This window comes from Scatophagus argus, chromosome 7 (genome assembly GCF_020382885.2).
Source record: "Scatophagus argus isolate fScaArg1 chromosome 7, fScaArg1.pri, whole genome shotgun sequence".
In the NCBI taxonomy this organism is placed as follows: Eukaryota; Metazoa; Chordata; class Actinopteri; family Scatophagidae; genus Scatophagus; species Scatophagus argus.
Window position 1 is genome coordinate 26,128,803 of NC_058499.1, and position 256,903 is coordinate 26,385,705.

The following is a 256,903-nucleotide window of genomic DNA, read 5'->3' on the forward strand; positions in this document are numbered from 1 at the left end:
CTTGCTAATTTTCAAATTGAGTTTTACATTCACTTGTCCTCTACCAGCTGTCACGTGACGGACAGTGCAGGCTGTGTAAGAAGCAATTCGTTCTCGTTCATCGTTCACAGCTCAGGCTGTGTGGTGAGCAGTACGTTCGCTCTCGGTTCTCGTTCATCGTTCGTGAACGATGCTGTAAGTTTGAACAGTTCGTTTGTTCTCGGATCGGTCTCCCGTTCAATTGTCACGTGACAGGTACCTAGTCACTGTCGCGCTGTTAAACAACAATGGCAGGGAGGATGCAGGACACAAGTCACTTAATTGTGGTGTGTATTTACTTTCCCAGGTTTTCACATGGTTTGAATTGCTTGTGGCATTTTGTGTATTATACTTTATCAGCTGAAGCAAACCACATTGCCTTCTGTATTTTGTATTTGTGAACCGCGACCTTTTTTACAACACCCACAAGAGGGCTACAGGGCCACCTGCTGTAAAAATGAACGAAATGACTCAAAAAAGATTCATTCAATTTACTGTTCGAGAGTAAACGATTCGATTCAGTAAAAGAGTTGAACTTGCCACCACTAGTGCTTTGAAAAATCCAGATCAGTTTGAAAGGAGGAGGAGACGTAGGCGGAGCTTGTCAGAGTACTTTTAACTCTACTGGCATTAACTCTGGAAATTTCCACCAACGTTAGGGGGTATTTTACTCAACAAATTGTTGCAATAACTCTAAGATTGATAATATACTTTGACTGCACATTTTACTCTTTTACTGTGTGACTCTATCATCAAGAATGACGTCTTGAAAAATGACTTTCTCATTCCATCTTGAATGCTTCTTTGATGCATTTTCACTTAACTTAAAATTGTCTTGAGATATTTATCTCCCATACCCACTATAAGCCCATCCCCAATTCCATGGCTCACCTCTCACCTCATTCCCTACTTGGCTGTAAAGTCTCTCAGACCTCAATTTCTGAATTGCCCAAGATGCTTGTAGTGAGTCAGTGTAAACAGCGGCACGAAGATTCATTCTGTGGGGAACATAATGAATCATAACAATCCACCTCGTAGTTGTTTAGATATTCAATCCATACTTGGCTGTAAAGGTAGCTCTATAAATTGATGAGATAAAGTAAAACAAATAATTTCTTACACCTTGTTTATATGGCTCACACTTTGGCAGGCACTTAAAACTGTTCTCACAGATTTTCTGCAATATTATGGTAAGTGCTCATTGTATTGTGATGAAATGGTATCATGTTTAATGTTAACAAATGTGACACACTTAGCTTGTATTTTAAACTTACAATTAAATGGCACCAGTGACAAATTGTTGAAATCACTAAATAAATCATGACTAACAAGGAAAAAAAAAACCTTGTTACATACAGGTATCAAAGATTGCAAAAGCGAGAAACTGAATACTTGTTTAAATTATTCCTGACATACATATCCGAGTAATCAATAATTGATAGGTCTACAAAAAAGTTGAAGTGGGTAATAACTTTTTAAACTTTTCCTGCAGTGCTGCTGGTTGAAAGCAAGACAAGCAAAGATAAAACAGCAAAGTAGACACAGCTATTCAGAGATGAAGTAACTTTTAATGAGTCACAATAATTCACAGAGGTGCTTTAAAAGTTCACCAGATCTCAGCTTTTTAAAGACATTATATAAGTTGCCAAATTAATCTAATACATAGACATAGTATGACAGATATACAATACATTAACCAGAGAAAAAGACTGAAGGAGAGAGAGAGAAAGAGCAGAAGAGAAAGACACTGACTTCATGAGTAATGATGGTTTTAACATATTCAGCTTAAATGCATCATATGGGAAACATGATGTGGGACAACACTTACAAGAAAGAGGGAGAGAATAAAGGACTACATGAGACAGTTAAATTGAATAAATGTCATGGAAAGAGAAAAAGAGGGCAAATGCTAATAATAATAATAATAATAATAATAATAAAAATAAATAATAATAAAACGTGTTAAAAACCAAACAGTACTAGTGTCAACAGAAGTACTCACTCAGTGAAAGTTTAGGGCAGAGGGAAGAGGAAATACAGAAACTCAAGTCAAGTTGTTCCTGGCCTGGCTCCTGGCTTGGCTAAAGTTCCCAAAACAAGACAGCCTGTAGTCAATATGAAACTGTGACCTATGGAAAGAGACAATATGATGTGCCTTTGGAGTTTCTTAGAGTATATTTTGCTCTCAGTTCCTATTTTTTCCACTTGTTTTGTAGAAAGAAGATAGCAGTGCTGACAGTACAATTTAATTTGACAAAAGGTTTTGTCTGTGTGCCAATATTTTTCCACTGTTCTCCCCTCCTCTATGTCTTGTGGGGGGGTTATTCACCTTCCCTGAGCCAAACTGAAGTGGACCTGTGCTGTACTGCCTTACCTGCCGGCTATTCCCTCTCTTCTACACAGCTGTCCTGAATTTCAAGGGCTTATAGGATTTTCTGTGAATATCATTTTCTAAAATCAGTAGTAGAATAAGCTCAGTGTCATATTTAAGTGATAATCACACATGGAGGATATTTTAAGAATTAAGACTCTTGAAAAAGCAATTTGAAAAGTTTTCAGATTTGCGGAAATGTTTGTTAGATTTACTCTGCCTTTTCCTAGCAGTGTACGTATGTATTATGTACATTAGCTTGATTTCACATTGTGATGCTGATGTTGTAAATGGACCACAGAGCAAAAACACAAACAAATATACAATAAGTTGCATCATGCAACTGATTAAATTAATGTCATTTTTATGATCCTTGTGAATAATCTCACACAGTCTCAACAGAAAATATGTGTGTTCAACAATACTGCCAAGGATCGTATTTTGTCTTATAGCTATATTCATGTGTGCACTCTGTAGACACTTAATTTTTGTTGTATGCCAGAGTGAGAACACAATATAGCAGGGTCATTTGGCAACAAGGTGGGTTGTACAGTTAGTAGAAGATGCAATGGATAAAAAGTATGGACATATCTTTAGAGCAATATTAATGAACATATCAGTCCCAGGTACGTGAGCAGCCTTACGGTCCTTGATCACAAACACAATGCATACAATTTTTCTGAACATGACGTAGGAAATTATGAACATGTAGAGCAAAGTTCTAATAAAGCTGCTCCACTGGAGCTTCTGGTAGACTTCATTGCTAAACCTGGATTTCCTGGAGGACATTCAGAAAATACAAAAAAGATGCAATGTAGCATATATGACATAAAGGACAGATCCACAAAATGTTCTGTTTTGTTTTTTTGTTATGTTTTGTTTTTTGTTTTTTTTTTTACATATTTGTCTTTTTCACTTTTGTGCACAACAGGTTTCACTAACGTGGCAAACATGAAGTTGTGAATTAAACACCGGAGTAAAGAGCTACTGTAGCTGACATGAGTTCCCTGGGTTTGCTCAAACTCTATCTTCATAAATATTCATGCTTTTGAAATATAACTGTTTAGTGTGGTTATAGTTAAATCGGAAAATCACCACTTTATCATAGAAATCAAACAACAGTTTCTGAAAGGGCTTAGAAAGGCTGGAAAAGTTTTACACAAGCTCACAAGAAAACTTTGGCCTTATTTTATCCTGGCATTGTAGTTGCAATTTGTACATGAAGGTATAATTGACTCAAAAGCCAAGGCTGCACATGGAAGTTATCTCCCCAGGCCGCACAGGTGCTTGTAGCTGTTCAGTCATTATACATTTTATCTATATTACAGAGTTAAGGCCCTGGGTGGTGGGGGGTATTTGGTCAGTAATCAGCATGTTTAAGTGGGTGGTTTCCAACCCAAGGTTTCCCCTCAAAACATTGTAAACAAATGATTGTAATTCACCTCATATCAGTAGTATTAACATTGTGGTTGACCACTGTACAGTTTAGCACTGGACTTTCTTGTGTTAAGCTAATGAATTAAGAGCTGCCTTTTGATTTTTGTTTTTTGTTATTGAGTTAAAACTGCATTTAACAATGGTTTCAAGATGTAAGCTTAAAATTTTGAGCCATGGGATCACTGACTCAATGCTGAATTAACCTTTGCTCAAAGACCTAATGTTTATGTTAATGTTTTGCCTTTTGCCAGAATATCAAACCATGTCTAATCATTTTTAGTCAGTGATGGGAACATTTATAGACTAAAAAGCCTTTTTTGATCATAGTAAAATTACAAACCAAGTGGCAAAACTATGTAAAGTGGAAAACAGTTGTAACCTGTAAATGTAAACTCCCACTAAACAATTGCAAAAAGCAGCAATGTTGGTTGTAGCACTGATGCTCTCACCTACCTCACTCCACACACAGAAGTTCACTGACAGTGTAAACATAGAAAGTGATTTAAGTCATCTTGGAAGAGTTGGAGTTTGGAGGTGGAATGTGGAATATCTCATTTCAGGATTTGTCAGGTGCTCTTCTTAAAAACGCTATTCAAAGTGACTCTCAGGGTCAACGGCAGCAGTGGATGAGCAAGCTACAGAGTAAATAAAGGGAGCCAAGTTAGCAGAAACAAAGTGGTGAAACATTGTTTGTTCTAAATGTTCTAAAGCAACAAAACAACCCTGTGGGAAGGCGCTGGATTTTATGTGAATGCAGCGAAAGCACACACTTTTTTCCATCTGTTCTGTGTAGCCAGCTCTTCATCTGTGTGTGTAGTTCAGCTTGGAAAAATATCATAGAATCCTAGAAACATGTGAACTCGCTCCAGTATTTGAATGTTTGCATTTGAATACATCCATCCATCCATCACAGCCTCCTCCCCATGCAGACTTTCTCTCTCTTTATACTGCATCACCCAACTTCCTCCTTTGTTCTTGCATTAATTACTATGACCACAACCTAAAAATTGGTTTCATTTCCCTTTAAAAAAAGCAGCCAGTGTTTTTTTTTTCCTAGTGAGGAGGGTTGGGTGTAAAAATAAAAAACAAAAAACAAAAGAAAGGATCCCAAAATGGCTAAATAAAAGATATATGTGCAGTATAATGAAATAGTAACAGCTAAGATAAACAACTAATCAGGTCTACACACAGCATTTGTGGACACACAGAGAAACTAATATCAATCTTTTTATCTGCCTCTGGGTGGTGAATGGCAAACAAAAGTAAATGTTGAACTGTTCCTTTAAGACTGAAGCACATTTCAGATCTTGGATCAGTTCGTGCACTCTGAGGAGGCTAACAGAACATGGGCTCAAAAGCTAGATCTTCCTTCTATTGTCCTGATGAATAATCAACCAAAAGAATATATATATATATATATATATATATATATATATACATGTGTGTGTACACTATATTGCCAAAAGTATTCGCTCACCTGCTTTTACACGCGTATGAACTTAAGTGACATCCCATTCTTAATCCATAGGGTTTAATATGACGTTAGCCCACTCTTTGCAGCTATAACAGCTTCAACTCTTCTGGAAAGGCTTTCCACAAGGTTTAAGAGGGTGTTTATGGACATTTTTGACCATTCTTCCAGAACCACATTTGTGAGGTGTGTTGGAATAGGAAGGGGCTATCCCCAGACTGTTCCCACAAAGCTGGGAGTATGGAATTGTCCAAAATCTCATGGTATGTTGAAGCATTCAGAGTTCCTTTCAGTGGAACTAAGGGGCCAAGCCCAGCGCCTGAAAAACTACCCCACACCAAAATCCCCCCTCCACCAAACTTCACACTTGGAACAATGCAATCAGACAAGTACTGTTCTCCTGGCAACCACCAAACCCAGACTCATCAGATTGCCAGATGGAGAAACATGATTTGTCACTCCAGATAACGCGTCTCCACTGCTCTAGAGTGCTTTACACCACTGCATTCAACACTTTGCATTGCACTTGGTGATGTATGGCTTGGATGCAGCTGCTCATCCATGCAAACCCGTTCCATGAAGCTTCCTACGCATTGTTCTTGAGCTAATCTGAAGACCACATGGCGTTTGGAGTCTGGAGTGATTGAATCTGCAGATAGTTGGCGATCTCTGCTCACTATGCGCCTCAGCATCTGCTGACCCCGCTCTGTAATTTTACGTGGCCTACCACTTCATGGCTGAGTTGCTGTCGTTCCCAATCACTTCCACTTTGTTGTCAGTGGTATGATAACGAAGTGTTCCCAATCACTTCCACTTTGTTATCATACCACTGACAGTTGACTGTGGAATGTTTAGTAGCGGGGAAATTTCACGCCTGTGGACTTGCACAGGTGGCATCCTATCACAGTACCACAGTGGAATTCACTGAGCTCCTGAGAGTGGCCTATTCTTTCACATGTTTGTAGAAGCAGTCTGCATGCCTAGGTGCTTGATTCTATACACCTGTGGCCATGGATGTGATTGGAACTCCTGAATTTAATTATTTGGATGGGTGAGTGAATACTTTTGGCAATGTAGTGTATGTATATATGTACAACAACATGTCAAGAAGCTAAAAACAAACTTGGGCAATAAATAACAACAGGAAAATTTACAGTATATACATTCTTTTAGAAAGCATCAGTTTTGTTCAGTTATATCACAACTCAAAAAATAAGCAGTTTTTTGAGTTGTGATATAACTGGAACTGGAAAAAGTTATCCTTAAAGAATACCTCCCATCTTTTAATGCTATCCAGTGGCAGAGTAATTCAGTGGATTTGAGGCAAGACTTTCTTTGATTTAAAATAAAAATAAATAGGAAATAAATGTTTAGAATAAGGATTTAAAAAACAAATGAAACAGAAACTGTACTTACACCTTCGGTATTTTTGTCAAACTGGTTACAAAAAAGTTTTTTTGCAATGCATAGAGTGCTGAAACTAAGTGTGTAGGAAAAACAAGGAAAGTTAACAACTAGTGTATATTTTTAAGCAGGTAAACAAATGGTAAAAGTGCTCTTATTTTGAAAGATCATTGTTTTGTTTTGCTTTTTGTTTCCCATGTTCGGAAGAAGTAGGAGGCACTTAGGTCCATCTCTAAGATGACAGACAATCACTCAGGCCGCACTTCCAGACTCAGGATTAAAAGATTTGGTCAGGTTCTTACAGAAGAGAACAGCTCATTTGGCTAACATGAGGCCAATACTCAAAGGTGTATGTAATGTATGCAGGCTTTGCAGATGAAAACAACAAAGTGCTGACAATGAAATAGCACTTAAGAGCTCAGTGGCTTCTACGCATAACATCTTTGACTTGTGCACACTGTTCTTTCTTGTTGACCTATACTGTGTTTAAATGAATACTGTCAAAAAATGACATCAGTCCTACAGTTGGTCATATGAACAGTGAATTCCCTTAATATTAAGCCTGAGCTGCCTGGTCTTTCCTATATTGATTGCTGATGCATATACAGTTCAGTTCCTCTCTTTATGGTTTTACCAAGAACCACAAGTAAAAGATTAAAATCATCACTTAAATGAAACATTCCATCAAAAGCTGTTTCACACAAAGAACACAGTTAAGCACAATGTGGTTCAACCAGTACAATCTGGGACAGGATATCTGAAATACAGCCATGCTGAACCACTCTACCAGGCTGGTTTGGGCTTTATCAAGAATTATAATTAACCAGAGCTGCACTGATTTAGACAGGTTGAAATGAGAAAGCATAGAGTAGGACATGGTACCTAAATGATTAAGATTAGAAAACCCATCAGACCAGCACATTCAGGTTAATGCAGCTCAGTCTAGTTTGACACAATCCATACTTAACAGCCAAGTCTTTTCGGTCATGAATTCATCTGAAAAGGACCAAGACTGGACCACACAAGCCCAAACCCAACAATTTAGGTAAGGTCGAAGACATTTCCTTTGATTATAAAGTGATACAATGCAATGCAATCCAGTTCATTCAAATCCAGTTAAACTGTATTACTGCATTTCAGTTAGTTCATTCTTCTTCTTATACGTCAGGCAGGTGGATGCAAGGTCCTTGCTTAATCACAATTCACATGGTCCATTACAGGGTATGCTGTGATTCGAGAACAGACTTCCACTTCAAGGCAATCCATTTTCTTCTGATCCAGTGAGCTGATTTCTCCTCCAGTGATAATCTAGTCACACCTAAAGTACATCCCATTCCTTTCCACTTGAGCCTATTTCTATCCCAATATGTCTAAGTATACTGGTGTGGCTTTCATCAGAGTAAACAGCATTTTCTGAATGTCCTTAATGTTGAGGCGCTGTTGTGGCTCTCTCTGCCAGCAGCCCAGCATAATGTCGTAGACTTCCTTGGGACAGAGCCTTGGTCGCTCTAGTACTTTGCCCTGAGTAATGCACTCTATCACCTAGAAGGATGAAGAGATGCATTGTTAAACAAACATATTACCTTTGAACCTTGGGTAATGCTGCTTCATTTGATGGGCACAAACAGTAGTCGTAATACAGTAGTCAGGATCAAAACTAAACAACATTATAGAGAAATGAGTGATCACAGCCAATAATGAACTGTATAGTGTCAAGCACTTTTCCTTTTGAGTCTTTATCTGACTCTTAGTCATTTGTATCTTTCAGACTTATTGTTATTTTCTGTTTAATACAAAAGGGAGTTTAGTGTAACAGATACAACTGTATTGCATTTTCAATATATTTATCATCTTATCATCAAAAAAATAGCAAAAAAGAGCAATGAGATACTCATTTGATTAAATTAGCCGTGATGTGACCATTCCACTTTAAGTATGCGAAATGGGTCTTTGTTAATGTCATACAAAATCCAGTGTTTCTGTGATTGGCTGACACGATCTGCACAGTCCAGAGGAGAGGTATGTATGTATATATATATACAGTATATACAGAGTCAGCCAAAATAATGTATACACACATCAGGACAAGAGGGTAATGCCATCTGTTGGGAAAACATCTTACAACAGTACAGTATTGTCGTAATTTGATCGAACTTCGAAAGAGGTATCTTTATGCATGATGTTTCCTGAAGGTGTCTCATTGCTGGATTTTGTGTGAATTAGCCAAAGTGGACACTTTATCCTGTCTGCTGTACATGGCCATCTCTGTGTCTGTGTGTAATTCAGCTTCGTAGTCGAGTTAGGTAGATGCTATTTTATGTTTATGTTTATTTTTATATTTCTTATATTTTCTATCCCGTAACTCTTATTCCAGTGCTGTTCTTGTACCCTACTGTTGCAATGCTGCAATTTCCCCTTTCCGCTTTCCGCCTTAATTTACAGTACCTCAAAAAAATAAATAAATAAGTGGACCTGCCCTTCAGTGCCACTGTTACTGATATGAATGTTGGCCCTACAAAAATCAGTCCAGGTAACTAAAATTTTCAGTTATTCTAGTCTCTATGGGTTTGTTACAATAAAACAGAATACAGACTAATAGTATACATAAATAAGTTTTAGTGTACCTCATTATTGGCGAGCTGGAACCATGGCTGTTTGCCGTATGTGAAAATCTCCCACAGAATGACTCCAAAGCTCCACACATCACTCTCTGTGGTGAACTTCCTGTACATGATACTCTCTGGGGGCATCCAGCGTATAGGTAGCATGGTGTGTCCTCCCACCTGAACACACACATACACAAATAGGAAAAGATGTTTTCAAGAATAACATGAAAATGTGTACAATACAGTATTCCTGGTTGTACATACATCAATTCAGAAAGTTGTCAGTGCTGCATCTTGCTTGGCTGTCTTTTGAATGTCCATTTGAATTGTTATGTTTTTCAAGCCCTCCTTTTGCACCATCAGCTTGCCAGGTATTCCATTACGCATGATTTTTTTGTCAAATACATATCATTTTGCACTGAAGAAAAAGTTCAGAGAAATGGATAACGGAGTTTCTGAAAGCAATAGTTCACTTGGGAGCCCTCAGTAGAACAACACAGAGACATACAGTTACTGAAGCCAATGACCTCATGTTGAGTGTTCCAGTCTACAGCTACCAAATGCAAATGTAATACTCAGAACCAACTCCAGACCTTTATCTGCTTTATTTGTCATGGACCAATGAGACAACAGGCCATACCTGACCATGAAAGTGCTTGTCGGCCATTTGTTCCATCATTTTTGAACCACCAAAAATGGGGAAAGTGTATAAAAAATGGCTGTACATCCTAAATGAATAATGCCACACTTTTGTTAAACCCATTGAATTAAAGCTGAATGTCTTCACTTGTTCACATCTGATTTCATTTAAAATTCAGTGTGGTGACTTAGAGAGTCCAAATGCCAAAAAACCTATACTTTTCCCAATATATATGGACCTACACACTACACAGTTTATTTTCAAATAAAGTAACATTAGACATCATATTTATTTTTCACTTGCCCCATTGGAGAACTGCATGAGGCATTTCACTTATCTGAACACAGTTCACTTGCCCGGGGATGTTAATGCTGACCTCTGCCTTGGCATATTTATTGATTTAGGGCCTAACTAATGAAGAGTATATTTAATCTATCCATTTGTGGGATGGATGTAGGCATGCCACATTGACACGTCACTGTCTACCCAAGCAACAATTTCACCATCATTGTCATCGCTGTTTACATCTCCCCGTCAGCTGATGCAGCAGTGGTCTGTGAAGTCGTCAGCTCCACTGCGGCCAAACTACAGACTGAACACCTGGATGCATTCACGGTTATTACAGTTATTACATTTTAATCATGCTTCACTGGACAAAACCTATATAAATAACTATAAATAACTTTCACCAATATGTCGACTGCCCCATCAGAGACAATAAGACGCTGGATCTCCTGTATGCTAATGCCATGGATGCATATGACACCACAGCCCCCCCCCACAGCAGGTCAGACCACAACTTGGTCATGATGACTCCCAAGTATGTCCCTCTTGTGAAGAGGCAGACCGTGCACACCAGGACGGTGAGGAGGTGGACACAGGAGGCAGGACTGCTTCGAGTCAACAGACTGGGATGTACTCTGTGAGCCACATGGGGAGGACTGACTGCATCACTCAGTACATCTGATTCTGCGAGGACACCACCATCCCAGCCCGGACCGTGCACTGCTACTCCAATAACAAGCCCTGGGTCACCAGTGACCTGAAGGCACTTCTGAACAAAAAGAAGAAGGCTTTCAGGTCTGGAGACAGAGAGGAGCAGAGGAGGGTGCAGCATGAACTGTAAAGACAACTACAGGAGAATGGACAACTACGGGAATGAAACACATCACAGGGATGGTGGGGGACAGGCAAACATCAGGGAGCCTGGATAGAGCAAACCAGTTCAAACTGTTTTTTAACAGGTTTAACTCACCTCCTGCCACCCCATCGACACCCCCAGCCTCCCACACACCCACACTGTCCCAAATGGGTCAACCCAACCCCCAGCATTCTCCTGTACAGCACCTCATCTTTCTTCCCCACCTCCTCCTCCTCCACGGAAGACATCATCAGCCCAACAGTGACTACAGGCCAGGTTAGGAGGCAACTGGAAAAACTACATCAGCGGAAGGCTGCAGGTCCTGATGGCATCATCCCTAGGAAACTGAAGACCTGTGCCAGCCAGCTGTCTCCTGTACTGGGACATCTGTACAACCTGAGCCTGAGTCAAGAGAAAGTCCCGACACTGTGGAAGACGTCCTGTCTGGTTCCAGTCCACAAGAGGTCGAGGCCATCTGACCCGGCAGACTACAGACCAGTCGCCCTCATGTGATGAAGGTCCTAGAGAGGCTGTTCTTAGCCCAGCTGAGGCCACAGGTGAGGATGTTTCTTGACCCCTTACAGTCGTGGATCAGCGGTTAGGGTGTCGGACCCGTAACCGGTGGGTTGCTGGTTCGATTCCCCATACCGGTGTCCATGGCTGAGGTACCCTTGAGCAAGGTACCTAACCCCCACTGCTCCCCGGGCGCTGCACGCGGTCGCCCACTGCCCCGGGTTTGCTGTATGTGTGTGCACGTCACTTGGGTGGGTTAAATGCAGAGCACGAATTTCATTGGAGTGAGTTCCCTCCAATGACAAAATATGTCACTTTCTTTCTTTCTTTCTTACAATTTGCCTACCAGCCCCATTTAGGAGTCGACGATGCTGTCATCGACCTGCTGCAACGAGCCATTTGCATCTGGATGGTGGGGGAGGCACTGTGAGGATCACATTCTTTGATTTATCCAGTGCTTTCAACACCATTCAACCTCTGCAACTGGGTGAGAAGCTGCGGTTGATGGGTGTTGACGACGCAAGGATCTCCTGGATTACTGACTACTTGACAGGCAGGCCACAGTTTGTCTGTCTGGGCAACGTCCGGTCTGGTGTGGTGGTCAGTGATGTAGGAGCTCCACAGAGAACTGTGCTGTCTCCCTTCCTCTTCACCTTATACACCACTGACTTTCAGTACAACTGTGAGTCATGTCACCTGCAGAAGTTTTCTGATGACTCAGCTGTTGTCGGGTGTATTAGAGAGGGAGTGGAGGGAGAGTACAGGACACTGGTGGACAACTTTGTAGAGTGGTCTGAACAGAATCACCTTGATTTCAGGAGGAAGAGGATGCCTTCACAGCCACTACAGATCGGGGGGGAGGTGGAGGAGGAGGTGGAGGACTACATATATCTGGGAGTCGTGATCGGCAACAGACTGGCCTGGACATCTAACACCAAGGCTGTGTACAAGAAGGGGATGAGCAGACTCCTGACTTCCTGAGGAAGCTGAGATCCTGCAGCAAGATGTTGGAGATCTTCTACCAGTGCTGTTGCCATTTTCTCTGCTGCTGTGTGTTGGGGCAGCAGCATCAGAGCCATCAACACTAAAAGACTTGATAAGATCATCAAGAGTACTCCGTCTCAGACTGGAGTCTTTTGAGACCGTGGTGGAGAGGAGGACGTTGAACAAACTGTTATCCATCATGGACAATGATCAGCACCTTCTCCACCACACAGTTGACAGACAGCGGAGCACCTTCTCCCACAGGCTGCTACAGCTCCGCTGTCGAAGGGCCCGATACAGGAAATCTTTCCTGTCACATGACACCACACTGTACAATAACAGCTAAACTCTGGTCATAACATACAGTCACTACGCACTTTATATGTGTTACACACTCACCTTACATTCTACTGGCACCTTACACTCTAACTCTACTTCATTTTGCACTACATTACACTGCACTACTGTACCCTGTTACTTTTTTTTATATTGCCTTGCGTATATATATTTTATATATGCCACTTTTTATTTTGCTATTTTTAACATTTTGTTTAGCTTGTTGTGTGTATTGCTGCTGCTGCACTGCAATTTTCCAGCCTGGGATCAATAAAGTATATCTATCTATCTATCTATCTATCTATCTATCTATCTATCTTGCACAAGAACTTTGCACTACTCTTTTCATTTGCACTATTTTGTTATTTGCACAACACCACTGTAAATATTGTTGCCACCCCTGTTCACTGTTTATATCTTTTATATTCTGGTAGTATTTATATAGTGCTGTTTTATATTTATAGCATTAGGTATTTTGTAGGTTACTGGGCTTATACTGGGACCAGGGAAACCAATTTCGTTCCACCTCATGTTTCTACATGTGTGAAATGACAATAAAGCTCCTTGAGTCCTTGAATCCTTAATGTGATAGGGGCATTCATAATTACCCATATTAAACATATTTGAAATTATATGTGCTTGGTTCTCCATGAGAAGCTATTTATCCTTTTTTTCAGTGGTTGATGATGGTTAAACCAATAACCATAGCACCAAGTTCTTGAGCTGGAACTAAATGTTATCATGTTGCTGTTAGACCACCACATGGTGGTGGTACTTTCCTTGTCTTCTTCTGATGTTGGTTACTTAAGCTGAATGCTGCGCACACAGTACTGTAGAACCTGAGTTAGCACAGGTTAGGTCACGTAATTATTATGTTATGTTACACACTACAATAAATTAGTACAAAGTGTCGCTTTAATCTATTTTCATTTGTCTCATTACTTCCAGTTACTGCAATAAGCTGTTAGTAGAAATCAACACTTTCCTCTGGCACTGCAGTGAAAAGGGACACTTTTTCAACATTTTTAACAAGGCTTTTATTGTACATAAACATGTTGTGAAAAACTCAATGACATGCAAGCTTTCCATATGCACTTTTCTCTAGTTTCTCTAGTATTATTTTATTTCTTAGTTTGATGTAAAACTGTAGAAAAAGAAAATTTAGATGAAGGGCTGTTTTGAGAAATTAAAAACACGATGTGTTGTCGCCATTTTGATTAATTTCTATATTTGTTTAAATGTTTGTAAGAAACGCTGTGGCTTGTTTTATTTTTGAATTATAAAGAATCCATGTGACTGCCTACTTGGAGATTTACGGTAAGAGGTGTGATGTGACGTCATAGGGGCAGGTGGGAAGTTTTCTTTGGGATGAATGGGAATTTGGGGAAGAGTAGACAGAGGGTGGAGAGGACGTGGTGGCAAACAGTTTTTTGACCACTTAAGGCCAAGTTTGATTTCTTTTCTGTGAAGTTTCGTTAAGCCTTGAATATTCTTATAATTATGAAGATGTTTTTGTTCGTAAATTTTCACCAATAAAGAAGACTGGAACTTTCTAAAGATGAGTCGGAAGTGTGTCTAAATCAGCAATCATCTGGTATGGAAAAAGCCGAGACACAATGTATCAACTTTCTGTCACTACACTCTTATTTAATTGCTCAGTGAGAATGGCTGCTGAATGGAATTTGATACATAGTGGTAAAATTTGGTTTACAGGTTCCAGTTCAGTGTGTGGCTTAACTTCAAAATGGTTTGAAAACTTTTACACAGGCCCATCCCTTCTGGCACATTCATTTAGACTGACGAACACCTACATGAAAGGTGTCCAGTTATACTGTCCAGTTAATATTTGCACAGAACTCAAACTGCTCATGTTCATTGCACTACGGTCATTTTGCACTACCCTGTCAGCCATTTTGCACTACTGTTTATACTGTTTACACTGGTGTTTATATCATCTACTGTTTTTCACTTATATTACACTGTTTTTATACTATATAGCATTGTTTATATTTATATTTATTTTGTTAAGAAACTGGGCTGATACTGGGACCAGGGAAACTAATTTCGTTCCACTCATGTTTTACGTGTGTGAAATGACAATAAAGCTCCTTGAATCCTTGAATCCTTGAATACACACATTTCAGCCAATCAGAATCTAAAATTCTCATTGCCCATATTACAGATAGATTATATTCAAGTTGTCAAGGTTCACGTTTTGTTGTAAGGGTAACATATAAAGAAAAAATCAAAATGAAAGGGCTAATCTTCTAAAAGCTTAGAGATGCTTAGTTCATTTCACAAAATCAAAGGTAACGGGATCAGTAACCATCATCTGGACTAAAGTACTGTATCTGTATATGTATATATCAGCAACAGCATCCATGTTGTATGCCACCAAAAACTGAAAAGATGTCAACATATCTAGATCCTTGTGTATATGCTAAATAAATGAAGAAAAAAACTAGAAAAAAAAACTAGAAAAGGTGTGACATGCATGAAATAAAAAGATATGTTCTTACCCTGTAATAATCTGTGCTGTAGATGTCTCTGGACATGCCAAAGTCTCCTATTTTCACCAGAAGGCCATTCCCCACCAGACAGTTCCTCGTCGCCAGATCACGGTGCACAAAGTGTTGAGATGCCAAGTAGATCATCCCAGCTGCAATCTGGCTAGCTATATGAAACATCTGGGACAAACCTAGCTCCCCATTGGTCTGCAGAGGCTGTCCATCCACCAGGATTGTGGCATCTGGTCCATGGGCTCTGAGTAGGAATTTAAAAGGTCAGTTAGAAGCTCAAGAAATATCTCACATCAAAAAACATATACTCAGATGGAACAGCCTAGACATCAGCCATCGCAATGTAGCTGAATAAAAGCCCATTAACTCCAATATGTGTGTACTGCATTTGACTGCTTACCATTTTGAAAATACATACAACCAGTTTTGTGATTATTTCCTGGCAGTATTCTGACAGTCACTGATTACAGTTAATTTAAGCCCAATATGAAAGTCAACTTGTACACACTTGACACCTGTTAAGATAGATAACAGTAGCCTGGTCTCATCTTATCTCATTTTCTACCGCTTATCTGGATCTGAGTCACTGAGCAACAATTTCAACAGTCTCAGCAAGGAAGTCCAGACTGTGCTCTCCCCGGCCACTTCCACCAGCTCGTCCAGGAGGACACCAAGGCGTTCCCAGGCCAGACGAGATGCTATGAGATGTAGCCCCTCCATCGTGTCTTTGGGACTACCTCAAGGCCGCTTCCCAGATGTACATGCCCGAAACAACTCCTTAGGGAGAAGTCTGTGAGGCATCCTACCCAGATGCCTGAACCAACTGGCTCCTCTTGTGGCAAAGGAGCAGTGGCTTGTACTTTGTCCAAGCTCTTCACCCTTTCTTTAAGACTGAGCCCAGCAACCCTGTGGGGGAAACTCATTTCGGCCAATCGTATTCGCAATCTTGTTCTTTTGGTCACTACCCACAGCTTGTGACCATACGTGATAGAAGTCCATATTTTTAATGTAACGATAACACACTTTTTAACAATGACATTTAACAGTTATACTTCATAGTTACTTACATTTATTTAATTCAACATGATCATCAATTGAGAGGAAGTCAAACACAGGTTTTTCTAGTACAATGACACAACCCTTTTATACATGTTTGAATCTGATGTCTCACAAGAAGTGCTTATTATGTTTTCATTGTCCTTGACCAAAACACCAGAGAGAATTTAGAAAACAGGCTCCGCATTGCCAATATAGACAGGGTACATCAACTGTGACTCCTTGGTGATAGTAGGACTACCTTAGTGATAGTCAGCAAGCTCAAAAGTTTCAGGCTCAAAATATGTCAGCTGGTATACTTTTTAATATACAGTCCCCTGTGGAGATTGTGAGTTGAATGGAGTGTGAATTGAGCTTTGATCAACTGTTTAGTTAAAGACAAAGTAAACCCAGGAGTTGATCTGTGTGCATGTGCCATCTCCACAGATTTTTAAGTCTGGAGTGATATCAGTGAAGTGGCAGCTTAGTGTGTTAGTGTTACTGTTAGTGTATGCGAGCAGGGTGGTTTGGAGGGTCCCAGTTAAATTAGTAGTATGTCTTGAAAAACTGATGACAATGTTTTAATGGAAACACAATTACTGAGCTGAAATTAGCATATAAGGTACAATGGCACTCTTGTTTACATGCCCTATGGGGACATTACATAGTCTTACATTTATTTCCTGGAGACTTACGCTAACCATAATCATTACTTGCCTAACCTTAATCTAAACTTTAACCTAAACCTAACTTTAAACCTAGTCTTCATCCTAAAATTTGATCATTTACATTATGGGGACTTTCATTTTGTCCCTATAAATGTGTGAATTCACTGGGCTGAAATAATGCTTAAAAGCCATTCCCAAATATAAAGAATGCATGAAAGAACACAAAACCAACAACAAGCGATTATATAAGACTTTTCCTGCTGATGTCTTTAACTCAGTCACTTAACTTCTTCACAAGAAAGTCCTAACCGGAGTCAGACTCTGCAACTCTACCTGCTGAAAATACAAACTAAATCCCTAAATTGTAAATTACGATTGGTAAGTTAATGTGAAGCATTATGTCTGCTTAGAACAGTTATTTACTCCCAGGATGCTTTGCTCTGCAGAACAAAACATTGGTACTCTATGCGACCAGGACGTCAATCTGCCAGTGCTCATGTGTGTGTATGTGTGTGTTGTTGATGTAAATGTTAATAGGCTTATTCAAGATTCATAAATAATAAAATTAATTTAATTGTGTGCCCTTGAGCAAGGCACTTAACCCCCAATTTGCTCCCCGGGTGCTTGATGCTGCCCACTGCTCCTATGTGTTTCACTGCATGTAATTTGCTGGGTGTTGCATGTGTGGGTTAAATGCAGAACACAAATTCAGTGTGTGTATGTAAAAATATATATACTGACGATAAAAAAATTGATTATATGGCACCAACATTTTACAGTGGAACAGTTCCCTGTGTTACACATAAACAACATAAATAATTTTAACTAACAAATACACAACCATGTCGCAAAAATAAACTTTCCAAAGCAGGATAAGTTCAAAAGTCTCACAGCCTTAGGAAAGAAACTGCCCTGCAGTCCAGTGGTGTGGCAGTAGATACTTCAGTATCTTTTACAAGACAACAGCAGGGTGGATAGGCTGGAGGAATTTAGCCTTCCCAAGTTTCCTTAAATACAGTAATTTCTGGGCTGCCTTTACCAGGGTAGAGATGCTTGATTACTATGATAGAATCTCTGTGATGTTGATTCTCAGGGACCTAAAACTGTTCATCTGCTCCACGTCAGCTGCACTGACGTAGACAGAGGTGTTTTGCTGCCTCCTTTTTTCAAAAAAAAAAAAAAAGTTTTGTAGTTTTACTGATGTTGAGTCACCACTCAGCTACGTAGCTGCTTTCTGAAGGATCTCAGAGAGAAAGAGAAAGTCTCATATCAGTCTGTTGTCAACTAAAACCTCTGGATCAAATATTCAGTCTTACAGCTGTTTCTAAGGCTGTTTCGTCTGAACCTAGATTAGTATCAGCTAAGGCTAAGATATAATAAATTTTCTCTCTAATGAGTAGAATTTTGTCATTACAAAAAGGTTGTAAACTGTTGTCCAAGAGTAGATGAACTATATGCACATCGAGTGAATTTTCTTCTATAATTTGAATTCATTTGAATTATATAATTTGAATTATATTTGAGTTTAGGCCTTGAATTAATTAATAAGTTTGAGTCAAAAAATGGCTGCAACTCCACCTTCTTGTGTTGTGCTGTTTTGGGTTTTTGTCTCGTCATTTGAAAAGTAACTTTTCTCTCGTTTCAGGTCACTTGCCCTTCCTCATGTGTTACCTGTCTGATTGCCTCTCCCAATTACCTGACTGTGTCCACCTCAGACCTCCTGAGGATTCATGTCTGGTCCTGGTCCAGCATTTAGGCAGACCGCCTGAGGCATCAAGCCCCATCTGGGAGTTGAACTGGGGCCGCCCACCCGAGGTTTCAGGCTGGGCCCATGCCCTGCAAAAGGGTGGATTGCTGCCCCAAGTGTTTAAGTATCATGGGGTCTTGTTCACGAGTGAGGGTAAAATGGAACAGGAGATTGACAGGGCGATTGGAAGGTGAAACTCTTGATTTATCGGTCAATCTACGTTCTAACCCTCACCTACTGTGAGATAGTGACCGAAGGAACAAGATTGCAGCATGAGTCCTCTGCAGGGTGGCCAGGCTCATCCTTAGAGATAGTGTGAGTAGTTTGGACATCTGGGATAGTCAGAAACGTGAAGTTAGCGACACCCGCGACCATAGTCAAATGCATTCCTGGGGCCAGAGCGGGCGACGTAGAATCATATCTAAAACTGCTGACTAAGGATAAGCGTAAATACAGTAAAATAGTAATACATGTCGGCGGTAATGACACTCAACTGTATAGCCGCATGTCATCATTCAATCGCTGGCTGTCGAGGTGGTGTCCAGCAAACAATGTGGGCTTTGTAGATAATTGGCAGACCTTTTGGGGAAGACCTGATCTCATTAGGAGAGACGGCATTCATCCCACTTTGGATAGAGCAGCTCTCATATCTAGAAATCTGACTGACTTTCTTATTAAACCAAAACCCTGACAACCCAGAGTTGAGACCAGTAAGTTTCAAGGTGGGCGGGCAAGATTACATATGGACAACATGAAAATATAATCCTCTGGCGTATGATTACCCACAACAGATTTGATGGAATCTGCCATACATTAGTTTTTCTGAAAATCTTATAATCGAGTTGCCGGTGACAGCCAGTCATTATTAGAGAGGTCTATTCATCAATCACTCTAAAACATGCCTGATGGTACATGACAGGGCTCTAACAAGGCTCTCACAGTAAGACACGACAATGGTGATGATATTTGATGCCAGAGCAGAGTCGGACAGTACATTATCTGTACCAGATACTTGTTTTAGTGAAGTACTTACCATAACCATAACCTTAGTTTTAACATATATGGGACAATTTAAATGTGAAGGTACGTAGTACTAGACAAATCTTGGTTTCAGCATTGGCCAAAAAGCGGATTTAGAGAATTTATAAAACCATGCATACACAAAATTACAGGCAAGATTCCCTTTATATATCACAGCTCACCTGGAAAATGTGTGCACATGGATCAGCCTGGTCTCCCACCCTCCACATGCCCACATTCAGTCATAAATGGTCAAAACAAGCACTTCATGAATGAATGCTCTTTATGGTGACTCATATCAACAAGAAGAAGATGAAGAACTAATTCTTTTTCAACATAAATGGAGTTGCTTGTGGGTGAGGTGGAGATTAGAAAGTATATATTGTTAATTCCTTCCTTTACATAGTCCTCTAGCAGAACTAGAACAGTGCAAGGCTGCGCACTAGGACTCAGGATGATCAGGCCTGTAATGATTGTTCGAGAGCTGTCACAGTCTTATTTCCTGAATTAACACAATCCATATGTGCATGGATATGGTGAGGCTGTGACCGGTGAGGTATAAAGGAAGAACATGTCTGTGACCATGGTGCTGTCTCTGATGTGCTCTGTGCCTGACAGCACAGTCGTGTTCATTGCCATGATTTACACAAAAAACTATATTAAAACTAAAATTGTACATGGTGATATCTGCACAGTATTAGAAGATATTAGCTACTATTGACACTCTGTTCTGCAATTATTTAATGTTTTTTGATGTTATCTTTCTATAATGGCTGATGATAATTCATCAGTTGGCTTCTATCTTTTCAAACTGAAACCTACAGGTGCGCACATTCTCCCATGAAATTTGTTTTTATAAATTGCAACTTATACATGTGAGGTGGAGTATGCCTCTTTCAGGCTGCATTTTGTGCATATTCAGTGGTTATAAAGTACAGGTGATTAAAGGCTGTCAGTGTCTTTATTCACAATGGATGCACTAGATTGCTTCAACTGAATGTTGTCTGTCTGTTGAACTCACCTGAGAAACTTATTGAGATCTCCGTGCTTCATGTACTCAAAAACCATAATCAGAGGATCTCCATCCACACAAACTCCATAGAACTTCACTATATGTTCATGCTGAAGGTTAGTCAGCAACTCAGCTTCACGTTGGAAATCTTTCCTGGCTGCAAGAGTGGGGTCCTTCAGAGTCTGGAGAGAGAAAAAGAGCACATGTTGAAGTGGATAACATGACCAGACCAAGGGTTACACTTTGGTATCCATGGAAACAAGGGTATTTGATCTATTGTTACATTCCAGTTCTCTCACTGAAACAACATCTGCGGTAAAAATGGATACAGGTTAGTTTTTGCAGTAGTAATAATCGTAATTTAGTGTGTGAAAAAGGAGGAAAGGCAGCCTGAAGAACAACTATTAATTAACTAAGGCTGTTGACATTAAGGGACAAAGAAGGCTGCATTTTGTTTTGAAACATAATTGCATAATTTCTAGTGCAATATATGCCAACCTGGCAACTTGCTGGGATGCAGCAGACCAGCAACGGCTAAAGCATGAATCAGCTATCATGGAGGGGTAAGTCCAAAAATAATAAAATTTGAATTGTAGTAGTATGTAATAGTATGCAAGATCTGCAGTTCAAAGATTTGCACATGACAACCAGAACATCCATCTTCATCTATCACTACAAAATCTACAGATAAAGGTATGTGAAAGTGTTTTTTAAGCTAACTTGTTGGCTGGTCAAACATTAGTTATGAGCTAACATTAAGAGTGGGAGTTATGTTCATATATGTTAAATAAAACAAATGTACATACAACATAAAAATGTTATGTGATTAGTAATTTGTTAAAAATTAGCTAGTAAACATTTGATAGGGCGGCACAGTGGTGCAGTGGTTAGTACTGTGGCCTCATAGTAAGAGGGTTCCAGGTTCAAATCCCGGTCTGGGCCCTTCTACGTGGAGTTTGCATGTTCTCCCTGTGCCTGCGTGGGTTTTCTCTGGGTTCCTCTCACAGTCCCAAAAAACATGCACATTAGGTTAATTGGCTACTCTACATTGCCCCTACGTCTGAGTGTGTGGTTGTCTGTGTTAATAGAACTGTTGCCACCATTATCTTCTTTTCTTTTTGGCCTTCTGCTGGTATGATGCTTCTACTGTCTTGTGTAATGTTCTTTCATACTGGTAATCTTAAAAGTGCTTTTGTATAAAACCAAACATTACAAAAGCCCAGTGTAATGCATACAGTCAATACGACTGCTATGGTCACTGAAGGTACAATAACAATCTTGTAATAATATATACAAACATTTAGGAGGGTCCTACAGATATATAGATTCTATTTCAAGAAAGTTATTACATTGCAAAATTTAAAAATGGTCAAAATGATGGTTCTAATGATGTGCTGAATGTAAACATAGCTGACACACTGATCCGCAGCAGGCAGGTGTTCGTCGCAGTAAGGATTCAGCAGGATTAGAGATGCAGCCTTTTTAATCCTGCTAAATATATTGCTCTTTTATGCTATTTTTTTGAGATCCTTACATTTTTGTCACCCTGACAACCAGCTCAAGGTTGTGTATGTATATACTGCATGTTTTCATGTTGTTAAATTTGCTGACTAGAACACACCTGTTCCATCAGCTGAATGCATTTCCACTACTGCATTTCTTTGTGCTCATGGAAGGCAACTGTCAGTGACACACACAGTGTCATTACAGACTTGACAGGACAGAGGAAATCTCCAGAAGAAAAAACAGAATTTAACTTTTAGCTTTGGAAATATATATCTCTAGACATTTCTGCTGGAGCTCACCATATATCAGAAGGGCAACTGCTTTACCCCAAATAGTTTGATTAGTGCATGTATGATTAGTATAGTATTCCTAATAAACTGCTCAACGAGTAAATGTACACACTGTGTGTTAGGAGTCACAGGTGTACAGGTAAATAATAACATGTACAGTATGTACATGCATCTCATCCACACATACGCACCCATGCATGCAAGCGAACATGCACACTCACACTCACACTCAGACGCACACTCACACTCACACTCACACTCAGATGCACACACACACTATACTTATAGCTCTTACCTTTACAGCTACTAGCATCTTGTCCTTGGTTGGGCTCAGGTTGTAACATTCAGCAAGGAAGACCTTGCCAAAGGCTCCCTCTCCAAGTTCCCTCTTCAAAATAATGTCCCTTTGTTTAATATGCTGAACATCTGAGAGAGACAGAAAGACAGACTGAGTTAACATACATTAATGCCAACATGAAGCCACTGGAAAAAAAAGTTTTGCAATGTTTTCACAATACTTGCATCATCTCACACTATAAGTCTGCGGTTTGGTGGAGCCTGTTGCCTTTAATCTCCATAAATCTTTCCACTGCACTTAAGGGTGCAGTCAGCATTTCTGGAGAGCTACAGTTGTTTGTTGTGCCTAATATTCCCAAGATGCTTACCAATGGCACAGGAAGGATCCTGAGAGGTCACGCCTCCCTGTGGCATGAACATATATACACAGTACAGAACAGTCCAGCACTACATTACATAGTATAAAACTCTGGACATAATGAACATATCTCAACACAGATACAACGTACCGCCGAGTATAGAAATTAATCATTTAAAATATGGTGCCTTCTTTATATTGCTGAATCTGGCAATTCAACAGGGTAATAAAACCTTGAAATACCTATGCTAAAATCCATTGTAAGTTTAACTATTCAAAAATATGATTAGGATGAAATCTCAAGGAAATTTAATCGAATGCAACTGGACTTAGTTATTTGTCTTTGAAGACGTTTCACCTCTCATCCAAGAGGCTTCATCAGTTCATGCTCGCTTGACTAGGCTGGGACTAGTCTTCAAAGACAAATAACTAAGTCCAGTTGCATTCGATTGAATTTCCTTGAGATAACCATGACCTGGATGAATGAGAATATTCACAGGCTTATTAGGATGAAATATTTTGCTTAAGTCTAAAATTTTCACTTTGGGGTTTAATTATCTTTCATGTTAAAAATGTCCTCATTGTCCAATATTTCATATACATAACGACCCAAATAACTCAACAACCAACATGGTAAATTGCATCAAATGTGATATTTGATCAAATTCAAGAACATTGTAACTGAATTAGTGGTCTGGTGAAAAGACATAATTTAATTCAGCAAACTGATTTTAAAAATGCTAAACACCACTGAACAATCAAATCCAAAACACAGCTAATATTTTATAATACTATTAGGACTGTGCTCTGGGTGACACATATTTCTGCTACACCCACATATAACAAACATCACTGTATGAGTCTGTACAACAAAGTGGGCCTGTTACGTCTGAGGCTGAGTGTTTCCACAGAGATGAGGAACTGTGCTGTCCTTTGCCTCACGGAAACCTGGCTAAATCATCAACAACATGCCGGACTCAGCGTTCCAGATCAACGGCCTGCAGCACTTCCGGGCGGATCGCGACCACCGGTCGGGGAAGTCACGAGGAGGGCTCTGTGTGTATGTGAATGAAAGTTGGTGTACAAATTGTGGACTGATAAAAGCCTACTGCTCTGAGGCGAAAGAACTTATGACAGTGAAATGTCGGCCTCAGGAGTTCACTGCGGTGTTCGTCACCATTGTTTACATCCCACCGGGTGCTAATGCTAACAAAGCGCTACAGGAGCTACATGAAACTATTAGCTCGCTGCAGACTAGGCACCCGGGGGCATTTTACGTGGTTGTGGGGGACTTTAATCACGTGAAACTGACGGACACTCTGCCCAGATTTTATCAGCATGTCTCCGTATCCACACGGGGAAACACCACTGTGGACTGTGTGTACACAAACATCCGCGATGCATACAGAGCTCTTTGTTGCCCCCACCTTGGCCTCTCCGACCACATCTCCTGCTGGCACCAGCTTATCGCCCCCTGCTGAGACGGATCAGGCCAACAAAGAAGACTGTCAGTCAGAAGACTGACCCAGTGATGCAGGCTCGGTGCTCCAGGACTGCTTCCAGTGCACAGACTGGCAGATCTTCAGAGAAGCAGCTACATATAAGGGAGAGGTGGACGTGAAGGAATACATCTCCTCCGTCCTCGGCTTTATCTCCAAGTGCGCTGATGATGTTACCACCACCAGGACAGTAACCTGTTTTCCCAACCAGAAACCCTGGCTGAACGCTGAGGTGAGAGCTCTCCTGAAAGCTAGGGATGCTGCGTTCAGGGCAGGTGAGGCATCAGCACTGAGAGTGGCGAGGAAAGAACTAACGGAAGGCATCAACAGGGCCAAAGCCACATATGCTCGCAAAATTCAGGGGCACCTCACCTCCAACGACCCCCGGAGCATGTGGAAGGGCATAAAGTGCATCACGGACTATAGCATCAGAGATGCACAATGCCCAAGGGACCCCTCCCTACCAGACAAACTCAACAGGTTCTACGCTCGCTTCGAGGATTCTGACACCCCCCCCCCCCATGCACTAGACTTACACCACTTACTGTGTGTCTCTGTGAGTCCACAGCAGATGTGAGGAAGGCCCTCAAAGGTATCAACCCCCGCAAAGCTGCTGGCCCAGACAACATCCCAGGACGTGTACTGAGGGACTGCGCACACCAGCTCTCTGAGGTGCTGAAAGACATCTTTAACACCTCACTGTCACTGGCATCCGTCCCCACTTGCTTAAAGACTGCCACTATTGTTCCTGTCCCAAAGTGTTCCACAGTGACAGGCCTGAATGACTACCGACCCATAGCTCTGACTCCGGTAGACATGAGGTGCTTCAAGAGGCTGGTCATGGCACACATCAGAGACTCCATCGACGTCACTGTGGACCCCCACCAGTACGCTTATAGGAAAAACCGCTCCACAGATGACGCCATCTCATCAGTGGTCCACACAGCCCTCACCCACCTGGAGAGCAGAAACTCCTACGTCCACCTGCTCTTCCTGGACTTCTCCTCTGCCTTTAACACCATCATCCCACAGACCCTGGTACAGAAACTCTCCACCCTTGGTCTGAGTCACACACTTGGGAACTGGGTCTTGGACTTCCTGACCAACAGACCTCAGACTGTCAGGATCCACAACTCCACCTCCGCCTCCATCACTCTCAGCACTGGTTCCCCCCAAGGCTGTGTGCTGAGCCCCCTCCTGTTCACTCTGCTGACGTACGACTGCTCGGCGAGGCATCCCAGCTGTCATGTAGTGAAGTTTGCAGACGACACAGCAGTGGTGGGACGCATCAACAACAACGATGAGTTGGAATACAGAGAGGAGGTGGAACACCTGGTGCAGTGTTGCAGGGAAAACAACCTCTGCATCAATGTGACGAAGACCAAAGAGATGGTGGTGGACTTCAGGAAGGACAGGCGCCCCACCCCTCCCCTGCACATTGGAGGAGTAGCTGTGGAAGGGGTCTCCAGCTACAGGTACCTGGGTGTGCACCTAACCAAGGACCTCACCTGGAACACCAACACTCCCAGGCTGGTCAGGAAGGCCCACCAGCGTCTCTACTTCCTCAGAAAGCGGCGGCGAGCTGGGCGTGGGAGCTCAGTACTGAGGAGTTTCTACCACTGCGTGGTGGAGAGCGTCCTCTGTACCTGCATCACTGTGTGGCACGGCAACTGCACCGCTGCTGAGAGGAAGGCTCTGCAGAGGGTGGTAAAGGCTGCACAGAGGACCATGGGGGGCAGCCTCCCCACCACCTCAGACCTCTACACAGCACGATGCAGGGGGAGGGCCCTCCACATCATGAAGGACTCCACCCATCCTGCACATGGACTCTTCCAACCCCTCTCCTCAGGCAGGCGGCTGAGGAGCATCTGGAGCAAGACCTCCAGGCTCAGAAACAGTTTCTTCCCCGAAGCTGTCAGACTGCTGAACTCCAGCCATGCCCTGTAGTCCCTCCCCCCACCCGTACCCATACACACACACACACACACACTCCTGACCCCCCGTGCACTACAAACACTTTATCCTACAAGTGCAATACACAAGTGCAATATTAAGGACTACTTTCTGGACTACCTCATACTTGCACACACTTGCACATGCATACTTAGGTTGCTATATGCTAAAACCGACTTCTTATTTAAATGTCTAGTTTTATATTCTTTTTATATTCTATTTTCTGTTTAGCTTATATTCTGTTTACCTCGTACTTTTATATTTTTATATTTTTATAGTCTACTTGCTGCTCCCGGGACCTGAGTCCTAATTTCATACCATAAACATGTGAATGTGAGCTGGTATGACAATAAAGTTCCTTGAATCCTTGAACAACAGCAGGAGTATTTTTTAGTCTTCAGTGGGGCCTAGGTTGACTGCTAATCTGGGGCATTTATCACTTTTTGTAACGGGTATAGAATAAACCCAATTGGAGCACAAATAAACCAGGTTTCATGTATAAACAGTGATTATTCAGTAGGAACACAGTTAAACAAAAGATGTAGATTAGGTGTATGGCACAAGCACATTACCACAGGACCAACGGGGCAGGGAGGGAGAATGCGGGACTCGTGAGCAGGTAATTCTCCAAAAGTTCTCAACAGGCTCAACGAGTGCGGGGAAAGGGAGCTCAAACTCACTGCTGAGGGAAGTCTTTCTGGGAAGTGGTTCAGATGAGGGCTGAGTGTGGATCTGGACCTTGAGATGGAGTCGGTTCAGCTCACGGCACCAGAGGAGGTGAGCTGGCGAGATGAAGCTCAGCAGGAACCGGCTGAGTGCCAACCATCCACAGGCAGGAATGGATAACAGGCAGGCAATACTACCAGCAGAGCAGACTGTGACAGACATCCTGAAAGGCATAAGACTGGGTGGGAGTAGAGGGAAATGGAGGTGGGCCTAAAACTTCTGGGAGTATGACATTTCCATCTCCTCAGCTGGGTGGAGGTGGTCTGAAGGAGGGTTTTCCCAACATCTGACATCTCCCCCATAGAATGGTCCTCAACATCCTGGACAGGTGGGGACAAGATGCGGGCCCCTCGACGGGCAGACTCATTGGCTGGTTGGTCGGGGTGTTGCTGATGAAAGTTGACCACGAGGTTGGGGTCCACAATATGGCGAACAGGAACCCAGGATCTCTCTTCAGAATCATAACCCTACCAGTCCACACGGTACTGGAGACCTCTACCCTGTCGACGAGAGGGACCAAGGGACTGTTGTGGACTGGCTTCATTTTGGAGACATGGAAGGTTGGGTGAACTCTCATGGAATGCGGGAACTTCAACCGAACTGCCACTGGATTGATGACTCTGGATAGTGAAAGGCCCAATGAACTTAGGTGCCATCTTTTTGGACTCCACCCGGAGAGATAAGTCTTGAGTGGAGAGCCACACTTGCTGACCCGCTTGGTAGGTAGGTGCAGTTGTATGGCGGTGGATGGCAGTGGCAGCAAAGCAACCCACAGAACGAAGGAGGGGGAGCGAGCTTGGAGACGTTCTGCGGCAGCGACGGATGAAGGCTTGAACAGACGGACAGGAAAGCTCCTTCTTTGTCAGGTCTCTCACTGTTTTGACTTTCTGTTTTATTTTTTAGGATTCCTCCATTTCCTGTTTGTGTTAATTGTTGGTGTTTTACTCTCGTTGCCTGTCTGTTGTTTTCACCTGTGTCTCGTTAGCCCTTCCCTAGTGTGTATTTATAGACCTGCCCTTCCCATTGTTTTTTGTCAGATCGTCTGCGTCCTTGTCAGTAGCTTTCTGGCAATTTTTCCTTGTGTTAAACCTTCAGTCCAGTTTCTCTTCCTCGTGTTTTGACTCCTGTCTGTTTCTTGGACTACCCTTTTGCCTAGTGTTTTTGTGCCTTTGCCTGTGCTGACTGCCTTTTTGTGTACCGACCTTGGACTGAATAAACCTCCCTCCACGCCTACTTGTCTCTGGTCTGCTCTGTGGGTCCAAATAAATACTTTCCGAGTGTCAGTGGAACCGCTGAGTTTGTCATTGTAGAAAGCCGTTTTGGCATCACTGATGTTGGAGGAGAAGAAGGACAAAAGTGCCTGGTAGTTTAGGAGAAGGAGGACAAGAGTGTCTGATAGTTTAGAAAGTGACTGACAGTTTAGAAGCTAAATGTGGCTACTTTGGACAATCTAAAATATAAAACATATTCTAGGGTGTTTAACACTTTATTTACTACATGATTCCATATGTATTCTTTCACAGTTTGGATTTCTTCAGTATTAATGTACAATGTTGAAAATAATAAAGATAAAGGAAAACTGCTGAAGAAGAAGGTGTGCCCAAACTTTTGACTGGTAGTGTATGTCTCACTCTAAAATTTAAAATATTGTATTATGTGTCACACATAATTTTCTTGTCCTTGTCATTTTACTTTCAGTAAAGACTGATACAAGAGTCTTTGTTTGAATCTGTAATTTAAGACCTGAATCCAACACAACACCATATTGGGTTTCTGACTCCACCTCTGTGAGGCCAATATGCTAATGTCAAATGTTGCCTTACTGACTAGAAACAGCTAATGTTAACTGGATAACTTGAAGTCCTGTCTCCCAGAAATTACATTTAGCAACAGCAAATACATTTATAAAAGAAATATTATCACAGCCTGGAATATTTTCACAGACAATATTCAGTCAACTGAATGACATTAAATTTATTTGCTGCCCTGGGCTCACAGGGATGTCAGGAAGGATGGGGGTTGTACAAAGTCCAGGACTTTGACTGTGGAAATCATTGTATGAGTCCAGTCTGGTCTGTGGTTAGGTTTAGACAACAAAAGTAATTTGGATAAAGTTATGGAAAGATGTATTTTTTCCAGAAAAAGTTTCTGAAAACAAATGCAATTCTTTGTCAATGATTATTTTACTTAAAAATGTATTTGGCAATTTGACACATACATTCATGTAGTACATTATGTCACCTCATTATACCCTGCAAATCTTTTCAAATATTTCTTTGATCACTGTCTCACAGAATAGAAACAGGGGTGGTGGTGCTGTAATAATTGATTTAACAGTTACAAAATTACTTTAGCTTTTGTCACTGAGAATGGTTTGCTGTCTAGGTTTGGAATGTTTTACCAAATTCATCCAAGGTTATGTCTTGGTCTTAGGTGTTTTAAGCCCAAGAATGTTTAATCAAATTTGCAAATGGGAATAAATTTGGAGTCAAAGGTCCAGAGGCTTGTTAACAGGAAAGTTGCAAGCTCCATCTGAGAGTCACCTACAGTGTAACATTAATGATGCAAAAATGAACACTTAACATTTACTTCACCCTACATCACAACTAACTTCAAATGATAGCACAATTCTGCCCAAGTTGATTGATTTTGGACATGAACGTATCGACTGTGACCTCTCTTGACACTGTCTTATATGATATGCTCAGCAGTTAAAACTGAACTGCTGTGCTACACAGCCACTTTTTGTCTCAGTTCTAATTTGTTGTGAAATAGTAACAACTGTAGCATGTGGATTATGTACAAGAGGATTACCTTCTTCTAAAGCAAAATTAATTATAGGACAATAATGTTTTTCATGTCAGAAGCTTGGCCAAAAGGTAAGTGTTGCAGTGTTGCTAAAAACTAATGGAAGGTAAATATATCTTCCTATATCTTTGCAAGATGGCACAGTTTAGATCTGGCAGCAGACAAAGGCGGAGACCTTGGCAGTCTGATCTCTGGATGTTGGGACGTGTCACCTCACTAGTGGGCAGGGAGGCTGATCTTGTGTGAGAGTCTAAGAGATACTAGCTAGATATAGTCAGGCTCGCTTCTATGCATAGCTTGGGCTCTGGAACCAATTATCCTTTTGGAGTGAGAGGCAGAGGGCAAGTGTGGGCTTATTTATAGCCCCATGGCTCTCTGTCTGCATAGTGGGGTTTACCCTGGTGAATGTGAGGGTTGCTTCCCTGCACCTCAGGGTCCTGAGTGTAGTTTGTGCTTAGCATTAAATGACAGTTTCAGAGTACCCACTGTTTTTGGAGTCCTTGGGACAAGTAATGGAAGATGCCCCTAATGGAGACTCCATTGTACTACTGGGGGACTTCAGTGCTCATGTGGGCAATGACAGTGTGACTGGGAGGAACAGCCTGCTTGATCTGAACCCAAGTGGTGTTCAGTTATTGGACTTCAGTGCTAGTCATAATTTGCTCCTATTAACACCATATTTGGACATATGGGTGTCCATAATTGCACTTGGCCCCAGGACACTCTTGATCACAGGTCAGTTATCAACGTTGTAGTCATATCATCAGATCTGCAGCAGTATGTTCTGGACAATTGGGTAAAGAGAGGAGAAGATCCCCTAGTGGGTATAGCGAGAGAGGATGCCAGATAGACTCGGCCTGCTGCCAGCCTGTCTATAGTATACTGCTTAATACTTCATCTTCATCTCATCTTCCCTAGTGGGAAGCAGATTTCAAAGAATTTCCCTTTGGGGATAAATAAAGGAATTCTGATTCCGATTCTGACCTTTTCTGCACAATTTAAAAATTGCATTGTGTGTTCTCACAGTATATATCTGATGGCGTTACTTACTGGTGAAAAAACAGCACTGTTGTTGATTACTTATTATAAACAAACTAAGAGCTGTAAACATGAACTCAAATGTAATAAAAGCTCATGATGACTGTCAGCAGCATCATCAGAACCACATGCACCAAGGAGGGAAATAAACAGTATTTTCATGTTTATGTATGTTAGTAATATTATGAAAGATGAATAACGTGTTTTTTGGGTTGTTTTTTTTTAATTTAAAAAAATCTGTGAAAATTGACAAAACACTTGTTCAGTGTCTGGCTCAACCTCGGTGTCTGTACTTACAAGTGGCGGGTTTGTTACAGTTGTGTCCATGTCTGAAGTACTGTGGGTTCTCTATGACAGGGATCCGAGTCATTCCAATTACCACAGCATCTGTCCCAGCATCCAGTGTGCAAGGGCTGATAATCCCATGGTTCACATGATGAAGGGGGCTGGCAGAGTCTTCTTCACCACTTATCACTGCTACTGGTCCTAGAAAGAAAGACAGAGAGAATATAGACTGGATGAATACTTCTTTAGATGAAACAAAAGCCCAAACCTGAGGTAACGTATGATATTATTTATTTATTTATCGTTGAATATTCATAATTCTGAGACAATGTCTTCATACAAATCCTGTTTAATTGAAAAAGAGAAATGAAAGGACTATAATGGTATAGGATGGGAGACAGGAAAAAATGAAAAGAAGAATATTTTGAGGTTAGGATTGACAAATATCATCAGTCAACAAACCAGCATCCAAGCAGCTAGTTAATGAGCTGAACAGCCAGTCATCTACACAGCTAGGCTCTCAGTGACCCAGTAACTTATGCTGTAAGAATTGCAGTTAATTAACCAGTCAGCAAGTTAGCAAGGCTACTGGATAGTTGGTCATCTATTCCATCAAACAGCTAGTTAACTAATCAGGATCATAATTAGACCCCCACACAAGTTGAAATATACGTCATATAATTTATATATGCAAATAAGAGTCACACTGGCTTGGATGTCACCTGGGTCAGCAAGGTCGGCGTCAGGTGTTGGGGGACCAGGGCAACCTGATGAGAAATGAGCTACTGCAACAAGGCACTCGTGGACAAAGGCAGAGAATAGGGAACTGTTGAAATGCTACTACACAAGCAATCCCAGAGAAAATCAATTTGTTGGTGGCCTAATAGCAAATCTTGGTCCCCTTGCTGCAGGGGTAGTCCCAGATACCCACATACCAGCGTCCATTCATTCTGTCCTGCATCCGCCTCCTGCTCTGATCTCCAGAATTGTCACGAGTCTGTTGGGCCATTCCATCCGTGTCACCAGTCTCGAGAGGGGTTCCGTCTTTGCTGTTGGACTCCAGCCTGGCCTCAAGAGGGGTTTCCTCTTTGCTGTCAGCCTGAAGCCCAGCCTCCAGAGGGGTTCCATCTTCACCATTGCTCTCCAGAGAAGCTCCCTCTTTTCTGCCCCTCTTCTGCCCTGAACCCAGGTCATCAGCCTGAGGTCTCCTGTTTTCCTGCACCCTCATCATTCACTGAAGATGGTTTTCTCTGTCTTCTATTTGCTGCTTTCCTTGTGATCTTTGTGTCCTGGGTTTCCTTAACTCCTTGCATCTGTTGTTTCTCTGAGTTTTTTGCCTTTACTGCATTCCTTTTGTTCTCTGAGTTCCCTGTATTTCCTGCATGTGCCATTTGGACTGTTCTTTGTTTGGGCCATTTGTACTAGGACTGCCAGCTGTCTCTTGTTTGCTTTTGTTTATTAAAGTCTTGTGTTCACCTTCGGTTTGCCATCGCTCCTCCATTTTGTGACTTAGCATGAAGAGCTTTAAGGGAGTGTCATTGAGGTTACAATAATACTGGGTTAAGTTCTGGGTAGTTCAGATTGCAATGCAATATGTATTTATTTGACTTTACTGGTTGATTGGTTTCATTCAGTGTACTGGAGGGCAGTGATTGGGTGTGCAAAAAGATGTAGAGGAAATTGCTTTGCTTGATGTGAGTTACTAAAAGGGAAAAAATAGCTTCAACGTCACTCTCAATCAGAATTTGGAGAAAACACAAGAAACCATTGCTGATAGACCACAGTTTTTTATATGGTACCTTGGTAGTACAGTCATAGCTATAGGTTCTACTTATATATTTGAGACATGCAATGCCTATGATAAAACCTCAGAATCTACAACATGCTTTCATCTTAGTTTATCAAATACTGAGGCAGCTTTGTCACACCCCACAGCTATCTCATACAGATGCACAAGGTGCCCTTAACTGTCTGTGACTTCCTACAGGAAAACCTTTTTCACACATGATTAGCGTAAAGCAACAATTTGGTTGCAAACACAGGGTGCAAACTCAGATCTCCTGGGTTCAGATCATGTGTGACCCACCAGTTAACCACAACCCCCCGTTTTGAGACTTTTTCACTCTGTATACTAAAAATGAGTTGAGCATCTACTTTGATTATCCCAGAATAACATGAGTAGGTTTACACTGGAGCTGGCACATCATGCCTTTACCCAGCCGGTATCCCTTTTTGTGTATTACAAACTTGAAAAGCATTTTAAATCCGAGTAGCTGCATGTACAAGCCTTTCTTGCCCCGCAGATCCCCATAGATTGTGTTTGGCCCTCCTACTGTAGACCTGTTTGACGTTAACTGCTACCATATTATTAGTCTTATTTTTTAAGCTCCATTATTTCCATTATTATTGCTGTTGCTATGCATCTCTGTCTGTGCATTTCCCCATTCCTATCTCGTTCTTCTTTTCTGTCTATCACTTTCTCTTGACACAAACCGTCAAGGCAGATGGCCATGCACCCACAGCCTGGGTCTGCTTCAAGGTTTCTGTCTGCTTAAAGGCAGTTTTTTTTTTACCACTGTCACCAAGTGCTTGTTCATGGGGGACGTTTTGGTCTCTCTATATTAAGGACTACATTAAAGAGTAAGGATGCTACTTAGAAAGTGTCATGAGATAGCTTTTGTTGAGAATTGGCACCATACAATTAAACTGAATTGAATGTCTATGTAGGTTTTCAGTCATGCAGGTCATGGCAGTTAAAGTGCTGAAAGAGAAGGCAACCAGATATCTTTTAGGTTCTTGAAGATGTTTCACTTCTCATCTGCAAGGGTTCTTCCTTTCTAAACAGTGATGAGGAGTTCCAGGTATTTAACCTCTAGTGGAGTTGGGGGTGGTCCTGAGGATCATTGACACCTCCTACCATCATGTGAGTTGTTAGGGTCACATGAGCCAATGTGTGACTGATTAGTGAGTGATTGTTCCACTTCATTATGTGAGTCGTTAGGGTCATGAGTGGAGGTGTGAATAGGGGTTAAACCGTCTGGGGAGAGATCTGAAGTTCTGCACTATTGGTGGCTAGTTGGATAGTTGGTGCTCTACGCCACCACCTTTGTTCAATAATGGTTAATCTATCTGGTGTCAGGATCCAGCAGAATAGGGCTCAGGTGCAGAGTAAGGTGCGCAACAGCAGTCTTTATTATAGCTCCGTCAAGAGATACACTACAGAGTGAAAAAACCAAGTGGCTATCAAATTACCTGAGTTTCGTCCGGAGACGATGCGCGACTATAAAAACTTACCAGGGGTAGAAACAAAAGAGCTATCAAACTTACCGAGGTGAATATCTGCTCTGTCTACAAAAGAAAGCGCTCCCATAGGAGGAAAGAATAACTAAGGGTAAAGATCTATCTGGGAAACAAAAAATCACTCACAAGGAGGAAAAACTACTAAGGAACTAAAAATCACTCTTCAAGAGGGAAAAGAAAGCAGAACTCAAAATCCCTGTCTCAAAACTTTGGGCAAAAAACTCTATACTATGAAAACTTAACAACAAAAAGTCACTCTGAACAGAGGTTAGAACCATAAGGCAAATAGAGAAAACGATCAAGACTGTGGCTGTGGCGAGGAAATGCTAGGGTGAACGCACGAGGACGAAAACACACTGGCACAAGACAAGGAAACGCAGACTATTTGAACACAGGGGATAATAGGGAACAGGTGGACACAATCAGGTAATCGGGTAGACAATCAGACCGGAGACACAAGAGGAAGGGCAAGTGACCTGAAACGAGAGGAGAGTTACTTTTCAAAATAAAACAGGAAATGACGAGACATAAAACCAAAACGAGACAATACCTCACCGCTGTGTGACATCTGGACATAGATCCTTCTGAGTTTCTCAGACAATCTGCCACATAGGGATCAACAATGTTTTAGTGCTTCCCTGATGCGTGCAGGTTCCTTTACTCTTCCCTTTTCTTTGCAGGGAACACTCTCTGCCAAGTGAAACTGAATTGAAGTGAGTTGAAGTGTCCTAATCAATATGGTGACCTGCCCATATGGGCTTACAAGATGCAAGACAACAACAAGACAAGAATGGTCACAAAATAGTTAAACCTCTGACTCAGACCTTTAATTGTAGATATACAAGCAGAGCCTCATACGTTATGCACTTTGGCTTCAGCTCCAAAGGCAAAATACTGTTGTGTCAGTAAAGCTTCACAGAGACAGACACTGTCAGACATCTCTCAATGCATCTTTGGACATTAAAAGATTATTGGCTCTAAAAGCAGATTACAGCGTGATAAAGATGACTATATTCTATCAGTGGAGAAAACAGAGATGTAATTTCCTCCTCAAACAGAGGAACAGAGTATATGAAGAGGATTATTTATGGAGATTTAACAGAATCATCAGTGTCTTGCTCAGCTCCATCTTCTTTAAAAAGCATCCACTTTAAGTGGTTGTGACTCCATATCAACACATTTCATCTCCATATGCTGCAAGTCAAATGTCAGTGTGTGTATGTGCATGTATTTGAAAGTGCATTTTCACCCTACAAGCAGTAATGTGAGCTGGCTGTGAGGCAGCACTAAATGAACAGATGGATGTAATCAAAAAATGGTTGATGTGGTGTTCTGTGTGTGTGTGAGTGTGTGTGTGTGTGTGTGTGTGTGTGAATAAGGAGTAGTGGAATTACTGAATGCTTATGCGCATGTTTATATTTCTCAACATGTCCCATGAAATGCAGTGGCAGAATATTCTGTTAAAAGGTTAGTCTGCAGTCATAATTAAAAGAGACTTTGCTAAGCAATCTTGACCACATGTCTCAGCCAGTAGGATTCCCACACTGAGTAATGAGCCAAGCAGAAGCACACTCACGAAAAGCAGTGTGAATGGATTCGTGATGGCATGGTTTCTGGATGGCAAAATGCAAGTCTATGATACTATTATCCAGAGAAGTTTGTCACCACTTCTGAAAGGCACCGATGTTATCAGAGGTGCAGCTCAGTATCTCATAGGACATCTACCTCTACCATTAACAAAAACCTATTGAATCACTGTGTTTGGAAATATGAAAGGCATTTTTATAATGTGTGACAGAGAGCAACATCAAAACAAGATACTACAATGGAATTTGTGTAGAACAGCTTATCAGGGTAAAGGTCAATTACTGCTAGGCTGGGACCTACCTAATGTGTGAGGTTTTAAACAATGAATAGCAGTACCTGCTGTGCAAGCTGTACATTAAATGATGTGCCGTGCATCTCAAAACTGGACAATGAAAATGCAAAGCACATTGGTATGAAACTGACGAAAAACATTATTAGTAAGAATCACGCATTTTATTGTTATATATGACAAACTTCACTCTTATCACTGTATGGTGCAGCAGGAGAACCATAAAAGACAATATATGGCTCCTGTTAACCTACACAGCTAATCAGTCTGATCTGATTTTACAGTGCTTGAGATACAGATTACATAAAGAATATTATTATTATTGTTTTATCTATTTATCTTCAAAGGTGTTGCATTCATGTTGCATGTCTCGTCTCGTCTTCCTCCGCTAATCTGTGTTTGGGTCACAGGAGCAGCAGCCTCAGCAGGGACGCCCAGACTGTTCTCTCTCTGGCCATTTCCAACAGCTCATCCAGGTGGATGCCAAAGCATTCCCAGGCCAGACGAGAGATATAATCCCTCCATTGTGTCCCAGGTCTGCACCGAGGACCCCGACCCGAAGGCGCTGGGAAGCAACCCTTCCGCTCTTTGTAGTAAACCTCAACATACAGGCAGAGAGCCATGGGGCTCCTGCCCTCTGCCTCTCACCCTAGGCAACTCGAGAAAAGACAAGAGTCCAGCTCCTCTCAAGGAAACTGGTTCCAGAGTCCAAGCCATGCATATAGGTGAGCCCGACTATATCTAGCAGGTATCTCTCAACCTCTCACACAAGCTCAGACTCCTTCCCCACCAGTGAAGTGACATTCCATGTCCCCAACAGTTAGCTTCACAACCCCTGAATGAGGTCTCTGTGAACTGAGCTTTGTCTCAGCCTTCCCTCAGGACCAATTTGTCGTGGGAGACCTCACCAGGTGCAGACAGCCCCTGACAACATGGCTCCTGGGATCATTAGGGTGCTCAAAGCCTTCCACCACAATGAGGTGGCAGTTCATGGATTATGTAGTATGTAAAATGTTTCATTTCTATTACATTTTAAGAAAATTTTTTCACAAAATCTGTTTCATATTAAAAAAAACATTTTTTCATATAATTATGATGTATTTTTAAAACATTTGTTGGAAAGAAGCATGGAAATATGTTCCACTGAAAATCAAAACATAGACATTTATGATGAAGATGTTCAGGTGAGGAATCTTGTACATTCTTAAAATATTCTGTGAAATGTAGGTTTAAATATTAGTCCATTTTTAAGTTTTGTGAATAGCTATTAGTTGAAATTCAGAACAACTGGTGACTTCAGCTTCTCTATGTGAACACACTGTGAACTGAAGGGAAATGAAGTCAACTGTACTTTGCAGTGACTTACCCCACTAAATGAAACAATGGTTGTAACTGCAATAAATGATATTTATGTCATAATTTAATGTTTTCCAATATACATTGTTTATGTGGTTTATTTTTGGTGATTATGATTTGCAATAATACTAAGAAGTTAGAAACCTCTGTACACAGACAACACTTTTAGTTGTTACAGCATGCACAAAGAAGATGTGTGGAGCAGGAGAAGATTTTACTCAGCTTTAAAGGTAAAAACTGAAAAAGTTACATATTTTAAAAACTGCATGCCTCCTCAAGCGGTCTCATCCCCTCTTGGTCTTGTGCAGCCAGTGAGGTTTGTTAATTCACAAGTTTTATGTTTTGTTGTGCATATTTACCTTAGTCTGTGTAATGCAACGTTTAATTGTATATTATCATGGGTTTTAAACAGTTTGATGGGGGATTCAACAACAAGAATGGAACTAAGAGAAATAAATCTAAATCCTGTCTGCTCTTCCCAGAGAACTTCTCATCAGCAATGGATCTTTCCTTCTCTCACCCTGTTTAGATGTGTTGATATGAGTCATCTCAGAGGTGTTGGCTTGGTAAACATGAACAAGCTGGGGCCAGTTTACTTTCACCATCACTGGTTCGAGTATGTGCAAACACTCATTGGCAGGAGCCAGCTGAGGGAGGTAGTTTGAGCAGCTCCACTGGAGCTGCTAACCTGGAAGATCACTGCGGCTGCAGGTGCTTGGTCTACTTTCAGCAGATAAACTGAATACATTTATCGGAAACTTTCGCTGCTGGCTTGTTTACATTTCTTACTACAAATATTTTAAAAGTAGTATTATGCATCCACATAGAGATAAGAACAGTAATAATGTCTGGAAATATATATTTTCCTGACTGATTATATGCTTTTTTTCACACTGAAAGCCAGGATGTTTTTCCCTCTTCTGTCATCTTTAGTTTCTGTTTTGTCTCTTATCCTTAAAAATGAATATATATGAACATTGTGTGTGTGTGTGTGTGTGTGTGTGTGTTTGTGTGTGTACACATATAAATATATTTACACAATCACATTGTGAGAACCTGCCTTACTTACTTATGGGGACAAAACACAAGTCTTCATGTTTTTTCCATCCATCTATCTGTCCAACTCTCAATTATTCCGTAATCTTATTTTCCTGACTAATATTCCAAGATGTATACAGTTGAAACCAGAGGTTCACATACACTGTATAAAAAGACACATAATCTTTTTTTTCTCACTGTCTGACATTAAATCAGATTAAATTTGTTTTAGGTCAATTAGGATTACCAAAATTATTTCTATTTGCTAAATGTCAGAAAAATGAGAGAGAGAATTTTTTTTTTTTTAAGTCAGAAGTTTACATACATTTCATTAGTATTCGGTACCATTGCCTTTAAAATGTATGACTTGGGTCAAACATTTTGGATATCCTTCCACAAGCTTCTCACAATAGCCGGCAGGAATTGTGGCCCATTCCTTCGGACAGAACTGGTGTAACTGAGCCAAATTTGTAGGGCACCTTGCTCGCACATGCCTTTTCAGCTCTGCCCATAAATTTTGATTGAGATCAGGGCTTTGTGATGGCCACTTCAAAACACTGACTTTGTTGTTGCTTCAGTATGTCCACATAATGTTCTTTCCTCATGATGCCATCTATTTTGTGAAGTGCACCAAGTCCCTCCTGCAGCAAAACAACCCCACAACATGATGCTGCAACCCCCGTATTTCACAGTTGGGATGGTGTTCTCAGGCTTGCAAGCTTACCCCTTACCCCTCTCATTATGGCCAGACAGTTCGATTTTAGTTTCGTCAGACCACAGGACACGTCTCCAAAAATTAGGGTCTTTGTCTCTGTGTGCATTTGCAAACTGTAATCTGGCTTTTTGATGTTTCTTTTGGAGTAATGGCTTCTTCCTGGCAGAGTGGCCTTTCAGCCCATGTCGGTACAGTACTTGTTTCACTGTGGATAATGACACACTATTAACAGCTTCAGCCAGCATCTTCACAAGGTCTTTTGCTTTTGTTCTTGGGTTGATATGCACATTTCGGACCAAAGCACGTTCATCTCTGGGACACAGAACCCGTCTCCTTCCTGACCGATATGATGGCTGGACATTCCCGTGATGTTTAGACTTGCATATAATTGTTTGAACAGATGAATGTGGCACCTTCAGGTTTCTGGAAATTGCACCCAAGGATGAAACAGACTTGTGCAAGTCCACAGTTCTCTTTCTGATATCTTGGCTGATTTCTTTTGACCATTTCTTTCCCCATGATGTTACGCAAAGAAGCAGTGTGTTTCAGGTGTGCCTTAAAATACATCCACAAGTATGTCTCTAATTAACTCAGATGTTAAACCCATAAACCCATCAGAAGCTTCCAAAGACATCACTTCATCATCTGGGCTTTCCCAAATTGTTTAAAGGCATAGAAATCTTAGTGTATGTAAACTTCTGACTTTGAAGAAAGTAATAAAAAATTGTCTAAAAATCCTCTCTTTCATTATTCTGGCATTTAGCACATAGAAATAATTTTGGATAATAATCCTAACTGGCCTAAAACAGGAAAAGTTTAATCTGATTTAATGTCAGACAGATCTTTCCGATTAAAGGTGTGACAAATAATCAGAAAGACAGAACAAATAGACTGAGAGATGTATGGGCTTCTTACCCTTCATGCCAAACTTGGAGTGGTGTCCATACTTGTTGATGAGAAGGAAGAGAACCACGAGCATCACACAGGCAAAGCCTGCCATGCCTACTGCTACAGACACCTACGGATGAGAGGGACAAAGAAGATAAAAGGAAAGTAGTGTTGGTAAACCATCGCAGATACACATGATGAAATACAAATGTTGATTTCTGCACAGCAAGGACCTCATCAGGCCATGAAATACAGCTTTGCACCAGATTTCCTGAAAATTTGGTGAAAATACTTGTAGTCCTGGATGAAACCTAATGTTTAGTAATGCTGTTATTTCCTTTACTGGCAAAGTTTTTTGCATTTTTAAACTATTTTCCAACTATCTATTGCTGCTATTTTCCTACATTTTTACCCATCATTGCATATTTTTTGGAGAACTAACAACCTGGCCTGGACTGTGTTGAATAAACTACTCACTGTTGAGAGTTGTATTTTGGCTACACAGTGTCTACAAACTTTGGATCTACTGTCTCTGCTCTTCCTTCCGACCGATTAGAGCTGGGATGTCAATTACCTGCTACCTAATGCAACACTTTGGTTTGGTACGCCTGCCTGCCTGCTCACCTGTCCATCCTATGTGTTGTTGTACGAGCCCTCCCATGAGTACCAAGTCTGCTTGGGTAAGTTTCTTGCTTGCCATTTAAGCTGCTTATGTGGCTACACTTACAGGGACTTGGTTACCTCCGTTGCCAGCCCCTGAGGGTGTCAGTGATTACACTTGTTGGCTAACGTGTTAGACTACTGGGAAGAAGACTAGGTGCATTAGGTTAGGTAGGTCAGTACTAACTTGTTGCCCCAATGCAATCTACCACCGTGTTGCTGTTCTGGCTCCTTGTCCATGACCTCTGGCTGATATAGTGGTTTCCCTGTGAGTCCTGTCAACATCTGCTCCTTGTTGATGGCTCTCAACTGCTCGTCGGCCTGTCTCCGTGGCCTGCGAGAAAACTGATACAAATCTCCAGATGCCCTTCTGTCACAGCAACACCTTGGCATTCTGCTCTCATAGGAAGTTTGCCTGTTATCTTCATCCCAACAACATTGACTTTCTCTGGACCTTGTCTTGGAACATAAATCAGAACACTGTACAGCGCACTGCTGATTTCAACAATCTATGCCCCATGATGTTAGTGAAAGTCCCTCAGAATCATTCTACTTTAAAGAATACATCTTTTGCTCTGCTCAATGTACAGTCTCTTAACACCAAAGCATTAATGATGTAATTTCCGATATGGGTATTGTTGTGTGTATTACTAAAACCTGGCAAGTACCAAATGAATTTATCACAGTAAATGAAGCTATTCCATCTGGGCATGAGTTTACTGAAAAGCCACACTTGACTGGGTGTGGGGGAGGACTTGCAGTGCTTCACTGTTCCTGTTTTAAGCTTCTGTGTGTGCCCCTACAGGATTTTTCATCCTTTGAAATTTTCTGGTACTGTATCACTACTCCTTTTACTTTTCTACCGGCCTCCAAAAGCATCTTCTGTTTTCTTAAATGAATTTTCTGAGCTGCTATCTGCTGTGTGTCCTATGTATTCATCTATCCTGGCTCTGGGTGATTTTAATATACATGTGGATTCAAATAACTATACCTTTGCTGAAAATTCTCTTAGCATCCTAAACTGTTTTGATCTAACTCAGCATTTAAACTTCCCACTCACTCAAAAGGTCACATTCTTGACCTTGCCTGCACTGCTGGTATCTCTTGGCTCCAAGGATCTCTCTGTCTCAGACCATAAAGCTGTTTTGTTCAATATCGCTACTGCCGTCCATCACACTACACCTCGTTTAGGAACAGCAAGAACACTGACACAGCTGAGCTATTAGAAATACTCCAATCCCAACTCACAGATCAGTCACTTAAAATGTGTCCTGGTGATATGGTTCTATTCTATAACATTCATCTATCTAACATATTAAATCATATTGCCCCGTTGAAAACACACACTGTCTCCTTTCATGCTCTGCTGCATGGTGTTGGAATCTCTAGCCATGTGCTCAGGAGAACAATAGAGACTGACCGTTAGAGACACCCCCCCATGACACACACCTAGTTGTAAAACCTGAATTCAACTCAGGACCAGCACGGACATTGGCTGTGTCCAGCTTGTCCAGCCATCTTCACGGGGGTCCGAGGTGATGTCACTCAGGTAATAAAAGTTCATTGGGACCCTCAGTCGTGGCTTTTTCCACAGGCGTGCTCTGACAGTGAGAGCTACTCCAGGCTCTCCTGCTGTCCAGGTCGCAGAAAGGGAGCAGCATTCAAACATTTGATTATTATCAACTTTAAAATCCTGGGTCACAGTCTTCAACTCGCGGGCCGAGAACCAGACTGCTGTGCTTTCCTTTATTTTTCCCTTTTTCTATCTGATAGATAGATAGATATATAGATATATAGATATATTTATTGATCCCAAGCTGGGAAATTGCAGTGCGGCAGCAGCAATACACACAACAAGCTATACAAAAGTTAAAAATAATACAAGGCAATATAAAAAAGTGTATATATAACAAATAGACAGTGTGATGTTGTGCAAAAAAGAAGTAGAAGTACACTGTAAGGTGCCAGCAAAATGTAAGGTGCAGTGAACTGAGTGAGTAAAACATTTAAAGTGCCTAGTGATCTCACGTTAACGAGGACCGCGCACCAACTTTGTTAAGGACGAAACAAAGTTAGTTTATTTTTTTTCACTGGTGATTTTCCCCGCTGCCGCCAAGGAAAACATCAATACTCCGCAACCCCAGAGGAGCGAAGTAATGGACGGTCAGCACCCCGCCGAGAACAGCGCTGTGGTCGTTCAATTTCTTTTCCAAACTCCGAAGAATCGGAGCAAAATGCACAGTAAGAGGCTTATGTCTGGGCAGAGGCATTATTAAGATAGCATTGTTAATGTGTGATTTTTGGACTTGTAAGTGCTGCAGTCATTTACTTTTTGTTATCGATCATCCACTCTCATCAGTTCTGTGAGCTCGCGCATCACCAGTTAAAGGACCAATACCTGATCAGATAAACTTCAGTTTACTGCTAGATAGGTGACGCTCGAGGGTCTTTGCCTTTGTAATCTTTGTTTGCCACGTATGCCACATCACGTGGGGAATCGCCATCTTGGCTCTGAGCCGCACGCCCTGCGTGCCGCTCTGCTGCCATCTTGTTTCTTGCTGAGTCACTCACGTGACGACTCCAATGGACGTCAGTGCAAGGCCCTAGAAACATCGACCACTTTCCCACCTGGGTAAAAGACGAAACCAGGGGGTTGGTGACAAAATGAAGGACCAAATGAAACCAGGGTAGGTGGACCCCACTCAGCTTAGAAGGAGAGGTTGCCCCAAACAAAGACCTAGACAAAGAAAACAAGGGAGCAAATGGCATAATAATGGCCCAGGCTCCCCGAGAAGGAGAGCCATGGACCAAGACATGGAAAACCTGATCCAGATCTGTGTGACAGAAGCAGTAAAGTTGTTGGCAGAGTCCTGGCAATTCAAGTCCTTGGAGAAGCTTGATGCGCCATACTATCTGCCAGTGAGCCTAGAGCACTTCACGAAGCCATCATTCACAGCACTTCATGCCCTGCTTTCCTGTTATTTTCAGACAACCTGGCCAAAAGGCCAATACCTGCTGGATACACACTCAAATAGTGGTAGGGGGTTATACCAATCCCCTTGGACTACCCGAAGTCAGCCTGACTTCCCACACCTTTCAGAGGTTGCCAGATTGACGATCACCCTCATCAACCATTCTACACTGAAGTCTGCATAGGGAACATCACACATTCATCTCAAAACACCACCCATAACAATCATTGCACATGTCATGTATATTCATACCTATGCATACGTATCTATGCCACCCACACAGCAGTCTGTGACACTGCAGCCCCTACGAACTGTATCTTGAACTATTCAAGTAGTCTACTAATAATCAAATCTGCTCCTTCCTGTGCACAACACACCTCAGTGGTAATCGGGATCTCCCTCACTCTATATGCAAACATAAAAACATGTTTACATGTTTGCAAAAAGAAAATGTTGGATCTGGAAGAGCATGTTTTTACAGACTGGTAGCAACTCCTTTTGAACTGATTTGATTACTCTCTCATTTCTGTATGCTGCAGTATGGCTGGCAAATCACACCAGACTGCCCTCTACAGGTTGAAACCCAGCTATTACAACTGAATTCTGTGAGTAGCTGAGCTGGAGGCCGGGGGTTTTTTGGAGGCAGCTTACATCACGATACATCTAGCTATCCATCCATCCATTTTCTATACCGCTTATCCGTCAGGGTCACAGGGGAGCTGGAGCCTATCCCAACTGACTACGGGCGAGAGGCAGGGTACACCCTGGACTGGTCGCCAGTCAATCGCAGGGCACATCTAGCCATTCTCAGGTTTTATCTTTTCGAGCAACGTGCAGCTAAACATTTTTCGGACCAAGTTTGAACTTACCCTGAAAGTTCCTTAACTTTGTCCTCAAGCTCCTGCAGCACATCTGAAGAGCTGCCAGCTGAGTCTGTATTTTCATTTTGTAACAAACCCACACCAGCAGGAGCAGGAGCATCAGCAGGAGCATGCCAGTCCTAACTTATTCCTATATTTTTAAGGACCAAGTTATAGTTATTACCAAATTATTTCTTGTTCTAGCTCCTCAGTCTGATATGCAGTTAGAATCTAAGCTCACAGTCAGTATTGTGCTACATGCATCTCTATCTCTCTCTTGCAATGCATGTATGTATGTATGTCATGGAAAAAAATATTAGACCACCCTTGTTTTCTTCAATTTCTTGTTCATTTTAATGCCTGGCAACACTAAAGATATATTACTTGAAGAATATAGTGAACACGACAAAAAATTCAACTAATTTCATAATACTTTATGTCCTATTTGACATGCTTAAGCTTAATTGTATTCCTAGGGTATATGAGAGGCCATTTCATGTCATAAGCAGCACTGCACATGCAAAGGCCGAGAGTGGTTTCCTGCTTACATTCAAGCTGTAGCACAACTCAAAAGTTCTCAGCTCTCACATAATGCCTAAAACAAAATAGTTATGAGAAGCCACAAAGGCAGCCATCTTGGCAATGCTGGAAATTGACATGAGTGAGAGACAGGTAGCCAAAAAGCTGAAGATCTCCAAGACAGCCGTTCATTACACCAAGAAAAAGCAAGCCGAACATGGTACTACCAAATTGCTAGCTGGTCAAGGCAGGAAATGTCTTTCTACTTCGCAAGAGGACCGTGCACTCATCCATTCCTGTGTCAGGAATCGTTGTCAGACATCCGGGGACCTTAAAAATGAGTGGGCACTGTCGAGAAATGTGACTTGTTCAGCAAAGACAGTTCGAAATCAACTTCTTGAAGCTGGTCTGAAGTCACACAGAGCACGGAAGAAGCCTTTCATCAACGAAAGGCAGATGATTGCCCAGTTACTCTTTGCTAGGGATCACAAAGATTGGGCTAAGGTTCTCTTCAGAGGTGAATCCAATTTTGAGTTTATGCCCACTCCAGCCAACTTACTGGTTAGGAGGAAGCCTAGAGAAGTCTACAAACCAGACTGTCTTGCCCCTACAGTAAAACATGAGGGTGAATCTGTGATGATCTGGGGTTGTTAAAGTATGGATGGAACAGGGCAAATGCAATAATGTGAAGGGCGAATGAACCAGGTCATGTACAGGGCTACTCTTGAAAACAGTCATCTTCCATCAGCTGATAAACTCTTTCCTGCCTCGAATGACTGGATTTCCCAACAAGACAATGCCCCTTGCTACACAGCAGATCAGTTAAAGCTTGGATGGAGTACCAGAACATTCGAACCAGAACACTCGAACCATGCCTTGGCCTACTCATTCACCAGATCTAAATCCAGTTGAAAACCTGTGGAACATCATCAAACTCAAAATGCAGAACCACAAGCCCAAAAACAGAAGGAAAGAAAATTTGTTGGAGTTTTTGCAAAGGAAATGTGCTGCTATGACAGCAGAACAATGTAAGAGGCTGGTGAAGGGCATGCCAAGACGCATGGCTGTAGTCATCAAAAACAATGGTTATGCAATCACATACTTACTCCTGTGTGTATCATGTGATTAACAGACAGAAAAGAAACACGAAATGCCTAAAAGCACTGTTTTTGGTAGTACAATACCACAGCTATTGGTATAAGAACCTAAGTAATTTTGGTTATTATCAAGAAAACCATGGAAAATGGCTAGATAACAACTCTTAAATTAAACTCTTATGAGCTATTTTTGTTGTTATCATTATATTTGTTCAAACAAATGTACCTTTAGTTGTACCAGGCATTAAAATGAACAAGAAATTGAAGAAAACAAGGGTGGTCTAAATTTTTTTTTCCATGACTGTAAATATAATCATGTTCATTTGTTAAATAGGGCATACTATGGAAAATGAGCACTGTACAAGATATGATATTACTGGAATGTACATCTCTGTAAGGAACTGACAGCTGGCTGACAGCAGAGGCTCACCATTTTCAGTCAAAAGCATGCTGCTACACTGGGCAGCAAAGGAAAAACAACTCCATCTGGAACAGAAACAGGAGCTGAGACCTGATTCCTGAGCCAAGTCAGGACCCATAACACTGAGACCAGACACAGAGGCAAGTCTGAAACCTTACAGAACTAAGACAATTCAAATATAATGGGAAAATGTATTTGGATACACTAGACTAGAGTGGTTAGTAATAAATTCTTACTCTGTACTACTGGCACTTCTTTCTTCTTTGATGTGTGAACTGTGGCTTTACACTTTCACTGAACAGTAATGTAATACTGTTCAGTTTAAATTAAAATAAATGTATTAGTTACTATTTATGGAGTTTTCTAAGAGGATTTTTTTACTTCAAAAATACAACCATGGCAGCACCCCAAAAACAAGATGCTGCTGCTCTGGCCATTCTTTACTTACCAAAATGTCAACCAAATTTTTAATATTCCAGTCACTCACCCCAAATGTGTCTTTCTCAGGTTTGTGAGTTTCTGCAGTCGGGGTTACTGGTAGGAAAACACAAGAAGATATAGACTGGATTTAAAAATCACAGCAGTTTACTCTCCCTCTGTTTCTGCAGGGAAGATGTGCAGAGACTGCCTGATGTCATCACATAAAAAATTATAAACTACAGAACTATTCAAATCAGTGATGAAAACACGCTATCAAAAAAAGAGTGGCAGACACAAGGTCAAAGACACATAACTTAGATATGACCGACATGAAATGATATTGTTATAGATCAGTTCATAGACACATTATCATTTGTCATCAGTTTCCGGAAATTTAGTGGAAGGATGTAGCATTGACCAAGAAAGAACCCATTAAATTCTGGAGTGGATCCAAATCATGGGGCTGACAACGACACAACCAAATTGCTTCTTTGCGGTACAATTTAGTTGTGACTTGGTCCCCCCTTCCTGGATTGAGACAGCAGATGTGGTCAAGCAAACTATACAGGGAATGAAGAGAGGACATGACCTTGACAACAACAAAGCAATGAATCAGAGAATCGGAAACATTATTTTCTGACTGTTCATGGTGGTTACATTCTAAAGAATGAGTTAATGCATTGTGCATCCCGTGCCATACTGCCAAATGTTTAATGAATTCAAGTAATGCACACACCAAGATCATGACGCAGACAAAGCAGAGAAGAAACACGGGCTTGTCAATACTTGTGTGTCGGCTTAACCTGACATGATTTTATTTGAAGCATTAGCCCCACATGGCAGGGAATTGCATCCCAATTATAAGTTAACGTGGCATGGTTTGACTGACAAAAGTGCCAATTGAAAAGTCCCAAGAGACAGTGATGTAACCCAGCTATTATGTTTTTAGCATATACAGGATCTACAAATACCACTACATACTTCTAATGAGTCATGAGTGACATTTGAGAGATGATACTGATGCTTCAGCTACACACAACCATAGTTTGACATAATTCTAATAGTTCTGGGAATATATACAGACATGCATATATATGGTTGTGCTTGCAAATTTACATATTGTACAGTGAATCACTAGATATTGGCTAGTCAATATGTTTTTTTAATGTAAATGTCAAATATTTGTTGGCTTGATAACCATGAGTGAATTAAAACCAGTTATAATTAATTAATTTTAATTTATTAATTAAAATTAATTCACTGGTGCTGGCTGGAGCTATATTACTTTACAACCTTAATATCACAATTTGAACAAGAAACAGAAGATGTGGGGTCAAATAAGTGTGGCACTTATAATTTTGAGTAGATTTTTTGTTTGTTGCTGTCTGATTTCACCATAACTCTCTCATAACAACTCTGAATCATGCCGTCAAGAACAGTCAAGCTGTGAACTATTTCAGGTCATTAATCTTCACTAAAATCTGCACAGTTATGTTTTATAATGAATATTAAAATATTTCACATATGTAGAGGAATCTAAATCAAATACTACAAGGGAATTTTTATATTTTCATCATAAAAAACACTTACCATAGTCATAATCTGTTTCTGGATCTGTGAAAGACAAAAAGAAATGGGAGAGACAGATAAGATACTGTAAGACATACTGCAAGAGCACATAAAGTTGAGTGTAAATAACAGGACATGAAGCAAAACAGCCTAAAATCAAAACTAAAAATAATTTAATAAGAGCACATCTAAGATCAGAAGCAGAACATGTAAGAAATAACACTGTTAGCACTGTTAGCACCAGTACCAAACAGCATGTACTCCACTATCCCACACAGCCGGGCTGCATAGGACTTGAGGAGCCTGGAGCTGATACCATCTGGTCTGGTCTGGTCTGGGGTGATGGACGTGTTGGAGCAGGGGAGTTGTGTGCTGGAGGGAGTGAGGGATGGGTTGATGGCAGGGCAGATGAAACAGGAGTGGGTAGTTGTGAGCTAAAAATTATCGAGAAGGAGCTGGGGGTGGGACAATGTGCTGGAAGTACATGGGTGGGGGGTTACAGCAGAGGTGGCTGGGGCAGGGAGGGTGACTGATCAAACCTGTTGAAGAACAGGTTCAGATCGTTTACCCACTTTAGTGGTAGTCTGTGTCCTTGTGGTCTGAGATGGTTTTAGGCCTTTCCAGACTTCACTGATGTTGTTTTGCTGCAGCTGCTTCTCTATCTTCTTCCTGTAGCGGACTTTCCCCTCTCTGATCTTCCTCCTCAGTTCTCTCTGAACAGCCTTCAGCTTCTCCTTGTTTTGTGACTTAAAGGCCCTCTTTTTCTGTTTAAGTAGGGTTTTTATGTCAGGGATGATCCATGGTTTATTGTTGGAGAAACACTGCACAGGCCTGGTGGGTATGGCATTCTTCACACAGAAGTTCATATTAACTTCCATTATGCAGTGTGTGAGACTGTCGATGTCCTCCCCATGAAGATCCCACAGTAGAATCAAAACAGTCCCTCAGAATCTCTTCAGTCTCTTCACTGTGCAGGTGATGGCTGGTTGCCCGTGTACAGTGGCTTTGTACACAGGCAGGAGATGAGATAGGTTGTGATTAGGTCTTCCCAGGGAAGGGAGGGGTGATGAGTTATATGCCTCCTTGGTTTTAACATATAATAAGTCCAGTATGTGTGAGAATCCAATATGGCCTCACACCAATGGCTAGCAGTTCAATGTCCTTACAGCAGATCTGCTCTTTAATAATTATGAGCCTAGAGTTACACTACCTATCATTCACAAATTCTGCAAGCCCTCTTCCTTTTCTCTTACTGCTCTCGTTTGTTCTGTCAGCCTGCATCAGTTGGAAGCCATCCAAAGTGATGCGAGTTTCCGGAGTTATCCCAGTTAGCCATGTCTCTTTATACAGCCTGGTGCATCACTCCTGGTATTCTTTCTGGGTCAATGCCCCTAGCCCTTTCCAGTTAGGGGAGAGAGGATAAGCTTGGACCCACATTTGATCTTGTTTGTCAAACTCCAAACCTGAATTCTGGGAGATGTTTATCCCAAAGTCTATGCTGATTTCCAATAGAAGAGGTAATCATGATTTTCAAGGTGTGGTTTACTCTTTCAGTGAGGTTTGGGGGTTTTAAACACCCAGAGAAGGATGGCATGATCTGTGGCCTCAAAAAAGCAGCCTTCCATGTAGGATCTCCACTTCTTCAATGCCCACACCACAGCCAATCATTTCAACTTGGTGGCTGAATACTTCCTCCCAGCTAGCTTCAAATTTCAACTGGTGAAAGCAAGGACTTCTTCACTTGCCAGTTCCCAGGTTTTATGAACCAGTACTGTCCCAAGCCTGACCTCACAGCGTCAGTATTAACCACAAAAGGTGCACTGAAATTCAGGTGGCCTAAGACAGGTGGATTTACCAAGTGTTCTTTGAGTGTCTCAAAAGCACTTTGGCACATAGGGGACAAGAGGAACCTTGCTCCTTTTTTCATTGAGGCAACAAGTGGCACAACAATGTGAAGAGGTCAGAACTGATGATGCCATCATTTTGGAGAAAGTTGTCGCCAGTCAGCTGTGCAAGTATCTCCATAATAACAGCCTACTCGATGTCTTTCAGTCAGTCGCTTTAGGGAACATCACAGCACAGAGACAGCACTAGTAAAAGTCACCAACGACCTGTTAATGGCCTCTGACCAGGGCTGTGTTTCAGTACTTGTCCTTCTGGACCTCAGTGCTGCATTTGATACTGTTGACCACCAGATTCTTTAATTTACAGAGACTAGAAAATCAAATTGGTATAAAAGGAACTGCTTTAAGCTGGTTCAAGTCCTTTCTATCAGACAGACATCACTTTGTACATGTAAATCACAATTCATCCATGCACACTAAGGTTAGCCATGGTGTTCCACAAGGTTCTGTGCTTGGCCCGATCCTATTCACAATCTATATGCTCCCACCAGGTAATGTGTTCAGAAAGCACTCTATAAATTTATGCTGATGACACCCAACTGTATTTATCAATGAAGCCAGATGAAAGCAATCAGCTAACACAACTGCAATCCTGTGTTGCAGATATTAAGTCCTGGATGACCCACAACGTTCTTCTATTGAACTCAGACAAAACTGATGTTCTACTAGTTGGTCCAAAACACCTTAGACAATCTTTAGCTAATGATATAGCCTTTCATAACGGACTATCTCCTGCCTCTAGCACCATTGTAAAGAACCTGGGTGTTAGCTTTGATCAGGACTTGTCTTTCAACACTCACATAAAGCAAATCTCAAGGATTGCATACTTCCACCTTCCTAACATTGCAAAAATCAGGCATGTCCTTTCCTTAGATGCTGCTGAGAAGCTCATTCATGCTTTTGTTACCTCTCGGCTAGATTGCTGTAACTCTCTTTAGTCAGGATGCCCTAAAAAGTCCCTCAGGACTCTGCAGCTCATTCAGAACTCTGCAGCTCGTGTCCTGACTAAAACTAAGAGGCGTGACCACATTTCACCTGTGCTGGCCTCTCTACATTGGCTTCCAGTAAAATTTAGAGTAGAATTTAAGATCCTCGTCCTAACCTACAAAACCGTGCATGGTCTGACACCATAATATATCACTGATCTCATTACCATATCAGCCCTCTAGGGTGCTGCGTTCCTTAGATTCAGACTTACTGCTAATACCACAAATCTTCAAATGAAAATATGGAGCCAGGGCCTTCAGTTATCAAGCTCCTCTTCTGTGGAACCAATTACCAATCTCAGTTCGAACGGCAGACACCCTCTCTATGTTTAAGAGTAGACTTAAAACCCTCCTTTTGACAAAGCATATAGTTAGACCAACCTCTAGTTATGCTGCTATAGGTTTAGATTGCTGGGGGAGATCCTTAGACACCAAGCTTTCAGAGCAGGGGGACTCACTCATCATGTCTCATCACCAGTACAGTACCAACTCGCCCTCTCCCCCGGAGCTTTTGTGCTTCATCTTTCCTTAGCACTTCCGGAGCATGTTGCTGGATCCAGAATCTCCTACCCCGCCCTTCTGAGGCCCGGTACCGCTGCTGAATCGTGAACCCTCTATGGCCCTGTCTACTGCACTGATAGTGCTGCTGGATCCAAAACCCTCTCCATGGCCCTGCCTGGATCCTGCTGCTCCTGCTCCTGCTCTGCACTGTTCTCTCTATCCTCCCTCCCTCTCTCTCTCTCTCCTTTTTCTCTCTGTCTCCCCTTCTCCTGTCTCTCTCCATCTCCCTGTCTCTCCTCTCCCCCTTCTCCCTCCCAGGCGGTCACAACAGAAGGCCGTCTACACTGAGTTTGGTTCTACTTGAGGTTTCTGCCTGTTAAAAGAAAGTTTTTCCTCGCCACTGTCACCATACGCTTACTCAGTGTGGGGTTTTGCCCTGGGACCTGTTCTTCTCTGATTCTCTTCTCTTTGGTTGTTTGTGTTGTTTACACACCTGTAAAGTGTCTTGAGATAACTGTGTTATGAATTGGCACTTTAAATAAAATTGAATTGAATTGAACCACTCTGCAATGCCCAGGCCCCCCAGTAAAGCTTTCAGGTTTGTGGGTACTGGGAAGTCAAGATTTACCCCTTTTGTTGTTCTATGTGTTTGTTCTGCCTGTATTTTCCTGTTCTTTCTGTCATTGGCCTTTTAGTTCGAATTAGCACATGTGGTTCAGCGTGGGGTGCAGCAGGGCGGAGCAGACCAGATCGCCTTCCAGCAGCGTACCGGCACAGCTGATCTTCATCTGTCCTCAATCAACCACCTTCCTCTGCAGATACTTAACGTTGGCTTTCCCTCTCCATCTCCACCAGATTATCCTGTCTGCTGTTCTGGTATTCAGTCAGGCTCTTGTGGTATTCTTCGTAACTCTTGTCTTATTGACCTATGTCGTTTTTCTTTCTGCCTAGGTTAACTGATCTGTCTCTGCCAGCCCTGCTCCTATGTTGGATTCATCTTCTGTTTATTGTATTTTGTATTTTGTGCTGGATTCCCTTTTTGCCCTGTTTTTTGTTGATTCACCGTTTGTGAAAAGAACTACATCTCTAGTAAAGACGCATTTGAACTTTTTCTGAGTTGCATTCGTCTGCTCATTTGGGATTCATTCTAGGAAATCGTAACACAAACAGGTAATGTACTATCAAAAAGATATTCACCCAATTCAGGCATAAAAGCTAAACTTGAATATCAATGTAAATATATTTATTAATATAGATATTTAATTTATGGTATGCTATGCTTATTGCAATCCTATTACAAACAATCAGGAACCTGAATAAAATACATAACTATGTGAGTGAATTGAATGAGATACAATTCTGTTTCTAGTGCAAGGTCTAACAGGGTTGCAAATCAATGCTAATGTAAGTTTTCCCTCAGGAATAGATATACTAATACTTTTTAGAGTGGATTCACATGGTGTGACGTTTGTTGATGTTCATGGTCTAGAGGATGAATCCTATAGATGTTTGCTAACTACCAGGCCTTTCCTTTAGCACAGATTCATGCTCCCTCTGTCATTTAAATGCCTTTCTTCTCTTACCAATGTTTTCATTCCCACTGTAAGGCTGCGAAGGCAATGAATTTGACAGTATATTGTTGATTCCCTGCAATACTTTTATATCATAGTTCTCATTAAAACTGCTGAAAGCAGAAATTTCAATTCCATTCGAGAACATTTTTCATTCTGGTTTTCATTCTGCTTTTGCATTTGTTCTGAGTTAATACCCTAACAATGAATTGACCGTCAGAAGTGTTGCACACTGCAGCAGATTTTCCTCCAGGTTTTCACTGTTCCATCCATTTTCCCTCACTCTCCATGAGTTTGCCAGGTCCTGCAGCAGAGGAGCAATCACTACTTCAAAGTACTTAGAGTCACAAAGTCAATTCAATTCAATTCAGTTTATTTATATAGCACCAGTTCACAACAAAAGTTATCTCATGACACTTTCCAATTTGAGCAGGTCTAGACCAAACTCTTTAATTAAACTGTAAATACTGTTAAAAAAAAAAAAAGTCCAGCCTCCAGACTGTAACATGACTCATTCTCACTTGATAAAACGAGTCTATGTTTTACAATCAATGATACATAGATCAAAAACCAACCCACAGTGGCCTGCCATAGTGTATTAGTGTGTTCAGAGCTGTCATCATAAAAGGAATGATGTGTTGTTGTTTTTTTTTTTATTTTTTCTGATTTCATTTGAAAGGAATACTACACTCTAGACAGAGCTAATACTCTGCTGCTGATGTGTTTTCTAGTATGTAACATAGCACATAGTACTCAGCGTGCTGTCCCAACTTACCATCAAAGGGCTTGTCGAGGAAGTGTCCATACACAGTGCTAATGGCTACGCCCAGATAGTTGGTGGCCTCCAAAGTATAGTTGCCATTGTTGTGGTGTGTTGGGTTTTTAAAGGTAAGGCAGCCCTCTATGTAATCCTGATAAATATCCATATCAGGTCGCACATACTCAGTGTGGGTAATTTCCTGAATGGGGAGTGACAGAAAAACAATAAGTGAACAGTGACATTATCAATAAAATAACAAAAAAACTTCAAAGCCACTGAGAGTGATAACACTTAAGAATATCAACAAATCATCAAAATATCATAACAGACCAGTGGTTACTGTCAGTTGGTACACTCCACTCCCCTACCAGATGCAAAATTGTTTTTGTTTTTAACTTGTAACCTGTAATGAGACATAACTACAGTACAAATTTATACTTTAGAAGAGTTATTATCTGCCACTCCGTTTATTAGTTCACCTGGTTGCCCTTTCAGTGTAAAGTGTAATTGATCTTTTTGTGTGTTTTGTATAGTTTTGGTTACACATTCTCTCTCTACACTCGTACACAACTGTAATCCATTTGCCAAAAAAGAGATAAAGTACACTAAACAAAATTAAAGATGAACTTGAATGATAGCATTTTTTTTTCATTTTGTATATAGATATTGCAGTAACACTGCTATTGTGATTTTTTTGTACATATTAATCATGCAGTGAAAATTTGGTATTGTGACAGCTCAGTTTTGTACTAAAGGTTGAAATGCATGACTTTTACTTGTAATAGAGTATTTTCATATAGTTGTATTGCTACTACCACACTAAACTGTCACGCCTTGTGTTTTGGTTATGTTTTGTCTTTTGGTGTCTAGTCCTCATGTCATGTTTCATGTTTGTCTCATCATGTATTTTCATGTACTATGTTCCAGGTTTTGTCATGTCCTGTTTTATTTTGAAAGCTTCACTTCCCCTGTGTATCTGTTTCATGTAGCTTTGCTTTAGTTTATCCTGATTGGTTTCTCCTCCCTAATATGTTGCACCTGTGTCATATTGTCTTGTCTATTTAGTCCTTGTCTTCCCAGTCACGTTTGTCAGTTTGTTGCATTTGTGTTTGTACTCGTGCTTGTTTGTTTCATGCCAAGAATTGTTTTTTTCTTGTCATATCATGTTTTTTTATCGCCTCAGTTTTTCCTTGATTCCGTTGCCACAGAAAGTGTGTGATTTTGAGTTTTTTGATATAATTGAAAGAATATTATTTTGGACCCCTGCCTCTCTTTGACTCTGCAGACTCTCTCTGCATCAGCAGTGCTTTGTGACATAAACTACAACTACTTCCATCACTAAACATTTAAAACACATGCACACTACTTCAAGGGGGGTGTCTTGCAAAGTTAACCAGTTTGAAAACCTCTGGAATGTTTTTTTTTTTCATCAAAGATTAATGTTAGAGCACTCCATCAACCTCCAAACATTGGACTGAGCAATTACAATCATCTGAATCAGTAACTGGTGAAAATGAGTAGGGTTACTGTTTAAATCAGTAATTCATTTAATAGTAAATCTACAAATGAATCTACTTTCTACTTTTTCAGAATGAAAATAGCATCCTTTTTGATACCTAATATATGCCAGTGTTTCTACATGGTGTATTTCATGCATTTCCGAATTTAATTTTGCACAGGTAAATGGATGTTTATAAAGCCATAAAATAACACTTCAGCAAAACATGACTACAGAAAAATCAAACATACCTTATCCCTGTAGAACCATCTCAAGGTTGGATGGGGTGAACCTCGAACAGTGAATTCTATGCATGTGTCATGGCGGCGTTCTGGCTCCTTCAGCTTCAAGATGGAGGGAGGAACTGAAGAGACAAAAGAGAAGAGGACAGATAAGCACTGCACCCTTTGTAACTGAAACAGAGTAAGTCATAAGAATATTTTATTGCATTACACTGTCACAGGTACTAGCACTACCATGAAGTTTTTATTGTCTGTCAGTGAAGTTGTATTGTTGCAATAAATGAAAGGACACATGAGGAACAGAGAATATACAAAGATCTTCATTGTCATTTTAATATGCTGGTCAGATCATAATCTGTTCTAACTGATTTGGATGGTGTCAACATACTGTATTTGCTTCTGTTCTCCTCATTCTCCCTGTTGATTTACTAAACTATATCGAAGCACAAACACAATTTTCTGTGTCAACAGTGTCATCGTCTTATACCACAGGCAATAGTCAGTTCAAGCCGACACTAGAGTAAGATGATTGTTGTTATTAGCCATTCCAATACAAATGTAATCTATTCTTTCAAGCGTACATACACACACACATATACACAGTCAGTGATCATTCATGTTGCCAACATAACGACAAATGCTGAAAGGTTTCAAAATGTACTTTCTCCTGTTATTCACGTGTTTGTGCAGTCAAAAAACAAAAAACAAACACAACTTTGCCACTCAAATGCAACATTTTTAGGTAGTACAAATACATATTAACCTAAATTTGCATGGCCATGGATACATACAGTCTTTTGCGAGGACACATGAATGTGATACTGTATGTGTCAGAAAGTTTTCAAAGGCATCCTCAAAGTGTTGATGAATCTCACAATCCATGTCATGTTGAGTGACATTTCTTTAAAAACTGATTACTGCACTGAGAGAGATTGCAGCCACGACACGTACAATTTCTAGATGAGCGTGTGCAACGCTGTTTTTAAATTTGCTCACTCAAAGATAGACTCAAAAAAGCAGTATCTGCATGTATACCGTTTTGGTGTGAGGATCTCGCAGATTTTTGCCCTTTCCCTTCTGTTCTCCTCTGTTTCCCCTGGTCTTGTGTATTTAATTGGTTTCTGTCTTGTGGTTTTTGTCCCCTCTCCATTTTGTCTTTAGTTCACTCCAAGCTGGACGTGCCCTCCTGGTCTCAATCTACCGCCTCTACATCCACACTCCTACTGCTTATGACCTGCAATCTACTTCTCTCTGTTCTGCTGATTAAAGATTGGTCTTCTTACTCCAGCTCTGTCAGATTGTTGAGATTTGCTGGTGGTATCATTTCACCTTAAAATTAAATCAACTTATCAAGATCTAGGAATTATTTTAACTCTATTTTCTACATGTGTGTAATAATTCTCAAAACTAAATTGACTCCCCACACCTTACAAACTAAAGTGGGAGCCATTGTCAATGTATAAGGAAGAAAGTAATCACCTGCCCTGTAAATGTATAAATTTTATACATGAAACAAACATTAAAAAAATACATTTGTAAAATTTATGGTGTTGCATGAATAGGATTCCACCAAACCAAACTGTTCTCAGACAAACTCTCTCAGCAAATCCTTACCATAGCGAGGATTCATTTTCACAGAACTGTATTCTTTAGAGTGCAAAAAGTGTCTGAAGCAGCATTTTACAGGAGTTAGTCCAGTCTAAACTATTTTATTTTTGCTCCTGAAACATTTTTTGGCCTGTACAAGTGTATCAATATCAGGCGTCCTGAATAGCAGTCAATTTCAGAATGTCATTTAAGTGCTTGTGTGTGAGCCTTGAGCACAGTTTTGTTTAATTGATGCTCATTACTGAGAAAACTTGTTCACAAAGGTAGGTAGTCCTAAACATGCAAAACATTTTGTTAATCTGGGGGAACCCTGGCAAGAGATACTGATAAAATGTGTGAAAGTCCATGGAGGCAACATTGTCCTTCAAATCTGCAACTCATTTCAAATCAGTTATTTCTAGTTTGATGTCGACAGGCACATCAGAAGCTTTGACCAGCCAGCTGTGTCTCCCACAAAGTCAGCTTCAACTTGAATGCACACATGTATGCTGTCATCATAGTGTGTGACAACTTTTCTGAGGCCTTGCAACATATCGTTCAGATTAGTTAAAGTGCTCTGTAATATCCACCAAAAATGCAACGTCCTGCAGCCGTACTGGAGATTGTAATTCCATCTCTGGTTTTCCTTTTGTCTCCATGAGCTGTCCAATTTCCTCTCATAGATCAAAGAAACGCTTCAGCACACCACCTCAACTTAACCACCACCTCCACAACGCAATCCATTTTTAACGACTTGCAACACAATGCTTCCTGGTGCAAAATACAGTGAAATGTCCAAAAACCATCTCCTCCATTTGTGGCTTGTGCTTTCTCTATGACTTTTGTCACAACTCCTGCTTTTTTTTCCCGATCATTGATGGTGCACCACCTGTAACCAGGCTGACAGCACAGGACCAGCTCACCCCAACTCTGTCCAGCGTACACGAGAGAGCTGAAAATGTCCTCAGCTGTTGTGGTGTCCATCATAGGCACCAACTCAAGGAACTCCTCTGTGACGGTCAATGTCTCATCAACTCTACAAATAAATATGGCCAGTTGACCAATGTCTGTAATGTCAGTGTTCTCATCAATTGCAACAGAAAATGCAAGAAATGATTTGACTCTGTATTTCAATTGGCTGTCCAAATTTGCTGATAGTTCCGAGATCCTCTCTGCCATAGTATTCCTCATTAGGCTAATGTTGACAAAAGCTTGTCACTTCTCGGGAGTTCACGAGTTCTACAGCCTTCAGCATGCATGTTTTAACGAACTCACCTATACAAACTATACACTCTGTATCCACCCTTTTTTGACAAAGACATTTTGACTTACGAGGGTGTGAGGGCAAGTAGAAAAGTAGGTAGAATGCATCGTAATAGCGAACAGCAGATGGCACATTGCTACCATCTGCTGTGTGGTCTGAGTCTCAGTGTTGTGTCACATCTTCTACTCTGACTAAAACAGTGCGCTCCTAATGGACAATTTAGGAACAGCAGTTTATTAAAATTTTCTAGTTCATGTCTTTTATGCATTTTTTCACTTTCAAATTCATTCTGCGGGCTGGATTGACCCCCTTTTGCGGACCATTTTGCTCTGTATTTATCATACAGAACATGAAATTACGTCACTGTGATGTCAGTTTGTTTTAAAATGCATGCAGTGGGGCCTTTGCATAAAACATATAATTTTTATTCAGCATTATTATAATTATTATCTATTATTTCCAGTCTACCTCTGCTGAAATTACTTCCTAGAGAGCGACTTACTGTTCTCTGGTGAAATCGATAAGTAGCATCATTGACTGTAAGCCCAGGACATAGATAAATGGGATGTAATTACAACATCTAGCTGGGCAGACCCCAAGGCGTTCCCAAGCCAGCCGAGTGACATAGTCCCTCCAGCAATTCCCTCCCCAGGAAGGCGTCCAGGGGTCATCCGAAACAAATGCCCGAGCCACCTCAACTGGATCCTTTCGATGTGGAGGGGCAGAGGCTCTACTCCGAGCTCCTCCCGGGGGACAGAGCTCCTCACCCTATCCCTAAGGGAGTGCCCCGCCACCCTGCGAAGAAAGCTCATTTCAGCCGCTTGTATCCGAGATCTCGTTCTTTTGGTCATGACCCAAAGTTCATGACCATAGGTAAGGGTAGGAACGTAGATTGACTGGTAAATTGAGATCTTCACCTTACAGCTCAGCTCATCTCACGCTCCCATCTTCCCTCACTCGTGAACAAGACCCCGAGATACTTAAACTCCTCCACTTGAGGCAAGAACTCTCCTCCAACCTGGAGGGGACAGACCACATTTTTCCGGTCGAGAACCATGGCCTCGGATTTAGAGGTTCTCATCCCAGCTGCTTCGCACTCGGCTACAAACCTCCCCAGCGCATGCTGAAGGTCCTGGCCTGAAGAAGCCAACAGGACAACATCATCCACAAAAAGCAGAGAAGAAATCCTGTGGTTCCCAAACCAGACACCCTCTGGCCCCTGGCTGCGCCTAGAAATCCTGTCCATAAAAATAATGAACAGGACCGGTGACAAAGGGCAGCCCTGCCGGAGGCCAACATGCACTGGGAACAGGTCCGACTTACTGCCGGCAATGCGGACCAAACTCCTGCTGAGACCGCACAGCCCTTAGCAAAGGACCCCGGACCCCATACTCCCAGAGCACCTCCCACAGGATGCCACGGGGAACACGGTCGAATGCCTTCTCCAAGTCCACAAAACACATGTGGACCGGTTGGGCAAACTCCCTCCTCAAGCACCCTGCGGAGGGTATAGAGCTGGTCCAGTGTTCCACGACCAGGACGAAAAAAGCATTGTTCCTCTTGGATCCGAGGTTCGACTATCGGCCAAATTCTCCTCTCCAGTACCCTGGCATAGACTTTCCCGGGGAGGCTGAAGAGTGTGATCCCTCTGTAATTGGAGCACACCCTCCAGTCCCCCTTCTTAAAAAGATGGACCACTGCCAGTCCAAGGGCACTGTCCCCGACTGCCATGCGATGCTGCAGAGTCGTGTCAACCAAGACAGCCCCACAACATCCAGAGCCTTAAGGTACCCAAGACGAATCTCATCCACACCCGATGCTCTGCCACTGAGGAGCTTCCCAACTACCTCAGTGACTTCAGCTTGGGTAATGTGTGGATCCGCCTCAGGGTCCTCAGCCTCTGCTTCCATGACGGAAGACACGTCAGCAGGATTGAGGAGATCCTCAAAGTATTCCTTCCACCTTCCAACAATATCCCCAGTCGAAGTCAGCAGCTCCCCATTTATACTGTAAACAGTATTAGCAGGGCACTGCTTCCCCCTCCTGAGGCACGGGATGGTTTACCAGAATTTCCTCGAGGCCGACCAATAGTCCTCCTCCATGGCCTCCCCGAACTCCTCCCAGACCCGAGTTTTTGCCTCCACAACTGCTCGGGCTGCCGCACACTTGGCCCTCCGATACCCATCAGTTGCCTCGGAAGTCCCACAAGCCAACCATGCTCGATAGGACTCCTTCTTCAGCTTGACGGCATCCCTTACTTCCGGTGTCCACCACCGGGTTCGGGGATTGCCGGCACGACAGGCACCAGAGACCTTACAACCACAGCTCCGAGCAGTAGCTTCTACAATGGAGGAGGAAAACATGGTCCACTCGGACTCAATGTCCCCAGCCTCCCTCGGGATCTGGTCAAAGTTCCCCTGGAGGTGTGAGTTGAAAATCCCTCTGACGGAGGGTTCCGCCAGACGTTCCCAGTAGACCCTCACAATACATTTGTGTCTGCCAAGTCTGTCCGGCTTCCTCCTCCACCAGCGGATCCAACTCACCACCAGGTGGTGATCGGTGGACAGCTCAGCCCCTCTCTTCACCCGAGTGTCCAAAACATGGCCGAAGGCCAGATGACATGACCATGAAGTCGATCATTGACCTCCGGCCCAGGGTGTCCTGGTGCCATGTGCACTGATGGACACCCTTATGCATGAACATGGTGTTCGTTATGGACAAACTGTGACTAGCACAGAAGTCCAACAACAGAACACCGCTCGGGTTCAGATCGGGGAGGCCGTTCCTCTCAATCACGCCCCTCCAGGTGTCACTGTCTTTGCCCACGTGGGCATTGAAGTCCCCCAATAGAACTTTGGAGTGCCCGGTTGGAGCACATTCAAGTACCCTTCCCAGAGACTCCAAGAAAGCCGGGTACTCTGCACTGCTGTTTGGCAGATAGGCCGAAACAACAGTGAGAGGCCTTTCCCCCGACCCGTAGGCATAGGGAAACGACTCTCTCGTTCACCGGGGAGAACTCCAACACATGGTGGCTAAGCTAGGGGGCTATGAGCAAGCCTACACCAGCTCGCCGCGTCACACCATGCGACTCCAGAGTAGAAGAGAGTCCAGCCTCTCTCCAGAAGTTGGGTTCCAGAGCCCAGGCTATGTGTGGAAGTGAGCCCGACTATCTCTAGCTGGTACCGCTCAATTTCCTGCACAAGCTCAGGCTCTTTCCCCCCAGTGAGGTGACATTCCATGTCCCCATAGCCAGAGTTTTTGTCCGGTATTTGGGTCGCCGGGATCCCCGTCCACAGCTGTCCATCCAAACCACATTGCACCGGCCCCTTCTGAACCCTCTCGCGGGTGGTGGGCCTACGAGAGAGTGGACCCAGGTCGCTTATTCGGGCTGTACCCAGCCGGGTCCCATGGGCAGAGACCAGATGCTCGCCTGCGAGCCCCAACCCCAGGCCTGGCTCCAGGGTGAGGCCCCGGTAACGCCAATCTGGGTGACGTACACATCCTTGTTGTTTTGTCTTTCATCAGGGGTTTCTGAACCGCTCTTTGTCTGACCTGTCACTTAGAACCTGTTTGCCTTGGGAGACCCTACCAGGGGCATTAAGACCCCGACAACATAGCCCCTATGATCGTTCAGGTACTCAAACCCCTCCACCACGTTAAAGTGGCGGTTCAAGGAGGGGGCTCCAAATAATATGAGCTACAAAGGCAACAACAACAACAAACAGTTGGAGATGTTTTCAAAATAGCCCACAAACAAAAGTAAGAAACTTGCCAAGAAAACACAGCACATCAACAGCTGTGTTACGCTTGGGACACACAGTTGTGACGGCTATGCGCTAAACTGCTGTGGTTTGCATGCATGTGTCTGTCCACACCAGAAGCACTGTCACAGCTTTGTCTTTCTAAATGGAGTTTGGCTTTGATAATGATGATGATGATGATGATGATGTGTTTTTCTTACCTTACCAGAAATATAGAAATTCAGATAAACAGCAAGGTGAAATATATAGCACACTGCAGTCATTAACAGATCGCAGACAGGAAGACAATAGACAAAAGCAAGGAAACATATGAACACATCAACATAATCATATAAATAAAGACCAAAAGTCCTGTCAATTCAACACCTTACATAGTCATTTTTAAAAATTTATTTTAACAGAAAGTCACATTGAGATAAAAAAAAAAATCTTTTTTACAAGAGAGACTTGGTCAAGGTAGGGGGAAGAGCAGTCACTGCCACACACCATCTCTGGATTGTCTATGTTTCTCTGTTTTCCAAACAACTGATTATTTGCTTTGTTATGGTAAAAGAAAATCAATCTGTAATAAAAGAACCATGTCTCTGTCCAGGCTTTTGCTGGGGTATTACAGAACCTGAAAGAATGATACGAGGGCTTCACTGGTTAAAGAATAAGCCCATTAATGAAAGAGAACTCCACTGCACATTGCACTATAGACCAGTAAGACTTACTGTGAACATTAAAAAGGATCAAAATGAGTGCGACAGAATTAAACTTTCCATATTTTTATTCAAAGATTCAGGTGTGTTGTGCTCGTATCAGCTAATATAGCCTAGAGCTTCTACCCTGTAGCAGAAATGAGAAGCTGGTAACAGAGATAAGCTGACTTCTTACTCCATGCCACAAACTTCAGTAATCTTCAGCCCAGCCAATACTGACATTACCTGAGGACATTTATCAGACTTCACACAGCTCCCCCTGGAGGCACTAAAGACTTTTTCTTTTACAGATGCAGTTTGACTCCTCAACCCCTGAAACACACTTTTGGCTATGACTACTGCTGTATGTATGTTTTATCAGTGCATATCAGAATCAGAATCTCTTTATTCACCAAATGTACAATGTACACAGGAATTTGACCTGGTGTAACAGCACCACATAACAACAGATAAAAATAAAAATAAAAAGTTCAAAAGGGTTGTGCCTCGAATGTATACAATTGAGGTGGGATATATTTATAGAATGTGGTGACCAGAATGAATAATAGAATATATACAATGACAAGAAATGTATACAGGCAAGAAAAGGTATTTACATGGATGGTGCATACAGAGATCGGAGTGTGTGTTACTGTTGTTCCAAGTGTTATTGGGAATGGTTAATGGTAGGGAACTGGAATGGTTTGTTCAGGAGAGAGATGGCTTGGGGAAAGAAACTTTTCAAGTATCTGGTGATTTTGGTCTTGATGGACCTGAACCTGCGACCTGATGGGAGGGTTGTGAACACTGAGTGAGCTGGGTGTGAGGGGTCCTCCACTATCCTTCTAGCCTGCACAGGTCACTGCTGTAATGGGCTACTGTTATTGCTGTGAGGGGCTACTGGTGCTTGAATTTCGCTCGAGATCAATAAAGTGTTTATCTATCTATCTATCTAGCCCTCTGCCTGGATCTACCATCATGCAGAATACACACAGGCTCCTGTTTGAGGTCCATGAGACAACTAGCTGTTTGCACGATGCAGTCTGTTCTTGGTGTGGGCAGAAGAGGGGAACCACACAGTGATGGAGGAGGTGAATCCACTCCCCAAAGTCATATTAATACTCCCATTCCTCGAGACACCGGCCGAGGAGGTGGAGTTGCTGCCATTTTTGACCCAAACCTATCATTTAGTCCAAAGCCCAAAGTCAACTACCATTCATTCGAAAGCCTTATTCTTACTCTCTCACACCCTACCTGGAAAACAATACAACCAATTTTTATTGTTGTAGTGTACCGCGCTCCTGGCCCATACATATGGGGGCCCTCCCATGACGCACTGACTTCCTTCTTCCTCTCCCTCTCCTTCTGCACACATTCATGTCCCATTAATGCATATTACTAACTCAACTTCTTCACTGGAGTCCTTGTGCTTTCTTGTCCCGCAGATTCCTATCGATCATGACTGGACCTCCTGCTGCGGTCCTGCTGTCGTCCTGCTCAAAACCTACTGCAATTACTACTGTTTAGTCATAATCTGATTTAAATCTGTTATGACTCAGTACAGCTACTACCATTATTGTTACTACTATTGTTATCAAAATCACCATAATACCTTCTGTATACTTCATTGTCATTATCATTATCTACATTTCCGATACTTCTGGTATTATTACTGCTGCTATGCATTTCTGCTTGTGTGCTCCTTCTCTCACACCCCACCCCCTCTGCCTCTCTCCCTTGCTCTCTCTCTCTCTCTCTCTCTCTCTCTTGCTCTCCTGCTCTCTCTCTCTCTCTCTCTCTCTCCCTCTCCCTCTCTCTCAACCCAACCAGTCAAGGAAGATGGTCGCCCATCTTGAGCCGGGGTCTGCTCCGAGGTGCCTTCTAAATGGCAGTTTTTCCTCAACACTGTCGCCAAGTGCTTGCTCAAGGGGGAATGTTGGGCTCTCTCTATTTACAATTTAATTAAAGAGTTTGGTCTAGACCTGCTCAAATTGGAAAGTGTCATGAGATAACTTTTGTTGTGAATTGGCGCTATATAAATAAACTGAATTGAATTGAATTGAGGGAGTGAGTGAAGAGCTACTTTGCTAACTATTTTGCTAAGAAAATGCTGAGCTTGTTTGGCTCGACATACCTGTGCAAGAAGATGTTCTCGGTTATGAACATGAACAAGAACCACATGAGAACGAGACTCAGTGACTCTCACCTGCGTGACATCTTGTGCATCATAACCATGGCTTTTGAGCCAGACCTGGTCCATATACTGCAGTCGAGATCTCAGTATCATCCTTCACACTAATGCAGGCAAGTTATTTGTTTAGTCGTCTGAGGTGAATAAATTCTAAAATCTCAGTGAACTGATTTTTGGTTTTTCTTTGAACCATTAACAGTTCAAAGAATGTCAGGCTGAATGGCCGGCCCCCACACATTTTCACCTTACCAAATCTGGCCCTCTTTGCAAAAGGTTTGGACACCCCTGCCATAGTTCCTTCTGTATACTTCATTGTCATTATCATTATCTACAGTTCCAATACTTCTGGAATTATTACTGCTATGCATCTCTGCTTGCGTACTCCTTCTCTCACACCCCAACCCCCTCTCCTTCTATGTCCGTCTATCTCTCTCTCACTCTCTTTCTCTCTCCTGCTCTCTCTCTCTCTCTCTATCAACCCAGGGCAGATGGCCGCCCATCTTGAGCCGGGGTCTGCTCCGAGCTTTCTGCCTTCTAAAAGGCAGTTTTTCCTCGCCATTGTTGCCAAGTGCTTGCTCAAGGGGGAGTTTGGTCTAGACCTGCTCAAATTGGAAAGTGTCATGAGATAATGTTTGTTGTGAATTGGCACTATATGAATAAACTGAATTGAATTAAATATACAGTATAAACAAATTAAGAGCAAGCTAGCAAATCTCCAAGGCAGCATAATGAGTGACATTGTAGAGAACTGACAAATTACTAATACTACTTAAGAACCAATTCAATTTTAATCAGAGCTTTCCTGCATGGTTCACAGCCACATGTGGTAGCAGAGAAAAGCGCTTCAGCTAAGCTTAAAACAATCTGTGAGCAGTTTTTTGGGTTTCCCAATTTAACCACATTAAATACTATTTACCTGGAGCAAACCAGTATAGTCAATGGTATCACTTGCATCAGATAAGGAGCTGCTGCCCATTCATTCTGTATTGACTGATCTTCCTAAGCAGTAAGGGGTAAGCTCAGTTTGCCTGAATTTTGCTGTCTTTAGCACTCTTTAGCTTGTCCAACTACATGGTGGAGAGAGAGTGAGAGAGAGAGAGACGGGGACAGTTCATCCCTAAACTAAAATACAAGGGAGACAACTGTTTATTCACCACAATTAATATATTGATTTTCCTGTCATTTATGTGTGGATCATGATTCAATCATTTAGTAATTTTTTTTTGACTCAATGACCAACTACGTAGCTCAAGTTGAAGGAACAGTTCAACCTTTTGGAATATTTTCTTACTCAGTTTCTTGCCAAGAGTTAGATTATCCCAAAGTCCATTTGACACTGCTGGTATTGCAGTTAAAAGATTGATTGAAAATTGATGCATTCTGCAGTAACAGAACTAAATGCAGTTCCTGTGTGTGATGTTTAAACATGTTGTATCAAGTTTAAAGTTCAAAAGCTCTTAAATGTGTGACATTAAGAGTGCACTAAGTGGTAAAATAATTATACTGTTTTGGCTTAATAATTTACATATTCAGCAATTTTATTCCAGCTTTCCTTTCTTTTCTTATTTGCAGCAACACTGTTGCTTTTTCCAGTGAAGTTTGTTTTATATTCATCATGGTTCATCATTATAGAGACTTGTTCCTCTTGACTGAAGTAAGCAGAAAGCGAATATCCCTTTTTGAATAGTCAAATGACACACCAACGCCCCCTTTTTATAGATATAAACACAGAGCCTGAAGCAGAAACGGAGCAATCAGAAACACTAAGTCTTGTTTTTTCTGAAGCCAGTAGGTGGAAAACAGTGGGGTCCCACAGCTTAAAGGGCTACACCTATACATACAGAATCTGGAGTTATGATAAGTAACTAACGTTCTCTATTGTATAGGCTTCACCCTCTAAAAGCTATCGCTATTGGGGTAAGAATGAAGTTTAATGTGATCTGTGCTGCACTGCACCACCGGAAAAATGCATGCATACTTATGGCCACACACAGTTAAAAAAAAAAAAAAAAAGAAAAAAAACTTTGGAATGATGGCATAAGGCAGCATGCAGTGCATGACCTGACCTGTACATCTCCAGGACCAACCTGTACATCTCCAGAACTCTGAGGTGTGCAGGTCGGATCACAGCTGACCCTTCTCACCCTGGACACAGACTCTTTGAGAAACTCACTTCATGCAGGAGGTTACGGTCCAGCTTCTTCCCCTCTGCTGTTGGACTGTTGAACACCAACTGACTAACATGCTGCTCTGCACTTTAGTTACTTCAGCACAGGCACTGATCTATGCTCATGTCATTATCCACCTGCTGATCATTTGCACTGTTTACCTCACCTACTTGCACTACTTCCACTCTGTACTACCTCACTTTTGTACTACCTCCAGAACCATATTTATTTTACTTGTGTTATTTCATTTTGTTTTACCTTATTCTATTTTATTTTATTCTATTATTATATGTTACTCGTTCTTACATTCTGTGTATGCATCAATCACCAAGACAAATTCCTAGTAATGTGAAACCTCTTCACTTACATGGCAATAAAGACGATTCTGATTCTGATGTCCCATATTTCTTCCTTATGGCTGTGTGATTGTAAATGAGGTGGTGCTGTCACTGGCCGCCGAGCACATTCAGGGCTGAATAAGTTAGAGAACACATCTAGTAGGTGAAACGTTACAAAAGGGCATAGAGATGCTGTGCATATGACCTACACTGCCATTCCTCTGAGAAGAACTCCAGAGGAGGACAAGGCTCTGGTAGAGTAAGCATGAAACCCAGGCAGGGCTCCTCTCCAGCAGAGACATATGCTTGTGTGATAGCTTCACACAGTCAGTGAGACAGAGAGACTTCCCCTGAGAATGCCCTCCGTAAGGCACAAACAGCTGCTGTGTCTGTCTGAAACCTGCTGTGCACATTACATAATCAGACAGCGTGTGCACTGTAAAAGATGTGATGTTTTCTCCATGTAATTTTTGTGTGTACGTGTGTGGGGATCTGGATCTGAAGGAAATGCTAAAGCTAAGAGAAGTGCAGTCTTGAACGAAAAAATTTGGGGATCTGTGATAGTTGTTCAAAGGGGTAATTCCCCAAAGTGCATAAAACCAGAGTTAAATTCCATCCCAATCTCCATTCCTTTTGGCAAGGACCATCATGCCAACTCAGATCTGCGCCCTGGTTCTATTTTCCCAGGATATAAATGGCCTTGATGGAGTGCAGTCTTGTGAGACCGCAGCTGAGCCAAGCGACCACTGCATTGGCGGTTTATCTATGTTTCTGACGTTTTATTGTCTGTCCTCACATCTTTTCCCCTCAACAATGGAGCAAATATTTCAGCACTTTCAGAACCGTGGACAGCTCCAAACAATCTGTGTGGAGAAATGGCGTGTCTCTCACAGCAATGGAAGCAATCTACAAAGGGCTGTGGCGGAGGCTGTGGCGGAGGTTGTGTGTCAGCGTGAAAAACAAAATGCCCACATCCAGATTCATGCCATGGGAAAAAACTGCCACTAGCAAGTGGTGGGTGAAAAGAGGGGAGACCATAGAGAGGTGGGGAATATGAATGGGTTGATGTGGTTGCAGCAGATGAAAAAACTTTTTTGCTGTGTAAGCATTACATAACTGGCTCTGCCACTGATGCATAAGGTTTGTGCAAAGTGGAAGAGACATGTGGGGGAAATGTGTGCTTGACTAGTTGCAATACACTCACTGGAAAAAGCTCTTGCAGATGGTTGATTCTGAGGAGATCCATTGTGTTCGGTTTTTCCCGGAAAAAGGCACACACCCTCCGCATCCTGTCATTGCCATCTCTGCTTGTGTGAAGGTTACAAGGGAGGCTGGGAGATTGCTAGTGGAGACTGAGCAGGGGTGGGCCAAGGCGCAGCACTTTAAGCGATGTGATCTCTCACCTTGTCAGATTCTTCAGACTCTTCCTGGAGGTCATTGACAGCGTCCAGCAGGAGAGGCCCAAAAAGTCTAGTGGGACTGATGGGGCTGTCAAGCAAACCATTCCTGATTTGCTCTGGGAGATGGGACCTATGGAGCCACACACTGTGTTGAAACATTGTCATCCAGGACATAATTCTGGCCTATGCCATCACTGCAACTGTGGAGAGAGTTGGGGCTGGCACCATTTACCAATCTCCGTTGCCAATTTAGGAGGGAGGACCCCAGGCTGAGCAGTGATGAAGGAGATGGACCCTGCCAGGATAACGCAGAGAAGATGACATGCTGGATCTTGCTCTTTAATGAAATCTTTTTCTTCAAGGAAAATGATAGCATACATTGAAGAAAAAGGTGGAGCAGCTCTCAAATCATAGGGCTTGTATTCTGTCGCTGTAGACCTGAGGAAGACCAGTGTATGGCAAGAGGGCGCAAAAGAAACAATTCAGCACTGCACATGTGCACGATGGATGAACCCATTAGTGACATGCCTTAGAGGATGGAGTCTGTACAATATAGAACAGTTTTCTTTTATGACTAATGATATTGTAGTGTGACCCCGAAGAAACAAAAATGCTGCTTCACAGTTGAAACTAATTTACTGGTCAATGTTGCAAACAAAGGTATTGACACAGTGTGATTCTAGCTTGCATACTGCAAGCTGGTGCTGTATTTGGTTGTCTGGATCAGTGACTCAGCTGAATCTGCACAATCTGCACCAATCTATTTAGAAAGCTGTGAAAACATGAATCACTACAGAGTGGAAAAAATCCCCTCATACCATTACAACATTCAAGGGCATGCGCTGTGCGTTTGTCTTCAACTAAATGTGGAGGTAAGTGTAGATTAATCTCCTGTTGAGATTTTCTCCACACACAATTTTGTCCTGTTTGAGTAAAGTTAGACAATTTTAAAGTGAAATTTAAATGAAAAAAAATTTTTTTTTTTTATTTGTGAGGCATTTTTTAAAATTTACTTTTTTAGTGACAACCTGTGGGGTTTTAAGTTCAGAGACGCAGAAATCAGAGCCAGAAAATATTGTGAAATCGGGTTTGGTCTTTTCATGAGATTTTTACAATGATGACAGTTGTTTTTAACAGAAATGCAATATGCACAATTTCAAGAAAAGAGAGGGCAGACGTCTCTACGGACAATATCTTCAAACTAGGCAACTTAGACCAAACCATTCTACAGTACTACAGGTAAGAGAAAAAAAATATGTATTTTTAATTCAGAGATGAACTGTCACTACTGTAACTATGTGTTGCTCAAATTAAGTGTCTTTTGAATGAATAAATGAATGAATAATTTTTTGGTCACCAAAAAAAGGAGTAGGCTGAAGCGCCTGGCTTATTGTAACCTATCCGGAAGTTTTCTTAATTTACCCAGAAAGTCAGCCAAACAAAGTTTTAATTTTACATTTCCTGGTAATTGTTAATTAACTTATATTTTAAAGATTTTTTGAACTTTAACAACGAACTGTTTGTTTTAAATTTGTCACTAAGCTCATTCCACAGTTTTATGCCTAAAACAGAAATACGTCTGCGTATTAGTTCTGGCTTTATGTCTTTCAAAAATAAACAATAATAATTATAAATTAAATTATAATTCCCATCTCGGAGTTTGCAGTAAGGTACTGTAATAATACTGTTTATGTTCTCTCATAATAACAATTTGTTGTTTTTATTTGTTTTGTTTTTCTATTTGTACTCTTTTACTTTAGTTTGATGCTTTATATATTCTCTATACAGCTGATTTTTCTTTTTACAAGCTTTTTCTAAGCCTTTTGTAATCCAAGGTTTCCCCATCTTATTGGCCTTTAGTCTCAATTTTATTACTGGACAATGTTGATTGTAAAATAACAATAACATCTCCAAAAATGCATTATAAGAATCGTTAATGTTGTTTACATAAACATCTTGCCAGTTATGACTTATCAAGTCAAAAAGCTTTCATTGTTTCTGGTGTTCTCACTCTAACCAACCTGTAAGTTTCTTTAATTCTTGGTTTTAGCTTCCTAGACTCAAGCACTGCGACGACAGGCAAGTGATCACTTATATCTATCACTGGTAATCCACTTTTTGTACTTTTATCTGTTAAATTTACAAAAAAATATTATAATAATTATAATTGAAGTTTTAATATTAATTAATATTGAAGTCACCATAACTCAAAATCAACTTATCACTTTGCTTTTCATATAGCTCAGAGATAAATCTTATCTTATCTTTTCTTACTAAACTGATCAATACAAGAACCTGGAGTTCTATAAACACAAGTAATTATCATGTTCTTTGATCTTCCATTACTTATTTTAATAGTTACACATTCCATTAAATCATCAATGACTATTCTCATATGATCAGTAGTTTTAAATTTTATACTATTCATTACAAACAAGGCAACACCTCCTCCTCTTTTGTTCACCCTTTTTTTTAAAAATAATTCATAGCCCTCCAGTTCAGTGACCATCTCCTTACCGTCACCCAACCAAGTCTCTGAAACGACTGCAACACTAAATTTGAATAGTAACTGTTGTAAATAGTCCTTAGTTTTAGAGAAGTTGCTGTAGAGACTCCTGATGTTAAAGTGGATCACAGAAAAACATTCTTGTATAAATTCAAGTTCATCTTCTGAATAATAGCCACATTCCCATTGAAAGTTCCGGCAGAGATGTTCATCCGGGTCAGTGCTATTTTATAAATCGTAGTTTTTGTGTTCTTGAAGCTTCAGAGTTGTAAAATGTGTCTCCATTCTGACTTTTTTGTTCTTGCAAGCATTTTGAATTTTCCATCAAAAACAAAACAAAAACAGACCACAATAGCAAAAAAAAGACACAATCTTCACCACTTTGTTGATCTCCATTATTTGTATCGATCCAGATCTTTGATTTCCCTTACAGTCATTATTTTTGCTTGCTCTGGAGTTCCATTAAGTTTAATCATTACTTTACGGTTCCTTGTCCCTGTATCTTGAATCCGCTTTTCTTTCTTCAGTATTCTTGCCTGGCGTGCAATCTCAGCATTTCTCTTTGTCAGATGTTCATTTACATATTCTCTAGTGCCTTTGAGTTTCTTTGTTAGCTTTAACAGTTCAATTTTGTGTTTCCTGTTGGCAAATCTTATGATTATCTTTGGTATATTTTGCTTTTGAGGAATGGTGTAGCATGCCGCAATATTTTTAATCATCTAGGGGGATGTCTTTGCTGTTGAAAAACTTAATGACTTGTTGTTCAAGTGAGTGTAATTCACCTGATGGAGCGTCTTCTCCCTCCTTGTTCCCGGCTGTAACCCTGGCATAGGAGCGGTCCAGATACAACCAAGTCATCCATCCTTGTGTATTGTTCCAATTCATCCAGTTTTCTCTCAAGCTCTTCAATTTTCTCGTCTTTTTCCTGGATCACAGTCTTTAGTTGTTGCACTTCATCAGTCAGAAACACTAAGTCTTGTTTTTTTACCATCTTGCTCAGTTCATCTGACATGTAATTCAGCGACTTCTTAATTTCCTCAATATCTTCTGAAAACTTCTGCGCCATCTTGACTCTTTTTTCTAACACAGTTTGTGTTGCTGATTTCCCAGGTGTTGCAGTAGGCCTTTTGCTGGTTTACCACCACGTGTACAAAAAAGTGGCTTGTAGCTCCAATATTTTCAAAAATATAGGAATTAGAGTGGCACTTTACAATTACAAGTGTAAGTGTTACATAAAACTGATGGATGGCGACTCCTTCAGGAAATATTTAATGGATTGTCAGAGCTGACACACCAGACTCTCCTGACCAGCAGTCTTGATTGTGAACTATAACTTTAAGGCAGCACTTTTCCCTTATAACTATTGCAGGCGTATTGCTGTTGGGATATTTTTAATTACTAAGTGACATACTAATTTATGAGGCCTTTGCATATGACAATACATTCATGCAAACTCCTTTTGTAGGTCACAACATACACCACACACACTAGATCAGATGAATATGGCTTGTAACGATGATGGATGAGTCTGCTCAGCATTATGTGTGCTTACTGAACGTGTACTTACAGTGAACAGTTAGCTGGATAGAAGCGTTGGTCATGCCCACTACGTTGGTGGCGGTGCAGGTTAACAGGAAGTTGTTGTCGTCTCTGCTCACATTTACCAAAGTTATGTTGATGGAATGAATGGTGTTGTTTTCATAGACTGTGGCCTGGAGAGAATAGAATCAAATAAGACAGTAGGCCTGAGCAAACATTGGCTTAACATGTCAGGCAGAAAGGTAGTGTGAAATATAGATAGGTGCAATATGGAAATAGTTATCTAATTAACTAGCAGGCTTATTTAGAAAGAATCAATATCAGTGTTGCATTCACACTACGTTATTATGTTGCATTCACACTACGTTGGCCAAATAGGAAGAATACAAAACCCTGACTTTTCATGCATGGTTATCCTCATTTTCATTTTATCACAAGTACCATAGACTGTGAAAACGCTACTTTTTAACAGTTAAATAATTCGCTCTAGGATTTGCAGAAGGTTCTGTGACTAAATTAAGGAATACGGAGTGTCTGAATGATTCACCTGTTGATACTGACAGAAAGAAATTTGTCACATGTATCAATGAATAATAATATTCATTGATAATAATACTCAATAACCATTTATAATAATAATAATACAGACTATAGAATGTTCAACTGTTATTATCAATGATTGATAATATTCATTGATAATAATACTCAATAACCATTTATAATAATAATAATACAGACTATAGAATGTTCAACTGTTTGGTTATTTACAAGCACCTACCAGGATAGGTGCACACAGCATAAAATAAATAGGCTGCAAATTCAAGGCTCAAAAGCTCTCCATAGCTAGAAACATACATTGTTAATAAAACAAGTTTTGTTTTGTTTTTTTTTTTTTTCAGTCATTCATTGCCGATAGATGTGAATGTGAGCATGAATGGTTGTTTGCCTCTATATGTCAGCCCTGTGATGAACTGGTGACCTGTCCAAGATGTACCCTGCTTCTGTCAGACAGGCTTCAACAATGCTGCACAGGGTAAGCAGTGATTAATAATGGATGGATGGATGTTATTGCTTTTTTTAAACTATCATATAACAGTAATAGTACATGTATAATAGGCCAGTGTAATTTAGTAATTTCTTCCGCTAATCACTGGACAGTTATCTTATTTGCATGTTAGCTATTTAGTTACCAGAATAGAAGAAGTCAACACCTGGCTTTGATCATAGTTGCAGGGTGTGTGAAGGCTGCAGCTATAATTTGGGGCTACGGTTTCTGTGTTGAAGGGCCTCAGCCAGCTGTTGTTGTTTTCTATCTAGAGGATTCAAAGGTTCAAGGGGCTTTATTTGTCACTACAGATATGCATGTGCAGTACATATAGCAACAAAAGAGCGTTCCTCCAGAATGCTACATGGTGCTACACAAAAGACCACACTTAAGTAAATAAAATAAAAATAAAAATAGAAATATAGAAAAAAAAGGAACAAATATCCACAGTATATACACAGTTAAGCACAAGACTGACAAGACAGTGCAATACAATGAGACATTAGGGTATGCTGTGTGTAGTGTGTGTAGTGAAGAGGTGTGCTAATTCTGGGTGTGCCTGTGTTTGTGTGGAGTGTGTGTGTTTGTTTATGAGTATGTCAGTCCTGTCCCTGGGATTTTGGTCCCTGGGAGTCTGATGGTTTGAAGAACGAAACTATTTCGGAGTCTGGTTGTGGTGGGCTGAATGCTCAGGTACCTCCTACCATGTGGCAAGAGGGTGAAGAGTGTATCTGAGGACTCCTTGCTGTTCTTAGGGCTGTCCTGTCACCATCTCTGAAGGCTGAGTCTCTGGTCTTTACCAGTGTATGCACATCTGCAGTCTAGTTGGGGCGTGTGGTGACATCAAGTAATTGATGCACGGCATGATGTAGCTTGTCCCTGACATCGTGTATTCCTCCATCTTGGTAGAGTCGCCATTGGTTACAGCCTCACCGAACATGTGCTGGTCAGTGAGCTCAAAGCAGTCCTGAAGAGCAGAGATGGCTCCTGTTGGCCAGGTTTTCACCTGCTTTAGAACAGATTTGACATGTTCGAAAAGCGGTCTGTATGCTGGAATTAGCATATAGAGATGCGGTCCAAGGTGGGAGCAGGGCTCCCCATAATACACACCAGGGATACTCGTGTAAACAAGATCCAGCTTGTTCGTCCCTCTTGTTGCAAAGTCCACATGCTGATGTAATTTCGGAGTACTGATTTGAGATTTACATGGGTAAAATCTCAACAACAATAAACAGTCTGTCAGGGTGAACATTCTGCAGTTCGCTAATAGCCCCATAGAGTTAGCACAGTGCCTCCTTTGTGTTAGCACTGTGGGGAATGTAAACACCAATTATGAAGACAGTGGTGAATTCTCACTGTATATAAGAAGGTTTGCATCTGACGGTGATAAACTCCAGCGCCAATGAGCAGTAGCTAGAAACAAGCACAGAGTTCTTGCACCATTTCGTGTTGATGTAAACACACGAGCCACCACCACAAGCCTTACCGCACAGAGCAGCTTTATGTCGACATGGAACAAGGTGAGCCCATCTAGCTGAGTGGTGGCGTCTGGAACTCTGTCGCTGAGCCACTTCTCTGTGAAAACAAAGAGACAACAGTCTCTAAACTCATGGCGTGTAGTCTGCTGGAGTCGGATGAAGTCCAGTTTATTGTCCATTGAACATTGGACATTGGAGAGCAAGATGGTCCAGAGAGCCAGCCGGCTAGGGTTTTCTTTTTAGCCTAGCGAAGACTTTTGTCCTTTTGCCGCACTTCTGCTTTCTAGTGTAATGCTTCCAATGTCCTCTTTGCCTGATCTTTGCAGCGGGCCAAGATCACGGAGCAGCAGATCATCATGCAGGATGTTTTTTTGCATTTCTGGAGTGTATTATTGTCTGATGATTGTAGACATGGACACCAGTTCTTTCTCCGTGCGCTCATAGAAAGTCAGTTATGAGACAAAGAAAAGATCTATATTCACAAGTTAAGAAGGTTTAACTACAAAGTGGAAATCATAAAAGCAATCCATGTTTTCATGTTTTAACATATTAAACTACACTTGCTTTCAGAGATCTTGTCATTGAAGATAAAACTGTCATTGCCACTGACCAGGGACAGCTGATTTACAAAAGAATTTGCAAGAAAACTCCACTGTTGCACCCTATCTGTTCCATCCTGGAAATCATGCCAACAGACAATCGTTGGTATGGGGGTCTAGAGGTTGGAGAAGCGGGTCACCGGTTCGATTCCCCCACCGGACGGGCAGGAAAAATTTGGGTGTGGTGGAGTGATTAATGTGAAAAAATGCTCCCCCCATCATTAGCCGGCTGATGTGCCCTTGAGCAAGGCACTTAACCCACCAATATGCTCCCCGGGCAGTTGATGTTGCCCACTTCTCCTGTGTGTGTTTCACTGCATGTAATTTGCCGGGTGTTGCATGTGTGTGTTCAACTAAGGATGGGATAAATGCAGTAGTCAAATTCAGTATGTGTATGTAAAAGTATATATACTGCCAATAAAGTCGATTCTTCTTCTTCTTATTTACAAGGTAACTGCAGCTTGCTGATATTGCATGTAAAATGCAACACTGACAAGTCCGTTGTGTGCTTTTCTCATTGTGTGTGAACGACTGTGCGTGTGTCCTCCCTACCTCTTGTGCATTAATGGAGTGCAAGCCGTTGACAGACCAGTCCACCTCAGGTAATGGGGATCCAGAACCATTACAGATGGCTGTTACTTGATCACCCTCAATAACTGTGAGGTTGCTGTGGCTGACACTGATATCTGGCAGGTCTGTGACAGAAACAGAAAATTTAATTCACAAAGGGGGCTGAGAGCCAAAGACAGAGTAGCCTAGTCAGAAAGCATTGAGGCACCAACTAAACTTATTGTAGAATTTATTGTAGCTCTATCACCAGCTTTAGTCTGAATACAAAAATTTAATATCAGTAGTCATGTTTAGTAGTCATTAATGTCAAGGTGTGCACTTCATGCTTGCAAGCTAATTTTCACACTTTAAACTTACCACAACTGCTAATATTCATATCCTGCAGCAGTATCTTCCTGTAGCCATTAGTACAATATAACTGTTGACTGCTTAGTCCCACTTCTCCTCTGCGTTGCCATAACTGCAGCCAGCGGATTTCACAGCCACAGTCAAACACCACCTCCTCCAAGTGACTGGAGAGACAGCAAGAAAGAAATATAGAAAGAAAGTGTTGACATTATTATCAAAGCCTTCAAACTGCGTGCAAGTATAGCAAAGCATGTTTGTGATGTTAGAATTACTAAAGAAGGTACAGCATATCAGCGCTAACATTACCAAGACTTTAATCAATCCTTGTTAAGTAAAACAGTGAGAGACACCATCAGCAGGTCCAGAAGGATGAGGTAGGCCTGAGAGAGCTGAGGTGCAAGAGGTGCAGTAGGTTCCAGTGGGCCTGAGTGGGCCTGGACTATTCTATAATCTGGCCTTACCAGTGGTTTGCACCTTGCTGCACCTTGACACCATCTCTTGACTGTAGATTTCTGACAATGACAAGCCTACCTCCTCAAGAGAATGTTCTTGATTTGGCTAGAAATTATGAAAGGGTTTTTCTTCAACAATGACAGAATTTGGCGGTCATCCACTTTAGTTTTCTTCAGTGGTCTTGCAGGCCTTTGGTGTTGCTGAGCTTGCCAGTTAATTCCTTCTTGTTGCAAACTTTTGTTTTGACCACTCCCAATGTTTTTGCGATCTCTCCGATGGGTTTATTTTCTTTTGTCAACCTATTGATGGCCTCTGTCACTTTCATAGACACCTCTTTGGACCTCATGTAGAGTGTTCCAGACCTTTATCTGCTTGAATGGTCATGGACTAACATAGGAAACAGCCACACCTAACCATGATACTACTTGTCAGTCATTTGTCCCAACATTTATGAGCCACCAAAAATGGATTTAAGTGGCTGTAATTCCAAAATGGTTAATGCCACACTTTTGTCAAAAAACTAACTAAAACTAAAAGTCTTCACTTTGTTCACATCTTGATTGTTTCATTTCATATTCACACACACACACACATATATATATATATTGCATCATTATCATTATCTACAGTTCCAATACTTCTGGTATTATTGCTGTTGCTATGCATCTTCTCCTTCTCACGTTCTACGCTCCCTCTCTCTCTCTCTCTCTCTGTCTTTTTCTCTCTCTCAACCCAGCTGGTCAAGGCAGATGGCTGGCCATCTAGAGCCAGGCTCTACTCTGCGAACAGAAAATGACACCGAACGTGTCATGAGATAACTTTTGTTGTGAAATGGCACTATATAAATAAACTTAACTGAACTGAATTGAATTGAATTGAGGAGCTTAGAAATGAATATTTATGTATGTAAACACGGCTTAATGAATAAAAGTGACCCTGTAACCATATGACTATCACCCTCAGGTCAGCAGGATTATACCAAATTAAACACATCTGTGGGTGCAATATCATCAGCTGCACCCTATATGTATGTCATGCATCCACACACTCTTCCACTTTCTATTGACTGAGAAGGAATAATATTCATAAAACTCCTTTTACAAAGGTAAACATTCATTTTATTTCATTCACTGAATCTATAACCTTATGACAACAGTAAAGCAGATTAGTCATGAGGAGAGTGAAGTGGTACCACAGGTCAAAAAGCGGTACATGCAACAACAGAACACAATGAATTGAATTCAGATACCTTATTGACAGCAGCTGAAAGGCAAGCAAACATAAAACAAGTCTCTCCAGGTTGAGGCCAAACAAAAACTTCCTGAAGAAGCAGTACAAAAACCCTCAGTACAAAAACATGTGCTGTGGCCCCATGGAAAAATTGAGGGGACAGTAGATGAATCCAGGTTCAACTAAATTTGGCAAAGGTCGACGAGGATGTCCAGCCCGCTGCAGAGCACACATCCTCCAATGGTGCACTCTGAAACAGCACCCAAGAAGTGGCTATCCACCTTTTAAGTTGGACCACAAGCCTTGAAGCGGAATCCACTCCTGCCTGCCAATATAAATAAAACCTGAGGGCCCTCCCAGGGCACAAGTTGTGAAGCCTTTCAGTCTCTGCAGAAAAATGCAGTGGAGAACAGGGGTCCCACAAAGCTTGTAAGGTGTCCATTATCTCCTTGTCTAGGCCAAGTAAGTGCAAATGCTGCCATTCAAGGGCCACACATGAAGCTTCAAGGTCTGGGGCTCCAGGTGCCAAATCCTGGTCTACACCTGGGATAGCATGTCCCTCCTGAATGGAAGACGCCATGAGTGGCCTACCAGCATTTCATGGATCTCGGCCATCCATGGTCTCTTTGGATAATACTGTGCCACCTAGAGTACTTGGGCACAAAGCAGCCTCACTATTCTAAGGACACCTCAGAATCAGAATCACAATCAGAATCAGAATTCCTTTATTAATCCCTGGAGGGAAATTCTTGTAAAGAAACAAACACCTGGCAGGAAAGGAAAAGGAGGGAACACATACAGCTTCAGACAAGGCCATGGAAAACTCAGGTCATCCACCCGTACCAGCCTTAGTGGGCCATGCATTGACAACTGTGTAGTACAGTCAGGGTTCTCTGCTGTGGCAAAGAGGTCCACCTCTGTTTGACTGAAGTGAAGCCATATCTGGTTCACTAACTGACTCACTTCACTATCCTCACTCAGACAGCAGATCTGAGGTCCTGGAAGTTAGTAAGCCCTCAGAAACACCACATGGGACTGAGCCCACAGGAACAGTTGATGCACTCTGGCATGTAAGGATGGAGACTTCAGCCTGCCCTGATGGTTGATGTAATTGGAAGTGTCTTTGGAAGAAGTGTCTTAGGGCCAAGTAAACCACTTCCATGTTGAGGTTGACATGCCATCCCTGCTGCACAAGACCCCAGAGATCTTGAACAGACCTGCACTCCCAGACTGTACTCCAGCCTGATTGGAGGACATCCATTGTAATGGTCACCCTGCAGCCCCACTGCCCCAGGGGAACACTGACTCACACAGCTGTTGACTGCCTCCACCAAATGAGACCCTTGAGGCCTCCACAGTGTCTTCAAAACTGTCCCTAGGCAGGCAGACCTTTTTTTTGTAAATATCTGTACTTTGAGATTTTAGATTTATGTAAATACCTGTACTTTTAGATTTTTGATTTATACTTATCTTGTTTTGTTTATCCTATTTTTATACCTTTCACTTTTCTTTCTTAGTCAGGAATACCAAGACATTGCAAGTGCAATGTTTGTAAGAAAAGGAATTTCCCTTCAGGGATAAATAAAGGAATTCTGATTCTGATTCTGAATCCTGGAGTGGGTGTGTGAGCAGCAGGCCCAGTGGCACAACCTGAGCAGCCACAGAAAAGAGGCCCAGTATCCTCTGATACTGCACCACCACCTGGTTGCCAAGCAGCCTGTGATGCACTCCATAATCACTCTCCTTCTCTTTTGTGTCTAACATGTCCCTGTGTTGAGTGAATTCAGAAGTCCAAAATACTTGACCAACACAGCTGGGGGTACGTGGCTCTTCTCTGTATTCAGATGCAGGCCAAGTGAAACCATATGAGCCACCATAGTTTCTGTGTAGCTCCACATCAAGCTCTCTGATCAAGCACACACCAGCCAGACATTCAGGTAGCTGAATACCTAGATGCCTTTCTGCCGCAGGGGAATAAGGGCTGAGCTCACCTTCAAAACACCATCCAGTCCATGTTCTGCAGCAGCATTCAGGATGCCAAGTGCAGAATGGGGTGCAATATTCTCCCTGGTTTGAGTCCAGATCTTTTGCAGATGCCTGACAAAGTCAAGATACACTGGTAGAGGAACTTGTCTCTGGCTGCTAGGGTCCTGGTACAATGCAGAGGCCAGAGTCTTTCCCACCTGAGAGCTAGCATCCTGCAGCTACCTTTGCATGAGCTCCACCAACTGATCATTGATGTGGTCCATCTCAACGCACTTCTGCTTCTTACTGGCCTTCCGTCCATCCATCTGCATCTGAACTCGAGGGAAAAGGACCTTGGCCAGATGACATACAGTCCTCTGGGCCACTGTCCCCCTTATCACTCACCTAGGATGCCATCCTTCTTTCGAAGCAGGGAGTGGGCAAACAACACTTGTCCCACTAAATTATCTGGAGGACTGAAAGGAGACACATAGGGCTCAGGAGGCTTGTGCCGCTCTCACAAATGAACAGAGCCTCAACTATGATGTGGTTAAAGCCACTGCGTTGCATGTGTATGAGTCAGTGCCTGAAGTGTACAGGCAAAAAATATGGAAAATGTGGGAAAAGCATCAACCAGACAGTTTGTTCATGAAAAAAGTATCCTTTTTGATAAATGGTGCCAAGCCAGTAAAGTCATAGATTTTGCACAGCTATGGGAGCTTGTGCTTTTGGAAGAGTTTTCTGGAATGCACTGTTGTATATTTAAAAGAGCAAAAGGTTGCGCTGACTGAAGCTGCTATACTGGCAGATGAATTCACTTTGACCCACAAGACAATTTTTTTTTGTCATCTTCGCACCATGATTCTTCTCTGTGACTTGGCAATATAAAAGTTTTTTTGTCACATAGCTGTTCTGTCTTAAAACAGAAAGAACTGTCCAAAAATAACACCCCTTCTGCTGTAGGACTGATTCGGTGTGAGTTAGTTTCCACTGAAAAGGAACATCTGACCAAGGAGTTGTTAGAACGTGAAACTGATGATGATGATTTTATTGATGATTGACAACTTTTTTTTTCTCTGACTGGCAATGAGGAAGACAAGGTGCTGATTACTATTCTCAGAAATACGAAATGCATTGCCTTTCTCCAACCAGTTGTACTGTGGTGTGGATAAACTGGTCTGGGGAGATGGACTCTCTGACTTTGAAAGTTCGATTGAATTTCCCTCGGGATCAATAAAGCGTCTATCCATCTATTTATCTATCTATCTATCTATCTGTGTTTCTGCTGATGTGCTTCCAGATGAGATGGATTTGTTTGTAGCAGTGAATAGTCACCAGCTCATAAAAACTCAAAAGTCTCACAACACATTAGCTTCTTGTCTGTCTGCTGTCCATAATCAAACAAATGTTACAAACTCAAGGTTGAAATCTGATGTGGCCAAGTTTTGTCAATCTTGTCATGTATTCCAAGTGACAAGAAAACCAAATCAAGTTATTCCATCTGCCCCTCCAATTCCAGCAGTGGATATTGGTGGCCATAAGACAATTAAGCAGCAAATATAAATGCAGTAAGTAAGTAATACTAAGTTTAACAATCCCATAGAAATAGTGTCAGTGCCTCGTCCTCCCATAGTCCAACTAGCACAAAATTTAAGAAGTGTTAATCATAATAACCTCTTAAAAATACAAACTACCAAATATTTAGAGCCAAAAAATAGGACAATCAGATGTGGATTATTAAATATACGATCCTTCCACTCTAAATCCCTCCTAGTCAGTGATCTAATTATTGATCATCAGTCTGATATACTCTGCCTCACTGAGACTTGGTTACGGGATGAAGAGTATGTTAGTTTAAACGAATCAACTCCGTCTGGTTATATTAACTATCATGTTCCTCGAGGCACAGGCCGAGGAGGAGGAGTGGCAGCAATCTACCACTCCAGTCTTCAGATTAACCCCAAACCTAAATCTATCTATAGTTCATTTGAGAATCTCAATCTCAGCCTGTCTCACCAAAACTGGAAGTCAGAAAAGCCAGCCAAGTTTTATTAGTTGTTGTGTATCGCCCACCTGCTGCTGCTTACTCAGAGTTCCTGCCTGAGTTTTCTGACTTCTTATTTAGTTTAGTGCTCAGTACAGATAAAGTCATTATAGTGGGTGACTTTAACATTCATATGGATGTTGACTCTGACAGTCTTAAGACAGCCTTTAGTTCACTCTTAGATTCAATAGGTTTCCTTCAGATAGTGATTGAACCAACACACTGCCATAATCACACACTCGATCTGGTTCTCACCTATGGCCTAGAAACTAAGAACCTGTTAGCTGTCAATCAAAAACCCTCTCCTTTCAGACCATTCACTTGTAATTTTTGAACTAACTCTAACAGACTTTACAGCACATGACAAAAAGGTCTACTATACCACATGCCTCTCTGAAGATAGTGTAGACAGATTTAGGGATGCAATCCCATCACAGCTTCCCTCAGCACCATGTACTGTCATGCCTGGTGTTTTTTGGTTATGCTTTGTCTTTTGATTTCTGTCCATGTGCCATGTTCCATGTTTGTCTTGTGCTTCCATGTATTATGTTCAAGGTTTTTGTCATGTCCTGTTTTATTTTGAAAGTGTCTCTTCTCCTGTGTGCCCTGTTTTCATGTAGCTTTGCTTTGGTTTTCCTGATTGCTTTCTCCCTCCTGATGTGTGTCACCTGTGTCTCGTTGTCATGTCTATTTAGTCCTTGTCTTCCCAGTCACCTTGGTCTGAGCGTCTGCATTTTTCTCTATGCCATGCCAGGATCTGCATTTTTTTCCCCCATGCCATGCCAGGAACGTTTTTTTTGGTTTGCCTTGCCATGCCATGCCTTGTTTTTGCCACAGTAAGTGAGTTTTTGTGTTTAGCTTAGTTTAATTAAAGACTTTTGCTTGGATCTGCCTGCCTGCCTGCCTGCTCTTTTGACTCTGCATCGGGGTTCAGCTCTTTTTGCGTCGGCGCCGCCGCCAATCTTGACATGTACCAGTACAACAGACCATACTGATTTAAATGTTACTCCTGGAGAAATTGATTCTTTTGTTAACAACACTGCAACCACATTGCACACAGTTTTAGATATGGTTGCTCCACTGAAAAAAAAGATTACAAATCATACGAGGCTAGCTCCTTGGTATAATTCAAATATACGAACACTGAAGCAAACATCAAGACGGATGGAGAGGAAGTGGTACTCCTCCAAATCAGATGAATCCCAGAGGGCCTGGAAAGACAGTCTATTGGCATACAAAAAGGCCCTTCATGAAGCCAGAACTGCCTATTATTCAACATTAATAGAGCAAAACAAGAACAACCCACGTTTTCTCTTTAACACTGTAGCCAGGCTGACCAAGAGTCACAGCTCTGTTGAGCCTTGTATTCCTGTAGCTCTTAGTAGTGAAGACTTCATGAGTTTCTTCACCAATAAAATCAATAACATTAGAGAAAAAATCAATAAAGATCTCCCCAGAATAGCCGATATAGTGCCATCTCTAGAAACCTCTTTTAATCCTACTCCATCTCTGGACAGCTTCCTGTCCATGGACCTCCCCGAGCTGACCTCCAGCATCAACAAATCTAACCCAACTACATGTCTCTTAGACCCCATCCCAACTAAGCTCCTCAAGGACGTCTTTCCCTTGATTGGCATTTCCTTCATAGATCAGATCAAATTATCTTTAACAACAGGTTATGTACCACAGGTGTTTAAAGACGCTGTTATTAGACCTTTGCTTAAAAAACTTTCACTTGACCCAGACATCTTAGCAAACTATAGGCCGATATCCAATCTCCCGTTTTTATCTAAAATACTTGAAAGAGTGGTTGCAAATCAGTTAATTGATCGCCTACACAGGAACAGTCTCTTTGAAATGTTTCAGTCTGGTTTCAGAGCCCATCACAGCACAGAAACAGCACTGGTTAAAGTTACAAATGACTTCCTCGCGGCATCAGACCGTGGGCTTGTCTCCATACTCGTTCCCACCACTGGATCCCAGTGCTGCTTTCGACACAGTAGATTACAACATTTTATTACACAAATTAGAACATGAGACTAGGATTACAGGGACTGCGCTACGCTGGTTCAAATCATATTTAACAGACAGATTTCACTTTGTTCACTTTAATGATGTTTCCTCTTCATATATAAGGGTTAGCCTCGGTGTTCCACAAGGTTCAGTGCTTGGGCTGATCCTGTTCATCTTATACCTGCTCCCTCTAGGAAATATTATTCAGAAACATGACATAAACTTTCACTGTTATGCTGATGACACTCAGCTGTACTTATCCTTAAAGTCTGAAGAAACAGAGCCGTTCGTCAGACTCCAGGCATGTCTTAAGGACATAAAGGACTGGATGACCTCCAATTTCTTATTATTAAACTCAGACAAAACTGAGATCATTGTTCTAGGCCCCAAACACCTTAGAACTAGAATAGCTGATAATATTCTCTCTCTGGACGGCATTACTTTGGCCCCCAGTACGACTGCGAGGAACCTCGGCGTTATCTTCGATCAGGACGTGTCATTTATCCATCACATTAAACAGATCTGTAAGACTGCCTTCTTTCACCTCCTTAATATTACTAAGATTGGGAGCGTCCTCTCTCAGAGTGATGCTGAAAAACTTGTCCATGCTTTCGTTACTTCTAGGCTGGACTACTGCAACTCACTATTGTCAGGATGTCCAAATTACTCTACTATTACTATTAATAGCCTGCAGCTGATCCAGAATGCAGCAGCTAGAGTTTTAACAGGAATCAGTAAAAGGGATCATATCCCCCCCGTCTTAGCTTCTCTTCACTGGCTTCCGGTAAAATTCGGAATAGACTGTAAAATTCTCCTGCTTACATATAAGGCCCTAAATGGACTAGCCCCATCATACCTGCAGGATCTAATAGTCCCATATATTCCCAATAGATCACTCAGATCACAGAGTGCAGGTTTACTTACAGTTCCCAGAATTCATAAAAGTAGAACGGGAGGACGAGCCTTTAGCTATCAGGCACCCCTGCTGTGGAACCAGTTGCCAATCTGGGTTCGACAGGCAGACACCACCTCCACTTTTAAAACTAAACTTAAAACCTTTCTGTTTAGTAACGGGGCGGGGTGGTTCTCCCTTGTGGGCCGAAATTGAACTGAATAGAATTGATAGGATAGTGGTTTTCAGCAGAATATGAAAAACACATGAATAATACAACATTTCATTATAATTTCATTATTATAATTTCAGTCTTGTGAAATGTTAAAATCAAATTGAGGTGGTATCAAAAGTGAAACTGAACGGATGAATCACATGAAAATTTAAAATATTTATGAGTTGAGATTTTGTTTTCTTTGTCTTTTTAGTAATGTCATTCTCATGTTGTTAACTGCTTTCCTGCCTGTACAACATCCATTGCACGTCTGCCCGTCCTGGGTGAGGGATCCCTCCTCTGTTGCTCACCCTGAGGTTTCTCCCATTTTTTTCCTGTTAAAGGTTTTCTGGGACTTTTTCCTTCGGGTCGAAGGGCAGAGGATGTTGCTGATGTTATGTTAAGCCCTTTGAGACAAACTGTTTGTAAAAATGGGCTATACAAATAAAGTTGTCTTGTCTTGTCTGGTCTTGTTGAAAACAGAGGCTGAATACCTTTTGTAAAATGCTTCTGCTGTGTCCAGTTCCAGCCCATGGAGTTCCTATTTGCTCCTTGTCCCAAAATCCGGTCCAACTCTACCCTCTTGTACTAGTTACTGTGGAGTTAATGCCATTACCAAGCCAGACGCATTTCTACTCCCACCTGTTGTCAATTTTAATGTGGTTTGCCGTGTAAAGCACACATAATATTGTCGCTGATTTTTTTAGGGGAAGAAATGTTTGATTTTGGTTGAGGGGGGGGGTCCTTTTTCTCCTGTTTTTGGCTAGAGTCAGGTTAGATCCCTGTATTTTCTTTTGTTTTATTTTTGGAACAAGGTAAGTTAGTCTGTGCAAAAGCTAGATCACTTTGTGTGTTATTTTGAGTCTTGCTCACCCTATACACAAGACCAATAAATTTGCTTTATCCTGTTGTAGTTCTGGTTTTCCTTGGGAGCTGGGGAAAAAAGGGATCTCATTTTATGCTCCGTTCAGGTTCCCCACTAGGCATAATCCATACTCAAAAAGACTTGAGGCTCTAATTGCTGCCAAAGGGGCTTCAGCAAAGTATTGATCACAGAATACTTATGTACATGTTATATTTTTGATTTTTAATAAATTTGCAATATATATATATATATATCAAGCAAATTTGATTTACTTTGTCATTATGAGGTATTTTGTGTAGAACTTTGAGGGAAAATTTGAATTTAATCCATTTTGCAATGAGGCTGTAACATAAAATGTGCAAAAAGCAAAGCAGTATGAATACTTTGTGGATGGACTGTAGTAGAGGGAAGTAGATCAACTGAATTGAATTGAACTGAATTGAATTGAATTAAACCTTATTGATCCCTGGGGGGGTGGGTGGGGGGCTGATTAGTTTGTCCCAGCATCACAAGAAACACAAGGCAGAAACAGGATATAAATAAACAGATAAAAGTCTCCTTGACACAACCACGTCACTCTGTAAAAATTGAGGTCAGTTAAGATGCACAGATCTGGCGGCTACATGTGTGTTGTAAAGTCTCAGGCAGAAAGAACTTGCTGTGGCATCTTGCTCCAGATGTTGAAGGACCTGAGTTTGCGGAAGATATGGAGTCTACTCATGTCCTTTTTGTAGAGGACCTCAGTGTTTGTGGACCACTGCAGCTTGCAGTCGAGGTTAACACTGAGGTACTTGTACAGTGTTACCTGCTCCACATCTGTTCCCGAGATGGAGATCGGCAGTGGCGATGTCTTCATACGGCTGAAACCATCTTCTTTGTCTTGTCAATATTCAGCTATAGGTGATTCTCTCTACACCACCTCCCAAAGTTATCCACCAGTTTTCTGTACTCCCCCTCCTGTCCCCTCTGCCTAAATTCCCTTAGGCAGAGATATATTCATGAGAATGGGATGAATGAACTAATCTATGTCCTCCCCATGAGCTTTATAAAAAGTTTCCCAATCAGTGGCTTCCAATGCAATATGAAGTGTCTATACACCCTTGGGGGACCACTTCCTCACTGTCTTTACTGTAACTTCTTGTTGTTTAACCACAGGCTTAGGTGAGGTGTAAATAGGACTAGGTTGTGATCTGATCTGCCAAGTAGGGGGGAGAACAGTAGATGTGTATGCGTTTTTGACATTTGCATAAAGCAGATCTAAAGTCTTGTTTTCTCTTGTGGTGCATTTAACAAACTGGTAAAACGTGCGGAAGCACCAGCGGGAATTCACCAGGACAGTCAGTCCCTCTCCCCTGCACTTGCCGCTAGAGGTATTATATCTGTCGGCTCTGATGGTCCGGAATCCGGAATCCCGCAGCCATGTTTCAGAGAAACACATGATGCTGCATTCCCTGCACTCTCTCTGTGTCCTGGTGAGCACTTCTAGCTTTTTTTTTATTAGCCAGTGACCGCATGTTTCCCATGATGACTGCCGGGATGCAGTACTTAAATCACCCGCCCGACATCCCCTTCGTCTTTTCCTTCACAGCTCCGGTGGTATGTCAAACTTTCCTCCATGCAGGAGGCTTATGTTCCTTGGTGCAATCAGCTGATCGCGTGAGTAGATATTGCCAGGAGTGCAACAGGCATGGCTGCGCATGGTAAGGAGTCCCAGCTCAAAGCTCAGTAAAATAAGAATCCAATCCACCCACCCATCATCATAGCTCCAGACTGTGCAGCTAGGTTCAAAAGTCCATAAGATCGCTCCAAAAAGTCACATGCACACAGGCTAAAAACAAACTAACCACCTGGCAAACACTCACTGCTGGGGCAGGCAGCTGCTGTCACAGTGCCATGACATCATTTATAGAAAACTAAACTAAATATGCAAAGTATACATCAAATAAATTTTTCCCTAAGATGGTTTCTGTCATTTTAAGTAGTTACTATCCCTCCTTTCCACTGTCTGATCACTGTTGAGCAGTTGCAGGCTCCAAATGATCATCATCATCTCAAGACTGCAGCACTCGCATCCAGGATAAATTGGCTTCAGTTTTGTACAGTTGTACAAAACAGTACAGGAAGTGTCTTTGAGTCCAAGTGGATGTTTGTGCCAAATTTGAAAAAATTCCCTTAGGCAGAGATATATTCATGAGAATGGGATGAATGAACTACTGATTCTCCGAAAGCATTTGATTAATTTCATCCATTTGTAATCTAATATTTTATTTCTCCATATAAATAAATTACACCGGGTGATTGTGACTAAATCTGTTGTTGTGCATAGGTAGGAGGTTAATTTAATTATTAACAAATTATTAATAATTATCAAAGATAATTTGATTATCAAAGATAATTATTAACAGTTACAAATACTGTTAATTGCAGGACACCATCCTGTTACCAGGGACTGGAAGTACAGTCTCAATTGAGTGTTCACTTAGAATCGTCAATATTAGAAGAATATTCATGCTAGTCAAGTGAACAGTGAAGGGATGTAACCACAAACATCTACCAGTTAAACTATAACAGAAAATAACAGACAAACAATATTAATTCACAATCAACCATACTTCAAATTAATAAAGATCTGTTACAAACTACAGTTAAAACAAACACAAGCAACTATACTACAGCTAAAGCAAACAAGCAAGTTGTATGTGTATGTAGGGGGAGAGAAAGAGGGGGCAAAGATGGTGGACGAGATCATGAGTGACATTGCCTCATCAAGCTAAAAATGGCGAGCTTAACTGTGAGGTTTGAAAGGAGAGTGGGAGGAACAAAAGAGGAACAACATGGTCTAACAAATGTGCCCAGTAAGGTGATGGTGTATCAAGAAAGTATGTTAGCAAACTAGGCTGTCTCTACACTATCTCTACTCAGACGGTGCAATAAGCCTTGTTATTTTATCACACAAGGCAGGCGAACTGATGTTAGTCTGGAGTGCAGCCAGTCTTTGAACTGGTAGAATTTCAGTCTATTGGATTGGCTGTGGTAGACTCGACAAAGGCACTAGTGATGTGACTCTGCATGCACTTAAACAAATGATCAAACAAAATACGCTATATAGTGTTCAACAAATACAGGACATGGTGGTCCCACAACAACAAACAATGAGTTTAATACACTCTATCTATGTTTCTACCCAGACATAAGCCTCTTACTCTTTATGGCTCCAAGCCATCCGAGTGTGCAGAAAAGTCCGCTCTGTAGCTTCAACGTGTTAGGGTTTGTTTAGTTAGTTGTGTTTTCTCTGTTCTGTCCCACCTTTCCCTCCTTCATGTGTTTTTGTGTGTGAGTGTGTGGCCTCATTCAAGTCAATCCAGAGTGGAGCTAGGCGTTCCTGATCTCCAGTCTCCCCGTACTCTCCCTCCTACAGATTAAATAATCAAACAACTTAATGTCTGTATCTTATTCAGTCCCCTGAAAATGGAAACTTAGTCCTCCAGCTTATCAGACTGGATGGATAGATGTACATGATGCAACAGCAGAGCGGCACTTTTGTTGCATCATTTGCTGTTTACACCTTTTTCATTATACAGTCCCACATGGAAAGAAAATATATTAACATATATGTTTTTCATCTATGCCACATATATTTTCCAACATATGTGCATCGTTTAGCCTGCCAGTAGTTGTCTGCTGTCTCTAGAGCAGGGGTCGGCAACCCGCGGCTCTAGAGCCGCATGCGGCTCTTCAGCGCCTCCCTAGTGGCTCCCTGGAGCTTTTTCAAAAATGTATGAAAATGAAAAAAAAATAGGGGGGAATATATATTTTGTTTTAATATGGTTTCTGTAGGAGGACAAACATGACACAAACATTCTTAACGTTTTCCAATGCTGTAAAAATGTTTATAATAAATATTAAATTTCAACATTTCTGTCAACGACGATGTGCGTCATAGCCTGCGACACACGTTTCAGCGCGGCGCGGTGCCACGCAGGTGGCTGTTGTAAACAAACCGGCGGGTGTGTCATGGGCCATGGATCCCAAAGGGGAAAAGCGAAAGATAGCTGAAGAGAACAGAGGATTCAAGGAAGAATGGACCGAATCATCTGCTTTCATTGCCGATTGCCTGCATGTTTGCTTTGTAATGAGAAGTTGTCAAATAACAAAAAGAGTAATTTGGAAAGACATTTCCAGGGAAGGCATGCTAAATTTGCAGCAGACCACCCAGTTGGGAGTGAGAGGAAAAGTGCGATTGCTTTACTTTTGGAGAAATTAGAGGAGCGCAAAGATAGATTTAAGAAGTGGATTGCATCTCCAAACTCCACTTCTGCTGCTAGCTTTGTTGCAACCCGGGAGATAATAACGCGTGGAAAACCGTTCACAGATGGTGAGTACATGAAGGATTCATTCATCAAATTAGTCATTTTGGTAAGCTAATATAGCTAATATACACTTACAACCTGTGTTCCCTTCATATAAGGCTTATATAAGGCTTTTAATTTTTTTGCGGCTCCAGACAGATTTGTTTTTTGTTTTTTTTGTTCAATATGGCTCTTTGAACATTTTGGGTTGCCGACCCCTGCTCTAGAGTCTTCTCAATTCATATGTCCCCCACCACTCTCGCAATACTGTCCAATCTCTACCTTGGGTGGGAGTTGAAGACCATCATGACAGGGTCCTCAGCCAAACCTCCAAGCAAATCCTTACTGTTCATCTAGGTCTGCCAGGTCTATCCAGCATGCTCCTCTGCCACCAACTCAACACCAGTCAGTGATCAGTTGAGAGCTCTGCTCCTCTCTTTATCTGAATGTCCAGAACAATCACAGATCTGCTGGCATGACAGCAATGTCAAACATCTACTTGTAACCTAGGGTATCCTGTTGCCAAGTACACACGTGGGCACCTTTATGTTAAAAGATAGTTAAAGACAAACTGTGAGTAGCACAGAAATCTAGTAATTGAACACCAATTAGGTTCAGTATTGGGCAGGCTGTTCCTCCCAGCCACAACCCTCCAGGCCATGCTGTCATTGTCCACCGAACTGTTAGCACATAGGAGTGTCCAGGGGCACCTTTGAGCACATGTTCCAGGAGCTCCAAAATGTAGGGTACTCTCAACTCCCATTTAGTGCATAAGCACAAACAATGGTCAGGACCCATTCTCCAACCTGAAGGCGCAAGGAAGCAAACGTCTCATTCACTGAGGTAAACTCCACCATGCAAGCGAGGAGTGGAGGGTCTATGAGTAAGCCCACACCTGCCCTCTACCTTTCACCCAGAGCAATTCCAGATAAGTCCAACACAGGGGTGGGCAAACTACGGTCTGCGGGCCACTTCCAGAGGTTAACAGACTTCCATAGATCCTTTTAATCCGGCCCGCCGAAGACAGGTACAGAATTGCCTAAATCAAATCATATCACAATTATGACTGCATTCATTTGATCTTGTCCTGTAATGCCTGGCGTTCCACCACGTGGCGCATCAGGCATGGTGATACATTGACTTGATTTTGTGAACCCAGGGCTACTCTCTGTTAATACTCTGCTACTGGTCTGAACCCATTTGCAACAATGAGTGGGCCAAAGAATAAAAAGTCAACAGTGAGTGCTGAGTGTTGAAAGAATGGACAACCAAAGATTTTTTCACTGAAGGTTGTATGTCTTATTTGCCAAGAAACTGTTGCAGTTTTAAAGGAATACAACATCAGCCATCACTTTTGCACCAAGCATGCTAATTACGCTAACAACCAGTCAATGCAGGAATGGATGGCTACCGCTCAGAAGCTGGCAGCCAGTTTGCAGGCTCAGCAAAACACCTTTATCCAACAAACTGCCATCCAAGAATCAAGCACGAAGGCAAGTTATTTGCTGGCATTCAAATTAATAAATACCAGCAAACCCTTCTCAGAAAGGGAGTTTCTCAAAGAGTGCATGGTAGAGACAGCAGGTAACTTGTGCCCTGAAAGCAGGAACAAATTTGAAAAAAATAGCTTATCATGCAAAACAGTGAACGTCGAGCTAATCGATGAAGATTAAGTTAGCAAGCTAAACAAAAAAGCGGAGACATTTACATTATATTCCTTGGCACTGGGTGAAAGTAATGACACAAAGGACACCGCCCAGCTTTTAATTTTTATCAGAGGGATTAATGACAATTTTAAGATAATGGAAGAGTTTTGGCCATGGAATCCAAAAAGGGGAAAACGCGGGGAGAGGACTTGTATGAAAGAGTGTCAGGGGTCATTGAGAGGCACAAGCTACCTTGGAGTACACTTGCCAATGTTACCATAGATGGATCGCCAAATCTGACTGGAAAAAACGTCTGCTCAAAAGAATCCAGGAGAGGGTGAAAGAGGATAACCCTAAGCAGGAAATAATTTTCCTACACTGCATAATCCACCAGGAAGCACTGTGTAAAACCGTATCGCAGCTTGATCATGTAGTGAAGACAGTTGTAAAATTTAACTTTATTTGAGCAAGGAGACTTGCTCAGTTTAAGTTTCTTGAAGAAACCGACGCTGAAGAAACTGATCACCAGGACTTGCTCTACCACTCCACTCTGCTGGTTAAGTTTGGGGAAAGTATGTCAACGACTGTGGGAGCTCAAACGGGAGATTATCTCATTTTTAGAGCTACTTGAGAAAGCTGACAATTTTCCTGAGCTGAGTGACACAGATTGACCTTGTGATTTAGCTTTTGCTGTGGACATACCAACACACATGAATGAGCTGAACGTGAAGCTCCAAGGGGAAGACCAGTTTGTGCATAAAATGTTCACAAACGTCAGAGCCTTCAAAACTAAGCTAGCTTTATTTTCAAAGCAAATGTCAAATAATTCATTCGTTTAATTCCCCACACTGGCTATGCTGAAAGAGGCGCCTGGACATGTGAAAAAATACAGGAAATCACTCGACGAGAATTCTGCCGTCGGTTCTCCCATTTTGGAAAAAATGACAATTCACTTCAGCTGGTGTCATGTCCCTTCACAAAAGACCCTGAAACAGCACCACAGGAGTTGCAGTTGGAGCTGATCAATCTCCAATGTGACACCGTCTTAAAGGAGAAGTTCAACTCTGTAATTTGATGCTGTGTAACAAGGTAGTACACCAGTTCCACGAGATCAAAAGCTGTTATTGATAAATGCCACGCATATCTGTGTCTCCACCTCTGCTTACTCCTGCCTCATGCCTCATTAATGCATGCTGAATTTATGAGGGGCATTTGTATTTGGATTCACTGAGTAAGTACTTCGCATTTTAGTGTTTATTGTCTCCACGATACCAAAGTACCATTATGTCAAACAAAAGATACAAAATAATCACAAGAGGAAAAGAGAAAAAGCATTTCCGTACAGGCATTGAAATGGAAATGAAGCATAGCATGCTACCTAACTCAGGACATGTCTTGCCAGTAGAGAAAAGAAAAAAAAGACTCTCCTCCTTTAAATCTTTAATATGAAGAAGTGTAATTACCCTAAATAAGCATAAAGTTTATTGTAGGTCAAATGATTATTATGAAATGTGGACTCCACAGCAGCGCTAATAAATCCACAGATTTTTTTTCCACTAAAATTTCTACTAAATTTGATATGATTCTGCTGATGCATGCATACATTGTTTATATGCATGCACATTCATTTATGAAAATCAAATATTAATGACATGTTTTGACATGGAGTATGACAAAGGTGATCAACACTGATCTCTTGCTAATGGTGCATCGATAATTAAAGGGTCATGTTATAGTTTGAGAATTTACACACAGAGTCACTGCAGGTGCAGTTATTGGTTTTACAGTCAATCAATGAGTGTGACAGTAAAAAATTAAATAAATGAACAAAAAACATGACAGTAAATAAGTCTTTCGCAGTTTCCTGCAGGACTACTCCACTCACATTTTGAGCATGCAGGTTTTCTGAGATACCCTAAAGTGTAGTTTTCATTCAAAAAAGACAAGGTTAAATCCACAAACATTCAGCATGTGTTCCTCTTTTTATTTCTGGTTTATGAGCTCATCCATAGAAAGTAGACACTGTAAACCTCCCACCACTTTTGGATTCTAGACTAACCCAGACTGGAACAGGAACGAGGATCGTTTTTGTGGATATATTTATTACTTTTACTGTGCCTCTCCTTGCAACATGGACAGACAGAGTGAGCACGACATGTCAGCTGTAACTAAAAGACAATGGTTAACTTACAGTTCGAAGAGCTGCACATGTTCAAAGATCTGCCATGACAATGTGGTCAGCATGGGGTTCTTGGAAAGGTTTCTGTGGGAAAGAATGAGACAGAGACGGAAAGTTGATACAGATGTTAACTTCACTTCAAAACGACAACAAGAGCTCAGGGTTGTTGGTGTCTCATCATACAGTATACTGATGTGAACATTTTGTCAGTGATAGCCTTCAAACATAAAAAGTGCCAAAGTTCTGATGTCTCTTCCCATACACACAACGTTCCTCTGAGCTTCTGTATCTCGTTCAGTTTGTCTTCCGTTGCTCTTTCTTAAAAACTATAAACTTGCTTTACAGGCAATACAGGCCTTGCTGTTACAAAAGGAAACCCTTTTAAAGAAATAATAAAATGTAATTTTTTGCCCATTGTATGAGAATGGCAAAAATGAAGTGTAAACAAAATGAAATTAAATCTATAACCACAATGCTTAGTGACGACTGCCAAATAGAAAAAGATAGAGAAAGGAAGGAAGGAAAAGATAAGATTAAGAAAATTAAGAAGATTAAGATTTACGTGGACCAAGCCAGGATGTAGATTAAGGAGTGGTTACAGCCTCTACCTTAGAGACTTAGACTTGGACTTAGACTTAGACTTTCTTTATTTGTCATTTGGATTTTCATCACAAACGAAATTTCGGTACAGTGGCTCAAGCATAGCAGGAATTACCGACATATTCTTTATAAAAGAAAAAGTAAAAAATATAATATATACACAAATAAATATGCAGTAAAAAGTACTTGAAAGTGAGGTAGTTTGTATAAAAAGTCAGTCAGCATATATACATATGTAATTATTATTGCACAGTGAGTATTTGTAATAAATAGTACTTTTGTGGATGTACAGAATATAAATATATTGCACAGTAAATAAATGGGCTGTAGTCCTGAGTGGTGTTTGTGTGGTTGAGGAGGGGAAGTGATCATGTAGAGTTAAGTTGTCTTATGGCATATGGAAAGAAGCTGTTTGCGAGTCTGGTTGTTCTGCACCGCATGCTGCGGAATCTTCTGCCAGACTTCAGCAGTGAGAACAGACCATGGTGAGGGTGGGAGGGGTCACTGGTGATGTTGTGGGCCCTGGTCAGGCAGCGTTTCCTTGCAATGTCCTGGAGAGGAGGGAGTGGAGTCCCAATGATTTTCTCCGCTGTCCTCACCACCCTCTGTAGTGATTTCCAGTCAGAGGCACTACAGGCCGCTGACCAGACTGAGATGCAGCTGGTCAGGATGCTCTCTATAGTTCCTCTGTAGAAGGTGGTGAGGATGGGAGCGGGTAGTTGTACTCTCCTCATCCGGCGAAGAAAGTGCATGCGCTGCTGGGCCCTCTTTACCAGCGTGCCAGTGTGATTGGACCAGGTTAAAGAGTCAGTTATCTGCACCCCCAGGAACCTGGTGCTGCTGACAATCTCCACTGCTGCATTGTTGATGGTGAGAGGGGTGTGGCTGGGCCGGTTCCTCCTGAAGTCCACAATGATCTCTTTTGTTTTAGAGACATTCAGGATCAGGTTGTTGGTGTCACACCAGACTGCCAGGTGTTTCACCTCCTCTCTGTAGGCCTGCTCATCGTTGTTCGTGATGAGGCCCACTACTGTTGTGTCGTCTGCGAACTTCACAATGTGGTTGGTAGTGGACCTGGCATAGCAGTCGTGTGTCATAAGTGTGAACAGCAGCGGACTCAGGACACAGCCCTGAGGGGAGCCGGTGCTCAGAGAGATGACACTGGAGACGTTGTTTCCCACCCGCACACGCTGAGGTCTGTTGGTGAGGAAATCAAGCAGCCAGTTGCAGAGGTGGGTGTTATATCCAAGGGGGGCCAGTTTATTTATCAGGTGTTGTGGAATGATGGTATGGAATGCGGAGCTGAAATCCAGAAACAGCATCCGCACATGTGTGTTTTCCCCTTCCAGATGCTCCAGGCTCCGATGGACTGTGGAGGAGATGGCATCCTCTGTGGAGCGGTTGCGGCGATAAGCAAACTGGTACGGGTCGAATATTGAGGGGAGTCCAGAAACCATGTGGTCCTTTACCAGCCTCTCAAAGCACTTCATCATGATTGGTGTAAGTGCAACTGGGCGGTAGTCGTTGAGGGAGGAGGTTGTGTTGTTTTTGGGTACCGGTACGATGATGGCAGTTTTGAAACAGGATGGTACCACAGCCTGGTGAAGTGATGTATTGAAAATGTCTGTGAGAACAACCATTTAAAGCTAACTATTTGATAAAATGGTAGATCTTATCCTTCTCTGATGAAACAGAAACTGGTTGAAAGAATGTAATACCAGGAATTTTTTTTTCTATTCCAGTCTCTGCAGACAATTGTTCCTAGTTTTATTATTTCTCTTCTACCAACATGTCTATGGTGAAATAAGAAAGCAAGAATGAGATATAAACAAAAGTAATATAACTATTAGTGAATAGTTCAGAAAAACTGAATTGCATAAAAATAGAAATAGAAATAATTTGATTGACTTCCCAAAGATGCAACCTGCTTATTTCCCCATTGAAAATAGGAAGTAGAAATTAATATTATAATACAGATACAATCTAAGTAAGAGGAATCATTTGAAACTGGACACAGAACTGGAGTACTTTTAATTCTATTGTTTAATTATAAAGTTGTTTCCTCCTGCTTCATATCCACCACATGTAAATTACTATTATATATTTTTATTATTATAAAACATGCAAAAAAATAAATATAATCAAAATGGGGTTTGGTATGTGTGATGATATTCAATTCATTTCACTTATATAGCCCCAAACCACAACAAAAATATTGTTTCCAAATAGACCAGGTGAAGACCATACTCTTTAAATTAGTCTTTAATATAGAGAGACACAACATTTTTGCATAAGCAAGCACTTGACGATAGTGGTGAGAAAAAGCTGCCTTTTAGATGGCAGAAACCTCAGAGTACACCCTGGCTCTAGGTGGGTGATCCATGTTGAAAAAGAACAACAGAGGAAAAGAAAAAAATAAACACAGCATTCTGTTTCTCAGCCTGCAAGTTGAAGACTGTGACCCAGGGTTTCAAAGGTGATGGTAATGGTGATAACAGCTGGTTTCCTAACAGTCAGTGCTCAAATTCACCCTTCATTACTTCTTAAGAGTCACGCATTAATTTTGCTATTGGTCCCTCGTGACAGAGTAGTGCCCAATTTTGCATGCATAATGATTACATTTATTTGTTTCAATAATTATTCGTCACAATCATTGATATTATTTGCCAATAACCAAATTGTCCCTGCTAGTGCACAACATAATTGTCATGATATGTGTATAATGGTTATGATAACAACAACAACAGTAATAATAAATATAATTAGAAGAGAAAAAAGACATTTGATTAGCTTGGACTATTTTCAGAACAAATTGACCTGTGAAATGATGAAGATTAGTGAAAGTTAGTCAGAAGACTAGCTGTTTGCGCATGCCCTTTAAATCACAACCATTTTCCCACAATCTTTAAGCTCTACTGTCTCATTCCCCTCTTCTTCCAATGACAGCCTGTCATTTTCTCCTTTTAGCCAACCACTTGCAAGCTGTCAAATTTTAAAAGTGTTCTGTCTCTTCACTGTTATTTTGCTGTCATTTCAGCTCTGTGATGAGGTTGTGCTGCTCCCTTGTCTGGCGTTTTTACTCCATCTCCAGGCTGTTGTTTGCTAGCAACCTTGCAGTCTCTGGCAAGTTCAATTCAAGCCATAGACTCCCATCTTCAGATGTTTGAAAATGCCTCAGTGCCTGCCAACCACGCCTCCACTTCTCAGTTCAGCCAGTTGCCTCAGACTGTTTTAAGCACCCCAAAAGCCTCTCACCACTTTCTGGCATCTGCTCTCCCTGCACCTCTGCTGGGTAGACATTACATTCCCTCAGCAGCAAACATTTCTCCCCAGCTAAGATAAAAAATTCTGCAAGGCAAAGATATTTATCTGGTTAGTCTCATCCTCCCCTTCTCAGAATGCAATAAAAGAATTTCCACCAACAGAAACATTACTGACATCATTAAATCTGCTAACCCCCACTGCTGACCCCCCTCAACCTGGGAGAAATTTCTCATAGCATTTGGGATCTACAGATGTAATCTGTACCGTGACAGACAAATAGAATTAGATGCTTATTTAACGCTGATTGGCAACCTCAATTTATGATACAACAGGAACTTTTTTTTTTATCAAGATCACATTTTTTTCCCAGCAAAGCGGCAGCATCCAGCTAAACTGGTCAGTTTTGGGCATGAAAAATCCCATCATGCTTGTCTGGGATCCAAGAAGTTTCGACCTGTGGTAATAAAATAAAATTTGTGCCTCCCTCTGCCCCCGATTGCCTTTCCCACTGCCAGCTCCTCGGCCAGAGAAGCCAGCACCCCTACAATGCATGCCTTCTCTGCACTGCACGACTGACAGCCGTGGCTGTAAGGTGGAGCTGTTCAATTACATGCTCATATGCAACTATTTTGATGACAACATCTGTACTTACTTCAATGAATCCTTATCCCATTTTCATTCTCAGTTTTTCCAGAGTCATCCCATGCCTGTCCCTCCGCTCAAAGAGTTAGCTCTGTTTAAAGCTTGGGGCCATTGCACAAGTATTTAGATTCTGTTAGGTTCTATATGAGAACAGGTTTAGAAAATTCTACTCAAAAGACCTGTGATTTTGCTTGGGTTACTTTTGCTATGTTTTGTGCTTCAGTTAATGTTCCTCTAAAACCTGTCCTTCTTGACACCGTGTGTGCTTTCATTACTTATTGTATATATGTTCATCATTTCAAACCTCGGTCCACTGGTAGCTTGTTTTCAGGTGTTGAGTTTAATGTTGGACATTCAGATCCCACCTTCCCAGGTTTTTTTTTTGTTTTGTTTTGTTTTTACTAATCCTCCAATAAAATTACGACTCAAAGGAATTTCTACATGCTACCCTTCTGTGCCTGATAATTGACGCTCCATCACACCCCTTGAATTACATTATAACTGTTCTTCATGATGGCCTATTTTCCCCCTACACTGACACTCTTTTCAGTGTAATTCTGTTAGCCTCCTATGGATTCTTAATTGAATATAAGGAGCGTATATCAGATATGTTCACTCTGCTTTTGGTCTCTACAAAACCTGGGGAAAACATCAAGGTTTTTAGCTGCTAAATGCTCCACTATAATGTCCAGGTATTCTTGCTGAAAACAGCATTCTGCTGCAGCAGAAAGCAATGCTATGACCTCATGAGAGAAAAGCCAAACAGAGCCAAATAACAGCTCATAATTCTTTATGGTTTAGAAAACAAGGTCACCAGTTCCTCAGAGGTAGCTACAGTGAGTCAGTGATATAAATGGTTAAAAACGTCCTTATGTAGGCAAATGTGTGTCAACAGCCAATGATTATAGTGGATGTATTATTAACATACACATGCAAGGTTTGTCCATTCAGCATATTCAATTATCCTTATTCCATATTACCAGACTTACTCAGTATTCTTACTCAGTATTGTTCTATTCCATTTTTTCTTTTAAGAAGAAGAAGAAGAAGAATCAGCTTTATTGGCAGTATATATATTTTTTCCATACACACACTGAATTCGTCTTCTGCATTTGACCCATCCTTAGTTGAACACACACTTGCAACACCCGGCAAATTACATCAGCTGGCTAATGGAGGGGGGGAGCATTTTTTGCATTAATCACTCCACCACCCTGCCCGTCTGGTGGGCAAATCGAACCGGTGACCCTCTGATCACAAGTCGCTTCTCCAACCTCTAGGCCACGGCTGCCCCCTTTCGTGAATAATTTCATAAACACAGTGCTATTATTAGTCTTGATAATTTTATAACAAAAAGTCACAGCTCTTTAGTAGTAGTAATCACAAATGCATGAATCTAATCCAATGAATGAAGTTGTGATTAATTTAAACTAAATGTGGAGAAGGTGGATGCAACCAAATTATTTTTGTGTAAGCACACACAGCACTAAGATGGCTGCCCCCATGTAGAGCCAGCTGAAGCCCTGATGGCCACTGTTTCGGGGACACTTGCTATGCCAGACAATACAAGATGTCAAGATGTAGTAGAGAAAATGAATGATATTAATTTTTCACATCAATTATGTGCTCACTAAGTGTGGTATGTATTACAATTTAATTAAAGAGTTTGGTCTAGACCTGCTCTAATTGGAAAGTGTCATGAGAAAAATTTTGTTGTGAATTGGTGCTATATAAATAAACTGAATTGAATTTAATGGAATTGAGTATTTTACATTCACAATAGTGCGGGTGCAGTACAAAATACATTTAATCACATACTTGGGATGTCCAATAATGTGTGATCACATTTGTGTGGTTGTAATTGTTTGGTTTTATTGTGCCCTTATCGGGTTAACACTGTACATGTCATCCGAGTTACTTGAGTCCCTTGAGTCAGTATCATCAAGAACCTACCGGTGAAATCCAGCTCCAAAGTCCAAAGCAGATTATTGTGCTATAGAATGTTTGTTTCCAACATAACACCAAAAGATTTTAGCTACATGTTAGATTGCTATGTGGTGTCATGTCTTTGGGATAAATGAAGTTAATAGGGGTATTAAATAAACATAATGTAACCCATGTAAAATCAAACTTTAAACTGTGCCATTCATTGTCATTAAAACCTACTCCATTCATTCTAAGTAGTTGTTAGCAAGAAATTGTTGCAACAAAGCATAAATCACATGATTAGAAGTGTGTGCTACCTTATTCAGGGAATTCAGATGTCCAACAGAAACACATTTGAAAAACTTCCTGTCCGGTCAGAAACATAGCTGATCCAGATCCATTGGATCAGGCTGTAACAGACTGAGTCGAGTGAGTGCATGGGACCCACAGTGCCAAACAAACCTGGATACACAGGACTCGTGACTGTTACCAAGTCAGAGCCACTAGTCCTGTGGACCCAGATCTGTTTACCTTTGTGAATCTCCCACATTCACAGTAGTGTTGGGATCTCTGGCCATGTGCTCTGGGGAACAATAGAGCGGTCTACATGTACCACATAAAGCCTGAGTCGCCGCTTTTTCCCTGTGCTTGCTGTGACAGTGAGAGCTATTCCAGGCTCTCCGAGGTGTCCAGCTCACCGAAAGGGAGCAACACTCAAACGTTTGATTATTATCATCACTTTAAAATCCTAGGTCACAGTTCTTAAACTCACAGGCCGAGAAACAGACTGCTGTTTTTCCTTTTTTCTTCTGCTGACATGAATCGCTGCAATCAGCTGATCACACGTTAACGAGCCGTGCGCCAACTTTGTTTAAGGACGAAACAAAATTAGTTTTTTCCTTCATCTGTGATGTTTCCCCGCTGCCGCCGAGGGACACACAGTGATACGCCGCATCGCCAAAGGAGCGAAACAACAGACCGCCAGCACCCCGCTGAGGACAATGCAGCAAATGTTTAAGTGGACTATTAATTTTCCAACTCCGAAGGATCGAAGCAACTCACAGTAAGAGGCTTATGTCTGGGCGGAGGCATTATTAAGGCAGACACATTATTAAGGCAGAGATAGTGTAAAGTAGGGTTATTTACACATGATTTTCTTTAACTTATATGTGCTGCACTCATTTAATTTTTGTTACCGATCACCCAAGTCCATCAGTTCCGTGAGCTTGCGCATCACCGATTAAAAGACCAATATCTGAGCAGATAAACTTCGGTTTACTGACTCCGCTGTTGTGTGGTGACAGTGTGAGACTCAAAAGAACTGAAGTGATGATCTTTACTGGGTTCTTAATTCTTTAAGATCCTCTTCTATCCTTATTTCTCTCACACATTTTTACATGGGCATGAGTTAGAGGTCCGAGTACACGATCACGAATCTCCTCGCGAGACACGTGACGCTCGAGGATCTTTGCCTTTGTAGTCTTTGTTTGCCACGTTATCCACATTATGTGGGCAATCGCCATCTTGGCTCTGAGCTGCACGTCCTGCGTGCCACTCTATCGCCATCTTGGTCTTGCTGACGTCACGCACGTGACGACCCGCCATCTTGGCTTCGAAGGACATGCCCCCACAGCGTCAATCCTCTGCCATCCTGGTCTCCACCGCTCTCTCTCTCTCTATCTCTCTCTCTCTCGATGAGTAACCTGTCTGGAGAGGCAATAAAATTGTAACAGGTGTGAACACTGGATGTACACTGGGGACAGCCATGGCCTAGAGGTTGGAGAAGTGGCTTGTGATCAGAGGGCGTCTGCAATGATAAACCACATCTCCCTGTCTCAGCATTATTTCAGAATACATATAGCTGCTTGCAGGTGCTCTGTGTGTGTGTGTATGCGCACCCGTATGTACATGTGCCACAAAGTCCAAATAGTCTTTTGTTCTCCGACGCTGCCTCGCAGGCCACGTCATCACCAAGTGTCCGTCACGGGAGACAGTGAGAAGGGGGGTGCTCACCTTCTCACAGATCTGTTTTTATGTAAACTGTGGCTGGTGTAGAGATGTGACAGTGATTCTGCAGCACTGCTCCCGGGTCCTGGAAATTTTTATTATTAACTGTAAACCCTTCTACTCTCCCCGTGAGTTCACTTCATTCATTCTGCTCGGTGTTTACATTCCACTCGCCGTCCAGATATCAAATGTGGAGCGGATCAACCCAGAATCCCTAGTTATTGTCTTCGGGGACTTTGACAAAGGAAATCTCAGCCACAATCTCCCAAAGTACAGACAGTTTATTAAGTGCCTGACCAGGGAGGGGAACACACTGGATCACTGCTACACAACAACCTATCATGCCGTCTCTCGGGCTGCAATGGGCCACTCAGACCACACCGTGGTTCACCATGGTGGTTCACCTGAAATGGTGCAAACCTGTAGTGAGGACATCTAAACAGTGGAGCAGTGGAGCCATTGACGAATTACTGGCATGTTTGGACTGTACTGACTGGGACGCGTTCAAGATGGCTACCAACAATCTGGAGGAGTACACAGAGGTAGTGACCTCCTACACCAGTTTCTGTGAGGACAGCTGTATCCCATCATGCACCAGGGTGTGTTACGAACAATGATAAACCCTGGTTCACTGCTGAACTCAAGTGGCTAAGGAGGCTCAGTGGGGACAAAGAGAGGAGGAAAGAGTCAAAATATAACTTTAGCAAGGTGGTGAGAAATGCTAAGTGATGATACTCCGAGAAACTCCAACACCAGTTCTCAGCCAACAACTCTGCTTCTTTTTGGAGAGGGCTCAGACAGATAACCAACTACAGCCCCAAGGCCCCAAACTTTATAAACATTTCCACAACGACCATTGCTGCTGCTCTGAAAGACAGGAAGAGGAAGCGGGGGTGTCGAGCGGGGCTACAAGCCAAGCTAAAGGCTAACCCGTTCAGGTCGCCGCTACCCTCCGTCCTGCTCTCCAATGTCCGTTCCCTAGAGAACAAACTGGATCACCTAAAGCTAGAGATGACCACCAGGCGGGAAACGAGAGACTGCTGCGCCATCATTCTCACAGAGACCTGGCTGACTCCATCTGTACCGGATGACGCCGTTAGCATGGAGGGGCTAACAACATTCAGGTTAGACAGAGACAGCTCTCTCACTGGCAAATCACGGGGCGGTGGGGTCTGCATATACATAAACAACAACTGGTGTAGCAATGCAGAGAAGATCACATGTCACTGTTCTCCTGATGTGGAACTACTGACGGTGAAATGCAGACCTTTTTATCTGCCTCGGGAATTCACTGCTATCATCATCACAGCAGTGTACATTCCACCCAGTGCAAACACCAGAGATGCCATGAATGTCCTCTACCGCTCCATCAGTGACCTGCAAGCTGCACATCCAGAGGGGGTGTTTATGGTGGCAGGGGACTTTAATCAGGCCAATATGAAAACTGTATTTCCTCACTTCCACCAGTATGTGGATTTTGCCACGAGAGGCGAGAATACGCTGGACCTGATCTACAGCAACATCAAAGGGGCTTTCAAGGCAACACCCCGCCCCCACCTCGGCTCCTCAGACCACCTCTCTGTGATGCTAATTCCTGCATATAAGCCCCTATTGATCAGGGATAAGCCCACTGTGAAACAGGTGAGGATTTGGCCTGCAGGAGCCATGGATGCCCTACAAGACTGTTTCGAGTCTACTGACTGGGACATGTTTAAGTCAGCTGCCGTGGACATTGAGGAGTATGCTGAATCTGTGTCAGGATACATCCAGAAATGTTCGGAGGATGTTAGCGTGGTAAAAACTATCACCACCCGGGCAAATGAGAAACCCTGGATGACCAGTGAGGTACGTGCAAGGCTGAAAGCAAGAAATGAGGCTTTCAAGTCGGGTGACATGGTGGCTCTGAAAACAGCTAGAGCCAACCTGAACCGGGCTATAAGACTGGCCAAGCGCGCTCATGGACAAAAAATACAGGACCTTTTCAATGACCCCACTAACACCAGACGGATGTGGCAGGGCATCCAATCTATTACTGACTACAAGACTCCTACCCCTTCCTGTGAGAACAACACTAGCTTCCTCAACCAACTGAACAAACACTTTGGGAGGTTCGAGGCACTGAACACCACCTCAGCAGTAAAATCCATTCCTCGCCCAGGTGAGCAGATACTCCGCCTGGATTCAGCTGATGTCCGGAGAACCCTGAGGAAGGTGAATGCCCGGAAAGCAGCTGGCCCTGACAACATACCAGGAAGAGTGCTCAAGGAATGTGCTGACCAGCTGGCTGGGGTTCTCACAGACATTTTCAATACATCACTTCACCAGGCTGTGGTACCATCCTGTTTCAAAACTGCCATCATCGTACCGGTACCCAAAAACAACACAACCTCCTCCCTCAACGACTACCGCCCAGTTGCACTTACACCAATCATGATGAAGTGCTTTGAGAGGCTGGTAAAGGACCATATGGTTTCTGGACTCCCCTCAATATTCGACCCGTACCAGTTTGCTTATCGCCGCAACCGCTCCACAGAGGATGCCATCTCCTCCACAGTCCATCGGAGCCTGGAGCATCTGGAAGGGGAAAACACACACGTGCGGATGCTGTTTCTGGATTTCAGCTCCGCATTCAATACCATCATTCCACAACACCTGATAAATAAACTGGCCCCCCTTGGATATAACACCCACCTCTGCAACTGGCTGCTTGATTTCCTCACCAACAGACCTCAGCGTGTGCGGGTGGGAAACAGCGTCTCCAGTGTCATCTCTCTGAGCACCGGCTCCCCTCAGGGCTGTGTCCTGAGTCCGCTGCTGTTCACACTTATGACACATGACTGCTACGCCAGGTCCACTACCAACCACATTGTGAAGTTCGCAGACGACACAACAGTAGTGGGCCTCATCACGAACAACGATGAGCAGGCCTACAGAGAGGAGGTGAAACACCTGGCAGTCTGGTGTGACACCAACAACCTGATCCTGAATGTCTCTAAAACAAAAGAGATCATTGTGGACTTCAGGAGGAACCGGCCCAGCCACACCCCTCTCACCATCAACAATGCAGCAGTGGAGATTGTCAGCAGCACCAGGTTCCTGGGGGTGCAGATAACTGACTCTTTAACCTGGTCCAATCACACTGGCACTCTGGTAAAGAGGGCCCAGCAGCGCATGCACTTTCTTCGCCGGATGAGGAGAGTACAACTACCCGCTCCCATCCTCACCACCTTCTACAGAGGAACTATAGAGAGCATCCTGACCAGCTGCATCTCAGTCTGGTCAGCGGCCTGTAGTGCCTCTGACTGGAAATCACTACAGAGGGTGGTGAGGACAGCGGAGAAAATCATTGGGACTCCACTCCCTCCTCTCCAGGACATTGCAAGGAAACGCTGCCTGACCAGGGCCCACAACATCACCAGTGACCCCTCCCACCCTCACCACGGTCTGTTCTCACTGCTGAAGTCTGGCAGAAGATTCCGCAGCATGCGGTGCAGAACAGCCAGACTCGCAAACAGCTTCTTTCCATATGCCATAAGACTACTTAACTCTACTTGATCACTTCCCCTCCTCAACCACACAAACACCACTCAGGACTACAGCCCATTTATTTACTGTGCAATATATTTATATTCTGTACATCCACAAAAGTACTATTTATTACAAATACTCACTGTGCAATAATAATTACATATGTATATATGCTGACTGACTTTTTTTTATACAAACTACCTCACTTTCAAGTACTTTTTACTGCATATTTATTTGTGTATATATTATATTTTTTACTTTTTCTTTTATAAAGAATATGTCGGTAATTCCTGCTATGCTTGAGCCACTGTACCGAAATTTCGTTTGTGATGAAAATCCAAATGACAAATAAAGAAAGTCTAAGTCTAAGTCTAAGTCAATGGGTCTGTCCTGACACCTTCACCACCCACACCCCAGCCTCAGCAGCACCCCCACCTCAACCAGTTCCCCCAGGTTGTCTGTCCAACCCCCCCACACACACCAATGAAGTGGCTCTCTCTATCACAGAGAGACACGAACAAGCTGTTCAAAAAGCAAAACCCCCAGCAAAGCAGCTGGACCGGACCATGTCTCACCAGCCATTCTGAAGCACTGCACTGACCAGCTGTCTCCGGTGTTCACAGACATTTTTAACACCTCACTGGAGTTATGCTGTGTGCCAGCCTGCTTCAAATCCTCCACCATCATCCCTGTTCCCAAAAAAACCAAAGCCCTCTGGACTAAATGACTACAGACCCGTCACCCTGACCTCATGAAGTAATTTGAACGCCTTGTCCTGACGCACCTCAAATCCATCATTGACCCACTCCTGGACCCCCTGCAGTTCGCCTACAGAACCAACAGGTCTGTGGACGACGCTGTCAACTTGGCTCTACATTACGTCCTTCGGCATCTGGACTACACAGGAACCTACGTCAGGATCCTGCTCTTCAACTCTGCCTTCAACACAATCATCCCAGCTATCCTACAGGACAGCTGAGCCTACCTGACTCCACCTGCAGGTGGATCACTGACTTTCTGTCTGACAGGAGGCACCATGTGAGGATGGGGAAGCACGTCTCTGACTCCCGGACCACCAGTACTGGATCACCGCAGGGCTGTGTTCTTTCTCCTCTGCTTTTCTCCCTGTATACAAACACCTGCATCTCCAGCCATCAGAATGTCAAGCTTCTGAAGTTTGCAGACGATACCACCCTCATTGGATTCATCTCTGATGGGGATGAGTCGGCCTACAGATGGGAGATCGACCGTCTGGTGACTTGGTGCAGGCTCAACACCCTGGAGCCCAGCGCCCTCAAAACAGTGAAGATGACAGTGGACTTCAGGATGAACCCACCTCCACCTGCCCCCATCACCCTGTGTGGCTCCCCTGTGGTTACTGTGGAGCATTTCTGCTTCCTGGGAACCACCATCACACAGGACCTCAAATGGGAGCTGAACATTAGCACATCCAGTTCCCTTGCACGTTTGTCACTCTGCACTTTATAAAACACATGGACAATTAAATTTCAATTTAATTTGTTCATATAGTGCCAAATCACTATATTATCTCAAGGCACTTTTCAAATAGCGCAGTTCTAGAACATACACCTTAATTTAGTTATTAATACAAAGAGATCCAACATTCCCTCATGAGCAGAGCACTTGGCAACAGTGGTGAGAAAATACTTACTTTTACAGACAACTGCTCCACCTCCTGAACCACAGCCACCCAGACAGCTTGTACTGTTTGTCAAAGTGACAAAAGACTCCTTGTCTTTCCAGTGGGGAAGTGAATAGTCTGATGTTAGCTTCTCATGGCTGTTTAGCTATGACTATGAGCTATAAGTCATCGTACACACTACACCATGTAGTAAGATTAATAACATCTGCTGTATCTGTTTATCTATAGGCTGCATCTATGAAAGCAGCACTAATGAAAATGGACAAATCATTACTGTTCTTGGTTATACATTTCTACCACATAGTATTTTGTATTGATGGGTTTAGATTTTTGTTTGGGTTAGGGTTAGGGTTGTAGTTCCTCAAGTATTATTACAGAGTCAGTTTGTCCTCACATGTATTACACTATCCACTGATTCTGGTCTAAGCCCTGGATAAGTGATGCAAAAGCATAAAATCATGATAAACCATGATAACAGGGAACTCTCTCTGTTGTCTGCTGTCTGACAAAGTATTTTATGATTTATGATGATTATATGTTTTGCATATAATGCCTTTAAAGAAAGAGAAAGAACATACTGTAGCAACCCTGCAGCACTGTTCATGTTAATATGCACTGTTGTTAAAATGTTCTACTATATGACTATATGAGATACATTGAGTGCATATGGGGCTAAGGCGGGCGTGTGATTGGATGAGAAAGGCAAGGCCGGGCAAGTGTGAGGAAGACAGAAGCCTGTGTGTGAGTGTTTTGATGCGTCTGTGTGGAAAGAGAGTGATGGAGAGCACAGTAAGAGTTATGTTATTTTCTGATTCTTTGTTATTATTTTGACCACACAGCCTCACTACCGACTTAGTTAATGTGTAGTATCACTTTTTGGACTGTTTGTAATTTCTACTGATTTCCAGATTAAGTGATTAAACATTGACTTGTGGTGTCTTGAGTTTAGTGTCAGCATTTTGAGGTCTTTATATCTTTCATAACACTCCTACCCTTTGCCTGTTTTAATGCACACAAAATCACAATTCATTTAGTCTCACTTATGTTTGTTTTTTTTATTTCTGTTGTCATGCAACTAAGCAGGTAAAGAACAGACTGACATAGACATAGACATAGACATTTTTTATGACTGGCATTTCCTAAGTTAACAACAACAAGTTTAACTAGCGAATGTGAAAATAATATGTAGTGTAATACAGTCTTATACAATAGTCAAATTTGAGTTTTAAAGTGTTGAAAACTTTGACGTTGATTTAATATTGCAGACAGAGGGAGTATAGCAAATGACCGGTGACCCCATAGCTTTGCCACATAGTGATGTGACTCTGTCACACACAACTCAACTACACCCGTTTTGTTCTCACTGTGAAAACTCCTGTGCAACTTTACCATGCAGACTCTAATATTACACCCCAAACAAAAACCCAAACAAACAAACAAAAAACTAAACTAGACCTACCACAAAAACTCACATTTTGTAAATGTTATTACTATTTATTTCCAGCATCAGTAAGGAATTAAGGTTACAGTGACAGCATAACTACTGACTCTGTCCCCAAACCACAAAGGTTTTGTATTGCATGCAGTGGTATCATCTGTGTTTGCCTTTTTGTGTGTACTCACATGTAGCGCAGGTGAGGGTTATTGGAGAAAACACGAGCCTGGATTGTATGCAGGTTGCTCTTCGTGATAGTTCTGTAACAGACACACACATACAGAGCAGAGAGAAAACCAGCTCTGTTGAACAACTTTCATCTCCATCAATCTGAATTATAGTCAGCTGGAACAGGAGAAAAAGTAGACAGGAACACTTGCCAAAAAATACAAAAACAAATTAAACTAATCATACAAAGCAAAGCAAGCAAGACAAAAAGCATCCATCTCCAAAGCTGTAAACACAAGTTAATGATTCTGGCTAAATATCCAAAATAGGAAGAATTCTGTGTGACACCTGCTAACAACATAAGGATGAGAACCAGTGCTTTGGCTGTGAATGGCTGGGGATGCAGGTGATGAGAGATAAGATAAGTGATAAGATATGGGTGTTCAGGGCTAATGTCTGTTCACCTTTGGTTTTACACAGATACTCATAATGTATTGTTGTTGAAATGCTTTCATTGCATTGTTGTCAATTCAATAACACTCTTTATGTCTACCTCATATACACTCAAAAAAAGCAAACTGGGTGTCTGTTACTTTTACCTAAGTCTAACATGTAGCTTCTATTATATAAAATCATGTTTTGTGGTTGAACTGTTTTAAATCACACAGTTTTTGTATAAAATGCAACAAATTAAAATTTACTAGAATAATTTATGTTAACACAAGCTAAAAGAACCCTGATACAAGATGGTGGCGCACAGTAGTGCAGCGGCTTCTCACGCTCCCGGGTTTAAGCCCTTTTTTTGTAGTTTTTGTGTTGGTCTACAGAGGACCATCACCGTGTGGCGATGCAGTCCCTGCACTACAGGACTGTTTCCAGCGCACAGACTGGCAGGCCTTCAGGGAAGCAGCTGTCTGTGAGGGAGAGGTGGACCTGGAGGACTACACATCTGCTGTCCTCAGTTACATCTACAAGTGTGCAGAGGATGTTACCAGTACCAGGACAGTAACAACCTACCCAAACCAAAAACCCTGGCTGAACACGGAGGTCCGGTCTCTGCTGAAAGCCAGGGATGCTGCGTTTAGGTCAGGTGATAGAATGGCACTCAGGGCGGCAAGAAGAGAGCTGACGGCAGGAGTGAAGAGGGCCAAAACCGCATACACCCAGAGGATCCAGGGACACTTTGAATCCAACGATCCAAGGAGCATGTGGAGGGGCATTAAGTGCATCACAGACTATAACACCAAAGATGCACAATGCCCCAGGGACCCCTCTCTGCCTGAAGCTCTCAACAACTTCTTTGCCCGCTTTGAGGACCCGGACACCCCCCCACCTGGTGAAGAGCCCCTCAGCGTGACCTCAGCAGAAGTGAGGAGGACCCTCCAGAGGATAAACCCACACAAAGCTGCAGGTCCCGATAATATCCCGGGGTGGGTGCTGAAGGGCTGTGCACATCAGCTCACAGAGGTACTGACGGACATCTTCAACACCTCTCTCCAACAAGCGACGGTCCCCACCTGTCTGAAGACCCCTACAATCATCCCCATTCCCAAGACCTCCACAGTGACGAGCCTGAATGACTATCGGCCAGTAGCCCTCACTCCGATAGTCATGAAGTGCTTTGAGAGACTGGTCATGGCCCGCATCAAAGACTGTATCGACGTCACTGTGGACCCACACCAATACGCATACAGGAAGAACCGATCCACAGAGGATGCCATATCTTCTGTGGTCCACACAACTCTCACCCACCTCAGTGCTCTCGGTTTGAGCTCCACCCTCTGCAATTGGGTCCTGGACTTCCTGACGGACAGGCCGCAAACAGTGAAGATCCATGATATCTCCTCCTCCTCCATCACCCTCAGCACCGGCTCTCCCCAGGGCTGTGTGCTGAGCCCCCTCCTGTTAACCCTGCTAACACACGACTGCTCAGCGCAACATCCGAGCTGCCCCATCGTGAAGTTTGCGGATGATACAGCTGTGGTTGGACGCATCGCCAACAGTGACGAGGCCGACTACAGGCAGGAGGTGGAACGCCTGGAGGGTTGGTGCAGAGAGAACAACCTCTGCATCAACGTGAAAAAGACCAAGGAGATGATCGTGGACTTCAGAAGGGGCAGACATCTCCCCCTTCCTCCCCTGTACATCGGAGGGACAGCGGTGGAAGTGGTCTCCAGTTTCAGGTACCTGGGCGTCCACATAATGGACGACCTCACCTGGAGCAACAACACTTCCTGTCTCATCAGGAAGGCACACCAGCGCCTCTACTTCCTCAGGAGGCTGAGGCGTGCCGGACTGGGGAGCTCAGTCCTGACATCTTTTTATAGATGTGTGGTGGAGAGCGTCCTGTGCTCCTGCATCACTGTGCGGCACGGCAGCTGCTCTGCAGCAGAGAAAAAGTCTCTGCAGAGGGTGGTGAAAGCTGCACAGAAGACTGTGGGACACAGCCTATCCACCACCACAGACATTTACACCTCCAGGTGCAGGAAAAGGGCCTCCTGCATCATGAAGGACCCCACCCACCCCTCACACAAACTGTTTGCCCCTCTCCCCTCAGGCAGGAGGCTGCGGAGCATCAAGAGCAGGACCACCAGACTGAGGAACAGCTTCTTCCCAGAAGCTGTGAGACTGTTGAACTCTGGAGGCCCTCTGTAGCCCCTGCTGCCAAACCCACCCCCCCCACACACACACACACACACCAACAAATACCCACGGAACATTGCACAATGCAGCCATTTGCACAAAACTCTTAAACTACTCAGGTTCTCTCATTGCACTACTGTCTTTTGCACTACCCTGTCAGTCATTTGCACTACTTATACTGTTTACACTGATGTTTACATCACCTACTGTATATTTTTTATATTCTACTGTTTTTATATTACATAGCATTGTTTATATTTATATTTATTTGTTAGGCAATTGGGCTTATACTGGGACCGGGGAAACTAATTTCGTTCCACTCATGTTCTACGTGTGTGAAATGACAATAAAGCTCCTTGAATCCTTGAATCCTAATTCTAACGGGTTAAGATTGCACATCCCTTCTGCTTACAGCTCCAGAGCAGTAGGCGGCAGGAATGTGCAAATCAGCAATACCCCCCTCTCTATTTTATATCAGTTGAAGGCCATGGTAAAGGTATGTCCCCGTGTGTCCTCCCTGGCAGTCAAAGAGGAACCGTCATTTTGCGATGAAACATCATGTGTGGAGAGGGACACTCTACAGTCACTATTCGAGTGAAGGCAACAGTGTTAGCACGCAAACTTAACATCAGTGAATTTAGAGGCAGTCCTTCCTGGTGTTATCGGTTTATGAAAAGACGTAATCTCTCCATCCGCGCACGCACTAGTGTTTCGCAGCAACTACCGAAAGACTATCAAGAAAAGCTGGCCACTTTCCGTGCATACTGCAAAGAGAAGATCGCTGAAAAAAAGATCCGGCCGGAGCACATCATTAACATGGACGAGGTTCCACTCACTTTTGATATTCCTGTGAACCGCACTGTGGATAAAACGGGAGCACCTACGGTGAATGTTCGCACCACAGGGAATGAGAAGTCGTCATTCACCGTAGTTCTCGCTTGCCAGGCTAATGGCCAGAAACTACCACCGATGGTTATTTTCAAGAGGAAGACCTTTCCAAAAGAAAACTTTCCAGCGGGCGTCGTTATCAAGGCTAACTCGAAGGGATGGATGGACGAAGAAAAGATGAGTGAGTGGCTGAGAGAAATTTACGTCAAGAGACCGGGTGGCTTTTTTCACACAGCCCCGTCCCTATTGATCTGCGACTCCATGCGCTCCCATATCACCGATGGAGTCAAAAAACAAGTGAAGCACACTAATTCAGTGCTTGACGTCATTCCGGGTGGATTGACAAAAGAACTCCAACCGCTAGATATTGGTGTCAACAGGGCATTCAAAGCTAGACTGTGAACTGCGTGGGAGCAGTGGATGACGGAAGGCGAACACACGTTCACCAAGACAGGGAGACAGCGCCGAACGACATACGCCACTATCTGCCAGTGGATCCTAAATGCCTGGGCTGATATATCAGTCTCAACTGTGGTCCGAGCTTTCAGGAAGGCTGGAATCATCGCTGAACTACCAGACAACAGCAGCGACACTGACTCGGATATTGACGACGTTGACGAGACAGAGCCGGGCATGTTGGATGCCGTATTCGCCCAGCTGTTCAATTCGGACACTGAAGAAGAAGAATTCGAGGGATTCGTGGATGAGGAATGAACTGATAAAGTGAGCTTTACGTGTTTCTTTTGTGTGTTCACAACTGAACAAGGTTGGTCATATTGTGAATATGGACATTAACGTTTGAGCAACGTTGAGTTATTGTTAAATGGTTATTGCTTTGCATTATTTCGAGAGTTACTATATTGTTATTGCACTTACGTTTGAGTTACCGTAACGGTATCAGACTCTTTTGCGTGTTTACTGAATCGAGGAAAATGTTGCACTACCTGTTATACCTTGCTGTTGTTAAAAGATAAACTGTGTCGCGAAAATACTACGTTGCTGACATTACCTCGGGAAAAATAATAACACAGCTGTTTATTCATTTTGGGAGTGAAGGGAGTTGTCAGAACGCTGGTTTGTATTCTATTAATAAAGTTTGACTGACTTATCTGACTGTTTTGTTGACATTCCCTTTAGCGCAGCCCCATCTAGTGGACGCAAAACGCAACCCGAGCCACTGCTGTAGCTTCTATCCTATGCGCCTTATAATGCGGTGCGCCTTATATATGAAAACAGTTTTAAAATAGGCCGTTCATTGAAGGTGCGCCTTATAATCCGGTGTGCCTTGTAGTGCGGAAAATACGGTATTTAATTTGTGGGATTTGTGCAATTGAGAAATACCTGTTTCACTTATAAGCTTGATGTACACTATATAGGCAAAGGTATAGGGTCACCTGACCATTACACCAACAGGAAATTTAATGGCATCGCATTCTAAATACATCTCAATACAACTTTGCAGCTGCAACAGCTTCAGCTCTCTCTCTCTCTCTCTCTTTTTCATCCTCTCTGTCCTGTCTAGCTCTTCTACCCCACCTTCCCCCAACCAACTATCAGCAGGATAGTTCTCCCTTGCGAGCCAGGTCCTGCTCAAGGTTTCTTCCTGTTAAAAGGGAGTTTCTCCTTGCCACTGTGTGCTTGCTCGGGGGTTCAGGCTCTGGGTTTCTGTAAAGCACCTAGCGACAATTTTGATTGTAAAAGGTGCTCTATAAATAAAATTTAATTGAACTGAAATATAAACACGTGTTTTTATATCAAGATGGAGTTAAGAGAGTGCAAATCTATCCCGTAAGAGCTTCTTAATAAATACAGACACCTATAGGATTAACCTCAAACTGCATGTTGCAAACATTTTAGCCATGCCACCTGCATGGTCTGCATGACTGGTCCACCACTTTGTCCACCCTGATTTTTCTTTGGTTGCCATGATTTTTTTTCAGACATCCACAGACCTCAGAGAATAAATTAAATTGACTTAAGTCATCCTGGACTTTTCATCTAGAATTTTGATGGTAATACTAGCGGTGCACTGTTGTTAAAATGTTCTGTGGTTACTGACTGTATGAGATGCATTGAGTGTGTATGGAGCTAAGGCCGGCATGTGATTGGATGAGAAAGGCAAGGGACGGGGCAAGTGTGAGAAAGACGGGAGCCTCTGTGTTGAGTGTTTTTTGCCATGCGTGTGTGTAAAGAGAGTGCGGAGCGCACAGCAAGAGCTACAACTGATATGGACTATCTGGGGTTGTTGTTTTGACGTGGTTGCAGCCGACAGTAACCTGTTATGTCAATAAAGTGACGGTTAGCTGACTACCTCCTCGTCCATCCTTCCATCATGTCCTGGCGGACACTACACTTTATTCTACAGAAACATAACAATACAGAATAAATAGACACATACAGGAAGAATGTGTTACTACTTACAGTCTCTGTAGGCCAGTGTAGAGCTCCATATCCACATCTCTCAAGACCTGCAGACCAGTCCAGTTTTCAATGTGTCTAGAAAGTATGGCAGACAATATTTATTAGTAGGGTAGTACTGATTAATCTGTCCATTATTTTCACATTTGGTTTCCAACATATCAGAAATTGTATATTCTTGAAGGAAATCCTTATCTAAGATTTATCTTTAAACAACGTCTGGACTCATGCAAAAATAATTCTTCTTAATTATTACCCACTAGCCGGGTGTGGTATTGTTTGTATCTACAAAGACCCTGACCTCTGCCTATGTTTACTGTTTTTCATAGTATTTTGCTCTACTTAGAACATTTCTTGGCATCAACCTTTGGGCAATGGATGTGCAAGTCAAGAACAGTGCAAGGTCTGAACGCATCACTGTCTCTGTCTCTTTCCTCAGTTATCTGTCACAAAGAGTTGCAGGTCTGTGTGTCTGTTTGACATGGAGAAGGGCTGAACACACACACATGCAGTTGTATTTCCATCACTTTTGGGGACATTACATAGACTTCCATTCATCTACCAGAGGCTTAACTCATTAAAGAGTCTTAAATCATTTAATTTTATCAGCATCCCAACACCCTGACAGTTCAGAGCTGAGACCAGGGGGCAGAGCTGCAATGCTACACACTTCTCTGCGCTTCTCTTAGAGCAGTCACCTGCCCAAAACTCCATAGAGACTGTGTCTGTTCCTCGTTTCTTTAGACCTAAAACTAATGTACGCAGTAGAGGAGCTATTGAAGATAATCTTATTAAAATTGGCCGCTCTGCTACTATTGTACCGGATAGGAGAATTAAATGTGGACTGTTGAGTATCCGGTCCCTGTCCTCAAAAGCTGTACTTATTAATGAGCTCATATCAGATAAAAATATTGATTTGTTTTGTCTAACTGAAATCTGGCTGTCTGAGGATGATTACGTCTCTTTGAATGAGGCTACTCCACCTAGCCATATTAACACTAATGCCCCTTGTATTTGTAACCATTAGAGATAACGTTCAAGACCTCCTAGCATCACCTACCACAAATTTGTCCGTCAATGCAGCCCCATTAGAGATAACCACAAAGTCAGATACATATGGACTCATTTCTTCCCATCAGCCCTGTACAATTGGCTTCTGTCATTTCCTCCTCTAAATTCACAACCTGTCTCTTAGATCCTATTCCCACTGGGTTACTTAAGGAAGTGTTTCCTTTACTTGGTATCTCCTTACTAGACATTAATTTGTCCCAGACATCAGGCTATGTTCCACAGACTTTTAAAGTGTAATCAAACCTCTGCTAAAAAAGCCCACTCTTGATCCAGGGGTTTTAGCAAACTATAGGCCTATCTCCAACCTGGTCTTCATTTCAAAAATTTTGGAAAAAGTCGTTGCCAGAAAAAGTCGTTGCCAGAAAAAGTTGTTGCCAGTCAGCTGTGTCCATAATAACAGCCTATTTGAAGTCTTTCAGTCGGTTTTTGGGGAACATCACAGCACAGAAACTGCACTGGTAAAAGTCACCAACGACCGGTTAATGGCCTCTGACCAGGGCTGTGTTTCAATACTTGTCCTTCTGGATCTCAGTGCTGCATTTGATATTGTTGACCACCAGAATCTTTTACAGAGACTAGAAAATCAGATTGGTATAAACGGAACTGCTTTAAGCTGGTTCAAGTCCTATCTATCAGACAGACATCACTTTGTACATGTAAATCACAATTCATCCATGCACACTAAGGTTAGCCATGGTGTTCCACAAGGTTCTGTGCTTGGCCCGAACCTACTCACAATCTATATGCCCCCACTAGGCAATGTGATCAGAAAGAACTCTGATCAACTTGAAACCATCCTTTTTAACAAAGCCTATAGTTAGGACTGTTCAGGCTCTGCCTGGACCAACCCCTAGTTATGCTGCTATAGGTTTAGATTGCTGGGGGAGATCCTTAGACACCAAGCTTTCAGAGCAGGGGGACGGGGCTCTTGTGCTCCATCACTTCTCAGCACTTCTGGAGCATGTGGCTGGATCCAGAATCTCCTACCCCGCCCTCCTGAGGCCTGGTACTGCTGCTGGATCCTGAGCCCTCTATGGACCTGCCTATTGCACTGATAGTGCTGCTGGATCCAGAACCCTCTCCATGGCCCTGCCCGGATCCTGCTGCTCCTGCTCTGCACTGTTCTCTCTATCCTCCCCGTCTCTCCTCTCTCCCTCTCCTTTTTCTCTCTATCTCCCCCTCTCCTTTCTCTCTCCATCTCCCTGTCTCTCCTCTCCACACATACACGCACACACAGATGCATAAAATGTCATGTTTTCATCACTTTTGGGGACATTACACAGACTTACATTAACTTCCTAGGTTCCTAGGTAGGTTTAATAACCCTGAGAGGCCTAGGCTATATTTAGGGCAATTTCACTACCATTACTTGAAGACAGCTGCAGGAGACTCCACGCAGGCAAAGCTGCATGCCCAGATGGTGTGAGCCCCAGGGTCCTAAAAGCCTGTGAAACCCCAGCTAAGTGGAGTACTTCATCATGTCTTCAATCTGAGTCTGAGTCTTCAGAGACTCCCCATGGTGTGGAAGACATCATGTCTCATTCCTGTCCCGAAGACGCAGCGTCCCAGTGAGCCCAAGGACTACAGTTTTGTGGCTCTGTCATCACACATCATGAAGACCTTGGAAAGACTCATCCTGGAACAGCTCCGGCCCATGGTCCAATCACTTCAGGACCCCCTTCAGTTCAGAGTCGCCTCAGAGTGGAAAAACGCCGTCATCTGCCTGCTCAACAGAGTCTACACCCAATTGGGCAAGCTGACAAGCACTATGAGAATCCTGTTCTCTGACTTTTGGAGTGCGTTTGACACCATTGGCTGGCTCTGTTGGCTTAGAAGCTGACAGCGATGCAGGTAGATGCCCCACTGGTGTCCTGGATTTCAGGGGTGCTGAGAATGAGAACAGGACTGGAGTTTACAACTTTGTCACTTGGAGCGAGAGAAACCACCTACAGCTCAGTGTGACAAAGACTAAGGATGGTGGATCTGAGGAGGACTAAGGCTTCAGTGACCCATACTAACATCAAAGCGGCCATTGTGCTGGGGGGGACAAGATCTTAGGGGTGTACGTGGATCACAAACTGGATCCAATGATGCAAGGACATGGACACTGTTTACAGAAAGGGCCGAGCCGCCTCTATTTTCTGGGTCGACTGAGGTCCTTCAACATCTGCAGGATGATGCTGAGGATATTTTATGAGTCAGTGGTGTCCAGTGACATCACATATGTTGTTGTCTGCTGGGGTAGCTGCCAGAGGGCGAGGGACACTAACAGACTCAACAGCATCATCAAGAAGGCCAGCCATGTTGTGGGAGAGGAACTGGACTCTCTGACAGTGGTGTCTGAGAGGAGGATGTTGTCCAAAATAAAGACTTACTGCCATGGTACACAGGAAATCATTCCTGCCTGTCGCCATCAAACTACTGAACCCTGTATGTAACAGACACACGGACATACATTTCCCTGGAAATGTATGAATGTATAGATACATGCAAATATCTGATATTTCATATTTCATTTTATATTTGTCCTCTTTTGTTACTATCTTTTCATTTCCATTTTCTTGGTCAGGAAAATTGCAAATTGCAATGTCTGTAAGAAAAAAGAATTTCCCCTCAAGGATAAATAAAGGAATTCTGATTCTGATACACGCTATACATTGTTTGTGTTTTTTTTTTTTTTTTCCAACACAATCTAGGCTATCTGCCATCATTTTATGTGGTAATACTTACATATATTTTATATATATGTTTCTATCAACAAAAAATATAATATGAAATTTTAACATTTTTACATGTATTTCATCATAGAAAGCTGCCAGTCGAGATATCTTTTCACATTTGTGTCGGCAAGTCTCTCTGGAATATGGCAATATAAGAACCTGGATGGGATACTTGATGACTTACCATTTTACAAAAACATGTGGTTTGTGCCTAATGGAAATGAATGCTTTTTTTTGACTGAAAATTATATTGTTTTAGGGCGGCACGGTGGTGCAGTGGTTAGCACTGTCGCCTCATAGCATGAGGGTTCGAATCCCGGTCTGGGCCCTTCTATGTGGAGTTTGCATGTTCTCCCTGTGCCTGCGTGGGTTTTCTCCGGGTGCTCCGGCTTTCTCCCACAATACCAAAAACATGCACATTAGGTTAATCGGCTACTCTACATTGCCCTTAGGTGTGAGTGTGAGAGTATGTGGTTCAGTTTTTTCACTTTGTGTGTCAGTCCTGCGATTGGCTGGCGACCAGTCCAGGGTGTACCCCGCCTCTCACCTGTAGTCAGCTGGGATAGGCTCCAGCTCCCCCACGACCCTGACGGATAAGCGGTATAGAAAATGGATGGATTTTTCATAATGAAAAAAATGTGCTTCATTTGAAAGAAAGATGCAATATTTACATCTTACAGAAGAGAAAATTTGTGAAGTAAGTACAATGTAGCCGTATCCATGCACTCCTTAGCCTCTCAGACCCAAACTGGAAAACAGTCCAGCCCTTCGGAATACCAGCCTATTACTCAACATTAATTGAAGACAATAAGAACAACCCCAGGTTTCTCTTCGGCATTGTAGCTAGGCCGACAGAGTCATAGCACTATTGAATCTTGTATTCCCGTGACCCTTAGGATTACAGGTTTTATGACCTTTTTAAATGATGAAATTTTACTTATTAGAGACAAAATTCAACACCTCCTAACCTCAACTGGTAATGACCTGCCTTCAAATGCAGAAACCTTGGAAACAGCTGCAGAACCAGATAATTTTCTAGTCAGCTTTTCTTCCATTGATCTTCATCAACTAAATTTACTGATCTCTTCATCTAAACCAACAACATGCCTCTTAGACCCCATCCAAACTGAGCTGCTCAAAGAAGTTTTACCCCAACTTAGCACTTCCCTACTAGATATGATAAATCTGTCTCTAATAACAGGCACAGTCCTTCAAAGCAGCTGTAATCAAACAAAAGCCTGTTCTTGATCCAGAGGTTTTGGACAACCATAGACCAATATTTAACCTTCCCTTTCTCTGTAAGATCCTTGAGAAAGAAGTTGCTAATCAGCTACGTGAATTCCAACAGAATAATAATTTATTTGAGGATTTCCAGTCTAATTTAGAGCTCATCACAGCACAGCACAGAGAGGGCGCTAGTCAAACTCACAAATGATTCTTTACTTCTATCTATAGCTCATTTGAGAGTCTCAATCTCAGGCTGTCTCACCAAAACTGGAAGTCAGAAAAGCCAGTTTTATTAGTTGTTGTGTATTGCCCACCTGCTGCTGCTTACTCAGAGTTCCTGTCTGAGTTTTCAGACTTCTTATCTAGTTTAGTGCTCAGTACAGATAAAGTCATTATAGTAGGTGACTTTAACATTGTTGTGGATGTTGACTCTGACAGTCTTAAGACAGCCTTTAGTTCACTCTTAGATTCAATAGGTTTCCTTCAGATAGTGAATGAACCAACACACTGCCACAATCACACACTCGATCTGGTTCTCACCTACGGCCTAGAAACTAAGAACCTGTTAGTTGTCCCTCAAAACCCTCTCCTTTCAGACCATTCACTTGTAGTTTTTGAACTAACTCTAGAAGACTTTACAGTACACAACAAAAAGGTCTACTACACCAGATGCCTCTCTGAAGACAGTGTAGACAGATTTAGGGATGCAATCCCATCACAGCTCCCCTCAGCACCATGTACCAGTACAACAGACCGTACTGATTTAAATGTTACTCCTGCAGCAATTGATTCTTTTGTTAATAACACTGCAGCCACGTTGCACACAGTTTTAGATATGGTTGCCCCACTGAGAAAGAAGGTTACAAATCATAGGAGGCTAGCTCCTTGGTATAATTCAAATATACGAACACTTAATCTCTGGACAGCTTCCCGCCCATGGACCTCCCCGAGCTGACCTCCAGCATTAACAAATCTAACCCCATCTTAGACCCCATCCCAACTAAGCTCCTCAAGGACGTCTTTCCCTTGATTGGCGTTTCCTTCTTAGATCAGATCAACTTATCCTTAACAACAGGTTATGTACCACAGGCGTTTAAAACAGCTGGCATTAGACCTTTACTTAAAAAACCTTCACTTGACCCAGACATCTTAGCAAACTATACGCCGATATCCAACCTCTCGTTCTTATCTAAAATACTTGAAAGAGTGGTTGCAAATCAGTTGATTGATCACCTACACAGGAACAGTCTCTTTGAGATGTTTCAGTCTGGTTTCAGAGCCCATCACAGCACAGAAACAGCACTGGTTAAAGTCACAAATGACCTCCTCATGGCATCAGACCGCGGGCTTGTCTCCATACTTGTTTTTGCTAGATCTCAGTGCTGCTTTCGACACTGTAGATCACAGCATTTTATTACACAGATTAGAACATGAGACTAGGATCACAGGGACTGCGCTACGCTGGTTCAAATCATATTTAACAGATAGATTTCACTTTGCTCAAGTGAATAATGTTTCCTCTTCATATATAAGGGTTAGCCTCGGTGTTCCACAAGGTTCAGTGCTTGGGCCGATCCTGTTCACTTTATACATGCTCCCTCTAGGAAATATTATTCAGAAACATGGCATAAACTTTCATTGTTATGCTGATGACACTCAGCTGTACTTATCCTTAAAGCCTGAAGAAACAGAGCCGTTAGCCAGACTCCAGGCATGTCTTAAGGACATAAAGGACTGGATGACCTCCAATTTTTTATTAGTAAACTCAGACAAAACTGAGATCATTGTTCTAGGCCCCAAACATCTTAGAACTGGAATAGCTGATAATATTCTCTCTCTGGACAGCATTACTTTGGCCTCCTGTACGACTGCGAGGAACCTTGGCGTTATCTTCGATCAGGACGTGTCATTTATTCATCACATTAAACAGACTTCTAAGACTGCCTTCTTTCAGCTCCGTAATATTGCTAAGATTAGGAGCATCCTCTCTCAGAGTGATGCTGAAAAACTTGTCCATGCTTTCGTTACTTCTAGGCTGGACTACTGCAACTCACTATTGTCAGGATGTCCAAATTACTCCATTAATAGCCTGCAGCTGATCCAGAATGCAGCAGCTAGAGTTTTAACAGGAATCAGTAAAAGGGATCATATCTCCCCCATCTTAGCTTCTCTTCACTGGCTTCTGGTAAAATTCAGAATAGACTTTAAAATTCTCCTACTTACATATAAGGCCCTAAATGGACTAGCCCCATCATACCTGCAGGATCTAATAGTCCCATATATTCCCAATAGATCTCTCAGATCACAGAGTGCAGGTTTACTTACAGTTCCCAGAATTCATAAAAGTAGAACGGGAGGACGAGCCTTTAGCTATCAGGCACCCCTGCTGTGGAACCAGTTGCCAATCTAGGTTCGACAGGCAGACACCACCTCCACTTTTAAGACTAAACTAAAAACCTTTCTGTTTAGTAAAGCATATAGTTAGCACCAAATAAAGTGTGTAGGGCTGGTAGGCATAGTTTCATGCTATATAGCCACAGGTAGAATAGGTCTGACTAACTGTTAATCTTTAAATCTCTATCATAGCTAAGCTGCTATAGGCCTATGCTGCTGGGGGACACAAACATGATCCACCAAGCAGTTTCCCCTCCTCCTTTTCCTCTTCTATCCTCTCCCCTCGTCAGATTAACATGCAGTTCATTATTTTATGTCACTAACTGTGTGTCCAGTTCTCCTCGTAGTCTTGTGTCTCTCCCTCCCTTTATCTCTCTCTCTCTGTATCTTTCTGCAGGTATCTCTCCATCCAGATCTTCAAGTTGAACTGTAGCCGGCTCTATGACCAACCCAATGTGTATTGTTGACATCTGCCTGTCATTCTTCTGTGTACCGACTATCGGCGGGGTGGTTCTCCCTACGGGCCGAAATCAAACTGATAGGATAGTGATTCTCAACATCACATAAAAAAAGAATACATGAATGTTACAGCAGTTCATTATAATTTTCATTACTATAATTTTCTTATAACTTGTGAAATGTTAAAATCATATTGAGGTGGTAGCAAAAAGTGAAACTAAACAGTTGAGATTTTGTTTTACTTATCTTTTTAGTAATGTCATCTCTCATTGCTTTCCTGCCTGTACAACATCCATTGCACGTCTGCCCGTCCTGGGTGAGGATCCCTCCTCTGTTGCTCACCCTGAGGTTTCTTCCTTTTTTCCTGTTAAAGGTTTTTCTGGGAGTTTTTCCTTAGTCGATGTGAGGGTCGAAGGGCAGAGGATGTTGCTGATGTTATGTTAAGCCCTTTGAGACAAACTGCTTGTAAAAATGGGCTATACAAATAAAGTTGACTTGACTTGACTACTTGCATCAGATGAGGGACTTGTCTCTGTACTTGTATTATGACCTCAGTGCTGCATTTAACCATTATATTTTATTAGACAGACTGGAACACTTCATTGGCATTAAAAGGGCTGCATTAAGCTGGTTTCAGTCTTATTTATCAGATTGAACTCAGTTCATGTGATGAATGTGTTTAATGATGAATCCTTCTTATATACAAAATCCCCGAAGGTTCTGTGCTCAGACCAATATTATTCACCTTATATATGCTCCCCATTGTTGACACTATTAGAAAACACTACATACATTTTCACTTTTACACAGATGACAAGCAATTATATTTATCAATGAAACCAGAGGAAATCAATCAGGTAACCAAACTTCAGGCTTAAAGACATAAAAACCTGGATGGCTTGCAATTATCTAGTCCAGCCCCACTGTAAGAAATTTGAAAGTTATATTTGATCAGTGTATGACACAGCTTAAATTTCAAGGACTGCCTTTTTTCACCATTGCAACATCACAAAAAGTAGCCACATTCTGTTTCAGAAAGATGCAGAAAAACTAGTCCTCACATTTATTACCTCCAGGCTGGACTAATGCAACTCCTTGTTATCAGGCTGCCCCAATAAGTCCCTAAAGACTTTCCAACTAGTCCAGAATGCTGTTGCTGCACATGTATTGACAAAAACTCATATTAAAGATCATATTTCTCCTGTATTGGCTTCTCTACACTGGCTGCCTGTAAAATTCAGAATAGAGTTTAAAATTAATTCTTCTCCTCACATATAAAACCCTAAATGGTCAAGCACCATCTTATCATAAAGAGCTCATAGTACCCTATCATCCAACCAAAACTATGCTTCCAGGATGCAGAGTCACTTGTGGTTCCTAGTGTCACCAAAAGTAGAATGGGAACCAGAGCTTTTAGTTATCAAGCTCATAACTAAATCATCTTCCGGTTTCGGTCCAGAAGGCTGACACCCTCTCTACGTTTAAGTGTAGACTAAAACCTTCCTTTTTGATAAAGCTTATAGTTAGGGCTAGCCTAGTCTAATTATGCTGCTATTGGCTTAAACTACCAGGTGATCTCCAGTGATGCACTGAGCTTCTCTCTCCTCTTCTACTTATCTTTCCACACCTATTCATGTCCCATCAATGCAAATAACTAACTTTACTTCTTTACTATTTGAGCGCTGGTCAAATATCTAAATTCTATCTGGATCAGATTGAACCAATCCAATGTTGCTTTGAAAAACCGTCTCAAAAGTAAAATGGATTACGTTGTCATGGATAGTAAAAAAAGGCTTACCAAACCCGGATCAATTCTATTCAGATTAAACCTTTTGAAAAACCAGGCCCAGGTGCCAGGAGGAGTTCAGGGAGGCTATGGAGAGAGAGATGGACTTTTTAACAGGCCTCAAGGAAGTTCAGGCACACCACCTGATGACTCAGGAAGGGAAGGCAGAGCTTGTACCATGCTGTGTACAGCCTGGGAGGAGAACTGCCAGCTTATACTGGGGATATTGTGGGGAGTCAGAAGCACTCTGAAGAGTTCCTGAACCTAACTGACATTCCTTAATGGAGGAAGCAGAGTCAGAAGACTCAGGGGAAGACTCACCCATATCCCTGGGAGAGGTCGCTGAGACAGCCAAGATGCTCCTTGGTGATAAGACGCCAGGTCCGCATTTTTAAAAAGGGAGACTCAATGGTGTGCTTCACCTAGAGAAACTATAGAGCTTATAGTTAGGACTGGCTCAGGTAACTGAACCATTTTACAGCTATGCTGCCATAAGCTTAGACTGCTGAGGGACTCATCAGGATACAAGGAGCCATCTCCTCTCCTCTCCTCTCCTCTTCTACACATTGTTCCGTCTTTATCTGTTATACTGTGTAATCTGGCCTTGGTGTCTGACATTCTCTCTGTGTCTTCACAGATTTCTCTAGAGCTCCATCTACCAGCACCAACCTCCACCTGCATCACCTATTTCCCTGTGCTTCTACCCTGCCTGCCGTCCCTGCTCATCAACCAACTTGCTGCTCCTGCATTTGCTGGCCCAACCTGCCCACCAGGAGCCTCTGACCTTGTATGAGATATTCATGGACAGGATCTCAAGGTATGGCCAGAGTGAGGAATGTGTTTGCTTTTGAGAATGTGTCTGTGACTTTCAGCACCTGCTGAAGAGGTTTGCAGCGGAGTGGGTGGCCAGGCTTAGCCTTAAGGGCCCAGACATCCAGTGTGAACTTGGAGTAGAGCTATTGTCAACTGAGGTGGTTTTGGCAGCTGATTAGGATGCCTCCTGGGTGGCTCCCTTTTGAGGTTTTCGATATACATCCAACTGGGAAGAAACCATAGGGTAGACTCAAATCTCGCTGAAGGGATTATATATCCTTTCTGGCCTGGTAACACCTTGGGATTGCCAGGAGGAAGGAGAGGATGCTTGGACTTCCCTGCTCAGCATGCTGCCACTGCAACCTAACCCCAGATAAATGGATATGGATGGATGGATGGGTTATGCAGAGGTGTTAATTTATAATAATAATAATGATGATAATAACAGTAATAATAATAATTATACTTAAATAGCACTTTTCAGACAGAGGCAGAGAAACAAGTCTTAAAATCATCAGGTTCAAAAGCAGGACTAAAGACTCATTAAAAGACAGTTCATAAAAGCAAGACAAAGACAGACAAAACAATAAACACAGGCACGTCATTCCAGAGCCTTGGGGACCTGACTGCTTTCTTCCCTTTAGTTTTTAGCTGGGCGCATGGAACATGCAAAACACACTTTGAGATCCTCTGCCTGAGGACCCCAAAGTATGTACCAATGCATATGGTTCTAAGGGGTCAGAAATATAACAGGGTGCCATGGAGATCAGTAAAAGCTTAAAATCTACCCTAAAACATACTGGGAGCCAGTGCAAACAGGCTAAAATAAGAGTAATTTCATCCTGTCTCTTGGTTCTCATTAAAAGTTTGGTAGCTAGGTTTTGTAGAGTCTGCAGTCATTTCATAGATTTTTAAAATAATGTTTGTTAACAAACATGTGAGTCTGGATTTGGATTTGAAGAGGGGCGGCACAGTGGTGCAGTGGTTAGCACTGTCATCTCATAGCAAGAGGGTTCCAGCTTCGAATTCCGGTCTGGGCTCTTCTAAGGGGAGTTTGCAAGTTCTGGCTTCCTCCCACAATACCAAAAACATGCACATTAGGTTAACTGGCTACTCTAAATTGCCCCTAGGTGAGAGTGTCAGAGTGTGTGGTTGTCTGTCTTTGTGTGTTGGCCCTGCGATTGACTGGTGACCAGTCCAGGGTGTACCCCTCCTCTGCAGGTCAGTCAGCTGGGATAGGCCCCAGCCCCTCCGCGACCCTGACAGATAAGCGGTATAGAAAATGGATGGATGGATGGACGCATGGAGCGCATGGAAAGCATCATTATCATAATTAAGAAGCTGAGGTTGATGAGGATGTATTTTGCTTCAGAAAATGACTTATGCTCAAAACAGGGATGTTGTTTCTCATGGTTTTATCAACGTTACATTAACCATACAAACAATGTATCGGGTAGACAGTTGAATGGAAGTTTTACAGTGAAAACGTTTTGCTGTAGTGACTGACAATGCTGTAAGTATTGTAGCCTTGTAATTTCTTGTGGTGGTAAAAGTAAAGTGAAGGTAAAGGTAGCAGACTCCCGGGGCAGTGGGAATAACAGACTACACGGTCTCTTTTGGTTTGCTTCTTTAACAACACGGCAGACAGTGTCTCTCAACTCATTCCTGACAATAGCCACACTTCCCGCGCACACGCTACCCCCCTTTTCTTCCTGCCTTACCTGAAAAAGCTTCCCCCTACAAACACAAAGGAGGAACCTAATTCCTCTTACCTGACCCCCAAAACAAAACAGTAATAATCAAAACATTATACAAATAAAATATCAACCCATAAATAATTACATGAAGTACAAATAATATCATTCCACTAATATTACTCAAATAAAGGTTTTCAGTGAAGTACACTTAAATAATAAAATAATAATCACACCCAATTCCACATCTACTGTTACACTATGTTAAAGATTTCCCTCAGGGTGTTAACCCCAGTAACATACGGTGAGGTTTGCGGATGGGGAGGCACTGACTTTATAAACATAAAGTAAACATATAATATAAACATATAATATATATTTATATATATTTATATTTATATTATAGCAGCTCAGAGGAAGCATATTTGCTCTTGCAATTCCACAGTTCGGGTGAAAGGGTCCTTAACAGGACAAAATTTTGGGGTAAGTAAAATTTTTTTACCCCTTTTTCATGAATAAAAGAAAAAAAGAAGAATGTGCAAATAAATTCAGAGAATCCTTTTAATAAATGTAAATTCATTTCCATTTTCAGTGGCCATGGTTAAAGGCAGCCAGATCTTTTCTCTTGTTTTCCAGCGATTAGGGATTTATTTTTGAACTGAGCACCAATTTCCCTCGATAGTATTAGTATGTACTCCAGTTATGGGGTCTTTAAAAAAACAACTGTGATAAACAGTCGGATGCTTGTAACACTTAGGCATGTCTTTGTAGCCCCTCCACTTATCGGTACTTATTATTGATCCTGGTACTACACATTTTTGTATGATTTCCATGAGTTCAAAGAGTTAAAGCAAGGCGTCTGGACTTGTGAAGATTTGGCTTGAAGACGTTTCGCTGCTAATCCAAGCAGCTTCATCAGTTCTGAAAAAACTGTCTGGTGGGGAACAAATATATACACCTCAGTGGGAGTGACTAAGTGAAACTAAATAAAACAAAGGATCTGATGGTCCTGCTAATTTGTCTATGTAGTTTGATTGCCAGTGATGGCCCTCTGTGTCTAACGACTGGCTATCTGAGTCTAACGACTGGCTAGCCAGTGAGTATGACCTGGTTGTGCTTCTTGAGTTTGGTATACTCAATAGGCAAGGCACAGGCAATAGATTTCAGTGATGTTGAATAAAATGAATCAGTTTATAAAAATTCTCCAGTCATTTTCAGGAAGGTATTGTATTTGAACAAGATAAGATAAGATGAACTTTATTGATCCCACAGTGGGGAAATTCACTTGTTGTGGCAGCTCACAAGGACAGAAGAGGAGTGCAAAAAGCAAAGAGTGTGCAAAAACAGTTACAAAAGGATGTAGAGGTAAAATAAATTAACAATTTACAAGTTAAGTAAAAACAGTACACTATACAGCTATATACAAGTCCTCATAAGGGAAGAAAGAGGACTAGACCATAGAATTATACAGTCTAACAGCAGTGGGAATGAAAGACCTGCGGTAGCGCTCCTTCCTGCACTGAAATACAGGATTTCAGTGATTTTGACTATAAAAACAGTCAAAACTTGTCTGAACCAGGAAGGCTCTGCCTCACCTGCCTCCCCTGACTGCACGTCACTGGTTAACCCATGCTTTTGTAGGTGAAGCTTATCAGCTTATTTGGCAGAGATACCAGCTCATGAGGAACTTTAGTAATGTAAATACACAGCACAGAGCTAGAGAGCCATATAATATTGATTTGTATGTAATGCCAGAGATGAAAAAGCAAAATACCTTAGCCTATGTAATTAATGTTGACCTTATTATGTTTTATATGCATGAGTCATGATTCACATTCATAAACACTCTGACTCAGGTTAAGGCACACTGTGAGTCAGGAGCAATTAAAAAGAGCACGGATAGTTCCATTAGGCCAACAGTCTGTTTTGACTGTGCCAGTAACCAATCACAAATGGGAGACATTGTCAGCTTGTCCCTGCCTCCATAGTCTTCAAAATCATCTTCACTGCAATTAGATTAAGTCTTTGTAAGGACGTTATGTTTTTTTTTTTACTCAATTTCCATTACTCTTCTATGCAGATTTTGATATTGCTTAAATGCTATACTCCTAAAAGTATTTCAGTTGATAACTCTGAGAGCTTTGCACACCCACTGTGGCAGCTTTTCATTTCTAAATATAACATCATTCACTTCTAGAATGGTCAGTGTCAGAAAAGGAGCTCTGCTTGGTAGTAAGTTAAATCGTTTTTGCTTACAGCAACAAAGCTGCCTTTTTTGAATAGATTACAGCATCAAATGAACACACAGCCTTCCACAACTCACATCAAAGGGGCAGCCTTGGCTGGAGCAAACCAAATTTGTTCTGAAAAAAGACTTCATAGCTCTACTCTGGCATCATGCTCCCAAAAAGTGCAGATAATATTTCCTAATCTATTAGGCAGATTATTATGGCATTTATGATACCCAATGTAGAGGTACCCAACCTGTACCATGACCCTGTAACATGAAGCTATACCTATAGTTGTATATAGATATAGTCAGATGTCTATACTTATTCTGCTGAACATATAATCTATGTAATGTACAATCTGTACTGCAACCCTTTGTTTCTAGGTGGTTGACTTCTGAACCCAAGACTGATTTTTTCCTCCTCGTATTTTGAAACAGTGTAGGTACTGTGTTTCATCAAATTAGCCATACATTCATAAGCACTGAGTAGTTCACTTCGACAGTCGGCTTTAGGATTTAATGTTTTTGTTTTTGCCCGGCTTTTCTTTGGATTATTATTATTAAATGAAGGCCAAGGTGTGAGATTGTTGCAACTATGTTTTGATAAGCATCCTACGTCACTTCCTGTTGCTCTGTGTGTGGTACTGGTAGCAGAGTTTGTTTGTAGTTTGTCACTCTCTCACTTATCTTGCAGTTGGTTAGTGTTGGTTAATTCTGCTAGCTTAGCTGATTGCAATAGCTTCCCTGTCTCCCTCTCTCTCTTATGTATGAGGGGCCGTATAAGCCATTTCATTCTGACCCTCTCACACACATATATTTCACTCTCACATACATATTTCACTCTCAGAATAGAGGTTTTGGGCAATTATGGACCCTGTCCCTTGAAAAAGCAGTTGCTAATCAACTATTCCTACATAATAATAGTTTATTTGAGGATTTCCAGTTTGGTTTCAGAGCTCATCACAGCAAAAATACAGCACTGATCAAAGACACAAATGATCTTTTACTTGCATCAGATTAGAGTCTTGTCTCTGTACTCGTATTATTAGACCTCATTGCTGCATTTGATACTGCTGGACATTATATTTTATTAGACAGACTGGAACACTTAGTTGGCATTAAAGGGACTGCATTAAGCTTCAGTCTTATTTATCAGAATGAACTCAGTCCATTCATGTTAATGATGAATCTTCCTTATACACAAAAGTTAGTCACAAAGTCCCTCAAGGTTCTGTGCTTGGACCAATATTATGCACACTATATATGCACCCCAATGGTGATATTATTAGCAAACAATCATACATTTTCACTGTTACACAGATGGCACAATTATGTTTGTCAGTGAAACCAGATGAAGCCAATCAGCTAACCAGGCATCCCTTAAAGACATAAAAACCTGGATGACTTGCAATATTCTACTTCTAAATTCAGACAAAACTGAAGTTTTTCTTTTGTTTTTTTAGTGATATAGCTACCTTGGATGGACTTACCTTGGAAATACAGAACTATTTTTTGATCAGTATATGTCCTTTAAGTTACACATAGCTCAAATTTCAATGACTGCCTTATCTCACCTCCGCAACATCGCAAAAATTAGGCACATTTTGTCTCAGAAAAATGCAGAAAAACTAGTCCATGGATTTATTACCTCTATGCTGGACTATTGCAACTCCCTGTTATCAGACTGCCCCAATAAGTCCATAAATACTCTCCAACTAATCCAGAATGCTGACAATAACTCATACTGGAGTTAGAGTACTTAAAACCTTCCTTTTTGATAAAGCTAGTTAGGGCTGGCTTAAGCTGGGGGGGGGGGGGGGGGGGGGGTGACATGATGTACCTGTTATGTTACCACCTGTTATATTTCTGCATTGTTATTATTACTGCTATTAGTATTACAGCTACCTCTATCAAAATCATTATTGTTCATACTGTCATTGTCATTCCAATACTCACACTGAGCCAGGGTCTGCTATGTTATTCCTCGCTACTGTTGCCAAGTGATTGCTCATGGGGATTTTGTTGGGTCTCTCTAAAAATCCAATTAAAGAGTTTGGTCTGGACCTCTCTAATTGGAAAGTGTAATGAGACAACTGTTGTGATTTGGTGCGATATAATTGAATAATTGAATTGTAAAATTATATTATTACTCTTTGTTTGTACTTGGACTTCTATACCTGGATTTCCAACTGTTTGCCTTCTTCTGCTCCTTTTAAGTAAGTTTATTAAAGTTTCCTTTGTTCATTTTACCCCTCGTGTCCTGTCTGCATTTTGGGTCCTCTATTTTGAATCAAATATAACAAAAATAATGCAGCACCCATCAAAATGAACAGTGCAACCAATTAAAAGAAGACAGTACTAATTTTTAAGCATGCCAATGTGTACACTTTTCCACTTTTTTGAGGTGCCTAAGCGCAGGTATAATGTTTGTCATCATTTACATATAACCTACAAGCATGGCGTACAAAGCCTCTAGTGCCTTCAAGGAACAGACATCTTTGGTGGCAATAAAATATCCACAGCATGCAGAATTCTGCAATGGCTAAATACAGTGCAGCCGCTGACATTAAGTGCACAAGTATCTTTTTTTCTTAGAACCAACTGTATCACATTTTATCCATGGTATTATAATGGAAACAAAACTGACTAAAAGCTTTTAACAAACTGAGCTAAACTCAAAGTACTGTGGCAAGCCCATACAGCACAACCTATGTAGCTTTGCACTGCAATAAAACATGTTACGTGTGAAATATTCAATGCTAACTAATTAAAGTATATGGTACAAGTTCAGCAGCTTGATTAGCAAAGGTCAGCAAGTAGCCTAAATAAACATCAGATCCATACAAGTGTTCTACAAACATTTTGCAAATGTTCTCTTTCTTAGTGATCACTTTCTTTCTCACACTGGATCACTGAATCTCAAGCACAACCAATGTCTGTTAAATGCTGCATGTTTGGGAAATGCAGGCACACTTAAATGAAACACCCATATGGGATTATAATAGGGTTACTAAGTCATAAGAAACAGCACAAAAATGTTTTCTTTTCATACTCCTTTCCTGCAAATCAACACAGGATATTCAGGCAAAATCATACCATTCTCCCATTGTGATTTTCAATTTAATTTGTGGCTGTACCAAGATTTGGGAATTAATCATGGATGTACTTAAGTGTTGACTGACAAAGAGGATGATGACAAAAATATAGACAACATATAAGGATTAACCTCAGTGTTCCACAGGGTTCAGTGCTTGGGCCAATCCTGTTCATCTTATACCTGCTCGCTCTAGGAAATATTATTCAGAAACATGGCATACACTTTCATTGTTATGCTGATGACACTCAGCTGTACTTATCCTTAAAGCCTGAAGAAGCAGAGCCGTTAGCCAGACTCCAGGCATGTCTTAATGACATAAAGGAGTGGATGACCTCCAATATCTTATTATTAAACTCAGACAAAACTGACGTCATTGTCCTAGGCCCCAAACATCTTAGAACTAGAATAGCTGATAATATTCTCTCTCTGGACGGCATTACTTTGGCCTCCTGTACGACTACGAGGAACCTCGGCGTTATCTTCGATCAGGACGTGTCATTTATCCACCACATTAAACAGACCTCTAAGACCGCCTTCTTTCACCTCCGTAATATTGCTAAGATTAAGATCATCAAGAATTTCCCTCCAGGGATAAATAAAGGAATTCTGAAGATTAGGAGCGTCCTCTCTCAGAGTGATGCTAAAAAACTTGTACATGCTTTTGTTACTTCTAGGCTGGACTACTGCAACTCATTTTTATCAGGATGTCCAAACTACTCTATTAATAGCCTGCAGCTGATCCAGAATGCAGCAGCTAGAGTTTAGACAGGAATCAGTAAAAGGGATCATATCTCCCCCTTTTTAGCTTCTCTTCACTGGCTTCTGGTAAAATTCAGAATAGACTTTAAAATTCTCTTACTTACATATAAGGCCCTAAATGGACTAGCCCCATCATACCTGCAGGATCTAATAGTCCCATATATTCCCAATAGATCACTCAGATCACAAAGTGCAGGTTTACTTGCAGTTCCCAGAATTCATAAAAGTAGAATGGGAGGACGAGCCTTTAGCTATCAAGCACCCCTGCTGTGGAACCAGTTACCAATCTGCGTTCGATAGGCAGACACTACCTCCACTTTTAAGACTAGTCTTAAAACCTTTCTGTTTAGTAAAGCATATAGTTAGCCTCAAACAAAGTGTGTAGGGCTGATAGGCATAGTTACAGTCACTTCTTGACAGACAGCCACAGGTAGAATAGGTCTGACTAACTGTTAATCTTTAATCTCTATCATAGCTACGCTGCTATAGGCCTATGCTGCCGGGGGACACAAACATGATCCACCAAGCAGTTCCCCAACCTCCCAGGTACCACCACCATCTCTACTCCTCCTCTCCTCTTCTTCCTCTCCCCTCCTCTTCCCTCATCAGATCAACATATAATCCATTATTTTATGTCACTAACTGTGTGTCCAGTTCTCTTTGAAGTTTTGTGTCTCTCCCTCCATTTCTTTCTCTCTCTGTATCTTTCTACAGGTCTCTCTCCATCCAGATCTACATGTTGAACTGCATCAGGCCCTCTGACAAACCCAATGTCTACTATCAACATCTGCCCATGTTGTTCTTCTATGTAGTGCTAATATAACTAACTTAAACAACATAGCTAAAAAACGAATACATACAACACATAGTCTTCAGAATTTCAATGATAACAACCTGTCATGTTTGCCCTTTGTAATTTATGATGTTTATTGCATGTATGTTTCTCTCTCTCTCTCTCTCTCTTTCATCCTCTCTGTCCTGTCTACCTTTTCTTCCCCCCCTTCACCCAGTCAACTATCAGCAGGATAGTTCTCCCTTGTAAGCTGGGTCCTGCTCAAGGTTTCTTCCTGTTAAAAGGGAGTTTTTCCTTGCCACTGTCTGCTTGCTCGGGGGTTCAGGCTCTGAGTCTCTGTAAAGCATTTAGAGACAATTTTGATTGTACTGTATACAGTGCTGTAATGGACTGTGAGTCTAAAAGTGTTTGTCTCACCCCAGGCAATGATCACATTGCGTGTATCAGATATGTGGGGTTTGTGGTCTAAAGTGTCCTCATATCAGAGAAATACAGTTATTTCAACCACTGATACTTTAGACTACTATGTATCAACCAAAAAACTGATGCCGTTTAAAGACCATGTCAAGATCCATCTTCCCCTCTCTCCCTGCTCTAACCCTGTTCTCCTTTGTTTTCCCCTGTGCTGTGTTTTGGTTTATTTTGGTCTTGTTCTCTCTTCCCTGCCTTGGTTCTTCACAGAGTGAGCTTGGCGGGTCTTCCTGGTCCCCTGTTCCACCTGCACACCTGCAAGCACTTACCTTCAATCAACTCACCTGATGACCGCTGTTTATAGGCCTGTTTATCCAATCCATTTTCCCCAGATAATTGCATCCTCTCTAGTAACAATGATTCAGCCTTTACCTCCAAGTGAGATATTTTTTCCCAGAATTCTGTGGATGATTTTCAGTCTAACCTTTTGTTTTTTGTGTTCAGGTCCATCTTCCTCCCTCGCCCAGCTCACTCTTCTTGAAGCCTCTTCGCTCCTTTGTGTCAAGATTTTTTCGAGTATTATCACTCTTCACAGTCACTTTAGTTTTTGATTACCCTTTATTCCTCCACACTAGCCTTTCTTTTGTACTTCGTCTTTTTACCATCCATCCATCCGTTTTCTATACTGCTTATCAGTCAGGGTCGCGGGGGAGCTGGAGGCTATCCCAGCTGACTACGGGCGAGAGGCGGGGTACACCCTGGACTGGTCGCCAGTCAATCGCAGGGTTCTTTGTCTTTTTACCTTTGATTTTAAACTTTGTGAACTCAGTGTTTTATGAACTGTTAGTTGATGTCAGCTTTCTCTTTGCTGTTGCTGTATTAAATTGTTTAACTTCGAGTCCTCATGTCCTATGTCTTGGTGTTCAGCATTTCTGGGTTCTTAGACTAGCCTATTCCTAAAAGTTACAAAAAGACATATTTTATTTAACTCCAGTGGCATGTACCTTTTTATCAAGAAAGTTATGTCTATTTGTTTGTCTCTGAGATTTCTGCCTCAATCTCAATACAGTGGTGTTGAATGGAATCTTACTGTATTGCTTTAAAAGCAGCATTAAACACACCAGAGATACACTTTATATAAGGAGTGGGAAAACTGTCCCTTCCTGGCCAGGCCCAGCCTGAAATAGAGTCCTCCAGTGGCCCCTGTCACCCAGTGGGCCCAGCACCTACAGGACGAGTCAAAGGGGTCTGGTGCAAGTGGACTGGGCAGCAAACAAAGGCGGGAACATTGATGGTCAGATCCCCAGTTGTTGAAGCTGAGACATGGAATGTCACCCCTCTGGTGGGGAAGAGATACTGGCTAAATATAGTCAGGCTGACCTCTATGCACAACAAGAGCTCTGGAAACAATCAACATGAGAGGGGTTGGACTCTTCTCTTTTCTGGAGCTGCTTTTGGTGAGAGGCAAAAGGGCAGGCGTGAACTTACTTACAGTCCCTTGGCTCTGTGTCTGCATGTTGGAGCAACTGGAAACCCCATCATTCTGCTGGGGGATGTCAGTGGTCACGTGGGTAATGACATTCTGGCACGGAGGGCTGTGATTGGGAGCAATTGCCAGCATGATCCGAACCCGAGTGGTTTACAGTCATTGGACTTATGTGTTAGTCACAGTTCATCCATGACTAACACCATGTTCCAACATAAGGATGTCCACAAGTGCACTTGGCACCAGGGCACCCTAGGTTGCAGGTTGATGACTGACTTTGTAGTCTTACCACCAGATCTCCAGCTGTGGTCAGGACATGGAATCTGTGGAGGCTATGGTTTGTGCCACCAAGCAACTGCTCAGAAATGCAGTCAGAAGGTCACAGGTGTGAGTCGTGGAGACAATCACCGAACCTGTTGGTGGACATCAGAGGTGAAGAGTGCCGTTAAGCTGAAGAAGAAGTCCTACAAGCCAGTCATGCCCTGCAGGACTAGATTCACCCAGAGCTTCTCAAGGCTCTGGATGTAGCAGAGCTTTCCTGGCTGAAACGCATCTGCAACATTGCGTGGACATTAGGGACAGTGCCTCTGAAGTGGCAGATTGGGGATCAGCCTCATATTTTGCCTTCTGTATGCCCATATTCAACCATAAATGCTCAATGCAAAACACCTCATTAACATTGATACCAAATAAGAAAAGAAATAAGAAATGGTGATTGATGGCTCTATGTGGTGAATCATGGCAACAAACAAGAGAAAGATGCTGAAAAAGAATTCTTGACACAGAGCAGTTTGTTAATATTAAAAACCACATATTATTAATTATTCATTTTGCATAATCCTCTAGCAGTACAAAGACAGTGCGAGTCTGTGTATCAATCATGCAGCCTTACATATTAAATGACTGCATAGTTTTTTTTATAATCAGACAAATTGCTTCACATCTGCAATTATTGTGACAATCAATCCACCCTTGAAAGTAAAAGTTTGCAGGGTGAAGACAATGTATTTATTAATTGTAAAAATGTATTTATTTGACCTCTAATGTGTGAGATTAAATTGAGCATTGTTACACAATCTGGCTTCAGTCACCCTCTGCACTGCCAATTTCCCCCGTCTTCAAAATGTTTGTGCACAGGGGTCAAAGTTTACCTACATGTCTGTCTGCTCTCCCACTTTGTTAGTTTTTATAAATTTCAACTTTTCCTTGGGAAATGGTGCACGCCTCTTTTATGCCCAGTTCTGTGCGTGTGTAATGGTTATCAGTGAGACCCCTGGTCACCGTCCTTTCTTTCCATCCTGCTCTAGCTATTTCACCCTCACCCTCTTCTCCTTTTTTTCTCCTCATCTGTGTGAACAGCACACAAACCAGCAATATTTGCTTACCAGGACAGAGACGGAACTGTAACATTACAGTATCATCCTACGCACTCTGCCTCCAAAGACCCACAGAGATGGAGGTGAAGAGCAGGAAAGCAATGATGTTAGATGAGAGAAAAATAAAACAAAGTACCAAGAGAGAAGGTTGTGGGTGTTTACTGCATACCAGCATTACTGTAGAGAACCAACATCTCTGTTGTTAAAAAACCAAAGAGCTGATAATTTATTTCAGAAGGAATCAGTATGTTCATCTGCAACTGAACATAAATGAAGAGGAGGTGAAGGGAGTCTGCAGTTTCAGTTTCACATGGACGTACAACACTCACATACAAAAAAACCCCAAAAAAACAAAGACTGGATTTCCTGAGAATTCCAAGGAAAATGAACTTGTCACAACAGCTGCTGGTATCATTCTACCGATGCACCATTGAGAGTGTCCTCACTCATGGCAACTTGATATGGTATGGTAACAGCTCTGCAGCAGACAAGAAAGCACGGCAGAAGGTTAGAAAAACTGCTCAAAGAATCATCAACACAAAGCTACCTGCCCTGGAAGATATTTTCACACCCTGCTGCCTGCAGAACATACATTGTATCCTAACAGACTCATCTCACCCCACCCATCAGTTGCCTGAAGGTCTGCCTTCAGGTAAGATAAGATACGATGAATTTTATTATCTCTGTATCTTTTGTAACTCTTTTTGCACACTTCTTGCTTTTTGCACTCTATTCTGTTCTTGAGAGCTGCCACGGCAAGTGAATTTCCCCACTGTGGGATCAATAAATTAACAATTTACAAGTATACACAATACAATATACAGCAATATACAAGTCTGCATGAAGGAGGAAATGAGAACTGGACTGTCGATTTGTACAGTCCAACAGCAGTGGGAATGTACCTGTGATAGCGCTCCTTCCTACACTGAGGGTGTAGCAGTCTGCTGCTGAAGGAGCAGCTGCTCAGAGCCTCTACTGTCTGATGCAGAGGGTGAGAGGTGTTGTCCATGATGGATGTCAGCTTGGCTAACATCCTCTTCTCACCCACCTCTTCCACATAGTCCAGTGGCCAGCCCACGACAGAGCTGGCCCTCCTGACCAGCTTGTTTAGTCTCTTCCTGTCCCGATCAGTGCTGCCTGGTCCCCAACAGACCACAGCATAGTAAATAGCAGAGGCTACCACAGTCATAAAATGTCCATAGGAAGGGTCTGCACACTCCAAAGGACCTCAGTCTCCTCAGAAGATGGAGGCGACTTTGGCCCTTCTTGTACAGGGCATCAGTGTTATGTGAACAGTCCAGTTTATGGTTGAGGTAAACACTACAGGTCCATTAAAGCATGCACTATAACATTATAAGACTCTTTCTATCCCAAACCCATCAATACACTGAACTCTGTCCTGAAATCAAGCACACTGTAAACACTAATATCAACATCCCTATGCAATATATATCTTTTATAATGTATATTTATTTATTTACTATTACAAAACTGCAGTATTTTAACACATGCTTATTTTTAACCTTCCTTTAAACTTTAAGTAGTGCACTGACATTTCTTTGTGACTCTTATACAATGACAATAAAGTGATCTTGATCTTGTTCTATTATCAAAAGGCTGGGTACAAAAAACGCATGCTGAATGCTTTTTTGTGGAGGAATTCCACCCAAGGCCAACTTTGATAAGACTTTGGGAAATGTATTGCAAGGATTAGATATTTGACACAACATAATGTCACTCTTGTAGCTATGCTACATGTATATGTATACCTGGTAAGTAGATTTGCTTTTACATAGCACTTTTCTTGTCTACTGTCTACTTAAATCACTTTTCAATACATGCCACATTCACCCTCACACACATTCATACGTTGATGGCACTGCCATGAGACTGCCAAGCAATACATCCCACAATATTTCAGTGCTCAGTCAGTTGCGCATACATTCACAAACTGATATGACAGTCATCAAAAACAAGTTTGGGTTCTGTATCTTGTATCCGTATCTTAAATAAGTTTATAAATTAAAATTTAGCTCTTCTCAATTTCAAATGAATAAAATCAAAGGAAATTATTGCAAACTGACAATGTAGCCATGCAACAGGCATCTATCTATGTAATGTTTTTTTTTCTATTTTCTCACTGTCTCTTTTTCACCCACTGATGTATTCATGCTTTGTGAAAGCTAACCTCACATTAACAGGAAAGAAAGGTTTCCTAGGGCCAACTAGCTGATTCCACCATTTTCAGCTCCACACATTTACATTTAGCTAGACATAGAGCAGGAACAGAAAGAGAGGCAGGCACAAAAATTGGTAGAAAGAGAGAGTGAACAAGAGATGAATGGATTGAAGAAGAAAGAAAAGGGGCAGAAGAAACAGAAAAGATTGAGAAGAAAAGCCTTGAAACAATGGGTTGTGACTTAAGGTGTGAGGATTGAATTGATTGCAGGGTTTGGTTTCAAACACATTAAACATTTATGAAGCTCCATTTACTGAAGAGACCAACAAATGTGTGTGTGAGTTGGAGGAATAGTGGGGGTGATACACATAACTGCTTTAGATTAACATTGTTGATCACATGCTGACATAGAGACAGATAGAGTGCTGAAGTATTAATTCATCGTGTGTGTGTGTGTGTGTGTGTGTGTGTTTGACACCAGTGAGCACAAAGGAATAAGTGAATTACTGGTTTCCCACCACCCTATGTACCAAAGGAGAAATCAGAAGAGCCTGTTAGAGCAATGTATCAATTTGTTAATTTGCTAATATGTGGGACTTTCTTTCAGATGAGTGGGCATCATTTTATCAGTTTGACAACATATTTATTGAGCAACTGAAAAATATAAAGTAAACTGGTTGCTAGTGGGCTATGACTTTACATAGAAAAACCTGTTCAAGTCTAAAACCCGCTAGTGGCCCCGAGAGGCTTCAAGTCATAGAATGAACAATATGCTGATGATGTTGCTACAGTTTTCTGGGGATGGCAGTGTTGGTCTGTCAATTAGTCTGCTGGTCAGTCCACCACTTTACTCCTTACTGAAATCTTGTTAACCTTTGGATGACTGTTTCGATCTGGTTTCTTTGGGAATATGTGAACACAACTGTTAACTGTCATCTAATGGGGGTGGTCTCGGCTTGTTTCCACCTGAACTGCCTTGTGCATTGCCCGATGGAACGCTCTGTCACACAGCTTTTCCCCCATTCACCTCGCAGAGTTAACTTCAGTCATTACCTCATCCAAGTCATCCACATATCTACTTGACCCAGTCCCAACAAGGCTGCTTAAGGATTCTCTAGATAACATTTCTATACTGAATCAGATCAATCTCTCTTTAGTCACAGGTCATGTACCACAGGCCTTGAAGGTGGCTGTCATCGAACCACAATTAAAGAAACCGTCCCTTGACCCAGATGTATTAGTTAATTACAGACCTATATCCAACCTTTCATACATCTGCAAGATCCCTGAGAAGGCTGTCTTAGAGCAATTACATCAACATCTCCACTATAACAACCTTTTTGAAGCTTTCCAATCTGGATTTAGAGAACACCATAGTACTGAAACAGCACTGATAAAAGTTTCTAACAACCTTCTCCTAGCATCTGATACAGGTGTTGTCTCCATCCTTGCACTACACACTTGTGAGGTTGTGCTGAAAAATTATACCAAACCAGGCAAGGTAAAAAATATTTTAGCGGAAATATAATGGTAAAATCAAAAGTAGTCAAAAAAACAGACAATTATACACGACTCCAGAGAGTTAAAGGATCCCGCTTCAGTGGTTTGAGTCATATCTTAGTTTGTTAACGTTAATCATAATTGCTCTGAGTACAGTAAATTTACTTATGGTGTACCTCAGGGTTCAGTATTAGGGTCGATAGTTTTCACTCAATACAGGGTTTTGTTAGGGAATATTATCCAGAACAACTCCATCAATTTTTATTGTTATGCTGATGATACACAGTTATACTTATAAAACTGGATGACAGAAGCCACCTTACCAATTTGGAAAACTGTCTGAAAGACATTAAGTCCTGGATGTCCTTTAACTTCTTATTACTTAATTGAGAAAAAACAGAAGTTATTGTATTTGAACCTAAACATCTCAAGGACTCTTTTCTCTCTATTACAATATTACTACAGATGGGAGATCGACCATCTGGTGACTTGGTGCAGGCTCAACAACCTGGAGCTCAACGCCCTCAAAACAGTGGAGATGACAGTGGACTTCAGGACGAACCCACTCCCACCTGCCCCCATCACCCTGTGTAGCTCCCCTGTGGTTACTGTGGAGTATTTCCGCTTCCTGGGAACCACCATCACACAGGACCTCAAATGGGAGCTGAACATCAGCTCCCTCATCAAAAAAGCACAGCAGAGGATGTTCTTCCTGAGGCGTCTGAAGCAGTTCAGACTTCCAAAGGCAATGATGGTGAGCCTGGGGAAGTTTATTCCAGGCTACTGAAGAGGAGAATTCGGACGATAGTCAAACTTTGGATCCAGGAGGAACAATGCGGTTTTCGCCCTGGTCGTGGAACACTCTACCAGCCCTATAACCTCCACAGAGTGCTTGAGGGTTCATGGGAGTTTGCCCAACTGGTCCACATGTGTTTTGTGGACTTGGAGAAGGCATTCAACCGTGTTCCCCGCAGCATCCTGTGGGAGGTGCTACAGGAGTATGGGGCCCGGGGACCTTTGCTAAGGGCTGTGCGGTCTCTGTACTCCCAGAGCTGGAGTCTGGTCCGCACGGCAGTAAGTCGGACCTGTTCCCAGTGCATGCTGGCCTCCGGCAGGGCTGCCTTTTGTCACCAGTCCTGTTATATTATAGTTATATACTGTTATATTATACTAGTTCCTATATATTATTTTTATGGACAGGATATCGAGGCACAGACAGGGACCAGAGGGTATCTGGTTTGGAAACCACAGGATTTCATCTCTGCTTTTTGCGAATGATGTTGTCCTGTTGGCTTCTTCGAGCCAGGATCTTCAGCATGCGCTGGGGAGGTTTGCGAGTGGGATGAGAATCAAGTCAAGTCAAGTCAAGTCAACTTTATTTGTATAGCCCATTTTTACAAGCAGTTTGTCTCAAAGGGCTTAACATAACATCAGCAACATCCTCTGCCCTTCGACCCTCACATCGACTAAGGAAAAACTCCCAGAAAAACCTTTAACAGGAAAAAATGGAAGAAACCTCAGGGTGAGCAACAGAGGAGGGATCCCTCACCCAGGACGGGGAATCAGCGCCTCCAAATCCGAGGCCGTGGTTCTCGAAAGGAAAACGGTGTTCTGCCCCCTCCAGGTTGGAGGAGAGTTCCTACATCAAGGAGGAGCAGTTTAAGTATCTTGGAGTCTTGTTCACAAGTGAGGGAAGATGGGAGTGTGAGACTGACAGGTGGATCGGTGCAGCAACAGCAGTAATGCGGTCATTGTATCAGTCTGTTGTGGTGAAGAGGGAGTTGAGCCATAAGGTGAAGGTCTCAATTTACCAGTCAATCTACGTTCCTGCCATCACCTATGGTCATGAACTTTGGGGCATGAACAAAAGAACGAGGGACTATGTCACTTGGCTTGCCTGGGAACGCCTTGGGGTCCACCCGGAAGAGCTGAAGGAAGTGTCTGGGGAGAGGAAAGTCTGGGCATCCCTGCTCAAGCTGCTGCCCTCGTGACCCGGATCCGGATAAAGCTGAAGAAGATGGATGGATGGATTCATCACATCTAGGCTGGACTATTGTAATTCTCTCTTGTCAGGATCTAAAGGTTCTAAAACCTCTCTGAAGAGTCTCCAGTTGGTGCAGAATGCTTCAGCGAGGGTATTGACAATTAATAATAGTTATTTACGAGTTAATAAAAGAGGGCATATCTAACCTGTTTTTACCTCACTCCACTGGCTTCCTGTAGGATATAGGATAGACTTCAAAATCCCTCTATTGGCTTATAAGGTTCTCAATAACGAAGCTCTGTCCTATCTTAAGGACCTCATTGTTTCTTATTGCCAGTAGGACACTTCCCTCCCAGAATGAAAGTCTGCTAATGGTTCCCAGTATCTCCAAAAACAGACTGGGAGGTAGAGCCTTCAGCTACCCACTACCCCACTGTTGCTCCGCTACTGTGGAACCAGCATGGTTCAGAGAGGCAGATACTCTGTCCACAATTAAGTCCAGGCTAAAAACATTTCTCTATGATAGACCTTTTAATTAGGGTTGGGTTAGGTAACCATTTTATAGCTAAGCTGCCATAGGCTTAGACTGCTGGAGGACACATCAGGATACAGAGAGCTGTCTTCACAGATTTCTCCAGAGCTCCATCCACCCACACCAACCTCCACCTGCTTCTACCCTGTCTGCCATCCCTGCTCATCAACCAACCTGTTGCTCCTGCTTTCCCTGTTAACAGCCTTCCCACCAGGAGCTACCTCCATCAGCTCTCCCCTGAGTGAACATTCCCCATCTATCCCATATTTCATGTTGTTAACTGCTTTCCTACCTGTACAACATTCATTACACGTCTGCCCGTCCTGGGTAAGGGATCCCTCCTTTGTTGCTCACCTTCTCCCATTTTTTCCCTGTTAAAAGTTTCTTTTGGGAGTTTTTCCTTAGTTGATGTCAGGGTCTAATGGCAGAGGTTGTTGCTATGATGTAAAAATGGGCTATACAAATAAAGTTGTGTTGTCTTATTAAGGCCTTCTTCTGTTGTATAGGGGTGAAATGATGGCTTTATACAGATATACAAACAAGGGAGACCAAGAGTTGTGACTGGCACTGATTTAATAATACTACCATGTAGAACTGATCATTCAGTATTTCATTACTCAGGAATTACAGGCATCTGGCATCCACACAGTGAATTTGTAAAGACACTTCTTCTTTATAGGTCTTTAACTTTCTAACTTTCTGTTAAATAGCTTTTTAAATGTATTAACAGAAGGTGCTTTTAAATACTCTCAACCAACATTTGATCAAAACTGCTGTCAGTGGAATGAGAAGTTGACAATAACACATTCTTATGTAAAGATCTGCACAAATCAGTCAAGGATTGAGCTGGTGTTGTTCTATAACTTCACTGTCAACAAATTCCCTAAAAAGATCAAGCCTATTGGTTCCTTTAAAAAATAAACAAAAAACAAAAACAACATATCCCCTCTTCACATTGATAAGCAAACCTAAAAAAATTACCTGTTGTGCATCTGACATGGTGTTTAAATTTAAAAAAGTACTACATTAAAATTCATATAATGGAATCTGTTTCTTCCCCCTCATTATAAATTCCAGAATATACAAATATTGTTCATTTCACAAGCTTTACAGAGCATGAAGGTACTCAGCGTCTTCTGTGTAAATCTATAGAGTTAGTTGGAGTTGGTTATTAGATATCTTTGGTTCAAGAATGAGACTATGATCTAAGGGTCAATGGACGATATAAAGGTTATGATCAAGCTAATTTTTCCCCCATTAATCTTTATCACAATTGGGAATGGGTATCATTAAAATCTTTGTATTTTAAGTAGTTAAGTTGTGTTGCACTATTTTAAGTACAACACAATTGGTACTGCTTATCATCCCATCGCTTGACACAAAAAAACTTGATAAGAATTTTACTAACCAGCAACATTTTAGTGAAAACCAAAGAGAGACCAAGAGAAAATCACACCAGTTACTGAAAAAACACAATAATGAGGTTCAATTAAACTGACAGTCACAGTCACACTACTGTGTGTGTGTGTGTGTGTGTGTATGTATGTGTCTGTGTGTGACTAGGAATTTGCTCAAGATGAATAATTTTGTTTGTTCAAACACACCAAGAGTTGGCCCAGATGAGAGCAACTCCGAGTGCTTCAAGCCAAAACAGACAAAGCAACAAAAAGTTTAACTGGACCACTCTTGCACAGATAGACTCAGGTCAAGCAGAAGACATCCATTAATGACACCAAATTAAAAATCATGTTCGAATAAAAAAAAAAAAAAAAATACAACCCATTTCTTATGGCTGTGAGGGTCACAGCCAGTGTTTGATGCTTAAAATCCTGTCTGTAGCAGAACCGTCGTCAGAGCAGGCCAAAGAAGTTGAGTTTCTTGAGTGAAAGCAATAACAATGCATTTTGTTTTTAAAAGTTCTCAATACATAGTTCATTTTCTAAAATCTGTTGCTCCATTAAGATTTAGAGATGAAATTCTGAAACTACTCATGGCCAAACATGGCCAAGGTGATCAGAAGGGATAAACATGTATAACTCCTTAGTTTAGCTTAGCTGCTCCTTACTTCTTTAAAATATTATTATGTTGTACTTTCACTTTCTGCACCAACTTCGTAAGGCAATAGACCTTGGGTCTCTCAAACACTACCTCTCTGCCTCATCAACCACTTAGCTGAAACAACAATCAACAATCAATTTGTGAAGAAATCATCAACAACTACATCCTAATTAATTACTTTCAAAAAACTATAGATTTTTTCAAGACCATAACTCTTTGGACATCCGGTGTGGATGAATCAGAATACTCTTGTTAACTGTCCCAGTGAGGAAAACATTTTAAACCACTTCCTTGAACCTTTTTTCCTTAAACGGTATTTTCTTTGATTGTGCCCTTTTCGACACTTTCACTGTTTTTCTCTTTAACTTTGGTACTTTGAGAACAGCTTCATCATCCATTTCTCTTTTCTGTCAATTACTTTATCAGTGTTCATTTCTTCCTGCTTCTGAACCGGTCTAACTCGGCTCACCAAACATCACAGCAGAGGTAATGGCACGTTCCTGGTCCTGCTGCACTTCTGTCTCTGGCTCCTGGGCTGTTGTGTCCCTCCTCTCCCCCTCACTGTGTGCCTGACTTCCACCCTGTGAAACCCCTAAACCATATTCCACTAACTAATGCATATCAAGACAGAGAAAATAAAGACAGGGGATAACAGAGTCACAGAAAGACAGAGAAATGTAGACAGAAATAGACAAAGAAAGAGAGAAGGAAGGAGAGAGAAACAGATATATAGTGACAGCAAGAGAGAGTTAGAGACAGAGAGACAGACAAAGAAAGAGACAGACAGAAAGAGAGAGAGTGAGCTTGTGGCAGACAGAGGTTTGTGTGACCAGCTTATCAACACAACAGCGGCTCTGGCTGAACAAATTTCCTTCTCTGTTCACTGTGAATAGATTGCAGCCAACAGACACACAGAAAGTCACATGCGCTGGCACACACACACACACACAGACGCATACACACACACACACACACACACACACAAATACAGAGTCATTTTTAAGATATGTTGGCAATCAGAGACTAGCGATTAATAAAGCCATCATCACTAATATTTTATTCATATTCATTCATCAGCTTCTACCAAAATTTTCAGGCTGGGTTTGAGGTAATTCTCAGAAATATAAAAGCACAAATATATTGAGAAGATAGGAAACCTCTAAACATATTTTAAATATGGAATGAAATCCTGCCAGAATAAAGTCACTAAAACTAGAGGTATATGATCAATTCCCAGCAAACCAAGTTTGGTAAATAAAATATCTTAAGTATTTGAACTGTAACTTAAGGAAGACTCAAAGACTCAAAATGAGCTATAAGTAACTGTCTGATTCGATTTAGCCGCATATACGAGATTCGAATGAGGATCGTCTCACGTAAGACGGACAGCTGTGTAGCGATCTTCACCGAGACCTGGCTGGATAAAAACATCCCCGATGCAGCGGTGGAGCTAGCGGGGCGCTCGCTGTTCCGTGCCGACAGGACTGCAGCTTCAGGCAAGACCAAAGGCGGAGGTTTGGCGCTGTACATTCACAACTCGTGGTGTACAGCAACGAACATAATAGGAACTTTTTGCTCCCCCGACTTGGAATATCTAGCAGTGAAGTGCAGACCGTTTAAACTGGTTAGAGAACTCAGCTCGGTCATGATCATAGCGACCTACATTCCACCGAGGGCTAACGCTAAGCTAGCGCTAGAGGAGCTATACTGCCTGATTAGCAGCCAAATGGACGCTAATCCAGAGGCGGCTGTGATCGTGGCTGGGGACTTTAACCATGTAGAATTAAAGGCTGTTCTCCCCAAATTCCACAAATCCATCACCTTTCCGACCAGAGACTGCAATATACTGGACCAGGTCTACTGTAACATTCCAGGGGCATACAAGGCTGTAGCAGCTCCTCACTTGGGCATGTCAGATCACATCTCTGTGGAGCTGATCCCTGCCTACAGACCTCTGATTTGCAGGACCAAACCCACCACCAGAACCATCCAGGTGTGGACTGAGGAGGCTTCCTCAGCCCTACAGGACTGCTTTGAGCACACAGACTGGGGAGTGTTCAAAGCAGACGCTGACCTGGACGAGTACACGTCAGCTGTGTTGTCCTATGTTCACTTCTGTACTGATGCTGTCCTACCCACAAAGACAATCACGGTTTTTCCTAATCAAAAACCATGGGTGGACGGCACAGTGTGGCCCCTGCTAAAAGCCCGGGATGCAGCCTATAGGTCAGGAGACAGGCTGGCTTACAGCAGGGCCCGGAAAGAACTGAAAAAGGGCATCCAGCTGGCTAAACACAGGCACAAGCAGCGCATTGAGGAGCACTTCAATGACAACGATCCACGTAACATGTGGAAAGGCATCAGGACCATCACGGACTACAAGCGGAATGACCAGCAGGTCAGCCATGACCCGACCCTACCTGACACCTTAAACAGCTTCTTTGCACGCTTCGACTCTCCGAGCAGCAGAAGAACTGCACACCTTCCTCAGCCAGAGGTGCAGCAGCAGCCTCACGTCCTGCAGCTGCACCAAGTGACCTCCGCTCTGAGGAGGATCAACACCAACAAGGCTGCAGGTCCAGATAAGGTGTCAGGGCGCACACTGAAGTCATGCGCTGACCAACTGGCAGGAGTCTTCCTGGACATCTTCAACCTGTCCATACAGCTGTCCATGGTCCCAGTGTGTCTGAAGTCCTCCATCATTGTGCCTGTTCCAAAGAAATCAACCATCACCTGTCTCAACGATTACCGACCTGTCGCTCTGACCCCGGTCATCATGAAGTGCTTCGAGAGGATCCTCCTGAGATACATCAAGGACGCCATCCCCGTTGGCCTGGACAGTCTGCAGTTCGCCTACAGGGAGAACCGTTCTACGGAGGATGCCGTCTCGACAGCACTTCACACGGCACTGACTCACCTGGAGCATCCTAACACCTACGTCAGGATGCTATTTGTGGACTTCAGCTCGGCTTTTAACACTGTCCCCCCGGACATGTTGGCCCTGAAACTCCACAACCTGGGTTTGTCAGACTCACTCTGCTCCTGGATCAGGGACTTCCTCACCAACAGGCCCCAGGTGGTGAGGATAGGGGAGTCTACATCAGCCCCACTGATCCTCAACACTGGCACGCCGCAGGGTTGTGTACTCAGCCCTGCCTTATTCACACTGTACACACACGACTGCTCTGCTATCCACCCCACAAACATGGTCGTCAAGTTCGCGGACGACACCACTGTGGTGGGTCTCATATCTAACAATGATGAGACCCACTACAGAGATGAGGTCCGGAACTTGACACAGTGGTGTTCCAGGAACAACCTCATCCTGAACATCAGCAAAACCAAGGAGGTCATAGTAGACTACAGGAGATCCAGGAAAACTGATCACGCTCCCGTCTGTATACTTGGGGAGGCGGTTGAGCGGGTAGACAGCATCAAGTTCCTGGGCATCCACATCTCCTCTGACCTCTCCTGGTCAGTGAACACCTCACACCTGGTGAAAAAGGCCCAACAGCGGCTTTTCTTTCTCAGGAAGTTGAAACGGACTGGACTGTCTACTCAGCTGCTCGTGAACTTTTACAGAGCCACGATCGAAAGCATCCTGTGTCTCAGTGTGACTGTGTGGTATGGCAGTTGCACAGCACAGGACAGGAAAGATTTAGCCCGGGTGGTGAGGACAGCACAGGGGATTGTGGGCTGCAGTCTACCAGATCTGGACTCAGTTTACACTGCCCGAGTCCAGAAGAAGGCAAGACGCATTGCCACAGACCCCACCCACCCGGGCAACAAACTGTTTGTACCGCTTCCATCAGGAAAGCGGTACAGGAACATTAAAACCAGCACCAACAGACTCAGGGACAGCTTCTTCCCCAGGGCTGTTAAAGCAATAACCCCCCTACAGTGAAACACTCATACACATAGTCTGGCACTAGTGCACTTTGTTTTATCTACCTCACTCTGTATTCTGCATTTTGTACTTTGTATTTTATATTTTTATATTTTCTTCTAAGGTGTGCAATTTTTTATTTTCCTATTTATAAGTGTGTTTTGAAGCTGAGAATCTGCACAAAATTTCGTTATGCTTGCATAATGACAATAAAGACTCTTGAATATACAACTAAAATTGTGAATACGATTCATACAGTATATTTTTGTTTTAAAATGATGAATCCCAATTTGTCCCAAGTTTTCTGGGTCCACTTATTACTTGTTTCTTTGTCCATTTTCCTTATCTTCGTTAAAGTTACATTAGCTGGTGTTTTTGCCACAGCCACACTTTAGAGGTATAGTGGAACAAGCTAAAAACAAAAACCCAAAAAACAAGTGATATATTACCTTTTGAAGTTATCGTGAATGTGCAAAACCAGACAGCCATTATTATTCATTGTTCCATGATCTGGGTGAAGACTTGACTCTGCTGCAGGATGTCAAATAATTCTTGATTTGGACTACTGCAAGCAGCCTACACTGCCTCTCTGAACTTAACTTGAACTTGAATATCCCTTTGCAAAGTCACACTTAAGGTCTGTCTTATCTACTGAAGTAAACAACATGAACAGCAATTCCATTTCATAAGAAATTTATGGACATTTGAATGAGAGGCCTCACTCTTGTACACTGTAAAAAGTCCTTCAATGGTGCAGTCTATAGGAATTTGTTTTAAAAAGTATATTTCTTCCAATAAATTAATTCTCTTTTCTTTTTGAATTTATCTAAGTCACACATAAGTAGAAAGTGTGAATGTTTTTGTAACTTATTAGTATTTATCATAAAATTGATTTTACTGAACTTCACAATAAATTGCTTCCACAAAACGCCATTTAAGGGTTTATGCCCAAAGTAAAACGTCACGACTCGCCCACATGCAGCAGCAGAAGAACGCAACCATTTCTCCTTGTCACCTGTATCGGACCAGTGCATTTTTTTTCCCAATTTTTGTGGAGTCTTGGAGGACGCGCAACACATGTAAGTAACTATTTACATCGCTTAGCTTTTAGCCGAATGAGCACGCATGTATTGCACTATAAAATACAAAAGCATCGCCCGGCTTCATTCAGTAACGTTAAGTTTGTCAACTTTGTGGGCGCCATGAGGCCTCACCGAAGGTCCAACATTAACATTAATCTGGAACAACTATCGCTAACATTAACGTAGGATAGGTAAAAGTGAGCTATATTGCCAAATGCTGTTTCTACTTAGTTTGTGGACTTTTTTAAAAACAACAAACGTCGTCCTCTTGTTCGTTTACAGAGTCCGACATTTTAATTAATCTGCCATTCTTCCTGTGACAGCAACACCTGGACTTTGTAAGGCACAGTAATTTCAAAGTAGGCCTAACTGAGAACATTTACACTGACGGTGAAATGTTTGGGCTGTTCGAAGTTGACTTCAAGATAGCGTTAGCCTCGGTGAATGTGAATTATTCTGTCTCAAATCACTCGTCTTAAATTTTCTGCTTCTGTCCAAATTAGCTAGCAAAACCCCAGTAGCATGGCCTCGCATCCTTGTCCACGTGTTGGTTAAAAGTTACGTTAACTGCTAGGGTTGTAACTGTTGTTGTCCCTGCATGATTGCAAAAGATGAGGACATAAAATATTTCTGGTGTCTCTCTCTGCAATGTGGTATCATGAAAATGCGTAAATGTGTGTGTGTGTGTGTGTGTTTGTCTTGTTCTCTTCCCGCTTTTTCTTTGAACGAGTAGTAGAAGTAGAAAGATAGGACTGGCGGCACCAGCACGGCTGCAGGCTCACACTATGAGTGGACACACCTGCCGCATCAGTTCAGCAAAGCAGCCGTCCATGGACCTAGTCCGCTTTAACATTGTTTTGTCAGCTTGATTTTCTTAATTTCTCATGCGTATTGGCTTTGAATGAGGTCATAAATGGTGACAAAATTGGAGGGGCATATTAATACAACGAATACTTTATCATATTGTCTTGTCTAATTGGGTGAATATTGGAAAAAAAAACATTTTTGTTTACAGCTCTTAACTAATTTTAAGGTTGAAAATATATAATAGGTAATACAGGCCCACACTGATAATGGTATTGTATGTTTGTAGTTAAATTGTCTGCGAGATTCAGTTTTTCGTTATTCACTTACTAACTCTAGGATCCAAGTATCTCTGTGGTGAAGAAGAGAGACGTTACTCTGAGATGCCTCATTGAATACATGGGAGAGAATGGGCAAGAAATCATCTCTGACTACTATGTAAGTATAGTTTGAAAAGCAACAAAAAACTACTTTGTGCTACAGTGTAAAATAATGCATTAATATATTTATTTGACCACTCAACACATTTTAAAAGGCTCCTGTTTGTTTCAAAGGAGATGGCTGCGCATTGTAGAGCTCTGAAACTTTTAAACTTGATGCAGCTGATTTAAAAATTATACTCAAGAAGTGCATTTGGTCTGACACTGCCCCATGAAGTCACTTTAGTCTATGGCCGAATCAAAGTGAAGTAATTTTTATTGATTGGATATTATCTCTGGTAATAAAATACTGAAGAATTTTCTAATCCGTTTTCTATTAACTGTAATACTGGCAGTGTAAATTGGACTAAAAACATAACATATGTCATCATTATCATAAAAATGTCAAAAGTGGTAACATAATGGTTTAAATGAATTATACTGCATTGCATATTTAGGTTAATTTCATACCAATTAAAATATAGTGAACTTTTAATGTGTGATTTTATTGAAGGCTTTTGAAAATTGTTCTCTGTTGCCATCTATTGTTCTGTTTATATGTCATACAGGGAAAAACGGAGAACAGTGTCCACGAGGATTTGAAAACGCACAGCATGCAGATATATGTCTGCCATGAGCCAGATGCAGTGGGAATCGTCATTGAGGGAATCCCAGTTCTTACTGATCTTGGTAATCTGGCCAGGGCATGTTGCCTGCTTTTGGGGATGACGTATGCTCTGAACCTGCACTATCCACCCCAACTCTGCAAAACATTTGAGGTGTTTCACAGACTGTTCGTGGGACTTGACACATTGCGCCCAAAGCCTTGTTCTAGATTCATGACACTCAAAAACAAACTTCTGAGCTAGTTGGTCAAACACGGACCTCACACTCATAAATGGCCATTTTGCTGTGTTTTTCAGAGCTCAATGAATGAATGAGATTGTTCTGAATGTTTAATTGTTGAGGCTGCATGTCAGAAGTTCAAGTATATAAACCATTTTATGGTAAAATGTTTTAATCCATACTAAGATGTACTGTACTGTGCACTTAATAAGTTTAAGTTTTTTCATGACAAATGCTGTGGTCAGGAGTCCCTGTATTTTTTTTTACATTTTAATGTCACATGCAACTCTTGCTTGGTGGGCAGTTGAATTGAGAACAACATGGCAGTCAAGCACAGACTTCCTCAGTTTCTCCAGCTGCTGTGCATTTGATAGGGGCAGTCGTGGATCAGCGGTTAGGGTGTCGGACCCGTAACCGGTGGGTCGCTGGTTCGATTCCCCGTACCGGTGTCCATGGCTGAGGTACCCTTGAGCAAGGTACCTAACCCCCACTGCTCCCCGGGCGCTGCACGCGGTCGCCCACTGCCCCGGGTTTGCTGTGTGTGTGTGCACGTCACTTGGGTGGGTTAAATGCAGAGCACGAATTTCGTTGGAGTGAGTTCCCTCCAATGACAAAATATGTCACTTTCATCATGAGTTGAAGTCAGTGGTCAAATGCTGATGTCAGGGTCCCTTTATTTTAATGTCAAATGTTTTGGGAGAATACAGCAGAGATTGTACTTTTAAAGGTGTTCTTGTATGCTTTTGTTAAAATGTTTTTATACATATGACAAGGTACTGTACTGTGCACTTTCAAGTTTAAGTCAGTTCTGTTATGTAAAATGCTCAGGTCAAGAGTCACTGTATTTTAATATCAGTGTTAAGAGTATACGGATTGCACTTTGACGGTGTTCTATGCCGCACTTTCTGATGAGGTCAGAAGTTTCTGTAATTTTTAATGTTACAATGTTTACACATTAAAATTGATTACAGAAACAAATACTTCTCTTTCCTTATTTGTTGTTAAGTTATGGCAATGCTAACTAATTATTTGAGGTGGATTGCAGAAATAATTTTTTTTTTCTGAATTAATGAGAGTACATGAATTAATTCAAATCAAAAATTTTAATTTTTTATTTTAAATGTTACTTATTTTAATTAAGTATGATTTGGTCAATATGCTGCTCTTTTTCACAATGGTTAAACTCAAATGTTTTGCTTTTTCTAGTAGACTCGACTTAATTTTTTAACATACAGGAAAATACATAATACTGATTTTTACCAACTCAAAACTCACTAAACTTGCAAAAAGTAGTTCGAAAATGTTGCCTTAATTTTTTTGAGTTGGATCTAAGTAACAGTTTTTACAGTGTACTCTTGTTTTTTTCCTATCACTCTCGTGCCATGTCTCTCAGGCACATCTATTTAAAGGAAGCAGAAATGATAATCGTATACATGAGGTCAGCCTTAATTTCTCTGCTGGATTTGTTTATTTGTCTGAGGTTTTTACAGTAAAGTATGATTGATCGCACTATGACTGTATTTGCTGTATTTGATGTTTGTTTTTCCAACCAAAAACTACTTATCTGGTAAAAATAGGTATTGCATTAAAATCCCATCTACTTTACAGCCTGTTCTGTTGGCCTTGAAAACACTGACACATCAGACATCCTTGTGACCTGTTTGTGATCTATAATTCCAGAAATTATTGACATTGTCAGATAGCATTAGTGCATTACTGAAGAAAATATTGACTCTTTTTTCGTTTTCATAATTTACTGCATTTTAATATTGACATCAACATACCATTGATCCTTCTTCATTGACGATGTGTCATAATATTCATAAATGACTCTGTCAGATACGCAAAAATAAAGAGGATGCAGTCATGTTTTCAGTGTTTCATGCTAGGTGGGCTGCTATATCATAAAAATCATGGTTATTCAACAGCCAAATACAACATGTGTATAGGTATAGGTGTGTTCAGTGGGTTACATAGTTTTTTTGTTTGTTTTTTTTTTTTATGGAAAAAGACCATAAAACCACATGCTTAATATTTTGTAGGTCCCCTTTGTGCTGCCAAAACAGTTCTGGCCTGTTGGGGGAAGGGACACAGGACCTCTGGGAGAATTTTGTGGTCACTGACATCAGAATGTTGTAACCTTATATTTCTGGCTCATAGCTGAGCCAGAAATGTTATGCTGACAAGATTCAATAAGAAGCCAGTAATAAAGTCGTGTACGATTGACAAAGCTATGTCACTGTCCCCAAATCAATCTTGAGATTTTCACCCATTTAGTGAGCATCTGCTTGCATTGTGTACTTTCTGTGGAGAGAGTGGACATCCTTGTGGAAATCATGACAAGGAGAAGAAGGGAATGCAGAGCAGGAGTAAAGCGCTGTGAGAGGAGGACAGTATAAATTGTGCCTGCAGTCTGTTGTTATGGGGAACATTAAAGCCTAACAAGCTGGAGGAGCTAACAGCACTAACTCAGCTACACAGGGAGCACCAGTAGTGTAGCATTATGTGCTTCACAGAAACTGGGCTGAATGCAGCCCTGTACATCTGCCTGTACGGATTTCAACTCGTGAGAGTGGATGGGACAACAAAGGAGTGCAGTAGGAGGAAGGGAGGAGGGATAGTGGTGGTTGTGAACAACAGATGGTATAACCCTGGGCACATCACTTTTAAGGAGAAATTTTGTACACAGGATATTGAACTGCTGGCCATTGGTCTTTGGCCATATTACCTGCCATGGGAATTCTTGTATGTCATTGTGATAACTGTGTACATCCCTGCCATGACTCGGCATACAAGTCATGACAAGAACGGGAGACACACAGTTTTAACGGAACAGGTTTACAAATTTATTAATTAATAAAAAGCAACTGAAATACATAGTTTCAAGGTATGAGGTGAGTGAGCATAAGAATCAGTGTGTCAGCATTTGGATGTTTCTCCAACAACAGGCCCTGGGTGACTCCTGAGCTTAAAGCCCTGCGGAACCAGAAGAAGAGGGTTTTTATTTCTGGGGACAGAGTGGAGCAGAATAGAGTTCAGTGTGAACTCAAGTACTCAAACAGGTGGGCCAAAAAGAAGCTGGAAGAGCAGCTGGAGCAGAACAACACATGAGATGTGTGGAGGGGCCTAAGGACCATCTCAGGACATGGACTGAGTGGAGCCAGAGGGACAGCTGAAGGTGACCAGCGCTGGGCAAGTGAATTACACCTGTTTTTCAACAGATTTAATTCCAACCCCACCCCCTCTGCAACCCTTCCTCTTCCCTCTTCACACATCTCCAGGCCAGCGGACACTACTACATCACCTGAACATCACCATCTTCACCTTCATCTCCCGTCACCCCCATGTCTTCACACCACTCCTCACTAGCCCCCTCCATCACTATCAGTGCCCCCATCTCCTAATATCCACCCCTTTCCCCTCCTCAACCTCCCTACCCCCACCCCTCTCCTTAACATTGGACCAGGTGAGGAGAGAACCTCTGACGGTTGGGTAACATATTGCGTCACTTCCTGTTTCTACTCTGTCCTACTCGTTCACTTATTGGCATTTGATGCTGGGTGTTGCGGATTCAATTTATTTTTTTTTTTCTATTCAATTTTTTTTAAAGTGCCAATTCATAACAGGGTTATCTCAAGACACTTTACAGGTGTGTAAACAACACATTCAAAAAAAAGAACAGATTTCTTCAATCGACATACTTTGTGTTAGCTTTCACTGTGGTTGGTTTTAACAAATAAGTACACAAGCACTTTAGTAAAAGTTTATTAATTGCACGATCCTCTGGATTCTTTCCTTTGCCGAGCCCCATTCTGTCTCTGTCACTCAGCTTAGCTTAGCTTAGTGCTAGCATGGCTTCTTTCATTCGCTCTCCTTCTGCCTCTCCCTCTCCCGTCTTCTGCAAGGTGTGTAAAATGTTTAGTTATTCCTCTGCCTTCTTTAGTGAGAGTGAAATGTGTAGAAAGTGTAGATTATTTATAGCTTTGGAGGAAAGGCTAAGTTTGTTAGAGGCCCGGCTTCGTACTGCATCATAGTCCAGTAGCCCTGATAGCTAGCCAGCAGCAGTTAGCCTGTATGGACCGACTGTTAGCCGTTCCCCGCATGTCGGACCACGTAGCATTCTCTGGTCCCTTCTTGAATCTGACCAGTGATGACATGTTTAGTCATGGTGGTGTCCAGAAAACAATGTGGCCTTTATAGATAATTGGAAGACTTTTTGGGGAAAACCCGGCCTTATGAGCAGCAATGGCATTCATCCCACCTGGGGTGGTGCGGCTCTTGTATCTACCAATATAGCCAAGTTTATTAGACAACCAACCCCCTGACAACCCAGGGTCGAGGCCAGGAAGCAGAGTCGCTGTCTTACACACTTCTCTGCTGCTTCTGTAGGACTATCACCCCCTGTCAAAAGTACAGTAAATAAAAATATAAATGCACACAGTAACACTAAATTTAACAATCCCATAGAAATAGTGTCAGTGCCTCGTCCTCCCACAGTCCAACTAGCACAAAATTGAAGAAGAAGTGTTAATCAAAATAACCTCATAAAAATACACACTAGCAATTATTCAGAACCAAAAATTAGGACAGTCAGATGTGGATTATTAAATATACGATCACTCCACTTGCTTGAAATTCCCTCAGGATGAATAAAGTATCATCGGTCTGATATTCTGTCTCGCTGAGACTTACGAGATGAAGAATATGTTAGTTTAAATTAATCAACTCCATCTGGTTATTTTAACTATCATGTTCCTCAAGGTACAGGCCAAGGAGGAGGAGTGGCAGCAATCTACCACTCTAGTCTTCAGATTAATCCCAAACCTAAATCTATCTGTCATTCATTTGAGAGTCTCACTCTCAGCCTGTCTCACCAAAACTGGAAGTCAGAAAAGCCAGTTTTATTAGTTGTTGTGTATCGCCCACCTGCTGCTGCTTACTCAGAGTTCCTGTCTGAGTTTTCAGACTTCTTATCTAGTTTAGTGCTCAGTACAGATAAAGTCATTATAGTGGGTGACTTTAACATTTATATGGATGTTGACTCTGACAGCCTTAAACAGCCTTTAACTCACTCTTAGATTTAATAGGTCTCCTTCAGATAGTAAATGAACCAACACACTCTCATAATCACACCCTCGATCTGGTTCTCACCTACGACCTCGAAATTACGAACCTGTTAGTTGCCCCTCAAAACCCTCTCCTTTCAAACCATTCACTAACTATTGAGTTAACTCTAACAGACCTTACAGCATAGAACAAAAAGGTTCACTATAGCAGATGCCTCCTGGAACAAAACAACTGTTTAACACTGCAGCCAGGCTGACAAAGAGCCAGAGCTCTGTTGAGCCTTGGATTCCTGCAGCTCTTAGTAAAGAAGACTTTATAAGTTTCTTCACCAATAAAATCACTAACAGCAGAAAAAATCAAGAAAGAAAGCTCTTTTAATCCTAATCCATCTCTGGACAGCTCACTGCCCATAGACCTCCCTGAGCTGACCTCTAGCATTAATAAATCTAACCCAGCTAAATGACTTCTAGACCCCATCCCAACTAAGTTTCTCAAGCACATCTTTCCTTTGGTTGGCGCTTCCTTATTAGATCAGATCAAGTTGTCTTTAACAACAGGTTATGTACCACAGACGTTTAATACTGTTGTTATCAGACCTTTACTTAAAAAATCTTCACTTGACCCAGACATCTTAGCAAACCATGGACTATATCCAACCTCCCACTTGTTTCTAAAATCAATTTATCAGATAGATTGCACTTCGTTCACGTTAACGATGTTTCCTCTTCACATGTAAGGGTTAATCTCGGCGTTCCACAGGGTTCACTGCTCGGGCCCATTCTGTTCACATTATACATGCTCCCTCAAGGAAATATTATTCAGAAACATGACATAAACTTTCACTGTTATGCTGATGACACCCAGCTGTACTTATCCTTAAAGCCTAAAGAAACAGAGCTGTTAGTCAGACTCCAGGCATGTCTTAAGCACAAAAAGGACTGGATGACCTCCACTTTTTTATTACTAAACTTAGACAAAACTGAGGTCATTGTTTTTGGCCCCAAACATTTCAGCCAAACATTTTGGCCTCAAGTATGACTGTGAGGAACCTCGGTGTCACTTTGATCAGGACATGTCATTTATCCATTATATTAAACAGACCACCTTCTTTCATCTCAGTAATATTACTAAGATTAGGAGCATCCTCTCTCAGAAACAGAGACATTAGCCAGACTCCATGCTGAAAAACTTGTCCATGCTTTTGTTACTTCTGGACTACTGCAACTCATTATTATCAGGATGTCCAAATTACTCTATTAATAGCCTGCAGCTGATCCAGAATGCAGCAGCTAGAGTTTTGACAGGAATCAGCAAAAGGGATCATATCTCCCCTGTCTTAGCTTTTCTTCACTGGCTTCCGGTAAAATTCAGAATAGACTTTAAAATTCTCCTACTTACATATAAGGCCCTAAATGGCCTAGCCCCACCGTGCCTGCAGGATCTGTTAGTCCCATATATTCCCAATAGATCACAGAGTGCAGGTTTACTTGCAGTTTCCAGAATTCATAAAAGTCGAACAGGAGGACGAGCCTTTAGCGATCAGGCACCCCTGCTGTGGAACCAGTTGCCAATCTGGGTTTGACAGGCAGACACCACCTCCACTTTTAAGACCAGACTTAAAACCTTTCTGTTTAGTAAAGCGTATAGGTAGCCTCAAACAAAGTGTGTAGGGCTGGTAAGTATAGTCACAGTCACTTCTTGATATACAGCCACAGGCAGAACAGGGCTGTCTAACTGTTAGTCTTTAATCTCTGGCGTAGCTACGCTGCTATAGGTCTATGCTGCCAATGGACACAAACATGATCCACCGAGCAGTTCCCCCACCTCCTCAACATCACCACCATCTCTACTCTTTCACCTCCTCTCCTCTCATCAGGTCAACATATGATTCATTATTTTAAGTCACTGTGTGTTCAATTATCCTTGTAGTTTTGTGCCTCTCTCTCCCTCCCTTTCTCTCTCTGTATCTTTCTGCAGGTATCTCTCCATCCAGATCCACATGTTGAACTGCATCCAGCCCTATGGCAAACCCAGTGTCTGCTGTCAACATCAGCCCATGTCGTTCTTCTATGTAGTGCTATTATAACTAACTTGAACAACATATCAGCTAAAAAACAAATACATACAATACATAGTCTTTCAGCATTCCAATTAAAACAACCTGTCATGTTTGTCCTTTGTGATGAATGATGCTTATTGCGTGTATTTGTCTCTCTCTCTCTCTTTCATCCTCTTTGTCCTGTCTACCTCTTCTCTTCTACCCCACCTTCACCCGGCTGACTATCAGCAGGATAGTTAAGCCAGGTCCTGCTCAAGGTTTCTTCCTGTTAAAAGGGAGTTTTTCCTTGCCACTGTCTGCTTGCTTGGGGGTTCAGGCTCTGGGTTTCTGTAAAGCACCTAGAGACAATTTTGATTGTAAAAGGTGCTATATAAATAAATTTGAATTGAATTGAATTGAAATTGAATTGAAATTGAATAGAACTGAGGTGGCTGAAAAGTAGGAAAGCTGCAGGACCAGACGGGATCAGCCCTACACTGCTCAGGGGCTGTGCTGACCAGCTGTGTGAGGTGGTCATGTACATCTTCAACCTAAGCCTTAGTCTGGAGAGAGTCCCTGTCCTGTGGAAGACCTCCTGTGTGGTTCCAGTTCCAAGACTGCATACCCCAAGGAGCCAAACCACTACAGACCTGTCGCCTTGACCTCCCACCTGATGAAGACCATCATCCTCAGCCACCTTCGCTCTGTTGTGAGCATAGTGAGGACACTTGGTAGTTTGCCTAGAGCCCGATCATCTGGATGCATGATGCTGTCATCTACCTGCTGCACCGGGCACTGACTCACCTGGAGAGTGCGGGAAGCGCTGTGAGAATCATGTTTTGTGACTTCTCAAGTGCATTCAACACAATTCAACCAGTGCTGCTGAGAGGGAAATTTCAAACGACCTTCTCCTGGCATTCAATAGTGGTCTTGTCTCCATACTTGTACTTCTAGATCTCAGTGCTGCATTTGATACCAGTGATCACAACATCTCCAGAGACTGGACCATGAAATTGGGATTAAAGGATCCTCCTGTCGATGGTTCAAGTCATATTTATCTGACAGGTATCAGTTTGTTAACATTAATCATAATTGCTCCAAGTATATTAAAGTTACTTGTACCTCAGGGTTCAATATTAGGGCCGATACTTTTCACTCACTACATGCTTCCATTAGGGAATATTATCCGGAAACACTCCATCAATTTTCACTGTTATGCTGATGGTACTCAGATAGACATATCTGTAAAACCAGATGACAGGAGCCACCTTACCAATTTGGAAAACTCTGAGGGACTCATTTTCTAGCCAGGCATAGACAGGCATAACCCCAGGTTTCTGTTCAGCATTGTAGCCAGGCTGACACAGAGCCATAGTGCTATCAAGCCTTGTATCCTTGTAACTCCCAGCAGCAATTTTTAATGACAAGATTTTAAACATTAGAGATAGAGTCTCCCATTGACCTTCATCTGCCAAATTCATTCATATTTTCATCTAAACCAAAAACATGCCTCTCAGACCCCATCCCAACTAAGCTTCTCAAAGAAGTTTTAGCCTTACTTAGCACCTCTCTATTAGACATGATCAATCTGTCCCTGATAACAGGCTATGTACTCCAGTCCTTTAAAGTAGCTGCAGTCAAACCTCTCCTTAAAAACCACATACTTGACCCAGAGGTTTTAAGCAACTACAGACCAATATCTAATCTTCCATTTCTCTCCAAGATCCTTGAGAGAACAGTCGCCAATCAGCTACATGACTTTCCACATAGTAATAGTTTTTTTGAGGATTTTCAATCTGACCCTGGAGAAAGATTTCAACTATATCTCCCAGCTGTATTCGTGAAAATTATATTTCTAGAACTCAACATGTGTGTAGCTCTAAAAAATAATTCAAGCTCAACAACAAGGTTATACTATTTTCTAAATCTGAAAAAATGTCATCGCAGTTTTCATCTTTTTTGTCCAACCAACAGTCCAAACCCAAAAGACTCAGCACTACAACTAATGGAAAGATAGCTTCCATCCATGTCTGCATTTGGCCAAATGTCACCTGTTAACACAGTCACTTATTAAACTGAAACACCAACAGGGCTGTCTGTGGCTCAATAGGTAGAGTTGGGCGTCCACTTATCTTAGGTTGGTGGTTCAATCCCCAGCTCCTCCAATCTGCATGTCAAAGTGTCCTTGAGAAAGACACACTGGACCCTGAACTGTTCCCAGTGCTGCAGCATCGATGTGTGAATGGTTAGAGCAATCATTTCTGATGGAAAGCATCAGTGGCATCAATGAGTGAATGCAACAGTAGTGTAAAAGCGCTTTGAGCGGTCAGTACGACTAGAAAAGTGCTATATAAATACAGTCCATTTTCCATTTCTACCAGCAGTGAAGTAGCGCTCTTGTCCAATTTAAACCTATGTAACTATGTAATGTTCTTTTGATGATTTGGATTAAAATCCTGTTGAGCTAGGAGACCATTCAGGTCCTGTGTATAAAAATATAATAATATATAAATAAGTGAGTAAAATAATAACAGCTAAGACATTCATTAAAATGGAAAGTACTTAAATTGTAAATAAGGTAGTTTTTTGCCTTAACCTAACCAAACCTGAATCATAGTATTGGCACATCATGAAACATTCATGCTAAAACAATGATTTCTGATGGCTGTAAAAGCCTCAGAAGCCTCCAGAAGGTTTCATTTGGATGGCGAACACTTAATGTCCAGCTTTTGACCTCTGTGGAGGTACTATAAAAATATGATGAGAAGTAATACTTTTTTAATTTAATTTAAAATTTAATTTACTTTATTCATCCCAAGCTGGGAAATTACTTCTCTGCATTTAACCCATCACTGATTGAAACACACACGTAACATGCAACATGCAGTGAAACACACAGGAGCAGTGGGCTGCATCAGGTGCCCGGGGAGCAAATTGGGGGTTAAGTGCCTTGCTCAAGGGCACATCGGTCAGCTAATGGAGGAAGCATTTCTTCGGATTAATCACTCCACCACACCCAAATGTTTCCTGCCCATCTGGTGGGGGAATCGAACCGGTGACCCTCCGATCACAAGTCACTTCTCCAACCTCTAGGTCACGGCTGCCCCCAGAGATCACTGTTCACTTCAGGGCAGCCTACAAAGAATGTTAACCCACTGCAGCATAAACAATAAAATAAAGTTTTTTTATTTATATTAAGTAGTGGGAGGAACAGAGAGTTTACCTTGCCCAAGCACCCCACTGAACATTTGAAAGGAGACATTAGAGGCCCGCTTTTTGTTTCAGTTTGTGGGGAAAAAATGAAAGTGACATACTCAATTTCTGTGGTTCTAATTATAAACAGTACAGTATTTTCTTTCTAGCTGTCCATTTCTACTCCTATCTTTCATCTCTTTACCAACTCCTCTGTCGTATTCACACACCACTTGTTCTCACACACAGTTTTCTGTGCTACAGTACTCTCTCTCGCATCTTCATGCTGTTTGCCAACTTTTCCGTCTTGGGACATTAAATAAGATCAATGCTTTTTTTCTGTTCATTTCACTAAATTAAGTAAAAGTAGCATGAAAAGTAAGTGCTCAGTGTTGAAGCAGCCCTATCTTGCTCTCTCCTACAAGGTAACTGGCAGAGGAATTAACCTAACATTCATGTTTTTGATGGCAGGGAAAACCAGAGCACTCAGAAGAAACTTGTACAAAGAACATGCAAATACTGTACAGGATGCTAACATCAAACCCTCTTACTGTGTGGCAACAACGCTAACCGCTGAGCCACCAGTTTGTGCTATGTGATTCTTATGGACTGTGATGTGTTGACTGTGGTTAGCTGAACAGCTTCACGCAATATCAGAGAGAGGGATCCTTGCAGAAAGAAACACTCTATTTTTTCTGTCTATGTTAAAAAAAACTGCAAGCACAGTGAAGTTTACACAGCAGGGTGCAGGTGTGTATGTAGACTACTTGATGTGTGCAAATACCCACAATGAATTCAGTGTACATTCTGAACAAAAGTCTACTGTACAGCACCAGTAAATAGTTCTTTGCTTACAGAGTATCAGTTATAGAACTGCATCATTTTTTCTTTTTTATATCATTTTACAACATATTTCAAAAGTGGTATCCATCATAATGATCATGTCTATTTGCTCATTGTCAAATCTACATTATCACTCTTGTTAATTACCCCATTAATATAGCACATTTGACTGTACATTCTGAGGCAGATGCTTATATCTGGAAGATGATTTGTAGTATATGGGCTAAAATGTTTCATTGAAGGTTTTAAATCTAAAGCACTGCTATCACACAAAGTTCTTAACGCAGTTTAGGCTGTGCATATTTTCTTATGCACTCCCCAAATCATGGGTTTATCCTCCCTTTTAACATAAGTCACTCTGTGGAAGCATGGAGATAGGAGTAATTTCATTGTAAGCAGCAACAAGGTTGAATACGCACAGTAACTGTAACTAACCTGAGATGTATGGAAATGCCTGATAAATGTATCATGGCAAATGCATTGTTTAGTCTTACTTAATGAATTCAAATGTGAAACAACATCTCACTGTGAGTGCTGGCACCATAATGCATTGGTAATATCCTGCAGGAGGACATGCACACACGCGCACACACACACACACACACACACACACACACACACACACAGATGTGACATGTAAGGGGGATTTGACCAACATTATACAGATGCCTCTGGTTTTGTCTTTGCTGCCTTACAAAATAAAAAAATAAAACATGGTTTGGGGTCATTTGTGGCAATCTCATCCAAAGGATGGCAGATTTCTGGAGAGAAATTCAGCCTTCTGTGGCTTTTGGGCTGGTTCCCAAGTGAAAAGGGTAAAAGCGGTGGTAAAAGCAGTATCTAAAATGATTTGGGTCTGTGGCCATTTGCATTCAGTGCCCACCCATTCAGGCTTCCACAAATATTTGGTTCATCCCGAGGAAAGTGACATTAAGACTTGCATGCATGTTTACAAGCAACTGAGTCAAGACTAGACTACGGCTCTTTGGAGGTATCTGGGTTTATTACCTGCAAAGTTGCACTGTTCTGTGCCATCAAAATAGAAAATAGAAGCTATTTAGAGAGAAACAGTAGCAACTGACAGGGGAGAGAAATAATGTTTAAAGGGACAAAATCAGAAAATGCTTTATTCTGCAGAACTTATTTCAAGAAGTGCACTTCTCAGATCACCCTTCATTTACATATTCAAAGTACAAAAGCTAATAAATATCTTTTAGCTCTTCCATTGTCCATAGTTTTAGATATGGACTGATTCACATGGTTAATAATTGGAGCATTCAAAATAATTTTGGTCAAGGTCAACCTGACTGGGAAATGTTGGACTTTGAATGTAGATTACATCAGCCTTTTCTGATTTTTGCTTTGCTTAACAGGCTTGACAGGCTCTAAAATTTATCTAAATCTAAAGTTTATTTGACAAAGGTGTGTGTGAATTATATCTCATTTAATATTTGGCTGTGACAAGGGAACATGTCAAACTTAATGGAATGAGCAACTATAAAGATTTAAATAATCAAATGTGATCCGCATTAGACTGAAGACGTGCATGTTCCATATGCTCTTCTGTTTGGTCTTAGCTTTAATGATTAAGGGATATATTGGTTTAAGGAGTCCACTCTAGATATGATAAAGTTAAGTTTATAATATTTTTTAACTTTTTGAGGGAGGGTGGTTGCCTAGTGCACTTTCTGTAGTACAGGACTAGCTGACCAGGACATACATTAGGTGACTGTATACAAGTAGTTGATGTATGGATAGATAATATTACAAATGGATAAACCTTGGCCTCCAGTTGGTGACTTATTCTTGCATAATCTCAAGTCTGGATCTGGATGTACTATATCTTGTAGCCTATTACAAATATACGTTTGCAATTTTGGCCTCCTTATTTTCAGTTTTTTTCATGTCCGTGGTTAAAGGTCCTGGTTGTGACCATCCTTGTTTAAAAATTATTTACGTCTTTTTTCATTACTGACATCACTGGCCCATATTCTATCGGCAAACGAAACCTCCTTAATCTCATTTGAAATGCACTGAAGCGTACAAGCAACCGAAATTAACACCACCAACACACAGCAAGGTGTACAGGACGTTTCCGGGAGAGCTCTGATTTAAAGAAGCTGCAGCACTTACATGTAGGTGATGTTCTGGAAAAGGTCCTCGATGCTGCCGGTACTGTTCCCGGCGCTCCCGCTGAAGTACAGCAGCGGGAAAAATTTGCTGTTGTCGGATTTATTGCAGTAGATCTCCGAGGGCGAACAGGTGCAGGTAGGCGGACAGTCCAGCAAGGAGCTTAGGTAGTTGTGAAAGAAGAGGATAAGCAAATAGAAAATCTTCCAACAGCAACAAAACCTGGGACAGGCACGGACGCCAGATGCACCAAATAACGCTCTGAATCCAGCCATGCTTACACGATTCAAATCTGCAGATTTCTTCTCAACTTTGCAAAAACAAAGAAAAAGAAAGTCTCGATTTCTTTTGCACAAAGTCTTCTCCGCGCATATGTGGGCGTGAGAATGCGTAACTGGTGTTCTCACCTTATTTCTCACACTATAGTTCAAATGTTAAAAATACATGAAAAGACGTCTCCCTTTAGTCCTCTGCTTGTCCGCATGCGTATTTGTTTGTGTGTGTGCGCGTGGGTAAGTATGTCAGATATTTTGATGATGCCAGTCACGCTTTCCTGTTCCTCTGAAGAAAAAACACAGCTGTGAACGAAATGAGGAAAATATCCGCAAATATTCCACGTATATGACATGAAGAGGTCTGAGCGCGTGCAGTCCGATTGTCTCTCTTGACCCACACTCTGTGCGTCGTTTTATGTCATTTCTCTCTCTCTCTCTCCCTCTCTCTCTCCCTCTCTCTCTCTCTCCCTCTCCCTCTCTCTCTCTCTCTAACGCTTTTGCTGTTTCTAGGAGGTGAAAATGGTGGAGATACATGTATAGAGAAGAGGAGGCATAGAGAGAAAGGCTTCATCCTCCATGAGCTTCAAGTCCCACCTACTGGGCAGACTGGGAACACAGATGCGCCAATTGGGGTGAACACACGCAGTAGCTTCTGTTGTTTGTTTCTGTTGTGCTGGAACAAAACACACATACATGCACACACATAGACACAATTCATTTATGTCTGCTGCCATCCCATATGAAAATAAGCACCCTGTGACATTAAGGTGACGTGACATTTCTGTCTGTTCAAAGAAAAATGACCAACCAAGTAAATTAGCCTGACGAGATGGATGGAATCAATTCTCGGGGCCTAAAGCCAGCCAAGGTTCACTGTGGATAGATTGGTTGTATGTTATTTGATTAATTATGAAATTGACTGGGTAAAGGCTTGTAGATGGGCCCTTTCCCAAATGGAGGAGGAACAATGATAAGGATGGTGGTGTTACCTTCAGAAGAGGGAAAGTAAAAAAAAACAAAAAAAACAGTCCATACAGCTGTGAGACAGCTAGCTGGGAATGGGTAGAGGGTGCAGCAAGCCCTGTCAGTGGTTATTAATGATGAGCCTCCTCTTTTCTTATTTTCTTGCATGTTCCTAATAACTCCTGCCTCTTTGTGCCCCAGGTCCCTCTCCAGCTCTTCCATTATTCACTGCATCTTTCTTGGTTTCATCCCTTCTTCCAAATTTCCCCCTTTTCCAGTCACTGCTGTCTTGCTCTCCGGATCTCCTATCTCCCTGATCATGATGCCATATTCACCATACCTACCCCTCTCCCTGGATTATGGATTTATGTTTATTGGACTGTTGTTTGAACTCACCTGCCTGTTTTCTATTTCTCAGTTCTTTGGTTATTCAATAAAAGTTTAAAAATAGATTACAGGTGTGGAGAATGAATGTTTACATATGTAAACAAGGTTTTATGAATGAAAGTGAACCTGTAACCATGTGACCAGTAGGTATGTGTGTGACATCACCTGTTGCACACTATATGTGTGTCACACACCAACACGCTCTCCCTCATTCTACTACCTTCAGAAGGAAAAGCAGGGTGAACCTTCACAGTGGCAATAAATGGTTACATGTTCACTTTCATTCAGAAAATTGTGTTTCCAAAAGTAAACATTTGTTTATATTTCATTTCATGAACCTGTAACCATGTAGCAGCAGTATACCCAATTAGTCATAAGGAGAGTGAGTTGGCACCACACACAGGTCAACATAGCGGCATTCATAGACGCAGTGGTTCAGTGCCCTCCTTTTCAGTGCTTTGTTTGGCTGTTTGTGTGCATATTGTTACTTGTCCTGATACCATCCTGAGAGGCAAACAACATCTACAGCTAGCGACATCCTAGTGGATATCGCCAGGTGCCCAACTCTCCATGGATTATCATCTCTGCTGGAAGGCGACGAAGGCAGCACAGGGAGAGGAGAAGCAGGAGCAAGGCTGCTGAGCTGGAGAGCTGTGCTGAAGAGGCTACAGAGGCAGCCACACAAACCACCGATCCCCAGTTTTCTATATATGTATATATATTTATAGCTGTTTCCTGCTCACCAGTGCAAGATCCCTGGCTAACAAGATGGATGGCCTAAAAGTATATGCACTCTGCTCTTCTCAGACACCTGGCTTCATTCATCCACTCCATATACAGTTATCGAGGTAGTGGGCCACACGGTACACTATTACAACAGGAACCAGGGAGAGCAGAGGAGGGGGGTTATGCATTTCTCTGAACAACAGCTGGTGCATTAATACTAAGACTGTGAGCAGTCACTGTTCCTCAACCTGGAGTATGCAGGCCCCAATACCTTCCCCTGGTTGGTTCCACTGTTGTCATGATAACTGCTGTGTGTATTCCACCAGATGCTAATACTAGCTCAGCCCTCAGACATTTACATGACACCATTAGAAGTCAGCAGAGCATGTATCCTGAGGCCATGCACATCACTGAAGGGGACTTTGACAATGGTGATTTAAAGGCAGTGCTCCCTAAATTAAATCAGCATATTTAATGTGCCACCAGGGGAGCAAGTGCTCTGGGCAAGGTCTACTCTAACACCAAGCTTGATTTTAGGGCTAAGTCACTAGCATGCCACCTTGCCTTTAATTCTGCCCCCTCAAACCACATCCAGAATTGTCAAAACCTGGCCAAAAGGTGCCTCTCAACAGCTGCAGGACTGCTTTGACTGCTTCATCAGACTGGGATATTTCTGAGCATTGGGACCTGGAGGTGGGTGTGGCACCAGTCTCTCTACTAACTGTACTGCAGTCAAGTGGAGAGGGTATGCAAAATTTGCAAGGTGTTCACTACCTCTTTGCCTAGGCTGAGTGAGTGCAAACGCTGCTGCTCAAGTGCCATACATGAAGCTTCAAGATTGGGGCTCAGGGTGTCACATCCTGCCCTGCATGTGGAATAACATATCTCACCTGATTGGAGGATGCCACGGGTGGCCCTCCAGCATCTTGTCGCTCTACCATCCATGGTCTCTGTGGCCAGTACAGCACCATGCACTCACCTAGTTTGTTTCTGTGTTGAATATCAGGTTCAAGCTGTTTGACCACACATTCACCTGCTGCCCCGTTACTTGTCATGAGAAAGTTTCTGGAGACTGATTGCCTTGAAAGAGATTTTTGTTTATTCTCTTGTAAATAGTATGAATATTTTTTAATTAACTTCAGTAAAAACCTTTTTCTTTTGATCTTGGGGTCCCACTTTTGCTAAAACCTAACATGAAGGGATACCTCCTGTCTCAAAAATTGTTAAAATTATCTTTATAGTGGATCCCACATGACCCACAAAGCCAGGTGTTACTAAACCTTGCTCTCGTTTTTTTTTCTGTTGCATTGTTGCTATTCTTTTGTTTCCTTTGTCTGGACATTGTGATTACTTGCTCCACCCCAATTACGTTCACCTCTGTCTAGTTACTTCGACATATATATGTATAGCTGTATTCTTTCCAGTTTGTTATGTACCTTTGATGTCATCTACCTTTCATTCTTTCCAACATTCTCTTCATGTTTTGACTTCCTTTTTAGGACCCCTGCTTGCCTGCTTGACCTTGCTTCTGTTCGTCCCATTGGATTTGTTTGCCTGTACTGACTGCCCTAACGTGTACAAACTAGTGCAAACTAAGACTTCAAAGTCTTCAAATCAGTATCAGTTGAATTTTTTATTTTATTTTATAATTATTTTTTTTTTGGACACTAGTCTACTGCTAAGAGGTGGCATTGTGTTGTGTTCCTGTGTTGACTGGGAGCACAGAAAGCTGGGACTTGAGGATTTGTAAAATAGCCACATACTGCTTCAGTTGGTTTCCCTGAACTGAGCCATGGTGATGTCACTGTGTTCCTATATTTCAGAAAAGACTAAGGAAAATGCTGTCATACATGTAAATGCTTCTAATATCATGTCTCATCTGTATTTCACAGTAGTAGGCGTGTTTTCTTGTGGTATATATATTTTTTTCTCATTTTGTCTTTACTGGAAAGCACACTGCTGCTGTACTTGTATTTGTTCTGATGTGCTTTTTTGGCTGAAAGGGTTTGCCCCCATCCATTCAGACGACATCAATCAGATGTTAATGTCATGACTTCTTAATGACCATAATGCATTATGGATGAACCATTGATTCTTAATGGCTAGTTAATGTACTGCATGTGACCAGGCTGTGGTTTCATGGACAGATGGTGAGAAATGAACCTCTCTTTCTTTATCTCTCTCCCCCTCCTTGTGTCCTTCCTTTTACACATGCAAACACACACACAAATGCATTTTACTATTTTTAGTTTTTATAAATAATTAAAGTTTAATATCTTGTCAAATTTTTGTTTATTTCAGTAATGACTCCAGTATCAGATTATTCAAAGATACAATTGTATTGTATTTTATCTCTACTTCATCAATTTTCAGCTCCAGCATGGGTCCATATTGGTCCAATGAAATGTCTTGACAACTGCTGGATGGATTGCCATCATGTTTCCCAGAGGATAAACTATAATTATTGGATTGGTTCAAACATGAGCCAGTCTGACAATCTGTTGTGGTTGAAAAAGACGTGGAGACATTTTCAATTTGTCACAAGAAAACACCCTACACAACATTTCAGTAATTTATGTTGGTTAAACTGGGCTCAGTAAACACACAATAAAGTACAATGAACCAACTTGCCAGTTTTGTAATAATAAGACTACAAACATTCTATAATGCAAAACACAGAAAGCCTTACATTGTGGCACAAAATCTAGCATTCACTCCAGTCACAATATCTGCTGCTGGGAATATCACTCTCTGGTCTTTGAATATGACCATCAGTTTTAATCTGAAAAGAAAAAAAAATTCAGCCATTGCTATGAAGTAGTCAAAATGCTCATTTTTCTAACAAATCATATGATCAAATGTCACAAGAACACAAGATGGCGGCGCGTGCACAGGCAGCTTCTCCTCTCCGTCCCGGCAGAATGGTGTTGTCATGTTTTTTTGTGTTTCAAAACAACGTATATCTGTTTGTCCTTGTCGCATCCATTACTCTCAAGGCACAAGTACTCCTGTGAGCTTCTGCTTGGCATCTGCAGAGCCACATTTACGGATATAAATCCAGAGGACGCCGAGGAGCTACGCGACTGCAGTCTGCTCACAACCAGCAGGTTCAGATTACCATAGAATTGCAAACACAAAGTTCCCTCTTTTTAAATGATTACAGTTTCCAAAGTCCTTCACCCAGTACTTTCAATAGGCACAGGGCAGACACTCCCTTAAAGCACAGTTGTGCTTTACTGTCCGACCAGAGCATCTCCTTGATTTTCTAGCTTTGTATGATCTCCCTAATGCTGCTGATCTCCAGTCGCAGTCTCTTCTCTGTGACCTGTTTTGTTGACTTAAGGGCATCAAACAGAGAGTTATTGTCAGTCACACAGACCAACGGAGGAGTATTCAGTTCAACATTCCCAGCAGTGAGCTCAGAAAACAGGGTTGCCAGAAAAATGGCACTGTCTATCACAGGGGTCGGCAACCTTTAGCATGAAAAGAGCCATTTCGCCCGTTTTCCACCAAACCCACTCGGAGCCACAAAACCTATTTGACCTATTACATGCAGGCAGGTGTGTCTCTTGTTCTCTGTTGTGTTCCACAGGTGTCAGCTGTGATAGTGGATCCACCTGTGCGGCCTGCTGATTGGTTCATTGGAGCTTAAATCTAGCCAATCATCATACAGGGACCTTGACATATATAAGCCAGCACACCTGTCTGCTCTCTCTCTCTCTCTCTGGACATTGGTCTGTGTTTTGTCAACCTGCGAGTGTTGTAACTTGTGGTAAAGGTATGTGGTGGGAGATTTTGACTAAGTAGGTGAGTTCGGGGTACCCCATACATTTGTGCAGCACGTAGTAGGTTTTGTTTATACACACTAGGGTTATTGGATTTGTGCCACCCGCTGTATTTAATTTATTTAAGCCTTTTTGTAGATCAGAGATAGTTAGGCCTTTTGTTTGTTGTTTTGTTCCTAGCAGTAGAGTGTAGTTAGGCCTAGTTTTTTGTACTGTTTTTTGATTATTTTGGCACAACCACTCGTTCCCATTTCTCCCCCACATTTGTTTAGGTTTAATCCTTGTTGTTTCTGTTGTATTTAGTATATGGTAGAAATAAAAGCATCTTTATTTTTCTCCACCACGTGGACTCCCTTAAATTGTTTGGTTGTTGTGTTACAGCTTCCAGTATTCCCCTAGACTCCACCTCAATGGGGGCATATCAGACCACTAAACTGAAAGTAACACCACATGTCCATCCATCCATTTTCTATACCGCTTATCCGTCAGGGTCGCCGGGGGACTGGAGCCTATCCCAGCTGACTACGGGCGAGAGGCGGGGTACACCCTGGACTGGTCGCCAGTCAATCGCAGTGCCAACACACAAAGACAGACAACCATACACTCTCACACTCACAGGGGCAATGTAGAGTAGCCAATTAACCTAATGTGCATGTTTTTGGTATTGTGGGAGGAAACCGGAGTACCCGGAGAAAACCCACGCAGGCACAGGGAGAACATGCAAACTCCACATAGAAGGGCCCAGACCGGGGTTTGAACCTGGAACCCTCTTGCTATGAGGCGACAGTGACAGTGCTAACCACTGCACCACCATGCCACCCCTACACCACATGTAGTTTCCTTAAACTTATGCTTTATATACGAGAACTATAATATGTTCCCTTTATGAAATTCATAAACTTTAAACGGAAAATGAGAAAATTTTATTTTCCATTTTTAACAGTGTAAACCACCTAATTCTTTTGTAGGCTACTTTGAGAGAAAAGTACTTAAAGATTTATTTTCAAATAAAATAATATATAAATTTATTAGGTCTGTGGCAACGTTAACACCTTAACGCATTAAGGCTGGGCAAGGACCTTGTTAATTAACGCCGACAATTATTATTTTTTATTTTATCACACATTAACAGTTTTTTTAGTGAGCAAGTGAGCAATGGACTTAATAATTATTAATGGTCCATCTCATCCCAACCTACAGGCAGAAGCCTGTAGTGAGGACAGTTAAAAGATGGACAGCCAAGTCAAAGCTGGTATTACAGGCCTGCTTTGACTGCACTGCAGCCACAGACCTGGAGGAACTGACTGACACTGTGACATCCTACATCAGTTTTTGTGAGGACTCGTGTGCGCACCAAAACCTCCTGCACATACAACAACAATAAACCATGGTTCACCATCAAACTCAGAAAGCTGCGCCAGACCAAGGAGGAGGCCCATAGAAGTGGGTACACCCCCAGGTATTTGTACTCCTCCACCACCTCCACAGTGTCCCCTTTGCTGTTGATAGGGGTCACTGGAGCCTTAGTCTTCCTCAGGTCCACCACCAGTTCCTTGGTCTTTGTCACATTGAGCTGTAGGTGGTTTTTCCCGCTCCATGTGACAAAGTTGTCCACTACCGTCCTGTACTCTCTCTCATCCCCCCCAGTAATACACCCAACCACTGCAGAGTCATCAGAAAATTTCTGAAGATGGCAGGACTCTGTGCAGTGCGTAAAGTCTGTGGTGTAGATCGTGAAGAGGAAGGGAGAGAGGACAGTCCCCTGTGGAGCCCCGGTGTTGCTGATCACTTCATCTGACAGGCAGCACTTCAGGCGTACATACTGCGGTCTGCCCGTCAGATAGTCTGCGATCCAGGACACCAGTGGGGCATCCACCTGCATCGCTGTCAGCTTCTCAGCCAGCAGAGTCGGCTGATGGTGTCAAACGCACTCGAGAAATCGAAGAACATGATTCTCACAGTGCTTGCCGGCTTGTCTAGATGAGTGTAGACTCTGTTCAGCAGGTAGATGATGGCATCGTCCACTCCAAGGCGGGGCTGGTAGGCGAACTGAAGGGGATCCTGAAGTGGTTGGACCATGGGCCGGAGCTGTTCCAGGACGAGTCCTTCCAGGGTCTTCATGATGTGTGACGTCAGGTCCACAGGCCTGTAGTCCTTGGGGTCGCTGGGACGCTGCGTCTTCGGGACAGGAACGAGGCATGACGTCTTCCACACCATGGGGACCCTCTGAAGACTCAGACTCAGGTTGAAGACATGATGGAGTACTCCGCTTAGCTGGGGGGCACAGGCTTTCAGGACCCTGGGGCTCACACCATCTGGGCCTGCAGCTTTGCCTGCACGGAGTCTCTGCAGCTGTCTTCTCACCTGGTCAGCTGTGAAGGTCATCGTTGGGGTGATGGGTGGGGGAGGAGTGCTTGTGGTACCCAGGTGAGAGTGGTCCTCCCCAGCTTCTGGGGACGAGGTGTGAGCGAGGCCATCCAGATGGAATGTGGATGGAGGGAGAGAGGCTGGAGTGGCTGGTTGCTGCAACCGTACTGCTGAGGAGTCGTTTGAAGTGTGAATTGGGGTCCCTGTGTCGAATCTGTTAAAAAACTGATTCAACTCGTTCGCCCGTTCCACACTGCCATCAACTCCTCTGCTGTTTGGCCCGTAACCTGTGATGGTCCTCATGCCACTCCACACCTCTCTCGTGTTGTTCTGCTGGAGTTTCCACTCCAGCTTCCTCCGGTACCTCTCCTTTGCCTCCCTGATCTTTATTCTCAGGGTGCGCTGAATAGCTCTCACCTCCTCCCTATTGCCTGCTCTGAAAGCCCTCTTCTTCTTGTTGAGGATGGCTTTGATGTCCTTGGTTACCCACGGCTTGTTGTTGGGGTAACACTTTACCGTTGTGGTTGGGACAATGGTGTCCACACAGAAGTTTATGTAGGCAGTGATGCACTCAGTGAGCCCATCAATGTCCTGGCCGTGGGGCTCACAGAGTGCCTGCCAGTCTGTCACCTCAAAACAGCCCTGGAGTGTCTCATTGGCCTCGTCTGTCCATCTCCTCACAGTCCAGGTCATCTCCACACTCCACAGTCTTTGTCCAGGTTAGTATGGTTGAAATCACCCGAGATTGCAATGAATGCACTCGGGTGCTGAGTCTGTATCCAGGCTATTGCAGAGTGAATAGTGTCACATGTCCTGCTGGGGTTTGCAGAGGGGGGAACATAAACAGTTACCATGACAACATGTGAAAACTCCCTGGGCAAGTAATATGGACGTAGTCCAACGGCACACAGTTCCACATCCGGGCTGCAGATGCGCTCCTTCACCGTGATGTGAGCTGGATTACACCACCGGTTGTTGACGAGCACGGCAAGCCCCCGCCCTTTGTGCTTACCGCTGGTAGCGCAGTAAGTCATTAAGTCCTCCAGCTGGTCCTCTGGTGTGGTCTGAACAACCTGGAGCTAAACCCGCTCAAAGCTGTGGAGATGACAGTGGACTTTAGAAAGACCCCATCCACCTTACCCGCACCCCCCAACATTCTCAACCGCACAGTGTCTACTGTGGATTCCTTTAAGTTCCTGGGAACCCCAGTCGCCTGGGATCTGAAGTGGAAATCCCACACAGACCTCATCAGGAAAAGGGCCCAGCAGAGGTTGTACTTTCTGCGACAGCTGAAGAAGTTCAACCTGCCTCAGGAGCTGCTGACTATCTTTTACACCTCCATCGCCCAGTCTTTTCTCTGCATTTTGATCACTGTCTGGTTTGGATCGGCCACCAAGCAGGACAGGAACAGACTGCAACGGATAATCAGGTCTGCAGGAAAAATCATCGGGACCGACCTGCCCTTCATTCAGGACTTCATTCAGGACTACCAGTCCATTGTCAAAGAATGATCAGGAAGCATCACGGCAGACCCCTCACACCCTGCACACGAACTGTTTGATCTGCTTCCCTCTGGTAGGCGTTACAGAGCTCTGAAATCAATTTAAATTAAATTAATTTATTCATATTTTTTCCCAAAATATGCTCGCCCTCTCTTAGTCACAGAAGCCACAGAAGGGGGATGAAAGAGTCGCATGCGGCTTCTGGGTTGCCGTTCCACCCTGTGTACCTCCATCTGGAAGGTTACCAAGAGATGCATCACTGGAAACAACCAGAGCATCATTCTCTTCCAAATGCTGAAATTTGAGGGTCACCTTTTCTGATTTAAGCTTACAAATGATTTTATTTACCTAATAAATGGAATGCACTGTGGCATGTTTAACATTGGATGCTAAACCACAGGAGTTAAACATGATATCTGGCCTGGTCTAGAATTTCCCCTCTGAGATAAATAAAGGAATTCCCGATTCTGAAAACCAGATACACATTTCTTTAGTTTCCATAAAACCCCTTCACTGCCTGCCTCTGGAGCGGGACGAATATAAATGTCCCTGGATAGTTCCATGCCCTGTAAAAATGCTGATTTGATGTCCATGGAATGGACCGTCCACTATTTCTGAAAGATTACAGCTAACAGTTGCTTTAGAGATTCTGAGGCACAGATTGGGGAATCTTTCTGTAACTCTTGGTTATTAAACTCTTCAAAACCTCTGGCTACAAGTCGAGCTTTGGATACCCATCTGGTGGAGACACATTTCTGACCTGTATCCTTGACCTCATCAAAAACACCATTACTGTGCCAATTCTTTATCTCATTCTGTTTAGTTGCATCAGATGAAATATCCTTTGTTATAAGCACATCTGCATCCTTGTCCTCTGTTTGAATGTTGAGACTATCAACACGTGATATATCAACTGACTCTTTTTGTCCATCAATCCCATCAGGCTGAAGGTGTTTCAGATTATACCAGTTTTTGTTCTTCCCTGTGACTTTGCCTGCTCTACCTAACACTCTTGCCTTACATGGAACATTGTCATCTCTGTCCATAAATGTTACAGTAACGTCTCGAAAAGAGATACAGTGATGACAAACATTGTGCTCTCAGTTTGTGTCACATTCGCCTGTGCCATGGGTGAATGTAAAACTCCTGTATTCACCTCCCTGTCGCTTATGCTGTCCTGTTCATTGCCAGTGCTCTATTCTCTGTCCAGACTATCTGTTCTGTTGTCTGTGATCTCGTTCTCACTTTCTGTTCTTTTGTTGGGCTCACCATGCAGTGCTTGCTCATCCTAGAGTGATGTGCTCTAACAACAAGTCCACCATGTCTTGCAAATACAACAGCTTCATCCTGACCAATGATCATTCTTGGCCCCTTCCATTCTGTGCAGTCTGCTCATTTGTAATATATTTTATCTTCTGTCTCATATTTGTCATCTGTGGGTCTGAGGTGTTTGCACTGAGCCCTCCAAATCCCCTCAGAACATTCTGCCTCTGTGAATGCTCTCCTGGAAGCTAATACAGAGAGAAGGCTGGGATTCTGTCCAAATACCAGTTAGTATGCACTGTAACCATGAACATCAAGCATACTGTTCTTAGTCATGAGGGCCCAGTCAATCCATTCTCCTGTTTCACTTTCTGGATGATTTCGGTGAGTGTCTGATTGTGTCTCTCCAGCAGTCCATTGCTCCAGGGGCTGTATCCTGCTGTTGTCCTTGTCTCAATATTGAAGTTTTCTGATATGTCTCTAACCTCTTAATTGCTGAATTCACCGCCATTATCACTGTATAGTCTCCATGGGGAACCATAGACACTTATCCATGTGTGAATGAAGGAGTTGACTATTTCAGAGGACTTTGTTTTCACAATGTCTCCTGCGCTAAAATGTGTGAAATGTATATCTGCGTGTATCTGCACCTCTCTATATTGGGACACATAGTGCCGCCGCCATGTAGTGGCAGGGAGAGGGACAAACTGCTACACGAGCATAATGAAATTTTGTAAAGATTCTCGGCTTAAAGGCACACATATAAATAGCACCAAAAAATTTACAATGAACACTTAAAAATATAAAACACAAAGTAAAGTAAATAAAGTGCACTTAGTGCCAGTCTATGGTATGCTTGATTGGTATGGTATGTTTGATTGTGTGTGTGTGTGAGAAGGTACGTGTATGTGGCTAGAGGGGGGAGGGTGCATGTGTGAAGTCCTGTAGGTGGATGGGATGTGAGTGTTTCATTGCAGGGGGGCTATTACTTTTACAGCTCTGGGGTAGAAGCTGTCCCTGAGTCGGTTTGTGCTTGTTGTAATGAGCCTGTACTGCTTTCCTGATGGAAGCGGTACAAACAGTTCGTTGCCCAGGTGGGTGTGATCTGTAGCAATGCGTCTGGCCTGGACTCAGGTAGTGTAAACTGAGTCCATATCTGGTAGACAGCAGCCCACAATCCCCTGTGCTGTCCTCACTACCCGGGCTAAGCCCTTCCTGTCCTGTGCTGTGCAACTGCCATACCACACAGGATTCAAGGATTCAAGGAACTTTATTGTCATACCAGCTCACATTCACATGTTTATGGTACGAAATTAGGACTCAGGGTCAGGGGTGTGTGTGTGTGTGTGTGTATGGTGCGATGCCAGCATGCTTTTTTTGCCATACTAGAATAAAGTGTAATTGCACATCCCCTACAGTAGTTGGCAGTGGCGCTCTCATTGTCAGAGTGTGCGCAGGGAGTATTAGCTCTATGGTGTAGCGGTTTTTTTGCACCGAGCAGGCGATATGAAGTGCAGTAAACGAACCCTTAAGAGACAACATGAAGAAATTTTTAACAGGGATGAAAAGAAAGGCGGAGAGAGACGAAGATAATGAGACAAAAGTAACTCACCCGCAAGCTAAGACGAGGAAATATGACGAAGCATATGTAGCGCTTGGCTTCACTGTGACTACAGTGGGAGACGAAAGACCGGTGTGTTTACTGTGTCTAAAAATGCTGGCAGCGGACAGCATGAAGCCAAATAAATTAAGGCGCCACTTGAAGACATTACATCCCAATCATGCTGATAAGCCGCTGGAGTTTTTTCAGCAAAAACGTGTCGAATATTGCCTACAGGCATCCCGCTTTGTGAATGCTACTTCAGTAAACCAGCGAGCACTGTTAGCATCATATAAGGTGGTGTATCAAATTGTTCAGTGCAAAAAACCCCACACCATAGCAGAGGAGCTGATACTGCCTGCAGCATTAGACATGGTCTCTGTCATGCTGGATGACGCAAGTGCTGCAAAACTAAAAACTATCCCTCTGTCCAATGACACTGTCGCCAGACGTATAGATGACATTGCTAACGATCTTCAAGAACAGCTGGTAGATAAACTCAAAGACAAACGGTTTGCCTTACAGTTTGACGAAGCAACTGACAGCAACAAAGACTGTTTGTTTATTTCTTATGTACGTTTTGACTTGACAAACTCCCTGTGTGAGGATCTACTTTTTTGTAAATATGTCAGAGACAGGGCCACAGCTGAAGAGCTATTCAAAAATGCTTGACTGCTTCTTGACTGAGAATGGGCTGAAGTGGGAGAACTGCATTGGTGTTTGCAGTGATGGTGCACAAACCATGGCAGGGAAGAGAAAAGGGCTTCAAGCACTTATCAAGAAGGCCTCACCTAATGCTGAGTGGACACACTGTATTATACACAGAGAAGCACTTGCATCAAGGCAACTTTCTCCTGAATTAAGTGAGGTTATGACTGACATTATAGGTGTAGTCAGACCAGACCACTAAAAACAAGAGTCTTCTCTGCTATCTGTGAGGAGATGGGAGCTGAACATCAAGCTGTGCTGTTTCACAGTGAAGCAAGGTGGCTGTCACGAGGAAAAGTCTTGTCCCAAGTTTTTGAGCTTAGAGAGCAGATAAGAGTGTTTTTGGAGCAGGAGCACATGTATGAAGTCGCAGAAAAATTTAGTGATGAGAACTCCCTGGGAAAACTGGCCTACCTGAGTGACATATTTGGAAAGCTAAATGAACTAAATCTACAGCTTCAAGGGAAAGATAAACACCTGCCTCAAGTCACAGACAAGATCGGCTCTTTCGCCCGAAAGCTTGCAATGTGGGGCAGGCGACTTGATGAAGGAAACACTGATTCATTTGAGAACCTGCCATTAATCCTGACCTCATTTTGATAAAAAAAAAGAAAGAAAAAATCAGCACAAATTGTTTTATTCATTTTTGTTTTGTAGGTTAAAGTGTTTTATATATTGAGTTAATGTTGCTAAAGTGAATTTGAATTTGCTATTATTTATTGATTTTATTTAATTTTATTTTTCAGCATCAAATGGTGCAATAAGTCGGTCAAAAATGTTTATACAAGGATTTATTTTATTTTTAATTTCAGGCAAATTGTTGCACTTTTCTGTTGCAGACTAAAAAACAATGTTAATAAAGTTATTCTTTGTTGTAAGTTGAACTATATCTCTTTCTTTTTTCTTTTTTGTTTTCTTTAATGTTAACAAGGATACAATGTCATGCAGAGGTGTACTTATAACAATTTTATAGACAAATGCTATTATTTATAGTGGCGGAGAGTGGGTGGTGGGGTGGGGGGTGCAAATTGTTTTCTTCTTGCTGGGTGGGGGGCGTAACAGAAAATAATTGAGAAGCACTGGTGTATGGGTATGGGGGGGGGAACTACAGGGCATGGCTGGAGTTCAGTAGTCTGACAGCTTCGGGGAAGAAGCTGTTTCTGAGCCTGGAGGTCTTGCTCCGGGTCCTCCTCAGCCGCCTGCCTGAGGGGAGGGGTTGGAAGAGTCCGTGTGCCCAGGAACTTAATGCTGTCCACCCGCTCAACCGCCTCCCCAAGTATACAGACAGGAGCGTGTTCAGTCTTCCTGGACCTCCTGTAGTCCACTATGACCTCCTTGGTCTTGTTGGCGTTCAGGATGAGGTTGACACCACTGTGTCAGGTTCTGGACTTCGTCTCTGTAGTGGGTCTCATCATTGTGAGATATGAGACCCACCACGGTGGTGTCATCCGCAAACTTAACGACCATGTTTGTGGGGTGGATAGCAGAGCAGTCGTGTGTGAAGAGGGTGAATAAGGCAGGGCTGAGCACAAAACCTTGCAGTGTGCCAGTGTTGAGTATGAGTGGGGCAGATGTAGACTCCCCTATCCTCACCACCTGGGGCCTGTTGGTGAGAAAATCCCTGATCCAGGAGCAGAGTGAAGTTGACAAACCCAGGTTGTGGGGCATCATGGCCAGCACATCCGGGGAAACAGTGTTGAAGGCTGAGCTGTAGTCCACAAATAGCATCCTAACATAGGTGTTAGGATGCTGCAGGTGAGTCAGGGCCAGGGCCACAACATTCTCCGTAGAATGGTTGTCCCTGTAGGCAAACTGCAGGCTGTCCAGGCCAGCAGGGATGGCGTCCTTGATGTATCTTAGGAGGATCCTCTCGGTCCTGATGCCTTTCCACATGTTACGTGGATCATTGTCATTGAAGTGCTCCTCAATGTGCTGCTTGTACCTGTGTTTTGCCGGCTGGATGCCCTTTTTCAGTTCTTTCCGGGCCCTGCTGTAAGCCAGTCTATCTCCTGACCTATAGGCTGCATCCCGGGCTTTTAGCAGGGGCCACACTGTGCCGTTAACCCATGGCTTTTGATTAGGAAAAACGTGGATGCTGCAATGTGATTGGAGCATTAGCAACCAATCACAAGTTTTCGCCATCCCAGTGCTCTGATTGGTTGACCTTTGTGTCATATTTATAACGTGCAAGCTTGAGCGAGCGCACAAGTGAAGTTGAGCGAGCAGACTGAGGGAAAGTCTCACTGTGAGCGTGCAGAAGTCTGCCTGAGCGCGGAGGAAGATATTTTTTGAGCACAGAATCGCCATTCTCACCAACAGACTGAGTTATCCAAATCTACTGGCAGGGTGTGTTACCCTGATTAAATTGTTGTCACGTCCAGTAGCTGTCACTGATTGGTGGCCCAGTGCATGCAAGTTTTGAACACGCCTGCATTGTGTGGGCCCACCATTATTGCGTTTGTTTTATGTGTTGAAGTATGGCTGAGTTTCATGAGAGAGAAGTGGTCTTTATGAAAATTTTGGTGGTCTTGTGAATTTATCTACAGACTCTGGTTTCTTGTTTTATTTAAGGGTCATTTAAGGGCCCCTTTTGTTTAATAAAAGGGGCCTATTTAATATAAACTTAACATCCCTAAGATTAGAACACTGAAAGACTGTAGTGTAATTAAGATTGGTTTGTGTGGGTTTTGGGTTCGAGTCAGAGGTTAAAGGTGCACATGAAAGCATGCATACACATAGAGCTTTTTATTCTTTGATACAATAGACATCAACACATTCTATACACACCACAGAAGAGTTCAGCACAGTTAAACTTATTAATGGGCGTAAGCAAACGAATCTGGGCACTGGTCATTAAACCAGTAGCGTAACATGAGCTTCAAATTTCACTCTTGTTTTACAATTTTGATATTGTCAAAGAAAAGTCACTACTCTTGATTGCCTAAGACCAGAATAAAGGACCATTTTATTGGCCACATCTTTGGTCAGTGTGGATCACAAGTTGGTTGTCATGAATAAAAAATGACATCCCATTAATGAAAACCACAGTCCCTTTGTCTCTACCATAAAACACTTAGTGGAAAGCTTTGGTTTACAGTATATTAAGGCTGTGTGAGACTGAGGCTGTGTTGTCAGATCACTTGTTTACACTGCATCATTCTACAACAACAGATAATAACATCCAGTTCAAAGAATCAAATCATGGAAATCAACCTTTGACAACAATAACAACCTCTATTAAATGTATATGTAGTAAGTGGCTCTTTCTCTGGAGTATTAATGCTTTGGAATAGAGACCTAAAAGTCTGGGTCATAGCCCATGCTATGGATACAGAATGAGCACTTGTTAAATATGACCACTGTTGTGGTTGATGCAGTAAGGGACTGCAAAAAGCTTGAAATTATTTGGAGAGGCAAAGGATGAGCAAAGGACAATGAGAGCGTAGTGAACCACTGTCATTAAAAAATGACAAAATTTTACATTACTTTCACAACATAGAGACCTGCTCCATGATAGATTCTCAATTCTGAAATTAGACACAAGCAAGCACAAACAGAACCTCCTGCTGCATGTACATGTGAACATAGCCAATTAATTTTTTTGCAGTTTTTGTCACCATTGGCAGTAGTGCAATGCAAAATGATGAAGAAGACCGATAAAAAGAATAATTTGTCATTTTTGCAAACAGTCTAATTTGATTTGTTGTCAAGGCAGGGTACACCTGGTGGTCGCCAGCCAATCGCAGGGCCGACACACAAAGACAGACAACTGAGGCAACAGCTCAAACTGGTATGGGCCTAGGCCGCCATCGTCTTGACTCTTAAGAGATTCCATAAAGGTCATCATAATAGCCTATGCCAGACTTATGCTGTATGACTTGCTGGATAAATTGCAGGAAAGCATTTTGTCTTGTAACACTGACAGTGTCATTTACATGTTGGGAACTGGGGCTCGTACCTCGGTGATTTGACTGATAACGTTAACATTGGTAATGTGTGCACCCTCCCAGAGGAAAATTACATCACAGAATTTGTATTATTTATATTGGGTTTTAAGTTAAAAGCAAGGGTGTTACATTACATGACATAAACACTAAAACCACATCAGCGATCATATACAACTTACTGATAGATTTTGTCCACCCATTTGTGACCAATCAACACTATTGTTTTCACTATGTCCAAAACCATCAAATGTAATGAAAAAAAGCACCCTTCCTTATGGATACCAGAACGGACTAAGGGTTTGATGGCAAACTACAGCATCTTTTTAGCTTGGTGAGCCATTTCTTTTGTCGAGGGTTATTTCACACAGGAATGATGATGATACACTCACTCATGCTGGCCACCTTTATATATTCAGGGATATTTACCAAAATCTTTGTCTTACAATGTACTACTACCCCTTGACAAGAACAATCTACTTATCACGATTAAATGATGCTCCGAGTAAGTAAAAATCTCAGTTGTAAATATTTAGTGCAAAATCTATTTATTCAAGGCAAGGCAGGAGAAGTTGAACTAGTAGTTTAAATACCGGCTATCTTGTTTTGTTACTTGGGTTAACTAGCAAGTCACCCTAATGGGTAGATAGATGTTTCCTGGTAACAATCAAATATATTTTAGACGCTTTAAATGATGCCACCAACTCCACCTATGGCTATCAGCTTATCTGCTTATAGATTCACAACGTGAAACTGTCAGTACCACTACCCAGAACTCTCTTCTTAGGGAAATGTTTAGCGAAATGGCATCGAAGGTATACACATCTTTCCCCAGCAAACAGGATTTAGCTTCAGGTAGTACAAAAATCACTCTTGTTTAATCCCTGACCAAGCCGTGAAACATATTGTGACGGTCTTCCTGCTTTAGTAAATTTTTAAACCTTTTCTGTGTCTCCCACTTTTGTCATGGCTCGTGAGCCAGGTCTTGACACTGTACACACTCCCAAGGCCCCCATAAACGAGAGGACTCATAGTAAGTCTTTTGCAACATACTTTCCGTGGTGGAACACAAATGATCATAATGTGCTAGTAAGAATGCTTTTAATTTAATTTTCTGTTGCACTAACCATAATTAAACATTTTCCTACATATAACTTATCTAGGTATTTCACACTCGCACTCAAATCTTCATTTCTCATGGATTAGATGTTGTATTAAATCATAAACATCAACATACATATTGCTCTTAATCTTTAAAACACATACATTGCTGGGAAATCTAAAGATATAGCCTACTTTAAAAACATAACATGTATCATTACAAGAAAAAAAGTAGTTACTATTTTTAATAGTAGTATAACTAGAATTTACTATCTCTCAACACTGATTTTTTACAGTGCAAGATTAATATAAGCACTAAATTGATTTGGATTGTTGTCACTGCGATTAATGCACACAAACATGACGTCACTCTACTTTTTACATAGACTCTACTATAGAAAGAAAAAATAAGCAGCCATAGAGATTATACACCATGTTTTCATTGACTTTAAAAATTATCCCACCATGTCAAACAAAACTTGACACTGTCTCTTGCACAAACACCATAGCCAATGCATAGATTAGCCATTGGTCACACCGCGGTGAGGTATTGTCTTGTTTTGGGTTTACGTCTCGTCATTTCCTGTTTTATTTTGAAAAGTAACTCTCCTCTCGTTTCGGGTCACTTGCCCTTCCTCATGTGTCTCCAGTCTGATTGTCTCCCTGATTACCCGATTGTATCCACCTGTTCCCCATTACCTCCATGTGCTCAAATAGTCTGCGTTTTCCTTGTCTTGTGCCAGTTTGTTTCGTCTGAGTACGTTCACCCCAGCCTTGCCCCAGCCCCAGCCCCAGCCCCAGCCCCAGCCCCAGCCCCAGCCTCGACTATTGTCTTGAGCATCTTTCCCCTTTTTTTGCCTCAGCGTCAGAGTGATTTTATGTTGTAAGTTTCTTAGTTCAGGGTTTAGCCTTAGAATAGCATTAGGATTTCTTGTTTGTTTTTTCCTCCATAGGAGTGATTTTTTGTTACCTCTTAGATTCTCAGTCTTACTTAGTTTTTTGCCTTAAAATAATAAAGTCAGCTAAAATATCTACTTCTCCCTAGAAGTTTGTCCACTGTAAACAGACCTGATATAAAGCTGCTATCAGATAATGTAGAGCACTTCCTAGAGTAGGTTTGAATCCATGTCACACATTTAAAAAAATAAATAAATAAACAGGTCACATGTATTGTTATATCTGAATATATACCAGTCATCTATAGTATTACTACCAACTGGCTAATACTGAGAAGGTCCCCCTTTTGCTGCCTAAACAGTTCTGACCCATCAAGGCCTTGTCTCCACTAGACCTATGAAGGTATGATTCAAGGAGCTTTATTTGTCTTTAACAGACACATGTATGTGCAGTACATAGATCAATGAAACAGCATTTCTCTAGGATGCTACATGGTGTGACACAAAAGACTACACATTGGTAAAAAGTAAAGAATAAAACATAGAAATATAGAATAAAGAACAAATTTTTAAAAAAATATGCACATATATACGCAGTTTTGTACACAGTCTGACACAAAGAGGACAGACAAGACAGTGCAATACAACAAGACTCTCAAGTGCGGTTATTAAAGTTCCTGTAGTGCAGAGGTATGCATATGTGTATGTGTATGACTGTGCCAGTCCAGTCTCTAGGAGTTAAGGATTCTGATGCCTTGGGGAAAGAAACTATTTCAGAATGTGGTAGTGGTGGACCGAATGCTCCGGTGCCTCCTTCCAGGCAGCAAGAGGGTGAAGAGTGTGTGCGAGGGATGAGTGGTGTCATCTAGAATGCTGACTGCTTTGCTGATGCACCATCTGGTGTAAATGTCTGTGATGGATGGGAGGGACTACTCTCAGCTGTCTTCACTCAGGAAGTAGAGATGCTGCTGGACCTTTCTGGCGATGAAGTGTTGAGGGACCAGGTGAGGTTCTCCGCCATGTGAACACCAAGTAATTTGGTGTTCTTGATGATCTCTGCAGATGATTCATCAATGGTCAGCTCAGCATGATCACAATGGCATAGTCTGTGGAGCAGTTAGGGCAATACACAAACTGCAAGGGTTCCAGAGAGGGTGGCAGCAGAGTTTTGATATGCATCATGACAAGCCTCTCAAAGCACTTCATGATGATGGGTGTGACAGGATGGTAGTCATTGAGGCAGGACAATGGGGGGGACAATGGTAGTTGACTTGAGGCATGTGGGGATGACAGCACTGCTCAGGGAAATTTGAAGACAGCAGTGAAGACATCTGGTAGTTTGCACGTCCCCTGAGCACTCTGTCAGGAATGTTGTCTGGTCCTTGCTGTTCTAAGGGCTGCCCTGTCACTATCTCTGAAAGATGAGTGTCTGGTCTTCAGCGGGATCCGCTCCTCTGCAGTCCTCAACAGCTTCTGGTTGGGGTTTTGATGACCTTGGAGATAGTCATGTCATGGACACATTTGCTGGTGTAGCTAGTTAAGCATGACCTGCAATCCAAGTTGGTAGAGTCACTATCAGTTGCAACCTCCCTGAACATTTGCCAGTCAGCATGCTCAAAATATTCCTGAAGAGCAGAGATGGCTCCTACTGGCCAGGTTTTCACCTGCTTCAGAACTGGTTTAACACATCTGAAGAGCAGAATTTATGTTAGAATTAGCATAACAGATATGTGGTCTGAGTGTCCAAAGTGAGAGTGGGAGTCTGCATGATGTGCAAGGGGGATGTTTGTGTAAACAAGATCCAGCATGTTCACCCTGTTGTGCGACTTAGTAGGAGTAATTTGGTTATTGGCAAAGAGTCAATGATTATGGGAAATAATCATTAAACAAAATCAGTGTATGCTTAATACACATAAATATCGGGGCACCACCCTGTCACCAGGGACCAATAGCCAAATTGATTAATAGGGAAAACAGTCTCTTAATGTTTGGAAGGGTAAACTCGAGCGCTGGCTGTCACAGATCCAACTGTTGTCATTAATACCCCCCACAATAAGCACAGTCCACGACAGGTTAAACTATAACAGAGTTTATTAGAGTAACAAGCATCCAAAGACAAATATCACTTCAAAACAAAGCTATTATAGTTCAAGTTTCTGAGTGCACACTAAACAATAGGTGGACAGATACAGCAGCAAAAGACATTTATAACAGTGTGTGTATGTGTATATGGGTGTGTGTGTATGTGTATATAGAGAGAGAGAGAAAGTTAACACTGGCGGTAGACAACAAACAAGGAAGAGACTGACGAGCTAGCCGGGCGACGGCTAAAACAAACAAAATGGAGACTAACAGGTTAGCCAGAGAACGGCCAATAAGCTAAAGCTAAAAACAAACAAAATGGAGGCAAGCAAGCTAACCAGCGGGTGGCTAACAAGCTACAGGCTAAAAACAAACAAAATGGTGGCAAGCAAGCTAGGCAGAGGGTGGCTAACAAGCTAAAGGCTAAAAACAAACAAAATGGCGGCAAGCAAGCTAGCCAGAGGGTGGCTAACAAGCTACGGCTAAAAACAAACAAAATGGCGGCAAGCAAGCTAGCCAGAGGCCGGCTAACAAGGTAAAGGCTAAAAATAAACAAAATGGCGGCCGGCTAAAATCGAAATGGCGACAGACTACAGCCACAAGATGGCAGCAGACTATACCTTAAATTGGTGGCACACTACGACCACAAGATGGCAGCAGACTATAACCCAAGTGGTGACAAACTACGGCCACAAGATGGCAGTAGATTATAACAAAAAGGGAAGGTGAATAACTACGCTAGGGGGAGCCAGCACAAAGAATAAGTAGCCACAAACAGCAAATTAAAACAGCACACAAAACATCAAATTAATCAGCACATTAAATCAGCAGAATAACACAATAGTAATTTAACAGTACTCACAATGGCTACAGAAGAACACATCAAGCATGTTATTCAGGCCAGAGTGGTAATGGCTCACGTGGCCTGTTTTGCGTGACCATAGACAAGAACCATGGACGAAAACCTTTGGGAGCCACGTACCCCTTGGTTACGGTTCGTGACCACATGGTCGGGCTTTCGCCTCACTGTTCAGAAGGATTAGTATAAAGAAGAAAGGAAAGAGATAGAAGAACAAAGAATACACCCAAATAGGAAAATAAACCACTCCACGTCTCTGAAAATCTGTTTATCACCACACAATAGCGGAGTCAGTAAACCAGAGTTTATCTGCTCAGCTATTGGTCCTTTAACTAGTGACACGTGGGTTCGCTGAGCCGGCGGAAGTGGGTGATCGGTAACCAAAATCAATTAAATGCAGCACTTACAAAGTTACAAAGCATGTGTAAACAAATCTATTTTACGTTATCTCGGCCCAGACATAAGCCTCTTACTCTTCGTTGCTCCGATCCTTCGGAGTTGGAAGTTTAACAGTCCGCTTGAGCAGTCGCAGCGTTGTCCTCGGCGGATGCTGACGATCTGCGTCTCAGATGATGCGGCACAGTGGTCCCTCGGCGGTAGCGGGGGAGAAATCACCGGTGAATTAACAAACTTTGTTTTGCTTTAACAAAGTTGGCGCGCGTGGTCCTCAGCTGGTTGAAAAGAAAGCGAAACACACTACAGTCGATTTCTCGGCCTGCGAGAGACTGTGACCTAGGATTTAAGATGATGATGCTCAAACGTTTGAGGAGTTGCTCCCTTTCGGCGACTAAGTTGTAGAGAACTTCACAGCTCTCTACTGTCCTTATGCACGGGAAAAAAGCGACGACTGAGTTTCGCACTGAGCTTTTATTACCTGAGTGACGTCACCGTAGATTCTTTAGGGATGGCTGGCACGCAGCCAATGTCCGTGCTCATTCGGAGTTCGAGCTCAGGAATTTATGACTAGGCGTACGCCATAAAATACATTTCTAACGGTTAGTCACTCTAAGTCAGGCTTTATGGGTCACATGTACATGCCTACATGTAACCCAAGAGACCTGAACTAGAGTGACTGACTGTTAGAGACCCCCACCTATGACGCACACCGAGTCATAAATCCTGAATTCAAACTCAGGACCGGCATGGTAATAAAAGTTCACTGCGACCCTCAGTCATGGCTTTTTCCCCGTGCGTGCTGCTCCAGACTCTCCAGGTGTCCAAGTAGCCCGAAAGGGAGCAACAATCAAACGTTTGATTATTATCATCACTTTAAATCCTGGGTCACTCGCAGGCCGAGAAACAGACTGCTGTATTTTTTTTGCAACTTTTCCTTTTTTCTTCTGCCGACATGGATCGCTGCAATCAGCTGATCGCACGTTAACGAGCCGCGCGCCGACTTTGTTCAGGGATAAAACAAAGTTAGTTTTTTGTTCTCCACTGGTGATTTTCCCCGCTGCCGCCGAGGGACACAGTGATACGCCGCATCGCCAAAGGAGCGAAACAACAGACCGCCAGCACCCCGCTGAGGACAACACGGCGAACGTCTAAGTGGACTATTAATTTTCCAACTCCGAAGGACCGGAACAACTCACAGTAAGAGGCTTATGTCTGGACAGATGCATTATTAAAGCAGAAGCATTATGCAGAGGCAGCATTAAGATAGAGTTGCTAATGTGTGACTTTCGCTTGTAAGTGCTGCTTGTAATTTTTGTTACCGATCATCCAAATCCATCAGTTCTGTGAGCTTGTGCATCACCGGTTAAAAGACCAATATCTGAGCAGATAAACTTCAGTTTACTGACTCCGCTGTTGTGTGGGGTGGAGTTAGAGGTCCGAGCACACGATCATGAATCTCCTCGTGAGTCGAGGGTATTTGCCTTTGTAGTCTTTGTTTGCCACATTAGCCACATTACGTGGGCAATTGCTATCTTGGCTCTGAGCTGCACGTCCTGCGTGCCACTCTGCTGCCGTCTTGGTCTTGCTGACATCACTCACGCAACGACCCGCCATCTTGGCTTCGAGGGACATGCCCCCTGCGTTACCCCTCCGCCATCTGGGTTCTTCCTGAAATGTCACTCATGTGACTCCACCGCTATCTATCTCTCTCTCTCTCTTTCTCACAAACACACACACACTCCTGTATATATGCACCTTTTAGTTAATAGTTAATGTGTGTTGATAAAACTTGGATTATAATAGTGTTTATTGCAAAGTGATACTTATCCCTGGATGGTTGTTGCTGGTTAATAAATTCTGTTGTAGTTTAATTTGTTGTTGTCTGTGGTTATTGTAAATGTACTTGTAATAACAGCTGGATTCATGACAGTCATGACAGAAAGGATTCATCATTCATAATTTTAAAAAACTGTTATTTCCTATTTATTAATTTGGCTATTGGTTCCTGGTGACAGGGTGGTGCCCAGATTTTACGTGTATAAAGCGTACACTGATTTTGCTTTAATGAGTATCCCCCATTATCATTGACTCTTTTACCAATATCCAAATTGGTCCTACTAGTACACAACACTGGATGAACTCTAAAAGACATTAAGAAAAACACACTGTCAAATTTTTACCTTTATCATGCATAAATATATGCATATAACCACATAGAATATAACGCACATGCACACACAAAATTCACACATGTCTACACATGGAAGCAAGGCCAGTCTGTGCACCAGATGGCATCATGAGAAAGAAGATGTTTTCCTAATAATCTCATCTGTGGATGCAAACCGCTTACCTGTCTTCACAAAAACTGAGAAAAATGCAGTGAAGTTGTCATGCCTGGTGGTTTTCTGTCATGCCTGGTGTTTTTGTTATGCTTTGTCTTTTGATTTCGGTCCATGTGTCATGTTCCATGTTGTCTTGTGCTTCCATGTATTATGTTAAAGGTTTTTTGTCATGTCCTGTTTTATTTTGAAAAGCGTCCCCTGTGTGTCCTGTTTTCTTGTAGCTTTGCTTTAGTTTTCCTGATTGCTTTCCCCCTCCTGATGTGTGTCACCTGTGTCTCGTTACCATGTCTATTTAGTCCTTGTCTTCCCAGTCACCTTGGTCCAAGCGTTGAATGTCTTAGTGTCATGCCAGGATCTGCATTTTTCCCCTCATGCCATGCCAGGATCTGCAATTTTCCCATGCCATGCCAGGAACTCTTGTTTTTCCTTGTTACGCCTTGCCTTGTTTGCCCAGGAGTTTTTTTGCCACAGTAAGTGTGTTTTGAGTTTAGCTTTGTTAAATAAAAGACTATTGCTTGGACCTGTCTGCCTGCCTGCCTGCACTTTTTACTCTGCATCGGGGTTCAGTAAATTTCTGCGTCAGCGACGCCGCCAAACTTGACAGAAGTTAGGGCAACTGCACTTCAGTTTAAAAACAAAGGTGTTTCACCTCTCATCCAAAAGGCTTCTTCAGTTCTGATTAACTGGTCAGGAGTTCCAGGTATTAAATCTAGATGGTAGACCCACCCAGCCAATATGTGACTGTAAGGGGCTGAATGGGTTACTGTTGCACACAGTCATCAGGTGACTTGTGAGAGTATCATGTGTCCAGTCCCAGTTGGGTACCCATAGATCCTAAACGCTGTCTTGATGTGTGTGTACTCCTTCTTTATGCCCTCTGCTTTTGTAGGAAGCCTAGTGGTGGAGATTTCTGATGACTCCCAGTTTGTGTTCTAGTGGATGGTGAGAGTCAAAGAGCAGGTCCATGTGTGTTGGTTTCCAGTACACCTCGATATTTAGACTTCTGTCCTCCTCAGGATGTACTGTATAGTCCAAAAAAGGCAGCCTGTTATCTTTAACATCCTCCCGTGTGAACTTGATGTTGTGAACCCTCAGTGAAGGTTTCTACCTCATGAGATTTAATCTTCTCATGCTCTCTTCTCTACTTCTTCCATGTAGAGGTTGACCACGATGGGAGACACTGGAGAGCCCATGGCACAACCAAATTTCTGTCTGTAGAAGCCCAAATTAAATTGTAAATACGTTGTGGTCAGACAGAGGTCGAAAAGTTTGCAAATCTGAGTTGATGTTGCTGATAATAGATCTAAAGGGGGTTCCTTCTTTGTGTATTCTGGGGAGACCATATATACATGGTGTGGCCTCCTAGGAGAACAGGCAGTAGTAGGTCTGGCGGTTGATAAGATGATCCTTTATTAGTCCCATAGCTGGGAAATTACAGTGTTATAGCAGCAAACAGGATATAGAGGGTGCAAAGCATGCAAGGATAAGGGAAGGATGTGCAAAAGAATAAGTACACAGGAAACAAGTACCGTATTTTCCGCACTATAAGGTGCACCTGAAAGCCTTCAATTTTCTCAAAAGCCAACAGTGCACCTTATAATTCAATGCACCTTATATATGGATCAATATTGGTTAATCGTGGCTACTGTAGTCAGGGGGCGTGGCCGAAGTAACAGCTTTAAGTACCGGTACGGTAAAGAGGAATTCCAGTACAACACCATTTGTGTGTGTGTAAAGACCCCAAAATGGCTCCTTTCAAGAGACACGCTTACGACACAAGTTCAAGCTCAAGGCTATCAGTCACGCAGTAGAACATGGGAATAGAGCAGCAGCGAGACAATTCAACATTAACGAATCAATGGTGCGGAAGTGGAGGAAGCAGCAAGATGACCTGCGCCAGGTAAAGAAGACTAAACAGAGTTTCCAAGGGAACAAAGCAAGATGGCCACAGTTAGAGGACAAACTCGAACAGTGGGTTGTTGAACAGAGAGCAGCAAGTAGAAGTGTTTCTACAGTTACTATTCGAATGAAGGCAACAGTGCTAGTACTTAACATCAATGAATTTAGAGGCGGTCCTTCTTGGTTTATGAAAAGACATAATCTCTCCATCCGCACACTAGTGTTTCGCACCAAGAAAAGCTGGCCACTTTCCGCGTGTGGCCAGGTGAGTTATTTCCTCCCCGCCGCTATATGGCACTGTCCCACGGTTCCAGTGTGCTGATTGTGGGGCGGCCCCGCAGCTATTTAAGCCGGCAGGTGGCTACGCTCTCTCTCTCTCCTTCCTCCTTGTGCGGCGGTAGCCTGCAGCAGTAGCTGTGGTGGACGTGGGTGCCGTGGTGCTCTGGTATCCAGGTATGTGTTTTGTCCGTTCTGTCTGTGCGCCAAGGTACGTTGCAGTCACAGCGGCTGTGATTTGTTTTGCAGCGTTGTGGCGGCGTGTATGCGGTGGGGCTGTCGTGTCCTCTTGCCTGGGTCCGCCTGCGGTGTTGGCACGTTACGTTGTTGCAGTATTGTGCTAGCTGGATCTCCCTGTGCTGATGCTGTTCTCTTTTTGATCTGCAGCGGTGGTTGTGACCGGAGTGGCTCACCCAACTATGGGTGGCCTCCCTTCCCTCCCCTTCTTATCGGTGAACCAGGTAGGTGCTGCTGTTCTGGTTGCGCCGCTGTTCTGGACGCGAAGTCGTTCCGGACGCGGAGCCGTCCGACGGACTGTTAAAAGACTGAATTGAATGTAGCAGCGGCTACGTTTAGTCAGAATGCGTTGGTGGCGGTTTGTGCTTTATTCTTGGTTTTGTTCCTCTGGATTATTATTTTGATTTATGGTGTAAATTTAGGTTCAACTTTTGTATGTGTGTATTTATATTTTTTTGTATTGTTTCTGGGTTAAATTTAGTTAAGTAGGTATAGTTATTGAGTTTTTTCCTTTCCTTTTTATTGTTCTTCCTTGTTTTGTTTATTGGAGTGTGTGAGTGTCTGCGTATTTTAGGTTGCCATGTTGTTGGGTCCCTGTGATTAATTTCTTTTTTTGTTTTTGTTGTACAGGAGCTGTGGCCTGGTGGTGGCGGTGGTCCCCATTTCCTGGTGCTGGGTTTTGGCTTCACATCCTTATTTTATTAGATTGCAGTGTCACGGTGTGTAGGTTGCTCCCTTTTCTTTTTCCTTCCCACCCTCAGTACACCACAGCCCTGTTGGCTCTTGGTTTTGACTTTGCAGGGCCCCAACATACCTTGTTTGTAATAGGCAACACGTTAGTACTTATGATAAAATTTTATTGTGTGCTTGTTTTTTTTCTTTTTTTGTGATTTAATAAAAATTGTTTCTTCTACCCGTCCCTTGCCCTGTGTGTGACCTGGACCTGTGTGCATTTCCTGGGGTTGAGGCACCTCTCCTCCAGGTGGCGTTGTCAGCAACTGTCATTTATTTTTACTTCCCTCCTGAACTCTGCCACACGCACATACTGCAAAAACAAGATCCGGCCAGTGCACATCATCAACATGGACGAGGTTCGACTCACTTTTGATAATCCTGTGAACCGCACTGTGGATAAAACGGGAGCACATACGGTGAATGTTCGCACCACAGGGAATGAGAAGTCGTCCTTCACTGTAGTTCTCGCCTGCCAGGCTAATGGCCAGAAACTTCCATCCATGGTTATTTTCAAGAGGAAGACCTTGCCAAAAGAAAACTTTCCAGCCGGCGTCATCACCAAAGCTAACTCGAAGGGATAGATGGATGAAGAAAAGATGAGTGAGTGGCTGAGAGAAATTTACGTCAAGAGACCGGGTGGCTTTTTTCACACAGCCCCGTCCCGATTGATCTGCGACTCAATGCACTCCCATATCAACGATGGAGTCAAAAAACAAGTGAAGCATACTAATTCAGTGCTTGCTGTCATTCCGGGTGGATTGACAAAAGAACTCTAGCTGCTAGATATTGGTGTCGGAGTGAATGGAGTTGTCAGAACGCTGGTTTGTATTCTATTGATAAAGTTTGACTGACTTATCTGACTGTTTTGTTGACATTCCCTTTAGCGCAGCTCCATTTAGTGGATGCATAACGCAACCCCAGCCACTACTGTAGCTTCTATTCTATGTGCCTTATAATGCGGTGCGCCCTATATATGAAAACAGTTTTAAAATAGGCCATTCATTGAAGGTGCGAAGGTCCGATGCGCCTTATGGTGCGGAAAGTACAGTACCTGCATTTGTACACAGTACAGAAATGAAAAAGACTATTCACATTAGAGTCCCTCAAGTTATGATTAGTGGATGGACTGATTATTGTACCCATTTGTTTCAGGAAAGACTAAGTATGTAGGTCCTGATCCAAGCAGTAGTGTCACATGAATAAGGATTATTGCACAATTATTACTACACATGTATTATTGCAGGTCTGGTGTGACCATTTGTCCTCATTATTGCACATCATTTATTGTCCTTCACCGGCTCATGCAAACAAGCTAGGATGTTCTTCTCATAGATGTTTGTGATGTCTTGTCTCAGTGTCTCAAAGGTGGTTTCATCATTTCAAGTGAGAAGTGTGTGAAGTGTCCAAGATGGCGGGGCGGGTGCATGCAGCAGCTCGAGATTCTAGGCTTTTTGTGTTTTTATTCATGTTTTTGTTTGTTTTTAGCACTGTTTTCACCACTCGAAGCTTTAATTCAATATGGAAGGGCTGAATTGTGGGAACTGGGGAAAAATTCCGGACTGTTTGCACCTCCAAAGCTGGATTTTTATCCCACCAGAGCTGCAGCGGATCATGGAGGCTCTTACCACCCCCCCTCTGTGGCCTCAGAGGCGGAGGAGACAACGTAAACAAAAGCGGGATAAGCGAAGCGGGCTGCGTGCTAGGCTACATGCTAACCCACACAGACTGGCTCTGCCCAGTCTCCTCCTCGCCAACGCCAGGTCACTCGTCAACAAACTGGACGAGATTCGAATGAGGATCGTCTCACGTAAGACGGACAGCTGTGTGGCGATCTTCACCGAGACCTGGCTGGATAAAAACATCCCCAATGCAGCGGTGGAGCTAGCGGGGCACTCACTGTTCCGTGCCGACAGGAATGCCGCTTCAGGCAAGACCAAAGGCAGAGGTTTGGCGCTGTACATTCACAACTCGTGGTGTACCACAACGAACATAATAGGAACTTTCTGCTCCCCCGATTTGGAATATCTTGCAGTGAAGTGCAGACCGTTTAAACTGGTTAGAGAACTCAGCTCGGTCATGATTATGGCGACCTACATACCACCGAGGGCTAAAGCTAAGCTAGCGCTAGAGGAGCTATACTGCCTGATTAGCAGCCAAATAGACGCTAATCCAGAGGAGGCTGTGATCATGGCTGGGGACTTAAAACATCTGGTATTAAAAGCTGTTCTCCCCAAATTCCACAAACTCATCAACTTTCCAACCAGAGACTACAATATTCTGGACCAGGTCTACTGCAACATCCCAGGGGCATACAAGGCTGTAACAGCTCCTCACTTGGGCATGTCTGACCACATCTCCGTGGAGCTGATCCCTGCCTACAGACCTCTGATTTGCAGGACCAAACCCACCACCTGAACCATCTGGGTTTGGACTGAGAAGGCTTCCTCGGCCTTACAGGACTGCTTTGAGCACACAGACTGGGGAGTGCTCAAAGCAGACGCTGACCTGGAGGAATACACATCAGCTGTGTTGTCCTATGTTCACTTCTCTACTGATTCTGTCCTACCCACAAAGACAATCACGGTTTTTCCTAATCAAAAGCCATGGGTGGACGGCACAGTGTGGCCCCTGCTAAAAGCCCGGGATGCAGCCTATAGGTCAGCAGATAGGCTGGCTTACAGCAGGGCCCGGAAAGAACTGAAAAAGGGCATCCAGCTGGCTAAACACAGGCACGAGCAGCGCATTGAGGAGCACTTCAACAACAACGATCCACGTAACATGTGGAAAGGCATCGGGACCACCACGGACTATAAGCACAATGACCAGCAGGTCAGCCATGACCCGACTGCCTGACACCTTAAAAAGCTTCTTCGCACGCTTCGACTCTCCAAGCAGCAGAAGAACTGCACACCTTCCTCAGCCAGAGGTGCAGCAGCAGCCTCTCGTCCTGCAGCTGCACCAAGTGACCTCCGCCTTGAGGAGGATCAACATCAACAAGTTTGCAGGTCCAGACAAGGTGTCAGGACGTGGTCTGAAGTCATGCACTGATGAACTGGATATCTTCAACCTGTCTATGCAGCTGTCCACGGTCCCTGTGCTCCTGAAGTCCTCCATCATTGTGCCTGTGCCCAGGAAACCAACCATCACCTGCCTCAACGACTACCGACCTGTCGCTCTGACCCCGGTTATCATGAAGTGCTTCGAGAGGATCCTCCTAAGATACATCAAGGACGCCATCCCTGCTGGCCTGGACAGTCTGCAGTTTGCCTACAGGGACAACCATTCTACGGAGAATGTTGTGGCCCTGGCCCTGACTCACCTGCAGCATCCTAACACCTATGTTAGGATGCTATTTGTGGACTTCAGCTCAACCTTCAACACTGTTTCCCCGGATGTGCTGGCCATGATGCCCCACAACCTGGGTTTGTCAACTTCACTCTGCTCCGCTTTGAGGAGGATTAACATCAACAAGGTTGCAGGTCCAGACAAGGTGCCAGGACGTGGTCTGAGGTCATGCGCTGACCAACTGGCAGAAGTCTTTCTGGACATCTTCAACCTGTCCATGCAGCTGTCCACGGTCCCTGTTTGCCTGAAGTCCTCCATCATTGTGCCTGTGCCCAGGAAATCAACCATAACCTGCCTCAATGACTACCGACCTGTCGCTCTGACCCCGGTTATCATGAAGTGCTTCGAGAGGATCCTCCTGAGATACATCAAGGACGCCATTTATTTACCTTACTTGTATTTTGCATTTTTATCTTTTTCTTAAGTGTGCAATTTCAATTTTCTGCTGCTATTTGTAAGTGTGATTCTAAGCTGAGAATCTGCACAAAATTTCGTTATGCTTGCATAATGACAATAAAGACTCCAAGACTCTTGAAGTGTGGTCATTTTTGCCTGATAGTCCGAGGTATTTAGGACTACGGTACATCTCCACTTATCTGCTGGTAGGATGGTGATGTTCTGGTCCCAACAAAGAGTCACCGCCTTCCTTTCTTGTGGAGTAATATTGGATGGTGGCAATCTGGAAAGCACTGCTGAGACTTGGAGTTGTTCGGCTTTTGTTACTCTTATGATGTCGACCATTAGTAGTTTTGATGTTACGAAAGTTCTTGAGTTCAGGATGTCCTTTTCCATCTTATGAACTTGTCAGATGGTCTCTGGAAATGGCCTACATCAATATAATAATAATGATAATAATGACAAAAATAATAACAATGCATTTAATTTATAGGCACCTATGTAACCTTACGTAATTAGTCATAAAAACAGACACAATATTAACAACAATAAAATACAATTTAAAATAGACAATGCGGTTGTGGTCAGAGGGAGTAGACTAGTCTAAACAGATGATTTGAAATGTGGGAGTGAGTCAGTGTTATGGAGAGCTGGGGAGCAGAGTGTGATATATGATATATTTCTGGACCTGGTGTTGTAATAGATGTTTTTAGAAAACACACTGTATCAATACAATGTAATATATAACATTATATTACTCTATGCTGGAATGTAATCAGTAATATACTCTATGATATAAAGTTTACCAGAATGTATTCTAGAATATGCTCTACATTACAACATGACCTAGATTATATTATCAATTTATGTATTCATCATGTTAATTTACTCACATTTTATGTTGTAGGACTAAATTACATTTAATGTTAAGCAGTAAAGCAATAGGGTTTTGGACAGATATGGCTCAGAGCTCATGAAGAAACTGCTGACCAGAAGCTGCCTGCTAGCTGAAAATATTAGAAGACAGAAGCTGCCAACTACCTGGAAAGATCAAAAGATGCCGAGGAAGGGTAGACTGTAGTAGGCTCTCATCCAAGGATATTCCACGGGTAATGTTACCTAATAGCTTATATATTATCTGTTATTACACTTAATCAATGCATTTTGAGATAATCAATGTTCAGGTACAGCAAGCAGAACAAAACAAGCAATCAAGCAATGCCTATTCTATTGTTGGGTTTGTAATATTGTAGTGTTAACAGTTTATTGCTTTCAGAGTCTAATACAGCTAGTCAGCTAATGATTTGTAACAGAGCGCATCATGCCAGGAGTTCTCATTTTCACTTTGTCTGTCTGTGTCATCCTAGATATCAACTCCTAACTCCACAACAGCATTGTAACTTGAGCGTCGGCCAACTTTGCAGTTTAGGTCTCATTGGTTACACGGTATGTCCGACAACCTGTATTACCCAATAGGTAAACATTATTTATTCCATGGCTACTAATAATTCACAGAATTAGAATTCCATTCTATGGACTGAACACAAGAAGTTTCCCCTCAGATCTACACAAATCTCATATGTGACTTATTTTGAACTCAAAATGGTGAATTTCACTAAACAGTGGAGGGTTTACAAGTCTGAATGTTCTTAGTACCTATCTTAATATTGTGTGAAGAAGCCAGAGCAACCACATGGAACTCATGCAGATGCATACAAACTCCACCCAGAACCCAGGTCCTTCATGCTGTAAGGCAACAAAAAGGTTATTACTGGAAGGGTACGAAAGCACTTAGTAAAACCATCATCTGTAACATAGTTCATTAGTTAATGATTGATTTTTGATTATTTTATTTCTTTTCTATTTTACATAGAGTTGCTTCTTCTTCTTTTTTTTTTCTTTTTTTTTTTTTACAAACCATGTTAATTTAGCTTCAGTCCATCCCAAGTATTGTTTCTGGTTGTGTCACTGAGCGTCATAGTGCTCCTTTAATAACTCCCAAATAATTGGGAATGAGATAAAGCTAAAGACTCTCTCTGTTATCTAGTTAGCTTTCTTCATACTTTTAGCTCAGGGAAACATATTTATGTCCTGCCTATTGGATTATTTTACTCTCTATCTGAGACCTCAAAGAGCCAGCAGGACAGATGAGTCCATTTAGGACATAATGGTCTTATGCTTACTGTGATTTGTTCCATCAAAAAGAAAGCACACATACACAACATCACAAACACACAAAGACACACATATAAAAACATCATTACTGAGTATGTTGTGCTCCTGTCAGTAAAAGCCACCAGCCTTTAGCCACTAACAGTTTTTTAATGGCACCTTGTCTTCTATCCTCCTCCCAGCCTTGCCTTGTTATCTAGATCTCTTAAAGCCTCTCTGTTCGTCTTCTCATGGACCATGTTATATGTAATACCTGCGCCTGGTTGATTTTCATTTTTTCACAAACCCAGAGAAACCTAAGATTTCCCCACAGAATATTGCAATGTAAACAGATGATTATTGTTATTTACCTCACCTGTCTGTGATGTTAATATTGTGGCTGTTTGGTATATAATGTTTACCATGTTCACAACACTTTAGCACATGCATAAGCATAAAGCAAGCACAAAGCAGATTTGCTTTATGCATGAAGCATAAAGCAAATCTCAGGCTGATGTCAATGTCAACAGTTTTGCAAAGTTCTGGACAAAGTAAAAGTTTGACCTGAAGATGACATGAGGAGAAATCTTTGGTAGCACCGGATGATTCATCTTGATTCATGATTTAGTCATTTATATTTTATAAACGTACCGACTATCAGCGGGGTGGTTCTCCCTACGGGCCGAAATCGAACTGATAGGATAGTGATTCTCAACATCACATAAAAAAAGAATACATGAATTTTACAGCAGTTCATTATAATTTTCATTACTATAATTTTCTTATAACTTGTGAAATGTTAAAATCATATTGAGGTGGTAGCAAAAAGTGAAACTAAACAGTTGAGATTTTGTTTTACTTATCTTTTTAGTAATGTCATTTCTCATGTTGTAAATTGCTTTCCTGCCTGTACAACATCCATTGCACGTCTGCCCGTCCTGGATGAGGGATCCCTCCTCTGTTGCTCACCCTGAGGTTTCTTCCATTTTTTCCTGTTAAAGGTTTTTCTGGGAGTTTTTCCTTAGTCGATGTGAGGGTCGAAGGGCAGAGGATGTTGCTGATGTTATGTTAAGCCCTTTGAGACAAACTGCTTGTAAAAATGGGCTATACAAATAAAGTTGACTTGACTTGACTTAACTATAAATGAATATAAACAGCTGCTGTTGGTGCTGTGATTCTGGTTCTACAGGTAGTTTTCCCGATCTGTTGTATTACATCACACTGTAAACCCGTATAAGTTGATTGTACTTAAGCCATTTGTGTCAAGTGATTGCCTCAAATGCTTTAAGTAATTGACAGTAGAGAAAATTAATTTGTACAAGGACAGTAAACTTAAATCTACAATAGTCACAATTTAAACATTTTGTTAAAAATGGTTCAAATAATAACAAATAGAAAAAAAATTGCAGAATCTACTTAAAAGTAGTACAGTCAGAACTTAGTAAGTCAAGTACACTTAAAATTCTTGTTTTATTATAAATATGAATATATTACATATTAAAATATATTTGGGATAAGAAAGAGCAACAAAGATTCCAATTACATTCTTCTTTTATTAATGACCACACAATGCAGTACATTTCATTTAGACACACAGCAAAGCAACAAATATACTAACAATGATGCTGTGTGAAATACCAGATGCAAATCCAAAATAACATAATAAAATTATCATAATGGCCAACAATTAATTAATTAAACATTATACTTTGCCAACAACTACAACAGCATATTCTTACTTTTTGCTGCAGATCTTAGATCTAGTATATTTCCATGATGCAGCAAACAGAACATGTGTATTAACTTATGAAACGATTTACTTCCAAATACAATCACAGCACAGTTTTGCTGTGAACAATTTTCAAGTATGAATAAAAACAACAACACTGACCATGTAACAGCATACTGCGAGTGCAAAAGGAAAAACTATATGCTTTGTGTGCCACACAACAAAGCAGGCATTAAGAACAGTAGCAATAAGAACAACCAGTGAGGATCAGAATTGGTAAAAAAAAAAAAAAAAAAAACTGCAACTTTGTGTCTTATATAGAATAATTTCAGTAAAACAAGTAACACTAGACACATCTAGTACAAGAGAAATTGCACACAAAATGAGCAACTGTAAAAACATTTGCTCCAATCAGTGCAATGTATTTGCGCAACAATCCAGACACAGACATGAAGAATTGTGTCATGAGCATAAATGTGTCTGACACTGCAAGATCATTCTTCAGCTTTTGAACCTTGGAAGGTAGCTCTCTTAAACCTAAATTTAGTATTACTGCTGAATCAAGGTAAATGTGCTTTTTAAGCACTTCGGGTACTGCAGGTGGAGTGCGTAGGTAGAGGCAAACAAGAGGCACATTGCCTGAGGTAGGTTGGTGAGTGCTTCCATTGCAAGGCTGCCCTCAACTAAACCCTTCCCCACTCTTGAAGGGTTTAGTTGTAGCGATGCTGGACTTGCTGGGCTTGGTACCCTCTGTAAGCAGGCAAATGTCCTTTAAAAGTGTCCAAACTTGATAAAAACAGAAAAATGCAGACCAAAAATATATTGTCCACAGATCATGCAAAGTGCAAAGACCTTAAATTACTCTGTGAAAATTAAAAAATGGCGCAACTTTCTCTGTAACCTCCAACGGACAAGTACAGACTTGTCTTGAGTTTTGAGCCAGTCACAACAGAGCAGCGCTGTGGCCTGAGGTAAAACTTGATTTTTAAGTTTGTTAAAGTTTTAAGTAAGTTTGTTAAACTTACAAAAATGAGTATGTCACACTAAGGTGTGGCTCTTTGGATACCAGTAAAAAAAGAAATCCACTGTAAAAAAACAAAACAAAACAAAACTCAAAAAACAAACAAAAAAAACAACCAGAATGACCAGGTTTATTTGCTTAAAACAGCTCATGTCATTAAAAAGTCCTATAAAACCAATAAAGTAATAACTAATCATAAAATGGCCAGCAAAAAAAAAGCCAAGAGAGAAGAAGAAGGGTCAAACCAAGAAGTCCAGCAGCAAAAAAATAAAACATGCCATTCCGTCCATTCTATGCGGCCTGCTTCTTTCCATTGCCACTGCCACACTGCGCCCGCTCCGCACTCCGTCCGTGGCACCAGCTCCAGACGCCATGGTCTGGAAACACAGCTGTTCCCTATTCCGATCGCATAAACAGTAAATATTCACACAACATACAAACACGAAAAAAGAAAGAAAACACTCACTCAGGCAATAATTTTGTGAAAAACTTATAAAACACAGCAGGTCTAAATAAAAATAAAATATCAAAATAAACATAAACAAAATTAAAAAAAACATGCATCAGGTGGGAAACAAAAGGAACTGCTGTAATACATAATAAGTACACCCAATGACAGTCTAATACACTCTTCATATATTCATACCGTGTAACTAAAGTGTAGCAGGGCGAGAATTTTTGCCTGAGTTCTGCCCGTCCTTAGTACTGTCCCCTTTAATTTAGCGATGTTTTGCTTGTGAACGATTCGTTCAATATGAACTAATCTTTTATATGACTCGGGGGTAATGAACGAATCGCTCAGTGATCGTTCATTTTCATGCAGTACCTTCTCTCGCTACATGACAGGCAGCTGCATAAGCTCAGTCAGCAGGACAGGAAACAGAAATGATTAGTTCACGACTCACTCAACTGTGTGTCCGTCATCAGGTCCTCGTTCTTTTGTCATGGGACCGCCAGGCAGCTCAGGCTATGTGGCGAGTGGCAAGCACTACAGTTCGTTAACAGATCATTCATACGGATCGTTCTTTCCTTCATTTGTCACGTGACAGCTGTAGCTCAGCTACGGGGCTGCGGACTGAGAAACGAGCTAGGAAATGAATGATGTCTGATATCTGCCATTCATTTGTCACGTGACACCCGATATACATTATTTATTCATTAATTCATAATTAATTAGTGGTCTTCTGTTCTTGTAGATGTGTATAGTGTTATTGTGTATATAATGTAAAGTGTGTTTGTAAGTGTGTATATAAATAAATACTTTAATATATATATATAATATATAACAATAATAATAACAAATATAATAATAATAATAGACTTGTCTATTATTGTTATTATTACTGCTCGCACGTTCGTTCTCGGTTCTCAGTTCTCGTGCTGTGAGTTTGAACAGTACGTTCGTTCTCAGTTCTCATTCATCGTTCACGTTCTTTATTCTTGTTCATTGTTCGTAAACGATGCTGTAAGTTCGAACAGTACGTTCGTTCTCGGATCAGTCTCTCGTTCAATATTCACGTGACAGGTACCTAGTCACTGTCACGCTGTTAAACAACAATGGCAGAGAGGATGCAGGACGCGGTGTTGCACAGTCTTTGTTCAATCACGCAGGTATTTTTTTTTTAGTTAGTTAGTTATCGCGCACTGATTTTCTCATCTGCATACAGTAACGTGAAATATATTTGTGTGCAAACGCTGGCCGGTGTACAGCGTGTGTCGGCTCCCTCTCGCTCTCCTCTCGGTGCCGGAGCTACATCGCGCTGAGGCCTTGCCACTGAGCCGTACCATGCCATGTTCAAGGCCGCTGCTGCTTCATAGGAATACAAGAAGTTGCTGCTTCATAGGAATACAAGAAGTTGCTGTTTCATAGGGATACAACAAGCTGCTGCTTACGGGAATACAGCAAGCTACTGACTGTGTTGTCAGGACCTTTTTTAAAGAACTTCCTACTCTGATGGTTGCCATCGTTTGATTTGCCTGAAGCAACAGGAGGTGGATGGCACGGGAGATTTTCTTCAGTTAATTGTTTTGGGTTTATTTTGGTCATTTAACTGGTCAGTTTCTTGAGTTGAGTTTGAGTAATATTATTTTGATACTGTGGATTAATAAACATTTATCGTGCCTTATTCTGTTATATGCTTTAGTCTAATTCACAATGTTGTAATCATGTAAAACTGGTTGTTTGTCTCAGTATTGCACACTCTGAAGGAGGTAAATGTGTCATACATAGCAGAAGGACACCATATCTCAGTCACTCTGGCGGACAGGTGTTATCTTAAGGTATATATAATGTATTTCCTTAAGTGCTTCTTTTTTGGATAATCAGTGGGCTGTACTTTTTTTGTGTGTGTGTGTTTGGTTTTGCTCGTTTAGTGGGCTAGTCACAGTAAAATTTTCTCTATTTGATATTATTTCTTGTGTTTTGTGTAGTTTCAACCTCCCACTAATTGTCTCCCTGTGATTCCAAGTGCTCAGGGTCTCACCGATCAACCCTTTTTTGTGATGTGTCCCCTTGTATGTAGCCCCCACTCACCCCTTTTTTTGATTTGCCCTTAGGTGTGTGTTTGTAGTATAAAGGTGAGTTGTGGTGCTCCCATTTTGGTTGATACCTTTGCTCCTCCTTCCACTCACCTTGAACACAAAGGCCCCAGCCCTGGAACATGCTGTATCTTGGTTGCAAGTAAGGTCCATTATTTTTATCTAGTACATTTAAACTGTTTTAATATTTAATAAACGTTTGTATACTTTGGTTGGAAACACATCTCTTGCCTGCTCAGTAGTACGAACCAGAGTTGCCCTTGGTTTAGATTTAGCTGGTTTAGACTTGTAAGTGCTGCATTCATTTACTTTTTGTTACCGATCATCCACCCTCATCAGTTCCGTGAGCTTGCACATCACCAGTTAAGGGACCAATACTGACTAACATGCTGCCCTGCACTTTAGTTACTGCAGTACAGGCACTGATTTCTGCTCATGTCATTATCCACCTGCTGTTCATTTGCACTGTTTACCTCACCTACTTGCACTATACTTCTACCCTGCACTACCTCACTTTTGGACTACCTCTAGAACCATATTTATTTTACTTATTTTATTTTGTTTTACCTTATTCTATGTTATTTTATTTTATTCTACTAATATATGTTACTCGTTATGTTCTATGTATGCACCAATCACCAAGACAAATTCCTAGTAATGTGAAACCTCTTCACACACAATGGCAATAAAGACAATTCTGATTCTGATTCTGAATACCTGATCAGATAAACTTCAGTTTATTGACTCCGTTATTGTATGGTGATAGTGTGAGACTCAAAATAACTGAGCAGTGTGCTGGGAGTGCAGGAGTGGGGGGTTGCAGCAGAGATGATTGGATTCTCTCCCTCTTTTCCTGTCTGCTCTGCTCCACTCCCTGTCTCCTGCCCCTTGCTTTAACAATTTTAAGTTAGCGAAAATTAGAACCCCAAAAAGCAGAATACTCTGGCATGCCACAAACACACGAGGGGAGGGGAGGAAAACAATGAAAAAAATACGAAACACTCAAAATCCCAACAAATCAACCTTGCCACGGATCCCTGATCATTCCCCATCATCCATGGATTCTGCTCTGAACCTCATCAGTTCTGCTTCACATTCCTTGGACTCTCTGCTTGGCTGAGCCCTAGCTTTCCCCCTGCTCAACAACAACTAATCCCCAGCTCAGTTCCTGTGCTTCCAGTCATTCCATCCCTTTTACCCTACAACAAAAGGTCTCCTTGATTCAAAAGCTAGTCTCCTCACCTCACACTTAGGTTGATTATTTAGCCATAACATAACATTATTAGTGGCTGTTGAGATATTTTACTGTGACCCAAAGTGGTTGATAGACCAAAGAAGATGGCACTGGGTACATTGTAATTCCCTTAATCAATATTTATTTCTTGTGCAAGCCAGAGGTTATTCTGGTCCTCCATCTTGCATGCCATGTTTGTCATTGTCTCCATTCAATCACATGTGAGGCTGACAGTATCTGAGCATCAGGTTTGATTTGAGATACGAAATTTCTGTATTCCCTGACACCATGTTGGGATCTCTGGCCATGCGCTCTGGAGAACAATAGAGCGGCCTACATGTAACCCATAAAGCCTGAATTAGAGTGACTAACCGTTACAGACCCCCACTAATGACGTACACCTAGTCGTAAATTCCTGAGTTCTCAGAACCGGCACGGACATTGGCTACGTGCTGGCCATCTCCGCGGATCCAAAGTGATGTCACGCAGGTAATAAAAGGTCACTGCGACCATCAGACCCTGCTTTTTCCCGTGCGTGCTGTGACAGTGAGAGCTGCTCCAGGCTCTGCAGGTGTCCAAATTGCCGAAAGGGAGCAACAATCAAACGTTTTGATTATCATCATCTTAGATCCCGGGTCACAGTTCTGCAACTCGCAGGCCGAGAAACAGACTGCTGTATTTTTCTGTAATTTCTCCTTCTTTTCTTTTTCTGACCTGGATCGCTGGGCAATGAGCTGATTGCATGTTAACAAGTCACGTGCCGACTTTGTTAAGGACGAAACAAAGTTTAACTTCTTCACCGGTGATTTTCTCCGCTGCAGTTTAACCTGTCGTTATCCGTGGTTATTGTGAATGTACTTGTAATAACAGCTGAATTCATGACAGTCAGTGCTCGGAATCATCCTTCATAATTTTAAGAGACTGTTATTTCCTGTTAATTAATTTGGCTATTGGTCCCTGGTGACAGGGTGGTGCTCCGATTTTCTATGTGTATAAAGCATACACTAATTTTTGCTTTGATGATTATTTCCCATAATCATTGACTCTTTTGCCAATAACCAAATTGGTCCTACTAGTGCACAACAACCATGAGCCTAATAAATGAAAATAAACTTCCAGTATTCAAAAGACACCATAATCATATTCTGGGTTATTAATTAAATGAATTCTCAATCAGAATGTCAGTAAGATGAAGGCGCACATGCTTGCAGCGGCTTACGGCTCTCCATTTCAGTGCACTTTTTCTTTTTCTGTTGTTTTTCTTCCTTTTGTGCATCGGTACTGTGAACATCCAGTACACCTAACAGACGCTTTTGAACATCAAGGACCTACATGTCAAAAGGGAGCAGCGTCGTCGACACAGGGAAAGCTGAACCACGATGCAGAGTCAAAAATGGGCAGCAGGCTGAGATCCAAAAACAATATTCTTTATTTTAACTAAGAAACTCAAAAACAGGCACACACTTACTGTTGCCAGGATCAACAAAAAGTACAATAAGCTGTGGCTAAACTTGGCAAGACAAGAGTTTCCTGGCATGAAAAGCATGAAGACAATACAAATCCTGGCATCGAGCAAAACACAATATTTACGCTCTGACCCAGGTGAGTGGAAAGACGAGGACTAAATAGACAAGACAATGAGACACAGGTGACACACATTAGGAGGGAGAAAGCAATCAGGAAAACCAAAAGCAATGCGACATGAAACAGAGACAAACAGGGGAAGTGACGCTTTCAAAATAAAACAGGACATACGCATAACATCCCAGATGACATAGCAAGACCACCAGGCTCTCCGTGGATTGTTGTCAGGTCTAGGAGGCAATGCAGATGGAGGAGGGCGAGGAAGCAGAAGTGGGGCTGCAGGTCCAGTGTTATGCTAAGACTAAGGAAACAACCATACAAGCCACCTCTACAGAGCCTGTGAAAGGGGAGAAACTGAACGGGCTTGTACCGACCTCCCCCTATGCGAGTTCTGTCTTTCCGGTGCTTGAATGAGATAATAACTTTAACAAATCTGACTCCAATTTAGAATTTTGTAATTCTACCAGGTGGAACTCAACCGTTAACCATTACCAGTAGTACACCTCCTAAGAGATAGGTTCTGTTCAACAGAACTAAGTCTGGTTAAATAATTCAGGGATAGGAAATTTAGGCATAAAGCTATCCAGCAAGCTGCGAAACCTGGGAAATAGCCCAGGCCCTGGGTTGAGATGTTCAGCGGTCCAGAACTTAGCCTACGCTAGCGGTTACAGAACATAACACTCAATCTTTTCTATTTTTCTCAAAGGTTACGAACATGGTATAGTACCCATTGATAATCTCTAACTATAAAGCCCCAGACCTCTATAGGCTCTTCGGCCTACTAGAAAAAGTACCTCAGCAAAGTAATACTACAAGTGAACGGTTAACAATTTATTGTATCCAAACTAAGCATGCAGTCGAGAAAACAATATTCTTAATGCTTCTCCCAAAGAATAATCAAACAGTCAATAGATCAATCAAACAGGATAATAGCAGATAGCAGAAAACACTATTTTTACTTGGGTACCTTTAGGTCATCACAGTGCATATCTAAAAGTAATAGCACATTTCTCTCAAAGTTTAGAGATATCACTTATAAATTGTCTCTAGCATTTCCTCACTTGGACCATTGCACTTCTCGCACTGAGACCACTGAAATGGTATCAAATATGAACACATTTTCATCTCATAATATATAAGGTACACTACAAACCCAATATTTAATGAAGTTCTTTTACTTCAGTGGCAATGGCCAAGCAGGAGGTGTTAAAGGTCCCCTACAGGGTGATGCGTTACCATGTGGCCAAACCAAGCCGTGGAGGTCTAGACTTAGATAAGTGACTAGTGACCATGTGGCTAGGCATTCAGTGCATTCAGGCTCTGTCTTGTCTCTCAGAAGATTTCTTTGTTCAATGTTAGCTGACTTACGTGGGAGTGGAGGTGCGGAGATGTTTGGGGCACCCCATAGAATAGCCTTACACGTGTATCTCTCCAATGCTTGGAAATGTTCGTGACTGCTGTGTTATGATCATCACCAAAACCTGGCTTCACCCGGGAATACCCGATGCCAGTGTGCAGCTAGTATGTCGCACTCTGCTCCACTGGGACTGAAGACTCCGGTAAGAGCAGACGAGGGGGGCTCTGTATTTATGTACATGGTGTAACTGGTGTAACAACGGGACAATAATTGACAAACACTGTTCCCTGGACGTTGAGTATATGTCTGTAAGATACCGGCCTTTTTTTCTGCCAAGAGAGCTAACTGTTGTGATTATTACGACTGTGTGTATTCCACCCAATGCCAACGTAAACACAGCGCTCTCTCTCTCTTGATTAATTCCTGATCACGGGCTTCCTGTTGCAGTAAGCGTCTTACGTCATTTCCTGTTGTTGTGTGTTACTGGTGTTACAAGTAGCTCTGTCTGAGCTTTAATTTAGCATCAGTTAAGTTGTTGTACTATTCGCTGTAGCGAGTAATTTCACATTGTTCCTTTGAACGTCTGTTCTAGTCATACACTTTTACCACTCACTTTAGTAATTTCACGCTAATCTTATAACCGATTAGCATTTGTTAAATTCCGCTAAGATAGCTTTGCCTGTTCATTAGTGATGGCTTCTCTGTCTACCTCTAGCTCTCCTGCTCTCTCCTGCTTGGTGTGTCACATGTTTAGCTATCGGTGCGGACCGATCTAGTGTAGCTCGTAGCTAGCCCCCGGTAGTTCCCGAGCAGCCGGGAAACCAGGGAGGCTGGGTGACTGTACGGAGGAAGCATAGTCCTAAGCACAAGCCCACGGTTCACCCCCAACCAGTTCACGTTTCCAACAAGTTCTCCCCACTCAACGACACACCCGCTGAGAAAACAACTCTGGTAATTGGCAGCTCTGTAGTCAGTTAGCGAAACCAGCGACCATAGTCAAATGCATTCCTGGGGCCAGAGCGGGCGACGTTGAATCTTATCTAAAACTGCTGACTAAGGATAAGCGTAAATACAGTAAAATAGTAATACAGGTCGGCGGTAATGACACTCGACTGCGCCAGTCGGAGGTCACTAAAATTAGTGTGGAATCAGTTTGTACATTCGCAAAAACTATGTCGGACTCTGTAGTTTTCTCTGGACCCCTACCCAGTCTGACCAGTGATGATATGTTTAGCCGCATGTCATCATTCAATCGCTGGCTGTCGAGGTGGTGTCCAGCAAACAATGTGGGCTTTGTAGATAATTGGCAGACCTTTCATTCATGCATATGGATGTTGACTCTGACAGTCTTAAGACAGCCTTTAGTTCACTCTTAGATTCAATAGGTTTCCTTCAGATAGTGAATGAACCAACACACTGCCACAATCACACACTCAATCTGGTTCTCACCTACAGCCTAGAAACTAAGAACCTGTTAGTTGCCCCTCAAAACCCTCTCCTTTCAGACCATTCACTTGTAGTTTTTGAACTAACTCTAGAAGACTTTACAGCACACAACAAAAAGGTCTACTACACCAGATGCCTCTCTGAAGATAGTGTAAACACATTTAGGGATGCAATCCCATCACAGCTCCCCTCAGCTCCATGTACCAGTACAACAGACCGTACTGATTTAAATGTTACTCCTGCAGCAATTGATTCTTTTGTTAATAACACTGCAGCCACGTTGCACACAGTTTTAGATATGGTTGCCCCACTTAAAAATGAAGGTTACAAATCATAGGAGGCTAGCTCCTTCGTATAATTCAAATTTACGAACACTTAAACAAACATCAAGACGGATGGAGAGGAAGTGGTACTCCTCCAAATCAGCTGAATCCCAGAGAGCCTGGAAAGACAGTCTATTGGCATACAAAAAGGCCCTTCGTGAAGCCAGAACTGCCTATTATTCAACATTAATAGAGAAAAACAAGAACAACCCACGTTTTCATGGATCAGCGGTTAGGGTGTCGGACCCGTAACCGGTGGATCGCTGGTTCGATTCCCCGTACCGGTGTCCGTGGCTGAGGTACCCTTGAGCAAGGTACCTAACCCCCACTGCTCCCCGGGCGCTGCACGCGGTCGCCCACTGCCCCGGGTTTGCTGTGTGTGTGTGCACGTCACTTGGGTGGGTTAAATGCAGAGCACGAATTTCGCTGGAGTGAGTTCCCTCCAATGACAAAATATGTCACTTTCATCTTTCTTTCTTTAACACTGTAGCCAGGCTGACCAAGAGTCACAGCTCTGTTGAGCCTTGTATTCCTGCAGCTCTTAGTAGTGAAGACTTCATGAGTTTCTTCACCAATAAAATCAATAACATCAGAGAAAAAATCAATAAAGATCTTCCCAGAATAGCCAATATAGTGCCATCTCTAGAAATCTCTTTTAATCCTACTCCATCTCTGGACAGGTTCCTGCCCATAGACCTTCCCGAGCTGACCTCCAGCATTAACAAATCTAACCCAACTACATGTCTCTTAGACCCCATCCCAACTAAGCTCCTCAAGGACGTCTTTCCCTTGATTGGCGTTTCCCTCTTAGATCAGATAAACTTATCCTTAACAACAGGTTATGTACCACAGGCGTTTAAAACCGCTGTTATTAGACCTTTACTTAAAAAACCTTCACTTGACCCAGACATCTTAGCAAACTATAGGCCGATATCCAACCTCCCGTTCTTATCTAAAATACTCGAAAAGAGTGGTTGCAAATCAGTTGATTGATCACCTACACAGGAACAGTCTCTTTGAGATGTTTCAGTCTGGTTTCAGAGCCCATCACAGCACAGAAACAGCACTGTTTAAAGTCACAAATGACCTCCTCATGGCATCAGACCACGGGCTTGTCTCCATACTTGTTTTGCTAGATCTCAGTGCTGCTTTCGACACTGTAGATCACAGCATTTTATTACACAGATTAGAACATGAGACTAGGATTACAGGGACTGCGCTATGCTGGTTCAAATCATATTTAACAGATAGATTTCACTTTGCTCAAGTTAATAATGTTTCCTCTTCATATATAAGGGTTAGCCTCGGTGTTCCACAAGGTTCAGTGCTTGGGCCGATCCTGTTCACCTTATACATGCTCCCTCTAGGAAATATTATTCAGAAACATGGCATAAACTTTCATTGTTATGCTGATGACACTCACACATCCTTAAAGCCTGAAGAAACAGAGCCGTTAACCAGACTCCAGGCATGTCTTAAGGACATAAAGGACTGGATGACCTCCAATTTTTTATTATTAAACTCAGACAAAACTGAGATCATTGTTCTAGGCCCCAAACACCTTAGAAATAGAATAGCTGATAATATTCTCTCTCTGGACGGCATTACTTTGGCCTCCAGTACGACTGCGAGGAACCTCGGCGTTATCTTCGATCAGGACGTGTCATTTATTCATCACATTAAACAGACCTCTGAGACCGCCTTCTTTCACCTCCGTAATATTGCTAAGATTAGGAGCGTCCTCTCTCAGAGTGATGCTGAAAAACTTGTCCATGCTTTCGTTACTTCTAGGCTGGACTACTGCAACTCACTATTGTCAGGATGTCCATAGGATAGTGATTCTCAACATCACATAAAAAAAAGAATACATGAATGTTACAGGAGTTCATTATAATTTTCATTACTATAATTTTCTTATAACTTGTGAAATGTTAAAATCATATTGAGGTGGTAGCAAAAAGTGAAACTAAACAGTAGAGATTTTGTTTTACTTGTCTTTTTAGTAATATCATTTCTCATGTTGTAAATTGCTTTCCTGCCTGTACAACATCCATTGCACGTCTGCCTGTCCTGGGTGAGGGATCCCTCCTCTGTTGCTCACCCTGAGGTTTCTTCCATTTTTTTCCTGTTAAAGGTTTTTCTGGGAGTTTTTCCTTAGTCGATGTGAGGGTCGAAGGGCAGAGGATGTTGCTGATGTTATGTTAAGCCCTTTGAGACAAACTGCTTGTAAAAATGGGCTTTACAAATAAAGTTGACTTGACTTGACTTGACTCAGTCCTGACATCATTCTGCAGATGTGTGGTGGAGAGCATCCTGTGCTCCTGCATCACTGTGTGGCACGGCAGCTGCTCTGCGGCAGAGAAGAAGGCTCTGCAGAGGGTGGTGAAAGCTGCACAGAAGACTGTGGGGTGCAGTTTATCCACAACCATGGACATTTACACTTCCAGATGCAGGAAAAGGGCCTCCTGCATCATGAAGGACCCCACCCACCCCTCACACAAACTGTTTTCCTCTTTCCCCTCAGGTAGGAGGCTGCAGAGCATTAAGAGCAGGACCACCAGACTGAGGAACAGCTTTTTCCCAGAAGCTGTGAGACCGTTGAACTCTGGAGGACATTTTGCACAGAACTTTGCACGACTCGTTTCATTTGCACTATTCTTTCATTTGCACAATACCGCAATACCACTGTAAATATTCTTGTCCAAGTCAAGTCAAGTATACAAATAAAGTTGACTTGACTTGACTTGACTCAAGTCAAGTCAACTTTATTTGTATAGCCCATTTTTACAAGCAGTTTGTCTCAAAGGGCTTAACATAACATCAGCAACATCCTCTGCCCTTCGACCCTCACATCGACTAAGGAAAACTCCCAGAAAAACCTTTAACAGGAAAAATGGAAGAAACCTCAGGTGAGCAACAGAGGAGGGATCCCTCACCCAGGACGGGCAGACGTGCAATGGATGTTGTACAGGCAGGAAAGCAATTTGCAACATGAGAAATGACATTACTAAAAAGATAAGTAAAACAAAATCTCAACTGTTTAGTTTCACTTTTTGCTACCACCTCAATATGATTTTAACATTTCACAAGTTATAGGAAATTTATAGTATTGAAAATTATAATGAACTGCTGTAACATTCATGTATTCTTTTTTTTTTTTTTTTTTTTTTTATGTGATGTTGAGAATCACTATCCTATCAGTTCGATTTCGGCCCGTAGGGAGAACCACCCCGCCCATAGTCGGTACATAGAGGATGACAGGCAGATGTCACAATACACATTGGGTTGGTCATAGAGCCGGCTACAGTTCAACTTGAAGATCTGGATGGAGAGATACCTGCAGAAAGATATATAGAGAGAGAGAGAGAAAGGGAGGGAGACACAAGACTACGAGGAGCACAGCTATTAGATCCTGCAGGTATGATGGGGCGAGTCCATTTAGGGCCTTATATGTAAGTAGGAGAATTTTAAAGTCTATTCTGAATTTTACCGGAAGCCAGTGAAGAGAAGCTAAGATGGGGGAGATATGATCCCTTTTACTGATTCCTGTTAAAACTCTAGCTGCTGCATTTTGGATCAGCTGCAGGTTATTAATAGAATAATTTGGACATCCTGACAATAGTGAGTTGCAGTAGTCCAGCCTAGAAGTAACAAAAGCATGAACAAGTTTTTCAGCATCACTCTGAGAGAGGACACTCCTAATCTTAGCGATATTACGGAGGTGAAAGAAGGCGGTCTTAGAGGTCTGTTTAATGTGATGAATAAATGACACATCTTGATCAAAGATAACGCCGAGGTTCCTTGCAGTTGTACTGGAGGCCAAAGTAATGCCGTCCAGAGAGAGAATATTATCAGCTATTCTATTTCTAAGGTGTTTGGGGCCTAGAACAATGATCTCAGTTTTGTCTGAGTTTAATAATAAAAAATTGGAGGTCATCCAGTCCTTTATGTCCTTAAGACATGCCTGGAGTCTGGCTAACGGCTCTGTTTCTTCAGGCTTTAAGGATAAGTACAGCTGAGTGTCATCAGCATAACAATGAAAGTTTATGCCATGTTTCTGAATAATATTTCCTAGAGGGAGCATGTATAAGGTGAACAGGATCGGCCCAAGCACTGAACCTTGTGGAACACCGAGGCTAACCCTTATATATGAAGAGGAAACATTATTAACTTGAGCAAAGTGAAATCTATCTGTTAAATATGATTTGAACCAGCATAGCGCAGTCCCTGTGATCCTAGTCTCATGTTCTAATCTGTGTAATAAAATGCTGTGATCTACAGTGTCGAAAGCAGCACTGAGATCTAGCAAAACAAGTATGGAGACAAGCCCGCGGTCTGATGCCATGAGGAGGTCATTTGTGACTTTAACCAGTGCTGTTTCTGTGCTGTGATGGGCTCTAAAACCAGACTGAGACTGTACCTGTGTAGGTGATCAATCAACTGATTTGCAACCACTCTTTCGAGTATTTTAGATAAGAACGGGAGGTTGGATATCGGCCTATAGTTTGCTAAGATGTCTGGGTCAAGTGAAGGTTTTTTAAGTAAAGGTCTAATAACAGCGGTTTTAAACGCCTGTGGTACATAACCTGTTGTTAAGGATAAGTTTATCTGATCTAAGAGGGAAACGCCAATCAAGGGAAAGACGTCCTTGAGGAGCTTAGTTGGGATGGGGTCTAAGAGACATGTAGTTGGGTTAGATTTGTTAATGCTGGAGGTCAGCTCGGGAAGGTCTATGGGCAGGAACCTGTCCAGAGATGGAGTAGGATTAAAAGAGATTACTAGAGATGGCACTATATTGGCTATTCTGGGAAGATCTTTATTGATTATTTCTCTAATGTTATTGATTTTATTGGTGAAGAAACTCATGAAGTCTTCACTGCTAAGAGCTGCAGGAATACAAGGTTCAACAGAGCTGTGACTCTTGGTCAGCCTGGCTACAGTGTTAAAGAGAAAACGTGGGTTGTTCTTGTTTTTCTCTATTAATGTTGAATAATAGGCAGTTCTGGCTTCACGAAGGGCCTTTTTGTATGTCAATAGACTGTCTTTCCAGGCCCTCTGGGATTCAGCTGATTTGGAGGAGTACCACTTCCTCTCCATCCGTCTTGATGTTTGTTTAAGTGTTCTTAAATTTGAATTATACCAAGGAGCTAGCCTCCTATGATTTCTAACCTTCTTTCTCAGTGGGGCAACCATATCTAAAACTGTGTGCAACGTGGCTGCAGTGTTGTTGACAAAGGAATCAATTACTGCAGGAGTAACGTTTAAATCAGTACGGTCTGTTGTACTGGTACATGGAGCTGAGGGGAGCTGTGATGGGATTGCATCCCTAAATCTGTCTACACTATCTTCAGAGAGGCATCTGCTGTAATAGACCTTTTTGTTGTGTGCTGTAAAGTCTTCTAAAGTTAGTTCAAAAACTACAAGCGAATGGTCTGAAAGGAGGGGGTTTTGAGGGGCAACTGACAGGTTCTTAGTTTCTAGGCCATAGGTGAGAACCAGATAGAGTGTGTGATTGTGGCAGTGTGTTGGTTCATTCACTATCTGAAGGAAACCTATTGAATCTAAGAGTGAACTAAAGGCTGTTTTAAGACTGTCAGAGTCAACATCCATATGAATGTTGAAGTCACCTACTATAATGACTTTATCTGTACTGAGCACTAAACTAGATAAGAAGTCAGAAAACTCAGACAGGAACTCTGAGTAAGCAGCAGCAGGTGGGCGATACACAACAACTAATAAAACTGGCTTTTCTGACTTCCAGTTTTGGTGAGACAGGCTGAGAGTGAGACTCTCAAATGAGCTATAGATGGATTTAGGTTTGGGGTTAATCTGAAGACTGGAGTGGTAGATTGCTGCCACTCCTCCTCCTCGGCCTGTGGCTCGAGGAACATGATAGTTAATATAACCGGATGGAGTTGATTCATTTAAACTAACATATTCTTCATCCCGTAACCAAGTCTCAGTGAGGCAGAATATATCAGACTGATGATCAATAATTAGATCACTGACTAGGAGGGATTTAGAGCGGAGGGATCGTATATTTAATAATCCACATCTGACTGTCCTATTTTTTGGCTCTAAATATTTGCTAGTTTGTATTTTTATGAGGTTATTATGATTAACACTTCTTAAATTTTGTGCTGGTTGGACTATGGGAGGACGAGGCACTGACACTATTTCTATGGGATTATTAATCTTAGTATTACTGTGTGAATTTATATATTTTATTTATTCCAATTTTAACGGAGGGCGGCAGTCCTACAGAAGCAGCAGAGAAGTGTGTAAGACAGCGACTCTGCTTCCTGGCCTCGACCCTGGGTTGTCAGGGTGTTGGTTGTCTAATAAACTTGGCCATATTGGTAGAAATAAGAGCCGCACCACCCCAAGTGGGATGAACGCCGTCTCTGCTAATGAGGCCAGGTTTTCCCCAGAAAGTCTCCCAGTTATCTATAAAGGCCACGTTGTTTTCTGGACACCACCGTGACAGCCAGCGACGGAGCGATGACATGCAGCTAAACATATCATCACTGGTCAGATTCGGGAGGGGACCAGAGAATGCTACGGAGTCCGACATGGTTTTTGCCAAATTACACACCGACTCAATAGACTTTGGTGACCTCCGACTGGCGTAGCCGAGTGTCATTAGCGCCGACGTGAATTATAATCTTACCATATTTACTCTTATCTCTCGCCAGGAGCTTTAAATTGCCCTCTATGTCGCCCGCTCTGGCCCCCGGGATGCATTTGACTATGGTTGCTGGTGTCGGCTTCACATATCGCAAAACAGAATCGCCAATAACCAGGGTCGGTTTCTCAGCGGGTGTGTCGCTGAGTGGGGAAAAGCGGTTAGATACATGAAGCGGTTGGTGGTGAACCACGGGCCTTTATTTTGGACTACGCTTCTTTCGAACCGCCACCCAACCTCCCTGACTTCCCGGCTGCTCGGGGGCTGCCAGGGGGCGGCTGACATCAGCTAAAGTAGCTAAAATAGGCCGGTCCGCACAGGCTAACTGCTGCTGGCTAGCTGTCGGGACTAATGGACTGTGATCTACAGTACGAAGCCGGGCCTCTAACTCACTTAGCCTCGCCTCCAAAGCTGTGAATAAACTACACTTTCTACACATCTCACTCTCACTAAAGGAGGCAGAGGAATAGCTAAACATTTCACACACCTTACAGAAGACGGGAGAGGGAGAGGCAGAGGGAGAGTGAGTGGAAGAAGCCATGTTAGCACTAAGCTAAGCTCAACGACAAACAGGACGGGGATCGGAAAAGGAAAGAATCTAGATGATCGTGCGCTTAATAAACTTTTCCTAAAGTGCTTGTGTACTTATATGTAAGAACCAACCACAGTAAAAGCTAACACAAAATATGTGGACTCAAGTACACCAGTACCACCGAACACCAAACGCTAGCAAGTGAATGAGTAGCGCGAGAACAGGAAGTGACGCAATACCCAATACGTTACCCAACGCAGGAGATACCTGTTCACTGTTTATCTTCTCTTCTCTCTATCTTTTTTTATTCTGGTTGTTTTTAATTTATATGGTGCTGTTTTATATTTATAGCATTAGGTATTTTGTAGGTTATTGGGCTTATACCGGGAAACTAATTTCGAGAAACTAATTTCGTTCCACCTCATGTTTCTACATGTGTGAAATGACAATAAAGCTCCTTGAATCCTGGAATCATTAAATTTTAGAGTTCAAAGTTCAAGTTCCCAAAATCCTTCATATTTCACACACAGCAGGTAGCTTGTATTAAGGGGTGGACAATAGTTATTGGAAGGTCCTCAATTGTTTTAATGGTCCACAGACAGCAGTCTAAATGCTCCCAGAGGTCTCATCTCCTTTGGCAAAAAGGCCTTTATTATTGCTCTTTCTGTGGCTCTTAGACAGCTTTAAAGAAAGGTGTACCAACACTCCATGTCACAAAGGTGTTGAACAGAACTTTTCTTGGAGCTGCCTCACCTTTTGAGGCACCTTATCCCCAAAATACATTCACTAGCAAAGTACATATCATTGTTTTGTACAAAAGCATTTTATCTGGAATGGCTAGAAGATGTGCGATGGATAGAATGAAGGTCATGTTTGAAAAGAGGATAAGGACCTAGGGAGAGGGATAAAAAGGGTCAGTTGTCGCATGATTTGAATTTAAACCAGTGAAGTACTTTAGATCTGTATATATGGCATATGTTAATTTAGAACAATGATAATATATCTACCCTAGACCTCTATTATATAAAATAGATATAACTAGAAAGAGAGCAAGTGTGGTGTAGTTTTAGAACAGGTTTTGAGGATTTTTTTTATACTTTTAATTTCGCCCTTGTAACTTTGCTAGCTGTGCTGTATAGAAATAGATAATTCTGATGTATTGAAAGACTTTTCTTTTATTTATTGGCTCTGTCTATTTTTTCTGGTATGTTTTCTAACAGCTCTCTTATAAGTCAGATATGCTAAACTATAAGTAAGGGAAAGTAGCTTTAGGATTAAAATGGAGGACAACGCAAAGGATTTTCTAGGGCAGGGGAAATACCTGCCTTTGTGCAGTGCCTCATTGTCAGATACTGACAATTCCTATGGACCAACACATTACTCAGAATATGACTGATTTCCAATTATAATTCTTTTTAGAAGGTAAGATTGCGTGCTTCACCAGCTCTTTAATATGAAAATATCAAACTGTATCACAGTGACTGTTTCCATGATTGGGCCTGTGGGCCTCCCCCCAAGCGCTGCCCCCAGTGCATTCAGAAATTCTGCTTGCACTGTCATGGCAGCTGTAGTCTTTGCAGTCAACTTTCTTATGCCAGGCCCTACTCAGTACGGGATCCTGAACAAAACTATACACAGCGCAGTTGTGGTATAGAGATCCAACCTTCAAAGGGTGTCTGTGGTTGCTACCTGCCCAGTTTCCAGAGAGGCTCCACCTTCACTTTAAAAAACAGCTTACGGGGGACAGTAAAAGGCAGACAGATGCAGGCAAAATCAATGATGGTTAGACAACATCAAGGAATGGACTGGCAGCTTCTCAAGCCTAATAGGCACAGCATAACAGATCAAGAGCTTTGGAGATCTAGGACGGCCCAAGCATCTATCAGGACAATCAATGAGCTAGTGGGGGGGGGGGGGGGGTCCAACAGTCCTCCAGTAGCTACTAATTGTGGTGAGGTTAAAATTAAAGGTAAAAGTTAAAAATAACAGTGTAACACGAACATGCCTGCAGTGCTCAAAAAACTCATTTGTGCAAAAGATTGCATGAAATTAGAGGATATATCCTATCCATAAGCAGGATAGCAAGAGATCAACAAACCTGCATTGTAGCAATGTGTCCACTTTGCTCGTGAAGAACAATTTCCTTAAACCTGATGTACTCAGCTAAGAAAATAACTCAGTCTTCAATTTTTTAAATTGTTTTTTCCCCTCATCACAACACACTAATGGACTTCTTCCTAATTTCTAACCATTAATGTATTCAGTTTCTTGCTGATTTGAACATTTTCAAATGTATAAGCTAGCAGCTTTTGGACAATATAAATGGATCTCTTTTTCCTCTTCATTTCACCAAAGTGCAGAGGGAGGCGTAAACCAATCCTGGACAACCTGATTATCTGTGGTTGTTGTATCTTTTAAGTCATCAATATGAGGCATTTTATCCCTGCCATTATCGGTTAGAACAAGAAGGCAAGTTATGCTGTTATATTGATGCTTGAACTTCCCTGTATGCTTCACCAGAATAGACACACACACCCATATACAAATTTCATATTCTCCAGTGTCCCATAGTGCGTACACACACATTCCCAAACCAACTTTATAACTTACTGCATGCCATTCAGCCTTTTTAATGGAAGCAGACCACAAGTCCAGCACAATTTTAAAACCCACTGCGAAGTTATGACTGTTCACTAATACTTCCCCCCAATTTACTAATGCCCCTTTGCCACAAAAGCCCATGAGTCAGCAGCTCTCAAAATCCCCTCCTCTCTCACACATACACACACACAAAAACACAAACACACACAGAGGCCACTATGGCCCATTAAGTGGCATTAAAACCTCTTTCTGGCAGGTTATTCTGGCCTCATGGCACCACAGTAGCATTCCATAGTCACCCTGTAAGGCTAAGCCTCACCACACATTTTATATCACAAACCACTGCTAATGCACTGCTCACAATATTACAACATAGTGTAGACCATCACCAATAGCCCTTTGTAACTGCCTGAATTTGTCACTGTCTGTTTTCTCTTTCTCTTTCCATACCATAGTACCTTTGAAGGGGTACTATGTATATATTTAAAACAGATCCTTTTTGTGGATCTGGAATCTAAAGGTCCACTTGTAGGTGGTAGGGAAAACAGTGTCTACAGTGTCAATTTCCCAAGTGCTTGTCTATTTTATACAATATACATAACACTGCATTACAATGTTCATCACACTGAACGGGACAGTAAATACCAACACACTTGGTACAGTTGTAGATTTTGTTACAGTGCCTGTAAATGGATGGATGTTTTTCCCTATTATTGCTTTTATAAATGGCATCATAATACAATTTGTTTTTTTTTCCAACAAAAAAACTCTTTAATGTCCAAGTCAAAACAGTTTCTACAAAATAATGTCAATGGTTACTGTCAATTACAATTAAAAATACATAACATAAAATAGGTTGTAAATATTCACCCCCTTCAAGTCAGTGTTTAGTAGATGTACCTTTGGCCGACTCACAACACTGTGTGCATAGGTCTCAATCAGGTTTACACATCTGGACACTGCATATTTAAGCTCTGTCAAGTTGCCAGACACAAATTCTCTATTGGACTGAGGTCTGGGCTTTCGACTCGGCCACTCCAGAATATTCACCTTGTTGTCTGTAAACCAGTTCTGTGTAGCTTTTGTTGTATGTTTCAGGTCACTGCTGGAAAATAAATCCTCTCAAAATCTTCAGTTCTCTGCATTCATTTTACGCTCTACCTTTACCTTTTTTCCAAGGTCTGGTGCTGAGAAGCATCTCTACAGCATGATACTGCCACCACCATCCTTCATGGTAGGGATGGTGTGTTTGTGGCGATGTGCAGTGTTTGGTGTCCTCTAAACATGTCTGATGGCCAAGAAGCTCAGTTTTTCTCACCTTAAACCAGAGAACTTTCTTCCAATTGATCTTGGAGTCTCTCACATGCCTTTGGACAACCTTTAGTTGAGATTTAATAGGGGCTTTCTTCATCAGTGACTTTTTCCCATAATAGAATAGAATTGTCCTGGATGGTGCACTCTGGCTTTCCAACCGGATTGCTGGTGTAGTAAAAGAGTTGCTGTAGAGCACTGTGACAGCCATCTGGGGTGTCTGGAGACTCACTTTTCCTCTTAAGGGATGACCCGTGGCTTTTCAGCAAAAACTACTCTACTGCTACAGTAAACACAAATGCATAGGTGAGGCTTCAACCTGGCTTAGATTATGCATTTTGTTATGTTAACTGTTTTACTGCAACCTATCCTGATTGGATGCTAGTAATTAACTCTAAAGGCTCTGGGTTCCATTCTACTTTTGGAGACTCTGAACCATAAGTAACCCTGCATCCTGGGAGAGTAGAGTTTGAGTTAGATAATACAGTACTTTTAGCTCTTTAAGATATGATGGTTCCTGACCATTGAGGGTTTTGTATGTGAGGAGATTTTTTTTTATAATCCTGTGATTTTGAAGAGATAAATGTCTTGTTTCTGAATAATATTCTCAAAGATCCATCCCAGAAAAAACAATCTGTGTATTATAATTAGGCTAGGACCCAGAAAGGTTGAGCATCAAGACGCAGAGAAACAGAGCACAAAGGTAATGTTTCTTTCAATAGAGAGAACTCTAGAATACAAAAGTCCACAAAAACACAGAGTAAATAAAGTAACAAATAAAATCCAAAGTACAAAGAAATGAGAAAAGGGAAAAAAACGTCCAAACCCAAAAACAACTCAAGGAGCGATAGCATGACAACTCCAAAGAGCGAAACAAGGCCAAGAACTGGGGAAACAATATGGCGAGTTGGGCATACACCACTGAGGGAGGCACAAGGATCTGGCGCAAAAAAGCAAGAGGTTAAATGGGGCAAAATCTCAGAAAAGTTGAACTGATCAGGTGTAGGCTGGAATGTGGTTAACGGAGTGGTAGACACTACAATGTGGTGAAGATTGATTGGGAGAGCCAGCCTTGAATTGTGGACAAGGGGTGGGTAGATTGAAGGTAAATGCAAGTGCCTCTAGTTGTGCAGGGATCGGAGACCAGGAAACGCCGCCCATCTTGCCTACAGGGCGAGAACAGGACAGTAGAGAAAGAGGGGACAAGAACAAAACCAAGCAAAACACAAGGGAAACAGGAACAGACAGATCCTGACATCATGGGTCTCTAGCCAAAGAATTTCTATGATTCTATCCCAACATGTTTGTAATTTAATACATTGCCAAAAAATATCAGTGATTGCCATTTTTTGTTATTTAAAAAAAATAATTCATTATTACTGTTATTTTTTCATACTGTATTAACACACTGGACCTAAAATCACACAAAAAATATCAAATCCGAGTGGGAAAAAGTGGGCAAAACATGTTTAATGAATCATATTATATCCAACTATTCACCTTAAAATGCAGTAAATGCCTCAGGCAGTTTTTGTACAGCTATTTACAACTATTTACAACACAATCAGGTGTCACAATAAAATACACCCAGTTATTTGTGTCACTCCAAAAAACAGAAAAAAAAAACTGGTAATTGGTTCCACAGAAGAGGAGCTTGATAACTGAAGGCCCTGGCTCCATATTTACTTGACATACAGAGCAAAATTTAAAAACTTGCATATAGTTTGAAGTCCTCACTTTTGACATATTTGATATTTGTACCATAAAAATGTCTTGATTGTAAATATCTGAATCATTGTTACCCATTTTAAATTCTTTTTGAAGATTTTCAAAATACAAAATACAGACATTTCCCCCTAGAAGTGTACACACTGCTGTGATTCCTTTTCCTCTCCATCTTATCTATCTCTTTAGGTCTAAACTCAGGGGATGCACTGAGCTTCTCTTTCCTCCTCGAACTCTCCTTCCACACATATTTGTGTCCCATCAATGCATGTCACTGACTTGATTTCTTCCCCAGAGTCTTTGAACTTTCTCATCTCTCAGGCTCTCTCTCTTTCTCTCATTACCCAACCAATCAAGATTTTTTTCCTCATTACTGTCGCCAAGTGCTTGCTCATGGGGGTTTGTTGGGTTTTGTTGAGTCTCTCTAAAAATCAAATTAAAGAGTTTGGTTTTGACCTGCTCTAATTGGAAAATGTCATGAGATAACTGTTGTGATTTTGCGCTATATAAATAAATTGAATTGAACTGAAGTTTACTGTCGCCAGTCAACCTGTATTTTTAACTATGTCATACCAGATTTTCCATGTTTCTTCAAAGATAGAATGCCCCGCTCTTTATACTCTGACCTCCAAGCCTTGCCTGAAGTACAGACTGAGTCAGGTTCAATTTGATATGTTTCCATCTAGCTTGGTACTTTGGAGAGCACCAATGTACCACATAACTTATTTGAGCAGCATAATAGTACTCTCTGAAATTTAGCAGTGACAGGCTTCCACTGTCTTTATTGATTTGAACAATCTTAAATTTCACTCTTGACCTTGTTCCTGCCCAGATGAACTGCAGTATCTGTTTGTCCCATTCTATGAATTGAGATTCTGGAATTGTGACTGGTATGTGTTTTTGCGATGTGCCCTGACACTTATCCAAACTTATCTATAATACCCCAGTTTAGCAAGTGTTGAATCAGAGTTTTGAAGGTAAGTAAAAATATAATCCACAAAAAGTAAGTGTATCGTGGGAGTTCCCCCAGCAGTCTAAACCTATAGCAGCATAACTAGGGGCTAGCCTAGGCCAGCCCTCTGCGTTGTCTCCTCCGTCTCCGGGTCCACAGAGGGGGGATGGCAAGAGCCTCTGTGGTCCACTGCAGCTCTGGTGGGATAAAATCCAGCTTTGGAGGTGCAAACAGTCCAGAATTTTTCCCCAATTCCCACAATTCAGCCCTTCCATACTTAATTAAGGCTTCGAGTGTTAAAACAGTGATGAAAACACAAACAAAAACATGAATAAAAACACAAAAAGCCTTGAGCCTTGAGCCGCTGCGTGCACCCGCGCCGCCATTAGGATGCAAAAAAAAAAAAGGGATGTTAGGTTGTACTCCACCATGATGTCTTGTGAGATGATGAAGTAAACGGATACTGCCCCTTTAACGCTGGGGAAACCTGGGGTTGTTCTTTTTTTTCTCATTAATGCTGAGTAATAGGATTCTCTGGCATTCTGTAAGGCCTTCTTATATGACTTAATACTATCTTACCGGATCAAGCAAGATTCTTTGACTTTGGTGGAACGCCAGTTCCTTTCAAGTTTTTGTAAGTTTTGCTTTAATTTGCAGATTCAAGAGTTGTACCATGGCGCTCATCCCTTGCTTTATAGTTTTCTTTTTTAGTAGGGCGTTGAGTGTCTTTATCAGTGAGCTTGCAGAACTATTAAAAAATGATCAGTTTGAGAGGGATTACAGTTGGCATCAGACTCTCCCCTAGCAATGGAGTGTTCTATTATACTGAGATGTGATATTGAACTAAATGTCCACAGAATCATTACTGTGAATTTAGCTACAGCATTATTCCATAGACATTTAGCGAAGGCATTTTTTCTAGTTACTTGAAGTTGGTTAATGCAAAATCAAAAGTTATTTAACAATGGCCAGTTGAAAGAGTATTTTGTGGAAAGAGTATTAAATTTTCAATTTCAGTGTGTGAGACAACCATAAAGTGCAGATACAGCAGTTATTATAAACAGCATGAAGTATAAAGTAGCAATGTGCAATTTTGTGCAGTGAACTCAGTCCAACCTCTGAAAATTGAGTGTTATGGCTTAGGGAAAGAAACCGTTGCAGCTGGCTGGCTGTAAGAGCCTGAACACTTCCTTACCTTTTGCCAGATGGCAGAAAAGTGAACAGTTTGTGTGACAGATGTGCAGAGTCATCCACAATGGTGATGGCTTTGCGGAAGCAGCGTGCGGGGCTTTCTTGATAGTAGAGCTGGTATTGAGTGTGTTGGTGTTGAGTTTGCCAAGTGGACACCAAGGAATTTGACATTCTTTAAAACCTCATAGTAGACCTCCATATGGGTGGCCCAGAAAAGCAACCTGATGTATACAGTCTGATGCAGGGAGGAATGCTCAGACCTGTATGTTGTTGCAACCAAACAACCATTCAATTTGTTCACGGTTTGCATGCAACTACTCAAACAACCCCCACCTCTTCCTAGTTATTTACCTCTGCCATCTTCTTCTCATATTCCCCATTGCTTCTCTGCCCACACTGCCTCACCTGCCACTCCAATGCCTCTGGAACTCTTGGTTTCCCTCACAACATTAATGGTGTCCCATTTGAGGCTACCAATACCAGTTGTTACATTATTTATGCACAATAAACTAAATTGACCGCTTTGGAACAGTTGATTCTATTTGAAAAATCAGAATTGAAAATTCAGAATTAGTTTCCTGCAACCTGTCAAGCACATATACAGTGGTTTGTAGTTTTGTGGATTGTCTCAGTGTGTACTACTCAGTGGTTATTGTTTGAAGAGAAGTTGCATGCCATCTTTGAGTCAGGAATACTAACATATGCCCAGTCATGGCAAACATGACAGGTTGTTATAATTGGAATTCTGAAGACTATGTATTGTATGTATTTGTTTTTTAGCTGATATGTTGTTTAAGTTAGTTATATTAGCACCACATAGAAGAATGACAGGTAGATGTTGACAGTAGACATTGGGTTTGTCAGAGGGCCAGATGCAGTTCAGCATGTAGATCTGGATGGAGAGAGACCTGCAGAAAGATACAGAGAGAGAAAGAAAGGGAGGGAGAGACACAAAACTACGAGGAGAACTGGACACACAGTTAGTGACATAAAATAAGAGTTATATGTTGATCTGATGAGGGAAGAGGAGGGAAGAGGAGGAAGAGGAGTGGAGGTTGGGGAGTAGAGATGGTGTTGGTGTGACTCAGGCACAGACTGTCGCTTGGATCGTGACCCCTGAACACCCAGACGTGTTGTAGAGTCTAATGGCCAGGGGAACAAACGAGTTGCTGAGTCTGTTTGTGGAGCAGGTCAGAGACAGCAGCCTGGTGCGGAACTGATCAGAGTCCTGTGCAGGGGGTGGGAGGCGTTGTCCAGGATGGACAGGATCTTATTCAGGGTCCATTTTTCTGCTACTGACACTACAGAGTCCAGCTCTGTGCCCACCACAGATCCTGTCCTCTGCACCAGTCCGTCCAGCCGTGTTGCATCCCTCTTCTTGATGCTGCCTCCCCAGCACACCACAGCATAGAAGAAGACACTCAAGACATAGGGAAGCATGGTCCTAGAACAAGTTAAAATTATCAATAAAAACCATGTTGTGGGACCTCCAGGTGGACTGGAGTCAGGTGTGCAGAATGAGGATCCTGCTAAAACATTCAGCACCATGACTAAAAGAGGAAATAGGGCCAGGAATAATGATTGTTTTTCCACTGTCTTTTAAAACGTTAAAAAATAAAATCAGTTGAAATCATTTTTAGTCCATTCACACTCCCGCTGGGATGTGTCATTTAAGCTGATGTGGAGCACTATTCTTTTAATAGAGGCCGGAAGTGAGGGGACCAAGTCCTGAATTTTGTCCCTGTGGCACCATGGAAACAGTGAGAGATGCCATGTATGAACCGTATACCCATGGAGTTTCCAATTCTTAATGTAGTCAGTGAAAGAGGGGATGGGGAGGAGCTGTGCCCATGCCCTCTAAGCAGGACAGTGGGCACACTGCTACTACTGCCTGAGAGGGGAGATGGCGGTTCTTGCTGGTGAGGCATACTTGGCACCAGGCCAGGGGAGATTCTCTGAGCCTTTGATAACCACCTCGTGGAGCATGCAACAATGGTGTTTTTTCCTGTTGGAGGGGCGAGCAGTCCAACCAGTGCAAACGACAGGTGGAGAGGATTTGGCAGCCACAGGAGGGGTAACTACTGCCTCTCCACTGTCAGGAAAAGTGGTTGGAAAGGGCTATAGGTGGCAATGCCCCCTCTCCAACTGACATTCTTTTTCAGCCTCGGCTAACCACCCCCGCCCAGAAAGGTTTGGATGGGTTAGGAGTGGGCTGGAGGACTATGGACTGGAGGCAACAATCCGGATTCCGTACCAGCCTCCGCGTCTGCTACCAGCAGTGAAGTTGTGTGGCCCGGGTCAAGTGTAATGGCTGTGGGGGAAACCTGTGCTTCCATACCCAGCGCCTGTCTGTGGAAGAGATGCCACACCTTGGCCTGAATGTCCGCCAGGCAGACTGGTGTAGTGCTTAGGTTCATCAATGACAGCCAGGGGAGGGTGGCTGTAGAGGCTGAGATTACCTGTGGCACCAAGGAGGGTGACAGGGCCACCGGAGCAGCAGGGCCAGAGGCCCTCAGGATGGAGAGTTGTTTCGCCTGAGTGGTAGCTACCAAGATGAACTCCTTGATCAGCCTGTCATTGCCTCAGATATCTTGCTTCAGATGCCGGATGTAATCTGGTAGCTGTGAGTATTGCCATTTGCAATCTGCACAAACATCCCTTTTAGCTTTTTTTTTCTCCATCTCGAAAAGAACTGGGTTTGTCGGGTTTGCTGGATTTGCTATACACAGTGCTCGCACTGCTTGACACCCTTCCTGCCATTTTAGCACCTCCCACCATCCTGAAAAGTTGTTGGTTGTTGTTGCTGTTGTTACTGTATCCATGATTATTATTATTATTATCATTATCTGTAGTTCCAGTTCTGTGTTATTATTGCTGTTGCTATGCATCTCTGTCTGAATCCCCCCTCCCCCCTCCCTCTCTCTCTTTGGTGTTTCTTTGGGCTTCTTTGGATGATTTCTGCCATCCAAAAGGAAGTTTTTTCTTGCCACTGTGCCAAGTGCTTGCTCATGAGGGAATGTTGGGTCTCCTCTGACTAAAGACTAAATTAAGTATGGTAGAGTATGGTCTAGACCCGCCCTATTTGGAAAGTGTCATGAGATAACTTTTGTTGTGATTTAATAATAATAATAACAATGTTTTGTATTTATAGACGCCTTTCTAGACACTCAAGGTCATCTTACATCATTAATCATAAAAACAGACACAGTATTAACAACAATAAGAAACAATAAAATACAATTTTAAATGGACAATGCAGTTGTGGTTAGAGGGAGTAGTCTAGTCTAAACAAATGGGTTTTGAGTTTGGATTTGAAATGTGGGTGTGAGTCAGTGTTATGGAGGTCAGGTTGAAGAGAATTCCAGAGCTGGGGAACAGGGAGCAGAGTGGCTGAATGCTCTGGATGGTGGGCAGGTGTGGCAATATAGAGGAGGTTAGAGAGATATGGAGGGATGAGGTTGTGGATGGCTTTAAAGGTGAGGAGAAATATTTTATAGTTGATGCGGTGTGTGATGCGGAGCCAGTGGAGCTGTTGTAAAATACAAGATACAAGATACAAGGTTTATTTGTCACACACACAATCATACACGGTACAATGTGCAGTGAAATTCTTTTTGTCCCTGCTACCAAAAAATAGGTAAATAAAAATTTAAATATTGCAAAAAGAGAACGCTTATAAAAAAAATAATAAAATTAAAATTGAAAAGGGGAACATGTGCAGTATTTACATGAAGAGTATTTACATCTAGTGCATGTAGTGCAGGGTGTGATGTGGTAGGTAGAGGGGGTGCGTGTGATGATACGGCGGCAGAATTTTGTAGTTTATGTAGGGTTCTTTGTGGGAGACCGGGGGGGGGGAGTCATCAATGGGAATTGAGAAGTTATGGACTTTCTTTAATGTGGATTTTGTGCCTATCAGAAGAAGTTCTGTTTATACTGTTACAGTACTACAGTACAAAATACAGCAACATTAATTCTGTCCTTAATTTTTTGATGAACAACAGGGGCCCCAGGACAGAACCCTGGGACACACCTGTGGTGACGAGGACCGGGTGGGAGGTGAGTGATTTTAACTGAATGAATGAATGAGTGCGGCCTGAAAGGTATGAACGAAACCATTTGAGAGGTGTGTTTGTGATGCCAATAAAGGAAAGTCTCTCCAAAAGGATGGTGTGTGAAATTGTGTTGAAGACCGCACTCAAATCAATCAGGAATGGATGGATAGTGAACCGCAGTCAGCAGCAAGGAGGAGGTAGTTGTGATTTTGAGAAGTGCTGTTTCAGTGCTATGGAGGGGACAGAAACCAGACTGGAATTTTTCAAATATATTATTGCAGAAAAGATGGGGATGGAGCTGGATGCAATTGTTTTTCAAAGATTCTGGAGATGAATGGAAAATTTGAATTCGAACGAAACTTATGGAGGTTGTTGGGATCTGAACCAGGATTTGGAGCTATATAAAAAAAACAAAACAAAAAAAACCAAAAAAAAAACAAAGTGACAGGAGAGCTTTGCATATGAGGCATGAAAAGGGAGAGACAATTTTTTCTTTAGCCTCTGTGGATCTGGTGGGTGAGCAACACTGTCACTGTGTAATCAGTGAGATCACAACATTTTAACAGGTGCATATAAATTTTTCTCAAAGAGGGTTACAGTATGTCAGTGTCTTATGAAATGAAACCCACAATCTTGGTTCTCTTTACACACCTCAAGCATATATTATTATTATTATCGCGCTCTCCCTCTCTCTGCCTTTTGTCACACCGCTGTCACTTGCCCCTCCTCATGTGTCTTCAGCCTGATTGTCTCCCCGATTACCCAATTGTGTCCACCTGTTCCCCATTACCTCCATGTGTTCAGATAGTCTGCGTTTCCCTCGTCATGTGCCAGTGTGTTTTGTTCTTTGATTGATCATGCCAGCTCTTCTAGCCACAGCCATAACCTTGAATCCTGCATTGTAAGCTCTTAGTAGCGTCCTCTGTGTGAGTTTTTTTTTGTTGTACCTTTTATAACTCAGTTTAGTTAGATTTAATCATAGTTTTTTCCTCTTCTTAGAGTGATTTTTTTGTTGTAGAGTTCTTTGTATTTATAGATTAGGTTTTCCTCCAGCTGGAATGATTTTTTTTTTTTTTTTTTGGTTCTTAGATTTATTATCTTTGATTGTAAATTTATTCCTCTCTTGGGAGCGCTTTTCATTCGTAAAGTTTCATATTCTGTCTTTGTTTCCGTGTCTTTTCTTTTGTTCTTCCATAGGAAGGATGCACGTTAAGATAATTTCATAGCCTCATTGTTTTGTTCACTCTGCCCAGAGGGTTTGTCTGACGTTGCAAGTAAAGTCTGATCTTTTGAACTTGAGTCTCTGTGTCTGAGTCCAGCTTGACAGTCTTGACCACAGCCTCTTCATTTACCCTGAGTATTCTTCCTGTTTTTGCCTCTATTTAAGAGTGAGTTTTTGTAAGTTTCATAGCTCAGGGTTTTGCCATGGTATAGTGTTTCTGAGTAGTCTTTTGTTTGTTTGTTTGTTTGTTTTGTTTTGTTTCCCTATGTTGGAGTGATTTTTGTTTCTTAAAAGATAATTCTAGCTGATTGTTTATCCTCTGTCTTTTGTTTTTGCCTCCATTTGCAGTGACTTTTAGTTCCTGCTGCCATGTCATAATAAAGTCTGTAGAATTTGCCATTGTCTGTGAGTCCTGCCTGAGCCCAAACCTGACACCTTTTTCACAGCCCAACCTGTCAAGGCACATGGCTGCCCTAGAACCAGGGATTGTTGTTGGACTGGGTTGGTTCTCTTTCTATTGAAAACTAAATTAAAGAGTTTGGAAAGTGTCATGACATAACTTTTGTTGTGATTTAGTGCTATATACATAAAATGAAATTTAACTGAATTTGTTATTGAGTGTGAAGACATATATGGCTGTTTTGGTTTTTCCCATTTTAAAGTAAGATAATCCTTCATTAGTCCCATAACTGGGAAATTACAGTGTTACAGCAGCAAACAGGATATAGAGGGTGCAAAGCATGCAAGGATAAGGGAAGGATGTGCATTCAGAAAGAATAAATACACAGGAAACAAGTACCTGCAGCTGTACTCAGTACAGAAAAGAAAAAGACTATTCACACTAGAGTCTCTCAAGTTATGATTAGTGGATGGACTGATTATTGTACAGATTTGTTTCAGGGACTAAGTATGTAGGTGCTGACCTTAGTGGTAGTGTTGCATTATTGCACATGTATTATTGTCCAGTTTTTTGTCCAGTTAACACAGTCATCAGATTATAGAAATTTCCCCTCCTCCTTTTCCTCTTCTTTCCTCTCCCCTCGTCAGATTAACATGCAGTTCATTATTTTATGTCACTAACTGTGTGTCCAGTGCTCCTCGTAGTCTTGTGTCTCTCCCTCCCTTTCTCTCTCTCTCTCTCTCTGTATCTTTCTGCAGGTATCTCTCCATCCAGATCTTCAAGTTGAACTGTAGCCGGCTCTATGACCAACCCAATGTGTATTGTTGACATCTGCCTGTCATTCCTCTATGTACCGACTATGGGCGGGGTGGTTCTCCCTACGGGCCGAAATCGAACTGATAGGATAGTGATTCTCAACATCACATAAAAGAAGAATACATGAATGTTACAGCAGTTCATTATAATTTTCAATACTATAAATTTCCTATAACATATTGAGGTGGTAGCAAAAAGTGAAACTAAACAGTTGAGATTTTGTTTTGCTTATCTTTTTAGTAATGTCATTTCTCATGTTGCAAATTGCTTTCCTGCCTGTACAACATCCATTGCACGTCTGCCCGTCCTGGGTGAGGGATCCCTCCTCTGTTGCTCACCCTGAGGTTTCTTCCATTTTTTCCTGTTAAAGGATTTTCTGGGAGTTTTTCCTTAGTCGATGTGAGGGTCGAAGGGCAGAGGATGTTGCTGATGTTATGTTAAGCCCTTTGAGACAAACTGCTTGTAAAAATGGGCTATACAAATAAAGTTGACTTGACTTGACTTGACTTATATCTGCCAAGTCTATCAGCTGTGAATGTTGTGGAGTCTGACAGCAGTGGGCTTTTGGGTCTGTGCACAGGGAAAGTCAGTGAGTTTTTTTGTTTGTTTTTTTTTTAACCATGTAAAAGTAATAAACTTGTGGTTATTTAATATGTATCGGGTAGTTACAGTTTTATTTATTTCTATGTCTCTCCTAAATTCAAATTTATGGCTTCTTTCTGTCACACAGCGGTGAGGTATTGTCTCGTTTTGGTTTTATGTCTCGTCATTTCCTGTTTTATTTTGAAAAGTAACTCTCCTCTCGTTCCAGGTCACTTGCCCTTCCTCTTGTGTCTCCGGTCTGATTGTCTTCCCGATTACCTGATTGTGTCCACCAGTTCCCCATTATCCCTTGTGTTCAAATAGTCTGCGTTTCCCTTGTCTTGTGCCAGTGTGTTATCGTCCTCGTGCGTTCACCCTAGCTCTTTCCTCGCCACAGCCACAGCCTTGAAAGTATTCTCTGTTTGCCTTTTGGTTCTTTCCTCTGTACAGAGTGTTTTTCGTTGTAAGTTTCATAGCATAGAGTTTTTCGCCCATAGATTAGAGACAGGTTTTTTTGAGTTTTTGCTTTCATTTTCCTCCAGAAGAGTGATTTTTAGTTCGATAGTAGTTTTTTCCTCCTTGCGAGTGATTTTTTTGTTCTCCAGTAAGTTCTTTACCTATAGTTAATCATTCCTCCTATGGGAGCGCTTTCTTTTGTAGACAGAGCAGATATTCACCTCGGTAATTTTGATAGCTCTTTTGTTTCTACCCCTGGTAAGTTTCATAGTCGCGCATCGTCTCAGGACGACACTCAGGTAATTTGTTAGCCACTTGTTTTTTCACTCTGTTTGTAAATCTCTTGACGGAGCTTTATAATAAAGACTGCTGTTGCGCAACTTTCTCTGCATCTGAGTCCCATTGAGCCGGATCCTGACACTTTCTCGCTGGCACCTCTTCTCCTCTTCTGGTTGTAAATACTCAGTATTTCATTTTGTGTGCTGTACAAAATATATGCACTGTAATTTGCTGTATTTTTAAAAATTACCATAAAATGCTAATTGCAGTAATCTGAATGTAGGTTACAATATAAATATCACTTTATAATTGTACATAAAGTCACTTTCTTATTATGCTGATATAATAGATGTTTCTTTAAAAAAAAAAAAAAAAAATCTGCCATTGAAAATAAGTAGTAGTAGTAGCTGACAATTAAATTTATTCAGATTCAGATACAGAGTTGTGTGCCACCCTACCATCGCATAGGTTTTACTCCATATCTCATATTTTCTTTCCATCTAACCATGAGGGTAAAACACCAAAATATCTTATCTGATATCAGTAATATTGCAGAAATAATAGTGATATTCTGAATTCTTGAGTTTCTATTTAGTTTGTGACTTTTCTATAATCTGTTTTAGTTCAAAAATTGAAACTGCCCAGTTATTGTGGATGAGAACTATTGTTGACACAAAACATATTGAACACAGAAAACAAGGTTATATCCTCTGATAAATGCAGCCAGGATTTGTGTTTACAACAATGAGTTGGACAGCTTTTGTCTTTCACGATATTAAAAGGCTGCTCAATCAATAAGACAAGATAATTTGTCAATCTCAAAGCTGTGCTTTTTTCTTTCTGTGTTTGGTAGGGTGGAGGAAAAGGCAATAGTTTTGTGGTCATTTATTCTGTAAAGTTTCATAAGCAAAACACACTTCCTGGGGACAGGAAGTAACAGCTGCTTTGTCTCATAACTTACTGCCATGAAACAGATTAGTTAGGATGAACAGCTGGAATATGGTTGTTGTAAAGTTATTTGTTGACCACGTAACATACTATGTGCTTACTTTAGATGCCTAAAATGGGGCATGCTGTATTTTTCTCACCAAACAGCAGCTTGTATACAACAATAGAAGATTTAGTATAACTAGTATAACTAACTTAGTATAACTACAGAAAGTATCACAAAGCCTTACTAAAACTACAGTATCTTTGTGAATAAAGTACAGAAACAAAGGCAAAGTTGTAACAAAACCCAAAATAACAATCATGTTTGGCAGGTTCATCGTGAGAACAGGCATAAAAAGAGAGACATACATCCATTATTTCTTGTCTTTCACTTTTTTACACTTGTCTCCTCATGGTGGCAGTGAAGTGGCATGCTTGACCAATACTGTGAAGTAGCTCTCAGCAGTGCTGGTACTTATGTGTGTTGCTGTTGCCACGATGAGCAAAAAAGAACCTTTGGAATGATTTAAATATGTGTAAGCCAAGTGATAAAATGGTAGCTGGTTCAAGATTAGGTATCGCTGTTCTGAACCATTTTGTAGCTGGAGTCTGCCCTGGGTTAACTTGTGTCAAATTCATTGAGTGGTGAGCACACAGAATTCTGAATATGATGCCACCACAACATTTCAGTTGTGGAACGTTCAAAAAGTAAAGAATGTTTACCTAGTTACATTTTATGGTGGTACAACATTTTTGAAATTGGGGTTATACACATTTTTTTTATTTTTCAAATATTTGTGTACAGAATAGTCCTGTCTATTCTTTACCTTAATTTTTTCAGCTTTGTCTTATTTATTCTTTCTTTTATGTCTATTTTCTGTTTAAATACATTAAATGTAATAAAAAATTGAATCAACTTCCTTCTATGAATACACATGTATTTGGCCAGTAAAGCTCATTGTGATTTTAGCAACATCTGTCTTCTGCAACAACATCTTACATTCATCGCAATAACCAGCAGATGTCGCCAGAGAACACTGTATCAAGCATTTAACTAAAGAGCTATGGCCCAAAGGAGGGTTAAGACAAAACCCATACAACAGGTTCCTCTAGACACACATTTTTAAACATACAGAATAAAACCAGACAGGAGTATCATATAAAATAAATAAAATGAATTTTTATATATATAGATATATATATAATAAAATTATATATATAATATGGGATTATATATATATAATAAAATTTCCTGTCAAAACAAGTTAAAAATATGAACATGCTGCAAAAAACCTTCAGAAAAAGGGCTTTTCTCACAAGAATGTTTGTAATAAACTGAAAAGACTTTAAAACAAAAAGTGTTCAGACATTATTGCTTGAGTAAATGGCATGGTCTCACAGAGGACTTCTTATGGCTCAATTAAAGTAATTGGAATATAGTTGAGATTTTTTTTTCTGTGCCTGACATATCAATGACATGTTAAGGATAAACAGAAATAAGCAGACATTCATTTTCTTTTCAGAAAAATACCAACACCAGTCTGAAAATGTCCTAAACACACCAACATGTGTCAGGTGATTGCGTTGAAAGTAATGTTTGGTCGTCTCACGGCTGCTACCCAGGCCATTCGGCGTCTTCTTGTTAGCTCACATATCCGAGGTCCTTGGATTTTGTAGGAAATGAGAAAAAAAAACCTCACCTGATCGTTTGTTTTACTGAAGCGATCATGTGAACGATTGTGGCAGTTAACGACACAGCACGTCGGCACCATGTTTTAACTTGTTGAAACAAAACACAAGAGCAGCATCACGCATGCAGCCGGCGTAAACACACTTTTCAGTCATAGACATGTTTTCAGTTGCCCGCAAAGCTCACAATGCATTGCGGCTTTCCCACTCCGTTACATCACCTTTTTGAGCCTAGGGCGGCACAGATGGGCATGTCATGACCGCTTTCCGACAGGAGGAAGCAGTGCACAAATAGCGCAAGTAGAAACGTTGTTGTTGTGTTGAAAATAATAATAAAAGATCAAGCTAGGCCAACAAAATCAACAGTCTCGATTGTATACGGCAACAGAGCTTGACTTTATTGACGCGGGAATGTTCCCAGGTAGCCAATAGTAAGGCAAGGCAGCAGTTGCGCTACATTATTGTATCTGTAGTTTGTGTGTTATCAGCGCTTCATATTGGTGGTCCATTAGTAACAATAATAATAGATCTATATGAAATGAGCTCGCCGGATGTGGCCCGCCGGCCGTGAGTTTGACACGTATGCTCTAGACACTATGTAATCAATGAGGAGTCTTCAACCAACATCTCAGAATCAGAATCAGCTTTATTGGCCAAGTTTGCGTGTACCAACAAGGAATTTGACTCCGGTTAGACTTTGCTCTCGAGTACAAAAACAAACACCTAGCAGTAAGAACACAAAGGTACTATATACAATAAGATAAAGATAAAAAATAGAAAAAATACTTCATACAATAGCAGTAAATCTGTCGAGTAGTGCAATGGCAGTGTAGGTTGAGATTTAAATAAATACATACAGTGCAAGGCAGACCAATAGACAGATAATAATGGTACTGTGTTGTTAAATTAGTGAGGTAGATAAGGTGACTGCTTGGGGAAAGAAACTGTGTTTGTGCCGGCTGGTTTTGGCGGACGGTGACCTGTATCGCCTGCCAGAGGGAAGGAGTTTAAACAGTTTGTGACCAGGATGTAAGGGATCTGCAGAGATCTTTGTTGCCCTTTTCCTGACCCTGGACCTGTACAGGTCCTGGATGGAGGGGAGGTCAGCTTCAATGATCTTCTGACACTTGTACCACTGATTTATTTGACTACTGCAGTGAAACAAGGCAATTAAAGACTCTGCTGCATGGGTGGAACTCACTGTTGTTATTTATACTTATTTCTGTGTTATTTTGTGTTTAAGAAGCAGCATGAATTTGGAGGCAGTAAAACCATTGACTATGCTCTTTTTCAATTTCATATATCAATGTAAAGAATGCTGGAATTATTTTTCTCATCAAAACTGGTGTTGAGAAAGACAAGACTGAAGTGTGGTGGAGTCTACGGTTGGGTAACGTATTGTGTATTACACCACTTCCTGTTTCTGCTCTGCTCTGTCTTACTCATACACTCGCCTGCGTTTGGTGCTTAGTGTTGTGGATTTACTTCAATCAACATACTTTGTGTTAGCTTTCACTGTGGTTGGTTTTGACAAATAAGTACACAAGCACTTTAGGAAAAATGTATTAACTGGACGATCCTCTGGTTTCTTTCCTTCCCTGATCCCCATTCTGCCTCTCCCTCTCCCGTCTTCTGCAAGGTGTGTGAAATGTTTCCTCTGCCTCCTTTAGTAAGAGTGAGATGTGTAGAAAGTGTAGCTTATTCATAGCTTTGGAGGCGAGGCTAAGTGATTTAGAGGCCCGGCTTCGTACTGTAGATCACAGTCCATTAGTCCCGACAGCTAGCCAGCAGCATGATGTCAGTCTTTCCCCGGCAGCCCCCGGGCAGCCCCCGAGCAGCCGGGATGTCAGGGAGGTTGGGTAGTAGTTTGAAAGAAGTGTAGTCCAAAACAAAGGTCCGTGGTTCACCACCAACCGCTTCATGTGTCTAACCACTTTTCCCCACTCAGCGACACACCCGCTGAGAAACCAACCCTGGTTATTGGCGATTCTGTTTTGCGACGTGAAGCCGACACCAGCGACCATAGTCAAATGCATCCCGGGGCCAGAGCGGGCGACATAGAGGGCAATTTAAAGCTGCTGGCGAGAGATAAGAATAAATATAGTAAGATTCTAATTCACGTTGGCGCTAATGACACTCGGCTACGCCAGTCGGAGGTCACCAAAGTTAACATGGAGTCGTGTAATTTGGCAAAAACTATGTCGGGACTCCGTAGCGTTCTCTGGTCCCCTCCCGAATCTGACCAGTGATGACATGTTTAGCCGCTTGTTATCGCTCTGTCTCTGGCTGTCACGGTGGTGTCCAGAAAACAATGTGGTCTTTATAGATCAGGGCTATTCAATTAGTTTTCCTTCAGGGCCGCATTTTGAATCCAAGAGCTTGAGCTGGGCCACAAGTTCTCCGAGGTCACTAACAAGTGGCACAGCCGATTATCTATCTATTTATTATTATTATTATTCTTATTATTATTATTATTATTACGCCAAAATAAAAAATGTCTATATTCTATTATGTCTATTTCATTTCAATCCAACATTGAAGAGGCCTAATCAAAATTCACTTGAACAACACTCTTTATTGTGCCTTTTATTTAAAACAAACAAAAATTTCAACATTTATCAACATTTCTCATTGCTTATTAGGCTACTGAACAGAACATTAGCCCACTGCTGCCTTCAGTGTGAGAAGTGGCATTTTTTGTTTTGCACAAGATCTGTGATGTTTGGTGCATAAGATGTCAACCCAATCCGAAGGCACTGGTGAAGTTTGTTGTCAGTTAGGGAGCACCGATAACTGTTCTTAATTGCGTTCACATGTGAAAAGCTCGATTCGCAAGTGTATGTTGATCCAAACATACTGAGCACGAAGATTGCCACTTTCTTGATGTTGGGGAATTGGTGTGAGTTCAAATCACTCCAGAACTTTGCTGGCCCATCGTTGCGAAGCACACCAGCCATGGTAGCAGATGACTGCATGTCAACAAGTTCAAGAATGAATTTACCCTCGTCGATGGAAGGGACCGCTTGCTTTACTCTGGCAGATAAGTCTCCTTCTTTCGCAGCAGTGAATGGGTCTCTGGCAAAGGCCATAACCTCCGTGGGCAGAGCAAGTCCATCCAGTCGTGCAGCAAAATTTTCTTTCAGCTTTACAATGAAATCCCTCATCACGTCTGTGATTTGTGTCGGGGATGCGATGTATTCGCGGAGCGTCGGGAAATGCAACATTCTGCCTGTAAGGTCAGTGGCGAAAAGATCCAGTTTGACGGGGAATGCTCTCATCTGTTCCACAAGATCAATGACCGTTTTATCTCTGCCTTGTAATGCCAAATTTAGGTCATTCAGATGCTTGAATATGTCGTTTAGAAAGCACACAGCACACATGAATGCATCATCACGCATGCGATTCAAGTGGATATGCGCTTTCCTGTGCTTGTTGTTGCGCAGAAAAACCGCTATCTCCTCTCGGAGATGACAGAAGCGATCCAGTGCTCGGCCTTTGGACAGCCATCGGACATCGTTGTGCAAAAGGAGATCGTAATGGTCTGCATTCATTTCTGCCAAAGGCTGACGGAACACGCGATGTTGGAGGCTTGACGTGGATCGAATAAAGTTAATTATAGCCATCACGTCATCCATCACTTCTTTCAGCTCCCCGCTTAGCTTTGAACACAGCACTGCCTGGTGCACAATGCAGTGCACATATTTCAAGTCAGGTGAGATAGCAGACCAACGCGCTACCAACCCACTTTTTTTGCCTGTCATGGATGGAGCCCCATCAGTCACAAGCATGCACACACGTTTCATATCCAGACCGTTGTCCCTGAAGAAAGATGAAATTTTGTCAAAAATCACCTCGCCCGTTGTGTGTTCTTCTAACGGCAGTAAGCCGAGCAGCTCCTCTCGAAAGATTGTGCCATCATAAAAGCGCACATATATGCACAATTGTGCTGTATCACTTTGATCTGTTGACTCGTCTACAGCTACAGACATCACGTCAGCTTTTTTCAGATCATTTAGCAGCGAGTCAAATGCTTGGGTAGCAAGTATTTCTACTCTACGACTGTTCGAAGTGTCTGACAAGGGGACGTTTTTGAGAGCTGACACCACATTTGTTTTTATTTTTTCGTCACTTATGACCTCCTCCACCATGGCCAACGCACATTCTTTCACTGTTTCGGAGACAGTGAAGGGCATTTTCTTTTTAGCCAAAATCCAAGCTACCCGGAGAGATGCTGATGTAGCTCTTTCTTGAGAGGTGCAAGCTCTTACCATGGTTGTCGTGCTCCGAGAGTAAGACGAGATCAGGCTCTGTACTTTAGCAGCCCTCTCTGCAGATCCCTCCGGGAAGTTTACGCGGAATGTTGGGTGTTTTTCCAGGTGGTGTCTCCGAATATTGTAATCTTTTAGTACAGAAATGCATTCGTTGCATATCAAACACATTGGTTTGGCGTTGGCAGTCGGCAAAATAAACAAATATTTCTCAGTCCATGCTGGATTGAATCGACGATTCTCGTCCTCAACTTTTCGCTTACATGTAGAGAGAGACATGTTTGTTTCTTTTTTCTTTTTCTTTTTTTTTTGAAACAGTGCCTAGCTTAAACTACAGCACGTCTCTGTATGCAGCATGTTGCTAGGGACTCATATGTTGCTAGTGTCGCCAGTTCCGCTCTTCCACACACCCCACTCTTCCGCTTTTCTGCGCACTTGATAGAGAATGCATATTTGTTGTTTCCATTTTACTGAGTTAACAGTAGCTGGGAAATAACTAAAGTGCAAATTAATTATTACAACATTATCTGTTTATTTTTATCAGGTAATGAAAATGCATGTACTAAGTTTTGGAGACTCGTGGTATTGGCCTATACGGAATTAGTGACGCATCACCTCAGCCGCGTCCGGGCCGCATCTGGGCCGCGTGTGGGCCGCATGTGGCCCGCGGGCCGCCATTTGAATAGGCCTGTTATAGATAATTGGGAGACTTTCTGGGGAAAACCTGGCCTTATTAGCAGAGACTGCATTCATCCCACCTGGAGTGGTGCGGCTCTTATTTCTACCAATATAGCCAAGTTTATCAGACAACCAACCCCCTGACAACACAGGTTTGAGGCCAGGAATGTCAGGAACCTGGCTAGGTGTAAGGAGGACTCAAATGCACAACTCGGATCGGTAGAGCAAAAAACAAGGTTTATTCCAGGCAGAGGTCGGTACACTGTGAAGCAGTCAAACCAGACAAAGGTATCCAAATCGTGAGGCAAAAAGGCAAGGTCAAAAACTAGCAGGGATCAAACACTATGAAGCTATGACTATGACTGTGAATAAACGCTGGTACGTGAGGCTGTGAACTTCGACGAACTGGCAACGAAACAAGACACAAGAGGGTCTATATGCAGGACTAATGGGGAGTGATAAGAGAAACAATCAGGGATCAGGTGCGCACAGATGGGGAGGGGGCAGGGCAGACAGGAACTGCGCACAGTAATACTAAGTTTAACAGTCACATAGAAATACTGTCAGCGCCTCGTCCTCCCATAGTCCAACTAGCACAAAATCTAAGAACTGTTAATCAACAAACTAGCAATTATTTAGAACCAAAAAATAAGACAGTCAGATGTGGAGATCTTCAGCACCATATGCCAGTAAAACAGAGCATACTGATTTAAATATTACTCCTACAGAAGTTGATTGCCTTGTCAACAACACTGCAGCCGCATTACACACAGTTTTAGATATGGTTGCTCCACTGAGAAAGAAGGTTAAAAATCATAGGAGGCTAGCTCTGTGGTATAATTGAAATAAACGAACACTGAAGCATACATCAAGACGAATGGAAAAGAAGTGGTACTCCTTCAAATCAGTTGAATCCCAGGGGGCCTGGAAAGATGGTCTATTGACATATAAAAAGGCCCTTTGTAAAGCCAGAACAGCTTATTATTCATCATTAATAGAGCAAAACAAGAACAACCCACATTTTCTCTTGAACACTGTAGCCAGACTGACAAAGAGTCACAGCTCTGTTGAGCCTTGTATTCCTGCAACTCTTAGTAGTGAAGACTTCATGAGTTTCTTCACCAATAAAATCACTAACATTAGAGAAAAAAAATCAATCAAGATCTCCCCAGAATAGCTAATATACTGCCAGAAACCTGGACAGCTTCCTGCCCATAGACCTCTCTAAGCTGACCTCCAGCATTAATAAATCTAACCCAACTACATGTCTCTTAGACCCCATCCCAACTAAGCTCTTCAGGGACGTCTTTCCTTTATAGGCGATAGGCGTTTCCTTCTTAGATCAGATCAACTTGTCTTTAACAACAGGTTATGTACCACAGGCGTTTAAGACTGCTGTTATCAGACCTTTGCTTAAAAAACCTTCACTTGACCCAAACATCTTCACCATCATAGTCCGATATCCAACCTCCTATTTTTGTCTAAAATACTTGAAAGAGTGGTTGCAAATCCGTTAACTGATCACCTACACAGGAACAGTCTGTCTGAAGTGCTTCAGTCTGGTTTCAGAGCCCATCACAGCACAGAAACAGCACTGGTTAAAGTTACTAATGACCTCCTCATGGCATCAGACCGTGGGCTTGTCTCCATACTCGTTCTACTGGATCTCAGTGCTGCTTTTGACACTGTAGATCACAGCATTTTATTACACAGATTAGAACATGAGACTAGGATTACAGGGACAGCACTAGGCTGGTTTAAATCATATTTATCAGATAGATTTCACTTTGTTCACGTAAAGGGTTAACCTCGGTGTTCCACAGGGTTCAGTGCTTGGGCGCATACTGTTCACCTTATACATGCTCCCTCTAGGAAATATTATTCAGAAACATGGCATAAACTTTCATTGTTATGGTAATGACACTCAGCTGTACTTATCCTTAAAGCCCGAAGAAACAGAGCTGTTAGCCAGGCTCCAGGCATGTCTTCAGGACATAAAGGACTGGATGACCTCCAATTTTTTATTACTAAACTCAGACAAAACTGAGGTCATTGTTTATGGCCCCAAACACTTCAGAACTAGAATAGCTGACAATATTCTCTCTCTGGGCGGCATTACTTTGGCCTCAAGTATGACTGTGAGGAACCTCTGCGTTATCTTTGATCAGGACGTGTCATTTATCCATTATATTAAACAGACCTCTAAGACCGCCTTCTTTCATCTCAGTAATATTACTAAGATTAGGAGCATCCTCTCTCAGAGTGATGCTGAAAAATACCTCAAAATGACTTGTCCATGCTTCTGTTACTTCTAGACTGGACTACTGCAACTCATTATTATCAGGATGTCCAAATTACTCTTTTAATAGCCTGCAGCTTATCCAGAATGCAGCAGCTAGAGTTTTGACAGGAATCAGCAAAAGGGATCATATCTCCCCCATCTTAGCTTCTCCTCACTGGCTTCCGGTAAAATTCAGAATAGATTTTAAAATTCTCCTACTTACATAAGGCCCTAAATGGACTAGCCCCACTATACCTGTAGGATCTAATAGTCCCATATATTCCCAATAGAACACTCAGATCACAGAGTGTAGGTTTACTTGCGGTTCCCAGAATTCATAAAAGTAGAACGGGAGGACGAGCCTTTAGCTATCAGGCACCCCTGCTGTGGAACCAGTTGCCAATCTGGGTTCGACAGGCAGACACCACCTCCACTTTTAAGACCAGACTTAAAACCTTTCTGTTTAGTAAAGCATATAGTTAGCCTCAAACAAAGTGTGTAGAGCTGGTAGGTACAGTTACAGTCACTTCTTGATATCAGAAATCAGAAACATCTTTATTGCCATTGTAAGTGAAGAGGTTTTCACATTACTAGAAATTTGTCTTGGTGATTGGTGCATACATAGAACGTAACAAGTAACATATAATAGTAGAATAGTAGAAGTACTTAACAGTGCTTTATTATTTATGATCTTTTTTTGTTATTAAAGTTTTTATTTATTCATCCACACATAAACAAACAATCAAACTCGAAAACTAACATTGACACCAATAACAGGCAGTATATCCAGTATACAGCCACATATACAAAGGACATTTCCCTTTCTTTCCAAGACCACCAGGATATACGTTCATCAGCACCATGCCTACAGTTTTTCCCTATGCCCTGCCTACAAAAAACATATGTTCCCAGACCCTCTTAAAATGTTCCTCTTCGTTATTAATTCTGGTCAACATACATTCATATGATGCAGCTTCTGACATCATTTCCATCCATTTTTTAACATCTGGGGCAGCTATACTCTTCCATACTCTAAGAATTGTTTGAGCAGCTATGACCATCCCCACTTTTAAAACCCCTCGTTAATATTTAGATATGTTTGGCATTTCTGTTTGGTCCCCTAACAAACACAGTCTCGGTGATACAGGTACCGCCACACCCAACCATATACTCACATGTTCCAGTACTTTCTCCCAAAACGGGTACACTAGCTTACATCCCCAAATCACATGCAAAAATGTCCCTGTTTCACTCTGACATTTCCAACATAAATTATTTCTTAGCCCATTCTATGTAGTTTTGAAGGGGTGAAATAAAATCTATGAATCTATGAATTGAATGATATGAATTATCTTGTACTGAGTAAATTTCCCCTTCGCCTCTCTCATGTGTTTCCCCGTATTTGATAAAACATTTAACCAGTCCTTCCCACTCAAATCACATCCTAGGTCTTTCTGCCAAATGATCCTCAGGTTTTTGCACATATTTTCTCGTAGACCGTGACTCCGGACCATGCCGTTCAACCAGCGGAGTTCTTCTCAGTTCATCGCAGTGGTGAACAACAACTGGTGTGACAATAGGAACGTTGTGTCTCTCAAACACTCATGCACCCTGACCTGGAGCTCCTAACCATCCAGTGCCGTCCTTTCTACCTGCCCCGCGAGTTTACTTCGGTCATCATCAGCGCTGTTTACATCCCACCTCAGGCAAACACGGACACTGCTCTCACCGAGCTACATGAGGCTGTATCCACCTATCAAGCTAACCAGCCTGATGCAGCACTCATCATGGCCGGGGATTTTAACCATGTTAACCTGAGAAAGGTGATACCGGAGTTTAAACAACACATCGACTGCCCCACCAGAGGAGAGAGGACTCTGGACCGCTGTTACTCTCCTTTCAAGGATGGTTACAAGGCCAAGTCTCTGCCTCCGTTTGGCCTTTCGGACCACAGTGCAGTCCTCATGCCGAAATATAACGGCTGAAGCAGGAATCTCCTGCAGTCAGAGAAGTATCACGGTGGACTGACCAATCAGAGGCCTATCTTGTATCTCTTGTATCTTGTGATACAATCTCTTATTTGTAAATATTTCCAAAAATTATCTTTATATTCCAAATTGTATTTTTGCATAACATCGACAAATGACATGAACACTCCTGTTATTTATAATCTTAAAATTAAAGTTTGGGCATATAAGACAGAAACATTTCCGTTTCCTGACTGCTGTTAGGAAGTCAGTAACAGTTGCTGGTTGTGAAGTGGCAGAAAAGGGACCACCCACTTACAGAAAGGGGGTCTTAGTTATTGGGGTATCATATTGCTCAGCCTCCCCAGGCAAGGCATGCTATTCTGGAGTGCTGGAAATTATACTCTGATAGATTGTTCATCCAGGAGGAGTAATGAGGATTTTGAGGGGACTGAATAGCAGAGGCTACCACAGAGTCATAAAAAGTCCTTAGGAGGGGCCTGCACACTCCAAAGGACCTCAGTCTCCTCAGAAGGTGGAGGCAACTTTGGCCCTTCTTGTGTAGGGCATCAGTGTTATGTGAGCAGTCCAGTTTATGGTTGAGGTGAACACCCAGGTACTTAAAACTGTGCACAATCTCAATGTCCGAGCCCTGGATGTTCACTGGTGTATGTGGTAATGTCCTTCTCCGGAAGTCAATCACCATCTCCTTTGTTTAACTGGTGTTTAAGCACAGGTGGTTGTGCTCACACCAGTCCACAAAGTCCACGATGACTGACCTGTACTCCATCTCATTCCCCTCAGACACACAGACAACAATGGCTGAGTCGTCAGAGATCTTCTGGAGGTGACATCTGCTGGTGTTGTAGGTGAAGTTCGAGGTGAAGAGGAAAGGTGAGAGTACTGTTCCCTGGGAGGCCCCCGTGCTGCAGACCACCACCTCAGACACAGTTACGCAGTCTCACATACTGTGGCCTGTTGGTGACGTAGTCGATGATCCAAGCAGCCAAATGTCCATCCACACCTGCTCTCTCCAGCTTCCCTCTCATCTCAGCGGCGCCGGTTGAATTGTGGCAGCACCGGTTGAAGAGTGGGGCATAATCTTTTTTGCTCATCCATTTTGTTGACTTGGAGAAGACTTACAACCATGTCCCCTATGAGCTATGCAGTCCTTATATAACCAAAGAAGAGTTGCATCTGTATTCTTGGCACAAAGACAGAAATGTTTTTAGTGGGTGTTGGTGAAAACCGGTGTTTCTGGTTTGGAAAGCTCAGAATTGTCTATCTGCTATTTGCAGATGATGACTTCATCCAACTGTGACCTTCAGAATGCAGTGGAGGGATTTGTAGCCGATTGAGAAGCAGTTTCCAAATCTAAGGCCAAGGTTCTTTTCCATAAAATGGTTTGTTCTCTCTGGTTTGGCAGTTAGTTGCTGTCCTAAGCAAAGGAGTTCACAAGCATGAGTAAAAAGGAGTGTAAGATGGACATGCAGATTGGCATTATCATCAGTAACGCAGACACTGTCTTAAATTAACAACCTCTGGTTATTCCTGCACACTTCCAGTTTAAGTACCATCCATTGTGGTGAAAGCCCTATCCACTCAGATTATGGATCCTGATGTAGATAATTTAGTTTGTACAACAGGTACAGATATAGATACAGTGGTCTCACTCATATTTATGATCTTTGCTACAACCCTTTATGTTCATTAGGTCTGGGTAGTCATGAAAAGGATGAGATCATGTGAGTTTCCACCGAGGGGTGTCCGGGCTCAGCCTTAGTAATAGGTTGAGCCCAGAGTAATAACACTAAAAAAAAAAACCCAAAAAACAAAAAAAACCAAACAGTTTTATCATTGCCAAAGAAAATTACAATACAGTGGTGTTTTTTGGCATAAGATACAAGATAGGTTTATTTGTCACACACACACAATCATACACCTGCTACCAAAAAAGAGATAAGTAAAAAAAATTAAATATTGCAGAACGCTTATAAAAAAAAAAATAATAAAATTAAAAAAGTGAAAATAAACTACATTCTCTTAATTTTTTAATGAAGAAATTATGGTAATCTTGGTTGATCAAATATCTAATATTTCTCATACTCTTGTGGTTACGCCGCTTGACATTTTGAGACACATTCAGCTGTAAATTTAAAAAACGAAATAAGTTTTAAATGACAGGAGATATCAGATCAAGAACCATTGCCTTAACAGTGGGTACATAATGAGGTAATCATTGCAGGAGGACACACTGGTATGTAGATCCCACTGTGACAAGCAGATGAGGGCCCTGGTTTACATTGTGTGTGTGTGTGTGTGTGTGTGTGTGTGTGTGTGAAAGAGAGAGAGAGTGAGAGAGATCCACCCTGTATTGTTACACTGGAGCCCAGCCAGAGATGCATGAAGCTGTCTGACGCAGATAAAAACCAGTCCCTCAGCCCAGACACGTGTTGTACCAAGCTCAGACACATGTCACACCAAGTCAAAAGACAAAAGACCCGAACTGGAGAGGACATACCACACATAACAGACATACGTGAGCTGGAATCATCGCCTTGCTCAGTATCGCTCAGATATTGTCTTTGTAAAGGAGTAGTGTTTTCCATTTTAGGAAGTGGCAGTATCAGTTTTAGCAGGGTGAAGACAAGTGTGGAGTAGGAATAATAAGTAAAGGAAAGAAAAACAAATCACATGTTCCAGTTATTATGTGCAGGCTGAAGTACGAGAAGAGAGAAAAGAGACATCAAAAGGAGAAAAGCAATGAGACAACAAGAACAAATGAGACACTAATAAAAAAGAAGAAATGAAACATGCCAATGAAAAGAAAGTGAAGAGACAAAATATTGAAAGGACATAAAATGAGAATTAACTAATGACAAGTAGTGACACATGAAAAAAGAGAAATGAAAAGGAAGGTAAACATATAACATAAAGAGAAGTGCATTAGATTAAAAGCAGTAACATGTTGGCTTGCTAACTTGACTAGTTCACATAGCTGACATTCCTGCTCAGATACATGCTTCTGTCTGTCTCATATCTTTCCAAAGTGAGAAGCAGGAAATCAGAGGGATGGAGTTGAGGTAGAGTCACATGCACATGCAGTCTCTGTCTCATTACACATACATACACAATGCAGACATACTTATTTGTCTCGGCAGTTATAGTGTTTGTGCACAAATTTTACTATGTTTGTCCAAAAAATATCCTTTTCAGTGTTCCTTCAATGGTGAACATGAGTCTTTCCAGAAAGAAAAGAATGGTCCACACATCCAATGCTATGACAGAGACTGTAGTATTATAGTCAGGGCTGGAGAGACCTACGAAGAAACCAAATTCTAATTCTATCTCGAATAACACTTAAAGATCCTATATATTAAAAACATTTTTATCTCAAAAAGAATAAAAGAGCTTGAACAACAATGTATCTTGTAATTTTCTTAGATTATTTTGTAATGCTAACTAGAGGTTTAGGTTTAGGCTGTGGTCATATAACCACAACAAGACAGGAAATTCTCCATGTATCCTCTCTATAACATATCAACACAAGTGAAAAAAACCTCTCTTTGTTAGTCCTCCAATGTTACTTCAGTAAAAATTTTTTGTTCTTAAAAGGTGTAGACTTTTAACTACCTATCATGTGCTGTGCACATGGCAAAATGTAAATGTTAACTCCTCAACAGTTTCTTTGTTTGGTTAATTTGATAAATAACTGAATTTTTTATGAATATACACAAAGTAACCAAAATCAATTAAAAGTTTTAAAGACCTCAGAAGTGAATTTTGGGTCTCCCTACAGGGCCCACACAGTACACTACTGAATTAATATATTATATTTGGTGATGACAGTTGAATGTCACTGTTCAGGTTTTGCTTTTTGGTCCCCTGATCCCCTTGTGTTCTCCCTTGTTTTCCCCCTTCCTTCTGTCTTTGTTTCTGTTTTGTTCTCCTTGTGTGTGTATCTGTCTTTAAGCATAGCTGGGCGAGGCTGACCTACTTTCCCCCTGCCAGTTCACCTGCTCAGCTGTTACTCATCCACAGCAATGAACTCCCCCTCAAGCAAGCAGTATTTAAGCTCCAGTTCCTCCCTGCCATCTCAGCCAGATTGTACAGTCCTATTTGTGGTACATGCTTCACGCCAGCTCTTATGTTGTCTGAGTTTTTTGGTGTCTTTGTTTTATAACGCTGATCTCCTCGTGCTCCAGGTTCATTGCTTCCTGTTTGCCTGCCCTGGCTAACTCTGCTCTCCAGGTCTTCTTCAGTTTCCCCCAGCTTCCCTTCTCCAGGAACCCTCGCCCACTTTTTTGTTTAATGTTCACTCTCACGTTTGAATGTTCTGCTTTTTGGGGTCTTTTTGCTTACTAAATTCATAATAGTCATTTGATCTGTCCATCCAACATTATGGTCCAGATCTAGAACATATTGACAATTTCTGGTCTGTATTGTGGTGTTCAGAGGTTAATTTTTAAGAAATGTTATGACCTCCTGACATGACCTCACTTACACAAACAAACTATGTGTAAGCTTCAAAGTGTTGGCTAACTGTATCAGATCATACTGTCAATCCAAGGCCTCCCTTTTCCAATTCTCCTCACATTCCTACATTCCACCATCTCTCAGTGAGGAAATGCTTTCATACAGGGAGAGAATAGGAAAGAAGACGTTAGGACAAGAGAGAGGGAGTGTGAAAGAGGCACAATGAGTTTAAGACAAGATGTAGAAGACCTGAAAGAAAGATATAGATAGTTCATGATGAAAGAAAACATATTTTCCCTCTCTACTCTCCTCTTTGGAATGCATACCTAACTGAAGGCTGTACATGTAATTACAGCTTCTTACATAACACACACACAAGCAAGTTCACACACTGGTCCCAGTACAGGCTGGTACTGAAATGATTAGGGTGGGTTAGCACAGGGTATAAAATGAAAGAAGGAAAAACTGAGCAAGAGGGAGAAAAGAAATGAAAAGCTCAAATAAAACCTTAACTGTGCTCAGTGTTAGACCTTTTCCACATATTATAGTAAATCATTTTCATTTAGAATTGTAAGTTGCAGTTATTTCATTTGATGAACCAAGATATGGGAAGTATGATCAGTTGTGATAAACTGTTTATTTAAATGTCATTTAAAGAACTCTGTACTCTCGCAAATGAAAAGTTTTGCCTTGCTGTTAACACACTGATGAGATCTGAAAGAACATAAAGACATACAGTGCATCCAAAAAGTATTCACACTTCTTCGCTTTTTGCACATTTGCTTATGTTACAGTCTCATTCCTTTTTCTTTTTTTTACAGTAACAGCTAAACTCTGGTCACTGCACTTCATATGTTTTTTACGCTCTCGGTTCACTGCACCTTACATTTTATTTTATTCTGCACAACATTCAATACTGCTTATTTGTTGTATATACATTTTAATATTGTTTGTATATTTGCTATTTGCTTTGTATATTTGGTATTTTTGGTTATTCTTTTTGTACAGGTTAATCTTTTTCTTTCACGGTATCGTCACTGTGTGTAATGCTGCTGCTAAATCTAAATTTTAAAATTAGATTTAGAAATTTTCAAACTTAGATTTAAATCAGAAATTTTAAACTTTGTAACTTGTGCTGCCACTTGGCCAGGACACCCTTGGAAAAGAGATTTTTAATCTCAATGGGTGGTAAAATAAAAGTTAAAAAAAAAAAAAAAGAAATTCTACACAAAATACCTCAAAATGACTTGTCCATGCTTCTGTTACTTCTAGGCTAGACTACTTCAACTCATTATTATCATGATGTCCAAATTACTCCATTAATAGCTTGCAGCTGATCCAGAATGCAGCAGCTAGAGTTTTGACAGAACTCAGCAAAAGGGATCATAACAGAAAAACGCGGAGAAGAGTAATAAAACTTAATATTAAACTTAATCCAGCCACCCTGAAAAAATGTGTTGCTACCCCAGCTGTCACAACAGTTTTGGATGGTCTACTTCAAAAATATGTATATTTGTAAAAGTGCAATCAAATACACTATCAACAGAGTATTCGGAGTGACTTAAAATAGTCAAGTAGTCTAATTCATGGGTTTCTCATGCTACCTTTACATATTTATATTCAGTGCTTTAGTCATGTGCAAATAATAATAATAATAATAATAATATATATATATATATATATATATATATATATATATATATATATATATATATATATATATATATATATATGCAATGTTTTCATTCAACCTGATTTACACCGATCAGCCACAACATTAATACCACTCTCAGGTAAAGTGAATATCTAATCTATTTAATCCTCTGTTTAATCCTCTCTGTTCTTTGACACTGAACACCCACCTAAACATTGCAGACCAAATACACCATGGCCATGGCACTGGCTCTTTCGTTAGCAACAGCCTCTCCCCCAGCTAAACAATGTACGCCGTCACATTTTGAAAACTGCTTAGGAATGTCCTTGAGACATTAATCAAGTTGGCATCTGATCACGAACCTGTGGGATGCACCAGAACAAGCTGAATCCACCCTCCAATTTGGTGAGGCCCCCAGGTGAAAAGCCCCACTCTCAATGCACAAAATACCCCCAGAGGTCCTGTGTCCAGGTGGTATTAATGTTGTGGCTGATTAGTGCAATTACCCACAATTCATTGCAATACAGATGTGCCCTTGTAGTTCTTTGCTCTCTTCTTTGGTATACCTGTGGAGGAAATGAACAATTTTATCCTCTTGAATGTATTAATTTCCCCCAAGGATACACTGTGATCGCTACATTATCACCATGGTTACAAATTTACAAGAGGGTGATTCTGTTGTCTGACTTCCTGCCAAAACAACTTAGTGTCTAGCATTTAGACAAGTGCTCAAACCAGATATCTACCACTTGACAACACTGTTACACTGACAGCAACACTGCAAGCCTGCTTGATTTCAGCTGAAACTGGGAGTTTACACAGCTGGAACTCGTTTCTGTGGTGTTATAAATTGGTTTGGTTGTTAATCTTTGGTTACTTTCTGGTGGGTCAGATAAGCTCAGTGTCACCCAGGCTGCTTCTTCTTGCTTTCCTAACAACAAATAGGGGTTCAGCTAGGTCCTTCACATGCACTCCAATTACTTGAAGTCACTACGTGAAGTCCTCAGCAGTGAGGAAATTCACAGACAGCAACCAAGGACAGGGCTACCACTGACTTTCAGAGCTTAATTTAATTAACTGTAGCAAATTTCTTTTAACATTTAAGATGCACAGGGTTGTTATATAGAAAACCCTACAGAAAAAAACCTTTTTGCTTTGTTTTCTGTTGGAACAATTAATGTTTCTTAAGATAAGATAAGATGAGATAAGATGAATTTCACTGATCCCACAGTGGGGAAATTCACTTGTCGTGGCAACTCACAAGAACAGAAAAAGAGTGCAAAAAGCAAAAAGTGTGCAAAAACAGTTACAAAAAATATAGAGATAATAAAGTAACAATTTACAAGTAAACACAGTACAATATACAGCTATATACAAGTCCACGTAAGGGAGGAAAAGAGGACTGGACTATTGAGTTGTACAGTCTAACAGCAGTGGGAATGAAGGACCTGCCGTAGTGCCTTCCTACACTGAGGGTGTAGCAGTCTGCTGCTGAAGGAGCTGCTCAGAGCCTCCACTGTCTGATGCAGAGGGTGAAAGGTGTTGTCCATGATGGATGTCAGCTTGGCTAACATCCTCCTCTCATCCACCTGCTCCACGAAGTTCAATGAGCAGCCCAGGACCGAGCTGGCCCTCCTGACCAGCTTGTTTAGTCTCTTCCTGTTCTGGTCAGTGCTGCCCGGTCCCCAACAGACCACAGTGTAGTGAACAGCAGAGACAACCACAGAGTCCTAAAAAGTCCATAGGAAGGGTCTGCACACTCCAAAGGTTGGTTGGTTTGTAACTGTTGCATTTGTTTAACATAGATATAATTTTTTTTCACACGGCCCTGATGTAAACTAATAATAATGATAATGATAATGATATTCCAAAGGTCCTGTTAAATCAGATCTGTTATCTGGCATTCATGACATGCTTTTTAAATGGTACAACACAGAATAATAATCAACATTAATTCTCAGGGAGCACACTTAGCCCACATTTCCTTTGATGGGAAAGTAAGGTACCTGGATAACAGATAGGTACACTGATTGACAGCCGCTCCCAAAGTCTTTTTGCTACCCTCTTACCAATATTTCTCTTGATCCGGCCCTGCTGCTTGTATTGCAACCTCTGCTCAGAATGGATGCTACTTCAGCTTACAGCAAAAATTAGTAAAGGAAATTATTCAAAACATAAACTATACTTGTGTTCACTCACCTTTCCAATGACTATTGCCCCATAGCCCTCACATCTGTGGTGATGAAATGTTTTGAGAAGCTGGTCAAAACATTCATCACCTCCTCTCTGCCCCCCACCCTGGACCCCCTACAGTTTGCATACCGCCCAGACAGATCCACAGACGACGCCATAACCTTCCTGCTGCACAAGACACTTTCCCACGTATACACTAGGATGGGGAACTATGTGAGAGTGCTGTTTGTGGACTACAGCTCAGCATTCAACACCATAGTCCCCTCCAGGCTGGTA

The 256,903-nt window shown here is 42.0% G+C and overlaps 1 protein-coding gene across 1 annotated transcript; it reads right to left on the bottom strand.

Moving 5' to 3' along the window:
• Positions 1-7,420: 7,420 nt before the first annotated feature.
• LOC124062040 (NT-3 growth factor receptor-like) lies at positions 7,421-168,945 on the bottom strand. The gene is made up of 18 exons (XM_046394470.1): positions 168,221-168,945; positions 117,345-117,419; positions 111,413-111,484; positions 96,172-96,243; positions 78,319-78,473; positions 77,944-78,086; positions 74,298-74,442; positions 56,845-56,957; positions 55,111-55,294; positions 49,395-49,418; positions 47,872-47,918; positions 40,883-40,985; positions 31,695-31,883; positions 23,014-23,144; positions 20,932-21,104; positions 15,441-15,684; positions 9,326-9,484; positions 7,421-8,243 (listed from the first exon to the last, which is right to left on the bottom strand). Exons 1-18 carry the CDS (start codon positions 168,490-168,492, stop codon positions 8,058-8,060), a joined length of 2,487 nt encoding a protein of 828 aa, XP_046250426.1. The 5' UTR covers positions 168,493-168,945; the 3' UTR covers positions 7,421-8,057.
• Positions 168,946-256,903: the final 87,958 nt, after the last annotated feature.

What these genes read in the sequence shown, in the direction of transcription:
- LOC124062040 (XM_046394470.1), bottom strand. Translation starts at nt 168,492, where the DNA reads ATGGCTGGATTCAGAGCGTTATTTGGTGCATCTGGCGTCCGTGCCTGT. An exon ending in CCTCGACAAGCCCTTTGATG is followed by an intron (nt 49,419 to 55,110) that starts GTAAGTTGGGAC and finishes TGTCTTTCACAG; the next exon opens with ATCCAGAAACAGATTATGAC. An exon ending in GATCTCAATAAGTTTCTCAG is followed by an intron (nt 15,685 to 20,931) that starts GTGAGTTCAACA and finishes ATTCCTACTCAG; the next exon opens with AGCCCATGGACCAGATGCCA.